General features: G+C 45.4%; 11 protein-coding genes and 2 long non-coding RNA genes across 29 annotated transcripts in view; 6 read left to right on the forward strand and 7 right to left on the reverse strand.

Annotated features, from left to right (window-relative positions):
• CYSTM1 (cysteine rich transmembrane module containing 1) overlaps nt 1-16,097 on the forward strand; it is a 62,554-nt gene extending 46,457 nt beyond the window's left edge. The window contains exon 4 of the mRNA XM_052684455.1: nt 15,600-16,097. Within this exon, the coding sequence (XP_052540415.1) occupies nt 15,600-15,706 (107 nt within the window). The 3' untranslated portion in view covers nt 15,707-16,097. The remainder of the gene's footprint in view (nt 1-15,599) is intronic.
• Nucleotides 16,098-17,383: 1,286 nt separating this feature from the next.
• On the reverse strand, nt 17,384-46,047 carry PFDN1 (prefoldin subunit 1). The gene is made up of 4 exons (XM_052684544.1): nt 45,939-46,047; nt 45,596-45,762; nt 32,362-32,446; nt 17,384-17,580 (listed from the first exon to the last, which is right to left on the reverse strand). Exons 1-4 carry the CDS (start codon nt 45,969-45,971, stop codon nt 17,497-17,499), a joined length of 369 nt encoding a protein of 122 aa, XP_052540504.1. The 5' UTR covers nt 45,972-46,047; the 3' UTR covers nt 17,384-17,496.
• Nucleotides 46,048-49,064: 3,017 nt separating this feature from the next.
• On the reverse strand, nt 49,065-55,604 carry HBEGF (heparin binding EGF like growth factor). 2 transcript variants are annotated; one of them, XM_052684528.1, is made up of 6 exons: nt 55,470-55,604; nt 55,177-55,365; nt 52,845-53,022; nt 50,714-50,869; nt 50,512-50,604; nt 49,065-49,571 (listed from the first exon to the last, which is right to left on the reverse strand). In XM_052684528.1, exons 1-5 carry the CDS (start codon nt 55,510-55,512, stop codon nt 50,532-50,534), a joined length of 639 nt encoding a protein of 212 aa, XP_052540488.1. In that variant the 5' UTR covers nt 55,513-55,604; the 3' UTR covers nt 49,065-49,571; nt 50,512-50,531. The 2 variants fall into 2 exon arrangements, with proteins under 2 accessions (XP_052540488.1, XP_052540489.1); XM_052684529.1 differs by lacking the exon at nt 50,512-50,604.
• Nucleotides 55,605-60,421: 4,817 nt separating this feature from the next.
• SLC4A9 (solute carrier family 4 member 9) lies at nt 60,422-77,329 on the forward strand. Of its 3 annotated transcripts, XR_008207159.1 has the most exons (22): nt 60,422-60,746; nt 62,229-62,389; nt 62,568-62,711; nt 62,827-62,888; nt 63,239-63,396; nt 64,946-65,033; nt 65,322-65,476; nt 66,090-66,206; nt 66,418-66,592; nt 67,494-67,627; nt 67,752-68,023; nt 69,691-69,746; nt 69,863-70,045; nt 70,184-70,297; nt 71,604-71,765; nt 72,584-72,762; nt 72,957-73,029; nt 75,384-75,452; nt 76,118-76,291; nt 76,381-76,539; nt 76,902-77,037; nt 77,145-77,329. XR_008207159.1 is itself a non-coding variant. In XM_052684496.1 (21 exons), the coding sequence occupies exons 1-21, from the start codon at nt 60,484-60,486 to the stop codon at nt 76,950-76,952; spliced, it is 2,949 nt and encodes a 982-aa protein (XP_052540456.1). In that variant the 5' UTR covers nt 60,422-60,483; the 3' UTR covers nt 76,953-77,329. The 3 variants fall into 3 exon arrangements, 2 of the variants coding, with proteins under 2 accessions (XP_052540456.1, XP_052540457.1); XM_052684496.1 differs by having other exon boundaries at nt 76,902-77,329; XM_052684497.1 differs by having other exon boundaries at nt 72,584-72,660; nt 76,902-77,329.
• Nucleotides 77,330-78,026: 697 nt separating this feature from the next.
• ANKHD1 (ankyrin repeat and KH domain containing 1) lies at nt 78,027-177,186 on the forward strand. Of its 4 annotated transcripts, none has more exons than XM_052684479.1 (37): nt 78,048-78,386; nt 93,234-93,387; nt 111,505-111,661; nt 113,847-113,994; nt 114,703-114,850; nt 115,851-116,084; nt 117,603-117,697; nt 120,846-121,083; nt 121,302-121,493; nt 123,211-123,320; nt 128,855-128,914; nt 133,393-133,480; nt 134,128-134,255; nt 134,423-134,566; nt 135,161-135,263; nt 143,971-144,714; nt 152,409-152,554; nt 152,700-152,811; nt 153,770-153,915; nt 154,107-154,249; nt 154,972-155,185; nt 156,494-156,669; nt 157,318-157,480; nt 158,265-158,360; nt 158,613-158,729; nt 159,725-159,899; nt 160,245-160,698; nt 161,134-161,211; nt 162,682-162,828; nt 164,318-164,428; nt 165,833-165,982; nt 166,285-167,900; nt 171,877-172,071; nt 173,150-173,404; nt 173,934-174,109; nt 174,891-175,055; nt 175,514-177,186. In XM_052684479.1, exons 1-37 carry the CDS (start codon nt 78,108-78,110, stop codon nt 175,571-175,573), a joined length of 7,917 nt encoding a protein of 2,638 aa, XP_052540439.1. In that variant the 5' UTR covers nt 78,048-78,107; the 3' UTR covers nt 175,574-177,186. The 4 variants fall into 4 exon arrangements, with proteins under 4 accessions (XP_052540442.1, XP_052540439.1, XP_052540440.1 ...); XM_052684480.1 differs by having other exon boundaries at nt 78,051-78,386; nt 171,877-172,056; XM_052684481.1 differs by lacking the exon at nt 128,855-128,914 and having other exon boundaries at nt 78,051-78,386; nt 171,877-172,056.
• On the reverse strand, nt 108,520-109,960 carry LOC128081388 (uncharacterized). The gene is made up of 2 exons (XR_008207169.1): nt 109,919-109,960; nt 108,520-109,763 (listed from the first exon to the last, which is right to left on the reverse strand). It is a non-coding gene; the product is annotated as an uncharacterized LOC128081388 (long non-coding RNA).
• Nucleotides 177,187-177,447: 261 nt separating the features above from the next.
• On the forward strand, nt 177,448-179,525 carry EIF4EBP3 (eukaryotic translation initiation factor 4E binding protein 3). Its single transcript, XM_052684536.1, is given in 3 exon segments — nt 177,448-178,881; nt 178,884-179,093; nt 179,304-179,525. Coding segments are annotated over 3 exon segments (459 nt in total). The 5' UTR covers nt 177,448-178,661; the 3' UTR covers nt 179,333-179,525.
• A 649-nt stretch (nt 179,526-180,174) lies between these two features.
• SRA1 (steroid receptor RNA activator 1) lies at nt 180,175-181,505 on the reverse strand. Its single transcript, XM_052684527.1, has 5 exons — nt 181,405-181,505; nt 181,142-181,267; nt 180,829-181,022; nt 180,607-180,715; nt 180,175-180,532 (listed from the first exon to the last, which is right to left on the reverse strand). The coding sequence occupies exons 1-5, from the start codon at nt 181,427-181,429 to the stop codon at nt 180,327-180,329; spliced, it is 660 nt and encodes a 219-aa protein (XP_052540487.1). The 5' UTR covers nt 181,430-181,505; the 3' UTR covers nt 180,175-180,326.
• Nucleotides 181,501-185,545, reverse strand: APBB3 (amyloid beta precursor protein binding family B member 3). The gene is made up of 10 exons (XM_052684550.1): nt 185,421-185,545; nt 184,204-184,394; nt 183,825-183,901; nt 183,571-183,631; nt 183,219-183,359; nt 182,946-183,073; nt 182,827-182,832; nt 182,630-182,744; nt 182,457-182,550; nt 181,501-182,382 (listed from the first exon to the last, which is right to left on the reverse strand). Exons 1-10 carry the CDS (start codon nt 185,467-185,469, stop codon nt 181,607-181,609), a joined length of 1,638 nt encoding a protein of 545 aa, XP_052540510.1. The 5' UTR covers nt 185,470-185,545; the 3' UTR covers nt 181,501-181,606.
• Nucleotides 185,546-189,828: 4,283 nt separating this feature from the next.
• LOC128081376 (zinc finger CCCH domain-containing protein 11A-like) lies at nt 189,829-192,649 on the reverse strand. Its single transcript, XM_052684532.1, has 5 exons — nt 192,598-192,649; nt 192,261-192,347; nt 191,596-191,967; nt 191,235-191,320; nt 189,829-190,790 (listed from the first exon to the last, which is right to left on the reverse strand). The coding sequence occupies exons 2-5, from the start codon at nt 192,286-192,288 to the stop codon at nt 190,734-190,736; spliced, it is 543 nt and encodes a 180-aa protein (XP_052540492.1). The 5' UTR covers nt 192,289-192,347; nt 192,598-192,649; the 3' UTR covers nt 189,829-190,733.
• Nucleotides 192,650-210,142: 17,493 nt separating this feature from the next.
• LOC128081381 (maternal embryonic leucine zipper kinase-like) lies at nt 210,143-224,909 on the reverse strand. 5 transcript variants are annotated; one of them, XR_008207165.1, is made up of 6 exons: nt 223,889-224,902; nt 221,935-222,017; nt 220,682-220,761; nt 218,201-218,371; nt 210,578-210,655; nt 210,143-210,500 (listed from the first exon to the last, which is right to left on the reverse strand). XR_008207165.1 is itself a non-coding variant. In XM_052684543.1 (5 exons), the coding sequence occupies exons 1-5, from the start codon at nt 223,915-223,917 to the stop codon at nt 210,479-210,481; spliced, it is 441 nt and encodes a 146-aa protein (XP_052540503.1). In that variant the 5' UTR covers nt 223,918-224,907; the 3' UTR covers nt 210,143-210,478. The 5 variants fall into 5 exon arrangements, 3 of the variants coding, with proteins under 3 accessions (XP_052540503.1, XP_052540500.1, XP_052540502.1); XR_008207164.1 differs by having other exon boundaries at nt 210,145-210,500; nt 220,682-220,808; nt 223,889-224,899; XM_052684543.1 differs by lacking the exon at nt 210,578-210,655 and having other exon boundaries at nt 220,682-220,808; nt 221,926-222,017; nt 223,889-224,907.
• A 535-nt stretch (nt 224,910-225,444) lies between these two features.
• Nucleotides 225,445-246,805, forward strand: LOC128081379 (maternal embryonic leucine zipper kinase-like). Of its 7 annotated transcripts, none has more exons than XR_008207161.1 (8): nt 225,445-226,730; nt 227,556-227,672; nt 228,766-231,639; nt 234,165-234,247; nt 235,374-235,500; nt 237,811-237,981; nt 245,527-245,604; nt 245,682-246,805. XR_008207161.1 is itself a non-coding variant. In XM_052684537.1 (5 exons), the coding sequence occupies exons 1-5, from the start codon at nt 232,266-232,268 to the stop codon at nt 243,804-243,806; spliced, it is 462 nt and encodes a 153-aa protein (XP_052540497.1). In that variant the 5' UTR covers nt 231,672-232,265; the 3' UTR covers nt 243,807-244,270. The 7 variants fall into 7 exon arrangements, 3 of the variants coding, with proteins under 3 accessions (XP_052540497.1, XP_052540499.1, XP_052540498.1); XR_008207162.1 differs by having other exon boundaries at nt 228,766-228,858; nt 234,165-234,256; XR_008207160.1 differs by having other exon boundaries at nt 228,766-228,858.
• A 1,261-nt stretch (nt 246,806-248,066) lies between these two features.
• LOC128081391 (uncharacterized) lies at nt 248,067-251,573 on the forward strand. Its single transcript, XR_008207172.1, has 3 exons — nt 248,067-248,326; nt 249,382-249,404; nt 249,749-251,573. It is a non-coding gene; the product is annotated as an uncharacterized LOC128081391 (long non-coding RNA).
• Nucleotides 251,574-264,353: the final 12,780 nt, after the last annotated feature.

Here is a 264,353-nt window from a genome sequence, read left to right on the forward strand (position 1 = left end):
AGCCTTAAGTGCCTATGGCTGCCTTGGGATGCTGGAGGATGTGGCCAGAGCTGCTGACATGTCTGCTCTGTAGGAATTCATGTGGGCATCACAGAAGTGCTGTCTGACAGCTGCGGTTGAGGTGGAAGCTGCCCTCAGGAAGAATAGACAGAGGCTCTGCGTGTGCTGGAGGTGTCTGTTGTGGTCACAGGGGGTCTGACTCAGGAGTGGAAAGAAAACTAACACTTATGTCAAACCGCAGTCAGTGCTTCACTGCTAAGCAGTTCAGGTACTGCTATTGCTGTAAAGACTGGGGCTGATAGAGTGGGAATTGGAGCTGACGTCACCTGGTAGGTTGTCAGGGCTCAGAAAATTCCTCTGAGGCCTTCTCTGCTATGTGAGGCTGTCCTTAGCTGTTACTTATTGAGGTCATTCTCCAGATACTGTCCTACACCACTGGGGCTACGTGTGCTACTGCTTGAGGCCTTCTCAGGATTGGAGTTGATGTGCTTGTGCTGTGTTTTTGAGATAACTGTCTTCTGTACCCTGCTACTTTACCACTGTGTGATGCTCTGAGTGCACTGCAACAAAGTATGTTCAAGGCCCTAGTTATATGGGAAACTGGAACTTGAGATAGTTCCAAGTAGTTTTTCCACTGTGGTGAATCCAGAGTCGACACACATGGGTGGACAGACTGAACTGTGAAGGGATGTTTTCAAGAACCTGTTTTTTCAGTGTTCTTGATTACTGGCCTCAGAGACAACAGCATGTGCTCAGCTTCCTCTACAAAAGTTTCCTTCTCCAAAGGTCTGCCTCAGACTGGGGAGGCAGCAGCGTGGAGATGCTTCCTTCTGCTGCTGCCACACTTACTTGATGTAACCAGGATTTTCCCTGGGAAATGTACCTTGTTTGCAGTGCCTAACACCCACGTCTGGGTGCGTTCTGAGGGAAAAACTTCCTAGTCTCCCAGGCAGAAAACTGGCTTTGCTTACTGCAAGTAGCACTTTGCTGCTATAGTCACAGAGGGATGCTGTAGGAGCTGCAGGAAAAGGTGTCCTGTTGCTTTGGCAGATCTGCTGCTTGGAAAGCTGAAAGGATCCTGTATCAGACTCAGTAAGGAAACTGCACTGAAAGGTGTTTTGTTCAGGTCTCTCTGACTCGGGCACCTTTTAACCAGCACAAAAAACTGGCTGGGAAGTTGCAGAGGATCAGTAGTGAAATATTTGTCCAACGAGAGCCAAGGCTTATGCTGCAGAAGGCACAGTTTTGTATTAAACCTCAGCAAACACAGCTGCTGTTCTGCATGTTAACCCACAAACCAACCATCTAGGAGATCTTGTTTCAGAATTGGCTTCTGAAGCCATGTGGTCTCTAGGATAAACTTGGGAGTTGGTGTCTTGTGTTGCTTTTCCTGAATTGAATGTAATCACATAATGGCTGAGACCTCTGGAGGTCATCGGGTCCCTCCCCCTTGTAATAGATTTGGCTGAGACAGTTATCAGCCTCTGTGGAAACTTGCAATGCTGTGCTTTGGGTATGTGAGAAGAGTGGTGACAGCACAGTAATGCAGCTGGTGCAGAGCAGTGTTTGTGCTGAGTCAAGGGCAGTTCTGCTCCTTGAGCCGCCCTGTCAGCGTGGTGCTGGGCGGCAGCGCTGACCTAAACTGGCCAAAGAGAAGTTCCACGCTTTATGGCATCAGTAATAAAAGCTGGGGAGGGGGAAGGAGAGGGGGCTGTTTGGAGTGTTTTTTTCCTGAGAAACAGTTGCACGCGAGGAGTCCTGCTTCACGGGCAGTGGTGAATGTCTGCCTGCTGTTGGAAGCAGCGAGTGAGTTCTTTGCGCCCCACTCATGCATGCAGCTATTATTGCTTTGCCCAGCAAACTGCCTGTATCTACACCAGGAGCTCTCCCTGTACCTTTGCTGTTCTTTCCCCCACCCCACCTAGGGACAGTGAGCAAGCAGCCGTGTGCTGCTGAGCTGCTGCTGGCTGGTACACAGCAGCTCTGCTTGAGCAGGGCGTCCCATGGCAAGGGACAAAGATGTTGCAATTAAAAGACTTTAATGACAACGAGCTGCAAATTGTAAGGTTGCTCCCCTCCATTAAGTTCTTATTGCTGACTCATGGCTGACAGTTAAACAAAAGCAGGACTAAGTGTGTTTTGCATCCAGAGTTTTCCATACAATTCTTAGCACCTGTATGCCTGTGTCTCCTGTAATGTGTTAACCTCCCACATTGTAAGGAAGGAGCACATCATTTTGTATCTGGGGGTGATGTCCAGATGTCAAAAAGGCGGACTTCACAGTAACAACTGCTATGGTCGCTATGAGTGTTTTGCTGAATTACCAAAGAAAAAAGCAAACTGTAGAAGATATGTCAAGAGTGAGGATGGAACTTCCAGACAAGACTGTACAAAAAGAGTGATGGGGGGTGGTTGTTTTTATGCCTCGTGCATAGGTAAACTGGTGCACAGATGTGGGTTGGAGCATCTTCATAAGCTGAGTAGCTCACAGTTCAGATTGCATATCAGCAGCAGAATTTATCAGTAGGTTTATGAACGTAAGAGGAGCTTCTGGGTTTGTTGCTCCTGAAGCAATAAACATGCCTGAAGAAGTGATTCTGAAAAAGCCTATAAGGTTGAGCACATGTGAGAGAGAAGTTTCACTGGGGCCTTCTGCCTATTTTTAGCCACTTGTAAATATAAACCCCACAAACTAAATTCATGTCAGTGGGGATTTTTTAAATAAAAATAAGCCTTTTAGTTGTAACTAGGAGCCGAGTATTTTTAGCATGTGGGATGCGTGTGTACTCTTCAGCATATTTTTGTTTCCTAAAACATGCAGGAGCCCCACGTGCTGGAGCAGTGCACTTTGGTTTCTGGAAGAAAGCAGTCATGCTGTGTATTGATTGATACTGATGTATTTTTTTTGCTTGATCTTTGCTTCTTTGTGGTGCTGTCTTCATCAAGGTGTGGTTTTATTGCATCTGCCCCTGTTGTAACACTCAGCACTTTGTGGTTCTGTGTGTTCCACAGAGCAGGTAAAAAATAAATAAAGTGAAGGGTAATTTCTCAGTGGAATACATTGTTTGCTTACGTAAAAGAACATTTATGAATGTGTAAAATGAAGTCAAGGCTACAACTCTTTTTTTTTTTTTTTTTTCCTGCCAAATCTTCTCCTTTTCCTTGATTCCTCCCCTGAGCCCCCGTTGTTCTTCTTCCCAACCAGCCCATCTAACACAAGGCAAACCTGTGTTCTGTGACAGCTTCGTAGAAGTCTTCTGAGAGAGCTCTTGGTGGGGCTTCTCTTAATGGCTGCCTCCAGCAGCATCTCATATAGAGCTGATAGCCTGAAAAAAGCTGATTTTTAAAGATCCATTACACTGATGCTGTAAATCTGTACCTCTTACGGCAAAAGCTGTCACTGTAACTGAATCAAAAGGTTGCAGGCTGGCCTGGTGTGGTGTGGCTGCTCAGCTCCAGCAGTGTTCCCAGTCAGGTCTCAGGAGGGCTGCTGTGTGCTGTTTTGTCACCTGAGTGCACATTCTGCTCCCCTACCTGAGTTTTCTTAATGTTACAGTTTAAGCTACTCCAAGTCATATTCTAGGATTCGTTTATTTACACTGAGAACTAGGAAACCTGTTATGCTTTAATGTTCATGCTTGAAGGTATTGTACTGTGTGGGCAAGCTCCAGGGTTGGCTCTTCTGCTGAGCTGATGTGGAGAAGCAGTCAATTATCCAGCTTCAGTGGATCCACAGGTAGAAATAATAACTGTTGAGGCACTTTGGATCTGGATGTTTTCCTTCTGGTATGTATATGTAGGTCATCGCATATACATGCTGTCAGAATCGGATGGTAAAGCAGCATTTCTGTGGTGGCAGTCTCCAGTGGTATACCTGTGTCTTTCAAGGGCTCATGGCTGGCTTGGCTTTTGGATGGGAGCTACACAGCTTGATTTCTAGCTGTAGAGGTGCTTTTGGACTTTTGGAGCCACCCTCCTATCCCATTTCCCCACCAGTATTTTAATTAAAGCATTAATTCAATGTCAGCCAGCGCATGGGAAGAGGTGATAACCAGCAGGTGCTTCTTTCTCACTCTCAGTTAGAGGTGTGGTATAGTACTATTGCTGATGATGTGCTTTAAAAAGAAGCATAATAGAGCAAAGTATGAATGACATCCTTTATTCATGGCTGTGAAGGCACTGTTTGATGTTAGCCATTTGCCCAGCTCTCATCTTTTTACTTGTTTCCCCCAATTGATCCATAACACTGCATTGGGTGTGGGAGCCAGGCTCTGGCAGCAGCCCACCTTCCTGGTGGCAAACAGAGCTCAGCACTGCATTTCACCTATTGCATACACAGGGAAATAGGATTTCTGCAAGTTGATGAGCAGCAGTGATGCTTGGGGTGATAAGAGCAGCAGGCTCAGTGATGCAGCCTGCCTCCTAAATGTTTGGCCAGCTGCAAGAGCATGCAGGCCAAATTGTGCGTTCTTCCTCTTTGCAGGTCAGTGCTGAGAGGAAGGAGCTGCAGCTTCTCCAGCTCACCCTCCAGATGCCTTTCAGTTCCATCATCCCCAGAATAAGTTTCCTTAGAAGGCAGCGTGAGGAGCTCCTCAGGCTGTCTCTCTGCATGTCCATCACAGAATGGCCTGGGTTGCAAAGGAGCACAATGCTCATCCAGTCCCAACCCCCTGCTGTGTGCAGGTCGCCAACCAGCAGCCCAGGCTGCCCAGAGCCACATCCAGCCTGGCCTTGAATGCCTGCAGGGATGGGGCATCCACAGCCTCCTTGGGCAACCTGTTCCAGTGCCTCACCACCCTCTGGGGGAAAAAACTTCCTCCTAATATCCAACCTAAACCTCCCCTGTCAGTTTAAAACCATTCTCCCTTGTCCTATCATCATCTACCATTGTAAACAGCCATTCCCCTTCCACATTATACCTCCCTTCAAGAACTGGAAGGCCACAATGGTGTCTCCCCAGAGCCTTCTGTTCTGCAAGCTGAACAGGCCCAGTTCCCTCAACCTTTCCTCACAGCAGAGCTGCTCCAGCCCTCTGCTCACCTCAGTGCCTCCTCTGGACCCGCTCCCAGAGCTCCACGTCCTTCCTGTGCTGGGGGCCCCAGGCCTGGACGCAGCGCTGCAGATGGGGCCTCACAAGAGCCGAGCAGAGGGGGACGATCACCTCCCTCTCCTGCTGGCCGCCCCTTTTTAATGCAGCCCAGAACACAGCTGGCCTTCCGGACTGTGGCCACATACTGCTGGCTCATGTCCAGCTTCTCGTCCATCAGGACCAAGTCCTTCTCTGCAGAGCTGCTCTTAAGAAGGTCTTTCCCCAGTCTGTATAAATACCTGGGATTGCCCTGACCAAAGTGCAGCACCCTTCACTTGGCCTTATTGAATCTCATTAGATTTTCATGGGCCCACTTCTCCAGCCTGTCCCTCTGGATGCTGCCTTTCCTTCCAGTGTGTCAACTGCACTGCTCAGCTTGATGTCATCACAAACTTGCTGAGGCTGCACTCGGTGCCATTGCCTGTCAGTGATGAAGGTGCTGAAGAGCACCGGTCCCAAGACTGACTGCTGAGGGACACCACTTGTGACACCTGCACCCTGACACAGAGCTGTTGATCACAGCCCTCTGCCAATTCCTAATCCATCCAACAGTCCAGCCTTCAAATCTGCATCTCTCCAATTTAGCAAGAAGGATGTGGTAAGGGACCATGTCAAAAGCTTTGTACAAGTTCAGGTAGATGACATCCATCGCCCTTCCCCTGTCCACAGAAGCTGTCACTCCATCACAGAGGGGCACCAGATTGGTCAGGCACGATCTGCCCTAGCTGAAGCCATGCTGGCTGTCTCCAGTCACCTCTTTGTCTCGCATGTACCTTAACACAGCTTCTAGGAGGATCTGCTCCATGATCTTCCCAGGCACAGAGGTGAGGCTCACCAGCCTGCACTTCCCTGGGTCTTCCTTTCTCCCTTTCTTAAAAATGGGATAACATTTCCCTTTTTCCAGTCACCGGGGACTTGACCAGACAGCCATGACTTTTCAAATATGATGGAGAGTGGCTCAGCAACCACCTCAGCCAGCTCATTCAGACCCCTGGGATGGATATCATCTGGCCCCATGGACTTAAACACATTCAGTTTCATGAGGAGGATTCAGACTTGTTCCACTGTTACAGTGGGACAGAAACCATTCCATCATCTGGAGGCTCATGTTCTTGGCAGACACAGGAAGCCTGACTACCTGTGAAGACTGAGGCAAAGCACTCATTGAGCACCTCAGCTTTTTCTATGTCTGGCAAAGCCAGCTCCCCATAACCTTTCATTAGAGGGGGAACACTCTCCTTGGCCTGTGTCCTCCTGCCCATGTACCTGTAGAACCCCTTCTTGTTATCTTTCACATCCCTCAAGTTCAGCTCTATCTGTGCCTGGGCTTTCCTAATCCTATCTCTATACACATGGACAACAGCCCTGCGTTCCTCCCAGGATACACAACCCTGCTTCCACTTTCTGTGCGTTTCCCTCTTTTCCCGCAGTTTCAGCTGCAGGTCCTTGCACAGCCACCACGGTCGCCTGCCTCCCCTGCTCGACTTCTGCTGGGGCATGGAGAGCCGGTGCGCTCTCAGAAGGGTGCCCTTAAAGAGCTGCCAGCTCTGCTCTGTGCCCATGCCCTTAAGGACACATTTCCCAGGGGATCCCACTCAGCGGTTCCTTGAGCAGCTGGAAGTTCGCTCTCCTAAAGCACAGGGTCCTAACACTGCTTTTTGGCAGGCCTGCATTCTTCAGGATCACAAACTCCGCCAAGGCATGGTCACTGCAGCCTAGGCTGCCTCCAGTCGTAACCTCTCTGATGCTCTCCTGGTTTTTGTTTGTTTGTTTGTTTTAAATATTTATTTTATTTTTATCTGAACCTCCTGAGTGCGTTCTGTGTGACAAGTCTGTGGTGCTTTGGGGAGTTGGTTGGTGCCTGCTGGCCTCCTGCAGAGCCTGGATACGTGCTGCCAAAGCGATACTCTGCTCCTGGGCAGTACCTTGTGGAACCCTGTGGAACCCTTCCTGGTGCAGTGTGGCCCCGGTGGGTTCTCACTTGGTGTGCTGTGTAGTCATTGTCCTGCAGCGTGTGGCCTGTGCAGCTCCCTGACAGCTCAATCAGCTGCTCTCAGGGTGACTGCAAGGAGTTTTTAGGCTTGCAGCAGAGAGGAGAGACTTTCCTGTTCTGGTGGATGTGGTCACCTGGTGGGGTGAGCTTGCAGTGATGTGGGGATGTGTCAGTGTGCTCACTAGCTCGTGCAGTACTTGACATCTGCTCAAGGAGCAGAGCTGCTTGGGCTCAGAGCTGGGGGTCTGGGAAACTTTCTTGAGCATTCTGCAACTTTGGAAGCTTTTTGGCTTGAAAATTGTATTTTCATCTGACTCTGACATGTTGAGTCTGCTAAGGCATTGCTTGAAATCTGAAAATGATGTAGGTAAGGAGAGCTCATATACAGTGAAAGCCTGTGGTCAGGATGGAGGTGGGGGACCAGGGAATGTGATGTGACAGGCACAGAGCTGTTGAGCATGTGTCCACAGAAAAGGAGCACAGAAAGGAGGAGAATGCTGAAAGGTGCTCTGTGCCCAGGGAGCTGCTGGACATCATGTATGTGCCCCAGCTCTGCCCAGGAGGCCTCGTGGACATGGGAGGAGGTGTGGGGTGGAATGGAGCCCTGGTGTGAGCCACACGCCAGTTCCGACTGGAGGCCTAGGACCCCTGTTTCCCAGGGGTGCAGCCCCTTCTTCTGTGCTTGGTGCCAGCATGGGATTTTCTGCAGGATGTGCTGCAGTCTGGGAGCTCTGGTTGGGTCTTCTTTCCTATGGAGTGCACATCCTAAGGGGTGGCCCAGGAACACAGGATTTCTGGTCACTGCCCTGTCTGCGTCCCTGCTGGTAATGCTCTTGTGCTAACTTCCTCTGTTCTGTCTCCATCTGGAATGGAAGGACTTTGAGAAAACTTCAGTACCAGTGTGCTGAAGGCTTTTGCAGATGCACAGACAGTAACGATGAGCTGCAGCCATCAGAAATCACTGTTAAAATAGTGTTACTTTTCACTGACTGTCTGAACAAACAAAAATAAAGCTCTTCGTGCAGAAGCAGCTTGTGACAAAGCTGCTTTAATCACAAATGCAGAAAATCTTATTGTCCATTTTCTACTGAATGTTTTCTCCTCCCAGAGCACTAATGAACGCTTCTGCTCCGAGCAGCTGTCGTTATGGGAAGCAGCTGTGCAGATCGTGTTGGAGATTTGCAGTCTGCAGCAGTGGTGCTCGGTAACCGCTGGTTGCCTCCTGGGGCGCCCAGCGCCGCCTGATGCGTGCAGCAGCGCAGTGCTGAGCTGGTCTGTGCCGCGGCCGTGGCTGGAGATGAAGGAGCAGCACCTCCCTTCTCCCTGGCAGCCGTGCTCGTGGGTGCCTGAGGTGCGGTTTGCTGAGTGCCCAGGTGCTGTGCCTGAAGTACCTCAACAAGGGCCGGGGCCTCAGGCATGAAGCAGCGTTTGGAAGGGCTCGTGGTCCTCCCAGCTCTCCAAGGGACTTGCCATGCTGGTGAGTTGGTACCTTAGCAGAGCAGCAGTGTCCGTGGCAGCGAGGTGTGGGTGTGTCGGAAGAGCTTGTGGCACTGTGCCTCGATCCATGTAGGTTCCCCGAAGCGCTGGGGTAAGGAGCACCGGAGCCTAAGGTCACTGTTTTGGTTTATGCCAAACTGGGTGAAAAGCAGTGCTGGCACCTTTCCGTTCTGGAGCTAATGATTAACGTATCAATGAGGTATGAGCAGAAAGAAAATGTGTGTGCTTAAGATAAAGGAGACTGTACATGAAATAACAAGGTATTGTAGTATTTGTTCTAAAAACAGAGTGGGAGGTATTTGCATTGGACTGTGCAGACTGGTACTGCGTGATTACAGGGAGCGCTGCCACTTGGGGCAAGCATGATTCATCGTGGTCTGCAGTCGCTGAGGTTGATTAGAAGGTGGGAGGTTCTGCTCAGTTCTTACCCTGTCCCATCCCATTCTACAGAGAGTAGTAGAAGTGGAAAAATTTGAGCCTTTGAAAATCAGACAACACCTAGGAAATGAAAACAGAAAAAAAACAACTCGAGTGCCTCTGAAAACAGTCGCTTCTGTCTGTGCTGTGAGTTGGACCACCTGTCCCAGAGTACTCATGGGCTTATGCTTATAGTGGGAAGACTTAGGTGCTGTGTGGGAGATCCTCGGGTGTCTGACCTTGGGCAATTATTATTGGGCATGAAGGGGCTCATGAAGTCCCCATAAGGTGTGCCACAGCCGGGTGGCTGCAGCTGGGAGGCATTCCGCTTTCTGACACAAAGCATATAGAAAACAGCTGGTCCCTAGGTGACGTTTTGGGGGTTGGTTTTAGTCAGCAGTTCTTGCAGCAGCAGACCTGCTCCCTGCTGAAAGACAGCTGCTGAGCAGTAGGAGTGCTGGGAAGCCACCGGCTGATGTCATCCGGGAGGGCATCGATTGCCTTGTGTCACTAACGCTGTGGTTTGGGTATGGGTTTGTTACACTGCCTTGTGAGTGCCCTGCTATTAGGGGATCCTACGCACTGAAAGTGGTGCCGATGCACAGTCCTGGAGGAGCGGGGCTACGAGGTGTGCTTCTGCCTTCCTTGCTTTCACTGTGTCTTAGCGCTTTGAAGCTGATGTTCCGCTGCTCAGTGTCCAAAATCATTGAACTGGTGTTTCTAGCTCAGTGAGAGACTTTGCTGGGAATGGTTTATCTACTCTTCTGTTGAACTGCTTTTTGCCCCATGCATGCTGATAGCTGCAAGTGAATAATGAGCCAGCCTTCACCTTGAGAGTGAGCCCTGCTCCCAGCTGGTTGCTGAGAAAAAGCTCCTTAACATCAGTGATACAGCATGGTTGAAGTCTCTGCAGCTGCCCGCCTGCTGCCAGCTTTATGCCCACCGCTCCAGTAGCTGCCAGCACTGACTTGCAGGGATGGGAGCAGAGAGGTACTGGCCTACTTGTGCTGAGCAACAGAATCCATCTATGATCCAGCACAAGCAGGAGCAGGGAGCTGCCATTGTGTGGGCCCAGATATGCGAAAGCCATTTTGTTTAATATTTCAGCAAGCGTTTCGTAAGAGCACTTTATGCGTGTTTTGAACATGCTTTGTCACTACGTCCTCAACGCTTGGCTGTAGTTTAAAATTTCTGGTGGATTAAACGTAAATAGTTCAGGCAAACTCTCCTTGTATGCCTGCAGTCCCGGGCAGCTTGCTGTATATAAACCTCCTCAGGCAGCCGTTTCAGCTCTGCTTCGAGGCGGGGATGGTTATGCAGTGCTATCCTCCAGTGAAACTGCATACAGTGGATACTTTGTGAGTTATAAACACACCAATAAACCCTTTATTCGTTTGAGTGCTGCAGTGAAGGAGTTGTCAAATGATACTCTAACAACGGCAACTTTTTTGCATCCTCACACTGAAGCAACCGAATGTGGAGCAGCCGTGCAGGCAGCCCAGTGTGCTCGAAACGGGCAGGGCAGATGTCCTGCCTGGCGTGACAGCATGGGGCCGTGGCCTCCTGCCTGCAGGTGCCATGCAGGGCTGCTGGTGAGCAGGGCCTGCCCTTGCTCAGGGTGAAGCACCAGCTGTGTGCTGCCAGCCTGGGAGCACTATCCATCCCAGCTGCTCCAGCACCCAGCTGAAGGGATGCAAGGCAGTACCTTCAAAGCAGTGTAAGTTTACACGGATCAGATTTGGGGACGTCACGTGCTGCAGAGCTTTTTCTGGGGCACAAGAGGATGTGCTGTGCTTGCTGGTGTTCTCCAGAGGACGGGCAGCCTGCTGCCTTCAAGTTGACAGAACCCCAGGGTTGCCAACACATCCTCCTTCCCCGTGTGCAGAGCAGATCTGGTTGTCTCGGGGCAGCATGGCCCTCGGCTCTGGGTACATCGCCGATCCTGCTCTGAAGCGGGAGAGCTCGAGCTGCACTGTGCAGCAAGCTGGCCTCCAGCACTGCCTCTGCTCGCAGCACTGGGAGCTGCTTTGGGAGTTTGACAAGCAGCCTGGGAGACGTGGCTGCAGGCTCCGAGGGGCGGCAGGAGCTGAGGACTCTCCTTTTCCATGGGGTTTTCCATTCTGGCAAGGAGCTCTTGCCCTTCCTATGTGCCCTTCAGCAGGCAGTGTGTGCTGCTCAAGAACTGCATGTCATCTTTTTGTACTGGGTTGCTTGTTAATGTTTTGTCTTTGCTCATTCTAATGGAACCCTTCTCAGAGGAAACAAAGGCACCAAAAAGTTCAAACCTTGTGGATCTGCCACAGGAAAAAAAAAAAAAAAAAAAAAAAGCTTGAAGGCTTTTCCCAGCGTGAAACTTGGCTCCTTCCTTCAGTCCTTCCAAGCTGAACTTGTTCAGCTACTCTCCTTACTGAATAGCGTGGTCCCGCGGCAGTGTCAGCACAAAGGCACGGTGTGGGGCAGAGTTCGCCGCCCATCACAGCTCTTAGGCCACGCCTTTAGAGGGGATGTGCGTGTGGTCCACCCTTATAAAGGAGTGAAAGAGGTCCCTGGAGAAGGCCCGGAACGCCGAGCTCAGGCTTCGTTGCCCTGGTTCTGCTCTGTCCTGCAGTGGCGCACCCTGGCAGCACAGCCCCAGCCCCACGTGCAGCCTCCCCTCGCTGGCCCCATGGCTGCATGCTGCCCGGGCCCCTCACCCCAAGGGACAGGAGGTGTGGGTGTGTGCGTGAGCTCTGCAGGGGTGGCAGGGTCACGGGCAGGCTCTGTTCCTGGAGGAGCAGGGCACTTGGCGCACCTGTGCCAGCACAGAATGTGGCTGCCTGCTTCCACCCTGCCATTGCTGGGCCAAGGGCAGCTTTCAATGGAACAGCGTGCTCATATGTAGCTGTAAAGTCAGGGACAGAGGAGCAGAATGGATTGTAGTGCTTTGGCTGAGACGTGTGGGCACTCTGCTGGAGCTTGGCTGTGCTGTGTCCGTGTGGCAGGAGATGCTTCCTCTCTTATTGCATCTGGTGAGAGGGGGGCTGTCTGAGGCTGGGGATGCAGGCTGTAGCCTGAGGGTACATATCTGGTTTTTTTTTTCTGGGCTCTGCTGCTCTGTGCCCCACCTTTGAAGTGCAGTGGTAGCAGGATGGAGTATCACCAGGCTGATAAGGTGCACCTTTTCCTGCCCAGACCTCTGCTTGTCAGCCCCGTGCGTTCAGCCACCTGGAGCGCTGGCTGCCTGTATGTCTCATGCAGAGCATAACAAACAGACCCAAGGAATGTTATGTGCCTGCCTTCAAATTGTGCTGTGGTTTCAGGTGTGATCTCCAAGCTCAGTGAAGAGGAACCAAAAGGAAGCAACCTGACTCAGTGTTGCCAGCGTTCAAGTGCACTGTAGCTATACAAGTTGGTATCCTCTGGTCCTTGTCAACTTGTACTAAAATTCTATTTTAAATTTCTTTATTTAAAATTTCTGTTTGTGTATGAAAGTGACCCAGTGGCAAGGAACCCACCTGCATTTTTTTCCAAGCCTTCTTACTCCATTCCCGTGACTTTTGTCTCCTTATATGAGTGGAGGTGGCAAAGTTCTGTGATGAATTCACTGCAGGGCACAGCTGAGTGCATCTGTGAGGTTGGTAGCACTTTTGGGAAAATGCATTTAAGGCAGCTCCTGCTGCTCAGCACCGTTTGCTGGGAGCACTGACAGCCTGCTCCATCCCCCCTTCATAACAACCAACATGGAAATGAACAGGACCAGAGCACTTCAAGTGCATGTAGGATGGAGAATGAGCAAGCCAAATTCAGAGTGCAGTTGCAGGGCTACAGTCTTGTTGTCATGTAGTGATTTAACACTGATGGGCAGCTAAGGACCACCATACCACTCTGACTCTCCCTCCTCAGAAGGTGGAAAATATAATGGAAAAAAAGCTCATAGGTTGAGATAAGGACAGGGAATTCACTCACCAGTTATTGTCATAGGAAAAACAGACTCAGCATAAGGGAGATTAATGTAATTATTGCCTATTGATAACGACTAGAGCAGTGTGAACTAAAAGCAAACCAAAACACCTTACTCCTATCCACAATCTTCTGCCTCCTCTTCTGAGTGGTGCACGAGAACCAGGAGTGGGGGCTGTGGGCAACCCAGAACATTTAAGTCTCTACCAATTTCTCTGCCCCTGCTGCACATGAACGTCTTCTCTGCACAGCGCCTGTGGACTGCAGGGGACAGCCTGCTCTGCCATGGCCTTGCTGGGGCTACAGGGAACCTCTGCTCCGTGCCCTGCAGCACATGCTGCCCTCCTCCTGCCCTCACGTGGGTGTCTGCAAGGCTGTTTCACTCACATTTCCCATCCCCTCTCCCTCAAATACCACAGCTGAGAAGTCCTTTTCCCTTCCTTAAGTCTGCCTTCCCTAGCGTTGCTCATGCTGCAGCCCTGGCAGTGTCTGGTCCCTTTGGGAGCAGCAGGAGCGCTGCTTTGACGTGGGGCAGTGCTGGACTCTGCTCACAGAGGGCACTCCGCAGCCCCCCACTGCCAAACATTGCCATGGTGCTCACAGGGATGTGGTTGGGTGGCTGCCGTGGCTGTGGCTGGTGTGTTGCCATGGAAGGACAGGCTGCAAAAGTGGAAGTTTCCCTCTATGTGAGAGAACAGCTGAAGTGCGTGGAGGTTTGCGTGGACATGGATGAACAGTCAGCCAAGAGCTTATGGGTTAAGACTAAAGGGAAAATAGAGATAGGTGATATTACAGCGGGTGTCTACTATGAGTCACCTGACCGCATAAAACAGGCAGATGAGGCCCTCTATTGGCAGATAGGAGCAGCCTCATGTTCACCAGCTCTGGTCCTCGTGGGGACTTCAACCACTCCAATATCTGCCGCAGCAGGAAGCAAGCAGTCCGGTTCCTGAAATGCACTAATGATAAGATCCTTCTGCAGATGACAGGAGCCGATGGGGAGAGGTGATCTTATGGATGGTAGCTGCCAGCAGAGCGGGTTTTGTTGGAACATAAAGGTCAAATGCAGCCTTGATTGCAGTGACTGTGAGGTGATGGAGTTCATGTTCCTTAGATCAGGGAGAGTGGTGCACAGTAAGCTCACAACCCTGGATGTCTGGGTAGCAGACTTTGGCCTCTGAGGGTCTGCTTAGAAGAGTCTGCTCGGATAAGGCAGAGGGACCCAAGCAAGCTGGTTCATGTCTGAGGGTCACCTCCTCCAAGCTCAAAAGTGATCCATCCCTAAGAACAGGAAGTCAGGCAGAAGTGCCAGGAAGGCTACAGAGATGAACAGAGTCACAGAAGAAAGAACAAAGAGCCTGGGCGGAACACTGAGACACTGTCTGAGCACCCAGGGATGAAGTTAGGAAGGCTAAAGCCCTAGCAGAGATGAATCTGAACAGGGATGTTGAGAAGGGCTACTCCAAGAACATCATAATGAAAGGAAGACTGAGGAAAAGATTGTGTCCCCGTCCAGAGAGCCCCGGGCAGGCTGGAGCCATGGGCTGCCACAAAGCTCCTGCGGCTCAGGAAGGCGGAGGGCAGAGCCCTCCCTGGGGGGAACAAGCCCAGGCCCCAGGACACGGTGGGGCACCCGGCTGGAAGCAGCCTGGCAGGAAAGGCCTGGGGGTGCGGGGGGACCCTGAGGTGAATGCGAGTCAACAGTGCGCCTGTGCTGCAAGGGCCAAAGGTGTCCCGGGCTGCGTTAGGCCTGGTGCTGCCAGCAGGGGAGGGAGGTGGTGCTGCCCCTCTGCTCAGCTCCTGTGAGGCCACAGCTGGAGAGCTGGCTCCAGTTCTGGGCTGCCCAGGACAGATGTGGGGCTACTGGAGAGAGGCTAACGAAGGGCCGTGAGGGTGATGAAGGGGCTGGAGCACTTCCCCTACAAGGAAAGGCTGAGAGATGGGACAGTTGATCCTGGAAAAGAGATGGCTCAGACGGATCTCATCACTGTCTATAAACACCTGAAGGCAGGTGCAAAGAGGACAGAGCCAGGACAAGAGGCAATGGGCACAAACAGGAGGCTCCTTCTGGCTACTGTAGAACACCTGTGTATGCACAGGCAACCAGCATTGGCACAGGTTGGCCAGAGAGGCTGCAGTGTTCTCCTTGGAGCTGTGCAGAAGCTGCCTGTGTGTGGCCCTGGTCACCGGACCAGGGTTTCCCTGCCTGAGCTGGGGATGTGGCAGATGGAGCTGGAGGTCCCTGCTGGCCACAGCCACCGGTGGCTCTGTAGGGACAGGGAAGCAACCCCAGCTCCCCATTTGCACAAGCAGTTACACAGCTTGCACCTCCTGGCAGGAGCAAGGGAAGATGCAGGGAGGCTGAAGAGCCAAGTGAAGGGGGAACTGCTGTGTGCTGACAGCAGCTGCCCCTCACCATCGTTGTCTCTGAGCAGGGAAGAGGAGGCGGAGGGGTCAGTGATGCTGAGCTGGGGAGAGGGAGGAAAGGTGTTGAGATTACGTTTGTCTTTCTCACTACCCAGATTTACTTTAATTGATGTTCAGTTAATTTTTCCCATCCCTGTTGCTGAGCTGGAGGCTGCTCCCAAGCTACAGAACGATGTGGGCCACCTCTGGGCGCCGCGGCCATTCGGGCACCGACTGATGGCTCTTCTGTCCCCGCAGTGTACGTCGTGGAGGAGAGGCGGAGGGACGACTCGGGGGAGAGCGCCTGCCTGACGGCATGCTGGACTGCGCTCTGCTGCTGCTGCCTCTGGGACATGCTGACCTGAGCCGCCAGAGCCGCCGTACCTCTCACGAGTGCTATGCAGTCTCCCCACTCCTTTCCTGACTCCTTTCTGTTACTGTAATCAACGCTCTGCTTTGCACAGCCAAGAGTTCCTGTCTGTCAGTCCTAGCGCCTTGTTGGGGTGGGGGGGTGCACTCCTTTATTTTAGTAAAGGAAAATCCCTTTTTAACATTTCTAAAACTTTTGTTGTAACTTTGAAGAATGTGCTCATGGTGTATTTCAGCCAAAGGCATTCTGATGAAATATTTATCAGTTGAAATTTTCCTAGTCCTAGAAAAGAAGATATACGCAATAATTAAAGCCAACAGTTGATTTTATTTGCTAAGTCCCAATTGTTTCAATAAATCTGTCCCGTAGAGGGTGTGCTTTCCCCATCACTGTCTCTTCTCAGCCTCCTGCGTGCTCTGACTGCAGTGCAGCAATGCTGGACTCAGCTTTGAGCAGTTCTGCTGCAGAAATATGTGCCTCTGCCCCTTGCTGGGGCCTGGCATACAGCGTCTGGCACTGCTGCTCCCAGCATCTGTGGGGTTTCTGCAGAAATCTCTTGCGTAAGCTGTGGCAGTGCAGTGAAAGCAGCCAGGGTGGGAAGGAGGAGGATGGAGTGCCTGCTTCTGACAGTACTGACCACTGCCCTGCGTGGGGCTGTCCCATCAAGCCCTCTGCTTCCTCAGGGCCACTCCTGCTATGGCATGCTAAGAGGGTGAAGATAATTTTGGAAGGGCCCCTGCTGGGACCTGGGACCCTCAGACAGGTCCTGGAAAGACAGAGCTGAGAGGAGGCAGCACCAGCAGTTCCTAGCTGTGTGCTGATCCATCACTGCTCCATCATGGCACTGCTGCAGAGTCTTGGCTGCAGTAGAGGTAAATAAGTGGGTAAGAAACAATGGATTAATGTAGTGCTAAGAAACTGCCTGATATGATGAGGAGAAATCGGGCTGACAGTGCTGGAGAGGGCTTCATCAGGACTGCAGCAAGCAGGTCAGAGCCTTCCCTTGTGTCATGCTGGGCCAGCACTGGGCCTGGGCACTGGGGAGAAGCTCAGCCCCAGCTCTGTGCAGAGCTCCCCTGCCCAGACCCGGTTTGCTCTGTGTCCAGGGTCAACACGGATGAGCACCTGAACAAGGGTGCTCATGATGCACCCATCCCATCACATTTGTGCGGGGCTGCCAAGCAGCACACCAGTAGCCAGCTGGTGCTGGCGGGCAGCAGTGCTGGACATGGGCTGGAGGTGAGATGCAGCAGACACAAATGCACACACGTATGCACAGACACCAACAGGAGTGGCCCATACCACACAAGTGCCAACAGCAGGGCTGTCTCACACTTATTGCACAGGGCAGATGGCCAGCGCCCAGGCATGGTGCTAAGGCAGGCAGCGTCGCGCCCGTCCAGCGCAGCTCAGCCACAGTGACATCCCAACAAGCTGCTGGTGGGAAACCACTGAAAAATCCCATTAACAGCAGCCAGGAGCAGGGAGAAGTGGGATGCAACTGGTGCAAGTTTGCTTTGATCACACTGTCCACCAATGGGGGCGCAAGGAAAGTAGGATGTCCCCAAGGGCACCCACCCCAAGTCCTGCCCCTCCTTTATTCCTCAAAGCTCAGCAAGGAAGGCAGCTGCCATATGACAGAGGCAGCTGGCAGACACAGTGAGCCAACACGGGCTTTGCAGCAGGGTTTTATTAGATCTGCCAGGTAACAGCCATCACAGCAGAGCAGTCAGCATCACCAAGAGAGCAGCACAGGTCCATCCGTGGCCCAACAGGAACTCACATCTACTGCGCCCTCCGGGCCATCAGCATCTCCCTAATGTTATCTTCTGCTTCCTTCACGCTCCGCTCCAGGTAGGACTTCTTCTGCTGCAAGACAGAAACCCAGGGGAGAGTTAATGTCTGGCCTGGCACGGGCAGCAGTGAGCACGTCCAGAGCAGAGCCCCAGCACTTCTGAGGGTGCAGGACATGCTGCTTCCCCAGCAGGGAAGTCATTCCCAGACGCATCCTGGAAGTGCCAGCATTTTGCCTTTCTGGCTGGGCTGTGGTCACATAGACAAGAATTTTGTTCCCTCTGAAACCTCCTCAGAGTTGCTGGGCTGCATCAACAGCAGAGCTACAAAGGGTCTGCTAAATTAACTGCAGCAATAAAGAAAAGGAAATGAGATCCCATCATGTTTGGAGTCCAGAGATTAATTTATGCACCACAACTTGTGCTGCCATCAGTGCCACTGAAACCCCTTCACACTCAGGTTAAGAAGGTTCTTTCCCAGCTAGGCATCCTCAGAAACCAGACCCTCCTTTCTATCTGCTGCGTGTTCAGAAATCCCCAGCTGTCACCATAGAACGTGTGTGTTTCTTTAATCATCTCTCATTATCCCAGGCTTGGCAGGGAAGCAGACCGAAGCTGTGCATCCTAAGATAGGAATTCAACAGGCAGCATTTTTTCCTGCTAGTCTGGGTTCTCCTAGGTGACTGGAAAATCTGCACTTGGCTCTCCTGACTATTTTCTCTGGGTTTCCAAACAACAGACACAACAGTCTCTCATGGGTGCCAGGCCTGCAGAACGCATTTCTGTCCCCATGCTGTCCCAGAGCTGCCCCTGGTGCAGGGCACACCAGTGCCTGGTGCTTCAGCAGAGCCCACTGGAACCACTGCAGGCCACGCTCCCGAGGCAGCCCCGTCCATGCCTCAAGGGCTGTCCCCATGAACGCAGTGCAGCCCCGTGCTGGAGGGTGCCAGCAGGGTGATCCTTAACACCACAGGAGGTGGGCCTCAGCCCGAGGCATCACAGAACCGTTTGTGTTGGAAGGGACCCCCAAAGGCCATACAGTTCATCCCCTGCAGTGCACAGGGACACCCACAGCCCCATCAGTGCTCACAGCCCATCCAGTCTGACCTTGGCTTTCTGCAGAGATGGGGCACTGCCACCTCTCTATGTACCCTGTGCCAGTGCCTCCCTGCCCGTACTGTAATGAACTTGTTCCTTATATCTGTCTAAATCTTCTGGTTTGAAACCATTTCCCCTTGTCCTAACACAGCAGTCCCTGCTAAGGAGTCTGCCCCCTTCCTTCTTACAGCCCCTTCAGATACTGAAAGGCCCGCTCTCAGCTCCCCCAGAGCCTTCTTTTCCCCATCTGCACAGCCCCAGCTCTCTCAGCCTACCCTCCTAGGGAGGTGTTCCATCCCTCCTCTGGACCTGCTCAAACAGCTCCATGTCTCTCCTGTGCTGAGGTCTCCCTCAGGACTGGATGCAGCACTCCAGCTGAGGTCTCATAGTGCAGAGCAGAGGGGCAGATCCCCTCCCTCTTCCTGCTGGCCCACACTGGTTTGGATGCACCCGGGGCACGTTTGCTCCCTGCGCTGCAACGGCACATCTCCATCGAACCACTTCCCAACCACAGGCAGAGGAACCCGGTACGATGTGAATGACCTCCGAATTCCACCAGCACTAAGAAGAGCTGCACTGCTCCCAGCACTGCCCAGCTACAGGAGGTGCAGTCAGGGGCATTCACCCCCAGCGTCACCTCACTGGAGCAGGGCAGCAGCAGGGCTCAGGTATGGTGTGGGAACTGGGTGATGTAAAACCAGAAGCTGGTGCCAGCCTGCGCTCATGGCACCTAGCTGCTAGTGGAAGGCCAGGTGGGCTAGGCATGTGCCAAGGGACAGTGACTGTCAGCAGCAAAGGGTGACAAAAAAGGCCAAGGGGGTGCTCTGCCAATGGTCTCAACTAAACACTGTGAGAATGCTGGGTGCTGGGGTGTGTAACACAGAAGCAAAACCATTCACACACGGTGCAGTCCTGCTGCCATCCGCACTCCCATAGCTGACCCACTGCAACTCTTCTGTACACCCGCTTGAAATTCCCATGCCGTGAGGACATCCCTTCTGCTCCCATTTCTAAACACTGAAGAACTTTCATTTAAACAGTAAAGGTTGTTAACAACAGCTAGGGCTGGGGGATACAGTAAAGGGCTCCTTGTCTCCCTGCTGTGGTCGCAGACACGTGGGATGCCTCTTGCTACAAGAGCTGCTTTTCAGGAAGCTGCTGGGAGGCGGCCCAGCGTGGGTCCCTGCACGGATGCCTTGCTGGCGCTGATACATAAGCAGGGCAGGACGTCCCCAGCCACTGCTGTTCTCATGCTGCTCTGCATGACGCTGAGGGACTCCACGTCTGGGGACAGGAACTCCAGCCCCTCCTTCTTAAGCACAAGGGGCTCAGGAAGGGACCAGGCTTGGCACACTGCTGCCATGAGGATGGTGCCCATGCGGTCCTTACACAGCACTGTGCTGCTGGGGACACTGGCAGCCCTGAGCAGGCCAGGATTTGTATTTCCAAGATGCACGGCAGAAGCAAAGTGTTCCTTCCTGTGGAGCTGTAGCATGGCTTCTGCTTAGGTAACCACAGGAGAGGGAGCAGGAACTTGTACCAATTGCCTTCTCACCACAATTACCGGGGTCTAGACAGGAAACTCAGTGTCTCTGATGCTCTTTCCCGGGGAGCAGTGTTGTGAGCCAGCGGGGCTGACACATCCCCACCCATCCAGGCCGCCGTGTGGGGCTGGCATCAAGGCTCTGAAGTCATCCTTGAGCCCATTCCAGCCTGGCTGGCCCTGCTGGGTTGCTAGTAGCCACCAGCTGTGCAAGGAACGCCCTCTGCAGCCTCTCAGCCTCCACCTCTGCAATTCCTGCACCTGATATTGCCTGGCATTAAAGGAATGATGGAACTGCACACTTGGAGGCATTAAATGCATTGGCGTTTTAGAAGCACTTTCTCCAGCTCTGATTTCTGTCAGCTGCTCTCCACTCCCAAAGATTCAAAACACTGTCTTGCTGCTGTGATCAACATTTCTAGCATCTCTCACACAAGGAGGAATGACCTGAGGCTACAGCCTCAGAAGAAGCCTTCGCTGCAGGAGGAGCAGGAGGCAGCCCAGAAGGCGACTGAATGCACTCAGAGACATAACAGGATTTGCAGCAACAAATTTCCAAGAGGGCAGCATCCTCAATACGCATACCAGCTGCCTTGCTCCTGAACAGGACAAACTCCTGCACCCTCACCCTCAGGCTGTCACCCATCAGATTCCACCTCAGCCACCCCTTGCAGAGACAGCCGTTTCAATCCCTCCCACTCAGCTGCTCCCCTGCACAGAAGGGCACTGCCACCCCCGCTGGAACATGCAAGACAGCCACTGCTGCCACTGCAGCTAGCAAGGCCCAGGCTATGTGGATAGCAGTTGATAGAAAGCAGAGTTGGAGAAAGCCAGTGCAGTTAATGCTTCCAAGTGTGCAGTTTCATGATTTCTTTACACTAATTCTATAGCCAAAAAGTTCTCCTTCCCAACCAGCAAACTGGCAGCAAAGCAAACCACAGACTTCATGATGTCTCCAAAAGTTAGCCCTAAAAAATATTTTCACTTAAATCTGCCTTCTGGAACCACTAACAGCTCCCTGGCACCAAGAAAGAGGGTCAAAACCCACAGCCAAGACCTGCTCTCCAGATAGCAGAGCACATCCCTCCTGCTCGTGAAGCTGTTCGCAGGGTCAGTCCTCCCTGCACCTCTCAGTGCCCCTGTAGCCATGCTGGGGCTCTCCTGGGCTGCCCCCAGGCCCTGCTCACCCCAACCCTCCAGTTCTTGGGACCCTTCCCCATCTCAAGGCACTCCTGCAACCCTCCTAGACCCTGTGTATGGGGCAAGGGGTAGGAATGGCACGTGCCAACCTGGCACAATGCATCCAGTGCCCGGAGCACCAGAATGCCCAGCCTCAGCTGGGGGTTGGAGAAGATAGCACCCTCAAGGCTCCACTCTGCACCACAGGGGCAGGTCTGTGCCCAGGTGCTTGTGCACACAATGAAAGCAATGCCCTAAGTACTTCAAAAGTACCCCAAAGCTTCAACTTTGCTCCCTGTTGCAGGTAACCTCCCAGTCTGCTCCCTGTTCAGCTCCACGCTATGTGCTCTCAGCGGCTGCTGCGGAAATTCTGGATTTAGGGCTAATACACCTGCAGGTCACAGCCCTGAAAAACAGCCACTGTGGTTAGCAGATGTAGGCAGCGACCTCCTGACACTGCATAAACCTCCCACCTCCGCCGCTATTGCATCACGCTGAGAGCAGCAGCCAGGCTTTGTCCACGATGACACATCCAGACTGCGCATTCCTGTCACATTAAAGAGCCAGCATCCACAGATTCCACAGCAAGAAAAAAAAACATTCATCAGCTCCTTGTGGATCAGATTCAGATGATCAAAGCACCATATTCACACAGCACCATGTTCGGGGCATAGCTGCCTTCGGAGTGCTGCCCAGGGCTGTCAGCTCCATGCAGGAGTTTGGGGCCAGGATGCTCAGCTCCAACAGACAGCACAGCACTGCTGTGCTCAGCAAGAAACCAAAGGACAGCAGCTAGTATTTATTTGGACTGCACTATGCCTAGAACTCATAGGTGCTACCCTTTTTCAAACAGCAGCTTATCATTCAATTTCTGCTTTTTTTGCTCTTCAAATTTTACTTCTGTCTCCTTATCTCAGCTTGTAAATTAGTGGCCTGCAACCAGAAGTATGAGGTGACTAAACTCAAATAAAAACATCTCCAGCAAATTGAAGAATCTAGCAATGGAATGATATTGGACAATTCAAAGCTCAGAGCAGTGGGTGACACACCAGAAGGCTATGCTGCTTTGCAGTGAGATCTGGATGGGCTGAGAGTTGAGTGGGGAGAAAAATTATGAGGTTCACCAAAGGCAAGTATGGCCCTACATCTGGGGGGGAATAACTGCATGCATCAGCACAGGTTAGGGGACAAGCTGTTGCAGAGGAGCTCTGCACAGAAGGACCTGGTGCTCTGGTGACCAACAGAACTTCTCTGAGAGCAACAGAGCACTGGGACAGGCTGCCCAGAGCAGTGATGGAGTCTCCTTCTCTGGAGATACTCGGAACCCACTGGATGCTTTCCTGTATAACCCCCTGTCAGGAGCCCACTTTAGGGGGTGGCCTTTTCCAACACACATGGCTCTGTGGATGTGCAATCTCACATTGTATTTTTGTTTTTTTTTTGTTTTTTTTAAACACTCCTTTCCTACACCTCCCAACGTGTGAGGATGGTACACGCTCAGGTCCCTACCAGAGCCCTCTCTGGCACACCTCCACCGCACAGAGAAGAAGATTGCTGCGGAAGAATGCCCTGGAGTCTTCAGGCATGATGCAGTGCCTCAAATAGGTGCCCTCATATAACTCATCTTGTGACAGTCTCAATAAACGTGCTAGCTTAGTTTCACTATCCCTAAAGTTAAATCGGGTCATTTTTTGCATTCCTTGCAGTCTCCGTGTGCACACTCTTTGGGAAAGTGATAAGCAGATCCCATGATAGAGCAGGGAATGCACCCTCAGCTGCAGAGAGCCCTTCTCCAGAGGAACAGGGCTGTCGTGGGGTCAGGCCACAGCACACAGCTCTCCTGCCCAGGGTCTCACTGTGCTCAATAGATGCGCTGTGCCCAATGAGATTTCCACTTGAAACTCCATGATAAGGAGGATCTCCTGAACAACACTCAGCCATTCTGCAGCAGAGACACAAAAAGCCCATGGGCAGCACAGAGGGCAGCCCCATGCCCCGCAGCCTCACCCTGGAGAATGGTGTGGCATACTGACACTGGGAATGACACAGCAACCACCAAATATTTAGATGCACTTCAGACTTTCCACGCAGCAGGGTTATTGCTCTCAGGAAGTTGCCTGTAGTTTGCTTAAGAGTGAACTGCAATAGGAAAGGACCACAGCTGGTTCCTGACGACAGCCACTAACAGCAGCATGATGATGCCACCCACCAAGGAGGAGAAGCAATGATTCATGTCCTTGGGTTTTCCCTCACTTACTCTTTCCACGAGGCAATGGGGAAACTCAATCACTTTCAAGCCTGAACTAGAGAGAGGCAGCATAGTCCACCTATTAGAAAGGAGATCTAGAATCATAGAACTGTTTGCGTTGGAAGGGACCCCCGAAGGCCATCCAATCCATCCCCGAAGCCCCTGCAGAGCACAGGGACTCCCGCAGCCCATCAGTGCTCGCAGCCCATCCAGCCAGACCTTGGCTGCCTGCAGGGACGGGGCGCCGCCACCTCTCTGCGCACCCCGTGCCAGCGCCCCACCGCCCTCAGTATAAAAAACTGTTTCCTTATATCTAATCTAAGTCTCCCCTCTTTTAGTTCAAAACCATTTCCCTCATCTTGCCACAGCAGTCCTTGCTAAGGAGTCTGTCCCCTTCCTTCTTACAGCCCCTTCAGATACCAGAAGTCCACTTTCACCTTCCCTTCTCCATCCGCACAGCCCCAGCTCTCTCAGCCCATCCTCACAAGGAGGTGCTCCATCCCTGGGAGCATTTTTGGGCCATCCTCTGGATGTGCTCCAACAGCTCCACGTCTCTCCTGTGCTGAGCACTCCCTGTCCCGATGCAGCACTCCAGGTGAGGTCTCACAGCAGAGAGCAGAGGAGCAGATCCTCTCCCTCGTCCTATTGGCTGCCACTTTGGGTGCACCCAGGCTATGGTTGCAAGGGCACAGTGGTGGCTCATGTCCAGCTGCCATCCGGCAGTAACCCAAAGTCCTTCTTAGCAGGGCTGTGCTCTATCCTTTTGTCCCCCAACTTGTACTGATAGCAAATGATTGCTGGCACCAAGGTGTAGATTGTGCACTCGGCTTTGTTGAACTTTGTGAGGTTCACCTGGGCTCACTGCTCAGCTTAAGAAATGCTGGTACAAACTTGCCCCCATCCCGAGCAAGTCCTACCTACTGCACTGCCAGCAGGGCTTCCAACATCATCTCTGCAGTGCTTTGAGGCGCACGTGCCCTGAGAAAGTATTCACTGTTTCCCAGTGTGGTACCAAGGGAGGCAGGTCTCCAAGAGAAGGGGCAAGGTAACAGGCAGGGGAACAACTGCAAGGACCCTCTGCAACAGAGCCCAGGCATGCCACACATAACTGTCATGTCAGCCACATGGCAGCACGTTAATTAGAGGTGGAGACAGGTGCTTTCTGTGATCAGGAAATGACGGATTGTTCCACTGAACTTGTGCACCCTACCCCAGAGGTGGCTAGCAGGGAAAGCTGATGGGAACATTTCAGTAGGTGGCAGCAGAAATATATTTGCAGTGCAGACTCCTATTGGAATACTCCTTCTTGGAAAAATCACCCTTCTAGAGGACATCTCTCAGACACGTTGCTCCAAGCCCAACACCACACTGCTGGCAGCCTCATGACAGAGAACTGGGGAGGAAACTCACCCCGGAGCTGAAATCCCCACATTCTGCCTGGGAGGAAATGTGCCTCTTGCAAAACATGGTAAGTTCCTTCGCTCAGTGCTTCAGTTTCTACATTCCTGCAGAGCCAGCGTGGCAGATCAGAGCACCTGCTAGCATCACGGCTGTTGTACAAGCCAAACCACATCTCCATTTTGCTCATACAGTTCAGGCCAGAGGAGGCTATTTTTGAAGAAAAACTACTTCTGTAAAGGTAGAATACCCAAAAAGTCAGCAACCGGAAGAAATGAATGCCTGACTAGCCAGCACTCCCTCAGCCAATGCCCGCGGGCTCACAGGCAGAAGGGAGAACACGGCCACGTCTCCCCAGGAGCGTGCTTTGGGCAGAGCAGTGCAGCGAGCCGACGCAGCACAGGGCCAGCAGGAAGTCATTACAGCCTCCCGCATACCTGGTGAGCAAGGTGTGGCTCCACAAAGCTGACTCAGGGCTGGGTCAGGCCTCCCACACGCAGCAGCACGCTTTCCAAATAATCGCTTCCTGTTCTCCCCGGGCGAGACAGAGGAGATGGGGGCGGCAGGTACGTGTAATCCCCCTGCCCAGAGCCCTGGAATCACCAGGCACAAAGGGCAGCAAGGACCGACCGCTCGGGGCCGGGTGACTCAGGCAGGCACAGCGGAGCTGGGTTTGTGACTAACTATTACTCATGCAAGGAGGAATTTGGAGAGGGACCCACATCCAGCTCCGCTCATTGCTTTGGTTATTTCCACAGCCCTAAGTACAAAGAAGAGCTTTGACAATGAATCAGACCCTGGTTTAAAATGACAAAGAAAGACTTATCTATCAGTTTGGTGTTCAAATGATTTCAATGTAATGTAACATAACGTAAGAGCAGCTCAATGCTAAGCAGAGGAAACAAGCAACATTTTCAGATCCTGATGACAAAACGCATGCTCCTGGATGGACAAAACCATTTAGACAGAGGAAGAAGTGCTTTCTATTAGCGCGTAATGTTCTTCACTTTCCCCTGACTGACAAAGGAATGCCAACGCACTGGCACAGTGTGCTGTGAAAAGCTTTTTCCATTAGATTTGTGTGTCAGATCAAAACGAAAAAGCCCAAAGTAAGTTCTGGGATAAAACTTATTTTGAAAGTGTCTCTGTAACAAAGTTCTGAAGGGTATTAAAGGAAGCAATCAACATACATATTAATTATTATCTTGCCTTTATAATCTACGATTATCCAACAAAAAATAAAGGCAGGAATAGCAGGGAGAAAAAAAAGCTGCCAAATCCTGGTTCCCCCTTCGTGAGGCCTTTGCCCTTTCATCTAGTTTGTGTGCTTACTTTGCAGTAACGTCGCGCAACGAAGAGCAACACGATTACTAATTAACTCGTTCCTTGCAAAATTTGGGAAAGTTGAAAACTGTGCTGCGAACGACTGCTGCAAATGAAAACTCCAGCCCTGTGTGCATCATACACATGACGCTTTAAATTCAGGTCGTTCTACCCAAATGAGCATCACCTACAATCACGTTTCACAAAAAACAGGAAGAGGAGTTTTCATAAGCCATTCTGCATCTGAACTGGTGGAAGATCCTTTCTGAGAGCCGGGGATTCCCTTTAAATGTGATTATTTTCCTTCTCCTCCATCTGTGAGGTTACAACTTGGCATTTTGCAACTGGTGACTTCTGCGCTACTTAACATATGACCAACTTGTTAAGCAAGTTCCAGAGCAGAGCACATATCTACCTTTATCTAACAAATCTAGCATAGAGATGTGGACCAGTATAAAAAAAATACAACTTCTTCCTTGCAATTAATGAAGAATATTTGTTCCTTTGTAAAGCTACAGGACACGAACTGCACACAACCAACTTTCATTTACCTGAGAGTGAAATTATGTGATCTGGATAGAAGGAAAACAGCACAAAATACACGTAAGGTAGGCTGTAAGAAAGAAACCCTCTTACTGCCTTCTTCACTTTTCACAAGCAATCTTTAAGATGGGCTGTGAGGCTTTAAAGAAAGAAGTCATCAGATCCATCCAGAGCCCTGGAAGCAAGGGGTAAGCATGCTGCTTGGGCTCCCACCAGCAGAGTCAATCCAAGAGACAGAAAGAACTAGAGCAGCATTACCCATACCCAATATTTACCTTTAATTTGTATGGCACCAGTTCAGCGTCAGAGAACTTCTCCATTAAGAAGATTCTGTCCCAAGAGCATTAGCTCCAACACTCTCAACCTTTTCATCATTATGTTACATTTAAGGTTTGTTTTGTTCATTGTTCAGGTTATTTCCCTTTTCAAAGGAGAAGAAAAATTCTTCTCCGCTATAAGACAGCCTACAGGAAAAAAACAGAATGAGCTTCAGTACTGCTTTCTTCACAACAAGCCTGCTGGTGGGAAAACAGACACATGCCAACAGCTCTGCCTGTGCTCTGCTTTCCTATGGGAGCAGCTGTGGATGCCCCCATGCTGATAACAAGCTACCTCTGGAAGCTTTCATCTTGGATCCAAGGCCTTTTCGTGGCCAGGGAGAGCTATGAAGCTCCCGAGCATAATTCAGGCTGCTGGATGAGCAACAAGGACAGAAGCATGGCAGCTTTCCTTAGAGGAGATGAGGCCATAATGCCAAAAAGTCTGAGACCAAGCCAGGGTCTGACATCTTCTATATGCGTACTTAGGGCTGTCCTTAGAAGCTAGGGGCTGCCGTGACAACACATTTAAATCACATCCTGAGCACATGGATATATGCCAGCAATGCAATAGAGAAAAACACACTCTTCCAAAGCAAAATCTGCTCTAGGCTAAATCATAGAGGGCTATTCTTGAAGCTTTCCCCCTACAAGCCAAATACAAGCACTCTTTATTTTCCCCCTGTTTATTTAAGAAGCACACCACACATTCCTGGGCGCTGGCCTATCCACTCCAACTATAGGATGAGAGCTCCTGTGCTGCAAATCTCAGGAAGAAATCGGCCAAAAAACTGTTACCTTCTGGTGGTCGCCAACGGTCTGCAGGACATCCCACACATCTCAAGAAATTTGTTTGCACATCATTAAAGCTACCCTCTGAATTGGCCTCCACACGGACAGTTTCAGCACAAAAACCAAAGGACTGTCCAGAGAACTGCCACGGAGCAGGCCATGCCTACACTGAGAGTACAAAGCACCAGCTCTCAGACTCTGGCACTGCTCCCCAGACACACCTCACCCACTTCAGCCTTAGCTGCCCCAGGGAAGGAAAACCATGCTGTGGCAGCCAGCAGACACCCTGCTTGCTCAGCAAGAACAGGGGTGCAGCCATCACACCAGTGCAGCGAGGCCATTCCAAAGTCCCAGAAAGCATCACAGAACGGACAGCCGGAGTGCAAGCAGGTGTGTGTGCAGGCAAACCAGGGAAGACCCACTGCTACATCTGACATCCAAGCACCTCAAAGTACCACAATTCAGTGGCATCTTAGCTTCAGCACGATGCAGTCCTGCCAAACCTGACCAGTCTTTAAACAAGAGGCAGTTTTTTTCCAATCATGAACAAAGGTTAAGAAGCTTTCTGCATGGGATGGGACAACTGGACACTTAGAAATTCTTTTTGAGGTCCCTAGCACTTGTGTATGCGTTCCCTCATATTATTTTCAACTTCAGACAGAAAGAGAAGAAACCAACCTACCCTACAGCATTAAACATTCAGACTCCATAGAAGTACATAAAGAATTGCATGGGATATGGGCACGCAGCGGTGCCCCAGGCAGAGCTTAAAACCAAATCCAATTCCCCAAGAAAGCTGCAGGTTGCCCTTTGCAAGAAGGAGCTAAATTCAGTGGCACAGTCAACAACGTGGCCCAGCACAGCCTCCCCCCTATTTGTTATTTTTAGAAATTTAGTCTGACAACGCCTGACAACTAAACATGCTGAATATAGCAGGAGAGAGAGGGATTATCAGATATTATCAGAGAAAACACACGGCAATAATCACTTTCTCCACCCCTAACGAAGAATCAATTTTCCATGTCTTTGTAATATCAGAGTTTGTTCTTTTTAAAATGCCACATTTAAAAACAGAACCCATCTAGCTCTACAATGGAAACGGATAACATTTCCTGAAACAAGGCATTGTTCCACCCCTCACATATCATGTTTCCTTAAAAACAAGGGAAGAAAAACATTACTTGGTTTTTCTCTTAATACTGCACAAACATTGCTGAGCTAAAAAGAGTCAGTGCTCATCCCTTTAGAATGCTTTCAAAATAGATTTACACATACCCTTTGCACTGTAAAACACAAGAAGAATTTGATATTATCAGGACTGGAAAAATCCAATAGCTACGCTTAGGCAGGAAGCTTCCCATGTGATGGCATGGACTCATACACTCAGCCTCTGTGAGTGCCAAGAAGGCTTTAGTAAGCTTCACTGGCCCAGCCTGTAAGCAAACGTGCATTTTGTAAACAAGCCTAGACAGTCCCTTTGGATTCCAAAGGATTATACACAGAGTGTGAAGTTAAGTTTGCTAAACACGTGCATATATACATTCCTCCCTTAAAAGAAGGATAAAACTATTTTGTGTGCTGACTGACAGACTATGTCTGCCCCTTTGTTTGTCTGTACATATCTACACCCTTTTGGGTTTTCAGAGCCATGCTCACACAGCTCCACTCACAGAGGACATGCAGTGCATATTCCAGCAAAGCTTTGCTTTCACAGCTCTGCACAAAGCTGGCCCTGGCCGTCCTCACTGCCCTGCTGTGAGGTGAGCAGCAGGGACAACCAGGCTAGCAGTGTCACAGCCCACTCCTGGTGCTGACATAAAAGAAACAAGGCAGGTCTTCAACAACAGGCAAACACAACAGAGGGGAGTAAAGGAAAGAGGAGAGAGAAACAAACCTCTGAAAGAAGAGGCAAAACCCCTTTGTGCTTTCAAAGTGCATTTTAACAACTGTGAGTATCAGGAAACCCAGCTCACACCTCCAAAGCAGACAAAAGTCCACATTTTCACAAACTGCCAAGAGTTCTCCTTGCTATACTGCTGAGAAGAGTTCAGCTGTGAACCCAAACTTTATGCTGCACTCTTCTAGAATTGGACTGAGCTACCAGTGACACCATTTCTGAAATTCAGGTTCGTATCAAAAATGCACATTTCACAGTACCTTGGCAACAGCTCTGTAACTGCACCATGCAATTGCCTCCAGCTCATGCTGTGAGAGCAGCCAGGTGAGTCACACTGCATGGATACCAGAGGGTTACTCCGGCCAGCTTAATTCAACTGTGCAAAGTGTAGTAAGGTATTACGTATAATGAAAAATAAGGTAGTTAATGTGAAAAATAGCTTTAATTTTTTTTTCCAGTTTGAACAACTGATGAAGGGATATTTTAACCTGGTTATCTTGGTCTTACATTTATTTTACAACCATGTAGTGGGAGCACAAGGTCACAAAGTTTCACATTCTTTTCTCCTGTCACAACTTGTTTTCAGAAGAGCAAAATCCTCTACTCCTGTGATAAGTGGACTCAGGTATTTCCCTTGAAATCTTACTTTTCAGCGACTGTCAATCTAATCCTCTTCCTTAGAGAATCCCAAGTCCAAGGAATATTATTCACACAAAACTGCCAGACATCTGGAAACCAGTTAAAAGGTGGACTTGAATGTTCATTTAAAAGAAACTGTCAAATGTTTCAGCAATCTGAACCTTACTTTCTATAGTTAGATAGAAAAACAATCTACGTGGCAATAACCTCCCCACTCTTACAACCTTTTGAGACAATTGCTGGGAACTGCAATTCAGTGGCCATAACCAGAGACCTGAGGCAACATGGAGCTACAAAACAGTAAAAACACATCTGTGAAGCAACCACCTCCAAGGCTGAGGGGCAAGAATGGCAAAGGTTATAATCCGGGGGGGTGAATTCCATCCATTCCGCTGAAGTCAGCGATTGAAAAGTTCAGGAGGTAAGATTATTCTCCATCAGGAACAGGAAGAAACTGAGATGCACAGCTGAAGGTTACAGTGGCCAAAACTGTCAAACACACTCAATCAGTTCCAAATGCAGGCAGACTGCAATGAAGTTCTGTAACTTCAGTGACAGCGCTGGTTTTGCTCAAGGCCACTGTTTTTAGGGATGGTCCCAGAATAGCCAGGATACAATCACATATAACCACGTAAGCATAAAAATGACTGTGCCCTGTCTGCATGAATACTGGGTGGCATATACAGCCTATCCGTGAAGTACTTACTGCGTAGAAAAGGTTCTGGTGGCCAGATACACAAAACCCCTTATTACCTGATACAGAAAACATGGCAGGTAACACAACCTGCAAGTTCCCATGGCAAAATGTGTTTCAAGAACAAATTAAAAAAACACAACTTGACTTTTGCTGTAGTGTAAGTAGGAAACAATAGAGACTGCACAGTCCTGTCTGAGCACCTACTTCCTATTGCTACTTGTCCCTACTTCCCTGGTCTGCACACTCACCTTCTCCAAAACATTAACAGATTTGACAAGCAGCTTGATGAAATTCAACCTTTCCTTGTTGTCATTTCCAAAAGCTAAGGAAAACGGTTATGTATTAATTCTATTTCAGGAGCATTAAGAACAAAAATACTAATGGCCTTGGAAGAAGTCCAATAAGTCTAAACACCTTCTCCAAAGAACTGTAAAGTGTTCATGGGGCCACTAGAAGATACTTAAGATTCAGACGATAGCTTGTTCAAACAGCTGGAACTTGCATGGACACTACTTTATGTGCCTCAGGCATTCTTCTCTGCCTCAATAAGCACTCCCTCCATAAGAACACAGGAGTACTCTGATTACATCATTACAGTCCATCCTCTCTAGGATCCAGCCTTCAACAGCAGCCATAAGTAAATGTCTTGGGCAGAGTTTAAGAACAGGGTAAGCGTATGTGGTACTTCCTCCTAATACTTTCCCAGACTCCAGACATTTTTAGCTCACAGGCTTCCTGAATAGAATGCAATTTTTACATATTTGGAAATGCTCAATGGATTTCTCTTACTTGAATTTGTGCAATTATCCTGTCCCAACATAAACTTTTAATACTCAGAGCAAAGAGCTTCCCATCATTTATCTGCTGCAAGTAATCTCTAAACATCCTCTAAATACTTTTAAAGCTAGCTCCTACTAATTTAAATTGAACCCCTCACATCCAGTTTTCATATCAGGACACAGAGAGAACAATTAGTCCCTGCCTGCTTTCTTAACATTCATGAAGCTTGTAGACCTAGCAAAAATCCAAGGCACACAAATTACTTTTAGGTTACTCGCAACAGCCCTCATGCTCCCCTGCAGTTACAATCCTTGAGAATGTATCACATAAAAATAAGGGATGTAACAAACAGTACCTTGTTGACCTTCAACGTTTTCATCACCTTTGCAGGCCAAAAACTTACCTCTAATTCCTTAATTTTCTCTTCTGCTATTCTCTGCTTCTCTAAAAGCTGATTATGAATGACTGCTTTAGACTGAAGAATAAACCTACAAGCAAAAAAGAGACAAAATCTGTTGGATTTTGCTTTAAAAAAAAAATATCTAGGCATTGTACACTTAGCTGCACACCAAGTTAAACTGCAACGACCTCTGAGAAATACTCGTTTTCATCCATGTTCTAGTCAGAGACAGAAGAACAAACCATGATGGACTGCCCAAAAGGCTCAGAAAAATCAGTTGGAAAACACTTGCTACCCGCTACTAAAAATTCATTGTTATTTAATGCCTTCAAATAAAAATTTCCACTGTTAAAGACTCCACACTTTCTTTCTGTTCATCAACTCTGAAATGCTTACCAATCTTCCACCTTTCGATCTATCTTAACATTCAAAAAAATACATACAGGAAGCCACTGAAATACTAAGGCGGGCGGCAAACAGCACAACAGCAGAACTGCCATGTCACCAGGCTGCCCGCCCAGGTTTGCTTACTATTTCACCCATTACTTTGCAGGAAGAAAATAAATGCTCACAGGTTGCCCTCTACATTCAGTGTCCTGGAAGTTCCAAAAGCAGTTCTGGAACACACCTTAGCAACCTAACACACCGAGGGAAGTCCTTCTTATCAAATAACATTCAAAGAGATCTTCAGCAATGACAGCATAATAGTATGGAAATGTAGTCAAGGAGGATTCTTGCAATGGTTAAAAGTCACGCATCACTGTAAGCTAAGCAAACCTGAACCATGGAAACAGAGGCCATGTGCACACTACTCTGGAAGGCCAAGTGCTTCCAGAGGACACAGAGAGCCACATCCACCTGCCTTTAAGCTTTCACAACTCCTGCTGCTCAGGGCTTGGCTTTAACACGCACCCTCACTGCACGCCAAATTCCCTTGCTTTTTAAGTTCAGAGTTTTTTGTTTTGTTTTTTTTTTTAAACAGGGTAGGAAACTGTTGTTCAACTGAAATTGCGGCCACCGGTTTCCATTGTTCTGTTTATTTGGGTTTTTTTAATTGCACAAGGGCTTTGAAAGATGCCTCTATAAAACCTCGGTGTTCTGTAAGCCAGCATGTAAAAGCCACCAATCTGCTCTGAAGAATCAACACCAACCAAAGCAGCTCACAAGCACGTGGTGCTGGAATCCCACAAAGAAGCAAAGAACAACTGAGCTCAGATGAATGTTAGGAACCTTTTCATAGCTGCCTCTCATGCTTCCAGACACAAGGAACGCACAAGACACAGATCAGCCCCTTCCCTACTTAGAAAGTCCCCCAGGGATTTAGAAGGAGTCTCCGTGGGTCATACCAATGAGGTCAAGGTCTGCCCCAGCACTACAGAGTGTCTGGGACAACGCACGCTGCCAGGTGACAGGAGCAAGCGCTTGGACAGCTACCGTGAACAGCTTCAGACAGTGCAGAATCAGAATGCATTCCTCGCCTACTGCAACGAAGCCTGCAATCAGTGGAGTGCCACCTCCAACGACAAACGATATTATTAACAGGTTTGCTCAGGGCCTGCAAGATGTTCTTTGGGCATAAATGGAATCCACTCTGCTTGGCTGGAAATTCAGCCTACTCTGCACCAGCAACACAACAGCCGAAAGGAAAACTATGTGCCACAACCATTCCTGAAATGCATTGGAATGGAACTGTGGTTAATTACAGCAGACTGTAAATTAAAACTCCTCAGTGCTGCTATTAGCTGTGCTTAGCAACCACTTCCTCCTCCTCTTCTTCCTCTCCCTTGTTCGACTCCACCTTGTCTTTTCTACAGGAATTTCTGCTAGGTCTTCTACTTCAGAGTTTTCTCAAATCTTTCCTCATTCTTTTCCAGTCTCTCTACTAGAATCATCTTGGTTGTCATACTCATCCCTACTCTTCTCAACACAGCACACTCATGTCTCTCCCCCCTCAGCTCCCCATTTCAGGCAGTGATCGCATTTCCAGCTCCCAGCACACACCACCCTGCAGACAGAACATGAGGATCTTGTTCAGCCCTATGAAAGTCCCATCCACAACCACCCTCCTGTTAGATGCAAACCCTGCAGCCAGGCAGATGGGAGATGCTTTCGGAATAATCACCTGCATTATCACATCGATGGTGCTCTTACACTGCACCTGCATACTGGATAAAAGAAACGTGGAAAGCAAAATGAGATTTCACATCCCCCATGTGTTCTGGGATGAAGACAACATTGTGCTTCGTTCCTGCACAAGCTGTCATTAGTGAAAAAAGCAAAGCTGCAAGGTGTGCCCTCAGAATTCCTGCCACAAGGTCATCAAGCCCTCAAAATAATGCTCACAGGTATTGCCCCACATCTGTCCAAGGCCACATTCTCAAAGCTGAAGCTGCAAAGCCATATCCACAATTAAACATTTAAGTCTATGGCTTCACTTTTCAAAGTAGTAAAGACTGAAAAGCTTTAAGCTTGGGATACACACCTCACAAACACCTCAGCCAGAGCTTTTACTTTACGAAGTAACATGGCTTAAGAAGTAACTGAAACAGCACGGAATTTCTGTTCAGTAGGTAAGAAGTGCCACAGGGCACATGTAATAAAGTGAGCTACAGCACTGAAAGACCTCCTGCACAAACCAACTGCCTGGCCCAACAAAGAGGCTCCACACTCACACCTTGGGCACAAACTTTTAAGTACGGGCATTCCACAAAAGACAACTAGCACAACTCTTGCAGACAGCTGCAGCCAGCTGGGTCCTGCAGAAATTAAGCTCTTCTTGCTTACATACAGACACTTTGCAGCACACACCAGCAGGCCTGTCAAACACGATACCTATGCTATCGAACGTGAAATACTGATTCAGAATGACACAGTGTCACTGAATGCTTTAATTACAAAACTTAACAAATAAACAACCCAAGTGAGCTTTTTTGCTGCTGTTAAAAAATACCAGAAATGCCCTATCACTGGATGGGGCCCTGGGCAGCCTGCTCTGGTGGTTGGCAACCCTGCCCATGGCAAAGGAGTTGAAAACCAACGATCTTTAAGGCCTTTCCAACCCAAGCCATTCTGTGCTTCGGATCAAAACAGTCAGATTCGCCCAGTCTAAGTTGCTCACTCATTTGAAAGGGAACAGCAAGTAACATCAGAGCAGAATATGCCCTATTCCAGATGCATAGCAGTTTACCCAGTACTTACATACACAAAATTACAAAAGAAAGTGACAGAGGACTGGGGTTCTTGAGGTCAGCAATGATCAGCCAGCTCTGGGCTGCCGACAAGAAGAGCTCTAGAACACAGCCATGTATTTTTGAACCGGCAGCCTCTACATGGCCTGGCATCCCAGCTACTGCTGGTTCTTAAAGAGCAACATGAGGAACAGAAATAGAGCATAAGAGAACTGAAAGAGAAACCTCACTTTAAATATTCCCAATTGCTTCTATTCTTTTCCCTGCAGTTCTCTGCTAGCTCCACAACAGGTGTTTTGTTTCTCTAAGGCAGAGCAAGTGATTTATAATACTACAGGATGAGTTGCTTGCTTCCCTATGAAGAGATCTTTTCCTCTAATTTTGAATTTCTAAATCTCATGCCCCACTTAGTATTTACATAGCACTCGCTCACACCCTGGCCAAAATGGTCTTCAGGCTCAGTTACACTGTTCAGTGATGCTGTTAACTTCATCTGCCACACATACACACCCACCAAGCGATGTTCATGCTATGTAAGTAATTCCATAACTCAGTTTGTTTGCACCAAAATGTACTGTTTACTTGACTTTAAAACACAGAATTAGATATTGAAATATTCATCTGTTAATGAATGAGGTTATGGAGATGTTTATTCAGCACACGCCAGCCTTCACTATGACATAGAATGTATTAAAGTTATTAGAGGTGGAGTAACAGTGATGTTCATGTCAAAGGTTTTCCGTTAACAACATTTCCAATTACTTGCAACCTTAGTCAGCTTCAGCTTTCTCGTCTGGAACTCCTGGTGGTGGGCAGCTGGCCCAACAATGAGCACTTCCCCCCTTCTGCTCTGCTTAGGTAACAGTTCAGGTATTTCTGAGGGAGGACAGAAGCTGGCAGTCCACAGGTGCGAGTTTTTGGAGAGGCATTTTTAGAGGCAGGAAAGCTCCAAAGCTATTTTAATTAATGGCAGATCCAGAAATCCACTTGTTCTGGCTTCCAGCTCACAGACAGGGTGATTACAACATCAGCTTTAAAGCCCCTTTTTGATTTGGGAAACTCTTTGTATCTTAGCGTAAGTTTAATGCAGAAAACTGTCAACTTTGTACAAAGTCGTAGTATTATTTTACCATACTTCTTGTATTTCTAGAGGAATCTAACATGCCTTGTTGTAGCACAGCACAGTTGTTTGTACATAACACCCTTCTCCTTGAAGCCAAGCATTTTCATTAGACTACTCCACGAGAAAAGTTGGACTAAGCCCAGTCATGCCCTTATCTATTTAAAGATGCTTTTTAATTCTGAACTTGCACTGCTGTTCAAGCTCTGAGCATACTCAGTAAGGGATTAATGCATTTTAAGTACTGTTCAAAGCCAATGGAATAGAGGCTTCCAATGAGCTGATCCCAAGCAATCTAGCTTGATTGAACAGGAGCCGGCTGTTCACAACTGCAAGCATCCAGAAGTCTCCTTTTGCTCTCCCAGGGTCTGCATCTGCTTCTACAAACAATTCCTCGATTCTTTATTCCACAACAACACACAGCTCATAACAGGCACTGATAGAGCCCAGCAAATTCCAGTTTAGCCACCCTAGATGAGTTAGCCAGTTCCAAACAAGACAAGCAAGCAATATTTAAAAAGGAAAACTATGACTAATTATAGTCAGGACCCTTCACGTCCAAGTGTTTTGCATTTTTCAGTCTGATTCTGAATTTCCCATTCACCATATCATAACCTTCAAGCAGAGCTCACGTGGGTCAAGGTGGTTGAGGCTTTTCCTCCATTTGCCGTTATTTCAGCAGCCCCTCATCTCACTGGGTCACCCAATATAGCTCAGCGTAAATGCCCCCCTCCTCCCTGCCAGAGCAGCACATACCTTACAGCAAAACAAATCCTGCAGCTTATATTGGGAGGGTTATATATGAACACATTCTAGAAGCAGCCGTTTATAGTTCATGTGTCATTTTACCACTGCACCCAGAGCAGTGCACCCATGCGAGACCAGTGGCATGGGGAGGGAGGTTAGCAGCATGGGCAGCATGCCAGAAGCAGTCTTAGGTAGGCCACAACAAGGGGAACTTTTACTCAGATGAACACTGGTAAGCCATAAACCTATTTACCTTAAGGAGCTAAAGGAAAAGAAAAGCAACGCCAAGCCGTGGCTGCCTCTGAGCTGCTGCAGCCTGGCCAGCGCTCACAGCCGCCTTGCTGCAAGATGATGCTTCTGGTCCCTGGGCTGTATGCTCATGCAAACAGCACTCTTGTTTTTTTTTTTTTTGGGGGGGGAGGTGTGGAGGCTGGGATCTGTCAATAGCTAGAGGGTATTACATTACCTCAAACAAAGATAGTAACACAGCTTGCAAGCAGCAGTTTCTGCATTGCCAGACACTTAACTAGATGGTAGAATTATACCATTGTTCATACTTGGTTCTTTTAAAAAACTGAAATTGGGAATTTATCTTTGAATGTGCCTTAAATATAGTACAACCCAAAATAACAAACCAGTACCGTAGTCAGCTTTTAAAGGACTTCATCCATTCTTTTCAAGGGCTCAAGAGAGATAAGTGGAATTAAAGAGAAGAAAAAAAAAAAAAAAAAAAAAAAGAAAGCAACTCCTTCTCATTATACAGGAATGGAAAACATCTGCGATTCAAACCATGCGTGGAAAACAGCACAAGCACAACGGATTGCAGCTTGTGGAGGTGAAAGCTTCACCAATAGTTTTCCCTCATTACAACCCTGGTTTTGTGACTTTATCCTCTAGGTTTGTTTTATAGTCGTTTTTTGTTTGTTTGTTTTGCTATGTAGCAATGATGCCCTGTAGCTTGCTGAAGCAAAAGAAGCTCAACCTAGTACAGAATTTCAAACAATTTTTCCTGCAGTGTATTTTCCACTAATTTTCAAAGTTGGAAACTGCAGAAAATAGAAACAATTCCCCTGGTCAACCAATCCTAAATACGCTTCTATTAAAAAAAAAACAAATGTTCTTCCACTGGTAAAACTTCAGTGATCTGAAAAGTGAGGCTTGTATTAGTAAATAAATAAATAAATAAAAGAATAAGTGACACAGACATACTGCTATATTCTGACATGCAAACTTCTGCTCGGTAGCAGCTCTTCATGAAGAGCGTTCACAGGAAAATAAGAAAGTCAAGATGCATCTCTCTTGAAAAGCAAATTCACCCTCAGATGCAGGTGAAAAAAATCTCTCTCTCCTCCCGGCCTACCCAAACCAGAAGTGAAAACATGGGCAGAAATAGAATAAACCTCTGAAATGCTGGAGTGAGAAGGAAGACCCAGCTACCAACTCATGGTTCTTAAATAACACGGCCTTCGCTCCTGCATGCCATGAATCCCACTATAAAAACAACAGATCAAAGAAACCAATACAGCAAGCATCACAGAAGTGGGTGTAAGATAACTGTTTCAGTCAGAAAAGATCAAGCATTACATTCACGCAGAGATATTTCTGGTGCTAGATTTAAATTAGTTAGCACTAACTCAACCCCACTCACTGTTTTTTCCTAATCATTAGAACAAACTTTTTTGAATTAACATTCAGTCTTTTTTCGGTCCAGAAATGCTGTTTTGGAAAAATCCTTCCTTCCCAGAAAGCTTTTCTCTCCTTCCCTCCCCCTGCTCCAGCTCCAACTGGCTGAAACATTCTGTCAATTCAGCAAATAGTTCTGCGAACAACAAGAATAAAAATTCAAGACAGTATTTACAGAATTTCTGAGTTAAGGACTTTGCTTCACAGCACTGCAGAATGCTGGGGTGGGGAGGGCCTTGACAGCCCCCCAGCTCAGGGCCCATCCACGGCCTGGAGCACCTCCAGGCATGGGGCAGCACAGTTGCAGTGCACTGCTGCCTCAACCTCATATCCAGCTTCTCACCCACCAGAACCTTGAAGTCCCACTCTGCAGCCCTGCAGAGTGCACTCAAGGAGTTCTCCCCACAGCAATTCTTGCTGTGTCTCTGTACGAAACTTACGTAAAATATATGCACATCAGTGGCTCCCTACTAGTTTACTTCAGTGTTTTAACATAGGGAACACGACTTTAAGCCTCCTCATCTCCAATGTCAAGCAAGACTAGACACGTAGGTCAGAGCACATTCAGACCTCGACTTCCTGTGTGTATTAAGACAACTGCAAACAAATTTTATATGCATATCAGACTGGGAACTGGTTCTGGGCATCTCCACCCACCAGCTGTGGGCCCAAGACGTAGGGCTACTTCGTCACAGTCAGTGATAACACAGTCAGCACGGCATTCCCATGTACACAGGGATGTGACAGGAACTCTGTGGTCCGCTACTTTGGCCGTTCTCACCTGCCAGAGGAAAGCCAAATTCAAGTCCATGCACTAAAACAGAGAAACAGTGCTATAGTCTAAAAGAAAGGCTATAATGCTGAGTATTTTCTCTGGGCATCCAGCCTTTGATTTCCTTGTTTCCCATAGGAAATGGAGGAAAAGGCTCAAAGTGCAGTACTTGAAGTCCACTAGATGTTAATGATCCTTGGTACATCAAAATACCAAGCTGACATTTTATGTACAAAAGTAAGACAGTCAAGATCCATGACTTTTGAAGCCATCTGGCACAGCACACCACAAAAGCTTCCACTTGGATAATGCCCTCAATAACAGACTCTAACTTTTGGTAGCCCCTCAGTGATCAGGCAGTTGGACTTGATGAGCTTTGTAGGCACCTTCCAGCCATACTAAACCATTCTTTTCCCCAAAACATTTCATACTTCTGTAGTACGTATTCAAAGATAACTCCGTAGCACTGAAGCAACAGACTGATGGCATCTTCCAAGAGACCCAGGATTTCACCTTTTTGGAGGTGCTCTTCTACAGCCCTTGCTCCCCACAGCAGTCTGACATCCAAATTGTTGACCTGTAAATACAAAAGTGCTTGAAAGCTCTGGCACTTGCATTACAGAACATTGCCTCTGGACCACAGCAGATTGAACTGTCTGTTCTTAGTCATGACGGCACTCTGTACAAGCAGTTTGTCTCAGTTCCAACTCTTACCTTCTAAGTTTAGATTTTATCCCCTTTAAGGTAGCCTACTCCTCTGTACTGCCCTGGTAGAAGACCAGGAAAATGCTATGGAGAGAGAAGAAACAAACTGAACTAATTTGTCTGAAAGCCATATCCAGGAATCAAAGCAAATATGAGCTTAAAGAGAGTTAGAAATTTCCAGACAAAGGAGACGAAATTCACATAAAAACTGCATCATTGGCTCACCAACCTTCTATCACAGTTCTCACAGAATAGGTGGGAGCGTGCAACAGACATGTTCATTTCCAAGCAGCGCCGAGTAAAACATACTTTAAAAGACAGCTACTATTTTTAAGATTTTTTTCCTGTTGATTATGTATTTGAGTATTTGACAAACACTGACTTATCTGATGTATCCATTTCACACCTGTTTAAAGCAGATTTATTTCTTTGAAGAAATACAGCTACTTCCTAGAACTAAGCAGATATACATCTTGCATGTAAGTCATGGAAAGCTTTTCTTCTTTGAAGTTTCAATACTTCATGGAGAAATTAAATGAAGCAGTAAGGCAGGAGAGCTACAACTGCACCAAGATATCCAGGAGACTGCATGTGAGCAGCCCAAGGCAGCAGGCACAGATCAAGAACTAAATGGGAGAGCGGGAAAGAAGTGAGTCTTCAAGACACCAAGAGATGCCAAGCTAAAATGGGAATCTGTGCCCACCTGAACACACTCTCTTTCTGATCCTGAACAGAATTCAGTCATACAAAGTCCCAGGATCCCACTATTGCTAGCAGTTAACTATGAGAACCACTGACCAAGCACACCCTTCTCTTGCAACTACACATCAGCCAACAAGAGGACAGCAAACAATTGCTGCCACTGACTGCACTGCTCAAGCCACAGACACCTGTAAAAGCTCATACCAGATTACCTGGCACCTCATTTTGATTTCAGCTCCCTGTGACAGCTCCCAGAAGACAGCCTACAACTACTACACCCACACTCATCCATAACATGGTAAGCAGCACTGTTCAGACTGCAACGATATGAAGAAGTGCAAAAAAAAAAAAAAAAAAAAAAAAATCAGGACAAAGCTACAGTGAAATGAAGGCAGCGACACAGAACCCACCCACATGTGCCCGTAAGCCTTTTGTGCCACATGAACGTCTTGTTCAACACACTGTAAAAACAGTGGTCCAACTGCAAGCAGCTGGACACAAATTCTGTTTTCTTCTACTTCTCTGGACACACCAGACTTTATGAGGAAAATGAAACCCTTACTTTTTCAATAGCGAGATAAGTGAGCTTCACACTTCTGATGGCCACTTGAATTTCACAGGCTGACCTATAGGTAGTAATGAACCATAAATACAGAGCCTTGCCTGTCCTTCAGTTCTTACTGAGTCTTGGAAACGTGATCGGGAAGCAGAGGATGGCTACCACATGCTGCAGTGATCTGTCCTCAGAGAACCAAACATTCACAGAACAAAACAAACAAAAATCAGCTCTTCCTGCTGTATCCAAAAATCCACCATTGGAAAATCTTCAGAAAAGTTTACAATTATTTGTGATGTCTTATTTAGAAGCAAAATCCAGAATCACACTAAATAACAGGAGTGCATTTAAACCCAATAAATACCCTAAAACCTTTAATCCTCTCTCAGCTTTCACTCACACATGGTTCTGCCAAAAAGTCTCCATAGAAATAGTATACACATTTATGTTCAAGGTTTTCTGCGAAAGCTACAGTATTTGCTTGATTTTTACTTCTACAACAAATGAGAGAACACTAATGATAAAGCAACACCAAAACAAAATGGAACACCTATTTTGGCATGGCGTGAAAAACTGCAGTGGTCTCCTCACTGCGCCCAGCATAAGCCCCGATGTTTTTCTTTGGTAAATAAGAAGCTGGTCCAGGTCATCATTCAAAGGAATGTGAAGAGAAAGGTCTGAAGCATTCAGACAAAATTCTGAAGCTTAAGCTTTCGGCATAGTTCTCAAAGCAGCACGATGATATCAGTTCACAAATAGCTTAAGCAGGAGTCCACCACAGTGGCAGTTGTATCAGGCTACGTAACAAGCCTTTCAAAGAGCATGAAGTAAGAAAATAAAAATGTATTTGGCACGATGTCACTACTCAGATGATATCCTAGTCTAACAGATATATACAGTACACAGCAATTCATCATCTCATACTATGTGGCACTGATGATTCTTGTGTTAAACCAAAATTAGCTACAGTAAATGTTTAGGAACAACAAATGGACTTCCACACTTGCCAGGGCGCAGGGAAAGCCTCTCAGGCAGGAAGCAGGCTCGGGGCTTAGAGTAGAAACCACATAATTCTTTTCAAGTAGTGCAGAAGCAAGTATGGAACTAGGCAGACTTCCTCCCAGGATGCATCACACCATCACATTCCTCAAGCATTACATTTTCACAAATGTAATTTGTGAAATTGTTACATTTCCCTGGAGTAGCTTATTCCACAGAATTTTATGCAATTTTATGCACTGCTCCCATGCACACAGCATGTATTGGAATGATAGAGCAGTTTGGGTTGGAAGAGAGCTCAAAGATCACTGGTTCAAGTCTCCATGCTGCAGGCAGGGTTGTCGACCACTACATCAAGCACTAGATCAGGCTATTCAGGTCCTTATCCAATCTGGCCTTCAACACCTCCAGGGACAGAGTATCCACAGCCTCTGTGAGAGCCTGTGCCAACACCTCACCATGCTCTCTAGAGAAACTTTTCCTTGACATCTAACTTAAACATCTCCTCCTTTAGTTTAAAACCATCGGCCCCATCTAACCACATAAAAAGTTTATTTTCCTCCTATTTACAATTTCCCTTTAAATACTGGACTGGTCATAACAGGGCCCCCCTTCTTTTCCTCAGGCTGAACAAGCCTAGATTTCTCAGTCTGTCTTCATTGGAGGTGCTCCAGTCCTTTGAGCATCTTTATGGCTTTCCTCTGGACCGCCTCCAAAACCTCCACATCTGTTCTAATTGGGAGCCCCAGGCCTGGACACAGCACTCCACATGGGGCCTCATGAGGGCAGAGCAGAGGGGAATAATCACCTCTCTAACAAGGTAGAAGTTGAATGCAGGAACAGAAGCACCAAACCCACTTTAAATAATTCAGCTATTCAAACAAGCTGTCAGAACATCACCAGTCATCATAGCTAACACTGATGCAGACACTCATCTCTTCTGGATAGCCGAAACCCACTAGAGCTCCAACACTACTTACAGTAAACACCTATATCCCTGTTTTGTCACATGAGATGATGCTAAACTACACGACAGAGATCATAAGTGTTGGATGCACCGTAACATCCCTTTGGTAGCTGAAATCTCCAATCTGTACAAATGCCAACAAATTAAAAATTCCACTCCATCAAACAAAAATTACGCAGCCAGAATAACTGCAATGGCAGTTATTTGGTCTCTTTGGTCTCTAGGGGAATATAAGATGCCAAACTGCCTTTGGACTTTAATTCCTGCACAAGCACAGCTTCAGCCAACTTTACCAAATGCCCAGATTTCAGCCAGAAATTCTCTACAAAGGGTTGGAGTGGGCTCTGGTAAGAGCCTTGCGTCCCTGGTGTGAATTCACTCTGCTGGTGAATGATACTGAGCATGCCCAAATGCAACTACCAATTTGCAAGGCAGGCTTAAGCCCCACGGCCAGAATAGGCACAGCTCACAGAAATGCTGCATCAACCAATGAAGAAGAAGGAAAAAAATGGTAAAGCAAATCACTGAATAAGCAGCATGGAGAGCACAAGCACTCTTAATCTGAGCTTGCATAGTAACTAGCACAACAAAACCCACAAGGAGTACAGACTTCAAAAATTTGAACACTCATATCATGCAGATAGTATTTTTCTGATGGCAGCTCTACCATCAGCAGAGGTCTGAACCACCTGCCTGGTCATGTGAAGGTAAGCAAGAGAACAACCCCAAAAAGACTGCACTCCAGCAGCTGGGCTAAAAGTAGGACAGTACTTTTCAGCTAGCACAAAAACACAATCTCATTCACAAGCAACATCATTTTACCATAAAGGCCAATATACTCATGTTTTCAAAGAATCTTGAGGAATCATTTCATACTGAAGAAGTATACCCTGCTTTGAGACAAAAAAAAACAACCCAAAAAACAAACAAAAAAAAAACAAACGAAAAAACCTCTAAAGAAAAATTGTTGATTCCAGAATCTACTCTTAGTTTGTCTTTTCTGTGAAAAAAAACAACCAGCCTACAGCCTGCCTGGGTCACATCAGCTATCTCCTGCAAGAGATCAAAATCTATTTCCTTTCAGCATCACCAGCATCTCCACACAAACCCAAGTTCACCCAGTTGGAAAAGCTTAACTGGAGCCACACCACCCTGGTCCAAAGAAGACTGACACACTGAACACCTCCATCAGAACCATAGAACAGCTTCAGTTGGAAAGGACCATTGAGCTCCAACCCTCTGCTGCAGGCAGGGCTGCCAACTGCTACATCAATCTGCCCAGGATGAACCCAGGCACACCTGCATTTGCTCACTGGTCTCACCTGGCAACTGCCAGTGAAGTGCAGTCCACACACCACTCCTGGCTTCCCAGCCTGCCAGCTCCCTAAGACTCACCCTATAGATTGTGTGATGACACAAATCAGGTCCGGGAGCTCACTGCATCAGCAGGCCCAACCAGCTACAGGTCCACTGCAGCCCAAAGGAAAGCGGGGACAGGGAGATGCAATCACCCCTTTGGGCAGCAATCAGATCAGCCTTTTAGAAAACCACATCCCTGAGTAAGCGTAATCATTGCTGTTGCCCAAGTCACAACACAAGAGAAAAAACACACACAGGAGGTCAGCGTGCCACGCAGCGAGTCAGCACACAAGTCAGACTGGAAACTAGCTTGCACGCTGCTCTTCACGAGGCTGCTACAGTCAGAGCCGCGCCGCCAAACTCAACCAAAGCCCCTTATGCAGGTTTAAGGCGTGCGACAAGAGCGCCGGGCCGGGTCGGGGCGCGGGCCGCTACTCACATCCTGCCCACGCCCTCGTACATGCGGGTCTCGTCCACCAGCGTCATGATCTCGGTGTCGGTGAGGTACGCGTGCTTCTTGGTCTTGCCCAGCTGCTCGATCTGGATGTCGGCCAGCTTCACCTTCTGCTGCGTGTCGATCACCTTGGCCTGCAGCTCCGTGAAGGCCTGCGGGGGCAGAGCGGCACATCGAGGGGCCGCGGCCCGGCCGGGTGCCGAAGGGCGGGTAGGGCCGGGCCAAGCCGGCCCAGACTGCGGGGAGAGGGTGAAGAGGGGGCCGGGAGGGGGCGGAGAGGGGAGCGGCGGCCCGAGAGACCCGTCGGATAGAGCCGGACGCCCGTTACCTTCTTCAGCTCCAAGTCCACGGGCGCCGCCATCTTCCCCTCGCTCGGCGCCTGCGCGGTGGGAGGGCGGGGCGGGAGGAAATACGGCCGGATCGTAGAATCGCAGAACGGCTTGGGTTGGAAGGGACCCCGAGGGCCATCGAGTTCCAAACCCCCGCCGCAGGCAGGGCCACCAACCTGCAAGTTTAATACCAGCCCAGGGCCCCATCCAACCTGCCCTTGACACCTCCACGGATGGACGGGGCGTCCACAGCCCTGTGTGCAGCTGTGCAATCCAAACCTTCCGTCCTTGAGCTTAAAACCATTCCCCCCTGTCCTATCGCTGTCCACCCGAGTAGAAAGTTGATTCCCCTCCTGTTTATAATCCCCTTTAAAATACTGGAAGGCTGCAATGAGGTCTCCTCACAGCCTTCTCTTCTCCAGGTGAATGAGCCCAGCTCCCTCTGCCTGACTTCATAGGAGAGGTGCTCAGCCCCCAGAGCATCCCATGAGTGGTCCTCCTCTGGAAGGAATAGAACCACTTGTAGGGCTGTGACTATTCCCAGAGGGAGAAAGCAAGGACAGCTTTTGGTGTTTCTCCTTGGCTGCCTCCCTCAGAAGCGCAGTCTGAGCCATGCTCCTGCAGTGCTGCAGCTCTTCTGCTCCCGCCCGCTGCCAGGGCGGTGGTGCGGATTGCAGCTCTGAGGTGCTCTGCACAGGCCAGAGGCGCTTGGTTATCAAACAGGCTGCTGTAACACTGTGTTGGTTTGGGTTTGTTTTTTCTTGCTTGTTTGTTTTTAAATTAAATCCAAAGGTGGGATTTTGCTTGCCTGTGAGCCTCGCTCTGGAGAACAGCCAGTGCTCATGGAGGAGGAAGTGTGCTGCAGGTCGCAGGGCTCTGTGCTGGGGCACAAAGAGTGCCAGCAGTGGGACGGAGTAGCTGAGGGAGGCAGGCTGGGTGACAGGGCTCAGTATCTTGCTCCAGGCACCTGCCTGTAATCCTGGGTCCAGGGCTGGGGGAGCAGGGGCAGGCACCCAGAGGCCTCCCAACTGAGCTCCTGGTGTGCAGCCAGGCCCAGCTGCTGAAGTAAGAGGCCTGAGTGAATTCCTGCAGAATTGCCAACAGGCCTCTGCTGCATGGCTCACCTTCCCTGCACCATGCCTGGGGCTCAGCAGGATCCAATGGTGGCACAGATGGTGGCAGAAATGCTGCCATGGTGCCACAGTGCAGCCAGAGCTGTTCCACGGGGCCTCATCCCTGACCTTTCTGGGTATCCATAGAACTCCTGTCCTTTCCCAGCCCAGAGGCAGATATAGCCATCTTCCCACTCTACACTTTCAAATATGTTCCCATTTCCTGTCCTGTTAGATTACCATCCCTGGTATCTGGACATCCCTGCTTGCCCCACAGACCAGGATGCAGGCCTGCATGGCAGACATGTAGAGGGCAGCAGGGCTCAGGGTAGAATAGCAGTGTTGACATGGCCTCATGGCTCTCAGAGCTACCACCACAGGGAGCACCCCCGCTACTCCCAGTCTCATCCACATGAGGAGGTCCAGGGCTGGGACACTGTCCCCCCCCTCTTGCTGCCCCTAGACAGTGACTGCCTTGGTCCCATCACAGACAGGACCGCAGCAGCAGTCGTGCATCCCTTGTGCTTCCCTCCTCCCTGTGCAGAGCACTCTGAGCCTGCTCACCCCCAGTCAGCAATTTCTGCTGTTCACCCAACTGGGGTTTGCAAAGGCTTTCACTCAGCCTCCTACACCTCCTCCTCACGCCTTCCCATACAGAGCAAAAATCAACACAAAAATTCCAGCCGTATACAGAAAAACATTCCAGCTAGGCTATTTTCAATGCTGCCAGCCTGGGTCAAGCAGAGCTGCCCACAAGGAGTAGCAGGACAGTGCTCCGGGCTGGAGGCAGGGTGCAGGAGCAGTGCAGAGAGGCTGAGGTACAGCAAGGTGAGGCTTAACGAAAGGGCCTCCTGCTCAGTAACTGAAGAGGTTAGTTATTTAACAGACGTTGAAAAGGACCGAAGTTGAGAATCTTGTTAAACCAGCATTAAGGTTTGTGCAAGGCAGAGCTAGTAACTTGGCTTCCTGCAGCTGCCAGGGGCTTTTGCTCTCCGGGTGATAATGCACACAGATACACCCTGCTAAAAACCCACTTCCCGTTTGCCACAATTGTGCACTTTAATCCCCCTGTCCTGGGAAGCTCTGCAGAGCCCAGGCATTGCTTCATTCCCCCTACCCACACCCAGGTTTTGCCTTACCAGCTGCACGAGAGATTTGAACTTGTAAAGTCACTTCCTAAGCAACCCACAATCCCTTCTCCAGGCAGCAGCTGAGCGTAGAGATTATTTCATGCATTGCCAGAGCTAAGTTTGGGCTAAACTTGTCCAAAACACAAACCTTTTACAGACTACTTACTGTCTTTACTTTAGCACACATTGTAGGGCCATGAACATAACTTAGCATTCCCTTTCGGAAATTAAAGTTTGATATCTACAAAAGCAAAATGACCAGGAGGAAAGCAGATTTTCTGCAGTGGGATAGCCATTTTTGTCTGCTTCACATCTCTCTGCTCCTCCCACACAAGGCCAAGGAAGATGTACAATAAATTTGTGAGTCTTTTATACAGCAGAATCAGAAATGGACTCCGAATCGCACTCCAAAATGACTCCAAAGTGACTACAGCCCTCAGTTCACCCAGCAGCTCCTACAGAGCAGCTATGACTTCTAACTCAGCATCTCCAGCCAAATGCTGGCTAAAAACTACTAACAGTTCCTGCCTGCATTGAATTTAGATTAGAATGGCTGAACTTAATGAAGCTTTGCTTCATCTGCAGGTACCCAAGAATCACACCCATTCATGAGCCAGCCAAGGTACAAGAACACACGTGGGGCTGACACAGCTGCAGCTCCAAGGGGCAGGGCAGACCACACTCCTCATAACCCATTCCCCCTAGGGGTGCCCCAACAGGAGCTGCCCTGCTGCACCCCAAGGCCAGCAGGCTTGAGATCTGCACCACTGTTCCACAGATGCTCCTGGGTGGTTTCAGTATCCCACCAGAATGGGCCAGTTGTCACCTGCAGCCTTGGGAGACCTGACTCCTTCCCACATCTCTTAAATCAACAACTCAAGTGTTTGTTACAAAGTTATTTATTAGAATATTACATTGCACTTAAAAAATAAAGGAGGTCTGACCCACACAAGGGTCGTCTTGGCTTACACAAAGGGTGCAGAGACAGACCTCCAATAAATATAAATAGTATGTACAATTTATCTAAAATAAATATATAATTTAAAAGGAACATTCTCTTGTTAAATAGTTGTTACCCTCCCACCCCTCCTGCACCTACGGAAGCCTCGAGCCTGCTCTCCAAGCCTTTCACAGTTTGTTCCCCTGCATGCACTGCAGCGGGCGGCCCCAAGCCTCTGGAGAGCCCTACGCAGCCGGCTCTGCTCAGAGCCTGCCCGAGAGCACTGCTCCCAGCCTCCTCCACCCGGGGGTCGCCGAAGCTCCCTGCAGTGGCACCGCTGCCTGGCCAGCCCCAAAGCGGCTCTGTCCCGCTGTGCTGCAGGGTCCCAGGGACGGCGCTGGCTCTGCGGCTCGCATCTTCCAGGAGGTAGAACTGCATCAGTGCCGAGCCCTGAAACACAGCATCAAGGAAATGCTCACAGTCTGAATATGCACTTAGCGCCATCATCTAACACGTAGGATTTGGAGCAGAGCCGAGGCTGGTGGCACCCCAGCACCCGGTGACCACTGCCACATGGGAAGAGCACACCCAGCCACAGTGGCAGAGAAACACCATGGGGCACTCCCAGGCCCAGCTGCAAGGCATTACGTTGGAGCAAGTAATGAGCAAAGAACAAGTGGGAGGGAAAAGGAAGCTTTTTATATACGTATATAAATAGAGGCAATATCTAAGGAGGGGAAATGACTCAGTGGATCAGACAGAGGGTACAGAACAAATTGCAGGGGGGGCAGCGGGGAAGGCAGGGAAAGCAGTTTCACTACTGCTAAATGTCACCAAACCATGCAGCAACAGGACAAGGAGGGACGTAAAGGCGGCGGCAAGAGAATCATAGAATCCTCAAAATTGGAAGGAACCTCTGAAGGCCATCTAGTCTAACTGCAATGCACAGGGACATCAGTTTGCCCAGGGTCTGATCCAGCCTTGTCTTGAAAGTTTCCAGGGATGGGGCATCAACCACGTCACCGGGCACCACCATCACTGTAAAAGACGTTTTCCTTAAATCTAACCTGTCTCCCCTCTCTGAGCTTGAAGTCATTTCCCCTTGTTCTATCACCACAGACACTGCCAAAGAGACTGTTCCTTATTTTATTGTAGCTCCATTTAGATAATGAAAGGTCAGGAATATCAAAGGAAAGGGGTTTGAATGAGAAGCAAAGATGGCTGGGCCCAGGCAGGACAGCCTGGGCTCTCAGGCCACCAAACACATCAAGCTCGTGCCTGGCTCTGGAACAGGATCACACATTGGTCCCAGCCAGCAAAACAAGCAGAGCTCCCAGCACGCAGCAGTACCCGCAGCCCCACCGCAGCCCCACGCCCAGCAAGGGCTCACCTCACCAGCATCTGGCATCTTCAGTGATTCACAGTGATGCCCAGCTTTATTTTTTCTTCATTTTCTACATCGTAGACACCCCTTTTGTGACACCTGCGAGGCCAAGCAGAGATGCTCAGAGAGTGGAGCAGCTGCCCCCACCGCTCCTACATGCAGCCTTCCTGGGGACATGGTTCCAGCAGCACAGCCCCATTCCACCCACCTGAACATCAACAAGGCTGTGATGATGATGAGGCACAGCGAGGACAGGACCACTGCAACAACAGCGAGCGCTGTGGTGTGGTCATACGTGCTTGGGGGATGCTCTACAGGCAGCAAGAGGCCATGGCATCTCTCTCCGTGATATCCTGGCTGGCATCTGGGGGAAAAGAACAGATTTTAAGAATGTTGTTGGCCAGTGGGATGTTGGTTCCCTTACACCTAAGCACAAAGAAAGCTGCCTCTGTTCAGCCCTCACCAGCACCCTGCCCATTCCCCACAGACCCTACCCTGAACTTTCACATCTGGTGGCACCACTGCTTCCTGGTACTGGAAAGTTCTGCTGCTTCTGCATCCATACACCAAGCATCACATAAAGACTCCTGGCAAGGCCAGTTTAAGTCTCAGAGGGACAGACAGTAGGGACACAGGAGAACCCAGCAGGCTTTCATAAGCAGGTTTCTGGAGCACACAGCAGTGGGCTGTGTGAGTCAAGTTGCAGCCTGTGGGAGAGGAAAGCCTAGTGCTCAGTGCTTTGCTTGGAGCAGGGTTTCCCCTGCTCTTAGCCAACAGGCAGGTGGGAGGTTGCTCACATACCAGAAATAATGAACCTCATCGGAGCTGTGGGGCAGCCACCCAAGCCCTCCCTGTGGGCCAAGGCATGCCAGTGTGACCAGCTGGATGCACCCAGCACCACCAATGCTGTGCAGTGCCAAGCAATGTCAGCCCCTCCCTACATCCAGTTGTGCTGCCTGGGGCACAGCACCAGGGCTTCTTAACACCACTGCATGCCAACACTCCCACATATGCAGAATAGCTGGGCGCTGTGCCCCCAGCACTCCACTCAGCAGAAGCCAGCCTCAGCCCCAGGACCTGCCAGAGGGAACAGACATTGAGGAGAGCCTGAGATGGCACAACTGAAACCAGCTGTGAACTGTGTGCTCCGGCCACCAAGAGACTGGCCAGGCAAACAGGCACAATCTGACACCAGTCACAGACACGAGGCCTTGTTACGGAAGGGATGGGGCTGTTTTCCCTAAGGACAGCCCAGATGTTGGCTGATGCCAGCACCAAGGGTGGAATATCCCTAACATCTGCATATCTCTACACATCCCCCTTTGGCCTCTGGAACCAAGGGAACACTAGGAAGGAAGAGGATGTGGTTGCCCCAGCCCCACGTGCACTGGTGCTGCTGCCTGGCTCACAGTGGGACAGGAGGCCCAGCTGATCCTGGAGTTGTCCTGAGAGCTCTGTTGAAGGGCCCACCAACAACTTTCTGATGGCCTCCAGGCACAGAAATCTAAGCGGTTCACAGAGCTGTGCAGACCCTGATCCCCACAAACCACCAGACGTGAGAGCTGCTGGGCACTGTAAGCCAGGGAGTTATTATCTTCCCTGGGCTCCAGGCTGGGTGGCTCAGGGGATTGATAGCAAAGAACAAAGCCTCTTATATCCGCCAGCTCAACCTCTGCCCACGTCAGCAGGGATCAGGCGCACACCCTTGGCCACTTCCCGAGGCAGCAGTGCTGGGTCCAGGTGCCCAGCAGCAAGCAAACTATTTCTCCTCTCTGCTTGCCTCCTCCAATTCCTGCTCACCACCTGTACCCCCCACAGGGTTCGACAGAGAACACGCACACCCTTGTGCAGACACAGTCCCACTCCTCAGGGCTAGAGGGCCATCAGCACACAGCTTTGTCAGGGCATCCCCCAAGCAGCTGCCTCCATCCTGCCTGCTCAGGTGCTCAGTGACTTCTCTGGGCCTAACTACAGCTGAAGGGAAGTCAACCTCCAGGCACCTGCCAGCAACTTGGCCCCACAGCGATTTTGCCTCCTCCAAAATCCACAGCCTCTGCTGAGCTGATGGACTGACACCCTGCAGGCAAGGGGTGCTGGAGCCTCTGCCCTAAGGACAGATGGACTTTGGCAAAGCCAAGGTTGCTTGAAGGAGCAAATCCAGGCCAAAATTTCTCAGTGCTCTTCCAGCTGCACAGTGTGCAGAGAGGACACGGAGTCAGAGCAATCCCTGCACAAATGGGGAAAAAGCACTAAAAATATCCCCTGCACTCTTCCTTTGCGCTGCCTGGAGAATTCAAGAAACAATGACAAGGCTTCCCTGGCACGCAGCACTCACTCACATGCAGGATGGAGCACCCAGCTCTCTGATGTATTTGCATTCACCATGAATGCAGAAATCCTTGTACTTCCTCAGGCATGGGTCTCTCTTCTTCCCCAAGCCTTTTCCTTTTCTTCTTTTATTCCCATTCCCCTTCTTCCTGGGAGTAACTGGGCCTTGAGGCTTTGACAGGAAGGCAACTGAAAAACAATTTCAAAAGGAGAAAACATCGGTCACCTCAGTTCGTCATTTAAAGACAAGGCAAAGCAGCACAGCCTCAGTAGCTGTGGCCAACTCAACCCTGGCATTTGCGCAGCCTTTTGTTCTGTCTGCCCCCAAGCAGAGGTTTTTCCATCTTTCCAGATTTTCACAAATATCATGGCCTTTCTGATTCATACAAATAATTCTAAAGGAAATAAAGGAGCAAGTAATCAAGAAACCAGGGTAAAGACAGAGCTTTATGCATCTCAAATGCTACCATTATGCCTACTAGTTTCCACTGAACACAGACACACACACACACACACAAAAAAAATATTGCTAATTGTACTGTTATCTGGCTTTTATTTCCCTGGCCTTTTATAAGAGCCCATTCATGGCCCTGAGGGATGCTCCTTCCTGTGGTTACAACCATGCTTGCCCACAGGACAAGAGCAGGATTAAAAGGGCAAACCCAGGTCAATTTTTGGTTTTGCAAAACCAAGCAGACAGCAAAGGAAGCATTCCTACAAACTGCAGAGGTATTCTTTAATTGCAGGGCAGAAGCTGGTGGGGTTTGGTCCAAGGCCAGCTCCCTGCCAGGCTGGTGGGAACTGGAGCACCAAGTTCCTTGCACACTCCCTACAGACACCAGGCAAACCAGCAACATACTAGAATAACTTTAGATGAGCAGGTGCCAGAAGCAAGCCCCTCACACAGCCTCACAGGGTGCCCATAGCAAAGGGCACCCGCTGCTTGGACAGGGACTGCTCAGCTCTCCCTAAGCACAGTGCTCAGTAACCACAGTGACACTGTGGGAACGGGAGCTGAGTGCTGTGCTAGCTGGGGAGGGGACACAGGGCAGCGGGCAGTACATCAAACCAACTGGTTCCACGCTCCTGCCCAGCAGATCCCTCGCACAGTGAGCCCTCAACAAGCTCCTCCTCTCCACACACAGCCTCTCGTGCTGCAGAACTCCATCCGCACGTCTAGGAAGTCATTGCGCAATTTCAACATCCTTCAAGGATGAAGGAGGAAACCGATACACCAGGAAACCGGGGCTTGGAGAAACCCCCAAGCGCAGGGGAGGTTCCAGGCTGCAGGCAGCTCTTCTAGGGCAAGGGCTGTCCTCTCACCCCCAGACACCCCACAGAGGGCCTCTGCTGTCATCATCCCCATCCCTGCTCTGCCCTGTGTTGGAAGTCAGAGGTGGGAAGACTGACTCAGGCCAAGGCACGTAGGCGGATACCAACAGTATCGTTGGTGCTTTGGGTCCAGGGGGGCTGCAGCAGGGGGTTGGAAGGGAACTTCAACATCTTGTTTGTCTGTAGATCAATTAGAGGTGCTGAGGGAGTGCTCCACAAGACTACTGCTGCCCTCTAAGCCACCAGCACGAGCCTGCTGGGATGCGTGGAAAAGACCACCTCGATTCCCCTCACTTCCACACTGCCCCCTCAAAGGGTAGGGGGAGATCCCCAGCACTTCGCAGGGCCGGGTCTCCTTCGTGAGAGGCTCAGCTCAGCTCAGCAGAGCTCACAGAGTCGACAAGGAGGGAATGGGGCAGAGCGAGGCGAGGGTGACCCACTCGGGGCTGAGCGCACTCCGCCAGGTGCCGGGTTACCGAGCTCCAGGCCGGACAGACGCGGCTCCCCCCACTCGCACGCAGCCACCAGGACGCTCCCCGCCCCCAACCCAGGGGAGAGGAGCCGAGCGCGGCCGCTCGGAGCGCTCTACAGCCGGGCGGCGCCCCCGGCACCCCGGCCGAGACTCTTCGCTGACGAACCCCGGGCATAAAAAGCAGCCGCGCGTGGGCGGCGCTGAGTCACGGCGGTCCCCCCCGCCGCCGGGGTCGCGCTCAGGAAAGCGGTTCCGGCCCACCACCGACCCGGGGCTGCCCCTCCCGGGCCGAGCTCGGACCGCCGCTCGCCTCACCCGGGAGCGCTCGAGACCTCCGGCGCGGAGCGAAGGGCCACCAGAGCCCGACGCGCCGCCCCGAATGCTCCCCACGGAGATCCGCGGCCGCCGCCGGAGCCGCTCCCCACTCCGGCCGAGGCCTCGCCGCCGCGTCCTGGCTCCGCCGGCAGCTCCACTGGGCCCCCCGGGAATCCCTCGAGACCCAAGTCCCCCCCGCTCCCTCTCCCGCCGCCCACACGTACCTCTCGGCAACTCGCTCAGCGCGTCCCCCGAGGCCGCTCCGCCACTCTCCTTCTCCGCGGTGCCCCCCAGCAGCGGGGCCGTGGCCGGGACCGACGCCACGCTGCCGCCCTCGTGCAGCAGCACTTCGTTGTGAAGCGCCTCGCCGTGCGGACCGTCGCGGCCGAACCCGCCTACTGCCGCCGAGCACACTGCGGGGAGCGAGGCGCGGTGAGATAGGACGAGACGGGACCGAACGCACCGCACCCCTCGCCCGCTCCCGGGACCCCCCGAAGCCGGACCCCAAGCTCCGCACCTGCCGTCAGCAGCGCGTGGATCAGCACCGCCCGCCCGTCCATGGCCGGGCACAGCGTCCCGGCAGCCGCTCAGCTCAGCCCCGCTCCGCAGCGACTCTTCGCCCGCGCGGCCCCGCCGCGGGTAGAAAGCGGTGGGGCGGGGCCGGGCGGGGCTGGGGGCCGCCCCTCCTCCGGGAAGGGCTTCCCCGGGGCTCCGCGGGGCCGCCTCCGTCGGGGTTTGCTGCGGTGCGAGGAGCCGCAGGATGCTCTCTGGAGCCTAGCGCTACCGTGGAAAGCGGTCTGGAGAGGAGCGGGGCTCCGCTAAGCACCGCCCGCGAGGTGTTGGAAGCAGAACACAACGGCACGGAACTGAAATCTGCTCCTTGGCTCTGACACTGAGGCTGGCAACCATTAGAGGACTAGCGATAGGAGAGGTGAAGTTCTCATGTTGCATCAGGGAACGTTCAGGTTGGATATTAGGAAACATTTTTTTGCAGAAAGCATGGTGATGCACTGGCACAGGCTGCCCAGGGAGGTGGTGCAGTCACCATCCCTGGAGGAATTCCAGAAACGCAGAGATGTGTCACTGAGGGATGTGGTCAGTGGGCACGGTGGGGTCAATGGCTGAAGTCGGTGATCTTAGCGGTCTATTCCAACCTTCATGATTCTATGATTCAGCTGCGTGACTCCTTCCCTGTTACCACTCAGTGCCAATGGGAGACAGCTCTGCATGCCAGCCTGCAGAGGTAGTGGAAGTCCTTTTTGTCAGAGGACATAAATGGAGAGTATGCAAACGGCCACAGAGAGGCTGAAGGGACTGGAGCACTTCTCCTATGGGACAGGCTGAGAGGGCTGTAGCATTCAGCTTAGAGGAGGCTCAGGGGAGATCTTATCAGTGCCCATAAATGATTGAAGGGAGGGCATATTAGAGGACAGAGCCAGGCTCCTCTCAGTGTGCCCAGTGTCTGAATAGGAGGCAAAGAGCACACAGTGCAACACAGGTGTTGTCTCTGACTGTCTGGCAGCACTGCTGTGCTGTGCAGGTGGCAGAGTGCTGGCACAGCAACTGGAGATGCTGTGGGGTCTCCTCCTGGTAGATCTCTGAAGCTGAATGGATGTGGTGCTGAACACCCTGCTCTGGGTGGCCCTGCTGGGGCCTGGCTGAGCCAGATGGACCCAGAGGTCCCCGCCAGCCTCAGCCCCCTGTGACTCCATGGAGCCACCTCTGTGCCTGGATGGTGAGGCCATTAACCAGGTGGACTTGTGGCTTCCCCAAAGAATGTGGCATGTCAGCAGGTTGCCCTGGCTACTGGCCCCATTGCTCCAGCAGTCTGTGTCCTCTACCACCCTGAGAACCACTTTGGGTTATGTTGTGCTTGGCATTATTTTCATCCAAGGTGACAGGCCAGAAAACACCGGTGATGCCAAACACTGGACAAGTGCAGTGGTAGGCATTGTTCCAGGTCACATTTGGCATGGCTATCTGCCCTGCATTGTTCTTAGTAGTAGCTTAAATTCCCAGGCCCAAAGCCCTGATGCCAGTTTCAGTTCCGCACAGCACTGCAGCAGTGTGATTAAATATTCCTGTGATTGTTGTTGTTATCTCCAAGGAATTTGGTAATCCCCTGGCTCACACCCTCTGCTTTGCTCAGACCTGACTTATGCAATTGTTTGCTGGATGGTTTTCCTTCCGTCTCCTCTGGGCATCACCAGACTTTAAGAATTTGGCACAGAGGCAGCAAAGGTGAGGTGAGTGTGTCACTGCACGGCAGCTCTTGCCTTGCTGACCCGCTGAGTGCCGGCACCTCTGCCACTCCCACACCTCCCTCCCCAGTCATGTCCCTGCCTCAAGAGGGAATTTTCTCCCCTGCCTGTTCCCTGTCACCAAAATCCTCTAGGACAACCTTGTGCAGCTGAGGCTAACAGGAGGAGGTGCTTTTGCATTACCTGGCAGAGCGCAAAGGCAGGGCCGAGGTCAGAAGAGGTGCCGCTGTGCCCCTGGAAGTGGCTTTTGCTCCAGGTGGCCCACGCAGCCGAATGGGGCACTTGCTGGGCCTGGCAGGACTAGGGTGCTCCTGGGTGCTATTCCTGGCCCTGGGCTAGTTCCAGCATCTTTGCAAACACTTTTCCCTCTGCACTGCTCTTCAACTGCTCTTTTCTCTATCTGATGTGTGAAAAGACCTTTTGCAGACAGAGGGAAATGGCTGAAAAAAACTGGCTGTTCCGGAGGAACCACAGCAGCGGCCAAGCTCAAAGATACATCAAATACATTGAGTAAACACTCTGGGAAAGATAAAGAAGTTTACAGTTTCCTTTTGGTTCCTTGCAGCTCCATACTGAACACAGCAAATCCGGAGGCAAAACCACTTGTGCATTTCCATGCTTCCGCTTCCCTGGTGCTGCTCTGGGAAGGTCCGGATGAGGCAGGCACCGCGCTGGGAGCAGCTCCATAGCCTCCGCTGTGCTCATTCCCCAGTGCCAGCCTGCTCCCATACTGCTGCCAGCAGCCCCCCAGCCAGGCGGCCCTCCAGCCCTGCTGGCAGCTGCACACCGCCCGGCTGTGCGGCCCGGCACACTCCTTAGGAAAACGCCGTTATCGCAGAGCAAACGGCACGGCTGTACGCAGAGCGCAGCTGGGGTGGCAATGACTTCTGGATGACTCGGGTGACTGAGTTCAGCAGCACTCAGCTCCCTGAGACGTGGCAGACAGAGAAACGGGAGAAAGGGGCCAGCACTAAACCAAGGGCAAAGTGGGGGCGCACAGACGGGGCCGCGGCGCACTGCAGGCTGGTAGGACGGCTGCACGGGGATCCTGGCTGAGCGGGGGTCGGCTGCCTCCGGGCCGCCCGTGCCCAGCTCCTGCCGCGCCCAGGAGCGCCCCGCGCAGCCCGCTGGCAGCCGGATCCCCCGGGCTCCCTCCTGCGGTCTTTCGCGGCCACCGCAGCCTTCAGCTTCGCCGCCTCTGCCCGACTCCTGTCAGCTCCGGGGCACGGCTTGAGCGCCGAGGAATACCGAGAGGTCCGTGCCAGCTTTGGCCCCGCAGTATCGTGTGTTGCTCCCTTCTCCGTGCCTGTGGCAGGAAGGATCCTGGTGGGGTGGCATCATTCAGCACCTGCTGGTTTTTGGGGGCTGGCTCCTGTGGGACGCAGGCACAGAGCAGGGCAGGGGCGTGGGGCAGTTCTGGTTGTATCCTTAGGATAAGCAGGGTTGATGGGGAGGGGTCCCTTCTCGTCAGGGTGGGACTGGATGCCTCATGTGGAAGTGGGCTGACCTTTCACTGCAACCTGGGGAGGGCAGAGGGAAGGCTGAATAGCACATAGAATCATAGAATTAGGGTTAGAAAAGGCCTCCGAGACCACCAAATCCAACCGTCAGCCTGTCCCCGCCATGCCTACTACCCACATTCCCAATGCCATGTCTACATGATTCTGGAACATCTCCAGGGTCGGTGAGTCCACCACCTCCCTGTGCAGCCCATGCTAATGCATTATCTTCCTTCAGAGAGCAAATGTTTCCTAACACCCAACCTGAACATGCCTTGGCACAATGTGAGGCCATCACCTCCCATCCTGTCTCTTTTACCTGGGAGTAGAGGCTGGTACCTTGCTACAACCTCCTATCATGGAGCTGCAAAGAGCAATGAGGTCTTCCCTGATCCTCCTCCAGACTGAACAGCCCTGGCTCCCTCAGTCGCTGCCCACAGCACTTGAGCTCCACATGTGAGAAGAGCTCCTGTCCTGCTCAGTATGGGGGGCCTGGCACATTGCAAGGCTTTGTGGGACCAGAGCCATGTCCCAGCCTCACCCTCAGCTCCAAGCCCATTGAGCTTGAGCTGCAGTTTCTGCAAGGCATATCTCAGCACACTTCAACCCACTGTGTTCCCCTTTGGCACAAGAGCCAAAGTTTGTGGCCACCCGTGCTGCCCTGAAACGTGACATCTGCCACACTGGTGCCTGGCCCTGTGCCACCCTGCTCCCATCAGTGGCTGCTGCAAGGCCAGCCGGCTGGTTCCAGTACAAGCAGCCTGTGTTTGCTGGGGTGTTTGTGCTGCATGTTGTGGTATTTGCACTCTATACAATGAGGCTGTTTGTTTGCAAAGAGTCAAGGTAGCAAAACCTGGTGGCAATACAGTCTGTGCAAGCAGGGCCATGTGTTGTGGCAACACGGCGCACTTATCTCCATCCCATCTGGCCTGCTGGTGTGGGCATCCCTTGGTGCTCTCAGCCCTACTCTGGCTGGAGTCACTCTGGCTGCCAGCTGCTGGTGGGGCTGGGGGTGGCAGTCAGAGAGGCTCCTTGCTGTCCCGGGATGTAGGCTGTCTCCTGTTAGCCCCTTCTACCCTACTCCAGATTCCCTCAGTGATGACATGTTCCTCCCAGTCATGCATCCCCATGGCCCAATGCCAGCAAGGGGGGACACTGTGCCACATCCCCCTGCCTCAGCGTTGCTGCCACAGGGCCATGCACTTCCCATCCCATGCACTGATGCTGCCATCAGAGATCTGCTTCTGGCCTTTCATGTGCTCTTGAAAGCCCTGTGAGGTTTGAGAGGGTTCGGAGCCACACTGCTTCTTCCTAGAACATAAGAGCAGGTTGTGATTGGCCTCAGGGGCAGGTACAAGTGCTGTGTGTGACATTTAGCTGGGAGACTCACACCTCATCCTCTCTACCATAGTCACAGAGTGATGGCAGCAGCTGTCTGCATCATGCTCTCTTGCAGTGAGCCAGGTGAGTAGTGATGGGCTGTGCCACCCGTCAGCCCAGATTTGATGCAGCTGGTGGCAAAGCTGGGTTCCCCAGTCTTTTGCCCAGATAGACAGCTGGAGCAGCGGGAGCCACTGACACCAAGGTCTTCAGGGCTGGCCACTGTGTTTTGATAACACTGTTTGGGGTTTGGCTCCTGGCTGTTGGTCTGCAGCCAGTTTGAACTTGCTCACAACTTTTATAAGGGTGTGATGAGTGAGGTGCTGTGAGTACTGGCAGCTGCAGAAAGCAAGTACCCAGTGGTGCATATGGCTCCTGGCTGCTCTGCACAATGAGAGCCGAAGTGCCTGGGCTGGCCGGCACGGCTCCAGCTGTGCAGCCTGGGCAGGGAGACTCTGCAACCCACAGCTCCAAGCTTCTCCACACAGCAGTCAGCCACAGCATCTTCTCACCGAGCATCTCCTCGGCAGCTGAGCGCATCAGTGCCATCCTGCAGCAGGAAGAGGGGGGGGACCGAAAGTGGCCACCGCTGTTCGTCCAGCTCAATGAGCTGTTCAGCACTGCGTCAGGCCTGGCGTGGAGAGAGACAGCTAGGTAGGCAGTGGGCAGCGGGCAGGGCCTGGTGGCAAAGTGGGAGCGCGGGGGGAAGCCTGTAAGTGTTCTGCTTTGGGGGGTGCCCCAGGAGTGCCCTACACTGTGAGAACGCTCGGTTTGCTTTGCTGCCTCTAGTGCCTGCACTGCGCCTTCCAGGAAACTCTTGTTCCTGATTTTGAGTGACTCATTTCATGTGAAATCTTCTGCCCCCTATGAGGGCATTGTGTCAGGCTGGGTGCAAATGGCCACACTGTCTTTTCACAGCATTCATGTAATTCTCTTAGTTCTGCTTCTGCATTCCCTGACTCTTCAAGTCCTTGGCAGCAAGCCAGTTGTGGGAGCACTTTGCTGTCTGGCTGGGCAGAACTGAAAGCACTGTGCTCTGGGAAATGGGCAAAGAGGACATCATGGGAAAGCTGGGCAGAAGGATGTGCTCTGCAGGACATTTGCGTCAGAGGTGAAGCCTGGGTGCAGTGTGAGCAGTCAGCGGTGCTGGGCAGCTCTTCCTCAGGGCAGGGGATGCATCCTTCCCACAAACCACTGGTGGGAAAGGAGGTGCACCGCTCACCTCAGAGAGCTGGGGCACTGCAGGTGTGAGAGGTACATGGCCATGATCCCAGTGCATGTGCTTTGAAGCCCGGGGAGATAGTCTGGTTTCTTTTCCAGAGCAAGCAAGAGCGGCCTGTAAAAAAGGCTTGGCCAGGGGTAGCACTCCCAGTGTGAATCTGTGCTGCAGTGGGAATGCAGCAGTGGAGCAGCAGAGCAGAGGAGCCAGAAAATGGCTCAGATGTTCAGGGCAGCAGGAGTCAGAAGCAACCAGGGGCAGAGCAGACTGCCAGTAGGGCAGGTGGGGCATGGGGAGGGCAATGAGATCCTGGGCAGGTGCACAGCAGAGCCAGGTCCATCCCAGTTCTGGTGTGGGGCATGTGGAAGCATGTCTGGGAAATGCCACCTCACCATGCTGTCCCTGTGCAGCTTGACAGCAATGCCTGAAGGAGACATGGAGGTACATGCTGGCAGTTCCCATGCAGCAGCGGCTCTGCCACAGAGCCCTGCAGGTCTGGAGCCATGTGCCTGAATGCTGGGGCTCTCCCAGCACCTCCCTGTGCAGCTGTGCCCCAGGCAATGCCCTGAGGCCTGGCAGCAGGCTCTGCTCCGAGGGGTGGCCAGCACTGCCCTGTGCTGGGCACGTTTGCCCTGTGCTGCATGCCAGTGGACAAAGTGAAGCTCTGTGTGTGCTGCTCTGCAAGGATTTGGCACGGCCTGACCACGACAAACTGCTCCAAACACTTTTCTTCTGACTGCCAGCACGCACTGCTGGCCCTGGGGCTGGGTGGAATCCCTCTGGCCAGGGGAACAGAGCAAGGTGTGGAGCAGCAGGGCCCTGTGCCCAAGCCAAACTTAGGGATTTGTGTTCCTACTGCTCAGCACAGGACACCAGAGCAACATTCCCTGCTCCTGACTGTGCTTCTTTCTTGGCAGGTGGATTAAATTTGAGGAGAAGGTGGAAGACGGAGCGGAGCGCTGGAGCACACCTCATGTCCCAGTACTCCACCTGCACAGCCTCTTTGAGCTGAGGATGTGTCTGCAGGAGGGGACAGTGCTGCTGGATCTGGATGCCCACAGTTTCAAGGAAATAATCGGTATGTGGGTAATGCAGAGAAATGGGATGGGATGCTCCTGGAACAGGAGCCAGCCCACCAGGAGACCTCTAGACAAACCAGTGACAGAGGGTACCTGGATCCACCAGCAAAGAGGGCTTTCCCCAGAAGAGCCCCATTGTTGGGCAGAGCTGGGACTCAGCACTACCTTGTGTTGCAGAAAAAGCACTCTCTGCACAGCCTGATGTATGGGATCCGGAGCTGCAGGACTGCCTGGCAGCTTTGCTGCTTTGCCAGCCGCTGCACCGAACCACCACAGCCCCACTGCGTGTGCTCACAGAGCTCAGCCTTGCTCCCTGCAGAGGTACACCTGGCAACACAGCAGGGGCTGGCACGCTGCTGCTGCCGCCCTTGGGACATGTACCATGCTGACCTTTTGCTTGAGCATACATTTTGCTGCTTGTTCTGTTTTTTTGCAGAGAAGGCCAAATCCTGCCCTGAGCCCAGAACCCAGTTCTCAGAAACGCCTCTCAAGGAGCAGGTAGCGTGGGAAGGGCTGGGCAGATGGATCAATGGTCTCCATGGGAGAAACAATTTTTCCAAGAAATGTGTCAGTTTCTTGGTCTCAGACCCTAAATGAGCTGAAAAGCTCTGTCCACAAATGGCACAGAAAGGTTTTACGGGTCAGGACCTGTGTCTGTCACTGCAGGTCACAGCCTCTGTGATGTGTTCTCGCTGGGGGAGGCAGAGAGCCCCCAGGCGAGAGGGCTCAGAGGGAGGTGGCCTGGAAGGGAGGATGAGGGGGACCATGGTGTAGGTGGTGAGGTTGGAATCTGAAGTTTGGTCTCAGTTGGCTTTCCCACATGGACCTGACTTTCCATGTCCTTTCAGCTGAGAAACCAATTTAAGAAGAAGCTTCTGCCAGGGGCCGAAGTAGCCAGCGTTATGGTTGGGGAAGTCGACTTCCTGAAGAAGCCATTTCCCGTCTTCCTTCGCTTAAGAGAGGCTGTGACCCTTGGCTCACTGGCTGAAGTTGCCCTCCCCAGCAGGTAACTGCAGCACACAGTGGCCTTGTAGCCCTTTCTGCTGCCAGTGTCCCCCCTGCCTCCTGCGTCCCTTAAGCTCTGTGCCTTGGTGCACAGAACAGCCGTGGGGGCCCAGCACCAGTAGAAAGACCTTACCTGGTAAAAGCAATGGAGAAAACACCTAAAGCCAAGTACAGAGCCTGCATACAGTCCCAGAACCTCTACTCACTGGCTCCCCTCCTGCATCCTGCAGTACCTCAGGGGCACTCAACATTGCAGTGGGGATACTCCAAGAGCAGTGTCAGCGCTGTGAGGCAGCCTTGGGGCACAGACTCAGTGCTACCCCTATATGGGCTCTGCATTCATCCTCCTCCCTATGGGCCTCTGAATGTTTTCCACTTACTCCTTGGGAGCATCAGTGATCAAGGCTGGAAAGAGATGCAGATTTCTAGGACTCTCGCTCTCTCTTGCCTAGCTGCCCTGTGGAGGTGCTTTCTAGAGCTTTTGTCCGGGGCAATGTGAGCAGAGAGGGTGAGGAACAGGGACAGCAGATGTTTTTACATGGTATCATTTGAAGCTGTAACAAGAAAATGTCAGTGTGACTCTGAAGTGAGGACTTCCTTAGGAAGCACCCTGAGGAGGGGTAGGGATGAGGATGGACATTGCCACCTCCTGGTCACTCAGGCCAGAGCGCCTGTGGTGAGCATGCAGGGAACTGAGCATTCGCTTCCATGGATCCAAGTTGAAGGAGGGAAGATTTAGGTTGGATGTTAGGGGGAAGTTCTTCACAAGGAGAGTGGTTAGGCCATAGAACGGGCTGCCCAGGGAGGTTGTGGATGCCCCGTCCTTGGACGTGTTCAAGGCCAGGTTGGACGGGGTCCTGGGCAACCTGATCTGAATGTGGATGTTTGGTGGCCCTGCTAGGCAGGGGGGTTGGAACTACATGATCCTTGAGGTCCCTTCCAACCCGGGTGATTCTGTGATTCTGTGATTCCTGCGCTCTCCTTAAAGGGAAATGTATGGCTTTGGGGTCGAGACAGACCCATGCGGAGTCTTGCTGAGTGCCATTATTTAGCTGACAGCAACTGTTCTTCATGTGTTTTCCTAATGGCCCTTTTTCCTCTCTGGGTTGGAACGGGATGGAAGGAGAGCTCGTCCCTGCCCTCCGTACCCTGAGCGCCATTCCCCTTTGCCTCCCCTCCGAGGTACAGCCAGCGTGTTGGGGCTATCTCCCATTCAGATCCATCTCTTGGATATTAACTCTCTAGTTTTCCCATAGTCCTGACGCGCGTACATAGGTCGTTACAAAAGTGATGCCTCCTATTTTTTTCCATTGAAACTACAGCAGATACAAAGAGCACAATAACACAGCTTGATAGAGTCTCAGCTATAGAACACTTTTCTAACACAGTCACCACCATTAGCCAATTTGTGCAGATGAACCCACTCACTCCCCATATGCTTAGCAGACTGCCTGCAGAGCACCTGGCAGCACACTGCCTGCCCTCAAAAGGAGCTCCCTTAGAGAAGCTGCTGGTACTGCAATGTTCATGGGTTGCTGTCTTGTCTGCAGGTTTCTTTTCATTCTGCTGGGCCCTCAAGCCAAAGCGAAAGCCTACCATGAGATTGGAAGGGCTATGGCCACATTGCTGACAGATGAGGTGAGCCTAACACAGCAGCTGTCCTGAGCACACAGCAGCAGAATGGCTGAGGATGCCAAGGCTCCTCTTCTCTGCAGGCTGCAGCAGAGGTGGCCAAGGACAAGGTGGGCTGGCAGCTTTCCTGGCCCAGGATAAGAAAACAAAGGATTTGGGTGGTTATAAGGTCTGAGCACATCCATTGCAACTGACTGGATGGGTGCCTTCCTCGGTGGTGTCTACATACTGGGAGAAAGGCTCTGATTAGCTGAATGCAGGAGTTGGTGGCTAATCCACTGCATCTCACCACAGCTCTTCCAAAGGATTGCCTGGCAGGCTAAGCACCAAGAAGACCTCATTGCAGGGATTGATGAGTTTCTGGATGAACTGACTGTGCTTCCTCCTGGAAAATGGGACCCCAGTGACCGAATTCCTCCACCACGCTGCCTGTCGTCCCCAAACAAGAGGTATCCTGGGGGGAGGGCACCCACAGCCTTTGTTGGCTCCTGTGGTCCCAGTTGGAGACCTCTGCTGCAAGCCTGTGATGCTGAAATCATAGAATCATAGAATGGTTTGGGTTGGAAGGCACCTTTAGGAAATCTAGATCTCAATGGGAGTAAAGCTATTCTAGGAGCCAGCCTTTGTCAGTGAAGTATTCCTGGCCAAGCCTCTTTGCAGCTCCAGCTGATGCAGACCACAGCTATGGTCCTGGTGCTGTTAGATCTGCAGTCCCACTTGGCTCTTGCCAGTGAGGGAGTGGCAAAACCATCCCATGCAATGTTCAAGCAAGAGCTGCTGGGAACACGAGGCCTCAGCACCTTCCAGCAGGACACCTCCTGCTTTGCCCAGCTCTCTTTCATTACTAGTCTGTATAGGGTTGGTTCAGGGGCTGACCTGCCAGCTGGTGGAGATATCTTGTCCTCATCCTACCCCACCTCATTGCCAGGGAATACAGAAGGTGCCTCCAGCCCTGTTCCCTCTCCATCCTCCCTGTCCTTGATAGCATCTTCTTGATGCATCGATGTCCTGAGGGCTCTGGTCTGTAGCCCACCTGCTCAGTCTCCCCTGGCTCTGCCTCAGGATCTCCATGCACCTGCGGGAGTGGAAATCTCACTGCAATGGGAACACAACTGCTGCCAAGGACAGGCCTAGCCTGGCCCACCTGCATACCAGTGAGGAGCTGGAGAGGACAGGAAGGTCAGTGCGTGCAGATGGGAGCAGGGTAAGGCCTTGCCCGCTACATCAATCCTGGCTTCGCTGGGCAGATCGCTGCTGCCAGGGCCACATCCTCCTCCAACCAGCACCAGCCAATGATTCCAAGAGAGGACTCTGCTCTCTGGTGATGGCCATAGCCAGCTGGAGGGTGCTCAGATCTCTGCTGCCTCTTCTCCTCTCTGGGCTGCTGCAGACTCTTTGGGGGGCTGATCCAAGACATCCGAAGGAAGGCATACTGGTATCGCAGTGATTTCTCTGATGCCATGCACATCCAGTGCCTCTCAGCAGTTCTCTACATCTACCTGGCAACGGTCACCAATGCCATCACCTTTGGGGGCATGCTGGGGGACGCAACAGCCAACATGCAGGTCAGTGTGCCTTGGGGTGCCAAGTTGGGTGTGGGCTGTGATGCAGAACAGTGGGCTATGTGGGGTTTGCCTGCAATCCTCAGGGCAGGGCTGCCTGGGGAGTGCCACATGGAACTCCCTGCTCATGCACTGCTCACCGAGGCTGCAGGGCCTCCTGCAGCACTGCTCCCCATTGGCAGTCCCAGAGCACTGGCTGGGCCTGAGCAAGTGTAGTGCTCAAATCCATCCCTGCAGCCCAGAGTCCTGGTGCCCAGGCAGGACCCTGCAATATGTTCTACAGGGGTCTGAAGGAAGGAGGCTGCTCTGAGCATGACCTGCAGGCACAGGCATGGCTGGCTGTGTGCTGGGGTGCCAAGCATTCCCCTCAGCAGGCTTTGGGAAGCTGTGGCCCCTGGTGTAGCCCCACTTCTTCAGCTCCACGCCTGAGCCACCTCAGGACCTGTGCTCACCACTGGGCTGGCTTTGGTGACAGCTCAAACGTGAAGTGCTGGGGTGACTCCTGGAGCAGTGGCTGGCCTCTCGGCACCTCTCAGACTCCTTCCTCCCTCCTTCAGTTCAACATACTGACATCACTTGTGATTGGGGTGATGTCACCTGTAGTCAGAGTGACAGGCCCTGCAGCTGCAGCCCCAGGCTGCCTAGTTCATCTTGCTGTGGCTACAGCTCTGAGTCTCTGAGTGCTTGGAGGAGAGCAAGGGTGCACAGGTTCTCCCCGAGCAGAATCACCTCACACCTGTAGCCAGTGGCAAGCCCACATGCCCTTTTCCCCTCCTTCCTGCCTGTGGGGCTGTCACCCTGGTACCTGTCTTTCTGCTGGCTTCATCAGGCAGACAGCACCTGAGCACTGTCCCCCTGGCCCCACTGCTCACCTGGTCCTGCATCCCATCCCTCTGCACTGCAGGGTGTACTGGAGAGCTTCCTGGGCACTGCCTTCGCTGGCTCCATCTTCTGCCTCTTCTCCGGCCAGCCCCTGACCATCCTGAGCAGCACCGGCCCAGTTCTGGTCTTTGAGCGTCTCCTCTTCTCCTTCAGCGAGTAAGAACTGAATGAGGGCATCTCTGCAGGTGGCAGCCTCAGCTGCACCATCCGTGGGCTGGGCACAGGCTGCCTTCACATGGCTGAGTGCCACAGTAAGAGTCTGGGCCACTCTCCCCACTAGGGACTATGGTCTGGACTACCTGGAGTTTCGCCTTTGGATTGGGCTCTGGGTGGCCTTCTTCGGCTTGGTTTTGGTGGCCACTGAAGCGAGTCACCTGGTGCAGTACTTCACCCGCTTCACTGAGGAAGGCTTCTGTGCCCTCATCAGCTTGATCTTCATCTATGACTCTCTAAAGAAGATGCTGAGCCTGGCAGAAGCCTTCCCCATCAACTGGCACTACCGGGCTGATGATGTGACCTTGTACAGCTGCACCTGCAACTTATCTGTCCCAGGTGAATGCAAGCTGCCTGTCACAACTCCTGCCCACACTCTCAGCATGGCCCCTGGGCCAAGTCCCTGCACAATGCTGGCGGGCAGGGTGCTGGGCTGTGCACACAGGGCTGTGCCTTCATAGGGACAGAACTCCAGCATGGTGGCCTCAGTGCTACCTGCTGTGCATTGGTCTCCACACCTCTATCAGAGCGGCACAGGGAAGATGAAGGATGTGGGCATGGCAGGAGGTGATGGTGCCAGGAACCACAGGAGCTAACTGTGGCCCCAAGGAGCACCACAGTCCCTGAGAATGATGAGGGATGTCTAGTTCAAGAATGCCTCACAGCCGAGAGGAAGGAGGCTGTTCCAATCCTACCCTTACCTGCCCATCCATATTGGCACCTGGTGCTCCCTTGGCTTTGGGCATCCTCACACCTTGCTTAGGTGTAGGCATAAGGGTAAGCAGTAAGTTGCATGGAAATGTCACCTCGTCCTGCCCTTGTACCAGTTGGAGACAGATCTTTCCCAGTGGGATACAAGAACTACTTTCCTGCCACTATCTGCCCCACACCAGGGACTCCTGCTGAGGCCTCTTTATGCTGCAGGGTTGGTGTCAGGACAAGAGCACCATCTGCATGGCATCCCCACCTGGGATGGAGCACCCTGACGAGCACAGCCCAACTCCCAGGCAGGCATCTAGCAGGCATCTGTTGCAGGCATCTAGCCTGTCGCTCGTGTCTCCAGGTGTACTGTGTCCCCTGCCTGTGACCCTAGGTCAGGCTGCTTCCAAAGGCTTATCCCTTTTTTGGGAGTGGCACTGCCTGTTTCCCTCTGCCCCCTGGCTCACACAGGGACAGAGACCTGCAGCAGCCTGGGGCTGTGCTTCTGGAGCCTTGGCAGTTCTGGGAGTGGGGTGAGCTGCAGTTCAGCTCCTGCAGTGTGGGGCCAGAGGATGTGGGGCACTGGGGAGCCCAGCAGACCATTCAGCACCTCAACACACTTTCTCCGTAGTCTGTAATCTGGTCTGTAATTCAGAGGGTGTTTCATGGAGTCTGAACAAGATGTATCTCTGCTTCCATGGTGATCACCATGTCTGCAGGACCACTGTGGCAGTGGAGCCATGGCACTGTGCATCTGAAGCACCAGTGCTAGGCAGAGCTTGGTTCTGCTGTTGACTGTTAGTGTGCTGATGCTTCAGCCAAGCCCTTTCCAAGCCTTTATGACCCCAAAGGCACAACTTCAGGCTGGAAAATTTCACCTTGAAGGACTGCAGTTTGGCCAACTTCAGGACAGCTGTTAATGGACAGTAGGAATTGCTGAAGGACTATTTTAGCACAACAATAAGGAGACAAAACAGTGAAGAACTGTGAAGGATGTGAGGAAGACTTGCAAAAGTCTGCGAGGGGCTGGGCCAGGGATGCACCCTGGAAACCTTGACTCTGGTGCTCCAAGGCATCAGCCCTGGCCTGGTGCTTGCCCAGAGTATCCAGCTGCAGGCCGCGCTCTCCTGCTGCCTGGTGTCATTCTCATGCCTCAGGAGTCCCACATGGCCCCAATGGTCCCACATGGGTAGCCAAGCCAGCTCAGAACTCCTGGGAATATTCTGGGGACAGGGTATGGGCTGCTTGGTGCCCGGCTCTGCAGCCCCATGGCTCCTGGGGCACTGACTCCCTCCATTGCCTTGCAGGACACGTCACAGCAGGCAACAACACACTGTCTCCTCCAACTACAACCCTGCAACAGGTACAGACCCTTCTGGGAGGGGACACAGAGCACCAGGCTGTCCTCACTGGCCCTTTGGCTCCAGTGCCACATCCCTGGCTTATTTCCCCACCTTCACCCTTCCCATATCCCCACAGCCTCCTGCAGCCTTGGCCGCACTGAGCCGGGCCCAGTGCCTGGGCCGAGGAGGCCACCTCCAGGGGAGCAGCTGCCCGTATGTGCCTGACATTGCCCTCATGTCCTTCCTCCTCTTTGGAGGCACCTTCCTCTGCTGCACCACGCTCAAGCACTTCAAGAGCAGCCGCTACTTCCCCACGGGGGTGAGTGCCCCCCTGCCGCCCCACTGGGGCTGACCCTGGGGTGTTTCTGGGGTTGTTGCGGATGGTCCCTCTGCCACAGCTGCCTGGGAATGGTCCCGGCCAGTGTGGGTGAAAACCTCCCTATCTGTGGCATTGCAGTTTCGGAAGCTGGTGAGTGACTTCTCCATCATCCTGGCCATCCTCATCTTCTGTGTCATCGATGCTGCTCTTGGTCTGGAGACCCCCAAGCTCCTGGTTCCCAGCGAGCTGAAGGTAACCAACAGATAGGGAACCAGGAGCACTATCAAAGAGCAGCTGGCTCAGCAGCAAGCTTCACACTGGTTGCATGGCTGGGCTGAACTGTCAGGGCAGGGGCTGCTGTGGCTTATATAAGGCCTCCAGCGCAGCCTGGAGGAAGGAGGATTTGTAGGAAAACGGAGCCTTTGCTTGAACTTGCCTGCTCTTGGCCAGCCTGGGCGCATCCCGCATGCACCATGGGTGTGTGAGGGCTCGCCCTTGCCAGTAGGAGGCTGCCAGTTCATCTTCCTGGCTTGTGAACTTTCTCCGGCATTGTCTAGCTCTCGTGGAGGTCTTGGAGAAGAGAGAAGACAGCAGGCTTCCTGGAAGAGCTGGTGTCTGACCTACTTGCCCTCAGCCCAGCCAGACCCAGTGCAATGCGAGGAGGGCTGGCCAGCACTGCAAGTACTGACGTGCCAAGCTCACTCAGGCTTAGATGGCAAGCCTGGCAATGCTCAGCTCTGTAGGATTTGCTTTGCAGTGCCTCTGGGGGCTTGCCTCCTCACCTCTCCCCGTAAACAGCCTGGCTGTGCCTGGCTCCCCAGCCCACCTTCCCCAAATCCGACTGTACTGCCAGGCTGGTGTACTCTGGCTGGACATCGCAAGCTTTGCTGGTGAGCAGGCCTGCATCCTCTGCAGAACCTGCCCCACACTGCTGCTGTCTGCCATCGATGTGGTCTGGGTGGAAACGCACAGTGGACTTGTTGGCATGACTGCCCAGCAGCCCTTCAGTCCTATGTTACTGCCCCACTGCATACAAGAGGTTGGGCCACAGACAATCCTGTGGTCTGTAAACGGCCTAGCCTGGTCCTGCTCATGCAGGACAACCTTACACTACAGCTCATGCTGGAGCAGGAGTTGTGAGCTCAAGCCTGGACTTGGGCTCCCCACCCTGGGTGTGGAGAGGGATTGGCAGAGCAAAGGATCATGCTCTGCTTCTTCCATGAACTGGGCTGTAGTCCATGTGTGCTGCTACTACTTGGGCTCTGCAATAGACCCCCTTCCACTCACGGCTCAAATGCTGCCCCTGTAGCTTACCCACGCAGGCATGTGCTGTTCTAGATGTGCCCAGCTCTCAGCACCAGCTCATGGTGCCCAGGAGTAAGCTCTGCTGCAGTGGGTGTCCTACAAGCTGCTGGGTGAGTCACACTCCCAAGGAAGGAGCATCCAAGGGCGTCCATCTTGATCCAGCTTTCGCGCCCATGGGCTGGTCCCTTTGCTCTGTTATGCTGCAGGCCCTGTAGGCACACATTGACTAGCATGATCTTTCTGCCTTTTGCAGCCCACAAATCCCATGAGGGGCTGGATCGTCTTCCCCTTTGGAGCCAACCCCTGGTGGATCTGCCTGGCATCTGTGGTGCCTGCCATCCTTGTCACCATCCTCATTTTCATGGACCAGCAGATCACAGCTGTCATTCTTAACCGCAAGGAGTACAAACTGCAGGTGAGCAGAGCCCAGGGGTGGAGGGGTGCCAGGAGGGTGCAGGCTACAGATGGGGAACACTGCTCTACTCTGTGTGTGAGCTCTTGCCTGGGCCAGGCTGAGCAGACAGGGGAGAGCTGGCATTGGCAGTGCCAATGTCTTGCTGTGTTGGCTCCTGTAGTGGCGCAGCCCTTGCCAGGCAGGAGGGTGTGGGACTTGCTGTGTTGGGGGTGTCAGCCCTCCCACCAGATCTGGGGGTGCCCCTGAGTCTCTCCCTCTGCAGGCATCCCCCCATGCCTCCATCACCCACTGCAGGAGAGGCTGTGGATAGGACTTGGTGGGGGACAGAGGGCATAGGACATTGCTGGGACAAGCCAGCTGTAGGCTGCAGACATCTTCAGGGCTGGGCAGCATTGTGGCTGATCACCAAGAGAGTGCAAATATCAGGTTGTAGGCTGGCCCTTGGGTGTTTCTGACTCCATCTGAAGGTTTATGATACTTACAAATGCTTTCAGATACATGCAGGACCTGGCAGGGCTCCCGCCACACATCTGCCCAAGACATATGGCTCATCCTGTCACTGTGAGCTGTGGGGCATAGATGTGACTCTGCAGGGCTAAGGGACAATGCTCACGGCACAGTCAGGCAAGATGCCACTGCCTGGCCTTGCCATGTGCTCATCCTTGGCTTCCTACCACATCCACCACCCACCCTGATGGTCAGTGGTAGGCCAGGCCCTGCTGTCTTCTGCGACAGTGTCCTGTTCCCATCATGCTGGGAGGGCCTCCCAGTGCTGCCGTGCCATGGGCTCATTCCCGGCCATGCTTCCCTCTTTGCAGAAAGGGGCAGGCTTTCACCTGGACTTTCTCTGCGTCTCGCTGCTGATGATTGTCACCTCTGTGACGGGCCTGCCCTGGTACGTGTCGGCCACTGTCATCTCCCTGGCACACATGGAGAGCCTCAGGAAGGAGAGCACTGCCTCAGCTCCAGGCGAGCAGCCCGAGTTCCTGGGCATCAGGTATGGCCTGAGCTCTGCCACACAGTGAGCTGCACCTCATCTGGCCTGGAGCCTCTACTCTCGGGGACTCCTGCACCTCTCCTGCCCACAGCAGTGGCACCAGGGGACAGGCTGCTGCCCACACAGGCTGATGGGGGCTGTGGGTGCCTGGGAGAGCCTGAACACTCCTGAGATGTCTGCACTGTTGCCCACAGGGAGCAGAGGTTGACCGGCCTGGTGGTCTTCATCCTGACGGGAGTCTCTGTCTTCATGGCACCCATTCTCAAGGTATGGAAATTGGCTGCTGGTGTTGGCCTCAGGGTGTCTTTGCCTCCTTTCTGAAGTGGGCAAGGTGCACTGCAACCTGAGTGGCTCCTAACCCCACCGCTCCTCCAGCTGCAGCACAGAGAGACACACCTAAGAAGGAGCACTGCACTGTGTGGGAAGGGGTCTGACAAAGGCCAGAGGATTGGCTCAATTTCTGCAAGGTGGCCCCAGCAGCCAGCTCACAGTTTTCCCTGAGGAGCCAGTTCTGTCCCCTGCAACCTTCTATCCCATCACCAGAGCAGTGCCAGCACTTACTCGGCACTGCAGTGAGAGTGGCAGAGCTCCTGGTGTACTTCTTGCCATACCTGGGTCACTTGAAAGTCGGGTCCCTTCTCTAGCATCATCTCTGTCCCCAGACCTGAGGATGGCAGAGAAACTAAAGACCAAAACTTCTTGCTCCTCCCGTTACAGTGGGAGGCTGCCTGTGAGGCTTCAGCTTGCAGCTTGGTCGATGGGGCTGTGCAAACATTTTGTTAGCCCCAGGACCAGCAGCTGCCTCCCAGCTTGGGCGGGTGATGAATCTCAAGTGGTTGTCTTTATGCCAGGGAAGCTGGCCAAATCCTAGGCATTTCTCACCCACTTCAATGGCAGCAGAAGGTGATGTCCCCTGCCTCACAAGGCCTGGGAGGAAAAACAGAACATGCTGAGCAACTGGACGGCAGGAATCTGGCTGGATATGGGGAAATGTGCTTGTGAAAGAGGGGTTAGACTAGAAAGCAGCCCAGAGGTGGCAGGACCTGGATGCGAGGGCAATCTGGCTGTGACATGTCACCCCATTGATCACCAGAGTTGATTCAGCTGATCTCACTGGCTAGACAGGAGCTAGGCCAACCTGCTGACATAGTCTACCTAGATCTCAAGAAAGCCTTCAACACTGTCTCCCGCAGTATTCTCCTGTATAAGCTGGCAGCCGATGGCTTGGACAGGTACACTCTTTCCTGGGTAAGGAACTGGCTGGAGGGCCGGGCCCAGAGAGTGGTGGTGAATGGAGCTGAATCCAGCTGGCGACTGTCACAAGTGGTGCTCCCCAGGGGTCGGTACCGGGGCTGTCCTGTTCAGTATCTTCACTGATGGCCTGGATGAGGGCATGGAGTGCACCTTCAGTAAGCTTGCAGATGATACTGAGATGGCAGGAGGTGTTGGTCTGCCTGGGGAGAGGTAGGAAGGTCCCACAGAGGGATCTGGACAGGCTGATTGCTGGGCGCAGGCCAGTGGGATGAAGTTGAACAAGACCCAGGGCCGGTCCTGCACTTGGCCACAATAACCCCAGGCAGTGCCATAGGCTTGGAGCGCAGTGGCTGGAAGACTGTGTGGAAGAAGCGGACCTGGGAGTGTTGGTTGATGCTCAGCTGAACACGAGCCAGCAGTGTGCCCGGGTGGCCAAGGAGGCCAATGGCATCCTGGCTTGTGTCAGAAATAGTGCAGCCAGCAGGAGCAGGGAGTGATCATCCCTCTGTACTCAGCTCTGGTGAGGCTGCACCTTGAGTACTGTGTCCAGTTTTGGGTCCCTCCCTACAAGACAGACATGGAGGCCCTGGAACATGTCCAGAGAAGGGCAGCAAAGCTGGTGAGGGGTCTGGAGCACAGGCCTTATGAGGAGAGGCTAAGGGAATGGGGGTTGCTCATCCTGGAGAAGAGGAGGCTCAGGGATGACTTTATGGCTCTCTACAGCTGTCTGAGTGGGAGGACTCTCTGTCTCTGGAGGAGTTCAAGAAGTGTTTAGATGTTGTACTGAGGGATGTGGTTTAGTGTGAAATATTGGTGATAGGTGGATGGTTGGACTGGATGATTTTGGAGATCTTTTCCAACCTTGGTTGGAATTCTACTACCTTCCATCTGGCCTGCAGCTCCACACCATGCCAGCCAGGGGACAGTTTGGTGTGCTGTTTCACAGAGCTGCCTGCTGTCTGTAGCTAGGCCATGGCCTTTCAGTCTCTCATCCCAGAGCAAAGCATTTGCTTTATCAGACACCCCACTATTTATAAATCCAACGCTGTATGACCCATTTCCAAGTGCCTTGGTGCCTTATCTCTAGCCTGGGTTACTCCCAGCTAGAAAGTGGGGCAAGCATCTCAGAACTTTTGTCCCCTCTCTGAAGACGGTGATGTCCTTGCATCAGTTCCTATCATAGACAGGAACACATCCAGTTGTAATGCCCTTGGAGCCATAAGATAAGCAAAAAAACATGAAATGAAATTGTGCTATTCAAAGAGAAGAAAACAAACACTGCATCTGTATATATGGATTGGTCTTGCAGAAGGCATAGCTTAGATAGTGCAAATTCCCTGCTGAAGCCTCACCCTGGTGTTTTGCAGTATATCCCAATGCCGGTGCTTTATGGGGTCTTTCTGCACATGGGAGTGGCAGCTCTGAACAGCATCCAGGTGAGTGGGACTGCACAGAGCATGCATCTGGATTGTATTGGGATACTCGTGGGTCTTAGGGAGGAAGCGCTTTGCTCAATACCAGCTCACTCTGTGCAGTACAGCTCAATGCCTTGAATTTGGACCTAAGATTGGGCAGAGGGAAGGAGTGGCGTCTGGGTTGTTGGGGAGCATGAATTACTCCTGCACTGGTGGATCAGGTAGTCTGAGTGAAGGAAGGGGACCAATGGGTGGCCCAGAGCAACTCTCCACAGCTGCAGGATGTCCCCGCAGCAGCTCTCTGATTTGCCGACTCTGCCCTCTCCTGCTAAACCCTGGGCAGGGACAATCCAGGCTCCAGAAATATCTACCTCTTTTTTCTTTTTTTTTCTTTCCCTAAGCATCTGCCTGGAAAGAGTTTGTCCAGTCATAGCCAGAGGCCATAGCCCCAGGTTCTGTAGCACTGTTCAGATCAGCTCCCCTGCAACAGATCCCATGAGCAGCCCTGGCGACAGCATGGAGTGTCAGGGCAGAGGGCTTGGCCTGCCTAGGGGGCAATCACTGGCACCCCTCTGTGCTAGGCAATGGGGTGGTCACAGCAGGGAGGTGGGAGACAGCTGACTGCAAGTGTGTAAGCATCCTTTCTCTGTGCTGTGTTTGACAAGCCTGCTATCCTGTCCCTGCAGTTTACGGACCGAGTGCGGCTGCTTCTGATGCCTGCAAAACACCAGCCAGATCACCTCTACCTCCGCCATGTGCCACTGTGCCGGGTGCACCTCTTCACCTTCATCCAGCTGCTGTGCCTGGCCATTCTCTGGGTCATCAAGTCCACTGCGGCTGCCATTGTTTTCCCAGTGATGGTAGGATGTCTCTTGTAACCAGGCTGGTTAAAACCCACTGACCTGCAGTCTCCTGGCCCATGCTGACTTATGCTCTGCCTTGGCCCCAGCTGCTGGCCCTGGTGGGAATCCGGAAGGCACTTGAGTTCATCTTCTCCCTGCATGACCTGAGCTGGCTGGATAACATTATGCCTGCAGCAGCCAGGAAGGAGGCAGAGGGGAAACCGCGCAGGAAGCAGGAGGAGCAGGAAAGCAACACTGATGAAGAGGTGGGTGATATCCTGGGAGCTGTGCTCTTTTGCAGCCACCCCTGAGGAATCTGCGGTGCAGGGGCTGCACCTGGCCAGGGCACGCAGCTCAGGCAGCAGCCCGGAGATGCAGGAACAGCCAACAGCTCCAGCACAAGATGCCAAATCCAGATGAAATGGCACCAGAGCTGCGGTGCTTTCATCTAGGGAGTGGCCGGGGGAGTGGGGATAGCAGCAGAGCTGGCACGCTGGGCCATGGGCTCAGCACACCCTGTGCCGCGGCGGCTGGTCGAGCAGCTACAGGAGCTGGATCCTGTGGGCCTGGCTGCCGGAGGGTGACTGGGAGCGCTACAAACCGCATCGCTCCCTTGCTTCTCCTCCAGTCTGAGCTGATGCATCGCCAGGGACGAGAGATCAACATCTCCGTGAATTAGGGCTGTGGCCGGGACGAGGCAGAGCAGCCTGGACCAGACCTGCTGCTCACCTCCCGCTCAGCACCGACACGAGGCCCGCTGGCAGGTACTTATTGCCTCTGCGTTGCAGCAGGCCCCAAACCTGCGCTCGCTCCGCTCCGTGCTGAGCCCCGTGCCCCAGCTGTGGGCAGCCTCGCTCTGATCCCGGCCCAGCTCTTGGCCTGCAGGCCGTGCGGCCCCGCGGCGTGTCGGTGGATTGCAAAATCGCAGAATCACAGAAACACCGAGGTTGGAAAAGATCTGCAAGATCATCCAGTCCAACCACCCACCCATCAGCGATAGCTCTCACTGAAATTACAGGATAAAGATAATTGGCATTTGAATAAACCATGCTTTGACCCTGCGTTCTCTCGGCTCTTCCTTCCGGAGGGAAAACCGCGCCCGGCCCGCACACCACGCGCTGACAGAGGCCACGTGGCCGCACGGGCGTCGTCACTGGCGGGGCCGCAGGTGACGTGAGTGACAGCGTGTGGGACCAATAGCGCGCTCGCTGGGGGCGGCGGGGCGGGCCGTTCACGGCCGGGTTACGCGCATTGACGGGCAGCGCCGCGCGCCAGTGGGCGCTCGAGGCGGAGGGGCGGTGTCGGCTTCTGCGCTGATGGAGCCCTTCAGAGGGCGGCGAAAGGGAGGGGAGGGGATATGCCGCGGCAAGAGCCAATCGGACGGCGTCAGACAGCGCGCGTTGTGAGCGACGGGCCTTATAGGCAACCAGAATCTCGGGTTCTCGTATTACAGTTGTTAGACAGCTCGGCGACCCAATCGTCGCCCGAAACTCAGGCGGGACGTGTGACTGACGTTCCGAGTAGCCAATCGGCTCCCGAAAAGTTCAGGAAGCGAAGCCAGGGAAGCGGGGCGGGGCAGGGGGCTCAAACCGCCTCGGCGTGTGCTCTCAAGGCAGCATGCTGGGAACGCGTGACGTCACTCAGAGTGGCGGCAGCTCGGCCCAATAGCGCGCGGTCGTGGGACGCCCCAGGCCAATGGGTGCGGGCAGCGCGGCGGGTGGGCGGCGCGGCAGCGCGGCCGGGTAGGGTGTGAGAAGTTAGTGGCGCTGCTGCGGTGCCGTGAGGGACGGCGACGGCTGGGCTCTGCGAGCGGTGGCGGCCCCGGATCAGCGCGATGCTCACGGACGGCACCGCCGCCCCCCTCGGCGACGAGGAGATCGACTCGGTCGCTCCCCGCGCGCCGCTCGCCGCCGAGCCGCCCGTCGCGGCTGGGCCCTCCCCGCTAGGGCTGAGGGCCGTGCGCCTCTTCGGGGAGGCCGGGCCCGGCGGTCCCGGAGGCCCCGTCGCGCCCGCGGCCGGTGAGGCCGCCCTCGACTTCAAGCTGGCGGCCGCCGTGCTGCGGAGCGGGGGCGGCGGTGGAGGCTCCGGCAGCGACGAGGACGAGGTGTCCGAGGTGAGCGCTCCGCGGCCGAGCCCGGCCGCCGCTTTCTGACAGAGCCGGCCTCCCGCCGCGCCCGGCCGTCGCCGCCGGCCCCGGGCGCTCTGCGCCGACCCGCCCGGCGCTGGGGGTCGCGGCCCGCTCCTCTCTCCTGCGCCCGCCGGGCCTCACCGCGGCCGTAGGCGTGAGCCGCCGCACCAGAGCCGCGGGGGCGGGGTCCCTGCGCCCGGCACGGGGCCTTCCGCCGGGGCCGGGGGACGGGAGAGTGCAGTCGGCCCCGCCGCGGGTGGGCCCGGCCGTTCCTCTCCGCCCGGGCCGGCCGGGCCCTGCGCTCGCGGCCTCCTCTCGGCGAGCGGAGTGTGGGCGCGGGCCGACCTCAGGGAGAGGTTTCCACTTGGAGCCGTGTTCCGAACGTTAGGTGAGGTTCTCCCGCGAGCGGAGAGCATCTCTTCTGCCGCGGGAATGGAATGAAGCCTGCAGCCCCCAGTATTGTCGCGCTGGGCTATGGTGGGGGAATCCACGGTTCCCAGACTGCTGAATTCCTGGTAGGTGCGGCTCTGTGGAGTAGAAGTGGTCTTTGCCCGACGTCCTCGTTCTGGAAGAAATGGAAGAGGGTAATGGAGGTGTTTCCCTTTGATCTGCCAAACCTGTGGAGGGTTCCAAGGGAAGGGTGTGTGGGAGGGACTAGAGCCCTATTCCTGCCCAATTGGAGCATTTTGGCTCTTGAAACTTGCATCTGGGACTGCTTTGTGTAGCCTAGGAAGATGTGGCCTCATCTGTGCACTCGTTGCACACCAAGGGGTGAATCTGACTGCCTTTGTTGTAAATTAGAAAGAAGTGCTAGGATTGCAATCACTGCTGTAGCACTTAATGTTGTTTTAGTGGGAGTTGGGGGAAAGTGGCCATCACTTGGAAGCATGTTGTAGCTTCGGTGTTTTGTGCCTCTGTGTGCTTCTGCAGGATGAGGAAGATGATAGCCAGTGCAATATGAGGGCCAGGAGTGGGTACTTAAGTGTGCGCACGTGTTTCTTTGGAGGAAATGGAAGAAGAGGAGCCTACATCTTTCCTCGTATGTCTAAATTTTCTCCCTTCCATTGTTCGTCTTTTGCCCAGCCCAGCTGAGCTCTGAATTAAAAAGTGATTAGACTGACAGAGACCCACATTTCTGCTTTGCTTGTGGGTTGACACTGGACACATAAGTATGCTCAAAATCTAATGATTAAGCACATAAAACTCACTTGAGATGAATGATAGCAGTCTGGTGTTGTGAGCATGAGGTGGTACAGGATTACATGTTGAGTGGTCTTCCTCTTTTGGAAAGGTGGTAGGCCGGTCTGGAATGGATAGCACACAAGTAACTCAGGAGTTTCCACTGCCTGGGATGTCTTTTATGTCTGCGGGCTCACATGTTAATGTATCCTTGAAAGTGCAACAGTAGTTACAGAACCTGGAAAATGATGTGGAATGGACTATGTAACAATGTTTGTTGCCCTCCTTGCAAGATGGAAATGGTGGAGCTCTGCAATTCTTTTTCAGCTCACCCTATTATTTAAAGGATGTGAAGATTGAGCAGCTCAGGTGTTCATAAACATTCAATTGGTCTTCTGAGTAATAGCAAGCTTTAAGGTAGGAAGAAAAAAGAAGTTTCACAGTCAGCTGATAAACTAATATTGTTTGTTTGAAAAATCTGAGAAGAGCATTTTTTGAAATGTATCATCAAAATTAAGTTGAAGTTAAGGCACTTGGAGATTTGCAGAGTGAGGTTAGAGGAGTTGAGCCAATCTCTGAGACTGAACTTGCTTGGGGGATTCTTGGGTTTTGTGTCTCTGTGGGGAGCAATGTGCAGAAGAGGCATGGATGGGAAAGATGTGCTTTGAGTCTCTCCAGCCTTGGTAGGTTGTGGAATATGGTTGTGAGGGCCAGAAGTGAATTTTCCATTTTCTTCTGTGAGTGTGAGAACGCAAGAAGCACCTGTTGCCAATGTGCTGTGGACTTTTTAGGGTTTTGACTTTTTGCCTTTTTTTTGTCCTGGTTGTTTTGTTTTTTGAACAAAGACGAGACAACTGAACTATTGGGATGGAAAACTGCAGTTCTTGAGAAGCACTGCTTTGAAAGCCCAGTGACTGCTTAGACTGTGGTCTCATGTCATGAGTCACTGATCTGCGTGTATGCCTTCAGCTGCTACCACTGTGTGAAATTAGTGGGAATAAGAAGGGAGAATGAAATAAATAATGGGAGCGTTTCCCATGAGGCCCTAATCTGTGCTCTTTTCTCTACTTTTGAAGCCATGAAAATCATGGTGCAGTGTTCTGTAGGCTGTGCATTGGTATTTGGTTTTTGTTTCTTTGTATTAGTCTGAGTGTTATATGCTAAAGTAATTAGATGTTGTTAAAATGGCAGATTGAGTAGAAAAAAGTCATCAGAGAATTTCAGGAAGATGAGTATAATAAAATTTTTGTCTAGAGAAGGTAAAGAGCAATAATGTATTTTAGCTTAACTTTTCAGAAGATGTATTGTGTTACTTAAATTGGGTTTCCAGGTAGTTTTGGTGAGAATGCTGTCCCGTTTTTACAGGGGAGGCCAGTGAGGAGTGGGAGCTGTGTTTATCATGTGTTGCAAAATGGAGAGGAACGATGCAGCCTTCTGGTGTGGCAGATCAGTGCCTGCTTGCGAGAGGCACCAGGCAGCTGCTTCAGCTGCTTGGGAAAGCAAAGGCTGGACTGGCTGCTGTGTGACTGAGCTGTGAGAGGTCTGTAAGGAAAAATTCAAATGGAGTATTTTCTAGAATTACTAGTTAAAATTATCACATGCAAACAGAAACAATTGCAAGCTGAAGCATGCCTTTGGCCATGGAAAGAGGAGGCCAGGAGGCTTTCTGCTGTTCTTGTGTAGAATAGAAGGGAAGCCATGGTTCTCTGGGTGCTTGGAGAGACTTCCAGTTGTGTTCTAAGCAGCAGAGTGGCTCTGGCCTCGGTTCTTAGGAAGCAGTTTGGGATTTGGATGCAGTTGGCTACTTGCTTGGAGTGAAATTTTGGTGCATCCTTGAGTGCGTTCTTACCAGGCCTTGTGAGTTCTGCTGGCACTTAACAGTGGTGCCAAAGGCATGAGTGCAAAGCAGGCTCTGTGATACTGGTTGCGGAGCCTGCAGGTCAGGGTGAAGGCATGCTGTCAGGGCAGTGATTAATAGTGCACGTATGTGGAATCCATAGGGTCCTCAGTGGTGGAAGACTTCCGGCTGCAGGGCGTGCGGACTTCTACCAAACTCTGTCTTGGAAGAAAGCTGGGCCGTAGGCATGTGGAGCTGAAGCAGGTGATAAATATGGCGCTATTAGTGCTTGCAAGATTGTGTGGTTTGCTGATCTGTTGTGAATCAAGTATGGGAAGCCAGCTGTGGTGACAAATATTCTGAAGGATCTCGGAGCTCTGTTTGGTACGTGGCCTTTGGGATGAGTGTGTAAGTGCAGCAAATGCCCCTGTGCTCCTCAGGGCTCAGCTGCCCCATACCAACCAGAGCCCACCAGCACATGTCTCGGGCTCTCTCTCCAGAGCAGGCCGCCTGCCTCCTCCAGCTTGCCTTACTTAAGCTTCTACCTATTGCATAAGCCTCTGGGGATATTTACACAAAGCATAATTAAAAATCAGACATAACATACCTCCTACAATGGGCAGAATTATTAGTTGAATGGCATGACTCCAGATCGGTTCAGTACTGGGGGATTTTGTCTGGGGCTTAAGTCATTTTTTCACAAATTCTAGGTGTTTTAACTTTAAAAAGATTTTTTTTGGGGGTGTTCAAGATAAATGCTTTGTTTTAAATTGGTAATGTAATCTATTAAAGTTATTGCTATGTCAGTGAACCCTATTAACATGGCACTGCTTAAGTGGTCTAAACAATGTATGTCTGACTTGAGGTTAATTGAATGCTTACAAATTTCAGATTTATTGTATTATTTAAAATAATAGAAGTAGCATTTTCTGGACCATAAGGAATAGGAATTCAGAAAGTTTATTCAAATGAAGTTAAGCCAGGCAGAAAAGGCTTTCCTCTTTCCTCTGAAAATTTATCAGTTGGTGTTTTTCAGAACAAAATGGAAAACCTTCTGAAATTATTAATTGATAGAAAGCATGGTGGGATAACAGGGTTAGATTTCTGAAAGTATTCAGAGGCTTCATAATGCCAATAGCCATTTAATAGTGTATTCCCTCCTGCTCAGCCTGATTAGAATTGCAGAATATCCTGAGTTTGAAGGAACCCCTACGGATCACGGAGTCCAACTTCTGGCTCCATGCAGGAACGTGTGAAAACCAGACCACAGGAGAGCGTTGTCCAGATGCTTCTTGAACCCTACAAGTTCGGTGCCGTGTCTGCAGCCCCGGGAGCCCACTCCACGCCCACTGCCCTCTGGTGCAGAGCCTTCTCCAGATTTCCTGACCATCCTCCATCACAGCCCCGTGTCAGTCCCTCGGGTGCTGGTTCTTGGGAAGTCCTGGTAGTTGTCGCCGTTACTTTGGCAGTCTGACCTGTGGTAGCCAGAACCAATCTGTTGACTTGTAGTTAATACTTCCTTTTCAATAACACTTAAAAATGAAATGATTTCTAATAGTTCTTGCAGTGTTCTGGTTTCCTTTCAGTGCACCTTGACCCAATTGACTACATGACCTAAGATAAATGTCAGCAACCTTTTTAATGATAGCTATAGAAAATAGATATGTGAAACACTACTATATAATTATGTAAATATGCAGTGCATCCCCTTGTGAAGACTTACCAAAATTTAGCAGAATGCCTGTATCTAGTTACAGGTTTCCACATGGGTGCGAATTACTAGTTACTGTCTGGTAAAAGGGGAGCAGGGTCCATTTGGGCACTAGTGAAAAACAAGACTACAGCTGCTCTCCCTTGGAATTGGCGTTGGGATGCTCTCCTCGCTCCTGTCCTCATCTCAGAAGATTCTGAGATAGAGCTGTGAAGGCAGCAGGGTGATGCTGCTGCGACATTGTCCTGTGTTTAGAGGTCAAGCCATTCTTGTGACATTCAGTTAAGAAGAGTAGGTGTGGAGGGAAGGGAAGTAGGCGCTCCTTCTGCGCATGCGCACAGCCTGACCTTTACCTGGGAACAGCTACGTTACTGGCTTGGCGTGTTTGGTGAGGGAGTTCAGAACTGGGTTTTAGCCCCTGCAGGTGAGAAGGCTGTGTGGCTTTGATCTTAGTAGGTCATTTTGAGTTCTTGTAACGTATGTGAAGATACTTCACATTAAGCTGTTGTTGGAGGGGAGCAGAAGTGACTCTCCATTTGAAACTGAGGAAAGTCTGGCAGGCATATAAGGCAACTTTCCCAGGCTCATTTCTAAATCATAACTTCATGAAGCAGGTAAAATAACTTCATATGTTTGAGGACTATTTGCAGAACTCAGTGTGTAAGTTGAGTTCCAAAGCTGAAGTTTTAGTAACCTGCTTCTTTTTTGCCTGCGTGGATCCTTGTGGATGGGTGGATAACAGCTCAAGTGCACTGTTGGAGATGCTGTCTGAAGTCCTTCTTAAAGCTCATCCTCCTAGCTGAGATGTCTGCTACCATAACTTGAACAAAACACTGATTTCTGAACTGTTATGTGAATTTAGGAATTTTTTGAAAAGTTTTGGCTTGAGGGGTTATTTTTAATGGAAACTTTTTCATTGATACCTCATGACCATGGTCTTCTGTGATTAAAGATTAGTTTAACTTCTAAATGATAAAAATTCTGTTTTCTGTAGCCACGGTATAATACCACACTGCTTCTGAATTAGAGGAGAATAGTGGATAGAGGTGAATTAATATTTGGACTTACAGATTAATTTTGTTAGGGTAGCATGCTTGTCTGAGCTATAACCTTTTGGTGCATGTTAGTAATAGAAAGCTCTTTGTTCTGTGTTTATTTTTTCTCCCTCTGGCAACTAGCTCTCCCTATTTGTTTTGGAGGTTTTGTTTTGGGTGTACTCAGAGGGATGGTGAGCAAGTGAGTTCCATGAAAGAAATGTACCATGTTGGAGGATATTGTCTTCCTTTTACTCTTGCACTTCATTACTTAATGTTAGTTGAGAAAGTATTGAATTTTATTTTATTTTTTTAAAGTTCTTAGGTATATTTTCGATTGAAATACTCAAAAACTTCCTCATTTTTATTACAGTGTTCTGCATCTTCTTTTCAGATGTGTATAGAAAGCATTATTATAAAAAATGAAATGAGAGGGTTGGTCCTGTGCTGAATCCTTCTTCTCTTAATTGCTTTTCATGGACTGAGACCACTTATTTTTCGCCCTTCTCTTTTAGGAGGGAGTTATGCAGCTTGTTTTTCAAACTTCTTTTTTATCTTCAGCTCTTCCAGAGCACCCCTTCCCTGCAGCAGTGCCCTACACTTGGTGACGTTGCGCAGGGTTGAGTTACTGCGTTGTGTCTGTTGCAGGAGTAGGTGGGAATGAAGACGGGTGGCTGGCTGTTCCCACCAGGAGGAATTTGGAAAGTTACTAAGCCGTGCCAGTCTGCAGGAGAGGTGATTCACTGTTTGTCAAGTAAAAATTGATGTTTTACTGCATGATGAACCGTGTGCCAGCTGAAAAGTCCCTCTGAATTTTCCTGGGTGTTTTTTTTCTTTTTTCTCTAGGTACTAAGCTTCAACTAGACCCATGCGTTATTCTCATTTGCCTTCAGTAAAACAGAGGGATTACTAATTAACTAAGAGTTTCCTCCAGGAAAATCCCTAACCTGTTGAACTCTTCCCTTTTGAAATTAATGAATAAAATAATGACCTTACATGGCTAGTAGGTGGCAAATCCACTGTTTGATCCAAGTGGAAGGAGGAGATGGGCTGCTGGGGCTGAGTGATCTGTGCGACATTGTGGCATCCTCGGAGCTCACTGCTCTGGGTGTGTGTGCTTTCAGTGTGACAAGATAGTGTGGGGAAAGGGTGTCCATGAAATGGCCACTTAACATCTTGGAATTGTCAGTTAAAGGTCAGTGCTGTGTATGGACTGCACACCTTTTACTTGTTTTTCTCAAGTAGTTACACTTCAAAGCCCTTTTACTGCTGCCTGTAGTTTTCAGTGGAGTGTACTTTAGATGTGTGGGATCTGTGCTGTGTTGTTCAGTATGCTGGGTGTTTTAAATGGCTCTCTGATGGGTCAGTAGTTACGTGATGGATTTTGCTGCTTTTGCAGTGGCGGAGCCCCCACAAACTCATTAATACAGGCCTTGGAAAATGTCTGCCACTAGCTTCTGCTCTGAGAATGGAGGAAAGGCCAGTGTGAATTTCAGTTTGATATGAGCCTGTAGGTAACTTAGCATTTAGGTATTTTGAATGTTGACCCTCCTCTCTGCCTGAAAGAGAGATTGATGTGGGAATGGGTTATCAAATTATTGGACCAGGGTGTATTCATGGGATTCGTACGTATGATTTTGAGTGCTGGATCACTGTACGCCTCTGGAGTGATGGCAGACCTGGGAAAGTCATCTACACTTTAATTAAGCTTGTGTGTTGATATATGTAAGATGTTTCTTGAAGAGATGGCTCGGAACACTTGCTGTCTCAGTGGGTGTGAGCTTTTACATCAGAATCATAGAATCACATAAACAAGTTGAATTTGTTTCCCTCGCTTGATTCAATTCCAAACACTAAAACACTTGAGCAAAGAAGCCCTGGCTACGCTGAAACCAGAGACCTGCTTTAGATTGTAGTCAGTTAGAATATTGAGTTACACCTGTTGTTTCTTGGGCTGACATGTTGGGAAAGAAGAGGGGCTGTTTCTACAGGACTATTTTTCTAATAGGTGCTTACCTGTTATAGCAGTAGATAAAATTGAACACTGAAAACATGACTTAGAGTGGGTTGAAACATGAAAACAAGTAGTGCTTAGTGTAAGTTCTCATTTCAGATAGTAAGATCTGCTCGTCTCCATTTGGTCTTTGGTATGAAGACCATACATGTCATTAACAGGCTCTTGGTTTAGTGTGAATTTTGAATGACTGTTGGTTTCAGTTCTGTAAATGGCAGCTCCTAGTTGCAGAAGGAGATTCTTCTGTGAATTAGGAAAACTTATTCGTAATTCTGTTTCTTTTTAACAGACATTGAATACGTGGTTGCATTTTTTTTTTTTTTTTTTTTTTTAAAGTGACTGAAAGGAGCAGCACTTCCTGAAATAAAATTCTTTTAACATTGCCTGCCTTGTATCAGGAGGGTGCAACCATGGAACTATGGCTATAGTTGTATGTTGGGTCAGCTGTTTTAATAAAAATGAATTGCAGATTTCTTATTTGTGGGCAGATTTGTCCAGAGGCTGACAGATGATATGTGATACAGTGCAGTCCGTAGTATCTAAAGCTACTTAAACTGGCATGGTGTAAGCTAGTGCCTGTAGATTGCTTAAGAGAGGTATTGGGTAAGCGGTTAAATTTGCCTGAATCTTTTGACAGACATTTGATCACGAATCCTGCTTTTGCATTTTCTGGTAGTATTAAGAAAGTACAAGGAGATGGAAACCCTAAGATGATTAATCTCTGGCATGGGAGAGTAGTCCCACACAACCTTAGCTTTTATTTATTCCTTTATCTGCATGTTTCAGGCAGAAGCTGAATCTGTGAGAATTGCCTAGTTACTTGGGGTGCTGGGCTTGAGGTCCTTGGCTAGAGCTGACTTGCTGGAGAGGAGCTGCTTAGGGATGTTGGGTCTGCCTTGCTGCTGGAGCACCTTAGGCCTCCTATGTGGTCACAGGTGAATGCCATCTTCATTTGGTGTATGTCAGCACTAGGCTGCACCACACAGTTTTATGTGCAAATGTCTGACTTCAGGACCAGGACTTTGTGTCTGATATGGTAGCACTGTGTCCACTCTCATGTTACCTTTGTAGCAGCATTTGCAAAACGAATTGCTATTTTGAAATAAGATTAGGGCCCGGTTCTCATAGCTGCTTGTGTCATTATTGAATAACTGCTGAATGTATATTGGAATAGAGGATGTCTTTCAGATAATCCAGATGTAGTTTAGTCAACTTTCTATTGTAGTTGGAGCTAAATGAGTTTGAGCCATCTGATTGCTGTCAGCAAAAGCAACTCTTTGCAGAGCTCAGGCAGTGTGCAGGTACTAACTAACAGCTCCCCTGAAACTTGGGGTCAGGCAGTTACGAGGGTAGTAGCCGCAAGAAGAGCTAACATGATTTGGTGGCTTGCTCTTTCCAGAAGGAAGATGTTCCAGCTCCTAAATCGCTGCCTTTGTAAGCTGGAAATTCAGTAGAGTGGTAGGAAACTATCAGCTCCCTTTTTTCCCGCTGAGTTTTCTGCCATTTCAGTGTTAATTCATCTCATGAGGATGTTTGATATCTGCCTCACTTGTCATAGGGTGAGCAGTGACTGGAAATGATGCTTCAGCCATGCTGGGCATTCTCTGCTGATGCAGTGATATCTCCAAGTACGTGGTAACTGCTGAGTGCTGGCAGTAGCCCTAGTAAGCACAAGATCCAGAACTGGAAGATATGTGGTGATTTATAGGCTTTAGTGACTTAAATTATCTTGAGCTGTTTTAAATTGAAGAAACAGCCTTCAGAATTTACAATTCAAACCTTAACGGAGATGGTGTATTTCCATAATTATGGCTGAATTGTCATTGGAGCCATTCATACTGACTCTGAAGTGTTTTTCCCTTAGCTTTGAAGTGCCAAGGGAAGGTAGCATACTGAGGTCCCTCCGGAAGTTTTGTGGAAATGTCTGTGTTCCTGTATGCTTTTCTGTCTTTTAACCCTGCTCTTGAGAATGAAATAGTAGTGCCAAGATTATACCTCAGTACCGGTGTAAGAATATGTGACCGATATTGTTGAGTTTTGAGGGATCGATGTTAGAAGTACTGCTTATAGCAGAGCTAAGTGAGGCCTGGTACTGTGTGAGTCTGCCCCAGGACTGGGAATGAGGCTCCCAGTGGAGCCTGGTGAGGGGTCTGGAGCACAAGTCTTATGAGGAGCGGCTGAGGGAGCTGGGATTGTTCAGTGTGGAGAAGAGGAGGCTCAGGGGAGACCTCACTGCACTGTACAACTTCCTGAAGGGAGGTTGTGGTGCAAAAGGGTCTGGCCTCTTCTCCCAGGCAAATAGTAGGACCTGAGGAAACGGCCAGAAGTTGTACCAGAGGAGGTTTAGGTTGGATATTAGGAGAAACTTTTTCTCTCAAAGGGTGGTCAGGCACTGGAATGGCTGCCCAGGGAGGTGGTGGAGTCACTGTCCCTGGTAGTGTTCAAGAGGCGTCTGGATGAGGAGCTACGAGAGATGGTTTAGTGCTTGTGGTACTGATAGGAATGGGAGGGTGGTTGGGCTAGATGATCTTGCAGGTCGTTTCCAACCTTGTGATTCTGTGTGATTCAGTGCCAGCCTTGCACTGTGCAGTCTCCTTGGGTTGATTATTTTCAGTAATTTTGAAGCTGACATTCTTTAAATGTGGTATTCAAACGTGTTTTATGTCAAATTTGAAATACAAACTAAATCACTAATGTCGTGGCATCTGCTGTCTTACCAGTACTCCCAGGGTCTTTAAGTAGGAATGATGATAAGGTAGTAGTCAGATACTGGCGTTTGGTGCAATAAAGAACATGGCAGTGTAAATGTGGGGGTAAGTATATTCCTAGTTTGATTCATAGAAAGTGCTGTACATCTTAATTATGAAATGAAAATAGTTTAAATGTAGATGGTCTGTTTCCACTTCATGAACTTTCAGCCTGAGATACAGGCTTTCCAAAATAAGCTGAGTCCCTGTGTACGTCAGTATATATTTGAGACACATGCAAATTGAATTGGTATAGAAATAACTAGGAATGGTAACCCAATTCAGAAACTGGGTAGTAGTTTATTGGCAGTGTGATTTTGCTTGAGGGTCTGCAGCCCTGTGGACACTCCAGGTGCAAGACATGGAGGCCTGGCTCCACAGAAGTGTTTGTTGCTCACTGCAAGTTCTGGGAAGCGATTTCCTAGCAGCTTTGTCCTACCTATGGACTCCCTTTGTCAAGGTGCTCTTCCAGAAGCAGTGGTTTGGCACACAGGAAAGCAAGAGATGGAGTGAGCAGTCCTTGTGGCTGCCCTTGTGTGCCAGAGGAGGGATGGTGCGGGAGCGGCCTCAGCGGGAGGCATTTCCATCACTGGTCCGTCCTGTCAGGAGCAAGCTGGTGGGAGCAGTCCAAGCTATTCTGGGAAAACACTGCTTTTGTCAGTAACCTGCAACAAAAAAGTAATAATAATTTCAGTGCAGCACCAAAAAGATCAGTTTAGACTTGAAAACAGAAGTGTGCTCCTAACCTTATATGCCTTTGCCAATTATGCCTTTGCCAATCTTAGAAGAATGGCTAATGTTATTTTTGATGCTAGCGCTTGCCAAGTTGCCTTTTCATACCCCTGGCCCGGGGTGAACTTGCGGTATTAACGTATAAATACTGTTGGAGCTGAGTCCAGATAGCTGTGAATGTGGCTGGGGGGGGGAGGACCCCGTGGTGTAACTGGATCTGCAGAGCTGAGGGATTGCTGCAGCCTTTGGCAGGATGTCAGACAAGCCCTTCGTTCTCCTGGGTGAGGTGCAGTGGTGCTCAGGTCCCACACAGTGTGTTGGGAGTGTTACTGGGAATCGTTCCTGCTCATAATAAGGTTGGGAATGGGAGTGATGTCTTGAGTACGTGTATTCCTGATGAGCCTTACCAAGTAAGGTGCTTATCAACTGCAACTTGCAAAATAATCCAAAAACAGCATGGTGACCAGTGACTCTTTCACTTTGCTATGGGTCTGTTTATGGCGGAGTACCTAAATCTGCAATATGAGTGCTGTATTAAAGTAAAATTTATTTGGTTATGTTTGTTTTTTTTTGGTAATGTATTTGATATTGTTTGGTTGTTATGTGATCATCATAGGTCGCTTTCGTTCACAAGTGGCATCTTGTTGATGTGGACATTTTTGCTCTGCTGTTAGTGAGAAGGTATTCATCCCCTGTCTGTGTGAGAGACTACAGCTGCAGAAACATCAGATGTTCTAACTTGAAAATGCATTGAAACTTCTGAAAGATTGGCAATGGCACGAATGCTTTAACATGTCACGTGTGGAATTTCTGTTTTCAGAGTCAAGTTATGTTTGTATTCTGGATATGTTACTAAAACTTACTAAAACAATCAGAACAAAAGCTAACAGTTGATGCTGGTATGAGCTTCGCCTAAGGTACTGTCAGGCTGTGCAGAGGCTGAAGGATAAGCATGTCAGAAGACAGTCTGAAAGTTTCTGGGGTATTTGTTGTTCTGATGTGTGGTCGTATTTTCGCATCTTTTGGTACATTTTCAAAAGGGGAGGGGGTTACATAATGTTCAGCAGTGTAATTGGAAAAGGGGAAAACAAACCAAAATGCAGTGCAGTACAGCTGCTTCTATGGACTTCTCCGCTATGTACAGTGTGCAGTCACTTGTATACATGGTGGTATTTTTCTACCCGTCGGTAGGTCAGGTGTGCTGTGGCAGCAGGAATAATATTTCTGGTGCATTGAGGAAGCAGAGTTCCCTGTGTAGTCTTAGGGGAGAATAATGAAATACCTTGAAGTGCTCCTGTAGATAATTGTCAGTTTTACCCCAAGATATCTTTGCTTCAGACCTTATTTCAGCAAGGAGTCCTTATGTGGGCCAGATGAACTTAATTCACATGTGAATTCTGCAGAGGGGAGTTTTAGTGCAGGGATACGTGTCATGAAGCAGCAGTGTGCATGTGCAGCCCTGAAGGCCAATGGTGTCTTGGTTTCCATCAGCAGAGGGGTGGCAGCAGGGAGAGGGACAGGATTGTCCAAGTGTGGGAATCCCCAGCACGGGAAAGATGTGGAGCTGTTGGAGAGAGTCTGGAGGAGGGCCACATAGATGATCTAGGGGCTGGAGGACCTCTCCTAGAAAGCGATAGGACAAGGGGAAATGGTTTTAAACTAAAGGAAGGGATGATTAGATTAGATGTCGGGGAGGGGGGAGGGGGAATTCTAACTGAGAGGGTGCTGAGGTCTTGGAACAGGTTGCTCAGAGAGGTTGTGGTTGCCCTGTCCCTGGAAGTGTTTAAGGCCAGGATGGATGGGGTCCTGGGTAATCTGACCTAGCACCCAGTGTAGTGGCTGGCAACCTTGCCTGTGGGAAGAGGGCTGGAACCTGATGATCCTTGGAGATCCCTTCCAACCCAAGCCATTCTGTGGTTTCTGTGATTTCATTCTATGGTTTTTATGATTTTTGCTGTTATCGTAAGTAGATCTTCTTGCTTTGCAGTAAAAATGTTTATCACTAATTTAGGTCGTTGATTTTCTGCTTTTCTCCCTCTTGGCTCTTAACACTGACCATTCTCTTTGTTTGAAGACTTTCGTGTCTTGTCTGGGATTAATTTAGGAGACTTGCTGCTTAAAGCTGTAGGTCACAGCCTGCTGTCTGACCTTTAATGTTTGTGTGTGGACATACAAGGTACAGTTCCTGTAAGTTAGGCAACATCGTGCAGATGTGGGACTAACAATCTGTTTTCCTGAAAGCTACTCTTACCACCTCCTTCGGTGAATGCAGTTCTCGTTGTATTCACGTGTGACCATTGCATTGCACTGGGCACCTGCTGATGGGGATAATGTTACGGGACGTTTACGTACTAACAAGGGACAGCCGTTAACTCAGGTGATCTTGAATAGCAGTGTTACATGCAGCTTTCCAGACTCATGAACACCCTTCATGTGATGGGGCGTTTTACCGAGCTTGTTGTTGGGCCTGCTTTGATTTTTGAAGCACGAACTGTACGTTTCCCAAAGCGTTGTGTGATAGCACTGAATGTGGTGGTTGCTTACTGCTGATATGGAAGAGATAGTGGAAAGAATTAAGGGAAAACAGAGGAAGGAAGATGGGATTGGGATGTGGAGTGAGAAAGGACAGCAACATGTATGTCTCATTTCTGATGGATACCAAAGACACCAGTAGCATTGAATGGATAATTATGGAATGATATCCCTGTTTTGATGTAAAAATATTGCTGAAAATAGAAGGAGTTTTGTCTGCACTTGAGACAGATTCTGAAATGTAGTTCTGTTCTCATTAGAGTATGAGTCAGGTATCCTCCTTGTTTACGCCGGCAAGCTGTCCTAAAACTACATTGTGTTATGTTGAGTAATTCCATGAGCTTGTGTTTGGAGATCACGTGGACTGGCAATGGGACAGCATTATTGCTGCTTCGTTGGAGTACCTGCTTGCTTAATTGTTCTGTGTATCTGATCTAGTCTAGAAAATGTTGATGACTGGGTAATATTAAGTGCCAGTGTGGAAACAATTGTTCTGGTTTGAATCGTCATTGACTATCTTGTTTGTATTCAAAACAGAAAATCCTTGTGCAGTGTTAGTTGAAATAATATTTTAGAAGGGAACTGAAAGGTATTTTGGGAAATCATTGGGTCCATCCCTGGCTTTCAGAAAGGTTCAGCTGTACTGAAGTCATTACTGGTGGCTGTTTTCTGTAATAACAAAGTGCATTTCTGCTGACAAAGGTGCCACAGCTCCTTGTGGCAGTCTGTTCTGCTGGTTAACTGTGCAAACATCCATAACATTTATTTTCAGTATTTAATCTGAGTTTCAGCTCTTTAATCTGTAGTTTCAGCTCTTGTCAGTTATTATTTTTAGGATAAGCTATTTCTCGTGTAGAGTTCTTTATTTTAGCATTTCATCTACCTTTCTAGTGAGTTGACCAAGTAACTTCTAATGTTCTATCTAATAATTTGTATGCTTCAAGTATTATGATATTACAGTTAAATTCCTTTATATATTTTGTGATTTCTAGATTTGTTATAAAATGTGAAAAATGGTAAAACTGTTTATCTAACTTGTCAAACAGGTTGAATCATTTATTTTGGACCAAGAAGATCTTGATAACCCTGTACTTAAAACCACATCAGAGTTGTTCTTATCGAGCGCTGCAGAAGGTGCGGACTTGAGAGCTGTGGATCCAGAAACGCAAGCAAGACTAGAAGCCTTACTGGAGGCAGCAGGTACTTTATTTGTGTAGTATTTTACTTTTTTTCTGAAAATAACTTGCACACAGGCCTGGCAACCTGTAAATTTGGACCCTAGTGAAGTCCAGAAACTTACTGTGATTATGTGAATATGAGCATAACAATAAGCTCATAATTCTTACAGGTGCTGAGGGTTTCTTGGTTCACTGTTTCTGTATGCATAAGGTTAGAAAGGTTCATTTGAGTGAAGTGGTGTTTCACTGACCAGGTGATATTACATGTGTACCTGAGGGAGGGTTACAGAGGAGAGAAAGAGAGAAGGAAAACAGTATCTTTCTTTGTGCTGCTTTGTTCAGTATATAACTATTAACGAATTACTCCAGAAAATTGCAGATGAAATAGTAGTTACTGTTTGAATTTCACAAAAATCTGTTTTGATTCTGTAGGCCTGTGATATGGATGTTGAAAAATACAGATTTAATGTTCTTGCTACAGAAACAGACTAGATAAAAACAGTGACTTACTTACATTTGTTTCTTCTATGGTAGAGCTTGACTAATGAAGTCTTTCCAAAATTTGTGTCACAGATATTTGCAGTGAAATTGGAAGTGACTCATCTTTCCAAAACTGAAGGACAAAAAGTTGTGAAAACCCTGCTTTGAAAGAAATCCTATTTGATCGTTATGCATATATATTCTGAATTTTTTGACCAGTCTTAGGAAATAGAAACAGTAGTATTTGTTTGCAAGTATTAGGCATAATGCTGTCTACAGTCTTAAGGAATGTCAGGATGAGGAAACAAAGAGAGCAAGGGATTTGCTTTGCATTTTGAATGTGAAAAGAATTATATACCTTTTTGTCAGCAGAAAATTGCAATGCCTTAATTAAAGGTGGGCCTCTAAAATTAATCAAACTGGGTGTAACTGTTGTGGCTCAAACTTTGCTTTGCAGGGAATATAGAATATATCTGGGATTTTCTGGACACTCAAGAATATTTGTGTAATGGACCCCTTTTTTCATTTAATGAAAATCAGTCGCAGTTCCTCTCAAGTTCCTCTCAGGTACCTGATGGCTGATGTGTCATAAAACCTACTGCTGGCTTTATAAATTGTCCATGGAAATAGCTGATGGCTGGTGTAAGCACATACCTCAACTACCCTCACGTCTTACTCGAAGGTTAAAATGTTCAAAATGATTTCACATTTTTTGACATACGTGTGTATGTATGTTTGTGTGTATGTATATACACAATGTATCATTGCTTTTTATTATGTTTGTGAGACTGCTTCCTTTAGGTTTCTAGATAGCAGTTTGCTGCTTGTCCGCAGGATTAGATGAATCATTTTTAATCTGGGAGTCCCATGCTTTGATTTCCTATATGTTTGAGTATTTCCTAATACTCAGACGTGCAGACAGTGGACAGAACAGAAAAGTAAACTTGTTGGAGGGCTTTTTTTGGGCTCCATCTCCTTTTCAAATAGACAGGACAAAATTCATGCCATTTGATCAATTGATGAGTGTGTGAGGTTGAAAGACCAAAAGCACTCATGAAGAAGTCCACCAGTTAAGGATTTCTTGTCTATACCACTGTGAATTTGAACACTGAAAATATCTGAACACTAAAAGTATTGGAAGAAAACATTGAGGGCCTAGTAGCTTGTTGATAAAAGCTGTACATTGAAGGTGACTGGAAAATAAGCTTGTGCTTCTGGGAGATGTTTTAGATGTTTTTGCAGGGGTTTGCACTGATCTGAGTAATTTGGCTGAAAATGCCCTTCCAAGTCTTAAGTAAGGTATTCAGGCACAACAAACCAAACAGCTCACTGATGTGATTTTGTTTTGCAGTTTGACAGTGAAGGCAATTTCTCTTGTCACTTTAGAGACATTTTAGTCGTATTTTATTTTCGTATAGTAAGTATAGCCTGTAAAATAAATAAATAAAAATAAAAAAAAAAAAAAAAATGACAGCACTGCTGCTGGAACAGGTAGTTTAGTTCCAGTTTGTCTGATGTTGTTTCCAGGGTCCTTGGCTTTCATTGCTGTGATTCCTCTCTCCTGTGTGAGGCTTATCCCAACTTGCAACAGGGAGAACAGGTGATCACGCATATGATGTCTCAGATTTGAGTGTTTTTCAGATGCAGGGTTCATGGCTGTGGCCTTAGGATCTTAATTTGGACTTGCAAAACTAGTTCTGCTTATTCCTCCAGAATTCCTTAATGCTCAGATCTCATGTGAATGTTGATTGTTAATTCTAGGAAGTAAGTAGCAACTGCAGTCAGACGAAATGTTTTTTTTCATGTCACACAGGAGTGTCTTTTTTTTTTTTTTTTTCCCCAACCATCCATGCTTCTTACTGCAACTTGTGTGTGGTTTTTGTAGCTCTTTTGATTTGAGAACTGATTAGCCTGTATGTGGAGATGCAGAGGTCTTATTTGGTTGAACTGCCTAAAAGTGTTTCTCTATATTGTATTTACCTATCCTAATAGCTTAGTTTATTTCTTTAGTTTCTCTTTTCAAGATGACTTAACTTCTGCAAACACATAATATTTTGGGTGGCAACAGCTTAAACTACAGTTTGTAGTGTGAGAGCTATGTTTAATTCCCCTTTGTTAAAACAGAGCAGCAAATGCGCACTCACACTGGCGTGCATGCAGGCAAACAGCAGTTCCTTAAATTTGCTAGGACCTCCAAAACCCTGATTCATTAGCTTCAATTTCAACGATGAAGCTTCCTTTCACAGTCTGCTTGAGCAAAGCATAGGCGCTTCGTTAATGAAAATCCACCTTTAAAGATAAATTTTTGAGAAACAAACTTGACGCGCTAGCTTTCAATTCTGAATTCTGAGAGAGACTTTACTGTTCTAAAGCTATATGTTTGTTGTTTTCATTTTCAGGAAAAGCAAGTGAATCCAGTTGTGAAGCTCTTCTAAACAAGCCAAGGGTTCTGAGTGTATGCAGTTTTTATTGCTAGTAGCAAGGAAGGGATTTATACCTAGAGTGAACTTATGGAAAGAGATCACTGTTTGGAGATGTTTCAGTTTTTCAGGCTGTTATTAAAGTGATTCTTTGTATTCTGATGCTGGGTTCATGTTCTGAAACATTCAGCTCCACTGCTAATTAGGGCAGTGTTGATCTCTTAAAATAATATTTCAGCTCTAAAAAATAATGCTGCTTTTGCTGACTTTCAGTGAGGTTGCATATTAAATTTCTTTTTTTAGAGATGATAGTTGGCACCTGGATGATAAAAGCTCTTTGGTGCTGTGAATGAATGGGTTTAACGTTGGTGCAGGAGCCTTTTACCTTCTTTAATCCATCCTGGTACCTTAGAAGGAACAGAGCTCCTGCTTTTGGTGGATTCCTCAGTGGTCCCTAGGCATGTTTTCTTAGGAGGGCAAACTAATCCTCGAAATAAGAGCAGGGGAATATTTAGCAGATAAAAGCTGGTTTGTGTTCTGATCCCTCTTTTTATAGGTATCAGGACTGGAAAGTGGCTTGCTTACATAGTGCAGTGGTCTCAAGAGGAGTAAAAGTTTGTCCTTAAAGAGAAGGATACTGGTTGAGTGGAAGTCCTGTTGCCTGTTTGGTGTATCCCACACCTGAAACATGGAGTACCATGGGAAATTTTACAACATCAAAATGCCAGTCCCTGCAGTTGAAGTACTCCATTCATAATGTTTCAGTATGGCATTGCTGAGCTTTTTGGTAAGCAGCGTAGAATGCGCCTGAACAGTTTAGTAACTTGAGTAATGTGCTCCCTATTGTTCTGAATTTTCTCAAGAGATACAGAAGAAAGTGGTAAATATATGTATATATGTTTTTTTTTTTTTTTTCCTAGCATTAGAGTGCTCTCTATTCCTGCGAGTTATCAGAACTCAACTAGTTGTATTCAAGGAGACAAAACTAACTGTCCCTTGCCATCTTGGTGTTCAGTTGGAGCATACTCTTCACACCTGGGTGGCTCTGGGGTCCTGGCTGCAGGTACACTGGTGCTTCTGATGTCGGACTTGTGAGTATAGGTCATGTAATCATGCTCAGGGCATGTAATAGGGTAGTGTTGGAAAATGGTTTGTTCCAAAGGAGGCCATGAAGGTGATGGAAATGTCTATCCTATGGAGAGAGACTGAGGGAGCTGGGCTTGTACAGCCTAAAAAAAAGAGAAGATTTTTTCAGGCTGAGCTGGGGTGAGCTCATTTTGGCCTTCCAGTACCTGAAGGGAGCTTATAATCAGGATGGAGAAAGACTTTTTTTCATGGGCAGACAGTAATAGAACTGAATAGAACAGAATAGGAGAGAATGGTTTCGATCTCAAAGGTGGAGATTTAATTTAGAAGGTAGGAATTGGCTGTGGTGTTCCATCCCTGGAGATGCCCCAGGCCATGGATGGGCCCTGGGCAGCCTAATCTGGGGAGGGAATAGACAACCCATGGAGAGGTGGGGCCGGGGGGGCTCTAAGAAGCCTTCCAACCCAAATATTCTGTGATTTCATGATTGACTTCTTCAGATATGCTCAAACAGGAGCACAGTTGTATTTCAGCAGAAAGGAAGGATGTCTCTGGATATGACTGAAGGTGACTAGAGACCCTTGTGCAAATGAAGTTTTAGTGTGCTTGAGACTCTGGGAAATCAAATGTAGTGTAATTTTTTTTTAAATAAATGGTCTAAGAGAAATGTTTTTTTTTTTTCTCTTTTTTTTTTTTCTCCCCACAAAGGTCTGTTCAGACAACAGATGTGCCTTTACAAGAGTGCAACACAGGTGTTGCCTCTGACTGTCTGGCAGCAGTGCTGTGCGGGTGGCAGAGTGCTGGCACAGCAACTGGAGATGCTGTGGGGTCTCCTCCTGGGAGATCTCTGAAGCTGAATGGATGCTGAACACCCTCCTTTGGGTGGCCCTGCTGAGGCCTGGCTGGGCCAGATGGACCCAGAGGTCCCCACCAGCCTCAGCTGTGCTGTAGTTCTGGTGGATCTTGGTCGTTGATTTGGAAATAAGAGCTTGAAGCTTTTATTTGAAAAACCATTAGGATGAAAGGCAAGGAGGTGAGGGAAGCAGGTAGCATGTTCTGGAACTGGGGGCAGCAATAAGTGAAAGTAATTGCCAACTAAGTGGAAATACAAAACACAGGTCAAAATGTGAGTGGGCCTGGACAAAATCTGCCTGCTTTAGGATAAACTGAAATAGTAGAGTGAGATTCAGCAAGTGTATAATTGAATGCTTTCCAGCGTCTATATGTATCTGTATACCCACTAGTTATACTATCAACCAAAATGGCGTTTTGTGATGTGAACAGAAGCATTCATTATTCACTAACATCACTTTTTCCAATAAAATGGATTTAAAGAAGAAAAAGCTTTTCCTCCAACATCAGAGGACCTGAACGGGATTTGTGATCCAACACTATGGCAGAGTCTGCTATGATCTAAAAGAGAGATTTAAAAGATTTGTGGTCTGCTTTCATCCTGCATCTGTGTCACTTTGGGAAGCATTGAAGCCTGAAGGGGGGGTACATTCTCTGATCTTTCTTATAGTAAAAGATTTATATTTGAACCTGGTGTTTATTTTCTGGGGGTTGATGAGTAACTTACCTGTGATTTTTAAATGGAGGTGTGCCTCCATTTAATACATTATAAGCTTAACCTCTAATGAGTTATCTAGGTTCCACTCCAAACTGTAGAAGCTACAAATTGGGAGCTACAGGAGACGTGGAAGATTCATTGATGTTGATCAATTTAATGACTGCAAATATATGCTTGTAGAATGTAGTGAATACCTTTCTGGATTTATTTCAGTATTATTGATTTTAAAAAATGGGGTTATTATTAGGGGAGTCTAAGAGAGGAGTGCTGGAACTGAAGCAAAGATTAAACCTTACTATTGAGTCGTGTCAGTAACAGATATGAGGCATGTTCAGGCTTCCTCAGCACATCAAAAGCCTCGCCTTGGTTTGAGCCACTGTTGTTACTGAACGGTTGTTTTTAAATCATGGAAGCCTTTTTATCTCAATTTGCTCAATTTGAAATACTTGTGTTACATGGGCATGGTACATGAATCAAATAAGCAGAGCAATTTTCATCAGTAGGCTTCGTTCTAGGATAGAAGTCAGGGCTGTGCTACTACTTAAATCACCAGTGTTTAGTAACTGGAATACTTTTGCCTTTTGAGATATTGGCACATTACAGTGACTTGCTCATTTTCTTTCTTCACCACCTAAAGATTCAGAATGGGAAGGAATATATGGTACGTGAAACCTACAGATGTGTTGTGCTTTTGAATACGTTGGATAAACTGAGTTTTGTGCATGTAATTATTAATATTATATTTTGCTAAGATTTTGCATGATTGAAATACTTTTTTTCTAATCTTAGTCATTCAGATTAGAAAAAGTTGAGTCTAATCCTGCTTTTGAAAAATTAACTTCCATACTTGAAAAGTGTTTTGAAGTGTTTTGAAGACTTCTCATTTATGTGGTTCTTTTTCAGGTGGATTTTGTTGTGAAGAGCAGTTTAGTTTTAACACTTAACCTGATGCTTCTATGTATCAAACAGTTCTCAGGTCAAATATGATAACTTTGCAATGTTTTTGGAATTCTTTTCTTTGACAGAGATGATTCCAAGATTTTAACTTTCCCTCAACAGGATGTGGTGGCAGGGAAAGACCAGACAATCACTGATGAGAGTAGGACTCAATCTCTTTAGTTAGCTGCTTGAGTGTCAGTGGTCAGCGCTAATTAGTAGTGCATTGTTACTACACTGTAAAGTTATGCAATTCTCATTCTTGCAAGGCTTTTTTTTTTTTTTTTTTTTGAGTCCTAGATTTTTTTTATTAACTCAACTTTTCCCTTGTTTTACTTCTGCTGTATTTTATTTTTTCTATAAGCTGGATTCTTCTGCAAGGTAAATTCCCTGTCACTCTCGTCTTATAATACAGGGATATTTCTGAACAAAAGCCTTTTCCAATTTGTATTATTTCTAGGATGTGTTAGCTTAATGCTTCAAGTAGCCTCAGCCAGAGCTCAAAAGCAGGGACAGTTCAGGCAGGAGAAAAGAGCCAGTGCTCTACTGACAGTCCTCCTTGGTGTGTGGATTGAATTGGAGTTCAGTCTGTACTGAATGGAAATCCCATGTGTGTGCTCCTTCACCAGTCAGCCTGAACAAGGCATTTCCCCCATGTAGTGGGGAAAAGCTTACGCTGGGCCTTGTGTGCTGCAAGCTTAGGCCTAAGTGTTAGGTTCTGCAGCTAGTGTTGGAGAGCTGGGGTCTGGTGAGGCTTTCTGGGTGCTGCCCATACATTGATGCAATGCAGAGAAACACAAATTTTCGTCATCTTCAGTTTTACTCTTGTTACAGCTAGTAAATAAGGATAGTGGATAGCAATACTGCATAGTTATATGGCCTTGTGAACCCTTAAACTCATTTTGATGAGGCTTTTCTGCTAATGCATTCAGAATAGAAGAATGTGTTTTTTCTTGAACGTGGGTCGTGGTAAAAAGGATTACACGGATTCTTTCCAAAGGGAGTAGCATCCAGATTTTGATTATCCTGTACTCTGAAATCTACTGTGGCATTCCTACAATCATATCTGCAGAATGCTTTGTTGCATAGTGTGCATTTAATGACAATACACTGAAAGGCTGTAGATCTTTGATTGTAGGGAGATTTTATGAGCAGTTTCTCAAATGTTTGTTTTGGATTGGTTAAGATCCAGGGATCAGTACTGGGGCCTGTCTTGTTCAGTAGCTTTACTGATGACCTGAATGAGTGCATAGAGTGCACATTCAGTAAGCTTGCAGATGATACTGAGATGGCAGGAGGTGTTGGTCTGCCTGGGGAGAGGTAGGAAGGCCCTGGACACAGGGATCTGGACAGGCTGATTGCTGGGCGCAGGCCAGTGGGATGAAGTTGAACAAGACCCAGGGCCGGTCCTGCACTTGGCCACAATAACCCCAGGCAGTGCCATAGGCTTGGAGCGCAGTGGCTGGAAGACTGTGTGGAAGAAGCGGACCTGGGAGTGTTGGTTGATGCTCAGCTGAACACGAGCCAGCAGTGTGCCCGGGTGGCCAAGGAGGCCAATGGGATCCTGGCTTGTGTCAGAAATAGTGCAGCCAGCAGGAGCAGGGAGTGATCATCCCTCTGTACTCAGCTCTGGTGAGGCTGCACCTTGAGTACTGTGTCCAGTTTTGGGTCCCTCCCTACAAGACAGACATGGAGGCCCTGGAACATGTCCAGAGAAGGGCAGCAAAGCTGGTGAGGGGTCTGGAGCACAGGCCTTATGAGGAGAGGCTAAGGGAATGGGGGTTGCTCATCCTGGAGAAGAGGAGGCTCAGGGATGACTTTATGGCTCTCTACAGCTGTCTGAGTGGGAGGACTCTCTGTCTCTGGAGGAGTTCAAGAAGTGTTTAGATGTTGTACTGAGGGATGTGGTTTAGTGTGAAATATTGGTGATAGGTGGATGGTTGGACTGGATGATGTTGGAGACCTTTTCCAACCTTGGTGATTTTTTGAAACATGGAATTGTACACAGTTTGGTGCTATACGTCATTAGACTGATTATATGGTTTTGTTTTTTTTTTTTAATAGGTAAGGTAGTTGGTCACCCCTGATAATACTTGAATATTTTCACTTGGTTTAGCATACTGAGTGAGTGGCTGGAAGTCCATGGCTTCTGGGATAAGCTGCTATTGACATGGGCCTTCTAGGGACCTCTTGGTTCTTTTCTCGAAAACGTACAGTTGTTTGAAGTTGTTTTTGTTCCATGTAGTTGCTGACTTATACCAGAGCCAATTTCTAGTTCTTAGGAGCATTTACTATCCATTTGGACTTAGTTTCTCACTGAATGCTAAAAAGTTGGAATGCAAGTGGAATTATTTACTTACAAATTGCCTTCAAAGTTTATTTGAAGTCTCTTCCTTCATTGTGCTTGTGTATCTTGCTGTTAGTCTCCATAGGACGATGTTCCTTTTGCTCCATAAGCCATTAGTATGGAATTCCGTGCTTTGCTCTTTCTACCATGAAACATGTGAAGGTGTCTGGAAAGAGTGGGTGCAGGTGATGGGTTAATGGTAGGACTAGATGATTTTAGTGGTCTTTTCTAACCTTAGTGATTCTGTGAAAGTAACTTGTTTTTCAAAAGTCAGAAGACCTCAGGCAGATATAATATTTGGCTTAGAATGCTAGCAGTCAAGAATAGGAATTTTGTGAGCCTTGTACAGCGTGAATGGATATTGATGGTTTTCCTGTAGTTTCTCTTGGGAATTCTCAGGGGTAGGTGGTTGTCTTTTCCTTGTGCTTTTTACATCTCACAGCAGACTTTGGTTTCCATGTTCCTTGTTTCCATGTTTCAGCAGTAGTCTTAGTTTTTTGAGGTGTATTTTCCATGTTTTTGGAAGCAGGCACTTGAAATGAGGCAGTGCTAACTTTTATTTATCACGGAATCGCAAGGTTGGAAACGACCTGCAAGATCATCTAGCCCAACCACCCTCCCATTCCTATCAGTACCACAAGCACTAAACCATCTCTCGTAGCTCCTCATCCAGACGCCTCTTGAACACTACCAGGGACAGTGACTCCACCACCTCCCTGGGCAGCCATTCCAGTGCCTGACCACCCTTTGAGAGAAAAAGTTTCTCCTAATATCCAACCTAAACCTCCTCTGGTACAACTTCTGGCCGTTTCCTCAGGTCCTACTATTTGCCTGGGAGAAGAGGCCAGACCCTTTTGCACCACAACCTCCCTTCAGGAAGTTGTACAGTGCAGTGAGGTCTCCCCTGAGCCTCCTCTTCTCCACACTGAACAATCCCAGCTCCCTCAGCCGCTCCTCATAAGACTTGTGCTCCAGACCCCTCACCAGGCTCCACTGGGAGCCTCATTCCCAGTCCTGGGGCAGACTCACACAGTACCAGGCCTCACTTAGCTCTGCTATAAGCAGTACTTCTAACATCGATCCCTCAAAACTCAACAATATCGGTCACATATTCTTACACCGGTACTGAGGTATAATCTTGGCACTACTACAACCTCCCTTCAGGAAGTTGTACAGTGCAATGAGGTTCATGAGGCACTAAAAGAAAAATCAGGGATTAAAGAAAGATGCCTGTTGTTCACCTTGATGTATTTCTATAAAGTAATGAACCTTGTTCTTTCATATTGACTGGCGTGAAGTAGAGAATTTGAGACTTGGCATCTAGAAGATATGATGGTTTTTACTTCTGGGTCATTAATGAAGTTGCTGCTTTTATTGCATTACAGGTAGGTATGGTAAGCGCTGCAATCAAAACAAATTCCCCAAGAAGGATTTTGGGCTTTAAAGTACTTTTAAAGCACTCCAAAGTAATTTGATTTTCTTTCCTCAATGTCTAGTCTGGATACTGTCTTTGAGTACAAGTTTGTCTAAACTGTTGCCCAAACCTCTGAATTTGGAGCCTTTCTGCCCTGATTATAGCTGGGATGCTCAGGAGCTGGTAGCAGTGTGCTCATTTAGTGCTGCGCCCTGTCAGGACCTGGCTGAGCTCATGCTACAGGGCTGCGGGCAGGTGACTGCTTGGCTCTGGGGCAGATGTGCTGAGTCTGCCTTTTGGCCTCTGTCCATTTAAAGCTGAACAAAGCCACACAGACAATGCAACTTGCAGTCAGTGATTTTCTTAGCTAATCACAGTGGTATTGTCAAGTATGGTACAGCCAGAAATGTGTTTGTGTACATGAATGTGCTTCAGTACTTGCTAGTGCATGGTCCTGAAAAAGATGTTGCTGGACCTTGCAGGAGGCAGCTGTATAGGGAAGAGAAGGCTCAGTATTGGAAAAGGCTGCAGACAGCCAGGAGTCAATGGCAGCGCTGCTGCCGTGGCAGATCTTTCTGGATGTGCTGCAGGTTTAGGCTGGGGAAAAACAAAAAATAAGCAAGTAGACCCAAACAAATAAATAGCAAACAGGCCATTGAAAAAAGAAATTCAAATAGGAAGTGAAAACCTCCTATTTAATATACAGTATCTCCTGTTTACTCTTGGCTCCAGAGCAAATTCTCATCCCTGGTAAAGTGGGAGTTTGTAAACGCTACTGTGCTAACTAAAGTTAGCTACTAAAGCTAACTGAAGTACATAACTGAAGTTTATGTAGTGAAGGAAAGCTGGCAAGATACTGTGAGTTTTTGATAAAATTCAGAATCTTTTTTCCCTAAATATAGGGAAAAATAATAGGGATGCTTAGTAAGACATTAGACCTTTACAGCGTGATAGTAGGAAAAAAAATCTGCTTTGTGGCTTTCAGCAGTTGTAGTCAGGTTGAGTTCCAGCTGCCCCAGAGTTAGACCGGCTTTTTTTCTGACTCTTTCCTATTACATTTCTTACCGTCAGTTTTTGGAGGTTGCATTTTTTGCTGATCTGGTCTTTTACTTTTGCTGTTAAGTCATTATATGTAAACAGAAGCTTTCTCTTCCTCCAAGTCCAAATTCAAATGTCTCTATGGAGATTTGATTTGGCTTGGAATCTAGAACTCGAATAATGAGTTTGAAAGAAATCTTCAAATGCTACACATAGAAACGATCTAGTTTAACTTCCAAAGTCAGGCTTTTTGGAGACAGTTAGTTTCTTTTTCCTGCAAAAAAATCTTGGGACTGGAGAGAGTGCTTCTTTTTTACCTCCCATCTTGTTGCCTGTTCGGTGTGTTAGCTGAGCAGATGCTTTGGCCGGCAGGGATACCGTGGGATCAATGTTAAAAGCGAGCAGTTACATGTCAATTGAATTCTAGCTATTGGTGGTCGATGGAGAGTAAGAATTTCTGTCTTTCTGTCTAAGAATTCCTGTGTAATAGCTTTCAGCACTTAATAAATATTTTTTGCCTTAATTGGTTGTAGTATTTCATAGGTGTGAGATAGGTACTCATTAGATACTGAATCAAAGCTTTAAATATTTTTAAAAAGAAAAAAAAAATTGAATACTTCAGACCAATCTAGAACAAGTGTGTTCTTATTTTTTGCTGATTTTCTAGAAGAAATACAATTGCTTTCTGATACTTAAATGCAATTCTTCAGGCTTTGTGTTGGTTTGCTTTCCTTAAAGCAATTTAGTCATTGAACTGTTTAGTTGGGAAGGTAAACTTACTGTGTTATTACTTTTCTTCTAATGGTAGTTGCTTCTCTGAAAAAGAGGTGATCTGAGGGTAGATACCTGTCCCAGGCACTTATCTACAGTGAGATGGGTGAAAGCCATTTGTTCTCTGAGACGTTTCTGCCTTCTGTGCTTACTGCTGGAGCATCCACCCCTGCATTGCCAAAGCAGCATCTGCAGCTCCTGTGCAGTTGCATGCTGTTATTTGCTTCAGCAGTGCTGAAGGACTTGTGATGCTGTGCAAGAACACAAATAGCAGGGCTCCAGCTCTGGGGAAAAAACCCTTCTGGAGAAGAGGTTGCAGTTTGTAAAGAGCAAGACTTACTAACAGATGTCAGAGAAAACTGTTTTCTGTGTGAGCATCTATCTGTAAAATATTCAGGTGTGAATTTTGCATCTGGTGAGTACGGAAAATGGTTTATAAACTAACTAATGTAGGAATAGCGTGTGATGCTTCTGTATTAACTATGTGAATAGAAAGCAAGTGCATTTGATTGCTTGATCAGTAAGATTTTATGCACATGCAGATCAGTGGTGAGCACATCTGGATGTCTGGGTTCCCATAATGAATCAGAAGCATCAAAAATTGTATCTGGTAGCTTGTCACCTTGCACTTGAATTAATGTTTCTTTGATAGGGCTAAAATGAGGAAAGCCTTGAAAGATGAAAAAGTTGTATTTCTTTTTACAAAGGTAAAAGAAATAATAATAATAATAGAAGGAAATCTAGCTATTTGGACACTGTGAATGACCATCGCAGAGTGATGGTAGCTGAGGTAACCTAGTGGCTCTTTGCTGTCACCATCAAGCAGGAATTCTTCAGTTTCTAGCTACATAGTTTTCTCTCATGGCTTCTGGTGTTTGCTAGGCCACTTAGTAGCCATGTTCACCTTGGAGTTCACATTCAACTTGTTATTCTGGCAGACAACTCTGGGCAGAAAAATGTTGAAACCTTACCTGCAGGAAAGTGTCTTAAATGAGAAAATTCTGAGAAACACAACTATTTTTCAGGGACATTTTTTGAGAAGAAGCTGGGAGGAGTGTAAAGCTTCTATGAGTTTGTTATCTATGGTCTAAATATTTCACTGCTAGGTAATAAAAATGTCTGTGATTACAATTGACATATTCTCTTTTCTCCTGCCGGATGTTTTTTTTTCTCCACCTTACTCCTGCTCTTCCTTCTCTCTTTCCCCAGTCAAGCCAAATCTACTTTTACAAACCTCTTGTGATGTTTGAGGGCATGTTTCAGACATGCCAGGATTTTAAATAGTAGTGCTGTCATTGTCTTTTTTTTTTTTTTTTTTTTTTTTCCGAGTTAGGCACAACTTCAAGTTTCCTTTGCACTGCACTGAGGAGCTCTTCTGGCGCCCGTAGCAGCTCCTTTTGTCACAGGAACTCTTAAGCCAGTCCAGCTATTTGCAGGAGAATTCTTTAGTTCGTTTAGTACTGTTTGGAAGACTTACTTGAGTTAAGCAAAGTCTTACTACTGTTAGTTGGATTGCCTCTGGTGCCTAAGTTTGTTATCCTCTTTTGTCCTGTGTTTCTGGTACTATTCATGGAGAAGACGACTCTTTCTCCTATGAAGGTACCGCGCTTGAGAAAACTTGAAGCTGTTCTGTGGCTGTGTGGGATTGCAGAGTCCGTGATGAAGTCTTGACAGTTGTGCAGTGTAGGATCTTCTAGAGAGACCTGCTGGAGGACTGCTTGCTGTTACTCTGTGCTGGCTGGCCACAGGCTGCCTTGGGTCTGATGGGCCAGCTGGGCAGGCACAGCTGCTCAAATGCATCCTGAAAGTGCCATGTTCAGCTAACCCCCTTGGATCAGCTCTGAGACGTATGGAATACGCACTGCTTCCATGAAGACGCTTGAAACGTTTGCCTGGGTAGAGATACAGCTTCTGTGAAGGTTAGGATGCTAAAAAAGGCTGTTAATCCTTAACTACAGCAGTGTGAAGAACTGAAACATTAGGAAGTCTTATGGCCAGCTTCGGCTGTGTGTGTGGGGTGATCAGATAAAAACTTCAATCTTTTTTTTTTTTTTTTTTATTTGCCTATCTGTTTTGTTTGCAGGAATCCCATGAGACCATAAAAGCTCAGTCTGTCTTAGTTGATTTCTGAATTGAGGTTTACTGAGTATGGTCATCCATAATGTCACGTCAGAACGATGCATTTACCTTGCCACATGATTGGTTTCAAGAAGTGCTGAACTTCTCTCATCATCTCAGGAAGATGTTGGGAAAACTTATGCTTAAGCAAAAACAAGTCTTTGTATCTAGTTCCATATGAAAGAATGCCTTCCAGCTGAGAAATTTTGCTGTGAGGAAATGAGAATGGTTTCTTGCTGAAGTCTCTTCTGTTTGGAGTTTCTCCCAAATCTAGAGCTTGCAAGAGGGGAACAAATAGTGAATGGAAGATTCTATACCTTAAATACACTTATCTTTTCTAGAGGCTAGGATCTTACTGATGTGTGACTTTTGAGCTATCATGACTTTTAGGTGTGGTTTAAATATTTGTTCACTTGATTTGATCTTAGAAAGACTTTGAAGACAGGAGAGACTTGCATTGAAGGAGAAGAATGTTATCTTTCAGCGAGCTCTGAAAATGCAAGGCATGAAAAGAGGGCAGTTAACAGAGGGAAAAATAATAACGTGCTGCACAACCATCTCTGATGGTAGGCATTCTTGCATATGTGCCGTTGTGCTAGAGAAAGCTGTGAATTCCAAACACTGTAGTTTTTGGTTTAGCCATTTTCAGAGGGTTCTTATCAATTTTGTGACTTGGTAGAGTGCTAGTGAGACTTCAATAACATGAGAAGTTGAGTTAATCTTGCACTTAAGTGATCACGAGTGTGGAGAATCTTCTGGAGAATGCTTTTTAGTTTTCAAAGGATGAGAGGAGCCTAGAAAATCTGATTATTGCATGAGATATTTTAATCACCTGGGTGAATGACACAAGAACAAATAGCTATTAAGTGGACTCAAAAGCAAACAAATTGGAGATCAGATGACTGAGCTTTACAGCATAGTCATCCTAAATGACAGTATAGTAAAACCTGAGCAATTGTTTATATGGTACTATAAACCTGTAAAAGGGAAGTAAATGAATGGGTGTCAGTAGCAGTATCCTGCTGTCCCCTTCTGTTGTGTCTAGCCTAACACACCTGATCTGGTGTCTTGCATAGCTGTTGATTAGCTTTAGCATGTATAAAAAAGTGGTCAGATTCTTGCGCTGTGATGATGGCTGATTTGTGGGCTGATGTTCATGTGAACTTTTTGGTTTGAAAAAAAAAAAAAAAAAAACAGCACAAAGAATGTCAGTTGGGTTGTTGAGCCCTAGCTGGTGATGTGAATAAATGGCTTCTGCAGCTTACACTCTGAAAGTCCTGATGTGATTATATCACGTTTTTTTGGAGCAAAGTGGGAAAGTGTGAAGTGAGCTATCTGTACATACAGCAGCTGGAAGAAGGAGCCCACCAGTCTGTGAGTTTGTGGCTCCTCTGGGATCCCACTGATTGTCACCCATGGAAACAATTCCTTGGGGCAGGAGCTTTGCAGTTGTTTGAGTTCCATTTGTTTTCATAGGGCACAAGACTTAGATATGTGCTATGATGTGTTCCTCTTAGTTTTAGAAATCCTGTGCATGAACGCATCATGGAGACAATAGCCAAGCTGACATTATACTTGTCTGTATCTCATCCTGATTAGATCCGGTTGCTTCTCCTCTTAGGCAGTAAGTAGATCAAAGACAAGTGCAGTTAGCCTACGAGATCAAGGCAGTCAGTCCTTTGCACTAGGGTCACCTGGGTGTATATTTCCACAGCAAGTCTCTCATCCTTTTCCTGCTTGATGCAGAGAGGTTAATTCTGTCCAGATAGCTGGACTACTGGGGTGATTTGTCTGTCCAGTTCAGTTTCAGATATCTAGGTAATTTTTTCTTCACTGGAGTTCTTTTTTCTCAGGTCCTTTGCTGCCAGCAGAGGTGTTCAGTTCCCTTCATGAAAGCCTTCAACGTAGAAGATAATTGTTGTGCTGGTCCTTGAAGCCTTTGCTTGAGGATCATGTCTCTAAATCCTGTGGACTTCTCTCCTTCCACTTCCATTTTGCGCAATGAGGCGGTCCTAGTTATTTGGTTATAATGGTCCTAGATATGCTGTTGGTGCTGGGCTGCGAGTTAGTAATTCCCTTCCTTTCCTTGGGCAGTATGCTGTAAGCAGATGCATGCATGGTGCTGCCAATGCAAACTTCGTCGTGTTGGTATGCTTGTTGCACCTGTTATGGTGTCTTTCATGCTGGCAGAGGAGAGTTTCTTGGCTATTCCAGCAACCTGGAGTGGGAATGCTCTAAGCCAACATTTAGCAGCTCTCTAACAGTGATATGGTGTATAATCAATGAATATTAAGATGCTATAATTACAAAATAAACAAGAGAGTTTGGCAAAGCAGATAATGATAACAAAAAGAGAACAGATAGAAAGCTTACCCCTATCCTGGGCTCACTTACAAAACTCCAGCAGAGCAGATCTCCAGAAGAGATCCTTACCCCCTAGCAGCCAGCTCTTCAGTAGGTCTAGGAGGGCTGCAGCCTGGCTCCACCCCTTCCGGCACACAAGAGAATTGCCTTCACCTGTGCTCCTCTGGCTGACTCAGTGCTCGCCTCAGGTGATCAATCAGAGGTTCAGGCCATGACTCAGCAGTTCCCATACATATGGGTTACGAGACAAAGTGTCTCCTGTGCTGTTACAAGTTGTTTTCAGGGTGCTAAAGTTTGGCAAGTCTTGGTTCTTGGATTGCTGTGAAAATTATTGAATGCTTTCAGACTGGGGAAACGCATCATCTGGAGACAGTGTTTCTAACTTTCTAAGTGTGATTTCAGTATCTATACTGTATTAGTTGCAAACTGGCTTGTGCAAAACATGATGTAAATCAGTCGCGCACATCCCAAATTGCAAATCTTCAGAGATACAGGATGCATTTTTTTTCCCCCGGAGTTCTATATCTAATTTGACTCTGTTTAACAACTAAGGAATTGAGAAGTTACTGATTCATCACTGGTGAAAGTAGCTAATCTATAAACCAGTAACTGTTTTCTTTCTCTACCACATGAAAATGTTTTTTGTACTATACCTCTGCTTTTCCCTTAATACTGTTTTCACATTAGTGCAGGCAAATCTGGGCTCTGCATGTGCTGCAGTAGCAATTGCAGTGGTGTTTAAATGATAAAATGAACTGAGCTTCAGTTCTTCGCTGTGTTCCTGTCTGTGAGGGGCTGTGTGTAATAAAACCTGTGTGGAATAAACTGTGCAGCTGTACAGTGACTTTATATCAGCCATGCAAATGAATGAGATAAATAGCTTATGGTGATTGATACTCTATATTGCCCTTCAGATTTAGTCTAGTAGCCAAGAAAATGTCTGAAACAAATGACTTGTTACCAAAGTTCGCTAAGCCTGTGTTTCTATGCTACCAAAGCACTACAGAGTAGATGTGACATTATTTTTCAAGTATGCATAAAAGATTGGAAGTTTTATTTCATATTTGTATCTGGAGGTGTGCAGTTAAGAATACTAAATTAGTGGGAGTTCAAGCTAATTTATACATATATATTTTTTTTCTTGCTCTTAGAAATAATGCATTGGAAGCAAGTCCAATTCATTTTCAGTGGAGTTGCATGTGCGAAGTAGAAGACTCTTCATGTGTAGATAACCTAAAGCCAAGGCTGTGGAATAATGCCTGCTTTCCAAACTTGTGCGGGGGTTTGACCCCTGGGCTTGTGTTTAGTCCCCTTAGAGATTTTAATTTGTGTTTTATTCTTCAAAGGTATGAGTTGAGAGTTTTCAGTGGGTGTTTAAACTGCCAGTTGAAAATAGTTTTATTGCTACCTTATTACAATTAAAAATGTTCAGGTAGTAGACAAGTGTTAACTGCTAGTGTTACATAGCTAATTTTCTGGCATGTTTGCAAATGATTTTTAACTAATAGTGCATGTGGCTGAAATCTAAAATAGTGTCTTTGCATTTTTTTTGTGTGACTTTCATACTAACCTCACTGAACGAACGTGCACTGAAGGAATTGGTAAATTGTCCACTGCCGATGGTAAAGCCTTCGCAGATCCTGAGGTTCTCCGAAGACTGACATCCTCTGTCAGCTGTGCACTGGATGAAGCTGCTGCTGCATTGACGCGGATGAGGGCGGAGAACAATCACAATGCAGGGCAGGTGGACAAGTATGTATTGATCTCTCCTTGGTTTCTGAATGCTAGAATGTAAGTTGATATTTCTCATTTCAAACTCAGTTTTTAGCTAGTCCTCAGTAACATATGTGCTGTACTAGCAGATAAACTGAAGGTTTAACTACTGCCATATCAGGTTTTTAACTTTAGAAGTGCAAGTCAAGTGTTGATTAGAGGACATGCTGCTCTTCCTGTGTGCTAGGTGGTCAAATTCTTTATTTTGAAAAATTGGTTAAGCTTATCCATGTAGAAGAGCTGGAGATAGTTCTCTGCTTACTGCTTTATGTTTCGCTGGAAACTAAGAAATCTAGTTCGTAATATTATCTTCCAGCTTTTAGTACAAACACTTAATAGGTAGCAGTTTCCCCAGGAATCTTGCTTAAGGAACTTGGGGGAAAAAAGAAGTGCTATATATCTGCTAACTCTTCAGAGGCAGTAATTAATGAGGACAAATTCAATTCCCATGACTGTAGAAATGAGAATTAGTCCTAGGTATCTGAAAGCTTTCTTCTCCATTGTTAATTTCAAAGCACTGTTAGGGGTCCTGGAATATTTTCTACTCTGACAAATGAATAGAGGTTGTTCCTAAACTGTTAAGGTAATGTGATTGCGTGTACGGCTGATCTTGAAATCTCATCAGAAATTCAAAGTATTTCTTATGTAGATCTCGTTTTCAATTATTTCTGTAAAAATACTGAAAATAGAAGTGAAGCAAATAGAAGTGATCCAGGTACTGGGTATTCTCTGCAGGTCAGATCTCAGCTTAACTATCAGCTACTAGCACAGTGTAGCTCATTTTTGAGTGTCTTGCAAATGAATTCCTTCTCATGTTTTCAAATAAGGCTTTAATTATTCGTTTAACTATTTGTCTCTGAAAAATTGAAACTAATGTGCTTTCCTGATGAAGCCTTGTGGTCAAATGGATATATTCTTCATTGCAAGTAAGCTTCTTGGATGATTGTCTCTTTTACAGAAGAAAAGTAGAAATTTAAGGTATTTAATGCATTTGAGTATGTTAGTATTTAGCTTTTTTTTTTTTTTTTTTTTTTTTTTTAAATTAAATGAGGTCCCCTCCTTTTTACACAAATTATACCAGGATGGACTGCATTGCATGCAGTCCACTACTGTTTATAATGGAAGGCTCTTCCTTCCTTCCCTTCTCCAGCCAGTACACTAGTGGTTCAGGGACAGTGATTTCTCCCATGTATTTTCTAAATTGAGTTTCTATCATATGGGTAAGTGTAACTGAGTTGGTGCTGAGTATGACTTGCTCTTGTTTAAACTTAAGTGTTTAGCAGTGCTTTAACTGTTCTCTTAGAATTAGACTTTTTTTGGTACAGAAAAAGATTTCAAGGAAAGATGACTAAGGAAAGATGAAGCTCACTCACCTTTTCTAGATCTGCTTAGTGTATTTTTGTAAGGAAAATAGCTCTTCTGTTGAAGGCTAAATTTAAAGATGTTTAAAGTAGTGGTAATATACTTCCTGAGCTTTTACATGTCAGGAACATCTGAAAACTTGTATTAAATGCTCTAAGGGTTGTATGAAAAGAAACAGGATAAGCATGTAAGACTCTTTTCTTCCTCTAAGATGTCATTAGGTAAGGTAAGGATTTTTCTTTGTTTGAAAATTATTTGGAGAGAAAAAATGAATTTGTTTCCTTGAAAGAAAAAGCTTGGGCTAGTGCTGGAAGGAGATAATCCTACTACAGAAGAGACAGCGGTAAGAAAGTTTGGCATATTGCAGTATTGAGCATTAGTGGTTACTGTGGACTATTCACTTTTTGGCTTTCTATCTAGTAGAAATTTACCTCTGTACCTGTGGTTTGCCACAGTCATAGCCTGTGTCTATCTGGCATTCCACCGAAGAGTGAATAAAACATCAGTGAGTGTTTACCTCTGTATTTTGCACACACTGCGCGATACCCAGTTTTGAGCATTCTTCTCTGTATGTAGCTTATATGAAGCTTGAATGAGTTAGCAAATGTGAACATGAGGAAGGTCTTTATTTCCATTTCACCAGTGAAAATAATGTATGTGTGAGCTTTTTTCTTAAAAAGCATCTGCAAGCTATAGTTTCTGAGATGATGTCTCGAGCTTTTAGGACTTCTTCTGTGCATAAGAAAACTACCCCTTATTGCAGCTCTTTTTCGTGCTTATTCTGTGGTAAATGATTTTTCAGTCGCAGTTTGGCAGAAGCATGCTCGGATGGGGATGTAAATGCTGTTCGGAAGCTGCTGGATGAAGGAAGAAGTGTAAATGAACATACTGAAGAAGGAGAGAGTCTCCTTTGCTTGGCCTGTTCAGCAGGATATTACGAATTGGCACAAGTAAGTAACAAATACAGTCACAACTAAACCTTTGTGAAACATTGTTAAAGGGCTTTCTTCGATACCTGAATGCCTTAACTATCACAATTGAAACAGTTTTTATAATCCAAAAAACTCTTTTTGGATTAGTTATTAGTAGTTAATACCGCTTAATGTGAGCACACAGATACTGGTTGTCTTTTTAATGTAAAATGCCATCAGCATTGAATTAGTTTGGGTTAATATCTGGCTTTTATATATGTGTATTCAGGAGCAGAATTTGTCCTTTTGGCTTAAGTGATGATTCTCAGAAAGCGACCGGCTTCATGTTTATGGTGCTGACAGCTGTATGGGGGAGAACTGTTTACCTGTAAGCTTGACCTAGTGTGGGCTGTAGTCATTAATGCAAACTTGTAGTATATCTGCTGTCATTTTGGCTAGTGAATTGCTCTGTGACATTTGAAAAATGTCAGTACTGTACTGAACTTAGTGTTGATTTTAACAGATATGAATAAATGTAGAAAAATAGTGTTACCTTAAGCTGAGCATAGTGCAGGTGGGTAATTACTTGTGGTCCTGAGGAGTACTATTGTGTTTTACTGCTGTGGGTATTTTAATGTAAGGGTATGTCATGACTGACTGGGGAATCAGTGTCAAGCTCCACTGAACTAGAATCAAAATGTCAGTGCAAGAATTTGTTCATTCTAATAGTGAACTTTTTTTCTTTAGGTGCTACTAGCAATGCATGCAAATGTTGAAGATCGAGGGAATAAAGGAGACATAACTCCCTTAATGGCAGCTGCCAGCGGAGGCTACGTAGATATTGTTAAACTTCTCCTTGTTCATTGTGCAGATGTCAATGCTCAGTCTTCAACAGGTAACAGAAACTGAAAAAATGAACAGAACTAGAGCATAAGCCAAGTGATTCTGTTCTGAACATGAGTTTTTTTTGCTGGTATTTTAACTTAAAGTATGCACAACAGGAATGACTAAGAATAGGCTAGATACCTGCTGGACGTGGTTAATAATGGCCAGATGAGACTCTAATGGTGGCTTTCAGCATTAACTGGAATGGAAAGCACTGTTCCCTAGATGTCTACTGTGGTATTAAATGACCAGAAAGATGCGTTGAGTTCAGTTTTTCTCATTTGTACAGTCCACATTTGTCTTCTTAGTGGATATACCTGATCAAGACCAGTTATTTTGGTCTCTTGCATTTTACCAAAGTAGAACAGTTCTTTAAGCATTGAGTGTTGTCCACACTGCTGATGCTTGACCACAACCTGACTAACCTTGCTGAGAGTATTAACCTGCAATTTAATTTTTCTAAAATGGAATTAATTTTTTTTAAATAGGTAACATTCTTTTTTTTTTTTATATCTAGTTGTATTAAGTGGAACTTGTCTTAGAATTGAGAGTAAAACTTAAAATGTGAGCCAACATTTTCAGAATCAGAGTTTTAAATTATAATAGTTTATTCTTATCCACCCAATAGAAGCTTTTTAAAGGACTGCTGGGTGCCATCTTAAAACAAACAAATGAACAACCCAAAACAACCAACACAAAAACAGAGCAAAACCCCAGCAAAACAAACAAACAAACAAAAAAAACTCACACAGAAGATGATCAATGATTAATTTTCTCTTTTTATGTGTCAAAGTAGGAAACTTGACAATAAAAGAAAAAAATGCTTGAGTATTACGTGTTAAAACTCTCATAATTGTGTTGAAGATATTGGCTGAAGTAACTTTACTGTGACATAAGAGACTGCCCCTGGTGGTGTACTTGTTTTTTCAGGGTTTTTAAAACTAACTTCATGTTGTGTATTAGGAGTGGGAAACAAAGAGGACTTACGTGTAACTTCTTCTTCTCTGCAGGGAACACAGCGCTCACTTATGCTTGTGCTGGGGGCTTTGTTGACATAGTGAAGGTGCTATTGAAAGCAGGTGCTAATATAGAAGACCATAATGAGAATGGGCATACCCCCTTAATGGAAGCAGCCAGTGCAGGTCATGTTGAGGTTGCAAGAGTATTGCTGGAATATGGTGCAGGAATCAATACTCATTCCAACGAGTTCAAAGAAAGTGCACTTACACTTGCATGCTACAAAGGTATTGTCTTGTATGTTGTTTTGTATTTTTGTTGACGAAATTTATTTCTGGGTTTTACCTAGCTGAAACTTCCAACCAAACTTTTGATTTTCTTAACTGTTTAAAATTGATGTCAGGAGATATTCTTCCTTGGTGTAGTGGTCTGCTTGTATTCGGATGTGGTGGACATATGCGGCATGCTGGAGCTGAAATCTTGTGAATGGCTACGTCCAAACTTGTGCTTTGACGCAGCACCACTTTCTTTCCCTCCACTACTGCATTCACCATTTCATTCAGATTCTCCTCACCAACTACCTGCAAGTTTCGAAAAGATCTCTATTAGTTGTTAGGAAATTGTTGTTAGATTGGATGTTCTGTAATAACTGGTGGGAGTAAAACGCTAGTATGATTACCGAATACTCTTTCTGCAGTGTAATTTTGGAGGATGTTTTTCAATTGTGTATTATGACCTCTTGTGGACTTAGTTTCTTTTGCAGTTCAAAGTTTTTACATAAAATAACTTAGTGCCACAGTAATCAAATGAACCACCAACCAAATTATTTTCTTTCAAAGGAAAGTAAACTAAAAACCGTAACGTTTTCCTTAATTGTTTTCCCGTAATAGAAGCTGTAAGCATGCGGATTATTGTCAAAGTAATTTACATTTTGCCTCTGCAGTTAGAATTGGAGGATACAAGTTATTTGTAATTCATCAGAAGGCTCGGATCTGATTCCATTATGGATATCCTGCAGCATGTACTAGTAGTTCATTATGAGAATTTTCAGTAGTAGCATTTTTGGACATGTTTGAAGGAATTTTCCTGTTTCTTTCATTGTAAACATAATAGGAGTGATGTAATGCAATATCTTCCTTGACTGGGGATTTCCTGTATCATCTTTGGCAAGACAATTAAGTTGCATTGTTTTCCTATGAATTTGTGTAAAGCAAAATCTGGTTTTGAAGGATAAGATAAAATGTATAATTTGTAAGGGACACATTCTATGACAACAAAAGCCATAATAGATTTGAGTTAAAAACAGGTTTTGCTGAAGTTCAGTAGAGGTTTTTTTAAAGTAGTGTCACATATATGCACATACTGTGTTCCTCAAATTCTCAGAAATATTCCCAAGAGCTATGAATAAAAAGCTTGAAGCTCAGATCTATATGGACATATTTTTGAAGATAGATAGCTCCCCTCTCAAAACTTGTGCTGCTTTGGAACACTCAAATGATACATCTGTGTTCTGTTGAATAAGGAACTACACAGTCTTTTGTAACTTGAAGTCACAAGGAAATGTTTCTATTGTATAAATTAGAGGTCTATTTTAATTTCGTAGTTAATGTCATTGAAAAAGACATTGAAAAAGTCTTACGGCTGACCATTCTCCGTTACTCATCAGAAGACTTAGAGTGGGCTTATGACTTGTAACTTCTAATAGTAAGCTATGAGAATCTAAATTATTTTATTAACGCATTGTCTGTAGTACTAAAGGCTTTTGCAGTTAAACGTTTACTGACTTTTATCTGTTTCATTTGAAGGCCATTTAGATATGGTTCGTTTTTTGCTTGAAGCCGGAGCTGATCAAGAACATAAAACAGATGAGATGCACACAGCGTTAATGGAGGCCTGCATGGTAAATAGCCTTTATCTGTACTGCTGCTTCTTCAGTGAGAGAGAAATAGAGGAGATAAAATAAATGTAATGAGCTTTTCATAACAATCCAGTTTGGGTCTGCAAGTGAGTGTTTCAGTTCCTGCTGTAACTATGGAGTCATAGAAACATGGGGAGTTGAAGGGACCACTGGAGATCATGTCCAGACCATCCAGGTTCCCTAGAGAAGGTTCCACAGGGAAGCACCCGGTCAGTTCCTGAATATCTCCAGAGAAGAAGTTTTGACCGCGTTTCTGGGCAGCCCATCCCAGGGCTCTGTCACCCTCAAAAGCTGCTTATGTGAAGTGTAGGGATAAGTAGTTTGCAATGCCATTGGGTATTAGGTTGAGACCAAGTCACTGTGTCTTTTGCAGTGTAAAAGAGCTAGTTTCCTGTCTTTGTGTTTATAAATTAGACCTCAGAGATCATCGTGGTGTATGCCTTCCAGAAGTGCATTGAACTGAATGACTAATGCATTGCACTTACCGTTTCACCAGTACAGGGAACAAGTGTGTTGCATGTAGGCAGTTTGTTCTAGGCTTTTGGAACTGGTGCTGTGAGTTTTCCTTTGCAAATTAAAGAAAATAGGAGAAAATCAGTTCTTAGTTCCTTGTTTTTGTAGATAGCATAGAGAATGGAGGAAAAAAGTTTTCTTTCAGTGGACTACAACCTTTAGAGGAAAGTGCAGCATTCCAGTAGTCTTCAGCTGATCCTACTGCTCTCAGTTCTACTGCAGCTGTGAAATGATGCCAGTGACCAAGGTCAGCTTGTAATGTCTTGTGTTGTAGCCTTCTGCTGATAATGCACTGGGTGTATGGTGTCACCTAAAGGAGACTGCAGCATTTAGACATGATCACTTCTTTGCTTTCATTGTGATAGTCTAAGCTGTGGGTTGACTTGAAGGCTCTGAATAGTCTCCCTTGCAAGATAAGCTATGTGGATGGCCTACATATTGTAATTTTTGAGTGTTTCAGACCAGTTTGCATTACAGTATGTGTATTTAACCTTTAAAAGCAATCGAGAGTGAACTGACCCTTTGAAGTCCTGATTCCAAGTCTTAGTGATGAAATTTTTTCCTTATTGTAGTCTTATAGCTATATTTGTAGAGAAGGGAACCATTCTGGCAAATTGCTGTGATTTATGCCAGTCTCCTCAGTTTTTTAAGCGGTGGGTTCAGGAAACTGAAGTGTCTGGTTTTTGTTTAGCAGTTATATTGTAAGTGCCTCCGAGTTATGGTACTATGTTCTTATAAAGTTGGCATGCTACACCTAAGGTAATATCTTTAGTTAGAAGGGTTTCTTGCTGGCTTTTGGGCAGCTTCTCCAAGAACAACAGCCTATCCTTAGTTGACAGACTTGGTTGCTGTTAATCTCACATTATGTACTACCTGCTTCATGGTTGACTTAATAAAGGCAGGCACTGTCAGGAGTTGTTCTGTTTGATATTCATCTTTCCCCCTTTTGTTTTACTGTCTTAGTGGTTTGAGTTACTGACTGGCAATTCTGATGAGATCAAAATGGGGAAGTAGTAGTTCACCTGAGGTTACTCTTTTTAATGGATAAGTTCCTTAGTTTTGAGAATTGGGAGTAGTTGTGAGTAAGAATTCCACTTCACAGTTCTGCCAAGGTGTTTAACTTTGGGCAGCGATATATTCTAAAATCTTTTTTGCCCTTTAATGTAGTCCAACTTTTCTTCCAAGAGAATGATATGTATACATATACTTTTTACCACTGAAATTGGCCCTTTTTTTAATTTTCATTGGAAGTATTTTCTTCTGTAGGAAGACCTGTCAGCAGGTGTTGGGGGTTAGTTTGAAGAAATAATCCTGGTTTGAGGCCAAATTCCAGGAGAACCACTGTGTCAGGACACAGAGATGTGTAAGCATTGTGAAATCATCAGATCTGTCTGACAATTTTTTTTTCCTTCCAGAAGAATCTCATTTCTTTGGATGGTAAATAGAGTGATCAAGGTGATGCACCTACTACCTATGCATCTGCAAGGCAGCAAGTATCTCTGAGATACACAAACAGCATGCCTCAATTCAAATTTCTCACTTTGAAGTTCCATTTTTTTGTCCTTAAGTTATTATGTTATTTGTTTATGCTCAGGAAAGATCTAGTCTGAAATGTTCCTAGGTTCTATTCAGAGGACTCCTGTATCTCACTGAGCACTGTTTTCATTACTTGGGTCTTTTATCAGCATAGTTCATAATGAGTTTCAGTTCACCAATTTCTTTACTCAGTGTTCCAAAAGTTTGGATCCCATTTCAATAAATAATGTGAGAGGAAAAAGCCGTAAGGATGTTTCTTGTTTCCGGATGCCAAAACTTATTTGCATTTGCCAATTCTCAAAGGTATTGTGGCTTTTTACAAACCACACCTTTAAAACATAAATTTTTGGTGTTTAGGCTCTTCCAAGGAACTTGAGAAGTTTAATAATAGTTTCTTGAGAAGCTAACAGCTACATTTATATATTTTGATTGGTAAGTCTCAAACAGACTGATATGGCAGTCCTAATCCTCTTTGTTCTGTGGCAAAGATCAATTCACTACAGGGTACTTTTCTCTATCCTTTAAGATCTATTCCAGTCTTTCCTGCTCCTTTTTAACCACCTAGATGTAACCCACTTCAGTTCTTCTGCAGGTGTATTTCCAGGATACAGAAACTGCCAATTGTAGGTTTTTTGGTTGCTTTTTTTTTTTTTTTTTTTGTCTGTAGAAGCTATGAAACAACTATGAAGAGAAAAATCATTTTTTTTCCCACTGCTTGTCGTGAGGTTTAGTCATGCAGTAGGTTTATTTGTGGAATTGCTTTTTGTCTACATTACTTTTGTGCCACGGGTATTTTTATGGGTATTTGAGAATGTCTTACCTCACAACTCTTCCTCATCTCTTCCCAAGAAAAAAAGGAGGAGGAAAAAAAAATCTAGCTCTCTTTTGTTGTCCATTTAAATGTAAAATAAGTATAGGTGCAAATCTAAATGTCAGTTTAATCCAAATGTTATAATAGTTGTCATAAACTGCACCATCATAAATAAGACTCCTCAATCATTTTCAGACCTAATGCAATGGTAGTTACAATTACTGTATTAAATGGCTTTGCTAGTTTCTGATTTTCATCTCTGTTTTGTAGGATGGACATGTGGAAGTAGCACGGTTACTTTTAGACAGTGGTGCTCAAGTGAATATGCCTGCAGATTCGTTTGAATCTCCCCTCACCCTGGCTGCTTGTGGTGGACATGTGGAGTTAGCAGCTCTTCTTATAGAAAGGGGAGCTAACCTGGAGGAAGTGAATGATGAAGGCTATACTCCTTTAATGGAAGCTGCACGTGAAGGCCATGAGGAGATGGTGGCGTTGTTACTGGCACAAGGTGAGAGCACTGCTTCTTTAACATTCATTACGGAACATGTGGTACTAACTGTTCCCTCTCAACTAGTGTGCACAAATTCCTTACCTAGTATGTGGTTATCACTGCTTGTTGCTGTGACTGTAGAGTAAAGCTAGAACACCTAAGCTGCAGAGGTAATGAGCATTCACCTTTCTATGCTGTCTCTGTTCAGCTAGAATAACGGCTGTTTTGTTTCCTAGGGGCAAATATAAATGCGCAGACTGAAGAAACGCAAGAGACAGCTCTTACGCTGGCATGTTGTGGTGGGTTTTCTGAAGTAGCTGACTTCCTCATTAAGGCAGGAGCTGATATAGAACTTGGTTGCTCAACACCTTTGATGGAAGCTGCTCAAGAGGGTCATCTTGAACTGGTGAAATACTTGTTGGCAGCAGGTATGTGTACAGTACAAATCCTTAGCCCACAAACATTGTGGAATAGATGTTCTGTATGATTTAGAAGATACCTAGGCTTGATGGCGGGTAATGTAACTATCCGCAAATATTTAAAAGAACAAACAATGCAATTTCCCCTGTGAGGACAGATGAGAGTTGGGGCTGCTCGGTCTGGAAAGAGAAGAGGGCTCTGGGAGATCTGAGTGTGACCTTTTGGACTCCTTAGTAGGGTCTGTTGCAGGAGGACAAGAGGAAATGGTTTCGAACTAGAAGAAGGGAGATTTAGACTGGGTATTTATCAAAAATAAAAAAAAAGTTTTTACAGTAAGAGTTGTGAAGCACCTGAACACGTTGCCCAGAGACGTGGTGGATGCTCTGTCCTTGGAGACATTTGTGGTCAAGCTGTTCACTGCTGAGGAGTTGAACCAGATGGCCTTTGAGGGTCCTTTCCAAACTCAAATGGTTCTACTCAATGATATGTTCTGCCTTAATATTGTCTGATACTGTTAAGAGGAACATGCCTGATGGAATACTGGTTAATATTGCATCTCTAAGAAATACTAGTGCTCATTAGAAAAATTGTTTTCAGCATTTAGGGTAAAATTTTAATATGAATAATGCTTGTTTTTGTATGGGACTGCTGTGTTGACTGAGCGAAACTATCTACATACAAATAATCTGTCTGAATTAGCAGTGCATTTGAAATTTGGTAAAAGGCACAGAAGGAAAATTTCTGGAAGGTGCTAAACTTCTTAATTTTAAAGAATTATAAAATTAAAATGTTACGTGACTTTTATAGGGCATAATGATGATATCAGTTTAAAGTTGATAGAAGCTAAAGTACAATAATTAAAAAGTAAAGGGAGCTGTATTTTGGAAATCTTCCTTGTAATGGCAAATACTTTGTTTGATTGCTCTTTTCTAAGTATATGCATAAAATTCGTTGGATTTGTAATTCTAAAAAGTAATGCTCACCAAAGGGCAGTAAATCGCAACTGTGTCTCTGTGCAGTGATACCAGCATGTGATGCCAGTCACTAGTTCGCTTGAAGCTCTGCTCACACTGCACTTACACTGATAGTGTAGAAGTTAGAAAAGCTTTGTTTCGGCATCAGTTACTTTCTAAACACCTCTCACACTGAAAATAAGAAATTGGGTAATAGCATTCACTTTTTTAGAAGAACAGTGCATAATTTTCAAGTAGCTGATAAGTATGTGAAGCTAATCTAATTATTTCACTAAGATAGTTTTAAAGAAAATTATTTTAAAGAGCAGGGAAAGAATGAAATTTGTAGAAATATGCAATCATGTACCATAAATGTATTTCACTAAATAAGCGCGAAATGTGGCTGTCCTTGGCATGCAGCTACCTGTCAGATGGACAGTCTGGACAACCATCTGGATTCAGTGTTTGTAGGTAGAGCTAATGTTTCTGGTGCTGAAAGAGAAGAATTAGGAGCAAGTGAGCATGAAGGTTTAAGTGCTTAGACTGTCAGTCAAGCCTGTTATAAGCCTTGCCTTGTCCCATCTTCTCAGAGTATTTTCACTGTGAGAGCAATTTTTTAACTGTAAGAGTGATACCTGTGGGCTGTGGAAGCTGTTGGCCGTTGGGATGTAGCTGCTGTCGTGGATGAATAGCGTCTCGATTTTTGTGTTTGTCTGAAATGCTTGGTAAGGTGATGTCCAGTAAGGAAAAAATATTGATATTGTGTTTCTAGGAGCTAATGTTCATGCCACCACAGCAACGGGAGATACAGCATTGACCTACGCGTGTGAAAATGGACATACTGATGTTGCGGATGTGTTGCTTCAAGCAGGTGCTGATTTGGTAAGGCTTCTGCTACATCTTGTGGAGAAAAATCTTTGGTTTCAGACTTTATGCCAAAGCTCGTGTGCTTATAGAGCAGATAGAGGATTCAAAAAATTGGCATTCCTATATGGGTGTAAAAAAAGGTAGGAAAACTTTTGAGAAGTCTGCATATTCTGCTTGGTCTAAAAAGTGGAAATTTTTATTAACTACTGATCTCTTAAGTGAAAAATTTTAGCTGTCACGTATGTGACAGTTAATTTCAGTACGGTTCCTAGTATTATCTTGCATTTCTGCATTACCTTTGCTTCTCATGCAATTTGTCTTTTCCTAAACTTACAATTTTTGTTTCACGGCTGTGAAATTTAATTGTTTTATTACTAGCAGCTATTAATACTCTCGTTAATTTCTAAGTCTTTTTGATATATATTTTTTTTTGTGACGTAGCTTTCAAAATTTATACTAAGTACCACCTCTAAAATGACTTGCATAGTATGGTCTCTTTTGTTTGATCCAGGAGTCTTTTATCTTTTTCTGTATATTGCTTTCATAGTGTTTTTGTTCTGTGATGCTTTTAACCATTAACTACATTCTTTTTTTTTTTTTTTTTTTTTTTGTGTGTGTGTGGTTGTTTCCACTTTTCTGTGCTGTAAATGAGGCTTAAAACTGCTTTTCCATCAGTTACAGGTGTTTTTCTGACTTTAAGTAGGAAAAAGCAAATGGTACGTTAGTGTATTAAAGGAGTTCAGGAGCTGGAACTATTCTCCTTTTTCCACAGTCTGCTTTTGTGTTGGTTTGTTTTTGTTGTTCTTTGTTTTGTCTTAGTGTCTCATTATTCAAAGTTCACACTGATAAATGTAAATAAATGAATGCTATAACTCTTAATAACAGTTTTGCTCTTCTTTGTGAAGACTCTTCTTTCAGGCCCTACTAATTTATCTGCAGGAAAGTTGTAGTTCATAATTATCTGTTCCCACCAGGGAGGAAGGATATGTTAGTAGGATAGGTGCAGGGAAAGCTGGGGCTGGGGGAGGCTAGCATACCTCCTGTGCTTTGCTGAGTTCAGTGTTAGTTACCAAGTGGTAACCACTTCAGTAGATGTGAGATGGATTTTCTTTAAATCAACAGTAAAACCAAAGAATACGTCAGTTCTTCTTAATGAAAGATGTAGTCCGTGACAGTGAGCACAACTGCAAAGCTTAAAGCAAAGAAACATAGATCAGTGTGCGTAAGCTTTAAAAAGATGCAGTGATCACTGCTTAAATATTATTTAAATTGTTGTAACTTGTAAATAATTCTATTTTTTCATCTCGCCTCTGCTGTGATTGGGTTATATGGACTGGCATTATGCAGCACCTAGATGTGGCTAGTATTGCTGAGAAAACTCAAGCCTTTCTAACCAGAAGGTCTTTTTACTGCATTTTAACTACTTGTAATCAAATTGAAAAGCTGTCAAGAGAGTTATAGTAAGGAAGTAAGAATTGTTGTTGGTGGTAATTGTCTGTAGCCTATCCAAATAGTTGCTTATTATTGGAGTGTTGATTTGCACGTGAAGGCTTGCCATGTAGTCTCCTATTCTTTGAATTCTCGTGTTAAGTAACTTAAAAGCAAATTACAGTCTATAGCATAGATATGTTAAGCTTCAGTAGTTCCATCTTGAGATGGAGGGAAGATGTGTGTCAACAGCCATGTGGTGAAGCTGCAGTCATATCTAAATGGTACAGATAAAAAATACTTCGAACTGAAGAACTGCAGTGATACTTACAGAGAATGCTTCAAGTTTCTTTCAATTCTCTGCATTGCTTTGCTTTTTTAGAGGCTGTAAACTCTTTTGAATAAATTTGTTGTGTTTGTAATCGTTCTGAGATAGGTTTCATAAGTGTGTGTTACCTTGTGGCTGGAATATGAAATACCTTCCTTGGCAGTAGTGTAGATTATTCTAGATATCAGTGTTTATTTGTGATGTCTTAGATTAGATGATTTCACCAGGTTGTTGCAGGATGTCTGCCATGGAGTGGGAAATTGCACACAGATCTGGACTGATGTTACTCTGTCTTCAGTTTGTCTAGTTAATTTTGCTTTATTTTTGTTGTTTGGATACTGCAGGTGAAAATACATTTTCAGTTGCTGTTCTTTCTCTGCTTTTTCATGCTGCAACTGTAGTATTTCCTGAGATGGCTTTCATTAATTAATTGTTTACCGGAATCCAGTTTTTCTCTGGGGTTTATATCACAGATGCTGGGGATATTGGGATACTGATCTTGTGTTCCTTTTTGAGGAAAGTGTTGATTATGTCTGTACAGTAAAACAAAGCAAGGTTGAGGGCTGGTGTTGGAATGCTAGGAGAAAGGGCTGTCATTGAACCCATCTGCATGGTGTCACAGAGGACCTGGGGATTTTTCACTTTGGGCTGCACATCCATGTCTGTGTGGTTTTGGGCTGTGTGTGTAGTGGATGCCCCTGGGCTGTGGGGTGAGGTTTTGAAGTTCTTCATGGTACAAAGGCCTTGGAGGTCTGTGGACACTACCTTTGACATCATGTCATCCAAACTGCCCATTGGAAATGGTCTCTGATGCACCCCGTCATTCAGAACAGGGCCAGACCTGTGCCAGGGCGGCTGCTAAGGAAGAAGCAGTGTGAAAATTGTGGATCCTAGGCCTGAGCTCATTTCCTAGCCCTTTTTTATTTACCCATAGAGGTATATGAACGTTGAGTTTTGTTGTTAATATTTTTTGTTTCGTGACCCTTCTGCATTCAGTGTGTTACTTCACACCAGGAAGGCTCCTCACCACTGTTGAGACCTTTTCTCTGGTTCTAGATTGAGGAAAGAAGATTGCTTAACTCTTTCCTCCCTCCTCTTGAATTAAAATGACAGTAAATGCTGACCATCAAGATCTGTTACAATCACTTCTCCCATTTCTTCCCAGTTCAGAACCTCTACCTCTGCTTTAAGACCTCAAATCTGTTTTAGTTTCTCAAGCCTCCTCTTAGTTGCTAAGAGGTCAGGACTGTGTGGGATTCAAGGTAGAGGCTTTGGGGTTGCTGTCCTGAGGAGGATCCTCTTTAAGGCTGTGCTGATCACATTGACAGAAAGCAGATCATGTTTTTCATCCAGCTTCCTCTACTGTGCTCACAGAAAACAGAAGTCTTCCAACCTTGCTGAAGTCTTGCACCCCAGCTTTTTAACTTACTTCTGTGTGTTGCTCATCTCTAGTGGTGTTTTGTCAATCTGGAAATAGAATCCGGAGCCAAAATTCAAGTGATTCTAGTAGCAGGAGAGCTCTGTTTGAATTGAGAGTATGTTACCGCTATGTCTTGACATAAGGCATATGTGCTTCTTGAAAGCAGAAAGCTCTTGATTTCCAGGATCATATCCACTGGCATAGGTATCAAATATTAATTTGATCAAATCCAGGAACCAATTAAGATTTTGTGAGGTCTATGCTAGCTTAGTTAAGCAAAGCAGCTTTATAGGTATCAGAAGAAGTAAAAAAGTTATGTCTGAGATTAATGTTCTTTGGTTTGTGGTTAATTTTCCCTTAAAACTTAACTATGGAAAATAGTATTAGAAGTTACCAATGTTACCAATTGTCTTTATCTGTCTTCTGCAGAGCTGCTCACTCACGTAGGGTATTTTGGCATGACTAATCGTTTATGGACTGACTTCTTACCAATTATTGTGATGCTTTTCTGATGGAGTTCTTAAAGGGGTGTCCGTAAAGGAACAAAGTTGGCTTGTGGAAATGTGTAGGCCTGCCAAACTAATTTTGCTACACCATGTTAATGTATCCATCTTTAAATTTATTTGCTTTTCCTGAGAATAGGAGTGATTTCTACTAAGGCATATCTGAAGACTTCAGCCTATGATTCCATCCCTATATTAGTTGCATTCTGATTCCTTTATTGCCAGTAGGATTAAAGACTTTTGGGTCACAGTCTGAATTTCTGCCTCCAGACAAAATGTAAAGTATATTTGGCTACAGATTTTTTGACAGGACAGAATGCCTACTTGAGATTTTATGATTGTTAGGAGTTTAACTTTGGAAATTAGAGCTCTGAAATATGATTAATTAAAACACTTTATTTTAGAATACTGTGGCATATTAGCTTCACTGGAAAAAACAACAGCAAAACAATATTACAGTAATAGTTATTTGCCTGTATGACATGAATTCCTGAAATCTCAAAGCTGAAAGAGTTTTTAATATGAGAGATGTAACTTTTTCCTAAGGGGACTAGCAGGTATCTTATACAGGCTCTGAGCTGAAGGGAAGACATGCAGGTTCCCTCAGGAACCGTGCTAAGATCTGTTAAGGTCAGGAAAATACTTGGTGATGCTTAATGAGGTGTAATGTCCTGCTTTTAAGCACTGTGAACTTGAGATTTCTATCTCCATTTTGAAAACAAGACAGCTTTTGACAAAGTCATTGCATCTTTGCTTCTTCCAGTATAGCTGGAAACAAAACATGTTCTTTTTTGGACTGTGAGAAGAAGATCCCAGCTTTTCAGAGCTGTGAAATACAGGAAGGAGTTTTGAGTTCAGATTTACTGATCTGGATGCCTTGCAGCTTTACTTGAGACTCAGGGGAGTTGATCAGTGATGGAGATTTTCTTTCTGCTACAAGAAATGTGGACACTTTTATGCTGAAGTTGAGAGATGGGAGAGAAGCTCTGAGGGCAGCTTCATCTTTTCATGCTTGTTATTTTAGCATATTTTTATAAATTTGCGCAGTTTCTTAAGACTACACCTGGCTCTCCTGTAACTCCACTTGCAAAAAACAAAGCAAAACAGAACAAAATGCCGCATTACCCCTTGACCCTTCCCCTACAACAGAAATATTTTTACTGATTCTCTTGTCATTGCAGGAATTGTTACTTTGCCTTCAGCTGATCACAAGTTAACATCACTTGCGCTAACGTGGCTCTTTAATTAGAAACTCACTGTCCTATATGTGTGTGACACATTGTGTTTGCTGTACTATAAGTAAAGCAGTATTTAAATACCTACAAGAATAGCCAATACAAGGATTTGAAAGAAACCGTAATAGTAATAGCTATATTTTTGTTAGAGTGAGGGATGAGTTTCTGTACTGATCCTTGAACCATCATTGGGATGTCAGGGATTTTAGGTCTCTGCCTGGACCTCAGTCTTCTAAAAATAAAGGGAAAGGCAGTAAGGAGTCAGTCAACTTTTTTTTTTTTTTTTTTTTTTTTCTTTTTTTCTCCTGTTAATACCTTTTTAATGCTGTATTTTGTAATTTCTGGGTGGGATAAAATACAGTGTAACACTTTCTTTTGTCAGTAGTGAACGAAAAAGCATTTTGTGTTTAACTAGATGCTATGCGTAATCTTTGTGCTACCTTCATGAACGGCTTGCAGTAGAAGGCTCAGCTGGTGAGGGCTGCTTGCTTGGATTTATCTCTGTGCTTGTCCAGCAAAGCAGAGTATTCTGCTGGTGGATCTGTTCCATTAAGTTCACATTCCAGGTCTTCATGACCAAGAATGACATTTATTTGTAGAACAAGAGCCGTGAGTTCTTCTTTTTCCTTCCGCAGGACAAGCAGGAGGACTTAAAGAAGACTATTTTGGAGGGCATAGAGACGGGCAAGCATCAGGTGAGGTTGGCCTTTGATGCTTGTAAGCTGCAGCTTCAGGATACACGCTGAAGAGATAAGCATGGCTTTAAGGCATTTAAATTTCTTAAATTCTTCTTAAAGACTTGCTGTGTAGACTAGAAATGCCTTCTTTGTGCTGCATTTTCTTCTTCTGTTGGGTTTTCTGAAACCCTGTTAAAAAAAATCCAAAGTAACTCAAACTTCATGTACATGTAGCAGGTTATCTCGTTGACTCTGTTAGCTCATATAGCTGTGATAAACTTATTGCAATGTTTGTTTTCCCTCTTCAGATGTTTTCTTTGAACTAGAGGCGTAGTTGAGTTCCTGCCCGAGTCACTGGTTTCCTTTGTGCCTTCAGGAGGTTGTCTGGGGCGATTAGGTTGGTGGCAGCTGGTGTACTGTCTTTTGATAGGAGTTAAATCTCAAAAATTAGTGGCATATAAATGAGAACTGCACTACTTGGTGGCTATCATCACTACTTTTGTGTAAATCATTTTGCTTAAAATAACAAATTTAGCCATTAGTTGTTGAATATCCTCTTAGGAATTCACTGTTCACTAAGGGAGGACACTGTTGTGGACTAGAGGCTTGTCAAAAAACTGAAGAGAGCAGTGGGGCTTTACTTAAAAAGTCATTTTGTTCTGAATCTCTTAAATAATATTACATTGGGAAACAAACTCAGAAGTATTCCAGTAAATACATGCAACCCAAAGAGAGTAGTTTAATAAAATTAAATAAAAAATTCTATTAAAATGTAGCTAATCTTAGAAGTGAATAGAATGGGACTTGAAGTCAAGAATAAAAGCATTATCATTGATAATTATTAGGTTTTGATTATTTGATTATAGGATAAATATGCTTTTGATTGTATTGCTTTTTGTCTAGAGGGGAAATACTTATTACTGTCTGGATCGTCATCTACTTCTGGGGTTCTGGTGAAAAAGGTGCAAGTAATGTAAACTCTTACTTTGGGGAATTCTCTCACATTCCCCTCTCTTCCTATATGATATCCAAACCTACAGAAAATTACACTCAAGCCTTCCTTCTGTTTGGATTGACCGAGCTATTCTCTGCATGTAGTCTCCTGCTTTTCTGGTCAGGGCTGGCATAGGTGTTTTTTTTAACAGAATTACTCAGGAGTTGGTCAGTGAAGAAAAGATGCAGAATATTGTGATGACTGCTATAGTGTAGATAGCAGGGAAAACTGTCCTTGCTGATAAGTTCTTTGCTAGTTCTTGTCCTGACAAAATGAGTGTTTGCACTTCCTCCTTGTATGAGCAGAAAATACAAATACAGCAAAGCGGATGTGGGATGTTGTTGGCCAACTTTTATGTTCCCTATCCTAATCTTGACCAAGTTTCTACTGCAGCATGAAAAAAGTTTTGAAATTTTTGGTGATTTCAGCTGAAAGAAAGGATGCAAGTAGACAAAGACAGGGCATTGCCTTAACTTTTGACTTTGATTTGTTCTAGATGTTTAAGTTGATGCTAATTTATTGGCCTTTATTAGAGCTCAATGTAGTCTTGCAGTCATAGAATTAGCTTTTTAAAAAAAGTGAAAAAAGCATTTCTGTCTTCTGATATGACAGTTTTATAGTATTCTTTTATAACTTTGGAAAATTTATAGCAGATGGGCACACAAATGTTTTAGCTTGGCTGGACTGAAGATGTGTATCATAAAAGAGATGATCTGAGGCAGTGCAACTTTTCAAAAAATCATACCTGGCCAATCTGATGACCTTCTGTAATGGAGTGACAGAATCGGTGGACAAAGGAAGGGCAACTAATTTTTTCTACTTGGCCTGTCTGCAAGATCTTTGACAAGTGGTCAATGATAGTGGTCCTATACTGCTTTCTTACCGCTAAATTGGAGAGTTGGATTTGAAAGATGAAGGTAAATTTGATGGATGATTGTAGCCAGAGAGTTGAGGTCAATAGCTCTATGTCCCAAGTAAAAGCCAGTGACAAGTAGTGTCCCCCAAGAGTCTATCAATGACATAGACAGTGGGATCAAGTGTACCCTCAGCTGACGATGCTAAGCTGAGCGGCATAGTTGATACAACTGAGCAAAAGGAGGTATGGCCATCAGGGCGAGAAAGGGGAAAATTATGGAGCAAATCATCTCGGGTGAGATCACACGTGTGTGGCATCCAAGATCCCAGCCAGCACGGGATCATGAAAGGCAGGTCGTGCCTGACCAACCTCATCTCCTTCTACGACTGGGTGACCAGCCTGATAGATGAGGGAAAGGCTGTTGATGTAGTGTACTTGCACTTCAGCAAAGCCTTTGATCATAGTATTCTCGTGGGGAAACTGCCTGGACAGATCTACCCTTCTTTGGGTAAGGAATTGGATGGAGGGCCGTGCCCAGCAGGTAATGGTTAATGGAGCTAAGTCCAGCTGACGACCCATTTCAAGTGGTGTCCCCCAGGGTCGGTACTGGAGCCCATCCTGTTTAATATCTTTACTGATGACCTAGATGAGGGCATTGAGTGCACCCTCAGTAAGTTTGCAGATGGCACCAAGCTGGGAGGTGGTGTCGATCTGCCTGAGGCTAGGGCGGCCCTTCAGAGGGGTTTAGACAGGCTGGACTGCTGGGCTGAGGTGAATGGGATGAACAAGGCCAAGTGCCGGGTCCTGCACTTTGGCCACAACAACCCCATGCAGCACTATAGGCTTGGGGATGAGTGGCTGGATGAGTGTGAAGAAGAGAAGGACCTGGGGTGTTGGTTGATGCTAGGCTGAACAGGAGCTGACAGTGTGCCCAGGTGGCCAAGAGGGCCAATGCCATCCTGGCCTGCATTAGAAATAGTGTGGCCAGCAGGAGCAGGGAGGTGATCATCCCTCTGTGTTCAGCAATAGTGAGGCCACACCTCGAGTACTGTGTTCAGTTTTGGGCCCCTCACTGCAAGAAAGACATCACCTTGAGGACACATGTTTAATTCATTTAGGTGAGCAGTCAAATCCACCAAAAATGCTAAATCTGTGAGCCATTCTTCATCTTCCAGGATCTGGCACAAATTTTCCTTTTGATTCCATTGATTTAATTTCACAAAGCGTAAAATCTTTTTTAGCTTTTTACCCTGACTTAAGCCACTTTACTTCAGAAAAGTAAATGACGTTTTCATAATCAGCATCCATATTGTTAAGGAACCCCGGGAATTGGCGATAATTCAGTCCTTCAGTCTTATGACATTTATAACTTTGACGATTTCCACAACATTATTGATTTTTAAAGCTTTCATGCATAAGTTTTCTCAGGGTAGGATGCAGTGGTTTTTCATCAAATATTAATTGCTGGTGGCAATTGTGTCATTTTCTGTTAATTCCCTTTTGACCAGCTGTCACCAGGCCCATCAGCAGCTGTACTGGATGTGTTGACTGAAATTCAAGAAAATTGCTTTCATGTCATTTTCACTGCCATTTTTTTCAGTGGCATTGTGTTCTGTTATTCTGCATTCAGAAGTCTTATTGATTAGTTGTTTTTCTGGCAATTTTATTCTGTAGGACATTCTGCTTTTATATTTGTAAATAGCACTATAACTCCCTGTCAGTACCAAATGTTAACTTTCACACTTGGATGTTTTTTAAATTAAAAAAGACAACAACATAAAACCCCAAGTTTTCTATTGTTTTTGTTGTATTATCAACCAGACTGAATGAAGAAGAGTGCAAATTCAGACTCGGGGAAGACAGTATTCTCTTACTTTGTTGCAGTGGAATAGTTAATATGTGTTAGTCAGCATTCTTTGTAGTATTGATCATGTCCACCTAACAGGTAGATTTTCTGACTCTAATTTCTCTAATACAGCTGTCTTGAACCACATCTTTCCATTGTCGGAAGCTTTTTAAATCAGAAAATTGTTGTTATTGGTCTGTCCTTTGTTATTTTGTGCCATCTGTGAAGCTGAAGTCATCCTTTTGTCACTCTTGAGTTTTCTTTTCAAGTCCTTTTATTCAGAGACTTTATGACCTGAAATGAAGGATCCATCAAAGAAAAGCAATAGAGGCAGTTGTCTAACTTTTATTGCTAATCATGTTCCGTGTGTCGTAAAAAGGTTTTCTGCAGTTTGGACGTTATTTCAATTCTGAAATCTCATCTGCTGCATTAGTTCTCAGAACTGCTACGTGATGGTTACTTGTGTACTTCGCAATGTTTGCTGATAAGTGTTTGCTCATCTCTGAGGAAGAAATGAGATGTTATTGTTCTCAAGTGTGTTATGTGTTCAAATGCTAAAATAAAAATACGTATATACAGGGAAACTTACTTACGTGACTAACAGTAGAGATGCAGTCCTTATGCCTTTTGGCAGTGTGCGTCAGTAGTTAAGGTATAAGGAAAATTAATTCCAGTCAATTAAGAAGATGGGTGGATCTTCAGAGACTGATGGTTCCGGTCCCATCACAAGGTCATTCGTGAGCTGAAACGTTAGAGATTTTACCCATTTACACAACACTGTTATTTCTCTTTTACAACAGGAACATGAATCTGAAGGGGGGAGAACCCCACTAATGAAGGCTGCACGAGCTGGTCATTTATGCACTGTGCAATTCCTTATTAGCAAAGGTAAAATATTTTAAAAATTGGTATTAAAACTTAAAATATAAAATGCCACATAATTCAGCATTTGTCATCGTGTAGGTTAGTCTTATGTATATATGAGCCCTTGTTAGGCTGTTAGGGATTTTCTGTATTTCATTTGGTATATGATAAAAACAAAGCACAGAATATTTTGCTGTTTTTTTTTTTTTGTTTGTTTGTTTTCCCCAACTCTTTTGTAAAGATCAAGAAGTAGTTTTGGAGTATGGCAAATATATTCAGGTTCACAAAAAAAGCCAAAGTAAAGAATACTCACACTCCCCCGGAAAAAAATCAAACCATCACCCTCAAGGGTCTGCCTGGAACAACAGAAAAAACACCATGCAGTAGTACTGATAAGAGGTTAGAGTGAGTGCCTTTTAGTGCACCTTCTCTTATGACTTATGAGGCCCACTATTACTGTGTCATTTGTATGTTGTTGAGATAGTGACAGTTCTGTATGCAAGCCAATAGTGTATTTAAAATCTCTTGCTTTTACCCCAGAATTATGTATGAATTTAGATTATTGGAAGAAAAATGTTGTCCTTATTCCAGAAAATATTCCAGCACCTGTTGATATTTTAGTAAAAATATCCTTGTGTTTAATTCTTGGATTTTTTTTTTTCTCTCTGCAGGTGCCAATGTCAATAGGGCTACAGCTAATAATGACCACACAGTGGTGTCCCTGGCATGTGCAGGAGGCCACTTGGCAGTTGTTGAGCTCCTTCTGGCTCATGGCGCAGATCCTACTCATCGACTCAAGGTATTCGCTTGAAAGTGCTTGTTTATTTTGGGTACTTCATGTACTAAAACAACCATGTGGTTGATTTAGTGTATTAAAAAATGTGAAATTTTAAATGGACTAATTCATGTTTTGCATGCCATAGAGCAGAATCCATCTTCTGATTTATTTCCAATTTCTCAATTCAGGATGGTTCAACAATGCTCATTGAAGCTGCCAAAGGAGGACATACAAATGTTGTTTCTTACTTGCTGGATTACCCAAACAATGTTTTGCCAGTTCCTTCAGCAGACTTGTCTCAACTCACACCTCCATCTCAGGATCAGACTCAGGTATTTTAAACACGACAATAACTGTTTCAAATAAAAATTTCCTTTGGAAGAGGAAAATAATGTATGTTTGAAAGTAGCAGCGTGAGAAAGTTGATTGGAATTGTCTGCAGTGCATGAACTGCCTTGTATTCTGATCCTTAAGCAGGCTAGTCCCAAACCTAATCTCAAAAGTGTATTGCTTTTTTGCATTTGCTAAGTATTTTGTTTTACAGTTCTGAACCACTATGAAAATGCATCTTAAGTTTTCCTGCTGGTTCTGGTTGTTATAAGAAAGAGACTGTACTGTGTAAATTTATTGCTCACCATGTTGTTTGAGAGGTAATTTCCAATGCAGTTAGCTGATTAAAAAGCTAAAAATGTTAACAAGTTTTCCAGCCTATACCATCCAGGGCTTTAGTAAAGTGTCATACAGCTATTGTGAATATCATGTCAGTTAGATTAGGTTTGGAGTGATTACACCAAGAAATAACAGGGCATAGATGTTTCAGGAACAGTAGAATGGAAGTCTGCTGTAGAAAACTACCTTTGTGTTACTGCTTCATGATTGTGTCAGTTGAGGAGCTTTTTAATTTGACTGTGTGGTTTTGTTTTAAGGTTCCACGTGTTCCGGTGCATACGCTTGCTATGGTTGTACCTCCCCAGGAACCTGACAGAACGCCTCAAGAGAACTCTCCACCTCTTGTGGGAGTGGTGAAAGGTTAGTATGCAGCCCTTCAGAAAATACATGCAGTTTGGAAAGTGTTAGGCTACGGGATGTTATCTGAATGCTTATGCGTATCATAGTCTGCTCCAGCAATTCCTGAACACCTGTAATGATACCTGAGCCTGTATGATTGAATATAAAAATATTTTATGTAGTGTGTAGTTGTTGCTAATTTTCTTGTTACACTATCATATGATAGCACTGGCTACTGGGCATGTTTATTCTCATTTTTTTGGAAGATGATTTCTGTAGTCCAGACTGATAAACTCTAGGTATGCTTTGAATATTGATCATTTAGAATAGTTACTATTATCCATAAACTTGATATATCAACTTATTCCTGTTTTTAAAATAGTAGTGCAAACATGTTGGCACTGTAAAATGCCAATGCAGATCTACTTCCCAGAGGATGAGTTTTCTTATTATTGTAATAGTACTCTTGTAAGTAATTAGGGCTGTTGCTTTGAATGTGCTTTAACTTACTGGTTAAAACTTATTTGCAGTCATTAAATGGCAAAGCTGTGCCATCCAGTTACAGATTGTGTTATAAATCTTTGCTTCCAAGCAAGCTCAGAAAGTGAAGCACATTGTTAAGTTGGAAAGTTACAACTTCGAATGATTTAGTTTCTGAATTCTGGTTTGGAGTTTGAGGAAATTAAATGCTACAGCAGTCAAAGCTCTTAGATAGCTTTATTTAATTTGTTTATTCTGAAAGTGTTCAAGGATTTCCTAAAACAAGCAAATAACAATGCCAGGGGCACAAGTGACTAGCGGGGGAGGAAAAAGAAAGTGTACCTAATGTTTCAGTGTATAACTTTGATTTTCTCTATGAATTTATGCTGTGTGTGTAACTGTGTGTGTGTAAATACAGTCACTGTGTAGGATGTGCAATACTGCTATTTTGGCCCAAAAGGATGTAAGAATGTGCCAGTTCTGTTTTAAATAATGCAGCAAAAACTACGTGCTTACATGTGCCCTTAAAATTAATTAATTTTTAGTACTACTAAGAAGGCTAGTGTTCTGGTAATGCAGCTTATGATGCATCAGAGTCAAAGAGAGAGCAGTTGATTGTGTCAGAAGACTGAAGTTATAAATTTCAAGTCTGTTATTTAATCAGATTGAGATGCAGATAGTTCATGTAGCTTAAGAAGTAGAACTCATTTAAAAAAGAATAAACTTACAAGAGATGTCAATTCATATTTTAGGTATCTTTTTAGCAGTACTGTCTTGCTGGAACTGTTACCAAGAGATCTAATAGTTGTCAGTATTTCAGTATGTGCTTTGTGTGTCAGCCAAACTAGTCTGTGATGAGTTACAAGAGATACAGAGATTTGAAATGTGCCATTGGTCTAATTAAGAGCCCTGTGTCTGAAGTTATTGTGCCCCTAAAATCTTTAGGGAAAAGTCAGTATTTCTGCATTAAATGCTGTGTGGTCATTTTCCCTTTGTTATTCTAACTGTAATTGAGAACTTAGTATTTGCTGGTTTTTTGCTCTTGTCTTCGGACACACACATGGCTTTATTAGACTTCACTGTTAGACTTGGGAGATGAAAGATAAAAGAGGGTGTAAATAAAAGATTTTCACTACTTCCACGGGGAAAAAAAATACAAGTTCTCATGTAACAGTTACTTATTTTAGAGAAGACAAATTCCTTGCCTGCAGAGTCTCCTAAGTTTTTTCTGTAGACTTGCCTCTGTGGAGGAAGGAGAGGAACACCTAGTTTTTTAACTTCAGTTTGGTCTTTTTTAGGTGTTTAGATTAGTTTCACAAAAAAATGTAGTAGGAACAACTCATTTCCTAAAGAGTTCTTGAGAAGTCATGTGGAAAACTAGAATACACTTTTGTATTATCATTACGGGTTAAATATGCTGTGAGGCTTTCCAAGAAGTTATGGTTTAATTTTGATTGACAGTGTTATCCTTACTCTAGTGAGAAGGCTTATGGAATAATTGCCATGGAGTGTTCTGGCAAATGATTTGATTTCAATGTTTAGCAACTGAAAATAAATGATTTCTAGAGAGGGTAATACGCAAAGGTGGTAACCTGGTATTGATGAGGTAGTCAAACAAAGCAGCAGCAGGATTTTATTTCATGGTACTGAGGAGAACTTGACTCATGTAATATGGAAAGGTTGCTGTTAGCATGCTTCTAGTATGTGGTGAGCATGTCCATGTGAGAGGGAAATTGTGGTGTAGTTTTGCTTGCCTGGTGTCTATCTGTTGTTGTCCTCTCTTGAATGCAGTCTGAATTGCTCAGCAGAAAGCAGTAATTTTGATGCAGCTCCACAAGGATAGCATTCCCACTAGAAAGGAGTGCAGTATTTCTATGATGACGGAATGGCAGATCTCTCCTGCTGCTTGCAGCTCTGACAGGCTGGGGGCGCAGTGCAGGGCAGCAGCGCAGCTCCCAGGAGCGGATCTCTGTGCCTAGCGCCAGCCGCTCTGCAGCCACCGAATGCTTCCTCCCTCCTGCTCTCCAGCTCTGGCACTGGGCAGGTTGGCCACCTGCAAGGCAGATGGAGTAGAGCGGATGACAAAAGAACCCTTTATGAACTGTTCCATCTGGCACTGTCTGATCGTCACTGGCTTAATTCTTTTCCTGTTAGGAAAGGTTGCTCTTCACACTCAGTCCCTTACAAACATACTGTGATGCTCAGAAATGGTGTGTGTCATTTTCATGTGGCTGTGTGAACTGCTAAGCCCACTTACTGGAAGCTGTGAATGTCTTCAGGCTGGGTTTGGAATTTTGGGTGCACCTTTGAAGTTTTCTTGTTTAACTCAAATTGTGGGCCATTCCAGTGTACAAAATCCTTGAAAAGAATGCTATTACATTTCCCTAAGAAAATAGTCTCTGTAATATTGTTGCCACGATAGTTTTGCATAGCTTGCAAATGCAAGCTCCTGTTAAAGAGTGGGACCCAAAGCTCCCAGCAACTGTTAGTGTTCTGCAGTGCCCTGCCTTCGTCTTTCATAGAACATGCTTGATGAGTGTTGTGCCTTGCACCCTCAACGTGTTTTTAGAACATCGTTGAAAAGCAATGCACTGAAATAAAGGGATGCTTAGGGACTCCATGCAGAGCAGTGCTATTGTTTTCTTTGTTAAAATATTTGAGCTGAAGCAAGACATTTTTAAATGTGTTGATTTAATTTTTATTTTATTTTTTTTTTTTGGAAGACAGAGCTGTCAATGGTCTTAAGTGTTGTTTTTTTTCTCCCCAGGTTTCTTGTATTTAATAGCTAATGTGAAATTCTAGTTTCAAAATAACTAATTGGCCATAAATGAGGATTCAAAAGGCATCAACATGCTGACATTCAACTTCTCCACTGTTGTTTTTAAGTAGAGAGCAATTTGCAGCATTTCTTATTTGGAGAGTTTGCTTACATATTTATCAAGAATTCACCAGAGTTTACAGGCTTGTTATTTGCAGGAAAGCTGTCCACATCTGCCCTTTGTCCCTGAGAAGGAGGTCAGAACACTCTAAAAGTTGAATAGGTTGGGAATTTTTAAGCTTTTTATTCCCTGTATCCTCATGCTGAATCTTACTAACAATCTAATATCTTGGAGAAGAACATTAAATAAAATCGTCTTACTTCTGAAATCATTGAATGTTTTTACTCAAATATATGACTTCTCTGCTTAATTCTGAGTTATATACTGAACTCATGCATTGTGTGAGTTATTGAAAGATCCTAAAGAACAGTGTGCCCATAGAGGTGGATTATTCTGTTTAGGCAAAATGCCTTCCTGAAAGTAAAAGGAGGAGGAAATACTGCTTGCTAACTTCACGACTATTTTTAGTTGACTTATGTACTTGATACTCTTTCATATGACGTTAGCAGTGCAGGCAGATGGTAGAAATCAGGCAGATGTCCCCATGATCACACGTTTATTAAAAATATTTTTACAAATGTTTGTGAAATTCTGTTCCTTGGAAGCTTCAGTTGCCTGCCTACCACCTGCTAGTTTAATTACGTTGTATTAATTTTCCATTTAGATTTCATCAAGCCCATAAACAAACAAACAAACAAAAAGAAACAACACAAAAACAACAACAAAAAAATTCTACAAATCAAACAAACCAACCAACCATCACCACCTTTGGAAGAAGACAAGAAGACTAAGGTTGGAAGATAACCAAAACTTACAAAGCCAAAAGTTGAGTTGAAGTTGATTATGGTTTGGTTTCAACCATGTAATCATTGCACCTCATCTCCGAAAGTTTGCTATAGAAACAGCTGCAGGAGTGACAGGCAAAAATGCCACATGGTTTACAAGAGGAATGTAGTGGAATAGAAACTCGCTTGAATGCTCAGCACTCTTTGAATCATCCTGTTCTTGTAGAAGAATCAAATCTTTCCTTTCTCAGTTACGTAATATTTTATTTTGTGTATGTGGGTTGGCTGCTTATTTCTCTGTGGTCTTGGAACTGAGTTTTTTTTTTCCTATGAATTGTATGAATTCCTGTAGTTAAATGCAGAATATTCTTGCAGATTCAATACTGAGCTCATTCTATTCCTGTTGAAACTGACTACAAGTCTAATTCTAAAATTCAGTTTAAAAACAAACAAGGCCTGAACACTCCTTTTTTTCCATGCTGAAGCGCGAGAATAACAGCAGACAATTTTTTTTTTTTTTTTTTTTTTAGTTCTAGGTTATACTATCAGGAAGATCAATACAGATTTGTGTACTAGATATTGGCTTCAGTGAAGAAAGTGTGTTTGAATGTGCATCACAGTTGAATTTTTTTTCTTGTCACTTTTATTATGTCAGGAAAATCGTTTGGAATTTAACTGTTGTGTTTTGATCTACTTGTTTTCATTCACAACTCTTGAAATGAGAGACCTGTCAACAAACCCCAGAATTTCATGTAGTAAAAAGTAAAGCAGAGTGAAACTATTGCTGGTGGTGGCCAAGATGAAAACCACTAAGGTGAAATGCAGGAGTAATTAGCGATTGCATTGACAAAAACTTCCTGAAGAGCATAGTGGATTATAAAAACAAACTTTTGCTCTTCATGTTTTTCTGGAAACAGTTTAAAGATCAAGTACTGGTTTTCTTCAACTTTGGTTGCTTGCTTAGAAATGCTTTTTCAGTGTGTCTGTCTTTACCAGTTTATCAGCAGTGCTTTTAGTGTAGAAACTAGGCTTTGCTTGTGTGAGAGAGTTGTATGTCTGCCTTGTGTCCTGGACACGTCCTTTAACTTGCAGAAGTGTCTGCCTGTGCTATTACTGTAACTGACAAGGGGGGTAGCAAGTCTAGATGGCACAGCTAATAACAGACTGATTAGAGGTCAGTGGTTCTGTGTAGGTTCATTCTGGACAGATAGGACTTTTCTTGTGCTAATTACCTGTGAAAGGACAAATCAATTACTTTCTTGGAAAAGTAAGCCATCATGTAGACTAAGTGGCAGGACTAGAAGAGTTCCTAGAGAATCTTGAGCACTAGGAAGGAGATACAATATCTGGCTTGTTCACTGGTATCAGCCCTATGGAGAGATGTTGTGTTAGTAGATTATTAGGGAGGGACTGTTTCCTTCCTCTGTTGCATGTGCCCATAACCACTTTGGATCTTCTGTCAGATGAATGATTCTCTTTCCCATAAATTTGATTGCCTGATATCTGGTGGTGGTTGTACAGCTGCATCTGGGCTTTCACTGTATTCATTTTGTACCAAAGGGGTCTTCCAGAAGAAGTCAAAATAATTGATGTGGAAACCAGATGGGCTACTTAGTATTCCTGGGTTTAGTCTTGCATTAGGTTGGTTTTATAGATTTATATTACACTAATATACATATATATTTATATATTGTATATATTTTTATATTAGATGTTTATATATCTATTTTATATATGTAAGTTGAAGTAATTATGGCCTGGCCTGACTGGATTTTTAATTCCTACCTGTGTTTAAGTATTTCAAAAGCAAGGGTATAAAATAGTGTCTTGTTCAAAAGTATATACTAAAATGGGCACAGTGTTTTTCAAGATGCGAAGAGTACGTAGAAGAGATTTGAGTAAAACCAGGAAATCACTGCCTTTCAATACTTCTAGTATTCTCCAGTGTTTACACTTTCAAAGCTACCAATAGCATCCTCTCCAGCTCTGGCTTGAACAGGCTGTTATGATGACAATGTCAAGTTCAGCAAATCTTTTTTCCAATTCCTCACGCTGTTCCTTTATTCCCAAGATTATAGTTGGCAAGCATTTTCTGGTATAGAAATGGTGATTTGGAATCCATAAGGCAGCCCCATTGACTAATTGGAAGCTGATTAAAGTACATATCTGCACCTTTTTTGGAACTGAAGAGCCTAGATGTCCACTTGCATTGTGTCCATATCTGTGTGCAGTCTGCCCAGCACTATGCTGTAGGCTGTCCTGATTTTTCTAAATTCTATTTTCAAAAGCTGTCTGAACTGTCAGCGCCTGTTCCAGATCTGCGACATTGTTAGGATAGTTGGCTTCTCGTGAGACCAGCTCTGTGTCTCTTGTTCAGCACAGACTGGAAACGCCCAATCGTTATGTAGTACGGCTTTGGCTCTTCGGTTTCTCTTGTTTTTTTTTTTAATTATTATTTTTTATTTTTTTTAATGGTAAGATTTTCCTATGACAACAAGGCTTGTTTTTCTACTCGGGTGGGAATGAGTTGAGTTGGGAATGAGTATTGATACTTCATAATCTTGGGGCTCTTTGAACTGCAGCTTTTCCTTCCTCTGGAGTGAAGGAGGCTGTCCAGAACTCTCAGAAGTCATGGGAATGCTTTGTGTTCTGATGAAGATGGTACATACAGTAATCTTAGGACGACTGTAAGAAGAGCAGTGTGAAGCATTTCCTTCTCAGCTGCGTCTTAAGTCACACTTACTAAATTGTTTTTGCTAATTAAGAGAACTTGTGGTAGAACAGCTTAAGTTTCAAAGCACCAACTAACTCCTTCTTTTATTATAATCTAACACAAATGTAGAAAAACATTTTACATAATTTTAGTGAGTTAGATGTTTCTGATGGTGGTCTCAAATTATATTTTATCTTTTTGAATTAAATCTCAGCTTTTAAAACAAAAAGATAACTGTGAAAAGCTAGAAGTGCTTTGGAGCCAAAGAGCCAAAAGCTTACAATAGTCTTGAGCTGAGTATCCACCAGTTAGTCCACCAAGTCAGTTATTGTTGAACTTTGTTTATTCTCTCCAGAGAGATTGTCTTGGAATTTAGGATTCAGAGACAAAGCAGCAGAAAAGTTTGGAATGTGTGTTTAGCTGGAGGTACTGATCTTTCAGTACATGGCAGTGATGGAGAGTAACTAGATGGGAGAAAATGTTCAGTGAGGGGATCTGTCTCAGTGTACCTAGTATTTTGGTATTGAGCTTTTGGTATGCTGAGGTTAGATAGAGTGAGGTGTTGCTTTCACTTCAGAGATTCTGTTTGGTGAAAGTATTCAGCATAGAATTGATTCAACTCTATTTTATTACTTTTTCTTTCTCTTTATAACAAAATCCTCACACTTGTTTGTTTATTCAATTAATTAGAGAAAAAAGTGCAGTGTATGTGGCTTCTTTTTTCAGAGCAGTGTAAAATGGAATCAGTTGTATATTAAATTTTTGGTGAAAGAAGATCCAGAGAAAAATAAATGGATGTTTCAGGGAATTTAATCCTTCCAGAGCTTGTGGAATTTAGTTCTTGGATCCAGACTTCCACTTTACTGTATAATTTTTAGATATCTTCTTTCTTAGGTAGTTCCCTTCGTGCTGAGATGTGTGAGTCTGCTTTGTAAATGTTCAAGATGTTTGCTTTTTAAAGCAGCATATATTACTGTTTTAGGTATAGATAATGTTACTGCAGAAAGTTACTTGGTCAAGCTAAGTCTTTCAGATCTGTAATGAAACTATCTTTAGCTGAATGTAAATTAATTAAAATGTAAGCACTGAAGATCTGTTTGCAAGATCTGGCTGCTGCTATGTGAGATTTCCGTGACAGCAGCCTGTGCAGCATGGAGGCAGTGCCTTGTGAGCATTGATAGAAGCTGTGCTCTGGCATGGTATGTTGTTGTATTGAAGGTTTTTGAGCCCTAATAGTGAGGAGAATTGCTCCTTTCTTACTGGCTAGAGGGAGGCAGGGAAGGTGCCAATTTTCTGTTGAGCTTGGTATGCCAAAAGGTGTGCCAAAGCTTTAAAATGCATTTGCATATATTTAGTTTGCACTGGCTGTATTTTGTTTGTAATGTGAAGGTGGAGCATTTTGGTAAACTAGTTCAAAATACTGCTTTTACTGTAGAGCTAACTTTCTCTCAAAAGTAGAGTGCTTTTGCTGTAACTGCTGTTGGAAGTTAGCTTCTAGAAAATAGTTTAATTTGCTCTGCACCTCAGAACAGCAGTGAGAACTTAACAGATTGTTTTTAACTGCCTCGCTCTTGCTGATTTTACTTCCAAGATGGACTGTTGTGTGTCAGATATCATAAAGGTTCCTTATTCCTAAAAATTAAAGCAGCTGTGTTCAAGGGAACGTTAGAATCCATACTAAAAATTCCAGCCATTTGCTTTGCTTTGTCCTTTCTGTTTTAATGTAGAGCATAGGGTTTTACCTTACTATGGTTTGAAGGATGTGCGGTGTTAGTTTTAAACATTTTTAATTTTTTTTTTTGGTGGGTGAAAGGGGGAGGTTTGGGGTATCTTCAGCATGGCATTTTTTCAAACATTTTTCATGTGCTTAGGTGCATCCAAGCAGAAGTCAAGTTCCCTGCAGGTAGCAGATAAGGACCTACTGCCACCTTTTCACCCATACCAGCCTTTGGAATGCATAGTAGAAGAGACTGAAGGCAAGCTGAATGAACTTGGACAGAGAATTAGTGCTATTGAAAAAGCACAACTTAAGTCATTGGAATTAATTCAAGGTGAACCTTTAAATAAAGATAAGATTGAAGAACTTAAAAAGAACAGAGAAGAACAAGTACAGAAGAAGAAGAAAATATTGAAGGAGCTACAGAAGGTGGAAAGGCAGTTGCAGATGAAAACACAACAGCAGTTTACCAAAGAATATTTGGAGACCAAAGGTCAGACAGACACACCACTTCCCCTACAGCAGCAATGCCCACTTACCGGGGTCTTCCCAGAAGTGGAAGCTGATAAGGGTCTGCCAGAGGATAACTTTTCAGAGTTACCTCAGGTTGACATAATCTTGTCAAAAGATGATGAGCAACAACATTCTCCACCACCTGCTGAACAAATAGAATTTGTCCCTATCCAGCCTTTGCCAGCATCGCATTGTAATTTTTCTGGTAATTTAGGTTATAATGGGACAGAGTCTCTTGAACTTCAGAAAGCAATAGGTAATCAGCAGAATGTAGGACAGCAGCAGCAAATTGCTGGGCAGGGACTGTTAGTTCAAGAACCAGACGGATTAATGGTTGCCACTCCAGCACAGACGCTTACCGACACTCTTGATGACCTAATAGCAGGTGGGTTAAGAAATATACCTATGTTTGCATTAACCTGTGTGCTTAGTTTCCCTTTTCTCCTTCCCTGCAAAAATACCTTGAGGTTTTCTAGTTTGGGAGTACTTGCTTATGCATAAAGTTCCTGATTAGTACTATTAATCCTAATAGTGACTTCCAGTTCTAACACAAGACTTTTTAACAAAACAAACAAAAAATCTCTTCTCCTGTACTGGAGATCTCTTGTAGCCTCTGGCATTGTCTTTTTCCATGCTACTTTAAAAAGCCTAATTTTGATTAGCAGTGCCCACTAGGAAACTTAAAAACCTGATGTTTTTTTTTGTCTTCTGTAGAATTTTTCGTGCAGGCTTATAACCACAGTAGATATATTTAGTATCTTAGCCCATCTCTAAAAAAAAATACCTTCATTGGTATTTACAAACGTATTCCTCTTCTTTCTGCTGGAAGTGTTGCTACAGTTTAAAAGCAATCTGGAATCCATGCACAATCATTTAATTCTGCAGTGGCTTGTGTTTTCAGAATTCATTTTTAACTGTGGTTGTTATGCAGGAATGTTTGCTTATTTCTTATAACGTAGCGAAAAAAAAAAAAAAAAAGTGTCCTGTTATCTGGATAAAAAGGAAAAACCAAAGCATTCTTCCACTTGTATGTGATGGTATGAAGAGGAATTGAAGTTCCCACACATTAGGTTGTGAGATTCATTGTGAAATAGAGATACCATTTTTGTTGACTTCATGTCATGTATTTGAATAGGATTTGTGTTTACTGCTGGAGGTGTGCAGGGCATAGCCGGTGTTGTTTGGTCTGTAGTGGGTTGTTTCTTTGTTTTTATTCTTAATTACCTTTTTTTTTCCTTTTTTTTTTTTTTTTTTTTTTTTTTTACTTTTCACCTTGTGTCTGTCCCTCAGCCCTTATTTTCCTGTCTTGTTTTCCCCTCTTCATAGTTACTGCCCTGTCTCCTGAAGTTTGTTTCAAGGTTTTAGAAATGTGTGGTAAGATTTTTCTGGTAACAAGTCCTGTGAGCTTTTAGAATGTTGATAACCAGAATTGAGATCAGGCGAGTTGAGGCTCACTTTGCAGCCTTCCTTGGAAACTCAGTCGATCCAACGGTTGTGATGTAGTTCCCTTCATCTATGTGGTTTTAGTTCAAATACATCTTTTTGTTTTTAGAGTATCTGGTTTAGTTCCTTGCTGTTCTAGGATTTTCTTGGGAGTAGTGAGGCTGCTTAAAAAAAAAAAAAAAAAAAAAGGCAATTGGATCATTCTGAAATAATATTTCTCAGGATTTGGAACTGCAATGTGGAAGGAAGATTTCAAACAAATAATCAGCAACAACTCAATCTATGAAGTAGTTACTGTTTCAAAGAGTTGAAGGTATCTAGCAGAAGACCATGCACTATATACCTATTAGAGTTTAGCAGCTGTGTGTTATGTACTAAATAGCCAGTGTACCCAAAATGAAAAATTGCTGTAATCAACTCTTCCAATTTTGTTTTAGGCTGGTAATGGACTTGTCGAGGATTTTGCCAGTCTACTCTTTGAAAAAATTCACGTTGTCTTTTCATTCACCGATAACATAAGAAAAGAGATAAACTTCAACTGTATGCTATTTGTAGAGGGGGGAAATCTCAGACAGAAAGAAATGTTTTCTATTCAAACATTTTTTCATTAAGAAAAAACATCTTGACTGTAAGACCTTTCAGAGGAAACATGCTGCTTCCTTTTGGTTTTCTGATTTGCTTGCTGTTTTTGCAGGATAAACCTAATCTTGTTTCAGAACTGCAAATAGCACACACTCCTAAAATTATTCAAAATTGTTATTTTTTCATTTTCTTTTTTATAGAAATGCAATTCAAGGAAACATTAGCTGTCCCAATTCCAGATGCATTTGCAAAAATTACTGCTATTGCTTTACTTTGTTCCAAAATTCAGAAATTTGTTTCATTAAAAAAACAAAAACAAACAAAAAAAACAAGAACAAAAAAAACAAAAAACCAAAGAAACAAAAAATCCTGCAAAAACATTGAGAGAGATTTTTAGATAATTCTGTTCAATTTAAATCCTGGCTGTAGGTTAAATTGTCATCGCCCTAAACTTAAATTTATGCCTATTTAAAAACAAACTGTAAATCTAACAAATCTTCTAAGTTCTTTGTTTGAAAGAGACCTGATCTTTTCCCACAAATTTATTTTAGTGATTAACTTGGTAAGGAAATAATGAGCAGTAAAAAACACAAAGCCTGACTTTTTAAAAACCAAACTATAGACACTGGTTAAAATTATTGTGAAAGGGGCTCAGTGTTTGGTGCACGGGAAGACTCCTCTTTTCTCTCTGACTCAGAATTTGGTTTGCCTGTGAAATATCTCCCTTGGTTGCAGTGTCGCTGGTGGATCTACTGGGGCTGTGCAGCCTGGAGAAGAGAACGCTGTGAGGTGACCCTGTGAATTCATTATCTAAAAGGGAGGTGCAGGAAGGATGGGGACAGAGACTTTAGCAGGGTCTGTGGTGATAAAACAAGGGGAAATGGCTTCAAGCTCAGAGAGGGGAGATTAGGTTAGATATAAGGAAAAAGTCTTTTACAGTGATGGTGGTGAGGCACTGGCACAGGTTGCCCCATGATGTATGTCGCAGATACCCCGTCCATGGCTGGTTCAGGCCCTGGGCAACCTGATGAAGCTGTGGATGTCCCTGTGCATTGCAGGGGAGTTGGACTATTCAGCCTTCAGAGGTTCCTTCCAACTCTAAGGATTCTATGATCTACATTAATGGTGGTGAGTGACCCTTGATTTAGAAGAGATAATAATTTTATTCCTATTGAGTATCCGTTTTGTATTAAGTCTGCTTTAGAGGAACAGAGATGTTATATCAGCTTTTACCCAATGCACTGAAGTAACTGTGATTGTTACTCTTACCAGTGGCAATGGAAAAAAAGCAGTTTTTTCCAAGCCTCAGGTCAGACTGGTTCTAGGGGATGCCTTACATTTCTACTGAATCTTTATTTTGCCACATAGCTTTCTTGTGACGGCATACACAAACGGAGTATCTTGTCTCCTGCATCATGTCAGCTAATTGAATAACTGGTAGGAGATGAGGTGGTACAAAGTGTTGAAAATCTCAGTGGCAGTCAGAATCACTGGTAGGTAACCTGAGTCCCTTCTTTCACAAAGCTGCTCAGCCTGCGCCTGAGCTGTGTGGCAGTAACTGAATTACCTTAAAATGAAGCAACTCTTTTTCGCTATAATGGAATTTATTTAGATGTCATAAAGGAAAACTTTACAATGAATGCCTAATTCGGTCTTTGAAGGTGTGACATGCAGTCAAAATTTAAATCTGATTTACAAAAAAAATTAAATTGACACGGTACAGTTTAGGGTGGGAAAGCAATAAACTTGGATCACATCTTCCAGTATAAGAGCACAATTTTCACTTCAATTTTCATTATTCAGTACAAGTTTGGGTTCTTGTGCATCTCACCTTGCATTATTGCAGCTTCATTGCTGTTCATATTGCACGTTTACCTCAGTAAATTTTAGATTGCTGTATATGTATTGGTACTTTCCTTTTTTTTTTTTTTTTTTTTTTTTTTCTTTTTTTTTTTTTAAGGACATTCAAGGTGAGGTACTTTCTTTCATGTTACTAGGTTTTGTGTTTAGTTAAAATGTTTTTATCCTGTTTTGCTCTGCTGATTTTTGCCAGGGGTTAGCATTTTTTTGTGCTTCTGGCTGCTTCTCCTCAGGGTGTTGGGGTTCAGAAATTCCAGATGTTATAAGACACTTAAATTGTATCTGGATCTGAAATTCTGGTTGTGGTTGGTTATATAGAACTGGAATATTTTAAGGGAGCTGTTTTAAAGGTGTGATCTGTGTGTTACTTTTTTTAGGATTGCTGTCTGGAGTATAACTAGTTACTAGGGTTAGCTGGAGTAAAAGAGACTCTTAGAGTATGACATGGTTACCCCTATGCAAAAGCCTGTGTACAGTAACATGTTATTTAAAAGCTCCTAGGGAAGACTGAAAGCAGAAAGACTGTTCTCTCATGAAAACACATTGTTTTCTTTGTCCTGAAAACCAGTGTCTGAGGAAAGCAGGACTGAAATACAAATCCAGTGTTCACGAACATGCGTAATAGTTCTACAAATTCTGGGTACACTGCAGCTCTGGTTGCATCCAGAAGCTGTTTGCTTAAGGTTCTGTCAACGTCTAAGGAGTTTTACTGAGATAGAATACTAAGTTCTGTTTGTTTTACTTCTGCTTCTTCTGATAATTCAGAAGAATTCAGAAGATAATTCATAACTTTGGGAAATAACCATCTGTGTCTTTGGAGATTTCTTAGGCTTCACCATGATGCAAAGAAAGTCTCTTTGGAAAACTGTAAACCCATCTTAAAATATGAGGAGATTGGATTTTGCCATTTGTCACTTAAAGTTTAGACCTGGTATAACATAAACTTTTAAAAAGTGTCTACAGAAAAATCCACAATATACGTCACAAAATGTTTTATCAAGATGTGAGTTACACATTGCGATCACAATGTGATTTTAACTTATTTTTTTAATCAGTGCCTCTTACCTTGTTAATTGGCATCTTTTCTTGTGGAAAGAAGAAATATCTGTTCTGTTGGAAATAAACAGCATTTTGAAAAGCTTTTGTCTTAAAGATGAAAGCAGCACATTTTTTCTGGTCCACTAAAAACCCTGCAGTGTCACTTGGAGTCACTGAAAGTGATCTTGTTGTTGGTCACTTGTTTTGTATTCTCCCAACGGTCTTTCCATAAGCACTGCCATCCATTCGTACCTCGAGCTCCTGTGCTGTGCACTGTGTGGCTGTCGGGACAATGATGCTGGTTTCTGAGACCAGAGTAACTGCTGTTACCTGGGCCAGGCATGGTGTTGCTGCTACTCGGGAAGACCATGCTTTAGCTATTGGTTGTAAATAGAACTTGCTAAAAGTTAGCCATTGGCATGTTCTCTGCAGTTTCCCTCTTGCCTTTCAGGCAGACCCTGCCCGGCTGATTATCTGAAGCCTGATGGGCCTGGTGCCAGCCAGGGCAAGGGACAGGTATTGCTTCATCTCTGGCAAAAGACTGCGTTCACAAATAGAATGACATCCTCTGCTGGGATGAATGGGTTTTGGAAGGCTGGTAACTGCTGTGTGGTGATTGAAGGGGGTGTTCTTGAGGGACAGGCTCTGGAATGGGCATCTTCCCAGACTCAGTTAACTCTCATTTCACACAGAGATTTGCAAAGATAACTTGCAATGAAGTTTCCAGCATAATACTTCCAGTTTAAAATCTGTATATCCTGTAATCCTGCTTGTTCATTGAACATGAAACGGGAGGCAGAAGTGCTCAGCTGTGTCTGACTGCAGAACACAGACCCCACTGATGCTTCCATTAAGATATCCTCAAGCTTGTCGGACATTCTAAGGAAGTGCAAATTAACCTAGGGAAAAAGAAATCCTGCAATTTTGTGGATACAGTAGTTAAGAGGAGAGGGTTAACTACTGGCTGCTGTAGGACTCTTCTGAGATTGTATTTTAAAGGTGATATACAGAGACAGTTTGTGTTTCTCTTGCCTTTGGTCTGTTCTCTCACATTTGCTCTTACTGTTGCTAGGTAAAGTGAAGTGCTTAAAGCACACACCTATATCAAGCACGTGGTGAGAACTGAAAGTATGCAAGAAATACTTTGACACTTTCAGTTATGGCCATGAAAAGTAGAGAACTCTTTGAATCTGTCAGCAGCAGTGAATGAATTCCGTTAAGGAATCTTCAGGCGGCACCAGCATGGTCTCTGCACACACCTGCTCTGTATTATTAGCCATGCACATCTGAAGCTACAGGACTTGAAAGCATTGATTTAATGTCTTTCTTGACTTAAAGTGAAATTAGTCATTTATGGGTGATACAGTGTTTTGTATTTTGGAAGGAATAGTCTTCAGAAATCTGAGTAATATCTGAATGCACATCAGTGTGTTGAGGGGGGATGGGGAAAATAATGATATTACATGAATTTTTTTTCTCATCTGCTGCTTTAAGTGGTAATCCATACTAAGCAGATGAAGTGTGGAAACTTTGAAACCTAAAGCACAAACCTGATTTCTTCATGAAGGCTGAAGCAAGTCACTTTGGCATTCAGATAAGAATACTCTGTTGTTGAAATGTGCTGGCCCAATGCTAATGCTTGTTTACAACTGTAGACCAAGGAGAGCACTTTAGTGACTTCTAAAAAACACAGTGGGAAACTGTCACCTCAAAGTCTATATGTCCCAGCCCCTGTTCATTCATTCACCCATCCATGTGCTATTGCTCTCTCCCCAGCTAAACTGACCCACCTAAAACTTACTCCTGTCTGTATTTCCTTTGTCACATACAGTCAAATATGAGTAGGCTTCATTAGTGGTGTTAGTCATGTTGAAGATTTCTCCGAGATCTTTCCATCTGCAATGTTTATGTATGAATAATTGCCAGTGTGTGTGTTGTTAATAGCATTGTGAAGGCTGAACTATTTAATCACAGCCACACTGAAAGGTTTGTAGCCAATACATAGATTTGAGTTAACCCTTCATCTCCCCTTGTCACTTGAAGTATTTGGACGAAAGCAAAAGACTGTACTAATTATTTCTTACCTGAAGTTAATGTTCTCCATTGGTTGTTTGCTTCAGGAATACTGCAATGCATTACATGCTTAGGAATAATTAAAACTAATAAAATATTCAATCTAAAGAGACTGCACAGGGTAGGAACTGGCATTCCAGCAGTAAAAGTTACTTGTTAAATACAGCTGTTTTGCAGGACTTTTTGTAAAGTGCATCAGTAGTTGTTGTGTTAGACTTCCTGGCAAGTGACCCCAGCTGAGATGAGAGCCTTTGGTTTGAGTTCTCTTCAGATGCTTTCGCTGGTTTAACAAGGGCAGACTAAGGCCTTATCCCAATGCATACGTATTGCAGGGGTCATCTCTGCTTGATCTGTTAAGGCTTTTCAGCTCTTACCTTTAAAATAAATAATGTAAAAACTGTTTCTCAACTTCTTAATTATTTTTTAAATTTAAGTATTAAGTTGCACTACCAAAATATTCTTGTCCCTGAGCTGAGATGTACCTTCAGAATGAAATCTTTCAAAGGCTGTGACCAATCAGAAATAAATCCTGGGGAGCACATGGTTTTCAGCTTTCTTTTCCTTCCCCCCTTCCCTCCCCTCCATCTCTCTCTTCTGCCTTTCTTTAGTTGTTGTAACTCACAGATGTAAGTGGCTGTCAACTCTTCTTGCTTTAAAAACTTTTTCTGAAAACCTTCGAGGGAAAAACTTCTGAATTCCAGATTGATGCTTCATTTTTGAATGTTAGGTTTGTATTTTATTGATAAATTATCCATCTGCTTAGATTTAGTGTATGATTCATCTTTAGTGGTGAAGATGAAATTTAGTTATCCTTTTAAAATTCTATAATTTGTAATGTTTCTAATGTGACTAATAAAATTATTTGTCTAAGTTAACACAGTTTGGAGATAATACTTACATTATTTTACTACTGAAAAACTTCTTTAAGCAAGATACCGACATGTTTGTTGTTAGGAACACTTAATTTGTTTTCCTCCACTTCTGTTTTGGCTTCGGAGTGTTGCAGTTTTACAGGACTAAATCTTTCTCATATAAAATGTAGAACTTCTAAGAGTGGGCTAATAATGCATTGTTGCTTTCCAGCTGTGAATAGCAGAGTGCCCAGCGGCTCCACCAGCTCCTTGCACACTACAGAATCCCCTACGCCTGAGCCCTGCTCACAGGCATCGAGCAATGTGGTGTCACAGTCAGTGCTCCCTATGTATCCTTCAGTTGACATCGATGCACATGTGAGTAATTTCAGTTAGTTTTGACTAGATTTTTTTTCTGATAAGTTCTGAAAGGAAAAATAATAATCTAGTAGCATTAAAAACACTAAAGCTCTCTTAAAGTATTTTTAACTTTTGAATATTTTCTTCTTTTTCCACCATGCAGACTGAAAGCAATCATGACACCGCTCTAACCCTTGCATGTGCAGGAGGTCACGAAGAACTTGTTTCTGTACTAATTGCACGTGGTGCCAATATTGAACACAGAGATAAGAAGGGTAAGCTGAAATAGTAAAAGTTTGCTTTAGAACTACAACTACACAATGTTTCAAATAGAGATTTGGGAGCTTTTGCTTCTGAAAGTGTACAAAGCTTGCAAAGATGTAGAGTTCTAGTACGTATGTGGAAACGTATACACCACATAGTGATACTGTACAGCTTTCGATCCATATTTTGAAATGAAGTTATCTATCTGAACGGCATATAAGGCAAATTTTTGAAATACAAAGTACTTCTATTGTTACAGTTAACCCAGCACAAAATACTTAGCATCCTGGGTAGAGTTGCTAATCTGCTCAGGGATGTGATTTAGTGGTGGGCTGTTAGAATGATGTGGTCAGGTTGTGATTGGGCTTGATGATCCTGAAGGTCTTTTCCAACCTCTGCAATTCTGTGATTCTATGATTCTACAATTTGAGTAAATATCAAATCTCAGCTGACAAGGCTAACGTGGAGTAGGAGTCAGGCTGTGTATCGTGTCATTCCCATTAGTCAAATTCTGCAAAATCGTATCCGTTGTAGCTGAGAGAACAGAATTATCGTGCTTCTCTCCCCAGAGGTCATGCTAGCCACTGGCAGTAAGCAATGTGCGCAGGAATGCGTATTATCTTCTTGGAACTTCAGTAGGAATTAAATAGAAAACAGTGACATGTCTAAAGACTTGAATTGGTCAGTGTAATCCATATTGGTCAGTGCAGTACTGTTCAGGTTGTTGTTGTTTTTTTTTTTTTGTCAATGAACCTTTAAATGTAGCTGGCAAGAGTCATGCCTTACATGTCTCCAAGTGTCAGGGTCAGTAGGGGGCTAGGAGAGTGCCTGACAGTGTTTGGGCATTACTCAGAAAATACTCCATCCAGGAAAGACATAGCTGAGCAATAAAAATCACTGTAAATTACATATTTCTGCTTAAAATTTTGAGGTATCCAGTTTACTTTTAACATGATCGTTTTTTACTAGGTTTTACGCCTTTGATTCTTGCTGCAACTGCTGGACATGTTGGTGTAGTGGAAATTCTGTTAGACAAAGGTGGGGATATAGAAGCACAATCTGAGCGCACAAAGGATACTCCGCTTTCACTGGCATGCTCTGGTGGACGCCAAGAGGTACAGACATATTTGTCCTTGAGGGATTTGATTTTTTTGCTCGTTTTTTTTATGTACAAGTTAGTTTTTTATTTTGATGGCATAGTAAATCTTTTTTTTCTAAAAGCTTTTTTTTAAATTGAATAAGTGTAGATAGTTTTAGTCTCCTCCCACAAGGAGAGGGCATTTATTTTCTACATTGGCCCTTTCAGGTTGTTGATTTGCTGTTGGCCCGGGGAGCAAACAAAGAGCATAGGAATGTGTCTGACTATACACCATTAAGCCTCGCTGCATCTGGTGGATATGTCAATATCATCAAGATTCTTCTCAATGCTGGGGCAGAAATTAATTCAAGGTAACCTACCTCATATGAACCGTGTGTAGGACAGATGCTCTGTTGTTGTCTTTTCTGAGTCATATATTGGAATCTGTAGTTCTTTCAGAGCTCCTTTCAGCCTTTCTACAATATTGATGTTATTATTTATGTTAACGTTACCTTGATTAATGCTTTTAATTTACCTTTAACTACCACAGACAAACTTCATCTCCCTTATATCTAAGTTCTAAGCGATGCTGTAGTCTGCAAACCTGTTCCTTCTCTCTCCGTTTTTTACCCTTCTGTGATCTGGAAGTCAAATGCAGTTTTCAATAGAACCAAGCAAATATATTTTAGCTGCTTCTCTCAAACCTCCTCTTTATTAGTTGTAGGAAAAGTAATGTTCTTTCAGTCACTAGAAAAACTTTAACTGTATCTGCATATTAGAAGCATGTGTTCCTGAATCAGATGCAGCCTTGATTATATGTAGTTCCATACTTGCGTGTTCTTCAGCCATTTGAGCATCTAAAAGCTGAAACACATTTTACTTGTTCATAGATTTTAGTTATCTGTTGCATGTGGTTACTCTGCTGGTTTCTGATAAGCAATTCAAAATTGCTGGTACTGCAGGAGAGTGGATGTGTTTGTATATATTAATGTTCATTTTTGGCTTCCCATGAAACATTTTCCTCTTAGATACACCTGCATTTCTCAGAGCATTCACCAGTTCTGGGAACTGCAGTTTGTTTCTTTCTCACTAGGACTGGGAGTAAGCTAGGTATTTCTCCTCTGATGTTGGCTGCTATGAATGGCCACGTACCTGCTGTGAAGCTGTTGCTCGATATGGGTTCTGATATTAACGCCCAGATTGAGACCAATCGGAACACAGCCCTCACCTTGGCCTGCTTCCAAGGCCGAGCAGAGGTGGTCAGTCTGCTGTTGGACAGGAAGGCCAATGTTGAGCACAGGGCAAAAGTGAGTATTTGAACTGCTTTTCCATATAATTTACTTTAACAAGCGCGTTTCTCTCAGTAGTTATTTCTTCAAATTATCCTATTACTACTCTATATCCTACTCTTCTAGCATTCATCCTTCTCTTTTTCAGTGGTTCAAAGGCAAATCAGTAGTGAAGGGAGGTGGATGTTTAACAGTATGTTTTTCTTTAATTGAAAGATATTCAAACACTGTGTGCTGATGAAAAATTAAATTGTAGAATCTGTATTGCCCCTCTTGATATGCAAATCTTAATGCAGAAGAGAAGAATCTGAGGATTTATTGAATGTTCTTTTTTTTTTTGTTTGCTTTCTTTTAAGAATACTGCAAGCATCGAGGAAGATGCATTGTTTGCACTAGGGGAAAGCTGATTGTTTCCTCCAATTTAATAATGAAACAGATTGCCTCTGTAGTACTGGGGAACTTTTCAGGTTTAAGATCAGTACTGATATTTGTCAACAGAACAGATCGACTTCACTAGCATATAAAAACATCTGGACTGGAAGAGATTTGTGCTGCTATAGCGATCCTCATTTGTCACAGATTTCTTTGTCCACATGAACAGAAGTAGTGCAATCAAACCTTATAAAGCTTTTATGTTAGTCTAGAACCAATGGCTTCAGTATTATGACTTTCTGCACCTCTGAAACACTCCATAGGTTGCATGTGTTGTCACTCTGGGGCAGCTTTGTTTCTCCTGCAATAAAACAAGCTTAAATCTTGTGTGGACTGCCAGACCCATTTCCCTAGCATAGAAGAATGTTTGGTAACTCCTAAGGCTGCTGAAATAATTGCTGTGTCTGCCTGCTTCTGGAATGAAGGAAAAAGGGATATGGATAAAAGCCAGCCCTCCTGGCTTTGGTTGGGCATGTTGGGAGCCTAGTGTTAGTTTATTTAATGATCTGGCCAGGCAACTGAATTGACTCAACATCAGCCTCAGTACTGAGGAAGGATAGATATAAAGCGTGTAAAACCAGACTGGGGACATTTTCATAGAAAGAGTTGTCTTCATTTGGATCTGTTCTAGCCTTTCCTTTAGAGATTCTTTTGAAAACTTTTGTTTTTGCTGTTGCTGTTGAGATGGGTATGCAGTGGTAGTCAGTAGTTTGTCAAAGTTTGTATAAATGCAGTGCCAAGAGTTTTTTGAGACTGCTCCAGGTTAGGCTCCGTAACATAGACATAAGCAGCTAAGTAAATACAAATCTGATTTCTGCGTGTGGCAATTGTGTGTAGTTTATCCAAAGTATATTGTATGAATTTCACATCATGTACTTCCTTCTCTTTGCCCAGACTGGTCTCACGCCGCTGATGGAAGCTGCTTCAGGAGGATATGCAGAGGTTGGGAGGGTTCTCCTTGACAAAGGAGCAGATGTTAATGCTCCACCTGTGCCTTCCTCAAGAGATACCGCTTTAACAATTGCGGCAGATAAGGGTCACTACAAGTTCTGTGAGCTGCTGATTAATCGGTAAATTATTTTTTTCATTACCAGGCCATGTATTCTGTAGCTATGATCCTCTGTGGCAAGGGTTCTCTTGTTTATGCTGCCTCTGGCATCTTAGAGCAAAGGGAATGGAAATCTTTGGAAGTAGCATGTTGCATCTGCTCCTAACTCTTTCAGTGTTACCATGGAGTATCCTGCTACTCCAGTATTAATTAAGCTCAGCAGACAGCTGAGATCAGAGGTAAGCAAACAGTGTCTGATTTGGCAGCTTTGTGTATTAATCCAGAAATTTCCTTGATCATTGTCCCTCTGTCAGTTATGAGGCAAGGCCTGGAAATAACTCTTGGCTCTTCAAGCGTAACCCTACATGCAGCTAAAATCTCAAGGGGCTGTTCTGTTGTGTGGATAGTCACAATGTTAATGATAAGGTAAGGGGACCTTAGATGGCTAGCTGTGTAACTGTGATGCAGTAGTCTGCATTCAGTGGGCCTTTCTTCCTGGGAAGGGAGAGGGAGTCTTAATCCTTGTGTTACTATGATTTAAAGAGCAGATCCCAAGGACACAATTTCTCTAGCTACTAGGTTTCAATAATTAAATCTGTGTATCTAATTGTATTCTGATCTTTCATTGTCTTTACTCATGTCTTATTTGATTACACTTGTACTCTTTTAGAGGAGCGCATATTGATGTTCGTAACAAGAAAGGAAATACACCTCTTTGGTTGGCAGCTAATGGTGGTCACTATGATGTAGTTCAGTTGCTTGTGCAGGCAGGAGCAGATGTGGATGCAGCAGATAACCGGAAAATAACTCCTCTTATGTCAGCGTTTCGCAAGGTAGGACGCCAAGTTGTTTGTGTGAGTCAGTGTTAAATGTTTTCAAAACATTTCTCATTTGGTCTTAAATCTGACTGGTTGATTTTTGGAAGAATCAGCACAACAAAATTTCTGTTTTCATAAAACATCTACTTTAATCATAATCTGTGAATCCTAGACCCTCTAAAGAGAAGAACTAAAACGTATATCACACCGAACTCGTTTTGGAGAGATGAAAATTGTCTATAAAACAAGTTAACTAACTGTGTTGCAGAGAATTTATTAACTTTAATAAAATGTCAAACAAGTCTGCAGCTTTCCTGACAAATGAAAATACTGAGTATGCGTTACTGTCCTTCCACTGCTTGCTGATAACTACCTAGGCAACATTTAGCTATTGTCTGTGTGGCTGCACAGTGTACCCTATCAGGTGGTGGATCCAGCAGAAGTTTGCTAGGATAATATTCAGGTAGCTCAATTTGTCAATCAGACTTGCCTTGCATTAGCTCTGTGGAGTGACTGGCAAGAAAGGAAGCTGGGGGGGACAGATGAGGTCTAAACAGAGTGGTTTTGACTGCTAAAAATGTGGACAGACAGCTCTGCCCTTGAGCCCAGTTAGCTGCTCGCATTTGAAATGAAATATAAATGTACTGGACAACACTTTTCATTTCAAATAATAGTTTACCAAAAATCTTTTTGTATATTTTCAGTCTTTTGCGCTGAACTAAGAGATACCAAATTCGTATTTTGATGATGAATGTTATCAGTTGTATACCAGAGACCAGAATTTTCTTTGATATTCTAGGGCCATGTGAAGGTAGTTCAGTTCCTAGTGAAAGAAGTTAACCAGTTTCCATCGGACATTGAATGCATGCGATATATAGCGACTATAACTGACAAGGTGAGTGTAACTATGAGGGAAAAGTCCCTGTATTTATTTTCAACAAAAATATGTACGGGAAATTCTCAATTATTCAGAAAGTGAATGTGTATGTTTGATTGCTTTTTTCACATCTTTTTAATATGAAACATAAAACTAGTGTTTAGAGTCTGAACTATTTTGTATGTTAATCAATGCATGTTTTGTAGAGCAAGCATCTCTCCCTTAGTTCTAGTTTATTACAGATGTAATAAGAGAAGTTTTGCATTCCAGGACCTGTTGAAAAAGTGTCACCAGTGTGTGGAAACAATTGTGAAAGCTAAAGACCAGCAAGCTGCAGAGGCAAATAAGAATGCAACTATATTGCTGAAGGAGCTAGACCTGGAAAAAGTGAGTGGAGAATTGTGGTCATCTAGCTTAATGCTTAAAGCTGTGATTTAGGGGCAGTAATTCTTCATGCTGTGACTGTATCTACTTTCTGTAAGTGTATATACTGAGGGTATAGAGCTGTTATTTAGCTAGACATTCCAAAGTCCTTTTTATCCAGACTGGTTGCTTTCTTGCATTACTTCAGCACAGATAAAGAGTGCGAGTAAGGGAGATCTTCAGTCTCAGTGGTATCTTGCATAGTATTTTGTACTTAGTGTGAAATGTAGTCCATAAGTGTTTTATAGGCCAGTGCTCAATTTCACAAACTACACAAAGAGGAAGCTTCCACATGAGCTAAAGTGAATTGAAAAGGTGGTGTGGGAAGTGAAGTTTTTTCTCACTCCTTAAGTGTCCCAGACTAATGCAGAGAAGTGATTTGCAATGAACATTCTAAATGGAGGCTCTTAGAATTGTTGATGAATAATTCATGCAGTGTTTAATTAAAGAGGGAAGATGACAAGTTTTCATCTTCCAGGTTGTTAACTCATGAAGTTGGTTGCTATGCAAAGCTGCAGTATGGTGCTGCTGTTGTGACCAATCTCATACTAAAAAAACGTGGTTAAAATGAGAAAGTAAGACCAGTTAATTCTGTAATGGGATAGTGGGATAGTTTTTTAAAGTCAAAACTGTTAATCTCATCAATACTTTTGCAACATTGTTTAATGGTTTTTGATAAAGGACTGAGATAATGAGGGATCTTACTGGCTTTTTCAGTGAAGTTGTTTTTACAGTGTCTCTCACTTGGTTGTATTTATTGTTGTTCTTTGGAAATTTTTGGAACTGCTCAGGCCTGTTGTTCCATAACGTCTGTTGGGTTTCTACATAATGCTTCAGTTTGTGACTAGTTCACCATGCTTTCTTCTCTTTTATCCCCTGCCCCAATTTGTAGGAAAGATTGGAATTACAATTTAGTCTTTGTGATCGTATTTAAATATGAATCCTTTTCTCCTACATAGTCAAGAGAGGAAAGCAGAAAACAAGCCCTTGCAGCTAAGAGGGAGAAAAGAAAGGAAAAGAGAAAGAAGAAGAAAGAGGAACAAAAAAGGAAACAAGAAGAAGATGAAGAAAATAAGCCTAAAGAAATTCTAGAACTACACGAAGATGATGATGAAGAAGAAAATGATGATGAAGGTAAAGAATGAGTGTTTAAATGTGAAAAATGCAGTTCTATAGTTGCCTTTTTAAAAGCACCTAGGTAAGGTAATCTGTTAGTAAGCTGGCTTCTTTGGTACTGTGATGATGTTGTATAGTTTCTTCCCTGGTTCTTACCTGCTGTTGGAGTGTGGAGGCGCTGCATTGCTGGTAAATCTTTGTTTCTTCTTCTTTGTTCCCAAAACTTTTTCCTTCTTGGTGATCTTACATCTGCATATAGTGCAAATACACTTGACAGCTCAGCAGGAGTATGATCTCGGTTGAAGTGTCCTCAGTCAGAGGCACTGATTTATATATTTTGTGATTTTTGTTTTTTTTTTCTAGCGGAGCAAGAAGTTCCCATAGAGCCTCCTAGCGCAACGACTACCACTACAATTGGGATTTCTGCAACTTCAGCTACTTTCACCAATGCCTTTGGGAAGAAGAGAGCTAATGTGGTGACTACTCCCAGCACAAACAGAAAAAATAAGAAAAATAAAACAAAAGAGACACCTCAGAATATGCAGATAATTTTGCCAGATCAGCATATATCTCTAGCACAGCAAAAAGCAGATAAGAATAAAATAAATGGAGAGCCAAGAGGTGGTGGTGCAAGTGGAAACAGCGATTCAGATAATTTGGATAGCACAGACTGCAATAGTGAAAGTAGCAGTGGAGGTAAAAGTCAGGAGCTGAACTTCACGATGGATACAAATTCCTCTGAGCGGCGCTATGCCTCATTGCTTATCCCTTCTCAGGAAGAAAAAACGAGCACTTCAGCTTCAAAAACACCAACAAGGTGAGACTTCAGTGTTATTTCCCTATATTTCTTCAGTGTTTTGCCTGTGCTGATGTAAATTTTCTGTAGCTCAGGCATTACAGCAGCTGGAGCATTCTTGCGATCAGAGAGAGTAAGCTTGCTTGCTTGTTAAATTACGTTGTCTGGTTTGCTGAATGCAGCTTTGTCAAAACACTAGAGATAAATTCTTGTTATTGCTGACTAGTTTAAACTACTCCAGCAGAACAGTTAAGTCTCTGCACTGTTTTAATAACTTTGCTAAACTCTGAACTAATTGGAGTAGATTTTAGAATAAACTTGCAGGGAATTTAAAAAAGTAAAAGCCAGTCTTATTTATAATATAATCACAAGTTGTCATTACCCTATGATTGTTTTCTGATTTCATCATTAACTTCTTTGAATTGCCATCTCTTTTTTATTGTTTTATTTTTTAAGGAGGGAAGAGGCTGATGACTCTGAGCATTTCACCTGCCAGGTTGATGGCCAGTTTGATTTAACCTTGTCAAGCCAGAGGTGAGAGTCAAAAGAATTCAGTGAATGTACAGGGTCCATACTAATGACTTGGAAGATCATTGAGTTGCCAGTGAAGGAGCTAGTAACTAACAGAAACAACAGTTTCTGAATAGGATCATTACTGAAAACCAGTAAGCTTAAATAACCTCTTAATCTGTAGCCTTTGCTGAGAAATTCGCCTCTGCTAACTTTTACTTATATGGAAATCAGATTCATACTACGTATATTTTTATCCCGGCGTTAAGAGAGGTAGAGGCTATAGGGACTGATCTGCAGGACGCGTGGTTTACCTTCAACAAGAATGCAGACCTGGCATCAAAAAGTGTAGCAAGCATGAGGCTGTTGGCTGGGAGGGGGGAAGATAAGTTGGGCTCTCAGCTTTGTGGATTTTTTTGCTGTTTTTTTTTTTTTTTTTTCTCCTCCAGAATTAAAATTGTCAGCCATTATGGTTGTGAGGAGGAGGAAAGAGTTCCCTAAAATTCTTAAGAATGTCAGAAATTGGATTGTCTGCATATCCTGTTTTATGAATATAAACTGAGTTTTGCCTTGGACCTCTCCTACAAATGCCTTGGAATCCTGTATGACTCACTACCATAGAGTTAACTAACTAAATATACTGAATTCCTTAAACTGAAGAAAGGGGTGGTTCTTCTGTCAGATAGAAGTACACCTAAAAACCACGACAGTAATGAGTAGGGCTGGTGTGTTTTTTAACTTCTGCAGGTGCTCTTTTCTTCCGGCACTAAGCAGTCTTTCCGAAAAGTTTCTAAACTTTCTCCTCCTGAATTTTTCGTTTTCAGCATCGACTTGTTGATGATAATGCTGTTATAATTGAAACATTTTCTAAATATGCCTTAGGTTTGTTTTATTTTGTTATATTTGTTATACCAAATCACTTTATAAGTCATTCGTTGAAGACTAGCCTTATGTTTTAGAGATTGCCTCTGCTTCAGTGCTGGACGTGAACTTGAGCACCCAAATACACTCTTTTTACATTCATGTAGATAAGTTAGCCTACAGGAGCTTAGCTGTTCCTCTCTTTCTGTCTCATCCAGACTTTACTCTGTTTTGTGTTGCCAGTCTATTGCTACGGTTGTGTTAGTACAGGTTTTGCATACGCACTTTCATGTTGACTTCAACAGGAGTAAAATACCCTGCAATCTGTGCACCACATGCAGTTACCTGTTCATAAAACGGGAGGTGCGGGGGCAGAGGATAGAAGCACTTACCTACTGCTTACCTAATTACAGGGGATCTCTAAAAAGAGATGAAAAATGAAGACATTTTCTAGTACCTAGTAAGAAAGGGACATGCTTGTAAATGTATTTTTTCTTAAAAACCTATTAAAAAGGAGAGTGCGTAATCCAAGTGTAACTTAATGGCTGTGTAACATGCTGAGGTCCAGAAATGAATGCTCTCATGATGTCAGTTTTGTTCTATAATTTGTAATCGGCACGTTTCTGTTCCCAGACTTGATGGTGAAGGTAATTCAAATTCTTTGTCAACTGCTTACAAGCCTGTTTCCCTGCCTCTGACCTCTCCAAATGTAAAGCTGAATCTGACCAGTCCAAAAAGAGGCCAGAAAAGAGAAGAAGGCTGGAAAGAAGTGGTTAGAAGGTAAAGAATTTAATTCTGTATTTAAGAAATGTTTCAACATTTTTACTTGTAAATTATACTCAAATGTAGAATTCCATCAGGTTCATAAAATTATTTCACTGTAATAATTAGAAAAAAATCCATTATTTTTGTCTTGCAGTGCGTAAAAACAAATTAGAGTCCTAATTTGTAGTACCCCCTCACTAATTTAACATGATATGAATGTTTTATTTGGCATAAGGAGGTTTCTTTACATGTGTTGTCATTGGAGTAAAAGTTAAGGTATATCTTAAGACACAGAAGGAGGGAACAAATGGCAGCAAAAAAGCTCCTAATGTGGATGATTGCTTGCAATGAAAGTGGAGTAGATGTTGGCAAAGTAGAAGACAAGGTGGATGATCACTTTGTGGCTAAATTTCATGCATTTTGAGTGGTTACCTTGATTGCCAGTTCCAATGAAAATTTTGTGACCTTAATTCAGTGTTGAAAAGCCTTTTAAATGTAATTGTACTTCTGTAAAGCACGCTCCCTTTGAAAATGTTCTGGTTTTTTTTTTTGTTTGTTTGTTTTGTTTTTGTTTTTTTTTGCTGTCTAGCTAATAACCACTCAATCTCATCTGCAATCATTATTATGTCTGCTACTTTTAACTAGTAACAAACAAACAAACAAATCTGGCTGTCGTGTTTTGCTCCCTTTGTTGAAAAGGAATGCAGCGTGAACATACATGTGTCCCATGTTTAGGTATGCTTACAGTGCCCTGCTGCTTTTCTGTTCTGCAGTGGTATCACTGTATGTGCTCATTCTAGGAAATTTTAAGCTGTGCACCATAGTTGCACAGAGGAAGCTACAAACTTCATTATAACTTTAAAATAAATAAATAAATAAATAAATGAAGGCATTTTAATCTGAAAACTTAAACATATGAACCCTTAGAAAGTTGGCTCAGTCTTCTGCCTTTTGTTGCATTTACCATACGTTCTCTGCTGTGCTGTGTCCTTGCCAAACGTACAGTCACAGACTGCCTGCCACTTGGTGAGTCATGCAGGCATGAAACTGTTGCAGAGGCAGCTGACTTGTCCTGCGCTGCACACAGAACCTGCTATTGACTCAGGAGCTGCTCCATCTCTCCTCCTGGGTCTCCTAAGAATTGCTTTTTTGGGTGTTGTCTGCTGTTCAGATAGAGATGCTAGTGTTCAAGAAACAGCATCTAAAACCTGAGATTTCCTAGTCCTTAGGTGATCAGGTCTTGTCAAAAAGACTATGTGCATAAATGTTTTGCACATATTTGCTGTGCCCTGATGATTGGTAAAGCATTCATCCAGCCAAAGAGCTGTTTAGCAACTGTAGCTTTGTGTACAAAATGCCTGGTAGCTGCATGCCTTCATCTTCTAAGTCTCTCCCAGTCTCTACAGCAAGAATTTTTCTCCTCCCCTCTCTCTGTGAGTATCCTACTGTGGCTAGAAGGGATCAGAGAAGTAACCAATGAAAACATCCCTTCTACCCTTGACAGGCAAGTAGGCAGAGTTTTGAAAGACCCTCCCCCTAGCAACACTCTGCAGCCAACACCAATTGAACAATTTCAGCTGCAGAGAGGAGGGCGCTGCTGTTCAGGAGCAAAAAGGTACTGTTTTGGGGTACTTAAGGTAAAAACCACTGAGATTTGTGGGTAGAGAGGGAAGTGGCAGTGGGTGATGGGTGGAAGGGATCCTGGGTGCTGGGGCAAGCTCTTTTGATGGAGGAATTTCTTAGTCGATGGTGGCGTTGGGGCTCCTTGTCGGCAGACTTGAAAGGAACCAAAGGGACAGCTGGAATCCTTGGTATAATGGGATCTTCTCAAGTTAGGTGATACTGGGAGCTGCAGTTTGGGGAGGGAGCAACAGAGTTGTCTGGTTTGAGCAGGGAGCCTTTGGGGTGGGTGGAGAGACAAATACCCAAAGCATGAAGTTGCCTTCGGATTGAGAGCTTGGTGCATAATCTGAGTGCCTGCAGATCAAATTACTTGAAATTCTCAGAGTGAAATAGCTGAATGAAGCTTGCAGCCTTTGGGGGGGATTTGTGGTGATCTGTACAGTGTTCAGAGGTGCTTGAACTGTGGTTTCTGAAACCCCTTTGAATCCCCTCTAATTGTTCAGTGTTGAACTACTATTGCACAACACTAGTAAGCTGGAAAGCACTGTATGGGCTTGAGAGGTCCAACCTTTCAAGTCTGGGGACATAAGTGGCCCAGAGAGACCTTGGCAGAGGTCTGGATGCAAGCATAGATCATGTTCAAAGACTCCTCAGTGCTGTATGCCCGCACTGACCCACCAGCACCGTGTAAATCAGAAAAATGCTAAGATGACTTATTTTACTGGATGTATGCATTGAAGTGTTGTGGCCTAAAAGTGAGCCTGCTCCTGAAAAATCTGTGCTGCCTTCATAGTGGCTTCCAGCAGCTCACTGGATTGCAGAACTGCATGGTTTAGCAGTCTGATATCCACCGTTGTGTAGTGTCAGCTGTTAAACTTTAAGATCTTTTGTAGTGTCTTTGAGGCCTAAAAGAAATGGATACTACAAGGGTTGTGAATACACGTGGTACACAGAGCTCATCACTGAGAAGATCATGGAAAAACACCTTCTACTAGTTATGAATGATCAAAGTAGCTAAGCTGTGGCCTTCTGTATATGAAGCAGTGCTACTTAAGTAAATTTAGGTCAATAAGCTTTGTCTTTGTCTTCGAAGATACACACACAAGATAAGATAAAATTGGAAAATGTTTCTGATGCAGTACATGAGGCACACTTGTGATACAGCAGTGGTGATAGAAATGCTTGTGAAGAACCCTTGTTAGGTGCTGAAAATGATAAATAATCTGAGGTTGGGGATTTTTGGAGAGGCTCCAAAGGGTGAACAAAATATCAGCAAAAACCATTTGCTACCCTCAAACATAAGTATGTTGTTTCAGCCACATGTGAGACAATGAGGCATTTTTTATGTGCTTATTCTTTAAGTACATTTGACAGATTTATGATCTTTGTGATATAGGTCAAAGAAATTATCTGTCCCAGCTTCTGTCGTGTCTAGAATAATGGGAAGAGGTGGGTGCAACATCACAGCAATTCAAGATGTCACTGGTGCCCATATTGACGTTGATAAACAAAAAGATAAGAATGGAGAAAGAATGATCACTATAAGGTACAGTTTTTAGAAATGAAACTCTGACTCAGAAATGTCATTTTTCAAGAACTTCTCTTTGCTTTTTAAGACAGGACATACTTAGTTTCTTGGTTATAGAATAGAACTTCTAATACTGCTGCCAAAATATGCTGATGGTCTGCATATTCAAAGTTACTTCTTGACTATGGCTATCTTAAGGATTAATTAAATGGAGCAAAACTGCAGTAGACTTGTAGATCAATATCAAGTTGGGGCTACAGAATGTTGCACAAAATGGGGTTTCCTTTCGTCAAAGGTAAATATATTTATGTTTAACCTAGGGGTGGTATGGAGTCAACGCGATATGCAGTGCAACTCATCAATGCCCTTATTCAAGATCCTGCCAAGGAACTGGAAGACTTGATTCCTAAAACTCATATAAGAACACCTGCTTCGAGTAACAAATCAATCCATGCGAACTTCTCATCTGGAGTTAGTACAGCATCTGCTCCAAACAAAAACTCCTTTCCTCTTGGAGCACCGCCTCTTGTCACATCGCAGTCATCGACTCTGTCTACTTTCCAGCCTACTAACAAACTAAACAAGAATGTCCCGGCAAATGTGCGCTCATCTTTTCCAGTGTCTCTTCCTCTAGCTTATTCTCATCCTCATTTTGCCTTGCTGGCTGCCCAAACTATGCAACAGATCCGGCACCCTCGCTTACCTATGGCCCAATTTGGAGGAACTTTTTCACCTTCACCAAACACTTGGGGACCATTCCCAGTGAGACCAGTTAACCCTGGCAGCACAAATAGCTCTCCAAAGCATAATAGTTCAAGTCGTGTAGGTAGTCAGAATGGAAGTATTTTACAGACAGAGTCTCCTGGATTAGCTACTTCTAGTTGTCCCATTACTGTCTCTTCAGTAGTTGCTTCCACCCAGCCGCTGTGTGCAACAAGTAATCGGACTCCCTCTTCAGTCAGAAAGCAGTTGTTTGCCTGTGTTCCGAAGACAAGTGCTGCAGCAACAGCAATCTCAACTGTGACAAACACGTGTAGCACTCTGCCTTCAGTTTCCTCTGCGCCCCCAAACAATGGGCAAGTTTCTGCAGCATTTCTGCCCTCTTCTGCTCCACAAACGCAGCATTCTGCACTTAAAGCAGACTCTTTCTCAGCTGTCTCAGCGCCCAAAGAGAAAGTGTCAACACCAGACCAGCCTGTTGGAAATACGTGCACACCATCTTCTGTTGCAGGTAGTTCCAGTATGTCAACTAGCAGCAATTCAGGAGTCACTGAAGCTCACCCATCTAGCAGCCCTGCACCTCTAACAAACACCCAAGATGAAATACTAACAGCCAGCATGTCAGAAATGAGCCCTTCTATGTCGATGCCTATTTCTTCCAGCTCAGAAACCGCTCCTTTAAGCTTAGCATCACCCAGGTCGGTTGTTGCAGATAATCAGGACAACAGTAACTTACCTCAAGTAGCTGTACCAGCACCTCGAGTTACTCACAGGATGCAGTCCAGAGGTTCTTTCTATTCAGTGGTACCAAATGCAAACCTTCATCAAGATCCTCAGTCTATTTTTGTTACAAATCAAGTTCCCTTAACACCTTCTCAAGGTCCACCTGCTGCGGTGCAGCTTTCGTCAGCCATGAACGTTATGAACGGTTCTCAGATGCACATTAACCCAGCAAATAAGTCATTGCCTCCTACCTTTGGGCCAGCAACTCTCTTCAATCACTTCAGTAGTCTTTTTGATAGTAACCAGGTGCCCTCTAACCAAGGATGGGGAGACTGTCCACTTTCCACCCGAGCAGCAGCTGACCCATCTTTCACTGTTCAGTCCACCTTTCTGAATAACTCTGTGCTAGGACATGTGGAGAATGTGCATCCTGATAACTCAAAGGCTCCTGGTTTCAGGCCACCTTCGCAACGGGTTTCTACAAGTCCTGTAGGTAAGTCACTAAGATCATGTACTGGACAGAATTTTTTTTTTTTTGCAACACTTCTGTTGCTTGAGATCGTTTGAGAAATAGTTTACAAATTATGGTTATGGAATACTAGATGACCTATTTTCAGCTATTTCTTTTTTCTCTAGTTCTTCTACGATATTGATTGTTGGGAATATTGTAGACATTGTGTTGTTTGCCCTGAGAGAGAGGAATGTGTCTCCCTCCTTGAAGAATTTAGAGTAGCTTTGATTTTTAGTTTTTGAGTTGGAGTATAACATGTTGTTAGGTGATTCTAAACTTGAAATAGCCAGGCCAGAGCTTTCAACAGATTCAACCTAGCAGCAGGAGTGACAGCATGTAGTCATTTAATATTTTCACTGTATGAGATTCCAGATGGACTATGAAAGAGTGCCCTGTATTTTTTTCTGTGTGACCCGATCGTGTAGGCTGAAGGAGGATTTTGCTATGTTTTTCTAAGAAACTGGTGTGCTTCTGCATGGTGTGTTATTAAGAAGCAATTGTTGTTCAGATGTGAAGTATAGTAGTTCAAGCTTACAAATCTTTAACTGAAGTGGGCTAGAAACACTCACAGTGAAAACACTGCCTGGGAGATTATTATCATTTTAGTGATGATGATAATGCAGGTGCTTGGCTGTGTTCATTAGGCTAGAAGGCGCTCTGAAGAGGTCCCACTGCTACTCCATTCTCCGCTTTCTTCTTGCTGAGGTGCATTTATGGTGCCTTGCAGCTGGACAGCTGGAGAAGCTTGCTTTAAAGTCGTCTTCCACACCAAACGGTGGTGTTAGATGAGTCAGCTGATGCTTCAGGACTTGAATGCTGAATTTGTACACTTCTTCAGTTTGACTTCCAGACTGAAGGAGAAGGGGGCATTGGAAAGATGTGGTGAAGAAAAGGGTTTTTAGTATTCACATTCATTCGGTGGATTTAAAAACATTCAGGGTTTCTGAAAACTAGATCTTGAAACTAGAAACTAGGTTTAACCACTATCAAGATATTTGTTATGACTGTAGTATTCTCAGGCATTTAATTTGGGCTGCATGACTGCACTGCAACGCACACGGATACCCAGACTACTTATACCGTGTCCATTCCCAGTGCAGTAAGCAGAACCAGTTGTAACTGAGACTTCAAGGGGGTGAAGTAACTGGGCCTTGTTCATCAGATGTCTGCCAACACAGGAGCTGGCAGACCCTCCTCATTAGACTCCAGGAACTGTGGCTCATTGGAATACCCTGCTCTGGGGAAGGAAGGTTATGTCCGATTCTGACTGACAGCAGTTAACGGATTTGTTAGGTTCTCTGCTGGCTCACAATGTCATTCTAATTAATGATCACCCTTCTTGAAGAATCTACGGTTTTTTTCTGTCGCATGGAAGGAGAAGGGACTTGAACTGAAGGAGAAGGGGGTATTTGGAAGTTGTGATGGTGAGGAAAGAAGTGGCAGGAGGCTGGAGGCTCTCCAACATCTTGACCCTTAGGCCAGAAGTGTGGTCTTCCAGTCTGCTTGCCTCTTTTCTTAGCGGGATTTTGCAGATGAATAGGCCTTCCAGTAAACTCAGCCCTTGAGGTAGGATGAGTTGGGACAGTTTTGATGTTTTTCTTAAGTTTTAGTGGCAGGTTTTGTATGATTTCAAAGAGCACTTGCATATACTTTGGCCTCAAGCAGTATTATAGTTTGGACCTTGCTTGGTGATTCAGTATGCCTTGATATGTAGAGAGTGGATAGTAGTGGTTGTAAAAACAGATACAGCCCTCTAATCTCTGGCTGTGACTCTATGCTTGGAGCAGGAGGTTTCTCTTATGCCTGTCTTGTACAGCTGGGCTATAGGAAATCTTTCTGCAGATCAGCATTTCTTAGCAATCACCTCTAAGCTGTTGTGGTAAAGATGTAGCCTGATCTGATTATGCACTACAACAGGTTTTTTTGTCACTTTAATGTAGAGTTTATGTTCTCTATTCTTGGGTAAAAGCTATTACAACTTGAGTTGTCTCTGATTTCACCAGTTTGTTTGAGGCTCAGGTACCTGTGCACGCATCCTTACCTCTTGTGGATCTGTTCTGGAAATGGCCTTTTGTTCCATCTGTGCCTTCAGAGCTCTTATCCTTAGCAGCTTGCAGATTTTTGGCAGAGCCTGATTGTTTGGAGAGATTTTAGGATGACCAGAAGTCTGCTTTTTCCTCTGCATTTTTTAAGAAGGGGTTTGAGAACTTGCTTGTGTTAAAAGTTACTGCAAACTTGGTATAAGCCATGTGAAAAAGCAGTGCATGACTATGAATTTGCAAGAGCTTGCTGGGCTCCCTGTTTTGCACGGATTCACCAATATTGCTGCTGATTCTCTGAAGTTGGAGTTAGCCCTTGTAGTTAAGTGATTTCTGCAGGGAGAGTCTGGGTGCTTTGAACTAAATTTTGAGCAGATTTGTACGATGCTGATGCACCAATCTCTTAAAGCCCAGAATTGCTTTTTGAGCATAATGTGGAGTCTGACTTCTGAGTGCAAAGTACACTATTGCAAATTGTTTTAGTGTTAAAACATCTGCTTTCACTGATGAGTACATACATTCATACTGGCCAGCTGGAAGCTAGTCTTTGGTGTGCAGTGCCATCCATGGCCATAGAGGCCTTCTGACTGCTTCCGAAGTACTGTCACACAAGGGAGGATAGCAGGAGCATCCCATCGGTAGCTTGGTGGCAGGTGTGTGGGAAGGGCCCTTGGCTGGAGATGCTGCAGTCTGTTTCTGGCAAGGAGTGCGCTGGGGAGAGCTGCTGCCCTAGGAAGGAATGGTCTGGGCAGTGTGTGCCAGCAGCCTGCGCAGCCTCAGCAGCTTCTTAGAGTTGTCTTAGAGCTCCTTCTAATCACTCCATATTCTGTTGGTGGTGGTGGTTTACCTTTGTATTTCTCCTTCTCTGTAACAGAGACTCTAAACAAATCTTTTGGGCGTGGCTAGTGATAAAAACACGACCTCCAAAAGCAGCGCGTCATTTCTGCTGCTGTGAGCAGGTTGGATCTGACACTTCTGGAGGCAGGAAACTGAGGGCATTTGGTTGATATGCTTCATTTAATAATGAGGAAAAGACATGGCTTTCGGTAATATATCCAAGAGATGAAAGGTGCGTCTGTAGTTTATGACCTAAGCTGTTGCCTGTCACCAGTGCTGCTTTCAGACTTTCGGAGTGTAAGCAGGGATGTGGTTTCAACCTTGCTCTGTGACAATGCAGGCTGGTCCTGGTTGTGGTCATCTGGAAATGTTTCAGTGGTATTGAAATTAGTCTTTAGTCTTTTAATAGGCCCTTGAAACTAAACCCAAAACAGAGGTAAATGTATGGCCATGCTGTTTTTTTCTTTTTTTTTCTGGTAATGCTGTGTGATAAAAACTTTCTAAAGTATTTTGGAAAAGTGCTTAAAAGCTTGGACATGTTCAAAAATTGTTATTTCTCTTGCTGATTCTTTTTTGTGGGACTTTAAACTCCATCTTTTCCCTCCTCTCACGCACTTCTGTAGGAAGTGTTGTCAGCCCTGTTTCCTTGGAGGCAGTGTGCTCTGGCTGACCTGTATGTGACTGTAACTAGGTGGCGGAACTGTGCTGCAGTGAGACTTCCTTGGTGCTTGATTCCCTCAGGGCTTTCACAGAACCCTGTATTCCTGTTTGGCTCTTTGGTAAAGAAAGATTTTTGCCAGCTCCCAGTTTTGTTCTTGTAATTTCCATTTCAATTCCTTTCAGGGACTGAAGAGATGGCTTTTTAAAAAAAATTGAGGCAAAAGCAGAGATCATACAGAAATGCCTTCTGTTGGTTTCTGTTTGAGGGAGAATTATGCACCTGTAAAATTAACTTAGTGTATGCAGATACCCCCGAAGGTGATGAGATGCTTTAATTAATTATATTGAAGTCCAGGCTCTCTTTAGTGCTTTGAAGCAGGTTCCCAAAGAGATATATTTAATGAAATTTATGTTTATTTCAGGCTTACCCTCTCTAGATCCATCCAACAGCTCTACAACTTCTTCTTCAGGTCCTTTGACAGGCTTTTCAGCAAACATGCAAGGAGCACGGGTTTACCTTCAAGGGCCACCGCCTGTTGGGACTCCCAGCTTTAACAGACAGCATTTTTCACCACATCCTTGGACAAGCGCAACAAATTCATGTAGGAACTTCATGGGTCTGTCTTAGTTAACTGTAAATTCTTAGCTGTTGTCTTCAGCAGATTTGTAACTTGAGGGGAAATTAGTTATGAATACGGTGCTTTCCAATTTAGCAGTTGTGAGAATGCCATGCCAATCCCACTTCACTGTTTTGTTTCTTTAGAAATAAAGTGCCATTAGGCCTGGTAGCATTTCCAAAGGCTATTTGGGAAAAAAAATTAGTCATTGTAGGTCCTAAAAGGAGAAGGCATGAAGCTGTGGGGGAGTGGGAGTGGAGGTGATTATAGCAAGTTAACGATTCCCCTCTAAACAAATATAATGTTAGGGGAATGTGTTATGTCTGTCATAAATGTGTGAAGTTATAATTCCTTTTTGTTTTTATTATTTATTTTAAGTTGGCATTCTGGAATTTTCTTGTTAGTCAAAATATCCTAATATCTTAATGTATCATCCAAGCTGACATAGAAGTTTGCGACTAAAGGGAAGAACATGGAAGTAGCTTTACAGAAACTGTGGGTCTTTGATTTAGAGTCTTAAATGAAGAGAGTTCACTGCATGCAACTTCATTGCAACTCTGAGCTTAAGAAGCAAAATGTTTAAATGAGTGCTCAAAAGAAGTTGGATTTCTCAGAAACAGTGACGCTTCTGAAGTTGGTGAAAGTTGTGTTCTTATGTTACATTCTTGGCTTTGAGAAGCTGTCTTTTAATTTCTCTTTTGCCAGAGGTGGTAGATACCAAAACCAGGCTGCTTTGATATTTATGGTATCTTGGCTGATTTTTTTCATATCTTCCTGAAACTCTTCCATGTTTCTTATTCTTTCTTGTAGTTATTTTAGATGTACTTCTATGTTATGAGACTATCACAATTCTGGCAGCTGAAAGCACTTGTGCTAATGTTCGTTCTAGAATTAAAGTAAGATTTAAAGAGAACTTCTGTGAAAGACTGAAGAATGTTTTGGAGGAAAAAAAAAGCCATTAAAACCCTTTTATCATTTGCCTTGAGATAGCATTAAGGGGATAGAAAGGGTAGCATTTACTGTCATTAATTTCAGTGGGGTTTTTTGTGTGATTAAACAAAATAAATTCTTTCTTCAGCAGGTGAATCTCCTATTCCATCAGTTTCCTCAGGATCATCTTCACCCCTTTCAGCTGCTTCTGCACCTTCTAACTTGAGCCAGCCAAAAACGGGTAACACAAATCAAGATCGAAAGGTACCCCCCCCTATTGGGACAGAAAGACTTGCTAGAATTCGACAGGGAGGATCTGTCACTCCTACGCCCTTAGGAACCAACTTCACAGCTCCAGTTGGTCATAGTGGCATTTGGTCATTTGGAGTTAACAGCATATCTGGTAAGTCTATTTTTCGTGGTCTGGAATTCCTTGAAGAAACTTGTGGGGCCTTTTGAAAATAGTACATTTGAAAAGGAAGTTGGAGAGGAAAAGAGAGAGGTGGATGTAGTGTATCCCAGAAGGAAAACTATTATCAAATGGTGTAATTTTCAGTAATGTTCACAATGCAGATATTGTGATTTTTGCTCCTAACAGAGATGATTCTCACTCAATCTAGATCATCTCTATGAGTAGACTTGTAAACCCTGAAAAGTTTTCAAAAACGCTATATTAAAGTCTATTGAGAATTGTAAACATAAACAACTTTTACTTACTTAGGGAGTCCATCTCCAGGTCTGAACCTTGCCTTCCTCCAGGTTTTTAAGCTTGTTTGCAGACACTTTAAAAGCTGTGGTGCATCCAGAAATGCATAGTTGTGAATGCTGATTTTACATTGTTCCTTTGGATTTGTGGAAGTGCATGAAGCTGTACACACTCAGAGTACCTTCAGTCCAATCTAATAGTCCATTTTCAATCTTGTTCTTTCCAGAAGGCTTGTCAGGTTGGTCTCAGCCTGTAATGGGGAACCATCCAATGCATCAGCAGTTGTCAGACCCGGGCACATTTTCTCAGCATCAGCCAATGGAAAGAGATGATTCTGGAATAGTGGCTCCCTCAAACATTTTCCATCAACCTATGCCAAACAGTTTTGTGGATTTTTCTAAAGTAAGTCAGAGAGGGATGAGTTTGGGCTGTTGAATGACAAATTACTTTTTTATTCGAAGGATGATTTGTGCAGTTCAAGCCTAACATGAGTTCATGATGCTGCATCTCTGTGATTGGTTCGGAAAATAACTGGAAAATTTGGATAATGTGGGAGTTTCACTGTGCTAGTAGACATAGGAGTCTGTAGCATTGATTCTGAGAGACAAGTTTATTCTACATGCAAATGTATTTTCTGTTTCGCTGCTTTACACTGTATGTCTGTGCCTCTTCTACCCTTTCTTGCTGTAACACCTAGATCTACTTTCATCGTAGGACTGTCTTACTGACTAGAAAGGATGCTAAGCCCAGAAGCACACTTAACCAAAATCAGAATTTGCAGATTGCAGATGTTTCCCTGTTTAGGCACTGGATGCCTTCATCAGTCTTTGCTTTCCTTTCTCATAGACCCAGTCCCTTGGAAATGATAGCATAAGGCTGGCTGAGCTCTAGAGCCTGATTAAAGATAGAAACCATGTTTGTTTGAATGCCACAGGCCTTTCTTAAGAAAGTGACAGGATGAGAAAAATACTTGCAAGTCTGCCCTTTGTGTATTAGCACTGGAAAATAGCTGGAGGCAGACCAGTGTAGCCAAGCCATAATCAGCTCAGCCTCTGCTGGAGAAATGTCTGGTGCTATGGGCTTGACAGTGAAACTGCTTTTGCAGTGTGTTTCAGAAGTAGCTGTGGTATGGTTATCTTTGCTACTAGTAACTGGTTCCCTGGTGCTTGTGTTTTCTCTTCAGGGCCTACCAATTTCCATGTACGGAGGCACTCTCATACCCTCACACCCTCAGCTAGCGGATGGCCCGGGAGGCCCTCTCTTTAATGGGCTTCATACGCCAGATCCAGCCTGGAATCCCATGATCAAAGTTGTCCAGAATTCAACAGAATGTACTGATGCTCAGCAGGTAGTGTAGTTGCATTTTTCCATCTTTGTTTTTGTGGGGCTTTTTATGGTGTTATGCTTTGTTTTGCTTTTTTTTTTTTTTTTTTTTTACTAGATGTCATTTTCTCCTTGTTCTTTGATACTAGAATGGAGACTGTGTGATTTTTTTTCCACCCATAACACGTGTTTAATACATATAGTGGTATCAGCGTGGAAACTCTCAGGTAAAATGGTGAGAATTCAAGAATGCTCAACAGGGTAATAGCTCTTGTTGTAAGAGGCAGGGTTCACACCCATGCTTGTTATCTTGCAGGTTGTCAGTCAAAACCAGGCCAGAGCTGAAAACAGCTCCCAGTGCTTGGACACTCTGGTTATATTTCAGGAGAAGCCTTAAGCTTACCCTCTAGTGGTTAAATTGGTCTGTTAAAGGAACCTTTATTTGTTTTCATAATAGATTTGTCTTTCTATTTCTTGCTGTAGATTTGGCCTGGCACCTGGGCACCTCACATTGGAAACATGCATCTCAAGTACGTCAACTGATTTAAGGGGTTTATCCTTTTTTAGTCTTGTTTGGGAAACCTTATGATTTGAAGAACCCTGGGGATTATTTTTTTTTTAATGTGCCTAACTAAGCAGTTTTTTGTGGGCTGTGTAACAATGAAAACTTGATTGCCCATTGTATAAGAACAAATTGATTTACCTGTAAAATTGATTCCATTCTCCAGTTAGTTTAGCCATTCTGAACTTAAAAATGAGATAAAATTAATGCTTTTGGCTAAACTACTAAATGCTATTGGTATACAGGAGAGAACTAGATAATTATATGATTTCAACCTGCTAAGGTGGTAAATAAGTGTATAATTGTTTACATACTTGAAAGGAAAAGCTGAGTAAATTTCATGTCCTATAGTGGCTCTACTTTCTGTAGCCTGTATTAATGTGAAATATTTACCTGAATATTCAATAAAAGGTGAACAGTATTTATAGGTTGTGTGTGAGAATTTTGGGGAGGATGTGTATTGTCATTGGTAGCTGCCATGCCTAGTGATGCATCTTTTCAGAGTCACATCATCAGCATGTGGTTGTAGTCAGGATTTGGGGAAAGAGGGAGAGGGTTTTGATGTGCAGTTATTTGTGATGCAAAGTTTGCTGGATCCTTCCTCTGCCAGTCTTGTTGTTTTGGGGTGTGGTGCTTTTTCTTCTTTGTGGCCATGGTTATGCACTTTTCTGGGTTGGTTTTGTTTCCTCTAGTGCTGTTTTTCCAGATATGTTGACTGAGGTATTGGTCAGGGACTGACTTGACATGTTGGCAACAGTGGTGTCTAAATTTGCCATAGGTGAATCAGTGTCTCGTAGACAAATGCAGGGCTTCTTCACATCATTCTCCTACTGCCCCAAAGCAAATATTAGGAAAGCAGACTACTTTCTACTAGAGAAAAGATGTCATTGTGCAATTTCAAGTTTTTTGTAACCCCTTAAATCTGGTAAGTGTTCCTCACGCCTTTTCTGTGAGGAAGAAGAGGATTTTTGGATACAGCAAATGAGACAAATCCTCATTCTGCACCCAGCCTGATTCTGGTGTTGGCCTGCACTGGAGGCCTGCACTCTAGAGGCGTTCCACTTTGTACTTTCTGCTTTTGCTCAGTGATGGTGCCGCAACTACACTGAATACTTGGTCTGTTTCTCCAGCAGGTAAATACAGTGCACAGTGTTCAGTAAATGGACCATTTTTGATGGTCTTTTAGACCAGAGGGGAGATGGAAACTTCCCTACCTTTCTTATTCCTCCTTCTGACCATTCCTTACCATAAAACATCAGAGTTTCTCCAGGAGGAGCATGAGGAAGGAACAGCCAAAAGAGAGGATTCAGTGTTAATTTGCATGGAGTGAACTCTTGAAATAATGTAATGGTGTCTGTTCTCAGCCCCAGTTAACTCCTGAGTGTTCAGGAATATTAAAAATATGAAATGCACAAGTAGTATCCAAGTATGATAGGCAAATAAACATCAGAAACAACACTGGATGTGTTCAGATGTTCTATCTAGTATTCAAGAAGGAAATGATCTTACTGACACCCTGATAACACAAATATCAAAGGAGAAATGATTGTGTTGATGGTAATTGTATTAAAAGCTGATGGTGAAGGAAAAAAAATGGCATTCTAGTGCAATAGCTTTTGTGCTGACTTAGCTGACTGTTCTTGGGTACCCTTGGAGGAGTTTCAGTTGTGACCTTGTTTTCAGCACCCTGCTTAGGAGCTGGCCTCACTTTTGCATTAGTGAAGAGCTCTGCTGTAGGCATTGTGATTGATACCTTCTGCTGGCCATCAGACACTGTGCAAGAGAGGGCAGAAAAGGAAGGCTGCCCAGACTGGCAGTGGGGGGGGGAGGGGGGTGGGGGTAGGAGGGGAGGCTGCTGCCCTGCTGTCCTCCTCCTGGACAAAAGCTGGGCTTTGTCTTGAGCAGGAGCAGTGCCCTCCATCGCTGTGTCCCAGGCTGCCCCAGGCTGGTCCCGGTAAGCCTCAGGCAGCTGTGCTTCTCTGCCTCACAACATGGCTCTGGGTGGCACAGGGATGCTGTGGAACAGGAAGCCTAATGTTTTGTTAATCAGAAGGCTGTAGCTGCTGCTGAGGCCATCGCTGCCATCATGCTGCGGTGGGAGCAGGCAGAAGCCTTGACTGGCATTTGAGGGTTGTATTGGTGGGAGATGGGTTCCAGTAGGGAGCTCTGCTCTCAGACAGGGACAAGCTGTACTCTGGCACCCTGGCTTGCTGGAGCAGCACAGGATGCCAGCATAAAAGCTGCTTAGACCTGAGATTTTTAGCCTCAGGAGCTGGTTGGTACAGCTCTCACTTAGGGTGCCTGAGTTGTGCCCTATTAACTGTCATCCAACCCCCCACAAAAAACAACTCATAGCTGTCAAGCAGGCCCTTTTCTGGTGCCATCCCTGTTCTAGTCATGTTTGAGTTGAATGGCAGGTGCTCACCCTGTGGGCACTGGCTCCACTGTGTGCCATCAGTGAGCTCTTTTTAGGGCTGTGAGAGCCGGGTCTACAGTAGAGAAGGCTGCAGCGGGTGCCTGTGTGCCGTTGTCCTGCTGCTTCCATGCAGGATCTCTTGACCACCCTGCTGGTGCCAGCTACGTCTCTGTAGCTGTTGGAGCCTGGCACTAGAATTGGTACTTTTTGTAACCCTCCATCCTGCTGGGCCCTGGCTGCTCTGTGTGGGTGGCAGATGTAGCACAGTGGATGGTTTGGTCTCTGAAATTGCTGGCAATTGCAGTGCAGGGTCTTTCCCCCCCAACAGCACCCTGAGCAGCTGACAAGCTAGCAGCGTGCCACTGAACCCAGCACAGTGCACACAAGGATGGCCCATGTGGCTGAGCTGAGAGGAGTGGCCTCCCTAGGAAGCCACTGGGGGATTCAGTTTGTCTTTGCTGTTCAATGATGAAAAGATGCATCTCAGAGCCAGCTGTGCCTCCGGGCAGGGCACAGGACTCCTAGATGCAGGATGCAAAAGCATCATGATGCAAAAGCCTGGGTAAAACCCTGAAGTACTCTTGGCAACACAGGGTAGACTGGGAGCAACCCCAACCTGAGCCCACTGTGTGGGCTGCTGCAGGGAACCCAGCATGAGGCTGCTTTCTGCCTTCACTTGTCCTGCTGCATACTGTGCCTCCAGGGGGGAGGAACAGTTTGAACAGTGGCTGTTGAACAGGATGGGATTCAGCCTACTGCCAGCAGGAAATTTCACCACTGCTCCAAACTCAGCTGTGGCTCTCAGCATAGCTGAGTGCCACCCCCTGCACCGGGCTCGGGACAGAACTGTGGTGCACAGAAAAGGGGGCTGCAGGGGACAGCAGTGCCTGACAGCCCCCTCCTTTTGGCAGGTACCCACATCATCTACGACCGCAAGTTCCTGCTGGAGTGCAAGAATTCGCCCGGGGCCAGGACCCTTCCCTGCTGCCCGCCCCAGATCCCCGGTGTCACCTCCCTGGCCCAGTCCAGCCTCGTCAAGCTGGAGGAGCACAAGGAGCAGAATGAGAGTGAAGAGGCCATGCCAGGTAAGCAGCCCAGGTGGGTGGTACAGCCCCTGCCTAAGGGGGACCAGGCCAACAGTGCCTGGGGCATGGGGCTCCTGCCTGGCCACAGGGGCAAGGGTGGGAGATTGCAGCTCAGCCTTGGGCTGTTCCAGCCACTTGTCTGCATGTTCCCCTGCATGTTGGAGGAGCCCCATCCTAACCCATGTCTGTATCCATCCCATACCCTTACAGATCAAGACCAGTGTGACATGGACATCTGAGTTTCCAGCTTCATGTCTCCAGGCTGTGGCTGGGCCTGTTCCTGGGCCTTGTGGAGGTGCTGGCACCGTGACCAGCTGGCTGCAGCCCTCTCTGATGCTGGGGATGAATGTGTGACACCTCAGGCTCTAGCACAACTAGCTGGTGCAACTGCCTAGGAGCTCATGCTTGATTAATAAACACCATGAAACCCCATTGCTGAACTGGTGGATCTCTCCATTGGTCCTCAGTGCACCAGGGAGGGAGGCTTAGGGAATCTGAGCAGCGCTAGGTGACTTTTCAGAGTGCAGAGGTACCCCCCTTCTGCAAAGGAGATCCTGCACATGAATGTAGGAATTCAAAGTTATGTCAGCAACAGCTCCAACTACCTCAGCAGCACAAGCTAACATCTGGGCACAGCCCATTGTACACCCTTGCTGCTGCTGCCACTCATGTCCCTCACTGTCCCAGCTGTGGTTGGGGCAGTGCTGGCAGGCACGTGATGGAGTGGTGGGGCAGGGGCTGCTTGCTCTGCAGCATCTGTGGAGCACTTGGCGTGGAGTGTCATGATGGTTCTACACCAGCTCTGAGGCTGCCTGGGGTGGTTCCCATTTCCCCTCTCCCGACGCTCCCTGCAGCTGACCTGGGCTCTGGCTCTGCTGCAGCAACTCACCCCCGTGTTGCCATATCTGAGGCTGGAGGGGGCCAGTGGGGGGCAGGGACGAGCATCGCTGCTGTCACAGCCAGCTGCAGTGCAGCCTCCGTGCTACAGGGTGGAACTGCTTCCCACACTGGGCTTGCACAGCCTGCAACCAACAGCTGAGGCTGCTGCAGCCCCCACGCAGCAGCTCTGTACCCGGAGAAAGGGATTGGGGACAGATTAGCGCTGTTTATTGAGCATCATGTAGTGAATCACCACCGATATGTCGCAGTGATTAAAATTCCCCTTTTCTGTGAGAAAAGTGAGAGGCAAAAGCATCGCCCGGGTCCCGAGCTTTCCTCCTCCAGCCGCCCCGCTTAGTCCGCAGCTCCGGGTGGTGCGGGCATCTCCGGCCCGGGTGCGACTGTGTTGTTGTCCTCGCCCAGCTCGGCTGCGGGCAGGGTCCTGCACTCGGCGATCAACCGCTTGACGCCCACCAGCCACAGGCTCACCTCGTTCACGTGGTCCACCATCAGCGAGCGGTGGATCTCGTCGGCCGCGTCCCAGCGGCGCCGCTCCAGCTCTGCCGCGAAGAAGAAACCGTCGGCGTCCCGCGGCCGCTCCGCGCGACTGCGCTCCGGGCGCCCCCGCCCTCACCTCGCACCAGGAGGGCCATCCTCCTCCTCACGGGGGCCGACAGCTTCCCCTGGGCCCACGCGTCCCCGAGCGCCGTCAGCCGCCGCCCGATGTCATCGCACACTTGTTTCTGAAAGCAGCGGTACCCGCTGGACGGGGCTCCGCCGGCGGACGGCCCCGTGGAGGGACGGCGCCGGGCAGGGCGCCGGGAACGGCTGCGAGCGGAGAGCAGCGGGGCCTCACCTTCACGGCGGGGCGGCACGCGGACAGCGCCTCCCGCAGCGGGACCAGGACGGCGTCGGCGGGAACCTCCCCGTCCGCGGCACCGCCTTCCTCGCCGGGCGCGGGGCTCGGGGCGCCGCGGGCGCTCGGGGCGGGGCGGGGAGGAGCCAACGGCGGCGCTCCCGGCGCCGCGGGGGGGCGGTCCAGAGGAGCACCTGCAGGGAACGGAGCGGCACGGGGCGCTCAGGGCCGGGGCCGCCTGCGGGGCCGACGTCGCCGCCGCCGCCGCACGACAGCGCCGCGGCCCCACCCTTCCCGGCTGTGCGGCACTGACCTGAGGGGGGACCCAGCGTAGCGCTCGGCGCCCGGCGACTGAGCGGGGTCCGCCCGCGGCCCGCGGCCCGCGCCTGAAGCCCGTAGGAGAACTGCGGAGGGTCGTTCCAGCCGCGCTGCGCGTTCCCTACAGGAGGGAGAGGAGGCCGCGGAGGCCGCGGTGAGAGACGGCTCGGCTCGGCACGGCACGGCACGGCTCGGCCGCCCCTCTCCCTCCGCCGCCCCCGCCCCGGAAGCGCATCCCCCCCGCGCCGCGGCCCTCACCCGGCTTCACGTAGAGCTCCGCCATGGCGCCACGTCACCGCGCCGCGCCGCGCCCCTCCCGCTCGGCGCCACGGCGAGGCGGAACCGAGGGCGGAACCGAGGGCGGAACCGAGGGCGGAGCGAAGCGGAGGCAGAGCTGGCTGCGGAGCTTTATTGGCGGGCGGCGGAGGGGCGCGGTGTGGCCGAGCCCCGCAGCCCCGCGTTAGGGCAGGTGTAGCAGCGCGTGCCGCTGGCGGAACGCCTCCAGCAGCGACAGCACCCCGCGCTTCCGCGGACCGGGCCCCGCCGCGCCGCCGCTGCCCCCGCCCGCCTTCGCCCCCCCGGCGGTAGCGCGCTTCGCCTTCGGCCCCGGCGCGGCGGCCACGAGGCACTTCTGGTACTGCACCTGCGGGTACGCGGGCAGCGTGGCGGCGGGCGGCTCCCGATCCGCTTCCCCGTCGCCCCGCGCCGCCCCGCTCACCATGCAGGCTGCCTGCACCGCCTCCGAGATGGTGCCCGCGTCGGGCTCGCACCAGAACGCCGCGCACTGGAAGCGCCGCCCGGTGTCGGCGATCAGCGCGAAGGTGTGCGCGTCGCGGCCCACGCCGAGGAAAGTGACGTAGCGCACCTCGCACTGCCACACGTGCGCCCCGTCCTCCTCCTGCGGGCGCCGCGCCGGTCCCGCCCCGACCCTGCCGCGCTCCCCTCGGCCCCGCCCCGGCCCCACCTGCGCCCGCCGCACCCGCACGGCCGAGTCGGACACGTAGACGTGGGCGGGCGTCCAGCTGTGCCGCCCGGGGCCCGCCAGCAGCTGCTCGATGGCGGCGTTCAGCACGTCCATCCCTGCGGGGAGAGGCGCGCGGTGCTCCCCGCCCGCTGCGGGGCTGCGGCGGGGCTGCGGCGGGGCGGCCTTACCCATTGCCCTGGGCACGGGCCGGCTGCCGATGTACAACGCCTCGTACTGCCGGGGCGGCCTCCCTACGGCGTCCTGGACGTCCGCTGCCGGGACACGAGCGGTTAGCGGGACCCCCGCCCCAGCCCAGACCCCGAATCCCCCGGGGCGTGTGCGGTACCTGTACGCAGGGGCCACGTGGCCACGGAGATGGACTCCAGCGCGGCGCTGCGCGGTGAAAGTCTGCTGCCCGCTGCTGCGCGCTCTGCCACGATCTGCCGGGGACGGCGATCCGGTTCGTGCGGGGCCTGGCGCTCCCGGAGCGGCCCGACGAGAGAGATCCGCGGAGCGCACCTGGGAGCACATCCCGTGCAGCGCCTTGGCGATGCCCTTGGCGGGCACGTTGCAACGGAAGACGTGGCACTTGAGCACGCAGGTGTCCTTGTCGCTCGCCACGAAGGCGAAGTCCCTGCGAGGCCGCGAAGGTCTGAGCTTAGCCCCGTCAGAAGCGGCGCTCCGCTCGGCCCCGCACAGGCTTTACCTGCCGTTACCTGTCCCTGTGCGCGGCGTGGCGGTAGGGGAAGAGTGAGGCGGTCAGTTCGTGCCTGGGCCCCCCGGGGCCGAGCGGTGGAGCTGCGGCGCACCCACGGCCCCGCCCCGCGCCCGGCACCTGCCCTTGTTGCAGCCGACGCCCCAGACGCGGATGTTGAGGATGGGCTGACAGTGGATGAGGCTGTGGTCCAGAGGGTCCACCAGGCTCATGGTGTCCTTCTTCAGGATCATCACCAGGTCCTGGCCCTGCGGGGAGCCGGGGGCACCCTTACCTGGTAGCGGCCCAGCCGCACACGTCTCATGTCCCAGAACTACACTGAGGATGGGAACAGCCCTGTCCTGCAGCACTGCACTCCACGGAGTGCAGCAGCAGGACCTCCGTGCAGCTCACCTCTCCCCAGCTGTCTGCAGAGCCTCGGCCCTGGCTGTTGGAGAGCTGCTGGATGCAGTTGTTGACAGCAATGCTGCTCTTGCCAGGCGCTAGGTCCTCCTCAGGGATCTCCACCCAGCCCAGTGAACGCACAGCAAAGCACTGAGCAGAGAGATGGTGGGCCTCTGCCGGGCTGACATAGCCCTATCCTGTACCTGTATCTGTATCTGTGCCTATATGGCCAGCCCTGCTCCCACCCTGGTGCCTGTCAGCTGCTGCCACCTCCCTCCTGTGCCACTCCTGGCAGCCTGTACATGGCAGTGCAGGGAGCCTTCAGGCTGTGCGTGTGCAAGGAAATGCCTTGATGCATTACCTTAGAGCTGGGCTCTGCACCACACTGCTGGAAGTCATCACCTTGCCATGTCAGCGATGTCCTGAAGGGATGGGATGAGGTGGGGAGGGGTAAGCTCCTGCTCAGCATTTCTGAGCCCCAAGGAGCAGCAGAACACCCCCACACCACTGTCAGGGCCGCATCCTACCATGGTGCCAGCTCAAACTTCTGGCCTCAGTAGGTGGAACCCTGAGTTTCCCCGGCCACAAGTCAGCAGAGCACAGGGGCAACCTTACCTCCTGGTCAGCGAGGCCATGGGGCTGGGAACAGGCCTGGCTTTTGATGTGTGCTTCACCACAGAGACCTGGCAGTCCTGAGAGAGAAGAGGGGTTGTCAGGAGAACATATATCTGCAGAGGCACCCATAAGTGGCCTCCCTTCTGGGAAAGCAATCTCAGCTCATGGACAGCCTGGCAGAATAGCTGGGGTGGGGACACTGTGGGGCTTCCTGAAGTTCTTCAAGGGATTTAACTCTGGCTAGGAATGGACTGAGCAGGACTTTGGGGTGACAGAGTCCTGCTATGGTGGCTGCACAAAGTACCCAGAGACTTCTGTGTCTGCACACTGGCTGTTGGGATCCAGCACCAGCCCTTCCTTCCCTGCCCATGTCCTATACCGTTTCCTGGAGCGTCTCCTCTCCATCAGCCTCCAGGAATCCTCCTAGGTTGCTAGAGAGAGCAGGGTGCTGCCACTGTGTTGTGCCCGTGGGCACGTGCCAGTAGTAGGTGCCCAGAGAGTCATGGATTTTTCTCCAGCCGGCAGGAAGGTCAGGGTCCGTCTCCAGGCTCTGGTCACTCCAGAGGTTGTCTATGCAGAGACAGAGTGAGGCAAGGGAGAAAGCTCCCACAGCTGCTCCCAGCTGCAGGGAGCAGTAAGCAATAAACTGGTGAGAAAATGGTTGCACAGTGGCTGCAACCTGGTGCCCCGGCATGGAACAGGGGAGTGCTGAGCAGGATGGTTTGCAGAGATGCCAGAGCTGCTGCTGCAGCAGCAGCAGACCCCCTGCACCATGGTCGGTACAGGCAGTTGCCTCACTGGCAGCCTGAGAGGTGAGATGGCCCTGCCAGGGAGGCACCGAGGTAGGCTGCCCAGGCATGGCTCAGGGACATCCCCAGCATCGGGCAGCTCCTAGCTCTCTGCCAGCAGAACAGTATACCAGGACTGACTTCCTCCCAGCATGGCCAGGGAAGGGCAACGGCCCTCTCCTGCAAGCCCTGGAGAGATTGAGAGAACAAGCTCGTGGTGTGGATAAGTAATGGGATCTGCTCCTGGGTCTGCGGCTAAAAATACAGAGGTCATCGTGCCCCCTGCGCTGCTTGTCCCTCAGAGTGGTGCTGCCAGGAAGGATGGGCGTCATGCCATCCGCCAGTGACAGCGCTGCAGCTGCCATTGGCCAGGCCGAGCCTCCCGCTGGACCGCGAACGCTCCCAGCGCCGGACTCCGTTCCCCTCCGCTATCGGGGTTTCTCAGCACCCCCTGTCTGAGCTCGGTTTGGCAGCGCTCCGACGCGCCGTTCCTCCGCACCCGCCTCGCCGGGGCCCAGCCCGTCTCTGCGGCCCCTACATCGCGGAGGGGGAGAAGGGCGGGGGGTTCCGCGACTCCCAGCGCCGTTCGGAGCGCGAAGATCCCCAGCCGCCCTTGGGAGAAGGAGGTGCCGCCGCGCCCCCCCGCTCCCGCCCGCACAGGAAGAGGCCTGCGGGATGCGCCACCCCGCCGGGCCGAGCGCCGCGAGCTCAGCACCGCGGACAGCGGCCGCCGCCTAGGCCGCGCGCCCCGCCCCCCCCCCCCCCCCGCTCCCCTCGGCTCCCCCAGGCCGCCCCCCGCGCGGCTGACCGTCGCAGTTGACGAGGATGATGGCCAGCATGTAGTCCTTGCCCAGCATGGCCCCGGCTGCCGCCTCGGGCTGCCGCTCCCGCAGGTGCGGCCCGAGCGGCGGCTGCGGCGGGGGCGGGCGCGGGGACGCGGTCGGCCGCAGAGGGAGCCCGAGCGCAGGGATGGGGCGGCGGGGGCGGGGCGGGACGGGCGACGGCGATGCCCGGCTGCGGGCGGGGACGTTTGGAGTGAGAAGGGCGAATGCGGGTGGGCGTGAAGGGGAATGGCGCGGTTGCGAGGGAGGTGCTGCAGCGGCTTTTGGAAATGCGAGGCGGCGTTTGGTTGCGTGGCACGGTTACTCCATTTAAGTGTGTGTGGAAGGAGCGTTTCTAGGTGCGAGAAAGGGGATGTGTGAGTGTGAATGGGGGTATCTGGGAACAGGATTGGAGGATTTGAGTGTGGTAGTGGGTTCAGATCGGCTTTATTCTGCTCTGTGTGCCCTTAGGTTCATTCCTCTCCCCTCCAAGCATCCTTTACATTTTCTCCGCTCCCCTCCCTCCCTCAAAGATCTCTTCCCCTCCTCCCCTCCCACTCCCCCCCCACTCCCCCCCCAACCTGTTATTCTGCATTCATTGTCTCACGCATGCTCAGATCCTCCCTGCTCAGAAGGAAACGGGAAGAATTAGAACATCACTGAAAAATAACTGCCTGTGGTTCAGTCCCTTCTAGGCAGTGCTGAGGACACCTGGATGTGGGTGCCACAATCCCCTTGTCACCAGGGGTCTGGAGCTTTGTGCCCCTAGTTTGATACTTCTGTTTTCTGTGCTGTCTTGAGCAGGCAGTTCTAGCTGACGCTCAGTATTTGGGGACAAAAGCTTCCCATGCAGCAGCTGTACACTTTGATTTCCCCTATGGATCACGTCACGTGCTGATACAGACAATTCTCCCAAAGGTCTAGATGCCTGATAAGGAACACTGCTTGTGAAATGTCCCCAGCCAGATGTAGCCCTGTGCACTACAGCCCTTGGAGTCCAACCATTGAGCCAATACATCACAGAGCGCAGCATGAACCTGTTCAGCTCACCGCTGGCCATGTGACAGATCCTTATCTTTCTGTGCCTGTGAGTGAACCTGCCTTTGGGGTCTCCATTTTAGAGGTCTGTCAGGCTGTTTCCTAACACAAAATCCACTCCCAGCCCCTAATGAAGAAGAGACAAATCCTTAGCGATGGAAAACATACTTTTTTGACATACGTGTAGTGGAAAAGAGGGCTGCTGCCTCCAGGGAGATCCACTGACTCTGTGAGGTGGGATAATTAATAAGCAGCCATTGTGCTGCTTATTCACAAACTTGGGAATAAAGCAAATGAGACCAAATGAGCAAGATTGTCTTTCCATCAGCTTGGGTGGTAAATAACACCGTAAGAATCTTAATGCCATTACTTACATGACTTTGATATTTTGATACATATGTATGTATTTATTTATTTATTCAGATTTTTTTTTTTTTTACTTTTCTTGTATATTAAATCACAGGACTGTCTGAAAGTGCATTAGACTTGGACCTGTTTTCAGTTCTGTGAAGAGCTGCGTGCACATGGCAGGGACCCTGGCAGTGAGAGTACTGGAGGATGGCCTCACTGCTATGTAAAACATCCTTATGAGGGTGAGCAGAGAGGGAGATGACTGTCTCTGCTCTCTGGCGGCCAGTGATAGATTGCAAAGGAATGATTTAAAGCTGTATCATTAGAAACTCAGATTGGATACTGGGAAAAAACAAAAGTCTCTCTGAAAGGTGGTCAGCCATGGTCCCAAGCCTGTCGATGTTCAAGAAACTGGAGCGGTGCTTTTAGATAGGTTCAGCTTTTTTGATGGACCTGTGGGGACTCAAGTGTTCAGCTCAGTGATGTTTGTGGATCCCTCCAACTCAGGACATTCTATGATTCTACGATTTCTGACAGTGGGGTATGCTCACATTGTCGTGCTATACAGCACCGTGCACCCCAAATTAGCATGGCTTGGAGATGGGTCTCATTATGTTGGATGCATCCTTTGCATCTGTATTGGTTTCATGTAGCAAGATTTTGGAGGGAGGTCATACATAGCAGGGAAGGCACCTGTGAGCTGAGCTCAAAAGCTACCCTTTGTTAGACAAGAGGATATTCCAGCCAGCTTGAAAAAGGACACACCACTGGTTTGCACTGTTTGCACCCCATTGTACGGACATGGAGATGGTGAATTTTGAACTGTGAGAATCTCATTTTGTGAAGGACTGCATCCCATGGAAGGACTGCATACCTTGTGCTGAAGCAGAGAAAGAGCCTGAGGATGAAGGAGAGACAGAGGCAAAATGTTTTGGACTGACCACATCCCACATCCCCATTCCTCAACAGCACTTACATACAGTGACACTTTTATTACTGTCTGCAGCAGGCAGTGCTGTGCAGCTCTGGGACTCAGTGAAGAGAGCCTGGGGAAGATTTTCTTTTATACACATGAAGCAGCTTTCCCTCCTCCTCTTTAGGGAAATGCATGGCACATCTACTAATTCTGTAAATCACTATTTTCTGGTGTTGACAAAAATGGGATCTGGGTTTGGTTTGAATTGTGCTTGGGAAGAAATAGGATGGCAGGCATGTACCACTGATGAGGATAAAACAAGAAATTGAAAAAAAAATTATCATCTCAGGAAGTGGAAATAGCCTCGGGAAAAAAATTATTGAAGAGAATATAAGAAAAACCATCATCTCTTGTCTGTCTCAGAAGAAAGATGGATATTAATGGTGTCTATTGTATATTATTTGAAATGGTTGCATTATCCAGTTCTATCCTATGCTTCTTCAGACTCTATGGTATATATAAAAAAATCTGATTTCTACCCAAAAGAAAGTCTCTCTCTGTCTGAGAAACTTCCTCTGCTGGACATCTTTTTTTTCCCCATTAATTTAAATTTGTTGAAACTTTGGAAACACTTCTAAACACTGCAACTCTCCCCTCCCTTCTAGAGTATTATGAATGTATACATACATATACTTTTCAATATCTTTACTGATGACCTGGATGAGGGCACTGAGTGCATCCACAGTAATTTGCAGATGAATTCCAAGCAGGAAGCATCATTCTGCCTGGTGGTAGGAAGGACTTACAGAGGGATCTGGACAGGCTGATTGCTGGGCGCAGGCCAGTGGGATGAAGTTGAACAAGACCAAGGGCCGGTCCTGCACTTGGCCACAATAACCCCAGGCAGTGCCATAGGCTTGGAGCGCAGTGGCTGGAAGACTGTGTGGAAGAAGCGGACCTGGGAGTGTTGGTTGATGCTCAGCTGAACACGAGCCAGCAGTGTGCCCGGGTGGCCAAGGAGGCCAATGGCATCCTGGCTTGTGTCAGAAATAGCACAGGAGCAGGAGATGGTAATCTCCCCTGTACTCAGCTGAAGTGCTGTGTTCAGTGTTGGGTCCCTCACTACAAAAAAGACATGGTGGCCCTGGAGCGTGTCCAGAGAAGGGCAACAAAGCTGGTGAGGGGTCTGGAGTGCAAGTCTGATTGGGAGTGGCTGAAGGAGCTGGGATTGTTCAGTCTAGAGAAGAGGAGGCTCAGGGGAAATCTCATTGCTCTCTATAACTACCTGAAGGGGGGTTATAATGAGATGGGGGTCGGCCTCCTCTCTCATGTATCAGGACAAGAAGAAATGGCCTCAAGTTGTGCCAGAGGAGCTTCAGTCTGGATGTTGGGAAATACTAATGGTCAGGCGCTGCCCAGGGAGGGGGAAAGGGCTGCCCAGGGAGAGGGAGGAGACTCCAACCCTGGAGGTGTTCAGGGAATGTTTAGATGTTTTTGGGGGATGTGGTTTAGTGAGAGCTACTGGTGATAGGCAGACAGTTGGACTGGATGATCTTGAAGGTCACTTCTAACTTTGGTGATTCTATTATTCTATGATATGAATAAAAAAACAAATGTGATGTGATGTGAGGACTTCCTTTTCCACCTGATCAGCTGACAATGCAGAATGGCTCAGAGATTTTTCTGTTTCTGTTTGTTTGATTCATTGCCCTTGATTCCTTTTATACTGTATAGTCTCACAGTTCTTTACCACTTCTAGTAAATTATTTTCCCTTTATCTCTATAGAACCATAATCTCTTCTTTCCACTTCTCCACTGGCTTCATGAGGAAGAAAGGGGTGGAGAATGAAGGTCCCCCTGAACATGGGGTAAATAACCCTCAAATATACCCTCAAAGCTGTGAAAAATCCTTCGCAAATAAAGCAAGCATCAATAGTTTCCAACTTACTGGTGTTTAAAAGGCTTCATGAAGCAGTGGTATATTTGTTGATGCAGTGGTAAGGAAAAAGGAATAACAAGAAAGTATGCATAAAGGTAGTTATTTCTTTTTAATAATGAATTTCTCATAATTGATTTCAAACATCCAAAAACTTTGCACAGGCTCACCAAGAAGCATTCCCCCTTCAAAAAGAGCCCAGCAGAAAAGACTCCAATGATGAGCTCTGTACACCAAAATGTAATCGAACTAAACCCAGGAATTTCTGCTACTCTTGAAAAAACGTCTGTCATTTTTAGACAAAATGCCATCCTTTAGGTGAACTTTGCCTATTACACACTCATTATAAAACCAAACAACACCTTCATGCCAAAAGTTCTCCACTTCCATGGGCTGTGACCCCTCATTTAGTGTGCACTCTGAAGTTTTTAGCTTAGGCTTTTAAAACCAAAGTGATACAACCCAAAACAAAGATGTGCCATGATGACAGACACTCAAGCCCCATCTGTAGAATAAGTAGTATAACAACAGCTGAAGACGGGGGAAGGTGAAGGAAGCAACCATTGCAGGGAAGTTGGGAGAACACCTTTGCCTCCTGGGATCAGGCAGCCGGCGGAGCCTCTCTTTCCCCAGCAGAGATGCCTGAAGGGTGAGGGGCACATGCTCACTTATGCTCAGTGCTGCCCCAGGAGAACTCAGACATCTGCACAGAGCTGTTCTCTAACTTAGCGTGCTCATGGCCGAGCTGTGCTGCTCACAGCTCTTTGCACGTGCTTTGCAGACAGTGCGTTTGTGGGCAGTGCAAGGGATTGGTGCATCCATTGCTTTGATAAATTCCAGTGTTCACTGATGGAGCTGTGGGAGTTGCACATAGGAGGTCATGCACCAGCTCATGGAATGTTGCTCAGCAAATCAGGCCGTGTGCTCTTTCTGAGTGCATAATCATGACAGTTTATTGATTGACAGCAACAGAAAAAGACTTGGATGCTGAGTTGGGTGGCACTCGCAGTGCAGCCCTGTAACGCTGTGCGCTGCCTCTGCCTTCTGATGCTCCTCCTGTCAGTCTTTCAGCTGCAGCTTTTGCATCATCTCCACAAGACTGTTCACTGTGGAAGACTGAAAAGAAACAAAGTGAGTGTAGAAATAGGACAGAAACAATCTAGGGAGATCTCATTAAGAAAGTTTAATCAGAAAACTTTCAGAATGGCCCCATGCAGCACAGCACGTTCCTGCCATTCAGGTCACTGATGTTACTTCCCACAACAGCTGCCCATGGTAAGATTCATGCTCTGCTGTGAGACGCGGTTTCAAAGTTGCAGTGCCCGACATGGCAAGCTTCTTTATCACAGCAAAACTCTCTGGCCATTACTAACAGTGTCCTCAAGTGAGAGAAAGGCATCCAAGCTCCCCTAGGCAGCCCTCACTGACAGCATGATTTGCTCAAATGCACAGCTGGGTGTTTTCCTACTACACTGCTTCCCTCAGCACTCTTTCATGTCTGACAGATGGAGGCAATGAGAACAACAAGAGAGTGTGTGTCTGTGCTCACTAAGGACTCACCTCTGCATGCGCAGCAGCAGCTCTCAGAGAAGCCTTCATCATTTCCGCTCTCCTCTTTTTTTGTCCTGTTCTTCTTTTTCTTCTTGCTATGAAGTAAGAAAAAAGATAATTTCATTTTGAAATTGGACTAGGAAGCCATTCTCAGTGAATGACATTTCCAGCTGGACGCACAGAAGACCATCATGGAATGAATGGAAAAAGATGGGGTTACATATTCTGGCACCTCAGTGCCTTTGGACTTTGTAGCCTTCAACTCTTTTCCCCTCCACAGAGAAGGAAAAAGCAAAGCCAACCCCAAGCAAACTTAATGCCTCACCAAAGGCAGCAGCTCACTGGGGAGGGTACCGCAGCACCTTCTTACCTCTTCGCCTGGAGCTCTGCGCTGCGGCAGGCCCAGGCTGCACTGCTGGAGGCAGCACGCTGTCCCCACTCTGATACATCCTCAGAGCCTTCTCCCTGCTGCACTCACTCCTCACTCTTTTGTAGGGAGGCAGCTGCTCTGTTGCTTGTTTTGCTCCTTCCAAGTCCTTGCGCTTTCTTTCAGGCAGGGTCTTGGAGAGGGAGTGGAGGCTCACTGCAGGGGATGGTCTTCTCCCTTCACTGAGACCTGCTCTGCTAAGAAGCCCTCCAGCCCGTACATGAGCTTTGGATTCAGTTCTTAGATGAGCTCTTTCAGAATAGACTTCTTGTACTGCATTCATGCGTCTCTCTCCATTTGACTCAGCACCTCTCACTGTCACCATAAAGAAAGGAAAAGCAACAGGATTTAAAGAGAGTCCAGAACTACTTTCATTCTACAAAATAGGCCACAGTACTAGAAAATCTAATCTTGGGTATTCATGGTTATGGATCTTAGGATCTTGTATCAACTGTGAGTTCTCAGTACAAATCAGGACAGGAGAGGTAACTAAATCCCAGGGATTAAGACCCCGAGCAACATGCAATGAGAACAGTCCCAGAAAGAACAGACGGAAAGCCTAACTAGAAAGACAGGGCACCAAACCCAGATGCCTGCTGTGTCTGTACCTCTCTTTGGTGCTGTGCCACATTCCATGCTTCTCCTGTGCCTTTCCACAGAGCAGTGCTTCAGTGGAAGGCTGCTTGTATCAGCTTCTGGCAGAAGGGAAACAAGAAAGACATGAAGAGCATCTATTTGGAGGAACATTTTAGCACAGCCAACCACAGACTTCTGATCTTCAAGTGCAGTTTCTTCAATTTGCCTTTTTTCTGCTTCAATGGTGAGCCATTTCTGCAGTCAGCACAGATCTGCAGTGCCCGTCTTCTCTCCTCCATCACACACAGCCTTTTGTGCAGCCCTAGTTAGAGGCAGGTACCCACACCACAGCTCACAAGAGCTTCTTACCTGGGGAGGCTTTCCGTTTCCCCCCATGCCCAGCACCATCCCATGGATGCGCAGGCTCTGTCTCTGCAACAACAGATCCAGTGTGATTGCACAGACAACGGGAGCAGCACTGTCCTATCCACCCCCAAAAACTGACAGACACTGTTCTACAGCCACAACAGAAACTGATGTTTAAACTGCAATGTGCTTACACAAAGCAGTACTGCTCTCATTCCTGCTCAGATGGCAGCAGAGGAATCCCGTCTGCCTGACAGCTCTGCATTCTGCAGAGCACAGCAAACAAAACACTATCAGCTGCAGAAATCAAGACATGGATTTTTTGTCCCTAAAGGGAATTCAGTCAGCTCTGAGCACCACTACTTATACACACACTTCTGTCTCACTGCTGCCATCAGCTATCACTGTTGGCCTCTCTTAATGCTTTCACCATGGTTACTGGACATCCCTACAGCACTGCACCCGCTCAGAAGTAATACTTAAAATGCATTCTTCCACACTTCATGACAGAGGACTGAAGAAACTCACTTTTGCGTGGTGCTAAGGACGGTCCGTCCCCATCGCGTCCCCCTGTGCACTGCAAGGCACTGTTGGATTTCTGGCAGCCTGCTGGCTGCTGCTTCCTAGCACAGGGAACAGCACTGCGCTGCTTCTGAAGAGAGAAAGGAATAAATGTTGGTGGGAACGGGCAGCCAAGGTTTGTTGAGAGCTGCAGCATTCCAGATAGTGCCAGAGATGGATATCAGAGTGCTGAAACATTAGTTATCACTAAAGGAAATATTTGGGGGTGTATTCACAACATCTGCACAAGCTGCAATTTCTGGGCATATCCGTCTTTCAGTTCACGTGGAGAAGACAGGCGCTCTCAGACATCACTATAGGGGTTTAAACCAACACACCTGCAAACACCAGCATTATTCTGAGGGAAACAGTGCCTTCAGGTGCCACATTTCAATCCATGCAAAATTACCGTGCACAGCCTTAGCTCTTCACCACCATTTCTTCCCCACCCTTTACTACTGCAGGCAGCTGGAACAAACTTCTCAGCAGAAACCCAGGGCAGCAGGGACCTGGCAAACCATAACCAGGTGGAGCTGGCAGGAGGGCAGTGCATGCTCTTTGCTCCCACCCTGCCCCAGCAGGTTAAGGAGCCTGGCAATGCTGTCTTGTTGCTGCACATGCAGAATCCAACCAGTTACTGAGTTAAGAAAAGACGAGTAGGGCTCCCCACGCTTCACCCCTTTCCCTTAAAAATGAGAAAAAGGAAGAAAACCCAAGGAAAAGAAACCCAGCCATACCTTTCCATATGCAGAGCAGGAATAGGAACAGCAGCCGTGTCCTTGCTGAGACATGGTGGGGAATGTCTCAGGGGAAGCTCAAGTTCTCGTTGCCCTCTCCACAGGGACTTCCCTCGCTCGTGGAAAGAGCTGGCTTCACTCTTTCTCAGACCACCTTGCTCCCTGAAATCTCCTTTTGGATAGAAACCCTGAGGAAAGTATCAACAAGTGAGAAATCATGAGGAAGAAACATTTCCCCAGCTTTCTTCTGTAATGCCAGTAAGTCTCTTGAGGAGGACAATGTATGGAAATCAGCTGGCTGCAAGCACTGCGTAACACTAACTCCAGGTTGTGTCTACCATGACTTGTGTCAGCAACTGCTCTTCTTCATCTCCTCAATAGCTCTGCACATAGTTGGTGTTGCTGTTGCGAAGAAAACTCCCTTTGTCTTCTGCCCCAACCCTCAGTCAGGGTTTTTGACAAACCTTCAGCTCTGGCTTAGCCCAGCACAGTGGCAGCCCTTCTCCCTCCCAGCGCACACACCAGCGCACTGCTGTGCCACATGGTCAGCATGGCAGTGACAGCTGGCAGCACCCACCGGCTACCCCCTCACCTCCAGCTGGGATGAGAGCTGACGCTGTGTGCCACCTTCCTGCACAGTGCTCACAGCTGTGACACTGGTGGCAGCCATGGCCCCACGTGCTTTGGATATCTCAGCGTGTGGGGATATCACCGGACAGTCTGTGTCCCAGCTGAGTGCCTGCTGGGTATGGCACAGCCAGTGATCACTGGGGCAGTGAGGCACAAGTTGTGCTCTGTGCAGTTGGTGCTCTCCTTTCTTTTTAATGTCTGACATAAAGGTGGGGGCCCACCAGCAGTTATCCAGGGGAGTAATGACTTTTCATCCCCACCGAAATGTGGGATGGAATCCCTACAAGAACCCATTTCCCCTGGAAGCAGTTGTGTCGAGGGGCACTGCTGGATCTGGGAACTCCTCCCCTGCCTAGTTTTTCTTCTGAGACATCTCCCAGCAACCACCCAGCACCAAACCCAGCTCACCTGTTCAGCCTGATCAGCCTAAGCTGTGTCAGCTCACACACATACTGCAGTGGTGCTACCAATGGGCTCTCACAGGATGATTTGTTCCCTGGAAGGCCCAGAGCTCAGTCTCTGCTTGCAGAGTGTTTTGCTCACCAGAGCACGAGCTCTGCTCACCAGCTGTGGCACAAACGCTCCCACCATGGCAATGACTGTGACCTCAGCAAGTGTCCACATCACTTCTGTGCCTTCATCATAATGGCTGTGAAGGAAACGGACATCTCCCAGATCCAAATTCTAAGAAATCAACACAAGGGTCACCCAATGAGGTTATTTGAAGTAAAATGATAGAGATATTAAGAAGACTCTTGTGCAGCCAGCTTGGATTACATTCTCACTCAGGCAGCACACAATCAGACCCAGGAGGTGTTCCCCTCTGGCTGCCTCCAGCTTGAAGGCTGGAAGGATTTGAGTTCCCAAACAATCAGCAAGCATTTGGATGAACCAGCCTGCTAGGTCTGAAGGGGATAAACAAGTCTTTCTTGGGAAGCCAGCTCAGCAGAGACAGCACCACTCTGTTCTTGGGCTGTGGTGCTCCATGGCCTGATGTTGCTCCAGTGCTGGGGCTAGATTTCCTCCTGGGCACCCACATGTGCTCTGATTCTCCTGCAGGTTTCTGTGGGGTTTCTGGCTTCCTGATGGGGAGCTGGATGCTTATGCTGCATTTGGCTTACAGAAAACTTTACTTGTCTCATTCCTGCTCAGTTGGCAGCAAATGAACCGCAGTCAGCCTGACAGCTCTGCCCTCAGCAGAGCAAAGGTGCATCAGCAAATAAAACACAATCAGGTGCAAATGTTGAGAAACATATTGTTTGACTGTAGGAATTCATTCAGCTCTAAGCACCATCATTTAACATGTAATCCTGAAAGGTGAGCTCTAATCCTTATTCCCTAACACTTGAACACCTTGCACATAAAGCCCTTGTTTCTGTGTTCTGACCTCTTCTCTTCAACCCATCTCCTAACCCTTAACTTTGGGTATTTACCAGTGCATGGATGGTGAGGTCTTTGAGGAGACACGTGTTTTTCAAGTAACGTGTACAAATGTGATGTGTCTGATCAGCTTAATGCCACAAGGCAGAGATATTTGGGATTGCTGAGATAATTCTGATGAGTTGATGTCTACCCAAGAAGTTGAAAGGCCAGCAGCAGGCGCGTATCTTTGAAGATGATGTTGTTCCTTCTGTCTTATCAGCTGACATGCCTCAAGAAGGATAATGGATGGAGATTCCATGAGGAGGTGACTTCCAACCTGATGGAGTTCACCATGGCAGTGGAGAACCACAGAAAAGAAGAAAATGGCAACAAAGTGCAGCTTGAAATATGTGGACTGGGCATATGGAGGAAGTGATATCACTGGAGGAATGCAGTGGTTTTACTCCAAGGCAGTTTAGATCACACTGTATCTTTCTTTCTCAAGGAGCATTTGGTGAGGGTTGAGAGAGTGAAATGACTGAAATGCCAGGGTCAGATAAAAGTGGGAAGGAGAGGGGGGTGTCCGCAGACTGGAGGGAAATAGGGGCAGTCTGGGACAGTATAGCAAAGCCTGCAGAGGAGAAAGCGGAGTGCTGGTGAGGATGGAAGGCCCAATCAGCAACAAGGTCTTTGTCCCCTTTACTATGGTTTGTGAGCAGATTTACTGTGCTCATGGCAATGGGGCCACCTTCATCCCTGTGCAGAGGCTGGAAGCTGTCATGCCATTGTCCTCCACATAGCAATGCACCCAGCCCATCCCACTGACCCCAGGAATAGCCCTGAGCCAGACAGGATGGGTCTCTCCTCCCAGGATCTGGTTGTCAGGCCTTGGCCTTTCTGCTCCATCAAACAAACCAAGAGTTTTCCTAGCACAGTGCTCTGCCTGTCTGTAATCACAACCTCCAAATATGTACTCCAACAAGTTGAGGAGAAGGCTTTGTGAGTAATGGCCTTCACTGGGTCCTGTGAACAAGTCAACATTTAATTCTGATTTAAATTTCTGCAGAGTTTACTTCATTCTGCACTCCCTATCTGAGGTTCAAATATTTAGCATAAAATGTGACTTGGAACTTGTGAAATACAGAAAGTCCTAATGAGCTGTCTTTTTCATAGGTTTGTTCAAGTCTTCCACACATGTGCAGCTAATTGGAAAGATTTCCTGAAGTCCTTAACGATGAAGATTTCAAAGAAAACCTCTTACAAACAATTTTTGTTCTCAAGGATGCATTTTCTTACTTTTTTTTCGAGCTTTATTCTTCAACTGATACTAATCCAGGGTATCCCACTGTAAGACCTGCATAGGTATGAAAAACAGTCTCTTGAAGTCTGACACAGTATGGACAAAGTGGCTGCTCACCTCCCAGCCCTGCCACTTCTGTCAATGGCTACCTGGGTCTAGCATCTGTTTTCCTTACATTCGATCTCTCTACTACAGTCTGCATCAGGATATTACAGCTCTTTTGCACCAGAGGAGCTGGTCAGAGATCACCTGCAGGAGATCAGAGCCCTCTGGGAGCTGCAGATGAAGGCTGGACAAAGAGCCCCAGAGTACCTATACTGCCAGCAGTTGTCCTATAGTTGCAGCCCAGCACAGTAAACCCTCCCCAGATAAGTCAGTGGGTCCCAGGAGATGACTCACAGTTGAAACGGCCACCAGGAATCCAAGAAACTGCCTGATTCTTAATAAACACACAAACACCCATGGAGCATCTTGGGTCATCTGTGTCCAATTAAGCCTGAACAGACTCAAGTGCAGGCCACGTCAGGTGGCAGTGGTGGAGCCCATCGCTTTGGGATGATTTTCCTTTTGAATAGGGAAATTAAAGGGAACAATGTGAGAAGATTCAACAGGCCAATCCTCAGAGTCAGGGAAAATAAAAATTTCTTGCTCTGTAAAGGCAGAATGCAAAAAGCATTGGATTGTGTCTTCAATTACTAAAAGGGATCTAATCCATTAAATCCTATGTGGAGCCAGGAGTTGAACTCAATTATCCTTAGAGGTCCCTTCCTACTTGGGATATTCTACGATTCTATGAAACCCTTGAGTTAAGGTAAACACTCCAAGCCAAACAAAGGGCATTGATTCATAACCTAATATGAGGCAGAAAGTAAGTGTAAGAACCAACTTTCTTTGTCATGATGACCAGGGCAGGTTATGGGGAATAAACGTTCCAGGCCAGCACTGACTGCCACGGGACTGAGCGAGTGGTTTTGCAACAAATCAACAAACAAATCATGTATTTGTAGGTCCTTTCCGTAACAGGGCAGAAGCCCTCATTCACAAAGGCCAATATGGAGACCACCACTTCAAAGCTGATGTTTAACATTATCTTTACTCTGTGAGGTCTCCTTCTGTATGGGATCTGCTGAATCACAGCCTGAACCTCTGATTGATCACCTGAGGCAAGCAATGAGTCAGCCAGGGAGCACAGTGAAGGCAATTCACCTGTGCTGCCAGAAGTGGGGGGAGCCTGGCTGCACCTCTCCTAGACCCATTTAAGAGCTGACTGCCAGGGGAGAAGGATCTCTTTTGGAGATCCCTTTCTTTGGAGTTTTGCAGTGAGCCCAGGACAAGGGTAAGCCCTTTATCTATTATTTTTTAGTGTAATAACCTGTTTAGCCAAACTCTCTTGTATATTCATTGATTATACACCTTCACACCACAGAGTACAGTCTCAGCACCTGCTTTGTCACAGACTTTCAGCACAAACACTGTAAGTTTTAAATGTAACACATCCCATAAGGAAGGGGAGAGGGATGTGAGATTAAAGGGTTTTATTTCAGTGTAGAATGTGTGGTCCGGAGTGACAAGGAGCTAAGGAAGGAAACAAGGAGAAGCAGGAAAGGCAACTGAAATCATATTGCTGATGGTGAGAACTCTCCTGTCACAGGAGCAAGTCTGGCTGGCAGCTGAAAGAGGCTGTCTGGGACAGGAAGTGCATCCCCAGAATGCTCATTCCAGCAGGGACAGGGCAGAGGGGTAGGGGAGGGGTGGGCCGAGGGCAGGTGGCATTCTACCTTCACAGAACCATTCTGTGGTTGTATGATATATATATGTATTCGTATGCTGATATAGGTGTAATTCCTTCCAACCAAGAGAGTCCTTCCCACGTGCAGCATTTTCTGGTTTTGCTTCAACAATCCCAGGCACAGAGCATCCTGAAAGCATCTCCCAGACACTCAACAGTGGTGAGGACTGAAAGGCATATCCACAGCTCACTTGACACAGACCCCAAAATGCTGCCCCACAGATGCTGATGTCCAGTAAGCTGCCAGCAACAACCTCTGCGTGCTGCAAAGCTGAACTACCTGCAGTGAGTGCTCATCTCCCCCTGTAAGCCCAAGGGCTGCCATGCACCTGGTTTGCATTTGGAGTCATTTCAGTTTGTATTCCCAGAACTCTGATAGGCTTTTTCAGCCCTGGGCTGAGAAGACAAAGATTAGTTTGTGCTACGCACAATCATCTTAATGTTCATAAAATATAATCAAGATTAATGTTGTTCTGAGATTCTCTGTGTGTATATATGTACACACACACACAGCAGCTTCTGTGGCTTGCAAGAGTTGTATGTAAAAATCCTATTTCTGTACAGAGGAAAACACCAGTGTGGTAGATTTCATGGTTGCTTTTTTTTTTTTTTTTTTTTTTTTTTTTTTAAATCAATCTCTTATGGGGAACCATACAGAAAACTCAGGTTTTTTTGAGCCCCTATAAGTTCCACGATAGCTCATTTTGGTGTCCAGAAGTTCCAACAATTTCCCAAATGTTGGCTGATATGACAGCAATCAGACCTGCCACGCTCACCGAGACACCATCCCTCTACTATCAACCATCCAAAAGGCAGTCCTGTGGTATACATTCTTTGGTAGAAAGAGCCAACAGTGTGAAAGCTGTGTGTTATTACTGGAATACTCATTTAGGTATGTTTGGACTCGAAGAAGGAAGACCATCAGTGGAAATTTCCTGACCTTCATTTAAGACTAACCATAAGAAGCCTTTTCTATTTTCTTCCAATTCACAGGAAGTTTATCACCTTTCTCACTTAAGAGATGCCATTGCAACAAACACTTGGAACAGAAGGTAATTATTTCCCAAGCCATGTCCTTACCAAACCTCTCAAAAGCAGATTTGTTCATTTCTCCTCTACTATCAAGGCTATAAAGAGACTGCACTGCATGACAGTCTGTAGCATTTCACAAGGAAATTGTGACAAAGTCCTTACACTAAGGCCTGTAACACACTGCATTGGCAATGTCAATGGTGGCACACCATTCGGCTGTTTTCGACTCCAGTTCATACTGGAGTTCTAACATTCCGGCACAGCAGCGCTCAGTGGGGGTGTGACCTCATTCAGGCTGCGGTAGTCTACTGTCAGCCTCCATTCTCACTGGCTTTACACACTGGCCATATGGGGCTGTTAAAAGGTGAGTGAGTTTTGCTGATCACTCCCTGACTCTCTAGCTGATGAATCAGATTATGAATGGGCAGCAATGAATCCCTGTTGGTGCGGTACTGTTCTTGTAGCGATGGGTACTTACTGCTCTTTTACCTGTAGTAACCCCACAAAGATGGGTCTTCTGACAGGCCAGACAAGACAGACAGCTGCTTAATGCTGTCTGTATCTACAGCAGCTATTCCAATAGCCCATTGGTATCCCTTGGGATCCTTGAAATACCCCCTTCTAAGATAATCTATACCAAGTATGCATGGAGCCTCCTGTCCAGTTACTATATGATGCTTCTGCCAGTTTTTTTCCAGTTATTTCTGCCTCCAACACAGACAATTCCTGGGAGCCCCTAGTCACTCTGGAAATATAAATCAGTTCTGTTCCTTTATTACTTGAGGGCATCAGAGTACACTAGGCACCGGTGCCCACCAGTGCTTTATATTCCTGTGGTTCTGATGTGCCAGGCCATTGAATCCACACAGTCCAATACAATCTATAATCCCTTTCCTCCTCCTGGTTGAAGGCAGGGGCCCTCTATTTGTTACCTGAAGTAACTTCAGTGGTGGTTGATCTGCTTTGTAATCCTCACGCCCGTGCTCGCAGTGCAGGAGTGGATTCGTCATGCCATTTCTTCATATCCTCTCCATGCTCGCGTAAGTAGCTCCACAGGGCAGCACGAGATATTTATATTTACATACATATTTACTGTGGCCCTTTGCTCAAGTAGGGGGTTGTCTGCCTTTAATAGCTGAGACTTTAATCAGTTCAACCAGCTCCTTCAGCAGATTCTTTTGATTGTCCTGGTCTTCTTAGATGTTTCTGATTCTGCCGTGGGTTCATCACAATTGAACACTAGGGACAACTTCTACTGCGTGCCGTTCTGGCTCTTCTCTGCTTTATCTAGTCTTTCTGCCATTTGGCAGATGACTGAAAGGAAACATGGGACGGTGGTAATCTTTGTTCCAAAGTGCAAGAATCAGTTCAAAAATTGGGGATCTTCTGCCTAAGTCTTCATATCTATTAGTCGTTTCAAACAATGAGCTGGCATACCTTTCCAGTGCTGTTCTTGTGCGTTTCTGCCATATTTTGGGTGTACTCGCCATTCTCTCAGGATCATGGCCTTGGTGTGGATTGTTAGAAACAAACTCAGGATCATACAGCATTTCAGCTACAGCTGTTTCTCTTTCTACTGGATGCCTTTCTCAACAGTATTCCAGCTTTTCATCCCAGGCTCCAGCTCAGTTCTGAAGGAATATCTTTCCTGCACAGCTAATTGTTCCCAAAGGCTGGTGACTCCATCCAGACATCTACTGATCCCTCTGTCAATAGCTGAGTCTTGGGTGATGTTTCCTATCTGGCGGGCTTCATTATTATTTAGGAACATGCTATCAGCCCCACTGTCCCAACACCAAAGCAACCAAGTGACAACAGGCTCACTTGGATGTTGTGTAAACTCCTTTTTTATGCCTTGGATTTCAGTCATTTTCAGGGATTGACAAATGGTAGTAACAGTGATTCCTTCCTCATCACTCTCCTCTCCATGTCTTTTACTTTCCTCTGTTGCCTTTCTCGGTAGTGGTGGTTTTGAGGAAGGCCCCTCGCCTGGATCTTCCTCTATTTCCTCCGCTTCTTCTTCTTTCCGTTCTAAATGTGAAGACACTCGTTTCCATTTCTGGCCTTCCACAGTGGCAACTAACATTGATATTCATGCCTCCTGCGATTGATCAAGATTGACTTGGAGGCTTCCCCTTTTGGTTCAGATCTCACTTTGGAAACTCTCTCTCTCCACGATAGTACTATATAGAGCTTGGTAAGCACAAGCTAAACCCAAAATAAGCCGTTCCTCCTCAGATCTTTCTGAGCTGCACCATCCCTTACCGAAGTGCTCACTTAGTTCCTCAGGTGTTCAAGAGTAAAATCCCAAGACACCAGGGGTCCCTATGCTTCTAATCTCTGTCCTAAACCTCTCCATATTCCCTGCCACTCCACATTCTCTGGTTTTGGGGAAAGCTTCCTCCACACAATGTAAAATCCTATCATGGAGAATACATTCAGAGAGACTGATAGTACAGTACCTAAGCTGGCATCCTGGACATGTATTAGGAACTGGGAAAAGCACCTGGAAGCCAGTCCAAGCATCATATTATCTGTCAGATTAGCCAGGATGTATAGGAACCAGGCAGATATCTCCATCATTGCCCTTAACTGACTATGCATATGTCCAAATCCAAAACAGAATATGAGGAGCTTAAAAAGGGACCAATATGTTCCAAGGAACATAAAGGTCCTTAGTCTTCTATTACAATACTCTTAAGATGAAGTAAAAAAACCCGTAATTGCCCGTGTCCTCCACCAATAATTGTCACGGGGTTATCCTTAGATAGGAGTCCGTGACCGGGGGCACAGGCCCTGGGAAGAAGAGGGAAAAAAAAAAAAGGGGACGAACGGTTTGGCGCGACCCGGCCGGCTCCGGGCCACGTGCGCTCCGGGAGAGGGGGAAGGGCAGAGAGCTAGCCGATCGTTTCAACAAAGAGAAAACACAGCGGCAACGATCTGAGGAGGAAGGGTAATTTACTGAGTTTAACTAAATCAAACAAAACGAGAGAGACAAGAGTATAAAAAAATGAGAGTCAAACCACGACAGGGCGGGGAAAGCACGCGCTGTCTGTGCGGCGAGCTGAGACGCTGAGCTGGGCCAGACAGAGGCAGTCGCTCCGGATCCTGTCCGCAGCTCCACCGCACTGCCTCTGCCTGCCAAGTCCTCCGGGGATGCCGCCCCCTCCCTTCCCGTCGGGATACTCCAAGAGTCCACAAAAGGCAGCAAACGGAACCAGAACATTAACTCGTTAACTCCCACTGGTCCACATGATGTTCTGATGTGGAATACTGACAACAAAAAAATTACAAAACCACAACAACTGGAGGTGACCCAAGGTTTTCCTGCCAGTACCTGAGCCTTGGGGAACACTGTGGTGGCCTTAGGGACAGTGCTGAAGGATGAAGAGGGGATCAAGTGCTGGAGAGTGGGACCCCCTCAACCCCTCCAAAATCCCTCCATGCCAGTGGGAACTCCAGCCTCAATGGGACTCTCCATGTTCTCCCAAATCCAATAAGGCCCCTGGAAAAAAGACAGGACCCATGGAAATGCACACGCACTCCTAACCCTTCTTAGGACTCTCCCCATTAAAACAGGAGCCCAGTGAGCCCCACAACCCAACGGGACCCCCAGCCACAATGGGACTCCCCAGTCCTCCAAGCCCAGTAAGACCCCCTCCAACAAATCATATATGGCCCCTGGAATCCCCAGTCCCAATGAGAGACCTCCTAACCCCTGCTCATGATGGGGAAGAGTTCATTGACCTTCATGCTTGCTTCTCTTTTCTAATTGTTCTTACAATGCCTTATAAGTTGAAATGACCAACAGTTTTCATGTTGAAGATCCTGACGTGCATTAGTGTTGTCCATCTTGCTCACAGTTGCCTTTGAGCCTGACTTATAATTTTGTCTAGTGCTGTTTCCAATGTCAAATGTGGCTTTTCTCCATTGAAAACTGATGCCTGGCAACTTGGAGACTAATGTATACATGTATACATTTACCGGTGTGGATAAGCTGGGAATTACTGTTGAGACTCAAGGAGGAAAAGAGAGTCTACATCCTCTGAAAGAAGGGACAGGCTGCTTGGGGAGATTACAAAGAAGTAGCTAAGGTATGCAAGGATGAAGTTAGGAAGGTGAAAGCCCAACTTGAGCTCAGGTTGGCCTCTGCAGTAAAAGACAATAAAAAATCCTTTTATAAATATATTTATTAATGGCAAAAGAAGAACCAAAGATAATTCTCATCCTCTACTTGATGCAGCAGGGAATGTGGTCACTGAAGACAAGGAGAAAGCTGAGGTCCTCAATGCCTTCTTTACATCTGCCTTTAACAACCAGATCAGTTATCCTCTGGGCTTTTTATGCCCCGATCTGGAAGTCTGGGACGCTGCTCAGAATATGCCCCCAGCAATTCCAGCGGAGACAATCAGAGAGCTCCTCCTCCATCTGGACTGTCACAAGTCCATGGGACCGGATGGGCTGCACCCTCGGGTGCTGAGGGAGCTGGCAGGGGTGATTGCCGAGCCCCTCTCGGCCATCTATCAAAACTCCTGGTTAACTGGTGAGGTCCCAGAGGGTTGGAGGCTTGCTGATGGGGCTCCCATCTTCAAGAAGAGCCATAAGGAGGATCCGGGGAACTATAGGCCTGTTAGTCTGACCTCGGTACCAGGGAAGGTTATGGAGCAAATCATCTTGGATGAGATTGCATGGCATGTGCGCAGTGTCCAGGGGATCAGGCCCAGCCAGCACGGGTTCGTGAAAAGCAGGTTGTGCTGGACCAAGCTCATCTCCTTCTATGACTGGGTGACCAGACTGGTAGATGAGGGAAGGGCTGTTGATGTAATCTTCCTAGACTTCAGCAAAGCCTTTGACACGGTCCCTCACAGGCTTCTTCTGGAGAAACTGTCTGCCCATGGTCTGAACAGATAGACACTTCTTTGGGTAAGGAACTGGCTACAGGGCCGTGCCCAGTGGGTCGTGGTGAATGAAGTCCAGCTGGAGTTTCAAGTGGTGTCCCCCAGGGGTCGGTACTGGAGCCCATCCTGTTTAATATCTTTACTGATGACCTAGATGAGGGCATTGAGTGCACCCTCAGTAAGTTTGCAGATGGCACCAAGCTGGGAGGTGGTGTCGATCTGCCTGAGGCTAGGGCGGCCCTTCAGAGGGGTTTAGACAGGCTGGACTGCTGGGCTGAGGTGAATGGGATGAGGTTGAACAAGGCCAAGTGCCGGGTCCTGCACTTTGGCCACAACAACCCCATGCAGCACTATAGGCTTGGGGATGAGTGGCTGGATGAGTGTGAAGAAGAGAAGGACCTGGGGTGTTGGTTGATGCTCGGCTGAACAGGAGCTGACAGTGTGCCCAGGTGGCCAAGAGGGCCAACGGCATTCTGGTCTGCAAGATCAAGCGAGCTTTTGCCGTTCTGCTCCATGGGAGGTTTCTGGCCTCCCTGAGCTTAGAAATAGTGTGGCCAGCAGGAGCAGGGAGGTGATCATCCCCCTCTATTCAGCACTGGTGAGGCCGCACCTCGAGTACTGTGTTCAGTTTTGGGCTCCTCACTACAGGAAAGACATCGAGGCCCTGGAACGTGTGCAGAGAAGGGCAACGAAACTGGTGAGGGGTCTGGAGCACAAATCTTATGAGTTTAACTAACTTACAGAAAATGATTTCATGTGTTTTGATATGCTGGCTAAACAGAGACCTGTGAGCAGTGAAAAATATACATCCATGCTTTTATTTCTGATAAAGAAATTTGAGAATAGGCTTCAAGACTTAAAAGACTTAAAAAGAGTCTCGCTTTTATGTCAACATGAATACATTAGCTGCAAATTTTCAAATTGAATATATTGAGTTACAATTAGGCATTCAACAAAAATAAATATTTGATTATGTCTCTTTACGAGACATTTATAAGAGCTGTCTTACCAGAGAACAATATCCCTTGCTTCACAGTCATTATAGTCATTATTATTATTGTCATTACTTTTTGTCAGTAGGCGCATTTGTGAACACTCTGTTTTCAAAGATGAATCACAGAAAGAGCAATATTTCATCAAAAACCTCTGACAAACACCCTTGAGAACTTCAAAATTGCAACCGCCTCCCTTGAATCAGACACTGATGCATTCATTTCACAAAAGCAAGGTCCAAATTCCCACTAGTGTTATGCTTTCTTATTGTATGTTTTAGTCATATATTACAAAGAAGCTTTGTTACTCATATATATTAAGGACATTGTACATGTTATCTTCACCCCAAGACAATGACTCTTCAGCTAATGCCACCCAGGCAAGCCAGATGATTGGTGATGCTGAAAAGGCTCAGGAACATTCTTTCTTTAAACAGGCCAAAGTCCATTCAAAGTTCAAAACTTGGCAAAATTTGGCAGTTTCCTTTGCACTTAGGGCTCCTTACTATTCTCCTGCCTGTTCTGCAAAACCATCTAACAAAACAAGTTATGAAGAAAGAGGTGGGGAAGAAGAAAAATAGAATGACATTCTCTATGAAAAATAATATTTTATATGTTAGAATTTTTAAGCAGAGCATTTAAGAAATGTCTTTACGTCAAGCTTCAAATGGAAAAAATATAAGCCAAGTTTAATTATATGCTCAGAGAAATGGTAACATAGAGAGCTAAGATTTAAGCCAAGCAGCAGTACCCAGAAAACACTGATGTGCAATGACCATAAATTAAACTCGGAGTGTAAAAGAGGATCCTAGCGAAGGGAAAGGAGTAAGAACAGCCTCCTAGGCACAGCACAGCAACCCATTTAAAGTCTTACTCACATGTATGACTGTGTGCAACCTGTCTGCCTGCAAAATGGGTAATTAGAACTCAGTGAAGCAAAACACATATTCTGACCCTGTGTGTGGGTACTTCCAGAAGCTTGGCACACATGTACTTCTTAATCCCCACAGTTTCTTCTCCCTCCCAGTTCTACCTGTGATAAGCTGACATAATAGAATTCCAGAATTCTCAGTATAAAAACAAGAAAATAATCTATCACCATGGGTGTAGTTGAGCTTCAAAACAACCCACAAGTGAATCTTGCTTCTCACCCATTCTGCTTGTTCCTACCATCAGTAGTCATTCATTCACAGCAAGAAATATTAGCCAAAAAACAAAATACACTAAAAATGTAAGGTTATTTTTGTATTAAATTCTTAAATTAAAACTCAGGGAATGTTGAAACAAGCAAAAATTTCAATTATTCAACCACGTGATATTGCTCTGCTAGACATTAACGAGGCTGTTTTCAATATGCCACATTCAGCCAGTTCTCCCATTTTCTAGGCTTAGAGCAACTCGGATCAAGTCTCAGGGAGAATCTGAACTCTTGGGAGAGGTTTGTGTTCATGCCAGAAAGCAGAGCAAACAAGCAGAACTCAGAGCTTGCATAGCAGCCCAAGTTTGGGCCAGTTACAGCCCTCAGCTGCAGTGCTGACATCGTTAGCTGATTTCTGATATTTAGGAGGCTTAAATTTCAACATCTAAAAACCAGAGGTCTAATATTGCAGCAGGAGGGGTCGTGCACAGAAGTTATTTAAGCGCTGATATGAAACTTTAATTTGTTGGAACTGTATGTTATGTATACTGTCAACAATTATCAAACTCAACTTTTTTTTAAACTCCTTTTTTAAAAAATTCATCAATTATTATCAAGCTCAACCCTTGTGCTGGTCGTACCACCTGTAAAATCTCACTCTGTGGCAATCACTGTTTGCATTAAAGTTTAAGGGACTTAAATCTCATTGCTGCTGTGTTTTTTTAGGCCCATCTCAAGGCATGGGTCTGTGGGCCCCCACCCCATCAGTCACGGAACCAGGTGGAACCAGGCCTGAACCATGGGCACACATACTATACACATCTGTCAGTTAAAGCAATTGACCAGGCTGGGCTCACACTGCAGCCTTTCCTTGCATTTGTTGGTCAGGTTTGTGTCATCATATGTTCCTGTGAAGTGTTCCTCATTTATGTCATTTTGCATCTGAAAAGTTCTTGACCAGAAACAGAAAAAATTCAGTAACGTTTTTAACCCTTGAAATTCATTGAAAACATTCCCAATTCTTTCCCTGCCTGAAGAGCAGCAAAGTGGTAACTTAAAGTTAGAAAGAAGTGATGGAGACTTCTACCTTCGTCAGCCATGCTGATGAATGTATCCTTCTGGCTCCTGCTTTAAGGGCTGTGGATCGTTGGAGCCCCTGTAAGTAGCTTCTGGATGGGAAAGTCTCATCCAGGAAGGAGCCAATAATGTGGCTCACGTACAGAACAGACTCACAGTTCCTTTCGTGAAGGAAAACCTGCAGCACAGTGCTGTGAGCCATAGCCCCTATCTAGGTGTAGGTGGGCATTTGTGTGCAGAAAAGCTCCAACAGAACTGCCCTCTGACACTGCAGCTTACTTGGATATCAGTATGGCTGGTGGTGCTCATATTCTCACACGTTCCTGACACAGGCTAAAGGCAATTAGCATAACAGAAGGAATCAAGCTTGGAGATGTACTGTTTTGTGAGGGATATCCTAACACCTCTACCAACTCCTATGTTTCCTTCCTAGTTCTGTAGATCTCAGAAGTTACTTGTATTAACCTAGGATCAGTGCTTGCCTCTTACACTCAGCAAAGCTAATAGCATTTGAAGAGTTGTGGGAGAGTCCCCTCTACGTGTACCTGGCCATTAAGGGCAATAAGTTAATGAGTAAGCGATGGAAACCAATCCTGGTCAGAGCCACTGATCAGCAGAGCCATCTGAGAGCATAGAAAGGGTGATCTGGCCAAGGACTCCTTAGGGGTCTGCACTTCTCTGGGTTGTGTGCTCAGCTTTGTTGCAAAGGGGGAAGTGGGGGTTGTGTCCCCATCTAGGGCAGAGACCTTGGGCAGCCCAGCAAGAGGGGTGTGGGGCAGCAGCAGCTGCAGGAGGCTGCCACACTCTGCTCTCTGTGCACTCCTCACACCATCCCTTCTCAGCTGCTTGTAAAACCTAACAGATGTTTCCTTCATCCACTGCAACTTAAAGGTGCCAAATTATCTTACCAGGGAACACGGGAGCATCAGAAAGAGCGCTCACCTTTTAAGCATCACAGAGGCTTAGTAATGAGCTGTAGCAATGTTTTACGTAGGATCACAGTTAAGTCCTGGTCCTCTCAACTTCCCATTTATTGAAGATGGCTCTATTTGGTATGGCACTGAGAACATATTTCAACTCTGTGATCCGCAGCTGTGACTTAGTTAATGATCTCAATAAATCCTACTTAAACAGAGACAAGAAGAGAATTATGCAAATGCATTTCTGTACCACATCTACTTGATAACTGGAATCGTACCATAAATGAGCCTCAGCATATCAACACCAATAACTTTCTTTTTATAGCAGATATGAAAAATGGGGTAGTTTAAGGAATTTTATTTCAGTCGAGCTACATCTGCAGAACGTATAGGAAAAGTCGACAGTTTTTGTAAGAAAAGGAAACATGTAGTGGGCATATACACAAAGGGGGTGGTTAAAACTGTAAGAGCTGACAAGATTTCTGAAATACAGCTGTGAAGGAGATCACAAATTACATTTCCAAAGTGATTTTTCTAAAATAATGATCAGAGTCTCAGCACAGCATTGTGGCTTTCTGAGCAGCAGTCACACTTGGCAGCTGGATAAAACGTCTTCCACCAGTCTCTTGCAGACCCATGCATCCCCTCTGAGCCTCTGTCTTCTGATACCAACTGCTTCATTCTTACTGAGCTGACACGCTTCTAGCTCAAATTTCATAGATTCTTTGCCAAAATCTGGCTTTGTTTGGCATTTCAGGGTGTAGCTGTACAAAGCAAAGGAGAAGCAGAATAATCATTTAATCATGTTTCAAAGCTAGCACTGGGCAATTTCAAATGAATAAAAGCACTTCATTGAAGTACTCCACTGGCATTTATATTACTGAGAAAACAGCCCAGGATGAAGTCAGCTGAGAGCTGCGAAAACCCAAATCCAACAGTGTCACCTTCAGAGGTCCCTTCCAACTCTGAGGATTCTGTAATTCTGTGATCTCTTGGCCAAATATTTGTGTGTTTTAACTACCAAGAATGAGCGTTACAGTTACACACAGTCTCTCTCCCAGCTGTACAGCTCACCTTTTGTACTTACCAGTAAAAATACAGGAGCAGACAACACTCACATCGGCCTCTAAGTGCTACATCATCATTACTGCTTCATATTCGTCAGAGAGCTCTACGTGAGCTCATTTAACTCATTTAACACTGTTTTGCATCGTGTGGACAATTTTTCTTGCATATATCCATTTATGTTCCCTATGCTTTTTCTAAAATTTTTGTATTTTACAGAGTGGGGCAGAGAAAGCAAATTAAAATATTTGTTTGTTTCAAGGGCTATGGAACTGACCATTTAGGCACATATAAGGTGAAGCCTTTCTGTTTTCCACTTACCCTATCTTTGAAAAGGACAGAGATTATTTCATTCAGCACTTGGTCTGGATTCAGTAGTTGAGTCATGGTAACATCATAGTGTGCCTAAAAGCAGTCAGCTCATTCAAAAAAATTAGAATTGTAGAAAATATCTTTTTCCTAAAACTGAAGATGTTACGAACCTTTTCACGCTGAAAGCTGCAGAACATCCAACCATGCAGACAAATGCTTCAGCTCCCCGGTATGATCATCATAAGACTCTGGAACAACAGCAGGAACGCTAACCAACAACTTCTCCACAACTAATATCAAAGCACTGCAAGTTCTAAAATCAGCATAGAATCCAAAGCAGCAGAGATGGGCCAGGGAAGCACAGAGACAGGTATGTAGCCAGAAGTGCTCACTTGACAGGATGGCAGAAGACAGGTATGAACCCATGCTTCGAGTATCCTATGACACTGCCCCTACCACACAGCTGGGGAATTGCGTGTGCTGTGTCGCTTCAGTGCTTCAGATGTCAAGGAACACACAAGGTTCCATGAAGCTTTTCTAGGGATATTCTAGCCCTGAAGTATCATAGTGCAAAAAAAAAAAAAAAAAAAAAACAAAACAACAAGGTACTTTCCAACCTTAAGTTAATGGTTGCAGTTTTGTTTGTTTGTATCACATCTAATACTACATACAAAAGGCATGTCCACTAAGTAACTTCTGCAACTTTCAGACATAAAAAGAGTAAAATGTAAAAAGAGACACAGTACACCAATCGTCTTGTCACAAATACACTAATACTGCAACTGTACAAAGACAGATCAGAGAAGGCAGGAAGGTAAAACAGTTTGGGAAATGAACGTAGGTTGTGGATGTAAAAAGCAGACAGAGGAAAAAAAGAAAAAGAAATTCTTCAATTTCCTGTTCAACCTAGAACACGCAGGACTACTTTCTGTAACATCTGCAGCAAAAATTACATAAAGTTTCATCTTCCACTGTTGTAATCTAGTGCCCATAGTGCATCAGTGATCTTCCATAATGCTATGGGCAAGGGAAACTGATGCAGAATGATAAAAGCTTTTAGAGATAAAAAATCTCACTTAGGTTTGTTTCCAATTACTCAACATCGTGAATTATTGGTGCAGTCTGGACGCTTGTCAAATTAGCTGGGTAGGTTTGTAGTCCCAAGTGTCTTGAACTTGTAACAGCGCCATCTTGTATGCAGCAAAACGACAATTGGATAAGCTTCCAGATCAGAATACAGAAGCTGAACTGCATTTAACCAAACTGCAAAACACAAAGTAATCCTCTTATTATAGACACGCTTGCATGCATCAATCATGAGACAGCTGAAAACAGGATCTTGCATCACAGAAACACAGCAATAATTAGGACAGCAGTCCTAGACTTCAGGACATCCAACTTTGACCACTTCAAGGGCCTAATATCCCATGAGCTAGAGCACTGGAATGTAAGGGAGTCCAATAGAGCTGGTAGACATTCAAGCACCACTTCTTCCAAGCTCACAGCACCTTGGGCCCTTCTCTGAGAATGGCCTTGGCTCTGTAGAACACTGCTTATCAGCCACTATAAACATCCTTGTGTTACCATCATTGTTTTTCTCCTTGAATCAAAAGGATGGCATCATACCAGAAACTCTGAAAACAACAGTTCTATCCCAGCTGAACCAGATAAGACATTTTCCGATATAAAGAACGATGAAAGGCATCAAAAATCAAAAGGGGCAAGATTTTTTTTTGCATCCTTCAGCAAGATGGATCACACTGCTTCCTGTGAGCAGCAATCCATCTTGCAGTTGAGAAATACTTGGAAACCTTTCTGGAGACTGCAGCTCTCTGTAGATTTTTGTTCTGAAATTTCTCTTTCTCAGTCAAAGTTCTCATCCATAGGGCCTGTTCAGTTAGGAGTGAACAAAAGGCTGAATACCAAAATCAAGCAAGCTCCTCCTGTTTCTCACCTGTGAATTCAGCATCACTGCAACTTGAACTGTGCATTGGACAGAAACCTTTCAGTGCTGCCGAGATAAAAAAGGTGCAGAATTAGCTTCAGGATATTTCACAGGCAAAAGAATTCACAGAATCTGATTCAAAATCCTTAAGTATCAAATAAGCAGGACAAAAAATGGCTTCTAAACAAATGATTAAAATGAGATCTTAATGGACGAGTATAAAGGAGGCAAATAATCTCATGCTCACTGTCAGCATCTGTTTAAAGTGACTAATTGTTGCTGTTAGCAATGCTTTGGTGTTTGTTGTTGTTTTTGTGAAATAAAGCCATATGTTGTATGTATATAAGCAAAATCCATAAATACCTTATTAACTATATTAACTGATGTGAAAAAGTATTTTGGTGTGATATTAAAGCTTATTAACCAGTATTTATATAGCTTTTCTTTGATTGCCTAATGTTTTGTTTTGGTTTTTAAAACAAAATTAAATCTGTCATTAAAAAAATCAATTCTTAATCAAGTGCCTTAAGTCAAGGGTCCTTTGTTACATTCCCATCCCTCTTGTTCACCAATAAAGAAGTAAAATTCTTATTTTTGATAAATCGGGAAAAAGGTAATCTGAATGGTTTTTAGTGTAAATGCAAATGAGCTTTTTGGAGTGGGATGAATATGGGAACTTATATATCATAAATTACAGTGATAGACCGGAAGAAAGGTGTATATTTCACATATTATTTTGTCCAGATTATGTTATACTCTGTTTAGCTTGTAAATAGATATATTAAGGGGATTGGTGTTACTCGTGTCTAGAGTGTGGACAGCAGTGGTGGAACAAGTTTTGGGGATTGTTTTGGGGAAACTTCAGGGTAAAAGGAGTAATTAGTGGAAACGTTAATAAACTAATAAAACAACAAAATAGCGCTATGGGAGGGTCGCAAGGGAAAGAAATACCAACAAAACAACAACAACAAACAAACAAACAAATAAACAAAACACCTCTCAGGTGTATGTTGTCACATTGGAAGGATGTTGCAGGAGGGCCAGGGGGAATATTAAATAAGAAACTAGGAACATAAATGGAAAAATGGGACCAGTTTTCTAATTGAGTACCCTAATCATGAGAGACCAAGTGCTGGGTGTCTGTGGAAGTTGAAGAATTGTACGGTTTGATTTGTGGATTTTGAAAGGAATGGGACAAACTGTTCTGATGGTATAAGAAAGGTAATTGTTACTGGTATACAGAAGTAGAATGGAGGGTATGTGGAAGTATAACTGAGGGTACGACAAAGGAAAAAGGGTTAAAGAGAAAGTGAGTTTGCCTGTGCTGGTGTGAGACCAACCCCCCACAATGTTCCCCTGCGAGCAGAACCTGGTGTGGGAGAGTGAGCTGCAGACGGAGACTGCTGCTGTAAACAGCATAACTTGCAAAGGGGGAGGTGGAGAGGACATGGCACTGGAAGCGAGACTAGGCTCTGCAGAGAGAATCCCAGTGTTGGTACTGGGAGCCTCTGGAGAGGAGGAGGTAAATTGGGAATAACAGCAGCTGTTAGTGTCACGGCACTGGAGTGGGGCCGTAGGACCCAGGGATCCACTCAGAGAGACATGGGGGCTGGAAGAGCCCAGATAGGGCACCGCCCCATTGGAATGAAAGTAATGTGTAAATTACTGAGAAAGAGGGAACAATTTCTGGTTGCATAGATGAAGGATGGGAACTTGGAAAGTCTACCCTAGCAGATCCATTGCTTAAATTACAGCTGGGGGAACGGGATAAAGAAGTTTATCTTTTGGTGGATACAGGTGTCTCTTACTGCCCGTGGATGATTTTGTAACAACAGAAGGAGCTAATGCCCAATAAATAATGTAAGAGAGTCCAATAGAGCTGGTAGACATTCAAGCACCACTTCTTCCAAGCTCACAGTTGGGGAATCCTTATGGGTAAGGAATCAAGCGCAGGTGGCAGGAAACCTACAACGATGAGCGAGGAGCTCAAGAGAAATCTCAAATGGAAAAAAGGAAAGTCTGTGAAACGTGAAAAAGGGTCTGTCCGCTTTGTAGAAATATAGAAATGTTGTCAGGACGTGTGGGGCTACAAGAAGGAAGGCTAGGACACTTCTGGAATTATATCTGGTGAGGGAGGTCAAGGACAACAAGAAAGGCATCTGTAAGTAAATCAATAGCAAAAGGAAGATGAGGGAAAGTGAGGTCCCACTACCAAATGCAGCGGGTCCTGGCAACAAAGGACAGTGAGAACGTGGAGTTACTGAATGCTGCTTTTGCTTTAGTCTTGACTGATAAGACTGCCCTGCAGAAACCCAGACTCTGAAGGTAAGAGAATGAGTCGGGAGAAAGGAAGACTTCCTGATGGTCAAGAAGGACCGGATTAGAGATAGGCTAGGCAAACTCAATGCACACATATCCATGGCCTTTGATGGCATGCACCCACAAGCAGCAAGGGAGCTAGAAGAAGTGACTGCTGAACAACTCTCTCTCATTTTTAAAAGGCCAGAGAGAACAGGATAGGTGCCTGAGGACTGGAGGATAGTCATGTCAGTTCACTCTTCAAAAAGGGCAAGAAGAAGAGCCAAGAAACCATGGGCCAGGAAGCCTCACTTCTGTCACTGGGAAGATGATGGAGCAGTTTATTCTAGATGTCATCTCCAAGCAGTGGAAGAAAAAGGGGTTATCAGAACTGGTCAACATGGGCTCACCGATGGGAAATCATGTTTGACTGATCTGGTACCATTTTATTTTATACATCCACATTTATTTATCCACCCTGTTTATTTCACACATCCACAAGTCTAATGAGATGCATCCCACTCCTAATGGCATTGGCTGATATAATCTTCAAGCCACTCTCGATGATATAAGTTGTGGCAATCAGGTAAAGTCCCTGGAGACTGGAAAAAAGGTAACATCATGCCCATCTTTAAAGAGGGTAAAAAGGATGACCCGGAGAACTACCGACCTGTCAGTCTCACCTCTGCGTCGGGAAAAATCATGCAACAGATCCTCCTGGAAGCTTGATCTAGACAGGCTGGAGAGTTGGGCAGGGAGGAATTCAATGCGATGTAACATGGGCGAGTGTAGAGTCCTGCATCTGGACAACAACAACCCCAGGTAGCAGTGTAGGCTGGGACAGACCTGTTGGAGAGGAGAGCAGGGGAAAGGGACCTGGAGTCCTGATGGACAGCAGGATGACCATGGGCCAGCACTGTGCCCTTGTGGACAAGAAGGCAAAAGGCATCCTGGGGTGTAATAGAAGGGCTGTGGTCAGTAGGCGAGAGAGGCTCTCCTCTCTCACCACTCTGCCCTGGTGAGACCGCATCTGGAATATTACGTCCAGCTCTGGGCCCCTTCGATCAAGAAGGACAGGGAACTGCTTGAGAGAGTGCAGGACAGAGACACAAAGATGGTGGAAGGAGCGCAACATCTCCCTTACAAGGAAAGAATGAGGGAGCTGGGTCTCTTTAGCTTGAAGAAGACTGAGGGGTGACTTCATTAATGTTTATAAGTACGTAAAGGGTGAGTGTCAGGGAGAATGGAGCCAGGCTCTTCTCAGTGACACCCAGTGATAGGACAAAGGGCAGTGGGCGCAGGCTGGAACACAGGAGGTTCCACATAAATATGAGAAAAAAATTATTTAGGTGAGCGTAACAGAACACTGGAATGGGCTGCTCAGAGAGGTTGTTGGGTCTTCTTCTCTGGAGACATTCAAAATCCACCTGGAAGTGTTCCTGAGTGACCGGAGCTTCCTGCTCCGGCAGGGGGGGCTGGAATAGATGAATCTTTAGAGGTCCTTTCCAACCCCTGACATTCTGTGATTCCATTCTAAGGCAGATAGAAGGCAAAGAGGTGATACAGGAGAATCAGATGACTTCACCAACGGCAAATCCTGCTTGACCTTCCACGATGGCGTCACATAGTGGACAAGTCAATGGACAAGGGAAGAGCCACTGATATCACCTATCTCAATTTCAGTAAGGCCTCTGATATGGTATCCCACAACATACTTCTCTCCAAATTGGAAAGGTATGGATTTGATGGGTGGACTGTTCAGTGGACAAAAAAGGGGACGGAATCTTCAGCTGGGTCTGACAGAATAAGGGGAAATGGTTTCAAGCTCAAAGAGGGTAGATTTACATAAGGAAGAACTCTTCTGTGGTGAGGCACTGGAACAGGCTGTCTCATAATGCGGTGGATGTCCCATCCCTGAAGACTCTCAAGGAGAGGTTGGATCAGGCCGTGGCCAACCTGATCTAGCTGTGCATGTCGCCGTTCATTGCACGGGACTTGGACTAGATGGCATTCAGAGGTCCATTTCCAACTCTAAGGATTTTATGATGTCATGACCAGCTGGGTAGATGAGGAAAGAGCAGCGGCTGCTGTGTACTTTGAATTCAGCAAGACACTGAATTGACATTGTCTCCCATAACATCCTCATAGGTAAGCTTAGAAAGTGTGGGATAAATACTAGAGAGTGAGGTGGATTGAGAACTGGCTGATAAGCCAGGGCTGTGATCAATGGCACAGTCTAGCTGTGCCTCCCTTATGAGGAAAGGCTGAGAGACCTGGGGCTGTTCAGCCTGGGAAAGAGAAGGTTGAGAGGGGATCAACGTTTGCAAATATCTGAATCATAGGTGTCAAGTGTGTCAAGGTGTCGGATGATTTTCAGAGGTGATCAACATCAGGACAAGAGGCAATGAGTACAAACTGGAACACAGGAAGTTCCACACAAGCACGAGAAATAACTTCTTTACCTTGAGGGTGTCAGAGCCCTGGAGCAAGCTACCCAAAAAGACTGTGAAGTCTCCTTCTCTGGAGATATTCAAAATTCCCCTGGATGTTTTCCAGCACTATTTAATGTAGAGAACTTGTTTTAGCATAGGCTGGACTAGATGATCTCCAGAGGTCTCCCTTCCAGACTCCTTGTTCCTGTGACTGTACTGGAGATGTCCCTAAAAGCTACAGCTCCAGAAGACAGCTAGCTGGAGAGATGCGTCAATTTCTTTTATGGAACTGTTTATGCCTTCATAACAGCCTTGTTTTCACATGAATCACAATTTTTTTTGAACATGTCATCTACTGATTCAAATATAAATTCCTCTCAAGTGATTTATATGATTCTGTTCACTTCATGAAAAAGTCAATGTATGCAGATTCGAAAAATCTAAAACTGATGCTATATATCGACTTTGCCTGGTGTAAGTTTCATGCAAAAGTGTTCTATGCAGTGCACTAAGTAATTATTATTTTTAAGGCTATTTAAAGACTCAGTAATAAAAAAAAAAATATGGCTTGGCTGCAGAGACATCAAAACTTTGAAAATCAAAAGTCACACTGACCGCATCAGAAATTCCTTCACCAGCTGAATTTATTAATCTTTAAATCTTGAATCTGGATTCTATTGAATTCCAGAAAAGATGCTAGAGAACTCCTTTCCAAGTGTATCACAAGGAAAACAGCCAGCAAGGAATATTATCAAAGCTCCCTCAAACCAGAGGGAAAGCTAGCGGTACCTCTACAGAAATAACATCATTCAATATTTTCAGCTAGGACTCCTTTAAACCCATCTTGCATCCTCCTCCAGTTTGGAGAGATGGCATGCAAAAAGCAATGGTCAGCCCTCTCCCATGACGTGCTGGTGACTCACCTGAGCTGAAGCCAGCACTAAATCCCTGGGCAATAACAGGGCCATTATATCAATAGAAAAACAGGACGAGCAAGTGCAATTTTCTACAGAGCGCAGGCAACTCAGATCACAGAATTTTTCACAAGGCCATTCCTAATAGTATTAAATGTTTTCAAGAGCTATCACTCCCATAAAATATTTCTCTAGCAAACATACCTTAAGTTTTCTTGGCCCATGTCTGCTGAATCACTTCCTTTTTTGCCTGCTGTAAGCACCGTAATCACTTTATCCAGGCCTCTTTGATGACTTCCAAGTCGTTTGGCCTTTCTCTTCTTTTGGCTGCTCTCCACATGAGCTAGGTTGAGATCTAAATCCACAGAATGACACCTGTTACAAAACCAAATTAATTAGTTACTTTTCCTCAGCAATCAGACTGTAGTTATTTCATATGCACTGTTAGAATATGATCAGATCAGAATGAAGAAAACAAAAGGAAGTGTTGTGTATTATGAGAGTTTCTGCTTACATGTGAATTGAGCTTTAAGCTCAGAGATGCATTTTAAAACTGCAGCACTCGGGGAAAATGGAACAAGATGGGATTTATGTTATGGAAAACAGGAATGCATTCTGAAGATGAGTGACTTCTAGTTTTAATTTTTTTTTTTTTTTTTTTTTTTTTTTCTGCTTTCAGTGCTTCCCAGGGAATACAGCAAGAGGTTTTAGGAAAATTTTAACCAAGAGAAAGGAAATACAGCTTGCTGTTGCGAACAATATCTCCTAGGCTGTTCACTGATTAAGGTAGCACTGCTCTGAACCAAAAACATATATAGATAACTGTACACTTCCCTCCTCTCAGGAAGAATCTCCGTTGCTGTCAATTCATATGTATTTGTTGGTGTTTTGGGCTTCTTAACTGCAATGACTGTTGTGCACTGGCTCTCTGAAAGAAAGTATCCAAACCAAAGCAGGTATGTTTCTGCAGTAGAGGATTTACTTTTCTTCAGTCAGGATTTCTCACGATTAGCAATTTTTTATTTTTTTTTTTTAAAGCCAGCCTCCTATCTATCTCTAGTCTGCATCTTCAGAGTGATAAAATAGGTTTTTACTAGAACAACAAGACCACAACAGAAAACTGAGACTGATCCCCCCAGAGCTCTGTAATTCAAAAGTCTTTGAGGGGCTGGCGCAGTGCAGTACAGCAGGTTTGGAAGGGATGAGGACCAGAACTGGTTTCTTGTTCTGCTACTGGTCTCAGGACAAACACTGAGGAATTTACTATGTCAAAAGGTTGCATTCCACATCAAGCACATTTTCCTTTATGTGAAAGGTGCGAATTGCATCACCACGGTTAATACTACATGTTGAGTAACGGCCTAAAAAGTTCTATTGTCCACATGTTGGAAAAGAGCTCTGTAGAGCAGCTTTGAATTTGTGGAGACAACTCAATAAAGCTCGAAGATTCAGCTTTCCATAGCAGCAGTTGGCCCCAGACAGCGATGTTTTCTCAACACTTCCAAGAGATACTTCCACCGTTTATTGTTATATCTCTAAGTACTGCTTTAACCTATCCTGAATGTAAGAACTTCCAATAGAACAACAAAAGTATTTTAAATTTTTAACTCTCAGGAATATCTAACAAAAACGAGCTGAAATCACACTTCTGCACTTCTCATGTAAGAAATACCTACTTTTACTTTTTAAACTTACCGTAAGACCAACATCAGAAGTTACCACATGCAGTCTTAAGACAAAAATAAAACCTGTGTGAACAACCAGCCTTTGTAATGCACTTTGTTGAACACTTAACAAAGGAAAGTGGTATGTTCAGTAACTCTTAGTAACACATTAGCCTGCAGAGATCGAGCATTTCTGAACAATATTCCCCAGCACTTGGAACAGAAGAATCTTCAATTGTAAAAAATGCTTAGTACTTTAAAGGGCAGAGTGAACACGTGCAGTATCAGCACTAAGGATGAGGACAAACATCTTTGTAACTCAGAGGAGCTGCTATAGCATGGACACATTTCTGGTCCATCACGTAAATGCAAGTGTTAACATTGCTAGCCTAAGTATTTTCAATGCCACACCGAGTAGATATGTGAAAGTACAGGTTACATTTCATTTAGAAGCAAGATGCAATAAGAGCACAGTTAAGTAAAAGCATACCCTTCTCTTTCACTCAAAATAGCAGCCCAGAAAAAAAGCAAAAAAACATAACGAACGTTGAAGAAATTTTCTACTACATCTCCATGAGAAATGGAACCACGTGCTAGTTTTAGGAACACAGCAATTGTCTCATTATCTGAATGCATCTAAAGGCACGCTCCTTGTGAGAACTTCCGTCATTAATAGACGAGTAACCTGCCCTGACATATGGTTAAACCACTTGCAGTGCACTGTCTGCACTGTCAGATGTCATATGTGACTGCCTGTACCTGTCCATCTCACATTTGGATGACTTGTCTGGAAGGATGCCACGAAGGACAGGATCAAAGGCCTCCCTGAAATCTGGAGAGATTACATCCTCTGCCTTCATACACAAAGTGAGTGGCCTTAACATAGAACAAGATTTGATGACCAAGACTGGCTGCACACATCTCTCTTACAGATGTTGAGGCCACCAGGCTGTTTACCAGGCAGAGCTTTAGCACACAGAAGCATTTTTACCAGAATGTTGTGCTGAACTCTAACACCTACCCTCTGGCTTGCTGGCTGTGTTTTACTGGCACGTCGTTTGTGATGGAATTCTTAAGTGGATGCGCTTGCCACGAACCTTCCTGGATTGAATCAAGAGATAGGTTGTGACATCCGGTCATAATTCCACCTGAAAACAAGAGTATTTAGATCTCTTCAGAGAAGTTGTCAGTACAAAGAAAGCTTAGCGTTCTAAACGTTTCTGCATGTCTGGAATATTTTCCCCTTGATGTGCAACCTTCATGTCTGATCACATCAGGCTAGTTTCAGACCTTAGCTGCTCACACAACAAGTTTAAGATAAAGAAGCAGACTGCTCTTGTTTTTGCTTGAGAGCAGTACAATTGCTGAAAGTGAAGAGTAAAGCTGGTGCCAGAATGTCTCTACTGAAGTGAATGGCAAAGCTCCTGTTAATGCATTTTGCACAATATTTCATCTGGACTCCCATTTTTGGGGGTCATGTTTCAGCCCAGCCCCAAGGAGCATCAACATTCAACTTGATTTTCAGCAGCTTTTTGACGACTATGAGAACCATGGATGAATTGCTTGATAGACTCAGAGTGTAGTACAATTATAAGGCATTAAAAGTCCTTTAATAAAGGACAGTGAAAATATCACAGACTAACATGGAAGAACTTCTTCCCCTTGTAGGTAGATTGTTCTCATTATTTTCTGTACCTGAAAAAAAGTAGAAACGTCTCTCCTGGGTAAAACTTACATTTTATATCTATTCCTACTAAAGTTATATTAACATTAATAATAAACATATTAATTAATCTTAACAATCCTTCCAAATTCTACCACTTCCCATTTAATAGAAAGACAATTCAATTTCAAGAAACAATTTTCAGATTCAGGTTAAAGCCAGAGTACACATCGTGTTTTAAATCTCTTCTGCAGCTTGGAATGCCATTAGTGACATTTATACAATATCTCTAGAAGCACTCAGTTTAGCTTTCTCATTTATTTTCAAAAGTTACTGGAATGGATTCATTTCATAAGGATTTTAACATGGTAGAAAATAACAGAAAGGCTTAGAAAACAAAATTAAAGGAGAAAAATAGAATAAATGTGATCTTCAGAAATGTAGTTATTAGCCACAGATAGACTATACGGAGTTCAGCAGGGGTACCTTAGCTCTGAAAGGTATAAAATACTTTGTGTTTGAGAATAAGCAAGCATTAGAGTCTGTTAACACAGAAAGGTTATTTACTGTAGTAATGAGCTTAAATACAATGAGTTACATACATTTATTACCTCCGATATTAATGCCGATATACTCTGCTCTGGTTGTGAAACACAGGAAGTTCTGTAACACAGTCTTCATCAAGGTGCCCCAGCTGCAAGAACAAGACCTATACTGAAGGAACAGCTTCCAAGTCATCTCACAGAGCCAATATCACCACGATAGTCTTCTGATATGCAGCAATCGAGTCAATAGTTAGCCACCATTTCAGATTTTCTATTTTAAACAGTTAGTATCAGGGCTAAATACTGCAAGGAGTAAACAGAATCACAGAATTGTAGGGGTTGGAAGGGACCTCCAGAGCTCATCGAGTCCAACCCCCTGCCAAAGCAGGTTCCCTACAGCAGGTCGCACAGGTCGGCATCCAGGCAGGTCTTGAACATCTCCAGAGAAGGAGACTCCACCACCTCCCTGGGCAGCCTGTTCCAGTGCTCCGTCACCTCACTGTACAGAAGTTCCTTCGCACATTTTATGTGGAACTTCCTATGCTGCAATTTCTGGCCGTTTCCCCTTGTCCTGTCTCCACTCACCACTGAAAAGAGTCCGGCCTCGCAATTCTGCCCCCCACACCTCAGATACTGATAGAGCTGGATCAGGTCCCCTCTCAGTCTTCTTTTCTCGAGGCTGAACAGACCCAGTTCACTCAGCCTTTCCTCATAGCAGAGATGCTCCAGGCCCTTCACCATCTTCGTGGCCCTCTGCTGGACTCTTTCCAAGAGATCCCTGTCTTTTTTGTACTGGGGAGCCCAGAACTGGACACAGTACTCCAGATGAGGTCTTACCAGGGCAGAGTAGAGGGGGAGGATCACCTCCTTCGACCTGCTGGACACGCTCTTTTTAATGCACCCCAGTAAGCCATTGGCCTTTTTGGCCACAAGGGCACACTGCTGGCTCATGGCCGACCTGTCATCCACCAGGACACCCAGGTCCCTTTCCGCAGGGCTCCCCTCCAGCAGGTCATTCCCCAACCTGTACCGGTGCATGCAACTATTCCTCCCCAGATGCCAGACTCTACACTTGCTTTTGTTAAACCTCATCCGTTTTTTTTCTGCCCAGCTCTCCAGCCTGTCCAGGTCTCGCTGAATGGCAGCACGGCCTTCAGGCTGTCAGCCAATCCTCCCAACTTTGTATCATCAGCAAACTTGCTGAGGGTGGCCACCATCCCCTCATCAAGGTCACTGATGAAGATGTTGAACAAGACCGGACCCAGCACCGACCCCTGAGAAAGAGTCACCAAACTTCAGCAACTGGTCCCTCTGTGGCAACAGGTTTTGAATTCAAGTACAAAAGCCTGTCAGCAGATGAAATTTTCACGAGAGCAGAAGTTACACCTCTATCCCTCCTTAATTATTCAGTTGCATGGCATGCACAGCACACGGTGGTACCATCAGCACAGCTGAAGGGAAACAGTGGCACCCAGTGGCCAGCAGCAGCCATTGGCTGCAAATACACAGCAACTTCTCAGTATCTGCAGCAAGAATCTCCCTCACACACCCAGTTCCCAGCCCCACCCCATCCCCGCTACCCCAACCTCTCACACAGGTCAGACAGTTGAGAGATAAGGAGGACAAGCACAGTTCCAGAGACTCATAGAATGGCTTGAGATGGAAGGGACCTTAAAGACCATCAAGCTCCAAGTTGCAAAGTTGCAACTCACCAGATCAAACTGTCCGGGACCTCATTCAACCCAGCCTTGATTACCATCAGGGACAGACATCCCTACCTCCTGTTTTATCCACCGCACCTCTCAGCACGGGGCTGCCTGCAAACTTTCTGAAGGTGCTCTCTAGTTCCATTCTCTCTGTCACTGACAAAAGTATTGAGGGCGCCAAAATGGACCCCCGAGAGTCACCACTAGTCAGCAGCCTCTGAAGAAATGTATTATCACTCCTATTCTGTGAGGATGCCAGTGGTCCAGAAAAGATTCCAGAAAATACTTAGGCTTCTTCAAGTGTGCGTACTTACTGGGTATTTACTTTGCCGCTGAACAGCATCAGAATAACCTTGCATGAGCCAAGGGTGATTTAACAGGTGTTTAACTGTAATCTGCTTCTTTGGGCAGCAACATTCAAGCTGTTACTTATATCATCAAGAAGAACTGGAGACAGTTATTCTTTTCCTAAGAACTTCAAGGTGCCTAGAAGCACAGATAGAGACCAGCGGTATTTATTCACTTCACCAAAAGGAAGGTCAAACACCTGAGCTGTGAAGAACAGTTACTGTAACCATAGGTTCTCTAAATGTTCCAGCAGGATTTTGTATTTGAGACTGCGTAGATACAGCCCAAGGGCATACTTAGTACATTCAGCTTCCTTTATGAAACATCTTTTGTTTACAAATCGCTTTTAATTATACAGCACAATTAAAAACATCCAAATGCAAGCTGCTTGAAGACTGTTTAATTATTAAAACTGTAATTATTTCTATAACCATTAACTAGTACTACGTTATTATTTGAGAATTTTCAGCACAAGGCAATGCTAACCTTTTCTTCAAGGATATCAGGCGTGGAACAGTTTAACTTGTTTAAACACCGCATATTTTCTAAGCACTCCATCAATGTTTTGAGCTTATGCAACAGCATTTTGTACATCAATCTAAATAGAAGCAGCCCTTTTACCTGTAGCAGTTGGTCAAGTAGCAGCGTGCTGCTAGGTGAAAGCCATTTTGGAACAGTGTATTTTCCTCTCTGCAATAAAAAAGTTATTTTCTTAACTAAAATAAGAGAGGATTGAGAATGAACCTTGAACAACTAGCTCAAAAGGAACTATTAAATTATTTGGATGATATTGACATCTCTTTTCTTTCAAAGCACAGGAACAGAGATTACAAACTCTGCTTTAAGAATAGCTTGAATAAATTTAATGGTAAAAATTAACACGTAATTGGCTGAGGGCAATGCTGGAAGGGAAACTGCTCACAAGAGCTACAAAATGCCTAAGATCACACCAGAAATACTTTGTTCTAACAACAGTTATGGCACATAGTCAATTTCCTTAAGTACTTCCCAAATGAAGTGATGTGGAGCAGAACTGGACAACTTTGCAACTTGCAACCCTAAAGCAACTTTGTCCATGACGGGCCGAAAGCGAGCGAGGCAGCCGGCAGCTGCACAGAGCACAGCCCGGCCGACAGCTCGCGTTTGAACTTCTCTGTCGGAACTCTCACTTCCGGTCAGGGGAGAGGATGGACCAATCACCGCAGTGCCGAAACCGGAACGGCTGTTGTCGCGCAGTGCATGACGGGAGGAAGGTAGGAACGGGATGTGGTGGCACGCCATGTTGGGTGGGTTTCCGGCTCCACTGCAGCGCCGATGGGAGATGGAAGGCGGTGGTGAAAGATTGGCTGACAGATTCATCATTAACGAGCGTTATGCGGCAGTCTAGGCCTCCTTGGACTGCATAAATTCAGTTTCACCCCGATGAATTGTATACTGTCACATACGTCACAACCGTCGGAGCGCGGTTCCGGTATGCGGCGGAGGCCGGGTCGCCCTGGAAAGGAAGTTGCGGAGCTGGGAGTAGCGCTCCGTGTGTCTGCGCTGAGGCGGCGGGGCTCATCGGGAGGAGCGGCCCTTCCTCGGGCCGCCTGCAGAAAGGCCGGGCTGCGCTGTGCCGGAGTGGCGCGCGGGGTGGGATCGAAGCTGAGACGGCCCCGCTAAGGTACAGAGCGCTGCTGGGCCGCTTAGCCCTATGGGGAGAGGTTCCCGCTGCTTCCTAACGAGGTTCAACAAGGCCGAGTGCCGGGTCCTGCACGTTGGCCACGATAACCCCCATGCAGCGTTACAGGCTTGGGGGTTGACTGGTTGACTGTTAAGAGGAAATGGACCTGGGGGTGCTTGGCTGAACACGAGCCAGCAGCGTGCCCTGGGCCAGCGGCCTCCTGGCCTGCATTAGAAATAGTGTGGCCAGCAGGAGCAGGGAGGTGATCATCCCCCTGTAGTCAGCTGTGGTGAGGCCGCACCTCGAGTGTTGTGTTTGGTTTTAGGCCCCTCACTGCAAGAAAGACATTGAGGCCCTGGAGTGTGTCCAGAGAAGGGCAACGAAACTGGTGAGGGGTCTGGAGTACGAGTCTTGTGAACAGTGGCTGAAGGAGCTGGGATTGTTCAGTCTGGAGAAGAGGAGGCTCAGGGGAGACCTCACTGCACTGTACAACTTCCTGAAGCTCCTTGTGATGAGGAGGGGTTTGGCCTCTTCTCCCAGGCAACAAACAGGACTCGAGGAGATGGCCCCAAGTTGTACCAGAAGAGGTTTAGGTTAGACATAAGGAAGAACTTTTTCTCTCAGAAAGAGAAACAGAATTAGGATAGGCTAACGGCTGCCCAGAGTGGTGGCGGGGCCACTGTCCCTGGCAGTGTTCAAGAGGCGTCTGGATGAGGAGCTGCGAGATCTGGTTTAGTGCTTGTGGTAGCAGTGGTGATGGGAGGGCGGTTGGAACCAGATGATCTTGCAGGTGGTTTTCAACCTTGTGATTCTATGATTCTAAAGCTGTAGTCCAACTCTGCTGCTGCTCTGTGGCACGAAGCTCTGAGCAGTGTTCTGTACTGTTATCATAAGAGAAGTCCGAGCCATGCAGTGTGATTTGTTACTGCTAGGTGAGACAGGATGCGCTTTGGTGAGGAGATGGGCAGTGCTGGAGCTGCCCCTTCTGCTTCTAAAAGTGTGTCCTACGTAGGATGTAAACCCTGCTGGCTCTTCCTCACTGCAGGTGCTTGGAGGATCTCAAGGTCTTGTGGAACTCAGGATGTCTGTCATTGACTACCCGGAAATTCCCAAGTACTGTGAATTACATGAAACAATTGGAACGGGTAAGCGTGATCTTTGTACAAAACCAACGTGCCTCGCAGTCTGACTCACCACTCTCTTTATCTGAGAATAGACTAACTGCTCTTATAAGATCCCTACATCAGGTTTCTCGTATATAAACTTGAAACTGAATTTTGAAACCGGTTGGGAATTGATTATGCTGATCACCTCTTCCTCTAATTAAAACATTACACACAGTGTATGCTAGGTACTCTGCTTTCCCTATAACATTATATTAGAGAAGAATTCACACTCAACTTTAAGCATTTTTGTTTTGAATGTTAGGTGGTTTTGCAGAGGTGAGACTCGGGCAGCATCTTCTTACTGTTGAAAAAGTTGCAACAAAAATCATGGACAAAGTTGCTTTAGGGGCAAGCCAAAAGATCTTTAAATATGATAACACCTTCTGTTGGAGTTGTGGAGTTCTCAAGAGCACAGGGAGGTGGTATATAGAAATGCAGCATACTAGTGCCATTGCCTTTTGAAGGATGCTGTAGGGTTGGAAAAAGTTCAGCAGAACACCACAAATCTTGTTCCTCGTTGTTCAGAGGGCAATGCTCTCTGGCTGTAAAATGGAGGAAGTTCAACATTATTACAGCAACTTCAACAAAATGCTAATGAAAATACTGGATATTTTACATTTCAGCTTTCGCTGATCCGTGTTTTAGAATTCCTATGGGAGTAATGTCAGCCATTGCTGAGTTGATGCTGAATTGTGTGCTGTCACATACGTGGTTTGACATCTTATGTTATGCAGTAGTCAGATGTGGTACCTGGTATGCCAAATTAGTTAGCAATTTCATAGCTTGCTTTTATGGTCTCTTAAGGGTGACTTGCCTCGTGTTAAAACAGAAATTGATGCCATGAAGAACTTAAGTCATCAAGATGTTTGCCAATTGTATCATGTAATAGAGACATCAAAGAAAACATTCATGGTCTTGGAGGTAAGAAATAGTGTTTCCACCACGCTTAAGGCTATTGTTTTTATCTTTAGCAGTAGACAATAATATAAAAATGAAGCTGAAATGAAATGATTCTTAAATATTTCAATGGTGAGTGGGTTCAAGATTCATTGGTTTTAAAATTAAGAATAAAATGTTATATATTCTGTCTTTTTGTAAAAGGCACTAATCAGCATTCACAGTAAGTGAACTGGTTTTAATTCCTAACTTACACTTCAGTTTTTTAAGGTAGCATAAGCTGTAGATCATCTTGTACATGTATCACCTGTCTTATGCAAGGGCCTGTCATAGGAGCACTGGGCTGGCATGTCATTATCTCTTCGAAGGAACTGTATGTAGATTGAGGTTATGGATAAAACTAAATGAGTTTTGCAGGTGACGTACAGATCCTGTGGTTGCATATGCTTGAACTGAATTGTTTCTAGATCTTGAAACTGCTTTCTAGGAGCCTTTACTTAACATGCCAGATGGGTGCTGGTAAGAAAGAATTCAATGGGAAGGCTGCCTTCCTGATTCAAAGAGAATTACTTATCCTCAAATCGCTTTTCCTGGCCAAATTTAGAGCCTCTCGCAGGTAAGACCAACAGGCTGTTGTCCCAGTGGTATAATTTTGGTGTATTGGTATATCTTGCTCTGACCTGTTTAGAACAAAACCCAAGTGGAGTAATAGGATACTCTGAATAAGGAAGTATTATATCAGTTGTTCTTTGTAAAGTTTGTAAAGTTATTGCATGAAATTGTTCTAAATGATCATCGAGCCTCAAACACAACAGCTCTTGCATGACTTCTTTCTCAGTTTGGTGTTTGCGCAGACAGTTCATTTTAGTAGATGATCAGCTAAGGAAAATAATGCATCATGCCAAGGATACATAAGGTAAGTGAGCAGCTTGGGATCTTTACAGTGCTTATGGTCTTAGACAATATTTGCTTAGTGAGGTCACCTATTGAATGAAAGCCAAATGTATAATGAATGAAAGTATGCCCAGGAGAAGAAGCCTCTGAGGCTTCTGAAGTGTCATTACAGAAAGTATGAACTCTGTTAAAGCAAACTCTTCTGTTTTCTGTGCTATTCCAGGGAGGCCTTGATTACAACCTGAACACGTGCCGTGGAAGCCCAGCATGTGCAGCACCAGAGCTAATCCAGGGTAAAGCCTATATTGGCTCAGAGGTATGCAGACCAGAGTTTGTTTGTTTTACACCTCTCCCCTCTTTCCCTCCCCAGAGAGCGTTTAAAGGCAGTGGAGCTCAGATACGCTCACTTGGTTCCCCTCCTGACTTCTGCTGGGTTGCGTTGCTTAGTAGCTCTCAGAAGCTGTCAGTGGCCACAGACTGAAAAGTGCAATGGGCCGCAGTTCACACGGCTGGCTGGTTTGTCTCTGGCTGATCCTCATCTGTCTCCACCAATTGTTCCCTACTTTGGGGCTCTATGAAACAGCAACTTCGGAGATCTCCTTCTATTAGTCAGTTTTTGAAAGAGCAATTTGCTCTGTTAATTGTCCATCATTTGTCAAACTTTTGTGCGGTCTCAGGATCTTACATGTTTTGTTAGACTTGTCTTTAGCTTCCAAGTTGTGTGTGAAGACTTGCTTCCATTGTAATGCACAATGTACTAAAAATTGAGAGACGAAAACGTGAAGAGTTTTTCCAGCTTTGATTTCATGTCTAGAACTTTGGAACCCACTACTTGCAGTTGTTAATCTGTCCAAACTGGTCTGGTTTGAAATGCCCTCATACTTCTTGAATTGCTCTGCTGTTAAAGATGGAGCAATTCTTTCAGGTACCATTGCACCGCTGTTGATGGCTTCTAATTCTTGCTTTATTTGTTTTCCACAGACTGCTTCTCAAGCCTCCTTTTTCTTTACAGTCAAAGTGAGAATGGCATTGTGAGGTGTACGAACCTTGTTGTGCCTGTACACAAAGAGAACAGCAGCAGAGCCTCAGAGCTGACTGCTGACAGCTCTCGTTGTAGCCAGTAACATGTAACTGTGCCAAATCCTTTGTGATGGGTTTGATTTCGTTTTTGCCAGTGAAATCCTTGTAGGTATAAGGTACTGCAGAAGGGTGATGAGCTAAGATGAAGATATTGGTTTTAGTAGTGCTTTAAGTTGAGTGGAAGAACAATTGAATTAGGGTCATATGGTTCCAGAGAAAGCATAAGGTTTTTTTCGTGAGGGAAAGAGCCAGCTTTTCGTAGGCTGTGTGTGGCCTTTGGCAAGGGCAGGCAATACAATCTGTCAGTAAGGCATTTTAGGTGCTTCAGGTTTGTAAACTTGTCCTTTTATTTTTTTAGGCAGATTTTTGGAGCATGGGAGTACTGCGGTACGCTCTGTTGTGTGGGTTTCTTCCTTTGGATGATGACAATGTGATGGCACTCTACAGGAGGACAACAGGAGGTATCGATGGTGCTAGAATACACTGAGAAGGGAAATAGCTGAGCATGACAAGAGGCCTTGCTTTTCTGATGACAGAACATGCTGAGCTGTACTGTGTGTGGAAAGGCCTGTCTGCTGACTATTGTCCCCTTTTTTTTTTTTTTGCTGCTTTGTCTACCAGTATTTTGTGGATTTGGTTCTACACTTGGTTGGCCTATGTAGCCTGATTATATAATGTGATAGCATGGAGAGTTTAAGGAGAAGTATTTACTTCCCAATGGGCTAATTTTTGTATCTGGTTCTTCAACTGGCTGCTCCCTATTACTACCTGTAGTAAAGATACAAATACATCGTTTGATTTACCAGAAATTAATGTTATTGAATGCCAATTCTTCTCATGTCTAGGAAGAGCAAAGTTCTGCATCTACTATCAGAATTTCCTCTTCAGAATCAGGAGGAAATGTAGGGACCCCACTGATTGCCTTCGAATTCAGCAGTTCGTTCTGTTTCCTTTCAAGCGCATAACATCCTGAGAGTGTTAATCAAGAGACATGGCTTTTTAGTCTGGTGTGAACTATGTTGTGAATTGAGCCTTTGTCCCTTTGTAATTAGGACTTTGTCCATTTCTGCAGGACTGCAGAAAATCCTTTGTGCTAATCAACACTCCAATTTGCAGAACGTGGCAAATGGAAAATGATCCAACTGCTTCAGGTGTACATTTCCTTAAAATTGTGAATAGTTTTGGACTGAGAGTTTGTTAGCAGAATGGAGCTCTTGAAGCTGTCCAAGATTGTTTCTGCACCACTTAGTTCTATCTGTCTGATGCACACTGGAGCTCAGGGCTGCATTGCTTGAACTGGTGGAACTTGTTTAAGTGAACTGGGACGAGCAAGTTTCAGAACTGAGTCAGAATGCAGTAAAAAATGGATGATCTCACAAGTATTAAGATACTGGCTTGCTATTTCTGCACTGAATTTGTTTTAATTGTATGTGGCTGTGATCTGAGAAGTGCTTGAAATGCAGACACAGAGGCATTGTTGTGTAATTGACTTTCGCACGTTACAGATCCTGAAATATCCTGGAATCTAAAACTCAGAATTGGTTTAAGTCTACTGCTTGACTCTAATCAGGATCATAGCATCTGTGTTCAGTGTTCTTTTTCCTGTAATGCTCCACATCACTTCATTTGGGAAGTACTTAAGGAAATTGACTATGTGCCATAACTGTTGTTAGAACAAAGTATTTCTGGTGTGATCTTAGGCATTTTGTAGCTCTTGTGAGCAGTTTTCCTTCCAGCATTGCCCTCAGCCAATTACGTGTTAATTTTTACCATTAAATTTATTCAAGCTATTCTTAAAGCAGAGTTTGTAATCTCTGTTCCTGTGCTTTGAAAGAAAAGAGATGTCAATATCATCCAAATAATTTAATAGTTCCTTTTGAGCTAGTTGTTCAAGGTTCATTCTCAATCCTCTCTTATTTTAGTTAAGAAAATAACTTTTTTATTGCAGAGAGGAAAATACACTGTTCCAAAATGGCTTTCACCTAGCAGCACGCTGCTACTTGACCAACTGCTACAGGTAAAAGGGCTGCTTCTATTTAGATTGATGTACAAAATGCTGTTGCATAAGCTCAAAACATTGATGGAGTGCTTAGAAAATATGCGGTGTTTAAACAAGTTAAACTGTTCCACGCCTGATATCCTTGAAGAAAAGGTTAGCATTGCCTTGTGCTGAAAATTCTCAAATAATAACGTAGTACTAGTTAATGGTTATAGAAATAATTACAGTTTTAATAATTAAACAGTCTTCAAGCAGCTTGCATTTGGATGTTTTTAATTGTGCTGTATAATTAAAAGCGATTTGTAAACAAAAGATGTTTCATAAAGGAAGCTGAATGTACTAAGTATGCCCTTGGGCTGTATCTACGCAGTCTCAAATACAAAATCCTGCTGGAACATTTAGAGAACCTATGGTTACAGTAACTGTTCTTCACAGCTCAGGTGTTTGACCTTCCTTTTGGTGAAGTGAATAAATACCGCTGGTCTCTATCTGTGCTTCTAGGCACCTTGAAGTTCTTAGGAAAAGAATAACTGTCTCCAGTTCTTCTTGATGATATAAGTAACAGCTTGAATGTTGCTGCCCAAAGAAGCAGATTACAGTTAAACACCTGTTAAATCACCCTTGGCTCATGCAAGGTTATTCTGATGCTGTTCAGCGGCAAAGTAAATACCCAGTAAGTACGCACACTTGAAGAAGCCTAAGTATTTTCTGGAATCTTTTCTGGACCACTGGCATCCTCACAGAATAGGAGTGATAATACATTTCTTCAGAAGCTGCTGACTAGTGGTGACTCTCGGGGGTCCATTTTGGCGCCCTCAATACTTTTGTCAGTGACAGAGAGAATGGAACTAGAGAGCACCTTCAGAAAGTTTGCAGGCAGCCCCGTGCTGAGAGGTGCGGTGGATAAAACAGGAGGTAGGGATGTCTGTCCCTGATGGTAATCAAGGCTGGGTTGAATGAGGTCCCGGACAGTTTGATCTGGTGAGTTGCAACTTTGCAACTTGGAGCTTGATGGTCTTTAAGGTCCCTTCCATCTCAAGCCATTCTATGAGTCTCTGGAACTGTGCTTGTCCTCCTTATCTCTCAACTGTCTGACCTGTGTGAGAGGTTGGGGTAGCGGGGATGGGGTGGGGCTGGGAACTGGGTGTGTGAGGGAGATTCTTGCTGCAGATACTGAGAAGTTGCTGTGTATTTGCAGCCAATGGCTGCTGCTGGCCACTGGGTGCCACTGTTTCCCTTCAGCTGTGCTGATGGTACCACCGTGTGCTGTGCATGCCATGCAACTGAATAATTAAGGAGGGATAGAGGTGTAACTTCTGCTCTCGTGAAAATTTCATCTGCTGACAGGCTTTTGTACTTGAATTCAAAACCTGTTGCCACAGAGGGACCAGTTGCTGAAGTTTGGTGACTCTTTCTCAGGGGTCGGTGCTGGGTCCGGTCTTGTTCAACATCTTCATCAGTGACCTTGATGAGGGGATGGTGGCCACCCTCAGCAAGTTTGCTGATGATACAAAGTTGGGAGGATTGGCTGACAGCCTGAAGGCCGTGCTGCCATTCAGCGAGACCTGGACAGGCTGGAGAGCTGGGCAGAAAAAAAACGGATGAGGTTTAACAAAAGCAAGTGTAGAGTCTGGCATCTGGGGAGGAATAGTTGCATGCACCGGTACAGGTTGGGGGATGAGCTGCTGGAGGGGAGCCCTGCGGAAAGGGACCTGGGTGTCCTGGTGGATGACAGGTCGGCCATGAGCCAGCAGTGTGCCCTTGTGGCCAAAAAGGCCAATGGCTTACTGGGGTGCATTAAAAGAGCGTGTCCAGCAGGTCGAAGGAGGTGATCCTCCCCCTCTACTCTGCCCTGGTAAGACCTCATCTGGAGTACTGTGTCCAGTTCTGGGCTCCCCAGTACAAAAAAGACAGGGATCTCTTGGAAAGAGTCCAGCAGAGGGCCACGAAGATGGTGAAGGGCCTGGAGCATCTCTGCTATGAGGAAAGGCTGAGTGAACTGGGTCTGTTCAGCCTCGAGAAAAGAAGACTGAGAGGGGACCTGATCCAGCTCTATCAGTATCTGAGGTGTGGGGGGCAGAATTGCGAGGCCGGACTCTTTTCAGTGGTGAGTGGAGACAGGACAAGGGGAAACGGCCAGAAATTGCAGCATAGGAAGTTCCACATAAAATGTGCGAAGGAACTTCTGTACAGTGAGGTGACGGAGCACTGGAACAGGCTGCCCAGGGAGGTGGTGGAGTCTCCTTCTCTGGAGATGTTCAAGACCTGCCTGGATGCCGACCTGTGCGACCTGCTGTAGGGAACCTGCTTTGGCAGGGGGTTGGACTCGATGAGCTCTGGAGGTCCCTTCCAACCCCTACAATTCTGTGATTCTGTTTACTCCTTGCAGTATTTAGCCCTGATACTAACTGTTTAAAATAGAAAATCTGAAATGGTGGCTAACTATTGACTCGATTGCTGCATATCAGAAGACTATCGTGGTGATATTGGCTCTGTGAGATGACTTGGAAGCTGTTCCTTCAGTATAGGTCTTGTTCTTGCAGCTGGGGCACCTTGATGAAGACTGTGTTACAGAACTTCCTGTGTTTCACAACCAGAGCAGAGTATATCGGCATTAATATCGGAGGTAATAAATGTATGTAACTCATTGTATTTAAGCTCATTACTACAGTAAATAACCTTTCTGTGTTAACAGACTCTAATGCTTGCTTATTCTCAAACACAAAGTATTTTATACCTTTCAGAGCTAAGGTACCCCTGCTGAACTCCGTATAGTCTATCTGTGGCTAATAACTACATTTCTGAAGATCACATTTATTCTATTTTTCTCCTTTAATTTTGTTTTCTAAGCCTTTCTGTTATTTTCTACCATGTTAAAATCCTTATGAAATGAATCCATTCCAGTAACTTTTGAAAATAAATGAGAAAGCTAAACTGAGTGCTTCTAGAGATATTGTATAAATGTCACTAATGGCATTCCAAGCTGCAGAAGAGATTTAAAACACGATGTGTACTCTGGCTTTAACCTGAATCTGAAAATTGTTTCTTGAAATTGAATTGTCTTTCTATTAAATGGGAAGTGGTAGAATTTGGAAGGATTGTTAAGATTAATTAATATGTTTATTATTAATGTTAATATAACTTTAGTAGGAATAGATATAAAATGTAAGTTTTACCCAGGAGAGACGTTTCTACTTTTTTTCAGGTACAGAAAATAATGAGAACAATCTACCTACAAGGGGAAGAAGTTCTTCCATGTTAGTCTGTGATATTTTCACTGTCCTTTATTAAAGGACTTTTAATGCCTTATAATTGTACTACACTCTGAGTCTATCAAGCAATTCATCCATGGTTCTCATAGTCGTCAAAAAGCTGCTGAAAATCAAGTTGAATGTTGATGCTCCTTGGGGCTGGGCTGAAACATGACCCCCAAAAATGGGAGTCCAGATGAAATATTGTGCAAAATGCATTAACAGGAGCTTTGCCATTCACTTCAGTAGAGACATTCTGGCACCAGCTTTACTCTTCACTTTCAGCAATTGTACTGCTCTCAAGCAAAAACAAGAGCAGTCTGCTTCTTTATCTTAAACTTGTTGTGTGAGCAGCTAAGGTCTGAAACTAGCCTGATGTGATCAGACATGAAGGTTGCACATCAAGGGGAAAATATTCCAGACATGCAGAAACGTTTAGAACGCTAAGCTTTCTTTGTACTGACAACTTCTCTGAAGAGATCTAAATACTCTTGTTTTCAGGTGGAATTATGACCGGATGTCACAACCTATCTCTTGATTCAATCCAGGAAGGTTCGTGGCAAGCGCATCCACTTAAGAATTCCATCACAAACGACGTGCCAGTAAAACACAGCCAGCAAGCCAGAGGGTAGGTGTTAGAGTTCAGCACAACATTCTGGTAAAAATGCTTCTGTGTGCTAAAGCTCTGCCTGGTAAACAGCCTGGTGGCCTCAACATCTGTAAGAGAGATGTGTGCAGCCAGTCTTGGTCATCAAATCTCGTTCTATGTTAAGGCCACTCACTTTGTGTATGAAGGCAGAGGATGTAATCTCTCCAGATTTCAGGGAGGCCTTTGATCCTGTCCTTCGTGGCATCCTTCCAGACAAGTCATCCAAATGTGAGATGGACAGGTACAGGCAGTCACATATGACATCTGACAGTGCAGACAGTGCACTGCAAGTGGTTTAACCATATGTCAGGGCAGGTTACTCGTCTATTAATGACGGAAGTTCTCACAAGGAGCGTGCCTTTAGATGCATTCAGATAATGAGACAATTGCTGTGTTCCTAAAACTAGCACGTGGTTCCATTTCTCATGGAGATGTAGTAGAAAATTTCTTCAACGTTCGTTATGTTTTTTTGCTTTTTTTCTGGGCTGCTATTTTGAGTGAAAGAGAAGGGTATGCTTTTACTTAACTGTGCTCTTATTGCATCTTGCTTCTAAATGAAATGTAACCTGTACTTTCACATATCTACTCAGTGTGGCATTGAAAATACTTAGGCTAGCAATGTTAACACTTGCATTTACGTGATGGACCAGAAATGTGTCCATGCTATAGCAGCTCCTCTGAGTTACAAAGATGTTTGTCCTCATCCTTAGTGCTGATACTGCACGTGTTCACTCTGCCCTTTAAAGTACTAAGCATTTTTTACAATTGAAGATTCTTCTGTTCCAAGTGCTGGGGAATATTGTTCAGAAATGCTCGATCTCTGCAGGCTAATGTGTTACTAAGAGTTACTGAACATACCACTTTCCTTTGTTAAGTGTTCAACAAAGTGCATTACAAAGGCTGGTTGTTCACACAGGTTTTATTTTTGTCTTAAGACTGCATGTGGTAACTTCTGATGTTGGTCTTACGGTAAGTTTAAAAAGTAAAAGTAGGTATTTCTTACATGAGAAGTGCAGAAGTGTGATTTCAGCTCGTTTTTGTTAGATATTCCTGAGAGTTAAAAATTTAAAATACTTTTGTTGTTCTATTGGAAGTTCTTACATTCAGGATAGGTTAAAGCAGTACTTAGAGATATAACAATAAACGGTGGAAGTATCTCTTGGAAGTGTTGAGAAAACATCGCTGTCTGGGGCCAACTGCTGCTATGGAAAGCTGAATCTTCGAGCTTTATTGAGTTGTCTCCACAAATTCAAAGCTGCTCTACAGAGCTCTTTTCCAACATGTGGACAATAGAACTTTTTAGGCCGTTACTCAACATGTAGTATTAACCGTGGTGATGCAATTCGCACCTTTCACATAAAGGAAAATGTGCTTGATGTGGAATGCAACCTTTTGACATAGTAAATTCCTCAGTGTTTGTCCTGAGACCAGTAGCAGAACAAGAAACCAGTTCTGGTCCTCATCCCTTCCAAACCTGCTGTACTGCACTGCGCCAGCCCCTCAAAGACTTTTGAATTACAGAGCTCTGGGGGGATCAGTCTCAGTTTTCTGTTGTGGTCTTGTTGTTCTAGTAAAAACCTATTTTATCACTCTGAAGATGCAGACTAGAGATAGATAGGAGGCTGGCTTTAAAAAAAAAAAATAAAAAATTGCTAATCGTGAGAAATCCTGACTGAAGAAAAGTAAATCCTCTACTGCAGAAACATACCTGCTTTGGTTTGGATACTTTCTTTCAGAGAGCCAGTGCACAACAGTCATTGCAGTTAAGAAGCCCAAAACACCAACAAATACATATGAATTGACAGCAACGGAGATTCTTCCTGAGAGGAGGGAAGTGTACAGTTATCTATATATGTTTTTGGTTCAGAGCAGTGCTACCTTAATCAGTGAACAGCCTAGGAGATATTGTTCGCAACAGCAAGCTGTATTTCCTTTCTCTTGGTTAAAATTTTCCTAAAACCTCTTGCTGTATTCCCTGGGAAGCACTGAAAGCAGAAAAAAAAAAAAAAAAAATAAAATAAATTAAAACTAGAAGTCACTCATCTTCAGAATGCATTCCTGTTTTCCATAACATAAATCCCATCTTGTTCCATTTTCCCCGAGTGCTGCAGTTTTAAAATGCATCTCTGAGCTTAAAGCTCAATTCACATGTAAGCAGAAACTCTCATAATACACAACACTTCCTTTTGTTTTCTTCATTCTGATCTGATCATATTCTAACAGTGCATATGAAATAACTACAGTCTGATTGCTGAGGAAAAGTAACTAATTAATTTGGTTTTGTAACAGGTGTCATTCTGTGGATTTAGATCTCAACCTAGCTCATGTGGAGAGCAGCCAAAAGAAGAGAAAGGCCAAACGACTTGGAAGTCATCAAAGAGGCCTGGATAAAGTGATTACGGTGCTTACAGCAGGCAAAAAAGGAAGTGATTCAGCAGACATGGGCCAAGAAAACTTAAGGTATGTTTGCTAGAGAAATATTTTATGGGAGTGATAGCTCTTGAAAACATTTAATACTATTAGGAATGGCCTTGTGAAAAATTCTGTGATCTGAGTTGCCTGCGCTCTGTAGAAAATTGCACTTGCTCGTCCTGTTTTTCTATTGATATAATGGCCCTGTTATTGCCCAGGGATTTAGTGCTGGCTTCAGCTCAGGTGAGTCACCAGCACGTCATGGGAGAGGGCTGACCATTGCTTTTTGCATGCCATCTCTCCAAACTGGAGGAGGATGCAAGATGGGTTTAAAGGAGTCCTAGCTGAAAATATTGAATGATGTTATTTCTGTAGAGGTACCGCTAGCTTTCCCTCTGGTTTGAGGGAGCTTTGATAATATTCCTTGCTGGCTGTTTTCCTTGTGATACACTTGGAAAGGAGTTCTCTAGCATCTTTTCTGGAATTCAATAGAATCCAGATTCAAGATTTAAAGATTAATAAATTCAGCTGGTGAAGGAATTTCTGATGCGGTCAGTGTGACTTTTGATTTTCAAAGTTTTGATGTCTCTGCAGCCAAGCCATATTTTTTTTTTTATTACTGAGTCTTTAAATAGCCTTAAAAATAATAATTACTTAGTGCACTGCATAGAACACTTTTGCATGAAACTTACACCAGGCAAAGTCGATATATAGCATCAGTTTTAGATTTTTCGAATCTGCATACATTGACTTTTTCATGAAGTGAACAGAATCATATAAATCACTTGAGAGGAATTTATATTTGAATCAGTAGATGACATGTTCAAAAAAAATTGTGATTCATGTGAAAACAAGGCTGTTATGAAGGCATAAACAGTTCCATAAAAGAAATTGACGCATCTCTCCAGCTAGCTGTCTTCTGGAGCTGTAGCTTTTAGGGACATCTCCAGTACAGTCACAGGAACAAGGAGTCTGGAAGGGAGACCTCTGGAGATCATCTAGTCCAGCCTATGCTAAAACAAGTTCTCTACATTAAATAGTGCTGGAAAACATCCAGGGGAATTTTGAATATCTCCAGAGAAGGAGACTTCACAGTCTTTTTGGGTAGCTTGCTCCAGGGCTCTGACACCCTCAAGGTAAAGAAGTTATTTCTCGTGCTTGTGTGGAACTTCCTGTGTTCCAGTTTGTACTCATTGCCTCTTGTCCTGATGTTGATCACCTCTGAAAATCATCCGACACCTTGACACACTTGACACCTATGATTCAGATATTTGCAAACGTTGATCCCCTCTCAACCTTCTCTTTCCCAGGCTGAACAGCCCCAGGTCTCTCAGCCTTTCCTCATAAGGGAGGCACAGCTAGACTGTGCCATTGATCACAGCCCTGGCTTATCAGCCAGTTCTCAATCCACCTCACTCTCTAGTATTTATCCCACACTTTCTAAGCTTACCTATGAGGATGTTATGGGAGACAATGTCAATTCAGTGTCTTGCTGAATTCAAAGTACACAGCAGCCGCTGCTCTTTCCTCATCTACCCAGCTGGTCATGACATCATAAAATCCTTAGAGTTGGAAATGGACCTCTGAATGCCATCTAGTCCAAGTCCCGTGCAATGAACGGCGACATGCACAGCTAGATCAGGTTGGCCACGGCCTGATCCAACCTCTCCTTGAGAGTCTTCAGGGATGGGACATCCACCGCATTATGAGACAGCCTGTTCCAGTGCCTCACCACAGAAGAGTTCTTCCTTATGTAAATCTACCCTCTTTGAGCTTGAAACCATTTCCCCTTATTCTGTCAGACCCAGCTGAAGATTCCGTCCCCTTTTTTGTCCACTGAACAGTCCACCCATCAAATCCATACCTTTCCAATTTGGAGAGAAGTATGTTGTGGGATACCATATCAGAGGCCTTACTGAAATTGAGATAGGTGATATCAGTGGCTCTTCCCTTGTCCATTGACTTGTCCACTATGTGACGCCATCGTGGAAGGTCAAGCAGGATTTGCCGTTGGTGAAGTCATCTGATTCTCCTGTATCACCTCTTTGCCTTCTATCTGCCTTAGAATGGAATCACAGAATGTCAGGGGTTGGAAAGGACCTCTAAAGATTCATCTATTCCAGCCCCCCCTGCCGGAGCAGGAAGCTCCGGTCACTCAGGAACACTTCCAGGTGGATTTTGAATGTCTCCAGAGAAGAAGACCCAACAACCTCTCTGAGCAGCCCATTCCAGTGTTCTGTTACGCTCACCTAAATAATTTTTTTCTCATATTTATGTGGAACCTCCTGTGTTCCAGCCTGCGCCCACTGCCCTTTGTCCTATCACTGGGTGTCACTGAGAAGAGCCTGGCTCCATTCTCCCTGACACTCACCCTTTACGTACTTATAAACATTAATGAAGTCACCCCTCAGTCTTCTTCAAGCTAAAGAGACCCAGCTCCCTCATTCTTTCCTTGTAAGGGAGATGTTGCGCTCCTTCCACCATCTTTGTGTCTCTGTCCTGCACTCTCTCAAGCAGTTCCCTGTCCTTCTTGATCGAAGGGGCCCAGAGCTGGACGTAATATTCCAGATGCGGTCTCACCAGGGCAGAGTGGTGAGAGAGGAGAGCCTCTCTCGCCTACTGACCACAGCCCTTCTATTACACCCCAGGATGCCTTTTGCCTTCTTGTCCACAAGGGCACAGTGCTGGCCCATGGTCATCCTGCTGTCCATCAGGACTCCAGGTCCCTTTCCCCTGCTCTCCTCTCCAACAGGTCTGTCCCAGCCTACACTGCTACCTGGGGTTGTTGTTGTCCAGATGCAGGACTCTACACTCGCCCATGTTACATCGCATTGAATTCCTCCCTGCCCAACTCTCCAGCCTGTCTAGATCAAGCTTCCAGGAGGATCTGTTGCATGATTTTTCCCGACGCAGAGGTGAGACTGACAGGTCGGTAGTTCTCCGGGTCATCCTTTTTACCCTCTTTAAAGATGGGCATGATGTTACCTTTTTTCCAGTCTCCAGGGACTTTACCTGATTGCCACAACTTATATCATCGAGAGTGGCTTGAAGATTATATCAGCCAATGCCATTAGGAGTGGGATGCATCTCATTAGACTTGTGGATGTGTGAAATAAACAGGGTGGATAAATAAATGTGGATGTATAAAATAAAATGGTACCAGATCAGTCAAACATGATTTCCCATCGGTGAGCCCATGTTGACCAGTTCTGATAACCCCTTTTTCTTCCACTGCTTGGAGATGACATCTAGAATAAACTGCTCCATCATCTTCCCAGTGACAGAAGTGAGGCTTCCTGGCCCATGGTTTCTTGGCTCTTCTTCTTGCCCTTTTTGAAGAGTGAACTGACATGACTATCCTCCAGTCCTCAGGCACCTATCCTGTTCTCTCTGGCCTTTTAAAAATGAGAGAGAGTTGTTCAGCAGTCACTTCTTCTAGCTCCCTTGCTGCTTGTGGGTGCATGCCATCAAAGGCCATGGATATGTGTGCATTGAGTTTGCCTAGCCTATCTCTAATCCGGTCCTTCTTGACCATCAGGAAGTCTTCCTTTCTCCCGACTCATTCTCTTACCTTCAGAGTCTGGGTTTCTGCAGGGCAGTCTTATCAGTCAAGACTAAAGCAAAAGCAGCATTCAGTAACTCCACGTTCTCACTGTCCTTTGTTGCCAGGACCCGCTGCATTTGGTAGTGGGACCTCACTTTCCCTCATCTTCCTTTTGCTATTGATTTACTTACAGATGCCTTTCTTGTTGTCCTTGACCTCCCTCACCAGATATAATTCCAGAAGTGTCCTAGCCTTCCTTCTTGTAGCCCCACACGTCCTGACAACATTTCTATATTTCTACAAAGCGGACAGACCCTTTTTCACGTTTCACAGACTTTCCTTTTTTCCATTTGAGATTTCTCTTGAGCTCCTCGCTCATCGTTGTAGGTTTCCTGCCACCTGCGCTTGATTCCTTACCCATAAGGATTCCCCAACTGTGAGCTTGGAAGAAGTGGTGCTTGAATGTCTACCAGCTCTATTGGACTCTCTTACATTATTTATTGGGCATTAGCTCCTTCTGTTGTTACAAAATCATCCACGGGCAGTAAGAGACACCTGTATCCACCAAAAGATAAACTTCTTTATCCCGTTCCCCCAGCTGTAATTTAAGCAATGGATCTGCTAGGGTAGACTTTCCAAGTTCCCATCCTTCATCTATGCAACCAGAAATTGTTCCCTCTTTCTCAGTAATTTACACATTACTTTCATTCCAATGGGGCGGTGCCCTATCTGGGCTCTTCCAGCCCCCATGTCTCTCTGAGTGGATCCCTGGGTCCTACGGCCCCACTCCAGTGCCGTGACACTAACAGCTGCTGTTATTCCCAATTTACCTCCTCCTCTCCAGAGGCTCCCAGTACCAACACTGGGATTCTCTCTGCAGAGCCTAGTCTCGCTTCCAGTGCCATGTCCTCTCCACCTCCCCCTTTGCAAGTTATGCTGTTTACAGCAGCAGTCTCCGTCTGCAGCTCACTCTCCCACACCAGGTTCTGCTCGCAGGGGAACATTGTGGGGGGTTGGTCTCACACCAGCACAGGCAAACTCACTTTCTCTTTAACCCTTTTTCCTTTGTCGTACCCTCAGTTATACTTCCACATACCCTCCATTCTACTTCTGTATACCAGTAACAATTACCTTTCTTATACCATCAGAACAGTTTGTCCCATTCCTTTCAAAATCCACAAATCAAACCGTACAATTCTTCAACTTCCACAGACACCCAGCACTTGGTCTCTCATGATTAGGGTACTCAATTAGAAAACTGGTCCCATTTTTCCATTTATGTTCCTAGTTTCTTATTTAATATTCCCCCTGGCCCTCCTGCAACATCCTTCCAATGTGACAACATACACCTGAGAGGTGTTTTGTTTATTTGTTTGTTTGTTTGTTGTTGTTGTTTTGTTGGTATTTCTTTCCCTTGCGACCCTCCCATAGCGCTATTTTGTTGTTTTATTAGTTTATTAACGTTTCCACTAATTACTCCTTTTACCCTGAAGTTTCCCCAAAACAATCCCCAAAACTTGTTCCACCACTGCTGTCCACACTCTAGACACGAGTAACACCAATCCCCTTAATATATCTATTTACAAGCTAAACAGAGTATAACATAATCTGGACAAAATAATATGTGAAATATACACCTTTCTTCCGGTCTATCACTGTAATTTATGATATATAAGTTCCCATATTCATCCCACTCCAAAAAGCTCATTTGCATTTACACTAAAAACCATTCAGATTACCTTTTTCCCGATTTATCAAAAATAAGAATTTTACTTCTTTATTGGTGAACAAGAGGGATGGGAATGTAACAAAGGACCCTTGACTTAAGGCACTTGATTAAGAATTGATTTTTTTAATGACAGATTTAATTTTGTTTTAAAAACCAAAACAAAACATTAGGCAATCAAAGAAAAGCTATATAAATACTGGTTAATAAGCTTTAATATCACACCAAAATACTTTTTCACATCAGTTAATATAGTTAATAAGGTATTTATGGATTTTGCTTATATACATACAACATATGGCTTTATTTCACAAAAACAACAACAAACACCAAAGCATTGCTAACAGCAACAATTAGTCACTTTAAACAGATGCTGACAGTGAGCATGAGATTATTTGCCTCCTTTATACTCGTCCATTAAGATCTCATTTTAATCATTTGTTTAGAAGCCATTTTTTGTCCTGCTTATTTGATACTTAAGGATTTTGAATCAGATTCTGTGAATTCTTTTGCCTGTGAAATATCCTGAAGCTAATTCTGCACCTTTTTTATCTCGGCAGCACTGAAAGGTTTCTGTCCAATGCACAGTTCAAGTTGCAGTGATGCTGAATTCACAGGTGAGAAACAGGAGGAGCTTGCTTGATTTTGGTATTCAGCCTTTTGTTCACTCCTAACTGAACAGGCCCTATGGATGAGAACTTTGACTGAGAAAGAGAAATTTCAGAACAAAAATCTACAGAGAGCTGCAGTCTCCAGAAAGGTTTCCAAGTATTTCTCAACTGCAAGATGGATTGCTGCTCACAGGAAGCAGTGTGATCCATCTTGCTGAAGGATGCAAAAAAAAATCTTGCCCCTTTTGATTTTTGATGCCTTTCATCGTTCTTTATATCGGAAAATGTCTTATCTGGTTCAGCTGGGATAGAACTGTTGTTTTCAGAGTTTCTGGTATGATGCCATCCTTTTGATTCAAGGAGAAAAACAATGATGGTAACACAAGGATGTTTATAGTGGCTGATAAGCAGTGTTCTACAGAGCCAAGGCCATTCTCAGAGAAGGGCCCAAGGTGCTGTGAGCTTGGAAGAAGTGGTGCTTGAATGTCTACCAGCTCTATTGGACTCCCTTACATTCCAGTGCTCTAGCTCATGGGATATTAGGCCCTTGAAGTGGTCAAAGTTGGATGTCCTGAAGTCTAGGACTGCTGTCCTAATTATTGCTGTGTTTCTGTGATGCAAGATCCTGTTTTCAGCTGTCTCATGATTGATGCATGCAAGCGTGTCTATAATAAGAGGATTACTTTGTGTTTTGCAGTTTGGTTAAATGCAGTTCAGCTTCTGTATTCTGATCTGGAAGCTTATCCAATTGTCGTTTTGCTGCATACAAGATGGCGCTGTTACAAGTTCAAGACACTTGGGACTACAAACCTACCCAGCTAATTTGACAAGCGTCCAGACTGCACCAATAATTCACGATGTTGAGTAATTGGAAACAAACCTAAGTGAGATTTTTTATCTCTAAAAGCTTTTATCATTCTGCATCAGTTTCCCTTGCCCATAGCATTATGGAAGATCACTGATGCACTATGGGCACTAGATTACAACAGTGGAAGATGAAACTTTATGTAATTTTTGCTGCAGATGTTACAGAAAGTAGTCCTGCGTGTTCTAGGTTGAACAGGAAATTGAAGAATTTCTTTTTCTTTTTTTCCTCTGTCTGCTTTTTACATCCACAACCTACGTTCATTTCCCAAACTGTTTTACCTTCCTGCCTTCTCTGATCTGTCTTTGTACAGTTGCAGTATTAGTGTATTTGTGACAAGACGATTGGTGTACTGTGTCTCTTTTTACATTTTACTCTTTTTATGTCTGAAAGTTGCAGAAGTTACTTAGTGGACATGCCTTTTGTATGTAGTATTAGATGTGATACAAACAAACAAAACTGCAACCATTAACTTAAGGTTGGAAAGTACCTTGTTGTTTTGTTGTTTTGTTTTTTTTTTTTTTGCACTATGATACTTCAGGGCTAGAATATCCCTAGAAAAGCTTCATGGAACCTTGTGTGTTCCTTGACATCTGAAGCACTGAAGCGACACAGCACACGCAATTCCCCAGCTGTGTGGTAGGGGCAGTGTCATAGGATACTCGAAGCATGGGTTCATACCTGTCTTCTGCCATCCTGTCAAGTGAGCACTTCTGGCTACATACCTGTCTCTGTGCTTCCCTGGCCCATCTCTGCTGCTTTGGATTCTATGCTGATTTTAGAACTTGCAGTGCTTTGATATTAGTTGTGGAGAAGTTGTTGGTTAGCGTTCCTGCTGTTGTTCCAGAGTCTTATGATGATCATACCGGGGAGCTGAAGCATTTGTCTGCATGGTTGGATGTTCTGCAGCTTTCAGCGTGAAAAGGTTCGTAACATCTTCAGTTTTAGGCAAAAGATATTTTCTACAATTCTAATTTTTTTGAATGAGCTGACTGCTTTTAGGCACACTATGATGTTACCATGACTCAACTACTGAATCCAGACCAAGTGCTGAATGAAATAATCTCTGTCCTTTTCAAAGATAGGGTAAGTGGAAAACAGAAAGGCTTCACCTTATATGTGCCTAAATGGTCAGTTCCATAGCCCTTGAAACAAACAAATATTTTAATTTGCTTTCTCTGCCCCACTCTGTAAAATACAAAAATTTTAGAAAAAGCATAGGGAACATAAATGGATATATGCAAGAAAAATTGTCCACACGATGCAAAACAGTGTTAAATGAGTTAAATGAGCTCACGTAGAGCTCTCTGACGAATATGAAGCAGTAATGATGATGTAGCACTTAGAGGCCGATGTGAGTGTTGTCTGCTCCTGTAAAAATGTAAGTACAAAAGGTGAGCTGTACAGCTGGGAGAGAGACTGTGTGTAACTGTAACGCTCATTCTTGGTAGTTAAAACACACAAATATTTGGCCAAGAGATCACAGAATTACAGAATCCTCAGAGTTGGAAGGGACCTCTGAAGGTGACACTGTTGGATTTGGGCTTTCGCAGCTCTCAGCTGACTTCATCCTGGGCTGTTTTCTCAGTAATATAAATGCCAGTGGAGTACTTCAATGAAGTGCTTTTATTCATTTGAAATTGCCCAGTGCTAGCTTTGAAACATGATTAAATGATTATTCTGCTTCTCCTTTGCTTTGTACAGCTACACCCTGAAATGCCAAACAAAGCCAGATTTTGGCAAAGAATCTATGAAATTTGAGCTAGAAGCGTGTCAGCTCAGTAAGAATGAAGCAGTTGGTATCAGAAGACAGAGGCTCAGAGGGGATGCATGGGTCTGCAAGAGACTGGTGGAAGACGTTTTATCCAGCTGCCAAGTGTGACTGCTGCTCAGAAAGCCACAATGCTGTGCTGAGACTCTGATCATTATTTTAGAAAAATCACTTTGGAAATGTAATTTGTGATCTCCTTCACAGCTGTATTTCAGAAATCTTGTCAGCTCTTACAGTTTTAACCACCCCCTTTGTGTATATGCCCACTACATGTTTCCTTTTCTTACAAAAACTGTCGACTTTTCCTATACGTTCTGCAGATGTAGCTCGACTGAAATAAAATTCCTTAAACTACCCCATTTTTCATATCTGCTATAAAAAGAAAGTTATTGGTGTTGATATGCTGAGGCTCATTTATGGTACGATTCCAGTTATCAAGTAGATGTGGTACAGAAATGCATTTGCATAATTCTCTTCTTGTCTCTGTTTAAGTAGGATTTATTGAGATCATTAACTAAGTCACAGCTGCGGATCACAGAGTTGAAATATGTTCTCAGTGCCATACCAAATAGAGCCATCTTCAATAAATGGGAAGTTGAGAGGACCAGGACTTAACTGTGATCCTACGTAAAACATTGCTACAGCTCATTACTAAGCCTCTGTGATGCTTAAAAGGTGAGCGCTCTTTCTGATGCTCCCGTGTTCCCTGGTAAGATAATTTGGCACCTTTAAGTTGCAGTGGATGAAGGAAACATCTGTTAGGTTTTACAAGCAGCTGAGAAGGGATGGTGTGAGGAGCGCACAGAGAGCAGAGTGTGGCAGCCTCCTGCAGCTGCTGCTGCCCCACACCCCTCTTGCTGGGCTGCCCAAGGTCTCTGCCCTAGATGGGGACACAACCCCCACTTCCCCCTTTGCAACAAAGCTGAGCACACAACCCAGAGAAGTGCAGACCCCTAAGGAGTCCTTGGCCAGATCACCCTTTCTATGCTCTCAGATGGCTCTGCTGATCAGTGGCTCTGACCAGGATTGGTTTCCATCGCTTACTCATTAACTTATTGCCCTTAATGGCCAGGTACACGTAGAGGGGACTCTCCCACAACTCTTCAAATGCTATTAGCTTTGCTGAGTGTAAGAGGCAAGCACTGATCCTAGGTTAATACAAGTAACTTCTGAGATCTACAGAACTAGGAAGGAAACATAGGAGTTGGTAGAGGTGTTAGGATATCCCTCACAAAACAGTACATCTCCAAGCTTGATTCCTTCTGTTATGCTAATTGCCTTTAGCCTGTGTCAGGAACGTGTGAGAATATGAGCACCACCAGCCATACTGATATCCAAGTAAGCTGCAGTGTCAGAGGGCAGTTCTGTTGGAGCTTTTCTGCACACAAATGCCCACCTACACCTAGATAGGGGCTATGGCTCACAGCACTGTGCTGCAGGTTTTCCTTCACGAAAGGAAATGTGAGTCTGTTCTGTACGTGAGCCACATTATTGGCTCCTTCCTGGATGAGACTTTCCCATCCAGAAGCTACTTACAGGGGCTCCAACGATCCACAGCCCTTAAAGCAGGAGCCAGAAGGATACATTCATCAGCATGGCTGACGAAGGTAGAAGTCTCCATCACTTCTTTCTAACTTTAAGTTACCACTTTGCTGCTCTTCAGGCAGGGAAAGAATTGGGAATGTTTTCAATGAATTTCAAGGGTTAAAAACGTTACTGAATTTTTTCTGTTTCTGGTCAAGAACTTTTCAGATGCAAAATGACATAAATGAGGAACACTTCACAGGAACATATGATGACACAAACCTGACCAACAAATGCAAGGAAAGGCTGCAGTGTGAGCCCAGCCTGGTCAATTGCTTTAACTGACAGATGTGTATAGTATGTGTGCCCATGGTTCAGGCCTGGTTCCACCTGGTTCCGTGACTGATGGGGTGGGGGCCCACAGACCCATGCCTTGAGATGGGCCTAAAAAAACACAGCAGCAATGAGATTTAAGTCCCTTAAACTTTAATGCAAACAGTGATTGCCACAGAGTGAGATTTTACAGGTGGTACGACCAGCACAAGGGTTGAGCTTGATAATAATTGATGAATTTTTTAAAAAAGGAGTTTAAAAAAAAGTTGAGTTTGATAATTGTTGACAGTATACATAACATACAGTTCCAACAAATTAAAGTTTCATATCAGCGCTTAAATAACTTCTGTGCACGACCCCTCCTGCTGCAATATTAGACCTCTGGTTTTTAGATGTTGAAATTTAAGCCTCCTAAATATCAGAAATCAGCTAACGATGTCAGCACTGCAGCTGAGGGCTGTAACTGGCCCAAACTTGGGCTGCTATGCAAGCTCTGAGTTCTGCTTGTTTGCTCTGCTTTCTGGCATGAACACAAACCTCTCCCAAGAGTTCAGATTCTCCCTGAGACTTGATCCGAGTTGCTCTAAGCCTAGAAAATGGGAGAACTGGCTGAATGTGGCATATTGAAAACAGCCTCGTTAATGTCTAGCAGAGCAATATCACGTGGTTGAATAATTGAAATTTTTGCTTGTTTCAACATTCCCTGAGTTTTAATTTAAGAATTTAATACAAAAATAACCTTACATTTTTAGTGTATTTTGTTTTTTGGCTAATATTTCTTGCTGTGAATGAATGACTACTGATGGTAGGAACAAGCAGAATGGGTGAGAAGCAAGATTCACTTGTGGGTTGTTTTGAAGCTCAACTACACCCATGGTGATAGATTATTTTCTTGTTTTTATACTGAGAATTCTGGAATTCTATTATGTCAGCTTATCACAGGTAGAACTGGGAGGGAGAAGAAACTGTGGGGATTAAGAAGTACATGTGTGCCAAGCTTCTGGAAGTACCCACACACAGGGTCAGAATATGTGTTTTGCTTCACTGAGTTCTAATTACCCATTTTGCAGGCAGACAGGTTGCACACAGTCATACATGTGAGTAAGACTTTAAATGGGTTGCTGTGCTGTGCCTAGGAGGCTGTTCTTACTCCTTTCCCTTCGCTAGGATCCTCTTTTACACTCCGAGTTTAATTTATGGTCATTGCACATCAGTGTTTTCTGGGTACTGCTGCTTGGCTTAAATCTTAGCTCTCTATGTTACCATTTCTCTGAGCATATAATTAAACTTGGCTTATATTTTTTCCATTTGAAGCTTGACGTAAAGACATTTCTTAAATGCTCTGCTTAAAAATTCTAACATATAAAATATTATTTTTCATAGAGAATGTCATTCTATTTTTCTTCTTCCCCACCTCTTTCTTCATAACTTGTTTTGTTAGATGGTTTTGCAGAACAGGCAGGAGAATAGTAAGGAGCCCTAAGTGCAAAGGAAACTGACGAAGAGAACTATGAATAGCCTCTGTTAGGACCAGGACAGATATGTATAATTGGGGCTGACAGAAAGAATTAAATTTTGAGGAGAAAGGAAAATCAAGATGTTACCATATTGAAGCTAAACTAGTGCTTGGGTCCACAGAGTGAGAGCTGGTAAAAGCACAACTCAAAAAAAAAAGCACCACAGACCTGTTTATCGTACTTGTTTAGGGTTGAGGCTATTAGAACAATTTGTTTCGACTTTGTTTTATGTAAATAATGTATTAACTAAGAAAATCAGTATTCTGACACGTATAATTTATGAAAATACTGAAGAGTTGGAAATATAAATAGGAATGCCATATAGAAAGCTTCTCAAATATCTAAATGCCACTGAGTTTTCTTGAGAGGGTCCAGTTTATTTGCCAGTAATAACCAGTTCCTAAAGATTCAGCCTCCGGGTAAAAGCTCTCTGCTTGAGAGCTGGCTTCAAAGAAGCTTTGCTTGTCCCCAGTGCCCATTTAATGCTTGGGAAATATATTCTGTTATTTCAGAATACACTGCATACATTCATGGATTCATTTTGTCACCAATGCCACATGGTGTGTCACACCTTTGTCCAGTTGTGATTATGTGAGACTGCACAGTGCTCATCCACAGCCCGCACTGAGCTCTTAAAACTTACTTTTGATATTTCAAGAAAAGGTCCCTCCCTACTCAGTCTCCTACAGATTTCATAATTTTATGGATTCTCCTTGTTCTGAGCACAGGATCAGGAGGAAGATCCTTCTCTTTTGGAACTGTTTTGCCCCATGTTCTTCAGGTTTCTCATTCAATTTCTTCTGGGTTTTCCCACTATTTGCAGTGCTGGTGCCAGATCGTGCACCTGCAGCTTTGGCACTACTGCATTTTCATCCGGAGAGTGTGTTCCTTAGTGTTCTGTGAAAACCAAGAGCACTTTAAAACATCTTTAAAAGAGCTTTCGTAAGACAATAGGAATCTGCTCTTGTGAAAAGCAAAGGAGGCCAGCAACACATGGGGATATGTTAGGAGAAGTGAGTGCAAACCCCTCAGTCCTGGTGAAGCTGTCCTGCAGAACGACGTCCAGTTCTGGGCTCTGCAGCACAAGAGGAGCAGGGAGCTTCCATGGAAAATGCAACCAAATGACACAAAGATGGGGAGGCATCTCAACTCTCAAGCATTTCCTTCTATGAGGAAAGACTGGGAGAGCTGGAACTGTCCAGCCAGCAGAAGAGAAGGCTAATGGGGCATTTCATCAATGTATATGAATACCTGAGGGGAGGCTGAGAAGAAAACAAGGGCTTCTTAGTGGTACCATTGGTGGAACACAAGGCAATAGCTGCTCACATTGCTGAGAGAGGTTGTGGAGTCTTCGTCTCTGGAGATATCCAAAACCCAACTGGACCTGACCCTGACCAACCTGCTAAAGGTGATCTTTGCTTGAGAAGGGGAGTGTGCTGAGCAATTCCAGATTCTTTGTGTGAATACAAGTACAGTGGAGGTGGTAGAAGCAGTCATAACCTATTACCTTGTTCTTTTCTAAGTCTGACTTACACTTCCAGTATAGTAGCATTTCATTCCAATACCTTGAGTACCTTTTGAATCCCAAAAGCCATACAGACCTGCATTAGGTCTTGATTCAAAATAGTGCATGGATAGGTTGGTTTTTTTTTCTTTGGATATGTATGTTTAAATAGATTCAAATAAACTTATTCACTAAATTCTGAAAGCACATTTTGTATAGCTAAAAATTTGGACTAATCCAATTTTCCATAATCACAGAATCACAGAATCACAGAATCACATAATCACAGAATTGTAGGGGTTGGAAGGGACCTCCAGAGCTCATTGAGTCCAACCCCCCTGCCAAAGCAGGTTCCCTACAGCAGGTCGCACAGGTCGGCATCCAGGCAGGTCTGGAACATCTCCAGAGAAGGAGACTCCACCACCTCCCTGGGCAGCCTGTTCCACTGCTCCGTCACCTCACTGTAAAGAAGTTCTTGCGCATGTTTGTGCGGAACTTCCTATGCTGCAGTTTCCAGCCGTTTCCCCTTGTCCTGTCTCCACTCACCACTGAAAACAGTCTGGCCTCGCCATTCTGCCCCCCACACCTTAGATATTTATAGACCTGGATCAGGTCCCCTCTCAGTCTTCTTTTCTCGAGGCTGAACAGACCCAGTTCACTCAGCCTTTCCTCATAGCAGAGATGCTCCAGGCCCTTCACCATCTTCGTGGCCCTCCGCTGGACTCTTTCCAAGAGATCCTTGTCTTTTTTATACTGGGGAGCCCAGAACTGGACACAGTACTCCAGATGAGGCCTTACCAGGGCAGAGTAGAGGGGGAGGATCACCTCCCTCGACCTGCTGGACACGCTCTTTTAATGCACCCCAGGATGCCATTGGCCTTTTTGGCCACAAGGGCACACTGCTGGCTCATGGCCAACCTGTCATCCACCAGGACACCCAGGTCCCTTTCCGCAGGGCTCCCCTCCAGCAGCTCATCCCCCAACCTGTACCGGTGCATGCAATTATTCCTCCCCAGATGCCAGACTCTACACTTGCTTTTGTTAAACCTCATCCGGTTTTTTTCTGCCCAGCTCTCCAGCCTGTCCAGGTCTCGCTGAATGGCAGCACAGCCTTCAGGCGTGTCAGCCAATCCTCCCAACTTTGTATCATCAGCAAACTTGCTGAGGGTGGCCATTATCCCCTCATCAAGGTCATTGATGAAGATGTTGAACAAGACCGGACCCAGCACCAACCCCTGAGGAACAGCGCTGCTTACAGGCCTCCAACCGGACTCTGCACCGCCAACGACGACCCTCTGTGCTCTGTCAGTCAGCCAGCTCTCAACCCACCTCACTGTCCACTCGTCTATCCCACACTTCCTCAGCTTTGTTATAAAGATGTCGAGGGGGACAGTATCAAATGCCTTGCTGAAATCAAGGTAGACTACATCCACTGCTCTCCCCCTATCCACCCAGCCAGAGACAACATCATAGAAGGCTACCAGGTTGGTCAAGCACGACCTCCCCCTTGTGAACCCGTGCTGACTACTCCTGATAACCTCCTTTTCTTCCAGTTGTCTGGTGACGACATCCAATACAAGCTGTTCCATCACCTTTCCAGGGACAGAGGTGAAGCTGACTGGCCTATAATTGCCTGGGTCTTCCTTCTTGCCTATTTTGAAGACCGGGGTGACATTGGATATCCTCCAGTCTTCAGGCACCTCCCCCGTCCTCCAAGACTTCTCAAAGATGACAGAAAGCGGTTCAGCAATCACCTCTGCCAGCTCCCTCAGCACCCGTGGATGAATCCCATCGGGTCCCATGGATTTGTGAACATTGGTGTTGCCTAGGCGCTCCTGAACCACCTCTTCCCTGACAGAAGGGAGGTCTTCCATTCCCCAGATCCTCTCACTCACCTCCAGGCTCTCAGATTCCCGAGGGGCAGCTTTTTCACTGAAGACAGAAGCAAAGAAGGCATTCAGTATCTCCGCCTTCTCAGCATCCCCCGTTACCAGAACACCCCCGTCACTTAGCAGGGGAGCCACATTCTCCCTAGTCTTTCTTTTACTGTTAATGTACTTGAAAAAACCTTTTTTATTATCCTTTATCCCCTTTGCCAGATTTAATTCCAGGCAGGCTTTAGCCTTCCTTGTCGCATCCCTGCAGACCCTGACAACATTCCTGTGTTCTTCCCAAGTAGTCAGACCCTTTTTCCACATTTCATGGGCCTTCTTCTTTCCTCTGAGTTTGCGCACGAGCTCCTTGCTCATCCACACAGGTCTCCTGCCACCCTTTCCCGATTTCTTCCTCATAGGGAGGCACCGATCCTGAGCTTGGAAGAAGAGCTGCTTAAATGCCGACCAGCTCTCACAGGCCCCCTTGCCTTCCAACACCCCAGCCCATGGGACAGCTCCATGTAGGCCCCGGAAGAGATCGAAGTTGGCTCTCCTAAAGTCCAGGATAGCAATCCTACTTTTTGCTTTACTTCTTCCACTCAGGACCTTGAACTCCACCATCTCGTGGTCACTACAACCCAAGCTGCCCCCGACCTTTACTTCCCTGACAAGCCCTTCTCTGTTAGTGAGAATAAGGTCCAGCAGTACCCCTCTCCTCGTCGATTCCTCAACCACCTGCATCAGGAAGTTGTCTTCAACACATTGCAGGAACCGTCTGGACCGCGCATGCCTGGCCACATTGCTTTTCCAGCAAATATCTGGATAATTGAAGTCCCCCATAAGCACCAGCGCCTGGGATCGTGACGCTGCTTCCAACTGTTTGTGGAAGGCCTCATCAACCTCCTCCTCCTGATTGGGGGGCCTGCAGCACACACCCACAGCAGTGTCAGCCATACCAGCCCGCCCCTTGATTCTCACCCACAAGCTCTCCACTGCTACACCACTCTCCCCAGGTGGAGTTCAATACATTCAAGCTGCTCTCTTACATAAAGAGCAACTCCACCACCCTGCCTCACCAGCCGATCTTTCCTAAAAAGCACACAGCCCTCCATGACAACATTCCAGCCATGCCAGCTGTCCCACTACGTCTCTGTGATCGCGAGATCACAGCCATGTGACCACACGCAGATCTCCAACTCTTCCTTTTTATTTCCCATACTGCGCGCATTAGTATATAGACACTTCTGGGAGGCAGCATTCCCCTGCCACACTCCATCCCTTTGAACTCCACCCTGCAGGGGTGGGCAGGTTGAACAGAACACATATTTTCTAGGAGAAGGTGAAAACTGTACGGTTAGATAATATGACTAGAGCTTTTGTACAACACGTAATATCATAGTTTGTCAAATTAAAACAATTGTCAGGCAGACGTGCTTATTTTTGTCAGCCACCTTGAACAATATCATGTAGACTCAGATAACCAGTGAGCAGTTGCCTTGATTTAAAGGAGGACTGTGCTTTGTTAGAGAAAATATGATATTCCGCAGATGTTTTTGTTCAAATCTTCTTGTGCTTTTGGCAGAGAATTTATTCAGCTTCTAGTAAGAAAGAGAAAACGTGAAGTATTTCTAAGGAACGTGACATTTCTGACCAGACCACGGCTGAGTGCTGGAAGCAGCATCCGGGAAGAAGCGCAATTTCTCGGGAAGCTACTTTCCTGATACTCATTTCTTTGTAGAAAGCATTTGATACTAGTTTGCACTTTCTCAGCAAAAGCCAATGTGGTTTTCAGAATAAACAAATATTTTAAAATTAATATGCTCACCGAGTCTCATACTTCTGTGAGCCTACTGCCAGTGTATCCTGTCAAAGATTGAGTGAGTTATTGTCTGGTGATTAAAAAATTCTGAGTATTCTAAAGTAGTCAGAATATTATGGCTGCTACTTATCTGAACAGTGTTTCTTTATGGTTAGCAGAGTAATGGTACACAGAAGTAAAACCTAAGTCTATACTAGAGAAATTTCACCATACGAATACTGTTCATACACAGCAATTCTATAATATCCTATCTTCATCATAGGTAGGAATGTTGAGATTTTCTTTTACTATGTGTTGAGTAAAACTGCATTTTACATGTATTAAACAGATGTTAATCTACTCATCAGACTTTTCTAAATAGAATACACAGTATGCTAAAACCTGAGATCAGACAGTTTTGCTTAAATTTCCTTGTTAAAATCACTCCAGTTGTGTTGGTTATTATGTGAAATGAATAGATATGTAAAAAGAGAAACTCAGCAACCACTAAGAAACATTGAGTGCTCTGTTTCAGCTTTTTTAACCTTTTAGCATTGTCAGTCACTACGGCTGTTCTAAGTTTAGCTCATGGTAAGATATTTTTTCTTGCTTTTTACATCCTACTACTTATTTGATGACTGCTCACATACAACCCTTTAGCATTCCCATGCCTGTAATTTCCAGACTTTGCTTGTAGGCTATGTTTCTGAGACGTCTAATTATTATTATTTTTGCTGCATATTATTCTTCTTTATCTTTCATTTAAAAAATTGTACACATCTTTTCATTTTAAAAGGATCACATCCCACCGTCAGCTTTCCTCAGGGAGAATGGATTGATTATTTCTTCACGTGCCCTGTTCACTTCTATGGCTTTTATCTTCTCCATTTGTTTCATTGTTTTAGATTTATTTTGCTATATCTTGCTTTTCATTCTTTTCTAACCTCTACTGTCCTTACCACGGATGAATGGGTGTCTTTTAAAGATTCCTTTTTCTATTAAAGAAATCCACACAGTGAGCAGTTTCGTGTACCTGATATACAATAGCTTTCAAATTCACTTGGGAAAGAAAGGTATAGTCTGTCAGAGAAAAGAAGGTTCTGAAGGCATATATTTTACATCGCTTGATTTCTTTTCACACTCAGGGTATTGCACAAGTTGTATTTAGTATACTGAATTTTAGTGAAATCGGAATGGAAAGTAAACAAAAGTATTTCAGGTTTAAAAAGCAAAATGGAAAAGCGGAGAGAGCTAGGAAAGAAAACATTTTCCTCTCCTTGGCAACAACATCCAGAAATTTGAAGACAATTCTTAGGCTTAATTTGAAAACATTTCAGAACAATTATTTCAACATACTCCTTTCTTCCTAACAACAATAGTTCAGAGTCTACTGAGCAGTAAGTGGACAGTGACTCCGGTTTCAGAGGACAAACCCAGAAAAAAGGCTTCATATTTCATCTGCTGCTGCTTGGCATGGCGGAGCATGGTGTGATACGGTGAAGTGAAACATACTCAACAGGTACTCATCTTCCACTTCAGAATCTTCAATTTAGTTTTGAGGATACCCCTTCTGGCTGAAGTTTCAGTAACACTATTAAAGGCGTTCTTTAAATCTCCATTTTCATTATGAAGTGATGATTCAAAACTATTTTTTAAAAACTCCCCAAAGCCATGAAGAGTAGCAATCTCAAGATTATAGAGACAATATACCTGAGAAATGAGTGTGATCAGGAGGATATAAAGGAAAACAAGTTCCCTACTCTTGCTTACCAACACGTGTTTTTTTTCCTATGCACTTCAGGTGCAAGCGTAAACACTCATAACTACAGGAAAACCACGTTGAAACAGAAACACAATCATGATGTTCCATTGCCAAATGCTCTAGGAGTCTTAACCAAGGTTTACGGAACCAACAACAGACTGCTAGTTTCTGAAAGAGATTTGGTGAAGGCAATGGCTTTGAGGTTTTCAAAGGAATAAGCCACTGTGAGCATAAAAGACAGCCAAGGACTAGGTAACATTATCGAAACTGGTAGGTATGAGTTTGCGTCTCATCCAAGATAAATGGCAGAGAGGTGTACCTATCGGTGGTAGAAAAAGAGAGACCACACTCTACATCACACGGATAGGTGGCAAGGTTAAATAAAATGCAGGCCACATGGGCAGATGATTTACAAAAGAAAAAGAAAACAAATGAAATCGGAGTCAGCCTGAAGATATTTATACTAGAAACACCTAAGAGCCATCACCTCCTTTCCTATCACTGTTGTATCACTGTTCCCTGGGAGAAGAAGCTGACCTTTACCACACCTCAAACATGTTTCAGGGAGTTGCAGAGAGTGATAAGGTCTCCCTTGGAGCCTTATCTTCTCCAGACTCAACAATCCCAGCTCCCTCAGCCACTCCCCAAAAGACTTGGATTCCAGACCATTCTCCACCTTCGTTGCCCCTCTCCGGACACATTCCATGGCCTCAAGGTCTTTCTTGTAGTGAGTGGCCCAAAACTGAACACAGAGCTCATGTTGTGGCCTCACCAGGCAGACAACCTCTTTAGTCCCTCTTGAATGATTTTTGAACTCTCTAATGTGTACTATCTTTGTGTCTTTATATACTTGACTGTGAATTATTCAGGCCCCTCTATGAATTCTGTGAAAAGCATCATCATAAACTGCTAGCAAAGAAATCAATACGGCATAAAACTGCACTGTGATTAAACTAGAAACCTGGAATCAGACACATGGATCATCTAAAAGTAATGGTTCCTATTTATTTATTTCCACGGAAACGAAAACTGATACAAAGGGCACAATAACACAGTTTGATAGAGAAAATTCTCAGCTACAAAGCCTTTTTTTTTTTTCAACATAATCACTGTCATCAGCCAATTTATGCAGACGAGCTGCTTGAGACACTCTTTATTTCACGGTGTGGCAGCTGTGCATGGCCATCCAGAAGGTGGTTTGCTTTTCACATTGCTGTTGCCACTGTTGAAATGCACTCCGTGTGCTCACATCCACTGTTTGGTCTCCATAAACGTTCAGCAAGTGTTGATGAATGTAATGGATGTCATTTTTTCCATGCTGTGGAATTCAAATCCAAACCTTTGCTTCATAGATAATTCCACGTCACGCACCACTTTGTCACACTTGCACTTCTGCTGCCATGAAGATGGCAACAAAATGTAATGAAATAGTAACAGAAAGGTTCCACTTCTACCGCCGAACCAGAAACACCCACTTCTGATACCATGAGCAAACATAATAGAACAGGAGGCATTAATTTCAGTGCAGCTCTTGTACAACGTATGAATAAATACAAAATTTTGGTATTCCAGAATTATTTTGATAAAACATAATGCTCATCAGTTATGAATTTTTGTCCAAATTAAAAAAGACACTGGACTACAAATTGCCATTATGCCTCTCATTAGTGCCACATAGCTTACAAGAGTGTCATTAGTGCCACATAGCTTACAAGATGCCTGCCTTCTGCATGGTCTCCAACAGGGGTGATGGCAGTGACCACACCATTTCATCTCATCTCTACTGCGATGAAAGAACAACCTGTGCTATCCTATTGATTGGTTTCATCCCAGGAAATTCAGCAAAATCTCATCTTCGTCTTTTGTAGTGAATTCCACAAGAGTGGGACTCATGGTGGCTATACAGGCCAGTAAACAAGGCGTTGCAGTTTCTTGTCACAGGCTATGGCTTTCTAATATGCCAGCAACACATGGCTCTGAGCTTGCTTAGGCCTGCCTGCAGACTTATTTGAGCTTCTTTAGCTGTTGACAGCAATTGTCTAATCACCAAGCCAATAGTGCTTGCTTTTTCTTTACCTGGCTTGAAACAAGCTCCTGCTCTGACACCTAATGTATAATTGCAGCTATTGGATATTGTCCTGCTATGTGTACCTGCTGAGGTGCATTTAGAAAGACTACAGCACAAACACAGCAGAATCTGCCCAGGCAGAATATCAAAGACAGGAGGGGCTTGTAGAAATACATATGCAGTAAAAGGAAGGCTAGGGTGAATGTGTAGAATTCACCAGTAGAATGGGGCAGGGCAGGCAGTAAGGGCATGGAGGGCATGGAGGGCATGGAGCCTCCTGTGCTGCATGTGATCATCCAAAACAAGATTTGAGAAAATCGTGAAGAGCTCAGAACCACAGTGTGACTCCATCAGTGCAGAGATGTCATGGACAGCTCTGGGCAAGAAATTGTGGGGGGGACCAGGCACTGTGCAAGACACCGATGAAAGAAAGTGCCACGCATTTGTGGGAAAACTGGTGTTTCACGAGGGAAAATGCCATATATTGAGGGTACAAATGGTATTTCTGTGATAAAATGCCAAAAGTCTGGGAGTGAGTGTCATGATGAGGAGTGTAATGCAGTCTGTCTGGGAGGAAATGGGAGGTATTTCTAAGAGTACTCTATTTTTCTGGGAGATAATGTCCTATTCAGGGAAGAAAAGTGGTATTTCTTACCAAAAATGTCATCCAGTTCGGAGACAATCTCCTATATGTGGGAGAAGAGTAGTATTTCTGTGAGAAATTGTCCTATTCTTGGTTGCAAGTGTCATATTTGGTATTGTCCTCTGATATTTTGGGGAGAAAACCTGTGGTAGTTGTAAGAAAATGGGTATTTCTGGGAGAAAATATCCTATTTTTGGAAGAAAAGGTCAGCTTTCCAACTGAAATGTGGTATTTCTGTGAGAAAATGACCTACTTGTTGGAGCAAAGGGGGAAATTCTGGGAAGGAATGTCTTCTATTTGAGAGCAACTGTCTTCTTTTTGGAGTGCAAACTGGTCCTTTGGGGAGAAAATAGGGTCTATATGGGAGAAAATGTCCTTTTAAGGAGTTTAAAGTAGTACTTTTGAGAGAAAATGGAAGGTATTTCTCAGAAAACTGCAATTTCTGGGAGAAGACAGCATGCTTTGTTGGAAAATGACATCTATTTGTGAGAAAGCGGGGATTTTGGGGAGAAAATGCCGCATTTTAAAAAATAAGCTGGTATTTCCGGGGGAATGTGTCCCATCTTTGTTAGAAAACTGGAATATCTGTGATCAAATGTCATTTTGATGGGAGTGAACATGATATTGAGGAGTGTAAAGTAGTGCTCTTGGGATGAAATGTGAGGTATTTCTAAGGGTACTGGTATTCCTGGGAGAAAATGTCTTGTTTCTGAGAGAAAATGTCGTTGTACTTCGGGGGGAGAAACTGGTATTTCTGCGATAAAATGCCCTATTTCTGGGAATAAGTGTCCTATTGAGGAGTGTGAAGTCGTATTTTTGGTAGAAAATGGGAGACGTTTCTAAGAGAACTGGTATTTCTGGGAGAAAATGTCTTATCTTGGGGGGGAAAGTTCCTACGTCTGTCAGAAAACTGTGTTTCCTGGAGAAACTGTCTTCTTTAGGCAGAAAAGATCACATATTTGCGAGAAAGCTGGTATTTCTGGGAGGAAATATCATGTTTTTGTTGGAAAATGTCACATTTGCTACTGTAACGTAGTATTTTGTGGATGAAACATGAAATATACCTAAGAAAACCTGTATTTCTGGTAGAAAACGTCATCTCTTTGGGGAGAAGACTGGTATTTCAGGGAGAAAATATCCCTGTTTGGGGAGAAAGTCTCCTGTTTTTGATGGAAAAGTAGTCCTTGTGGGAGCAAATGCCACGTATTTGGGTAAATGGTGGGATTTCTGGGAGGAAATACCGTATGTTTGGAAGAAAGTGTCCTCTTTCAGGTTGAAATGTGATACTTGTGGTCAAAACTGTCCTACGTTTGGGCGAAAACTGGTATTTCTGGGAGATAATGTCATTTTATTGGAGCAAGCCATTATTTCGGGGAGAGAAGGTCTTATTTTTGGAAGAAAATGCGGTATCTGGGGGGGGCAAACGGGCATTTCTGGGAGAAAATATCATCTTTTGGGGAGAAGATGTCACCTTGAGGATTGTCATATTGTCGTATTGTTTGGAGAAGGCCTGAGGTATTTCTAAGAAAAGTGGTATTCCCAGGAGACAGTATCATATTTTGGGGGAGTGGGGGAGGGGTCATCATCTATTTGGGAGAAAGCTGGTATTTCTGGAAGAAAACATCCTCTATTGAAGAGCCAAGGGGTATTTCTGGCAGGAAATGTCCCACATTTGGGAGTCAAGTGGCATTTCTGTGATAAATGCCGTATTGCTGGGAGTAAGTGTCATATGAAGGTGTGCAAAGTAGTCTACTAGGGAGGAAATTGGAGGTATTGCTTTGAAAGCTGGTATTTCAGGGAGAAAACGTCTTCTCTCTGGGGGGAAATGTCATCTGTTTGAGAGAATGCCGATAAGTCAGGAAGAAGATCTCTTTTTGGAGGAAACTGTAATATTAGGGAGAGAAAAGTGGTATTGCTGGGAGATAATGTCATACATGAAGAAGAAGAACGGTATTTCTGTGAATGAATGCCATCAAGAATTTCTGCTTTTTTTCTTTTTCTTTTTCTTTTTCTTTTTCTTTTTCTTTTTCTTTTTCTTTTTCTTTTTCTTTTTCTTTTTCTTTTTCTTTTTCTTTTTCTTTTTCTTTTTCTTTTTCTTTTTCTTTTTCTTTTTCTTTTTCTTTTTCTTTTTCTTTTTCTTTCTCTTTCTCTTTTTCTTTTTCTTTTTCTTTTTCTTTTTCTTTTTCTTTTTCTTTTTCTTTTTCTTTTTCTTTTTCTTCTTCGTTTTCTTTTTCTTTTTCTTTCTCTTTTTCTTTCCATGCATGATTTGGATCAAACTTGCCAAAGATATCAGAAACTCCAAGAAACTGAGCCAGCTGCAAAAGTTGATAACCTGAATGCATTGCAACTCAAACCTCTTTCTACTAAGCCTTCTTCAGACAGTATGAATTCCAAGAAGGTTGCCTGAAACTTATAAGTTGAGGAGCTGCCTACTGATGCAATGAGAAAAGTAGAACAAAACTACATGCTTGATTGAGACTGTACTCAATCAATCAATCAATCCTACAGCCTCACACCACGTCTGCAAGACTATCTGCAAGATGAAAAAACAGCCAAACCAAAAACAAAGATACATTTAGTCTTTCCTCAGGTAAGAACCAGTAGTAGGTGAGTAGGTAAGACTGTAAGAACAAGTTAAATGGGTAGTAATACTTCTCCATGATATTTCAATATATTTACATGAGATTTTCATTCATATATAGGTTAAGAATTTCCTGAGACAAAAGTTTCCCGGATACTTATTCCATTGCCTTCCCTCCTTCTTCAAGAAATTCCCCAATTTAATTGCGTTCAGGATGAGGAGCCACCTCTTTATTTATTTATTCCAAAGCTGTCACTTTCTAGTTATTTCATAGCTACCACTGTCTAGTTTTATTTGACGTACCACAGTTCTGGTGTTGGAAAATACAGTGAACCATAATTTCCTATTTATCTTTTCTAAATTATTTGTATTTTAAATAGAGCTCTATAATATTGCATTTAAACCATGTATTTTGCAAGCTGAAAAGTCCTTTATTAACTGCTTGTGAAGGCATCCTGTAGGGAACTTGCTTTATCAGGGGGCTTGGAGCAGATGGGCTCCAGAAGTCCCTTTTCAAACCCTACCATTCTGTAATTTTATAATTCTTTGCCTTTGTTCGTTCCAGTTTTTTGGTGTTTGTTTGTTTGTTTGTTTGTTTGTTTTTATCGGAATTATTTCCAGTTCTATTATGTCTTTCTGGAGTGGAGATCAGAAATCCAGGCATTGTATTCAAAAGGGATGGGATCCATCTTGAGTTAAGTCACCTAAAGATGTTTTTATCCTTATTACTCTACTAATTATTCAGAATAATTCAACCACGTTTCTGACATAATAGAGCACAGAGTGGATATTTTCATGGAATTACCTAAAGTAAGCCAAGACCACATTTCCCAGTAGTCATACTTAGCATTTGGTCCTTTATAATTCATGCCAAGACAGGCTGTCTCCCTTTGCCTTACTTCAGTTTTACTTACAATGAATTTCACCTGTTGCTTAGTTATCTGGCCTATTTCTTTACAATTGCTCCTGTAGATCTTGGCTCCAGTTTTCATTAGTCACAGAATCTAAATGCAAGGTGTAAGATTGTTTGTACTCCAAATAATTACTCTATTGTAGCTTAAATTGTCATACACTGCAAATGCAAATAAATGTAACTGATAATTTGATAGATAAAAGATGGAGGGCTAAGTTGAACTCATGTCTGTGGCAGAAAATTTGCATAGGTACAGATCGTTATCTTCTTCCTGTTTCTTTTCCAAGAGAAGAGAAATTGGAATATTGATGTGTTGTGAGAGTGACAGCATGTGTGCTGCTGCTGGCCAGGGAGAGTGAATCTGGCAGTGCTCAGATTCCTTCCAGTCCAGCGATTCCTCCACATGGAACAATGTCAGACTTGAATAAAAAGGGGTTTTTGGTGGTGGTGGTGGTAAGGAGAAATACAGAAATGAAGGGAAGGGAAGGGAAAAGAAGGGAAGGGAAGAACTGAAGTAACAGTGGGAGAGCTAAATGAAAAAGAATACAAGGAAAACCAACATAGAATGTTTTAGCAGGGAGCAAATTTTGTTGTTGTAGAGGGAAAATTGCATAAAAGTGGGCACCAAAGCCAAGGTGCTTCTATCCACTGTGCTCATAAGAAAACATTCTTCTGTAAATGATTAAGGCCTCCCATTCAAGACATTTTACCTACACCCATAGTAAAGAGTAAAAGATTGCCATCCAGGTTGACAGAAAAAAATCATAATCCTTGCTATGCTTGAAGATGTGATAAAAAGGCCATTTCCATTGCTTCTTCACTAGAAACCAAATGAGAAACAAACAAAATGTCTCCAAGGAGGACATCTCTCTTGCCTCCAAAGTCTGAAAGATTCCCAAAGATAGCTGAGAGCTACATGGTTGTCCAAACTGCCTTTCCACACTGAATTGCCTATATTTGCCTGTGAAATTATGGAAGGTCCTTTAAGCCATTGTTTTGTCAAATCAGGGATCTGCAAGGAAAAACAAATCTTACTAAATTTTGAAATTACCAATGTCGTTGCAGGTCTTTAAAAGGTCAAAAGAACAGACATGGAAAAAAGCATTTCACAGTGAATTCATCAAAAAAAGGAGTGTGTGCTGGTGACAGTTGTGAAATACATGTGCATTTTTACTGAAATAGGCTAAGTTGATAGCAGGATTTTTGAAGAGTAATGAGATGAGCTATAGGTGTCAGATGATCAATAAAAGATTAGAATGCTTTTAGGATTAGCATCAGAAAACTGTTACAAGGCAGTACGAGTGAAAGAAGAGATGCAACCTTCGTATGAATATGATATGGACAAATACACAAAGGAGCCATTGCACACCTGTAGCTGCTCTTTTA

The sequence above is a fragment of the Tympanuchus pallidicinctus genome, unplaced genomic scaffold (assembly GCF_026119805.1).
Source record: "Tympanuchus pallidicinctus isolate F22 unplaced genomic scaffold, pur_lepc_1.0 scaffold21, whole genome shotgun sequence".
Taxonomy (NCBI): domain Eukaryota; kingdom Metazoa; phylum Chordata; class Aves; order Galliformes; family Phasianidae; genus Tympanuchus; species Tympanuchus pallidicinctus.

Coding starts and splice junctions, on each gene's coding strand:
- LOC128081376 (XM_052684532.1), bottom strand. CDS start 192,288: ATGGAATGTGGCACAGCACCAAAGAGAG. Junction 191,968..192,260: donor TGGCACAGCACCAAAGAGAG/GTACAGACACAG, acceptor TTATGGTGACAG/TGAGAGGTGCTGAGTCAAAT. Junction 191,321..191,595: donor GCAGAGCTCCAGGCGAAGAG/GTAAGAAGGTGC, acceptor CTTACTTCATAG/CAAGAAGAAAAAGAAGAACA.
- PFDN1 (XM_052684544.1), bottom strand. CDS start 45,971: ATGGCGGCGCCCGTGGACTTGGAGCTGAAGAAG. Junction 45,763..45,938: donor TGGACTTGGAGCTGAAGAAG/GTAACGGGCGTC, acceptor CTGCCCCCGCAG/GCCTTCACGGAGCTGCAGGC. Junction 32,447..45,595: donor TACGAGGGCGTGGGCAGGAT/GTGAGTAGCGGC, acceptor TTTTGCTTGTAG/GTTTATTCTTCAGTCTAAAG.
- SRA1 (XM_052684527.1), bottom strand. CDS start 181,429: ATGGCGGAGCTCTACGTGAAGCCGG. Junction 181,023..181,141: donor TACGCTGGGTCCCCCCTCAG/GTCAGTGCCGCA, acceptor CGTTCCCTGCAG/GTGCTCCTCTGGACCGCCCC. Junction 180,716..180,828: donor CGTGCCGCCCCGCCGTGAAG/GTGAGGCCCCGC, acceptor CGCTGCTTTCAG/AAACAAGTGTGCGATGACAT.
- HBEGF (XM_052684528.1), bottom strand. CDS start 55,512: ATGGACGGGCGGGCGGTGCTGATCCACGCGCTGCTGACGGCAG. Junction 53,023..55,176: donor GCTGAGCGAGTTGCCGAGAG/GTACGTGTGGGC, acceptor ATTGTTTTTCAG/TTGCCTTCCTGTCAAAGCCT. Junction 50,870..52,844: donor CTGGGTGCTCCATCCTGCAT/GTGAGTGAGTGC, acceptor CTTTTCCCCCAG/ATGCCAGCCAGGATATCACG.
- ANKHD1 (XM_052684479.1), top strand. CDS start 78,108: ATGCTCACGGACGGCACCGCCGCCCCCCTCGGCGACGAGGAGATCGAC. Junction 128,915..133,392: donor TAGAGACGGGCAAGCATCAG/GTGAGGTTGGCC, acceptor CTTTTACAACAG/GAACATGAATCTGAAGGGGG. Junction 156,670..157,317: donor TGTGAGCTGCTGATTAATCG/GTAAATTATTTT, acceptor GTACTCTTTTAG/AGGAGCGCATATTGATGTTC.
- SLC4A9 (XM_052684496.1), top strand. CDS start 60,484: ATGAGAGCCGAAGTGCCTGGGCTGGCCGGCACGGCTCCAGCTGTGCAG. Junction 65,034..65,321: donor CCACATTGCTGACAGATGAG/GTGAGCCTAACA, acceptor ATCTCACCACAG/CTCTTCCAAAGGATTGCCTG. Junction 69,747..69,862: donor CAACTACAACCCTGCAACAG/GTACAGACCCTT, acceptor ATATCCCCACAG/CCTCCTGCAGCCTTGGCCGC.
- LOC128081381 (XM_052684540.1), bottom strand. CDS start 223,917: ATGCTGTTCAGCGGCAAAGTAAATACCCA. Junction 222,018..223,888: donor AGCGGCAAAGTAAATACCCA/GTAAGTACGCAC, acceptor TTGTTCTTGCAG/CTGGGGCACCTTGATGAAGA. Junction 220,809..221,925: donor TAATATCGGAGGTAATAAAT/GTATGTAACTCA, acceptor TCTTGTTTTCAG/GTGGAATTATGACCGGATGT.
- APBB3 (XM_052684550.1), bottom strand. CDS start 185,469: ATGCTGGGCAAGGACTACATGCTGGCCATCATCCTCGTCAACTGCGAC. Junction 183,074..183,218: donor CTGCAGACAGCTGGGGAGAG/GTGAGCTGCACG, acceptor GGCTCCCCGCAG/GGCCAGGACCTGGTGATGAT. Junction 182,551..182,629: donor TGCACGGGATGTGCTCCCAG/GTGCGCTCCGCG, acceptor CGTCCCCGGCAG/ATCGTGGCAGAGCGCGCAGC.
- LOC128081379 (XM_052684537.1), top strand. CDS start 232,266: ATGCTGTTCAGCGGCAAAGTAAATACCCA. Junction 235,501..237,810: donor CACAGCCAGCAAGCCAGAGG/GTAGGTGTTAGA, acceptor GTTTTGTAACAG/GTGTCATTCTGTGGATTTAG. Junction 237,982..243,763: donor ATGGGCCAAGAAAACTTAAG/GTATGTTTGCTA, acceptor TTATCTCGGCAG/CACTGAAAGGTTTCTGTCCA.